General features: G+C 44.3%; 1 protein-coding gene, 1 long non-coding RNA gene and 1 pseudogene across 2 annotated transcripts; 1 reads left to right on the top strand and 2 right to left on the bottom strand.

Moving 5' to 3' along the window:
• Positions 1-50835: 50835 nt before the first annotated feature.
• Positions 50836-108024, bottom strand: LOC121287995 (cytochrome P450 3A30-like). The gene is made up of 13 exons (XM_041206202.1): positions 107505-108024; positions 99879-99972; positions 94103-94155; positions 92028-92127; positions 76774-76887; positions 68597-68685; positions 59213-59361; positions 58200-58330; positions 55878-55971; positions 54976-55136; positions 53150-53376; positions 51890-52052; positions 50836-51761 (listed from the first exon to the last, which is right to left on the bottom strand). Exons 1-13 carry the CDS (start codon positions 107600-107602, stop codon positions 51666-51668), a joined length of 1569 nt encoding a protein of 522 aa, XP_041062136.1. The 5' UTR covers positions 107603-108024; the 3' UTR covers positions 50836-51665.
• A 2093-nt stretch (positions 108025-110117) lies between these two features.
• On the top strand, positions 110118-212703 carry LOC121288374 (annotated as a pseudogene).
• LOC121287996 lies at positions 178842-183256 on the bottom strand. Its single transcript, XR_005945288.1, has 3 exons — positions 183202-183256; positions 182004-182074; positions 178842-179199 (listed from the first exon to the last, which is right to left on the bottom strand). It is a non-coding gene; the product is annotated as an uncharacterized LOC121287996 (long non-coding RNA).
• Positions 212704-213608: the final 905 nt, after the last annotated feature.

Raw genomic sequence — 213608 nt, 5'->3', positions numbered from 1 at the left:
AGTCATACAACTCTTAAAAGAACTGTCATTTTTTCTATTTTTGTTGAACACTTCTATTTATTCATTTTAAAAATATTGGAGATGAGGCTCTCCAGCATGGGTAAGGGGAGGGAGGGAATAGGGCTGCGATTGGGTATTCAAAGTCACATGATGACACCTCCGAAAGTATGTTCAGAGTTGACATCCCTAACAGTATACTAATGTGCATGCCAGTTCCCTATGGTTTAAACAGGAATTGCATTTGCCTTTCTGAAAAATTAAAGAGTTAGTGAATTTTCTGCATTTTATGGGGTTGATTGTCGGGGAATGTGCAGAGAGCCAAACCAATAATAGTGTCAGGTAAAAACAGTCCATGTGTTATGAAAGCTCAGTCACTGTGTACTCAGAATTTGGACAAAAGGCGCCAGTAAAAAAAAAAATAACAATTTTAAATGTAAGGTCACATATTTGAAAATTCCCAAAACGCCACCACTGCAAAAACACTTGCAGTCACTGAAGTGCAATTGATTCCTTTTTGAAGTAATTTTTTTTTGTTTGTCCCAATTTTCCTATTTTCTTACCATTTGATCATTTGGTGCATTTTGTCATTTTTAGCTAGAAAGGTAAATCACACTCGGTGAATTTACATGCTCAGTGGATAACAGGGTAAGATGAGTTGAAAGTCATTCCATTCCTAATGCTAACGGAACATTTGCAGCGTCCTTTTATACCAGGCCAGTTTTAACTCTGTGCAAGGGAATGGGTTAAAATCAGGCCCAGTGTATCTGAGCCGAGGTGCCAGTTGATACACAGTTGCACTTCATATTTATCTCCCTGTCTGCATAATCACTTGTGTATTTACAATGCCCTAAGCTAACCATGGTACACCTTGTGACATATTAACCTAGCAGAATTGATACAGAAATAAAGGCTTGGATTTTCGCTCCTGAGTCAAGACAGTTTCCAGCTCCACAAACCTGACCTTGGAAAAGATGCCCCGGAAGTTGGGATTTTCATTCTCGGGTGGTAGGGTTCTCTGGGAGATGGGTCCACCGCCTGCCAATGAGTGCTGGGTGCAGAGGAGGACTGGGAGTAAGGTCTGCATATTTGCTCCAGCATTGTTTCCAAAATTTTTTAAAAAACAAAAACGCAAAAAAAAAGCCCTCCCCAACCCCCCCCAACACACACTCCCATGCTCCATCTATGCCACCTTTATGTTCCTCCACCTATCTCACATGGCCCCTCATACCCTTTATGCCAACTGATGCACCTCTACCCACCCCATGACTCTTTATAGCTGCTATGCCAGTTTAATGCCAACCTATGTCCCATCACCCTTTGTCCTTAAACTTATCATGCCAACTCAACCAGTATCCGACATGGGCATATCTCAGGACCCATGCTGAGATTAAATAAAATAAAGCTCTAAGTGTCTATTGCAGAATTAATTTTTTTAAAACCACTCATTCATAAAAAAACATTCACTACATTTACATTCTTTCAACTGCATCCTTATAAAAACAAACATTGGAATTCATAGCCCCACATCAACGAGTCTATAACCACTTGGAGCTGTCAATCAAACTTTGAAATGGAAGGCTGTAAAATCACTCATGCAACACTAATCCAGTAATGGTAACCCTCAGTCCAATTGTGGAATCACATCTAATGTTGAACACTATTTTGAGTTTTGCAAGCTCAGGTTGGCTACGGTCTGTACCTTGCCCATTGTGAACTGCAGAAGGAGCATGCTGTTTGATACAATCCGCCAGTCTTTAGGACATATGACCTACATACCTAGCATCACACTGGCACTGAAATTCATATACCACATTACTCATTTGTGTGATAGGCAGAATGCCTTTTTGGCTTGACGGAAGCATCTTAGTGGCGAATACCACTCGTGTTGCTACTGCATAGTAGCCAACCAGCCTGTGGTTGCAAAACCCAAAATACAGTGTCCAACATTAGATATGATTCCACAACTGGACAATATTTGCTAAATAATCCTCAGTGTGTTAAAAATTACGCTGACAACCAATTTAAGATTGTCAGTCAGGCTCACAGTGTGGCACGTGTGTGTACTGGAAGCTACATGTATTAATACACAGGGCCCTGTAGATTTTAGACAGAAAGAACATGTATATATAATCCACTTGTTTCAGATAAACAAAATAAGTGATAGCTATTTGCTGGTTCATTACTCAGGGCAATGCCTTAACCAACCAGAGTCAAACTGCCTGGTTTAAACTTCAAACAATGCTTTGCAGCTAACTGTCAGTTACCATTAATTTGTGCATTCACCCTGGAAACACCTCTACCAATCAAAGTTCTCTTCTCATACAATGTAAAGTTGTTGCTTCCCCTGACATTGGTATTCTTGAAATTGTCCTGATGAGTGCAAGATGAAAAGCTTCAACAATACTCAAGTTTTGTACTGCCAAATGACTAACAGTTCATTTTGTCACTTTTGACAGTTGTTTCTGACGGTTCATTTGACACTTTGGACAGTTCCTGTGAGCTTGACAATTAATGAGTTTATGCATTTTTTTACGGACATTCATGCCTACTTTTAATAATCCCAATGGGCACCTGACCTGCCCCTGCCCTCCTCATAGGGCACCTGACGTCCCCCAAAGGGTGTCCCAGGACCATATCCAAAGTTTATACATCGAACTGTTACTACAAGGCCTAATCAGCACATGTGTTTCCCATTCCTGGCTAATGAAAATCAGACGTGTGGAGGCAGCTGCCTCCACAAAACAAGCATCCACAAATCTGGCCCCAGGCCCATTCCCATCCCATTGAAATGGTAGGTAACATGTTCGGCTCTCCTTTATTGTAAAAACCCAAGCCTGAATCTGCATCAAGCAGCTAGTGTGTTAGTCTGTATAAACCCTAATGTAGTGTGGATATCGGGTCCTTTTCTCCAGTAGCTCATAGATCGACATTGAAAAGTTACCTGTGAACATTAATTCAGAGTTTTAAAAAAATAAGTTTGGTTTTGTAAAGAGTAATTACAGGAAAGAACATCTTTGCTTTTTGAGTCTTGTGTGTGAGATTTCAGTTCAAGATTTAATATTTGGCACATTATGGAGAATACTTGTTTGGCCGCCTTATGCAACAGGTGCAACATAAGTCTGATAAGTAATCTATTGGTGACTTCTGTTATGGGAACTTTATGTTTAGCGGTAACTAAATGAGAATGTCTACAGGCAGCTTTTACATACAAATGTCACTTGTCACATAAAGGTTACATTAAGGCAGACTCTGAACAAGCATTTTATACTTTCTGTAAGGAACTTGAACCGTTACGGAGGCCATCCTTTCAGGGAGCCTTCTAACCCAAAAATCTGTATGAATTTTTCAAAGCATAGCTATGTTTTCAACATTGAATCATATCTCACGTCACTGGTCAATAAAGCAGTTAGTTATGCATAGCCAGCATCTTTTAAAGCAGATAATTTTATCTAGAAATGAAAGAATTGCCTAAGAAAAGGGAAGCATCAGACAAATTAAATCGTGTAAGAGAAAGGGAGCGTCACACAGATTGAATTGTGCAAGAGAGCTTCATGCAGGTTTATTGAGAGACCTTTGCAGGTCTCAAATATATCACTGCAGTACTACTTTATATTCTTTGTCAGCCCTAGTAAGCTCTTGCGTCCACAGCCTCACAATATGGGAGCACAGGGAAATCTGCAGACATAGTCGTGATTTAAGACACCATTAATCAGTCAACAACAGCCAGGTTTAACATGTTTCACCTTCAGCAAAGACTTCTAAGTGATCAAATGTGTGAACTTGTCCTTTGGTAGGATTATAGTCTTATAATCGTAATGTGACAACAAAATGATCATCAAGTGATCTCCATCAGTGACATCATTAACAAAGATTTAATGTATACATATGAGCCTTCAGTAATAAGAACAGTTATGCAGTAAAACAGACAGTTGCCAGGAATTTCTTCAGAGCTGTTCCCACTTCACTGCTATTACTTCAGCGGGAGTCCTGCACAATCCTATTTACACGTGTAAGCGGGGCTTTGGGCGAATTTCCAGTGGGGGAGTGGGAGCAGGTCAGAGGAGTTCTTCATTGAATGGTGTCACGCAGAGATATTTAGGGAGTTCTGCAATACTGAAATCATAACCACTAATTGGGAGGGTGAGGTACAGAACGGTGAAGCACAGTGGGTTGACTTGGCTACAAACACAGCACGGTTGAAATGAAAGTTTCCTCTTTCTATTGAATGCGAAGGTCCAATATGAAATGAGGAAACAAGTAGTTCCTATAGCAGTGGGCCTGAACTCATTAAAAAAAACTACCCTGAATTTAAACCTAATTGGCAAAATCTAAAAAGCCACATACTGTATGGTGTACAAAATAGCATGGGAGGAATCACATTGAGCCAGCAGAACTCTTATGAGATTGGGTTTGAAGCGGTTTGTCAAGACAGGAAGGTATCATAGAAGATTATATTTTCTAAATACTGGATCAATCAGATGGACCACAGCATTCATTCCCAGTTCTCTACATTCCTATATTCTTAAAGTAGAAAAAACTTTACCATGCATCTATCTCTGTTCTACCTTGGAGCATTTGATGTTGACACAAGAGTATTCCTTTCCCCAACACTAACATCCCTTAACCACAGGAGCACAATTTAAAAAATACAAAAATACTGGATCCATAATGTATTTCTACCATTTTAAGGTTTTTTTAACTTTGACTTCATTTCGTGTATTATTATTAACATGGTTTTAGGAAATTCTTAAAGCTGGGGAGTCAAGTCCAAGCTGAATCAACATGTGAAGCAGGATTAGGAGGCAGAGAATAAATTGGACCAAAGAGCATAGATGTTATTCAGTCTCTTAGTCATATATTCTGTCCCTAGTTTTATATTTAAGATGTAAATTTGTGATAGAGACTGCCTATGTAAACTTATTGCACTCAAAATTACAGTTCTCACCAGTGGTGACCTCTAATGTTTCCATGGCAGGAGGTTGTCATTACAGTGTTAGAAGTTTACATAGGTAATTCCCATAATAAACGTAGACATAGAAATTTATAAAGGAAGAAGGTGACAAGAGATAAGATTTGTAATAGATTAAGAAATGTTGAGAGGTATTCTTAATTTATCATCTCTGCTGCCATTACTAGTGAGAGACTTGTAACCACCGGTACTTCTCTCGTGTTACATCAACCAAAGGTCTTGTGATGCAGTGGTTGCATCCCTGCCTCTGAATGAGAAACTCTGGGTTTAAGTCCCATCCCAGGACTTGATGGCCAAGGAAGGTGCGTTCACAATATGGCCAAACAGGTTGAGTATCAACCTGCAAATCTTTCCAACGTACACCGATGGCAGGCGGTAAGAGTGGGAGAGGTTCCTGGTCAGCCACGTGATGGAAAAATTTCTGGAGCCTTTACCATCGCTATCTATAACTCCAGACTACAACATGCATGTTGCCACAGCAACTCACTCCCTGAGTAAACCGTAAGACATCACATCAACCAAAATGGTCTCTCGGCAACCCAAATTTGGTAGGACGAAGTGTATAATTGCAGCTGAACATTTTTCACATTTGAAATGGGCATAGCATGAAAAGGTTACATCCCTCACTGTTAAACTTAACTGAAATCCCAGTGCTCACACTGCTGACAGTTTGAAGCTGGGGTTATTCTGAAGTAAGAGAAATTCCCAGCAGTTACAAAACACTGGATAATTCAGAATAGCTGAATAATACAATGACATTAGGCAGGCAGCTCTTCACCTACAAGCTGTTCATTCTGCAGTATTTCTAGGATGAGCCACTATTCCATTTTTGAATGCACTTAGACTGAAATGTTCATGGAGTGGAGGAGGTAGAAATGAATTGGCTTTGGGGAGGGTCAACAAAGGGTGTCTTACCAGCCAAATTGTTAGGCAGGATTATATGGAGACAACTCAGCCTTGAAAGATTTTCCTCAAATGAAGCCAGCCTGCATTCAGCTAATTGAAACCTAGCTTCACAATCTGCAGAAGTGTGGATCAGGTCTTTCAGTTAATCATTTGTATTTATGGTATTGTTAATTAGTAACACACTATGTTTGTCTTCACGCATAACATTTGTACCAGTTAGATCTGCTTCAATAGCACTGCTGTTTTGTATAACTTAATTATTACCTGCACACTTGCTCCCAATTAAAGAAACAGTTTTGAATTTAGCTTGTACTTCTTTTTTGTCCTTCAATAAACATAATGTGTTTTCCAGTATTTTCTGTCTTCTCCCAAACATAACCTCCATTCTCAGTGGGAGAGGTGGGAAATTAACATGCTGGGCAGGATTTTCCCCTCGTCAGGCGGGCGCGGCAGGTTGGCCCAGGAAAGGCCATGAGACCAACCACCACCTGTGATTGGGCTCCAACTGCGATTTCACGCTGGCTGGCCAATTAACAGCCAGCCAGCATGAAACACATGCTAAGAGCCTCAGCGCTGCTGGGGTGGGGTTGGGAGGAGCACGAGTGCTGAAGTGTGCGCCTGCGCAGAGGAGCGCATACTGAAAGCTCCCTGAAGGCACAGAGCTGCCTCAGGGAGCTGAAGAATTTTATATACAAAATTAAACTTTTTACAAATGATATAAACATGTCCCCACATGTGACTCAGTTACATGAAGAGGGACGTGAAAAACGATATTAAAAATTTTTTACCGTTTTTTAGTAACCGTTGGAAACCTCATCCCACCCATGGATGAGGTTTCGTGAAAAATTCAAAGGCCTATCCGCCCACCCGCCAACCAAACAGTTGAGCGGGCAGCGAAAAATACAACTTAATTAATTGCTTAAGGGCCTTAATGGGTCTCTTAATTGTCGGCAGGTGCGCTGCCACATCTGATGCATGCCCACTGACTGAAAGATTGCGAGAGTGCGTGATGACGTTGAGACACCCGACTGATGTCAGCGTGCACTATTTCACTCCTGTTCAGGTCAGGCATGCGCCCGCTCGTGAGACAAAAACTCTGCCCTCTGTATTTTGGCTTCTACCAATGCAAATAATGATTATAAGCTTAATTTCTCAAATGCACAAGCTGCTCTTCATTAACAAAGTTTCTTTTTCCTGAAATTTCACATCATTTTACCCACCTTATTTTCACAATTGTGGCATAGCCACAAGCAGCCCAGTGTCTATTTCAGTGCAGGTGTTCTCTGTGCATTTCAAGAGCTGAGATGTCTGGCAAGAAAGCATATGTTTTGGATGCATTTTTAAAGGCACAGTCCCTATAAAAGGCAAGTTGAAGCAATGAGCAATTGTTTTTTGCCATTCAGAGAAGCTATGACATGCCAAGGAAGGTAAAAGCTCCCAACTTGTGTGAAGCCCTGGACCCAAGCCAGGAAGGAGACCCATGTTTCTGGCAGGGAGTGAAAGCACTTGAGATTAACTCTGCGAAGTGACTGGGAGCAAGTGGCGATAGTCGTCAATGCCTGGAGTGTGGAATCATGAACTTAGCAGCAGTGCCACAAAAAGTCCTCACTCAAATGGTCAAGATGAGTGGATGGGTATTACACCTCTCACCCACCACACCACACACTGCTCACACTGCTCAATGAATCACATTCCCATCAGTCATGCATCAGGACTCTCTGGATTCACCCCTAACACCCTTATACTGCATGTGACCCTCACACACTACCAATATTGCCAGCCTCATGCCTTTCCCTGCATCCACAATTCACCTATAGCAGGCACATCACCCAATGACACAGTCACCGATATTTTGCCCTTTCCCTTGCAGGAAAAGATTGCCCACAACGGTCATGAGCACAAGTGGCCTCTGATGCTGCCAAGACCATCTTGGATTATGGTAAGTTACAGCCTTATGCACCTTCTCCTCTGACTCCTCACCCTGAAAGGTACCATGAACTGGAAATTGCCGATGGAGTGACTATGGATTTTCTGGTTTTCCTGTAACCCTTGTTCCCTTACCCTTGCTATTCCTCTATGCTTATGTGCTTTCAGATAGCCAAAATCTGTCACCTGCTCAGCCTCTACAGCCTCATGTGCAAGGTCAAGAGGAGGAAAATAGCTTTGATAAGAATCACTGTTACTCAGATACTGGCACTGCGCAAACATTAGAGGCTAGTTTGGAGTTGGGATGTGCATGTGGTGAGTCACTGGGTAGGAGTGGGCTGCAGCCAAGTGAGGGGATAGGTCAGCATGTGTGTGAACTCTCTGGAGGGTGAGGCTGCACACTAGTTCTGCTGCAGGGGACTCAGATGAGAACCTCATTGGGGTGGACTATAGGAAAACATTGAGGAGCATGCAGACTCAGATGCTTGGTGCATTGGAAGACCTGCCAAATAGCTTTCAGTCACTGTCCAGGAGTTTAGAGACCAGATCCACTGTGGCACAGGGCATCGTGCAGAGCTTGGAGCCCATCCTTTCCACCCTGGATGTGGTGGGCACTTCCATGGCACCACTGCCAGACTGACACATAATGGAGCAGCTGCTGCTCCCTCTTGGAGCTTCCAGTGTAGCACAAGGGGAGGCGTCCTGAAGTATCAGTGCTGCAGTGGAAGCTCAGACAGAGGCCATGACATTCCTGGCTGCTGTTATGCAGGGTCAAACTGCTGCCATCATGGCTGTAGATCTCAATGCTCAACAGTACATGCAGGCTCTCTCAGCAACCCAGCTGTCTGCATTCCAACAGATAATGGGAAGTACTGAAGTGCAGCTCAGTGAGGTTGGTAGTGGGACTATGAAGCTTGAATGTGTTGTCCTCTATTAGGGTGACAGCATTCATGCTTCCATCAATGCCACTCCTCCAGTGCCCTTGCTATTGCCTCTCAGCCAGCACAGATTGCTACCGTCATGCTAAGGTTGTTCAAAACTGGGCTCTCAAGGCCCAGAGCTGCTCAAGGGTGTCCTGCAAGGCCATCTGCACTCTCCACGAGTGAAAGGCAACTCCCCTCCAACAGTCATGCTGCAGCGACTGGGGTATCACTGCGCAGAAGTACTGGGACAGATCCATAGGACAGGCATTAAGGAAATGCACAAGTTCTGATGAGTATTTTTTGTAATATTGATGGGTTGCTGTGAGTGATGTAGACCAAGGGAACTTTGTGATGGGATGTCCGAAATGGATGAGTATGAAAAGGAATGGTGTGTCCATGTTGAAGGTGGGGAGTTGCTTTTAACTGTAGTGAATGCAGTCACATTCAGCCCTTCTCACCCTGTTCAGTTGTATGTAGTGAATTTGGTCTCCTTCCTTCCTTCCTCCTCCTGGGGCGGCACCAGGTCCCAGGAGGAAGTGACTGAGTCCTCATAATTTATATATTGTGGAGATTGTGGTATAGCACCGCAAATGTGTAGACCTTCTCAGGCATGTACTGTGGAGATCTCTTTGAGCAATCTAAGCAGTGAACCCGCTCCTTTAAGAGACCAATGGCTTGCTCCACTATCTTTTTGTGGCTCCATAGTTTCTTATTGAAGGTCCTCTGGCCTTGCATGGTGGGATGGCAGGAGGTGCGGTGAGTGGGCAGCATGAGCCATGTGTGAAAGGAGTAGCCCTTGTCACCAATTAATCATCCTGTTGTCTGACTTGAAGGCCAGAAGAGGATGGGAATTTCTGACTGTTGCAGAGAAAAGACCCGGGATAGCGGGAGATAACTGAGATGAATGGTGCTGGTGCAGTTGCACACCAGCTGCTCATTGGCAGAGTGGTAGCCCTAGCAGTTGAGTTTATTGCTTCCTGTAGACATGAGGGGCCCACAAACCCATGTGTCTGGAGCCATCGTCATCAGGAAGCCTACTATCCTGGCAAACCTATGTGCCCTTTCATCTTGGCCTTCCGTCCTCAGAGAGAAGAAAATGAAGTCCCTTATCCTCCTATAGAGCATCCCTGTCACCTCCCTGAAGTTTCTGTGGATATGAACTGCGACACTGTGCTATTGTCGCCTCTTCCCTCCTCGAAGGAACCAGTTGCGAAGAATGAAAGGGCAACAGTGATCTTCACAGCCAGTTGGAGGACCATGATCGCCCTAGTTTGAGGCTTCAGATCTTCGTAAGAAGGTGGTTCAACTCTGTCACTACATCCTCAGTGAAGCAAAATCTCCTGAGGCAGTGCTCATGGCTCACTGCAGTGTGAGACTGGTTCTCCCAGAAGATGATAATCCTGACCTAAAAGGTTAAATGTGTTTCTCTCCACAGATGCTGCCCGGTTTGCTGGGTATTTCCATCACTTTTGTTTTTAATATAACTGAGTTCAACAATTTCAGACTGTAATCTCTGGTTCCCTATTTTGTTTCATTTTCTTTGCCTGTGTCGTCCTTAATCTTGTTTTTGCTTTCAGAAAGCAGCTATTCATTATTCTGCCATTTAAACTTCCTTTGGATCCATCTTTTGCTTTTTTTATTTGTTCCATTACTACTTTCTGGCTCTGCCCCACCAACCCTTTTCTCATTTGATGTCGCCCATCTTCCACCCTATCACAGCCTGTTCTTTTTCCACCCCCACTCATTTCACTTGTATAAAAATAATTGCATTTTAATTTTTCCCAGTTCTGATGAAAGTTTATGACCTGAGACATTAACTCTGCTTCTCTCCAAAGGTGCTGCCAGACCTGCTGAGTATTTCCAGCACTTTTTATTTCAGATTTCCAGCATCAACAGTATTTTGCTTTTGGCTCAACTGAAACTTATTGAGAAAGAAAGGCATTCTCTGCACATTTGTTGGATGATTTTAGTATTTGTGCATTGCACCAGCCCATTGAAATCAGTGATATCATGATCTTGCTCTCTCAATGTTTTCAGGTGCACAGGGATGCACCTGCATGTGCCACTTAAGTTGCCTCACCGCGTGGACCACACGAGAAGCCGCATTCCCTCCCCCACCTACACTTCAACTCTGCAGGCAGTGCTATGCAAATGAATTTCACATTTGAATGTCCCTCTGAATTTGTCAGAAAATTCTAATTATGTTGGTTTTGTGATGCCCAGGACTGAAAGTCTGGGGAATAGAATCAAATTCCCTAAGTGACACAAGAATGTGGTGGGTACAATAAGGTACTCTAACTTCTCCTGCAATTCATTCTAAAAGCAGATGAGCAATAATTTGCACTTACTTTTTTATCACCTTTAATGTAATAAAATGGCCAGAGTGCTTCATGGAAGAGAAAGTAGACATCTAACAGTGCAAGGAGAATTTGACCAAAGCTGTGATCAAAGGGACAAGCTTTCAAAAGGAATTTGAAGGAAGTGAGGCATGTTACTCAGCAGAGACGATCAAGGTGAGCTTTCTAGGACATTATACCACAACATTTGAGGCTTTATGACTGAAGGTAGAACAGAGGGAACGAGATGCATAGGAGGTTAGAATAAAAAAAAACAGGACACGAGCTGGCTTTTGGGCTGCAGAAAGCTGCAGAAGTAGCCTAGAGTGTGGCCATGCAAGGATTTAAAATTTAGCATGTTGAACCAATGGAGGCAGACAAGGACAAGAGGAATAATGAAACAGCACTTGCAGAATAGGATTTGAGCAAGTTGCAATTTTTGCAGGTTAGAACTGAGGAGTCACCAAGGAGAATATTGGTGTGTAATAGCTTAAGAGGACAAAGACATGGATAAGGCTTTCAACAGTAGTGGGGTGAGATACATTGCTGTAATGGAAACAGTTGGTTCTGTTGGCAGCTAGGAGATGGGATTTGAATCTCAGTTTAGGGTTAAACAGGGGGGAAGGGGATGGAATGCAAAACTGGAGTCTCAGGGTGAAAGTGACAGCTTGTTTTCAGTTACAATGTACTAAACAGTGATTCATATTTTTGGAATAGCAGAGGTGGGAATATAAATTGTACACCAGATGGCGTCAGGATTCAGCACACACTGCTAACTACTGCCAAATTCAGTAAGGATATTTAGTGTTAACCCTAATATAATGTATACTATGCTTCATGCTTTATTTGTGTGGCATTCATTAATAATCAGTGAAGTGCATAATATTTACTATCATTTCTATGATTGTGAATATAGTCAGAGCTATTTAAATTGGCCCAGATAAATAGAATGTCCAACAGAATGAACAACAAGCTACAAACCAATTTCCTTTAATTGTTTGCAATGGACCAACCCACGAGACTAACAGATAATTTTAAACTGCTTTTATATTGGTCTTTTAATTTGAATTCTGGAAGGTCAACAATTAACAACTGATTCATGGGCATCTATTCTCGGTGGGGGGAACAATGGTGTGACAGTAATGTCACTGGATTAGGGGCCCAGGATATTCTGGGGATATAGCTTCAAATCCCACCACAGCAGCTGATGGAATTTGAATTCAATTAATAAAATCTGAGACAAAAACAGAAAATGCTGGAAAAACTCAGCAGGTCTGGCAGCATCTTTTAATTTGGATCAGGTTCTGGCAGCATCTGATCAGAGCTCTGAAGAAGTGTCATACGGACTTGAAACATTAACTCCGTTTCTCTCTCCACAGACGCTGCCAAACCTGCTGAGTTTTTCAAGCATTTTCTGTTTTTGTTTCAGATTTCCAACATCTGCAGTATTTTGCAAATAAAATCTGGGCATTTATTATGTGAAATCCCTTTACTGTAGGCTGCTAGAAGACTTACAGAACCAGATCAACAAATCAACTGCCAGGCTACGGTAAACAAGTTAGATCTTCACCACTCTGTACCTAAACTCTTCTATATTTATTAACCCTTGTTCTGGATTCACCCGCAAGGTGAAACAGTGCCTGTACATTGACCCTATCAATGTAGGACCTCCATCAGGCCTCCTCTTAGTTTTCTGTTTTCCAGAGAAAAGATCCTGCCTGCTCAGTCTTCCCTGAGAGTCAATACTGGGAACATCCTTGTAAATCTTTCCTGCACTTTTTCCAATGCTTAAAGGTCCTCTTTGTAATGAAGAGTTCCAGATGCGCACAGTTCTCCAAGTGTGGTCGAAAATAATATTACTTCCTTGCTTTTGCTTTCGATTTCTCCAGGCATAGTTTGGTGCTTTGTTTGTACTATTTTGGTATTACCAATTTAAGTTGTACTTTCAGTCATTTAAGTAACTAATCCCAGATTTCTATGCTCCCTTAGTTTCTTACCTTGTAAGGAATACATGGCCTCCTTATTCGTTCCACCAAAATCAACCACCTTACACTTTACTATATTGAATTTAATTCACTATTTAACACCCACACTGTAATCTTGTTTATGCCATAGAATCAAAAAATGGTTACAGCACAGAAGGAGCTCATTTGGCCCATCATATTCCCACCATTCTTTACAAGACAAATTCCACCTAATGCCATTCCCCTGCATTTTCTCCATAATCCTGCAATTTTTTATTCTCCAGATAATGGGCCAATGCTTTTTCAAAAGCCACAATTGAATCTGGCTCCCCCACACTCTCAGGCAGTGTATGCCAGATCCTAATCACTCGCTTCGTAAAAAGGTTTTTCCTCATGTTACCATTGCTTCTTTTACCAATCGCCTTAAATCAGTGTCCTCTGGTTCTCAATCCTTCCACCATCAGGAACAGTTTCTCTCTGCCTACTCTGTTCGTACCCCCCATGCTTTTGGATACCTCTATCAAATCTCCTCTCAACCTTCTTCCTTCCAAGGAGAACAACACCAGCTTCTCCAATCTATCTACATAACTGAACTTCTACATGCCTGGAGTCATTCATCTGAATCTTTTCTGCTTCCTCTCTAATGCCTTAATTTACATCCTTCCTAAAATGTGGTGTCGAGAATTGGATGCAGTTCTCCAATTGAGCCTGAACCAGTGTTTTATACCTATTTATCACAACTTCCTTGCTTTTGTACCCAAAGCTGCTAATTATAAAGCTCGGGATCTGCCTTTGCTTCATTAATCATTCTCTCAACCTGCCCTGCCATCTTCAGTGATTTGTGCACATGTACCCCCAGGTCCATCTGCTCCTGTGCCCCCTTTAGAATTGTACCCTTTATTTTATATTGCCTCTCCCCATTCCTCCTATCAAAATGAATCACTTCACACTTCTCTGCGTTAAATTTCATTTGCCACTTTTTGGCCCATTCCGTCAACCTGTTTATGTCCTTTTGAAGTTTAACACTATCCTCCTCATAGTTCACAATATTTCCAAGCTTTGTGTCATCCACAAATTTTGAAATTGTGCCCTGTACACTAAAGTCTACATCACAGACTTCCCTTAGGGGAGGTGATTGCTTAGTGGTATTGTTGCTGGACTAGTAATCCAGAGACACCAGGGTAATGCCTTGGGGACTTGGGTTTGAAACCCCCATGGCAGAATTCAATTAAAGGAGCATTAAATTAAAATGCTCCTGAAATGGCAAACCACTACAAAGTTACAAAAAAAGGAATGAAACCGGACGGGCCAACTGGCTTTGATCTAGGCACTGGAAACAAAATAATAACAGCAATGTCAACCCTGCAAAGTCCTTGTTACTAACATCAGGGGTCTGGTGTCCAAAACTGGGAGAGCTGTCTCACAGTCTAGTCAAGCAACAGTCTGACATAGTCATCCTCATGAAATCATAATCTGATAGATAATGTCCCAGACACCACAATCACCATCTCAGCAGGGGTGGCTGCTCAGTGCTATACAGAGGGAGGGAGTTGCCCAGGGAGTCCTCAACATTGACTCTGGACCCCATGAAGTCTCATGGTATCAGGCCAAACGTGGGCAAGGAAACCTCCTGCTGATTATCACGTACTGTCCTCCCTCAGCTGAAGAATGAGTGCTCCTCCATGTTGAACACCACTTGGAGGAAATACAGAGGGTGGCAATGGCACAGAATGTACTCTGGGTGGGGACTTCAACGTCCATCACCAAGAGTGACTCGGTAGCATGACTACTGGCTGAGTCCTAAATGACACAGCTGCTAGACTGGGTCTACGGCTGGTGGTGAGGGAAAAACATACTTTACCTCATCCTCACCAACCTGCATCTGTCCATGATAGTATCGGTAGGAGTGACCACTGCACAGTTGTTGTGGAGATGAAGTCCTGGCTTCACATTGAGGGTACACTCCATCATGTGTGGCACTACCACTGTGCTAAATGGGATAGATTTTGAACAGATCTAACAACTCAAGACTGGGCATCCATGAGGCTCTGTGGGCCATCAGCACCAGCAGAATTGTACTCGAACACAGCCTGTAACCTCATGGCCTGGCATATCCCCCCCTCTCCCATTACCATCAAGCCAGGGGATCAACACTGGTTCAATGGAGAGTGCAGGAGGGCATGCCAGGAGCAGCACTAGGCGTACCTAAAAATGAGGTGTCAACCTGGTGAAGTTACAACGCAGGGCTGCTTGTGTGCCAAACAGCAAAAGCAGGAAGTGATGGACAGAGCTAAGCAATCTCACAACCAACCAATCAGATCTAAGCTCCGCAGTCCTGCCACATCCAGTCGGGAATGATGGTGGACAATTAAAGAACTCACTGGAGGAGGAGGCTCTACAAATATCCCCATCCTCAATGTTGGAGGAGTCCAGCACCTCAGTGCAAAAGATAAGGCTGAAACATTTGCTACAATCTTCAGCCAGAAGTGCCGAGTAGATGATCCATCTTGGCCCCCCTCCAGAAGTCCCCAGCATCACAGTTGCCAGTCTTCAGCCAATTTGATTCACTGTACATCATATCAAGAAATGGCTGAAGGCATTGGATATTGCAAAGACTGTGGGCCCTGACAATATTCCAGCAATAGTACTGAGGGCTTGTGCTCCAGAACTTGCCACTCACCTAGCCAAGCTGTTCTAGCAAAGCTACAACACTGGCATCTACCTGTACACAAAAAGCTGGACAAATCCAACCTGGCCAATTACTGACCCATCAGTCTACTCTCCATCATCAGTAAATTAATGGAAGGGGTCATCAACAATGCTATCAAGCAGCAATTGCTTAGCAATAACCTGGTACCCAGTTTGGGTTCCGCCAGGGCCACTCAGCTCCTGACCTCATTACAGCCTTGGTTCAAACATGGACAAAAGTGGTGAGTTGAGAGTGACTGCCCTTGACATCAAGGCCACATTTGACAGAGTGTGGCATCAAGGAGCCCTAATAAAACTGGAGTCAATGGGGATCAGGGGGAAAACTCTCTGCTGGTTGGAGTCATACTTAGCACAAAGGAGGATGGTTGTGGTTGTTGGAGGTCAGTCATCTCAGCTCCAGGACATCACTGCAGGAGTTCCTCTGGGTAGTGTCCTCAGCCCAACAATCTTCAGCTGCTTCATCAATGATCTTCCTTCCATCATAAGTTCTGAAGTGGGGATGTTTGCTGATGATTGCACAATGTCAGCACCTTTCGCGACCCCTTGGGTACTGAAGCAATCCTTGTACAAATGCAGCAAGACCTGGACAATATTCAGGCTTGGGCTGAGAAGTGGAAAGTGACATTCAAGCCACACAATTGACAGGCAATGACCATATCCAACAAGAGAGAATCCATCCATCGCCTCTTCATGTTCAATGGCATCGCCATCACTGAATCCCCCAATTTTATAAACATTCTGAGGGTTACCATTGACTAGAAACTGAACTGGACTAGCCATATAAATACTGTGGCTACAAGAGCAGGTCAGAGGCTAGGAATTGTGTGATGAGTAACTCACCTCCTGACTCCCCACAGCCTGTCCATGATTTATAAGGCACAAGTCAGGAGTGTGATGGAATACTCCCCAATTGCCTGGATGAGTGCAGCTCCCACAACACTCAAGAGGCTTGACACTGTCCAGCACAAAGCAGCCCGCTTCACTGACAGCACATTCACAAACATTCACTCCTTCCACTGCCGATGCACAGTAGCAGCAGTGTTTACCATCTACAAGATGCACTGCAGGAGCCTTTCCTTTGACAGCACCTTCCAAACCCATGACCACAACACCTAGAAGGACAAGAGCAGCAGATAGATGGGAACACCACCACCTGGAAGTTCCCCTCCAAGTCACTCACCATCCTGACTTGGAAATATGTCGCCGCTCCTTCCCTGTTGCTGGGTCAAAATCCTGGGACTCCCTTCCTAACAGCACTCTGTGTGCACCTACAAGACATGGACTGCAGCAGTTCAAGAAGGCAGCTCACCACCACCTTCTCAAAGGCAACTTGGGATGGGCAATAAGTGTTGGCCCAGCCAGTGAAGCCCACATCCCACGAATGAATAATTAAAAAAAATGTAGATCAAGAAGAGCAGGGGTTCTGAACCCAACTCCTTGGGAACCCCACTCTAGACCTTACTCCAGTCCAAAAAAACAACTGTTCACCACTATACTTGATTGTTCCCTGTCACTCAGTCGATTTCGTATCCATGTTGCTAACTGTCCCTTTTATTCCATGAGCTCCAACTTTGCTCATGAATCTGTTGTCCAGCCCTTTATCAAATGTTTTCCTGTATTTTGAAGCCATGGATCATATTATTAGCTTTGCCAATTTAGTATCACCTGCACATTTTGACACCATATCTCTATTTTCTTGGTCACGTATTTACAAACATTATGACCAACATGGATATCCTGCTGATACCATTTCCCACTTTCTGTCACCTCCACAGAACCTCCCTTAACTTCTACCCTCTAATTTATATCTTCTATTCAATCCATCCTCATATCTTGTCACTGATTTTACATGCTGGGAGTTAGTTTGGAATGCTGGGCCTTGGAATCCAAATTAAAAATATATATGAGCTAAACATGGCCTTTATTCAGGCAGAATGGCAGCAATCTGCATTTATATATTGTCTGTAACCTAGTAAAACATCTCAAGGTACTTCACAGGAGTATAATCAGCCAAAAATGTAGACACTCAGCCAAAGGAGACATTAGGACAGGTGACTGAGTGTTTATTCAAAGATGTGGTGTTTTAAGCAGCATCTTAAAATAAAATAGCAAGGCAGAGAGGCTTGGGGAGGGAATTCAAGAGCTTAGAGCCTAGGCAACTGAAGACACAGCCACCAACGGTGGAAGGAATGTACAGAAGGCCAGAATTGGATGAATGCAGTGATTTTGAAGAGTTGTAAGTCTGGATCACTATTATCCAACGCACTCGCCACTTTGCGCATATGGTGAATCAGCCGCAGCCATACGATGAACTAATGTGTTCATTTTTAGAGCCACATACACTCAGTTGTATTAAAAGTTGCAGCAGGGGGTATGAATATGGGTGTCACTTGCTAGATCGCTATTTGTCATCTGTCCATAATTAAATAAGGAAGAATCAACCATGTTGCTGTTAGACAGGGGTCATACATCAGTCAGACCAAGACTATGTTTATAAGAATATAGTTTAGTTGTCAGGTTCCTGGTGATTTGCGGCAGAATTTTCTGCCTGTCCGGGGGTTTTGGGGGCGGGGGTGGGGGGGGGTGGTTGGTGGTGGTGGTGCGGAGGTGGGGGGGGGGGGTTCGGGGTCGGGGGTGGTGTTGAGCAGGCACGTTTGTGGGCGGGCATGTTCCCGATCAGCACCCCTCGTTAGGGGCGCGATGCCATTTTACATAGGCGGGCCAATGAAGGCCCACCCAGCATGACGTCCACCCTGAAGCGCTGTGCGTTCCCTGTGCAGGTGAGGGGGATTCCCTGAGCAGGCCTGTGCGTTCTTCCATACATCTCTCTGAGTGCAGGCCTCAGGGAGATCGCTTCAACTTTAAAAACTGCTGAACAGAGAAAAAAAAATCATTGACATGTCAGCTCTTGTGACACTGTCATATGAGCTGGGGCATGTCAATTACTTGAATGTTAAAACTTAATAAACATTTTTAAAACCCTCTTGAAGCCTCATCCCGCCCATGGATGAGGTTTCATGTTTTTTCGGAAGCCTGTCTGGGTTCACGGTCTGCCCGCCAACCATAAGATTGGACAGCCCTGTCAACGACCTCAATTAGGTAATTAACAGGTCTTAATAGGCCTTTGACAGTTTGGCGGGCCGAGTTGGCTGTGCGCCCGCCAAACTGAAAATCTAAATGACGCGGGGTGACGTCAGGACCTACGTCCAACATCATCCTGTGACATTTTATGCTCCACCATTCAATAAGATAGTGGCTATTCCGCAACTCCTATACACTGACCTTTGCCCCAAATCCCTTAATATCTTTGGTTAACAACAATCTATCAATCTCAGTTTTAAAGTTAACAATTTGTCCAGCATGAATTGCTGTTTTGCAGAAGAATTTCAAACTTCTACCATTTACTCCTGATAAGTCTGTCCCTAATTTTTAGAATCTGTCCCCAAGTCCTAGAGTCCCCAACCAACAGAACTAGTTTCTCAACAACAGATGTTAGGTTAACTGATCTATAAATCAAAAAATCAAAAAGTAGTCTATTATTTAAATGGAGAGACACTTCAAAAAAGTGCAGCGCAGAGGGATCTGGGTGTTTTTGTGTATGAAACACAGAAAGTTAGCATGCAGGTGCAGCAAGTAATTAAGAGGGCAAATGGAGTTTAGGCCTGTATTGCTAGGGGGCTGGAGTTTAATAATATGGAAGTCTTGTTACAACTGTACAGGGTGTTGGTGAGGCCACACCTGGACTACTGTGTACAGTTTTGGTCCCTGTATTTAAGAAAGGATACACTGGCATTTCAGGCAGTTGAAAAGAGATTCACTAGTCTGATTCCTGGGATGAAGGGGTTGATTTATCAAGAGCAACTAAGCAGCTTAGGCCTTTATTTATTAGAGTTTAGAAGAATGATGGGTGGTCTTATTGAGACGTGCAAGATTCTGAGGGGGCTTGATAGGGTGGATATTGAGAAGATGTTTCCACTAGTGGGGGAATCTCGAATTAGGGGAGATAGTTACAGAATAAGGGGACACTCATTTAAAACTGAGATGCGAAAGAATTTCTTCTCTCAGAGGGTAGTGAATGTCTGGAATTCTCTACCTCAGAGAGTTGTGGAGGCTCGATCACTGAAAGCATTTAAAGGGAAGATAGGTAGATTTTTAAAATACCAGTGCGTTGAGGGCTAAGAGAAGCTGGCACAAAAGAGGAGCTGAAGCCTATAGCAGATCAGCCATGACCTTATTGAATGGCGGGGCAGGCTTGAGGGGCTGAATGGCCTACTCCTGCTCCTATTTCTTATGTTCTTATGTTATGTTCTTAAAGAGAGAAGTAAGGTGCAATTTTCCAAGCTAAAAGAACAGTTCCCTAATTGAGAGAACTTTAGACAATTATAGTTAGGGCATCTACAATGTCCTCATTTACTTCCTTTAAAACCTTGGGTTAGAAACCATCTGTTCCTGGGGATTTGTCACTTTTTAGTTCCATTCTTTTCTTTGTTACTGTTATTTTGTTGATGTTAATTTTGGTGAGTTTCTGACCTGACCCTGATTCGATATTTGTTTCTTTGGGATGTCTTACATGCTCAGCTCTTCCTCTAGTGTAAATACTGACACAAAGTAATTATTCAGCATATCCACCATCTCCTTATTTTCATTGACAATTGAAGGTATCACTGTTACAGGTGATGTTGCTCAGGATCAGTAGAGCACAGTTAGTTTAACCTGTGACAATAGCCAGGAAAGAGAATAGATTCAGTGTCGGCCAGGGTTCCAATTGATTTATGCACCTGGGCATTGGTCTTCCCAGAGCAAACTAATTATCATCCTACAGGCTCCCCGACCAATTAGATGTAGATGGGATGGTGCATCTGTCCTGTCAACACCAAGATTTCTAATGAAAGGGATCACTACATAAGTGACAAGGGATCACCAAACTGCTTAGATTTTGAGACTGTAGCAAACACAGGAAAGGAGAGAGCTGGAAAGGCTGCCCCCAGGCCTCTCATTCTTACCCAAGGGTCTGAGGTGCTGCAGTGAGGTGAGCTATCCCAAAAACAGGAAAAGGACAACACCTTTTCCAGCCAAGCAGGCATGGATGGAAGTGCAACTGAGCAATCATCAACTGGAGTGTGTTTCCTCCAGTCTGCAGACAGTGCCCAAGAGGATCCAGAACCTCAGGAGGGCAGGAAAGGTGGGTGACATAATACTTTAAAGTGCCAAGCCCCAGATTCTGAACTGCCAAGTATTCTCATGCACTGTACTCTTTAGGTCAAAACACCCTGCCACTGTACTCATTTGTCTTCCTGCAGACACCTTTCATCCCCATTCAAACAATGATACACACACTTGCCCTCAGCCTATTGCAGTGAAAGGGTGCTGGGTTAGAGCTAGGCCTAGGTTAGCCTCCTGCATCCATGCCTCCTTCTCTCCTCCCCACACAAGCCATTATTAACACAAACACACTCTCTGCTTTCCCTCCTTGCAGAAGGGAGTAAGTACATAACCTTACTGAGAGTCAAAAAGCCAGGATGGCCCTCCTGTGACCTGCACCTTGTTGGCCACTGGCAATGTGCGCCTGCCTCCTCCACTGGGAAGGAGGTTGTGTTTCAGGAGGCTGCAAATGTCAGCAGAGATCTGCAATGAGAGCCTAAAAGCCTCACTAATGTCAAGAGAGCTCATCACCCTCTGCCCATAGACCTGTGTTGGGTTCTCGATGTCCATCCCCTCTGCCCTGTGTGTGTCTGTGAGGTGGGTAGGGGTGGAGCCGATCATGCAGTTGAGAAGACAGCTGGTGTTGCTCCTGTTGCTGCTGGAGCAGTTCATAGTGGTATGGCTTCTGCTAATGTTCCTGAGTAGAGGTGTGAGGCAAAGCTGCTTCCATGCCACGGTGAAGGCCAGCAGCAGGGAAGTTCAGCTGAAGGTGAATGAAGTGCTAGACATGCGAGGCACCTTCAAAGAAGTTGGAAATGACCTGTCAAGCTGTGGAAGCATTCTCTGAGAAAAGTGCTTTGTACAGCAATCCCTTAATGGCCATGGCTGGAGCTCTTCAGTGAAACTGATCAAAGCCTTGCCAGCTTGCCAGCTTCACAGAAGAAGCTCTTCCCATTAGGCACTCATGTCAGTGAACTTGGTGAGTTGCCTTCAGGGCAGGAAACAGTTCCCTTCGCTGGGAAATCTGGGATTCAGGGCTAAAACAGGTCTGAATTGCCTTCTTAACTAGTTCAGCCTCCTTTAATGACTACCAACAGATCTAAGAGGGTTCCCTGTTTTCCTTCAATTCGCTCCAGGGGAAGTTAAAAAGGGGGCGGATGACACCAGAATGCTGACCCAACATCATTTTCTGCAATTTTTCCTCCCCACAAATAGGGGGAACTTGCCTCCAATGGGCTGGGAAAATCCTCTCCAATTGTTTCATTCTTCCTAATGTTTAATTGGGGGACATTTCTCAATCAGAACTGGATAGCAGACAAGCAGTCCCAGAATACCAAGGCAGTGAAAGGGTGCTGGGTTAGAGCTAGGCGTCATCAATTTACAAGTGAAATCGAATGTGTTTTCAGATGATGTTACTGAAAGGCAGCATATGGATGAAAAATGGAGGGGGCCAATGATAGATCCTTGGGGAACTCCAAAGGAGCAGGAAGAGAAACCATTACCGGAGATGCTCAGGATACAACTGGTTAGGAAAGGGTGGAGCCGGGCAAGGGCAGTCCCACTCAGCTGGACAATGGTAATGTCGAAGATTGCAGACAGGTTGAGAAGAATGAGAACATATTCGTCACAGAAGTTGTTTGTGAATTTGATAGGAACCATTATCAGTGCTATAGTAGGGATGGGAATCAGCCTGGGGATGTTCAAGCATTGACCTTTGTTTTGTGTGTTTTTTATGAGCAAACTCCCAAATCAATCTCTCCAGCAGCAGTGTGGATATTGGAGCGTAATGAGTATTTGCAGTCATTAAAGCATTACTATTCATGCTGCTAAAAGTATGTAATGAATTATGCAGGTACTTGGCAAATTTGCTTTGAATGCTACATTAGTGCAGGGTTTCTGTAAGCTGCATTCCATGGTGTAAACAAGTACCCCTCTTGCACCATAAGGTGCCTTTGCATTGGCACTTGGGCAACCTGAGTTGTGCAACAGTGTTAATGTGTGTCAGCATCTTTTCATACATACTGCTGCAACTGGCACTCATCCAATGGTGCAATTGTAGATGTTGCCCTTGTGCTGCCCTACAAACTGAATTACAAAGGTGCCAAATATAAAATATTTGCTTATTAAACATAAAATCCTCCTTCTCAACAACAACTTGCATTTATGCAGCACCTTTAATGTAGTAAAGCATCACAACACACCACAGGAGACTACGTTTGACACCGTGCCACTTAAGGATCTATTTCAATAAGTATCAAAAGTGTGGTCAAAATGTCTGGTTTTAAGGAGTTTCTTTAAAGGAGACAGAAAGGTAATGAGGGAAAGAGGTTTAGGGTTGAATTTCCAGAACTTAGGATCCAGACAGTTGAAGGTACTCTCATTTTTAGATCAACATTTGAGGGCTCTGCCAACAAAGACAAATCAATGGCCAGCTTTTCCTCCTTTTGTCTGCCCATCTGCCCAACATATATCAGGCAAACAATGGAGAAAAATGTCCCAGAAACATCCCAGCAGATTTTTCTCAGGCTTCACTGGGGAGTGGTGGTGCAGCGGCACGGTGGAAGTTCAGACGCTGCATCCACATATTGTCATATGTCAAGTGCAGTGGGTGGTCTCCAAGACCTGCTGGGGTCTACTTACTAACTCCGAGCCCATAGGCCACAGGAGCTCAGTAAATATATTTTTCTATATTCTAAATTATTTTTAAGTACTTGAAAATTTTTTTTAAAAAATCAAGGCTTCTGGAACTATTTGAACAATATATTTAAAGTCAATTTAAGAATTTTGTAATTATTTGAATATATTTTTAAAGGCTTTTTTTTACAGCTTTTGAAGTTTTAAGGTTTCAGACTGAATCTTCAGGAGTCAAGGGGGCTTCTGTTCACACTGCTTCCAACCTCCACCCTTGTTCTGTCAGCACGTGACTCCCTGTTCTTCTGTTAACTGTAGTTTCTCAGTTAGACCCTGTACCCATGCCAGCACTACCCCTTTCCCTGTGCTTTGTGGTGAAAAATCAGAAGACCCACCACAGAGATGAAGAGGCACCATTGTCAACCTTCATCCCCTGACTGTTGGTAGTCAGGCCAATCCATCTCCTAATCTAGTTGGGCTAGTCCACCACAACACCTTTATGTCATTGGAGAGATTGCATCACCACGTCCCAAAAAAAAAAACCAATAATTGAGTTGTGTCACTGACAGACAGCTGCAGGCACAACTCAAAAAGGAAGATTTTCAGCTAAATAAGATGCAAGCCCATTGGCAAATGAGTCCTATCATTACAGTCCCCTCTTGGGAACAAACTGAAAAAAACTCAAACAGACAGATCAGTCATGATCTTATTGAATGGCAGAACAGGCTCGAGAGCCTGAATGGCCGACTTCTGCTCCTATTTCCTATGTTTGTGTATTTAACTCAAATTAGTTAGCAGTTACTATTCAGTTCTTCTCGAAGCGTTTCCCCACAGGTCTACAGGTGGTGCTTATAGTGCTTGAAGCCCACCATGGAGACAAAATGAAGAAAAGTCAGGCTTGGTGTAATTAGCTTTGCCGACACTGGTTGGATGCACTCCTGTGGAGGTCTCATCATATGACCTCTTGTCTCCAACCACCCTGTCCAGTCAGAAAGTCCTTTTCCCACAATTCTAATGTCATTATAACTAATAAACAAAACATGCTGGCAGTAGTGTCCAGATTAATCTGTGCATCCCCAAGAATCCAGGTCAATCTTGGAGGGTTGGCAACCCTAGGTATAACACTGGCAAGTATAATAACATGAAAACATTTAGAAATAAAAGGAAATAAAAACAGCTGGTAGATCTAGTTGTACTGTACTGCTGGCAGCCACTACTCTGATGAGATAAATCTAGCCCTTTGATTAGTCAGAGAGAACTGAGGCATTTTTATATTAGAGGAATACAGCCAACAGGAAATGAATTCTTTCCCTGTTCCTACACCTCTAAGAAATCTGATCTGTAAGGAACAATGCCACAGAACTAATGTTGGATTATAAAAACGGATCCTTTTATCCACCTCCAATATTCTCCCTCCACCTGGACCCCTCCCTCTGGATTCTTATCTTCTCTTGATCTTTTCATTGAGAACTGTCGGCGTGACATTAGTCGTCTCAATTTCTCTGTTCCTCTCACCCACTGTAATTCGTCTCTCTCTGATCTTACTGCACTCCGTTCTCTCAGGTCCAACCCTAACATTGTCATCAAACCCGCTGACAAGGGTGGTGCTGTTGTTGTCTGGCGCACTGACCTCTACCTCGCGGAGGCTGAGCGTCAACTCGCAGACACTTCCTCCTACCTCTCCCTGGACCCACCACTGAACATCAAGCCATTGTTTCCAGGACTGTCACTGACCTCATCTCCTCTGGAGATCTTCCTTCCACAGCTTCCAACCTGATAGTCGCCCAACCTCAGATGGCCCACTTCTACCTCCTACCCAAAATCCACAAACAGGACTGTCCCGGTAGACCGATCATGACAGCCTGTTCCTGCCCCACGGAACTCATTTCTCGCTTTCTTGACTTCCTTCTCTCTCCCCTTGTCCAGTCCCTTCCCACCTACATCCGTGATTCCTTTGACACCTAAAGTCACATCAACAATTTCCAGTTCCCTGGCCCCAACCACCTCCTCTTCACCATGGACGTCCAATCCCTCTACACCTCCATCCCCCACTGGGATGGTCTGGTGGCTCTCAGCTTCTTCCTCGAACAGAGGCCCGAACAATCCCCATCCACCACTACTCTCCTCCGTCTGGCTGAACTTGTTCTCACACTGAACAATTTCTCCTTTAATTCCTCTCACTTCCTCCAAATAAAAGGTGTGGCTATGGGTACCCACATGGGCCCCAGCTATGCCTGTCTCTTTATGGGGAATGTGGAACATTCCTTGTTCCAGTCCTACTCTGGCCCCCTCCCACAACTCTTTCTCTGGTACATCGATGATTACTTCGGTGCTGTTTATGCTCTCGTCTGGACCTGGAAAAATTTATTAATTTTGCTTCCAATTTCCACCCCTCCATCATTTTCACATGGTCCATCTCTGACACTTCCCTTCCCTTCCTTGACCTCCCTGTCTCAATTTCTGGTGATTGACTGTCCACCAATATCCATTACAAGCCTACCGACTCCCACAGCTACCTCGACTACAGCTCCTCACACCCCGCTTCCTGTAAGGACTCCATCCCATTCTCTCAGGTCCTTCGCCTCTGTTGCATCTGTTCTGCTGATGCTACCTTCAAAAACAGTTCCTCTGACATGTCCTCCTTCTTCCTTAACCGAGGTTTTCCACACACGATAGTTGACAGGGCCCTCAACCGTGTCCAGCCCATCTCCCACGCATCTGCCCTCACGCCTTCTCCTCCCCCCCAGAAACATGATAGGGTCCCCCTCGTCCTCACTTATCACCCCACCAGCCTCTGCATTCAAAGGATCATCCTCCACCATTTCTGCCAACTCCAGCATGATGCCACCACCAAACACATCTTCCCTTCACCCCCCCGGCGGCATTCCATAGGGATCGTTCCCTCCGTGACACCCTAGTCCACTCCTCTATCACCCCCTACTCCTCAACCTCCTCCTATGGCACCTCCCCATGCAAACACAAGATATTCAACACCTGCCCCTTCACTTCCTCTCTCCTCACAGTCCAAGGGCCCAAACACTCCTTTCAAGTGAAGCAGCATTTCACTTGCATTTCCCCCAACTTAGTCTACTGCATTCGTTGCTCCCAATGCGGTTTCCCCTACATTGGAGAGACCAAACGCAGACTGGGTGACCGCTTTGCAGAACACCTTCGGTCTGTCCGCAAGCATGACCCAGACCTCCCTGCTGCTTGCCATTTTAACACTCCACACTGCTCTCTTGCCCACATGTCTGTCCTTGGCTTGCTGCATTGTTCCAGTGAAGCTCAACGCAAACTGGAGGAATAGCACCTCATCTTCCGACTAGGCACTTTACAGCCTTCCAGACTGAATATTGAGTTCAACAATTTTAGATCTTAAGCTCCCTCCTCCATCCCCATCCCTTTTCCATTTCTTCCCCCTCCTCATTGTTTTTTCCAATAATTTATATAGATTTTTCTTTTCCCACTTATTTCAATTATTTTTAATGTATTCCACCGATCATTTATCTATACCTTTTATACCCTTTTAGTCTTATTTCACCCCACCCCCACTAGAGCTATCTGTACCTTCCTAGTCCTTCTATCCATTCTTAATTAGCACATTCTTTTAGATAATATCACCACCTTCAACACCTCTTTGTTCTTTTATCTGTGACATCTTTTGGTTATCTCCTCCTATCACTGCTTGCTTGTCCAAACAACACCTCCCCTTCTCTCTCCCCCACACCCCCCTTAAATCAGCTTATATTTCACCCCCCTCCTATTTTTACTTAGTTCTGTTGAAGGGTCATGAGGACTCGAAATGTCAACTGTACTCTTCTCCGCCGATGCTGCCAGACCTGCTGAGTTTTTCCAGGTATTTCTTATTTAATGTTGGATTATGACCTACTGTTAGGCAATTTATACATGAAAACTTTTCCAACACATTTGCACTCAGGGTTGGGGATGGGGTGGGGTACAAAATCTTGACTTTTTTCAATTGAAATAAAAATCGAAATAAAGGTTTGAGAAAACTTACATCTATGTAGAACATTTCATGAGCTCAGAACACCCCAAGGCACCTTACAGCCAATGAGGCACTTTTCGTAGTGTGGTCACTGTTGTATTGTAAGAAATGCAGCAGGCATTTGTGCACAGCAAGCTCCCGCAAGTAACAATGTGATACTTGACCAGATGATCTGTTTTTCAGTGATGTTGACTGAGAGATAAGTATTGGCCAGGGCAATGGTGAGTACTCCCCTGTTATTCTTCAAATGAGTGCTCTGAGATCTTTCACATTCATCTGAGAGGGCTGGAGAGGCCTTTGTTTAATGTTTCATCTGAAAACGGAAGAGGTGTATAATTGGCTGTCAGTCCAACACCACACATTTCACAGAAATTAAAATTGCCCTATCATTGTGTAACTCACGAGTTTAGTAAAAGGTCCATCCTTTTGTAAAAAAAAAATGCTGGTAAGTTGAGGAAAAAGGAGAGGGAAGAACTTCAAATACAGATCTGGACTTTAAACTAAAATGTTGGAAAATGGAGGATATAGCCAAGATCTTAAGTTACCAAAGAGCTGCAGAGTGTCCAGGTGATTCTGCTCCTGGTGCCTGCAATGAGCATGAACAGAACAGTTCACAAAGCCAAACATAGAGAGCTCAGAGCAGGAATGGGAGGGGCAGTCAAGGCAGTGCACCAGAGAGAGCTGATTGTCACACAGGCAGTCCTCTAATCTATGTTCAGCCTCCTCACTGTAGAGGAGGCCACAATGTGAGCATTGAATACAGTATAATAGATCAGAGGAAGTACACATAATTTGCTGTCTCACATATAAGGAGGGTTTGGTGCCTTGAACAATGGTGTGGGAGGAGATGAAAGAGTAAGTGCAGAAACGATACCGGGGTGGGGGGGGGTGGGGGGGGGGTGGTGGTGGGGGGTGGGGGGGTAGGGTATGTAATGGAACAGACCCAGTTTCTGCACTGTCGTTTAAACGGAGCAACATTTTAGCTGCTGAGAGGTTTGGCTAACATCCCCTATTCTGATACTTGGAAAAGAAGGAATAATAAAGTAAAAATGGATACTGTATAACAGATTTCATGAAATGCATCAGCAAGTGACAAGAATGCAAAGTAAAAACATCTTCTAACTTATGTTTAAGCAAGAGGTAAACTTAACTCCAAAATGCTGAAGTTCTTGGCTTCATCAGTTTCTTTCTGGAAAGTTATATAGCACAGGAATGGGATCTCAGTACAGTCCAGCTGGTCAGCAAAGATTGCCAATATAAAAATGAGAAAGCAACAGATGTAGATGATTCTCCTGAGACAGGATTTAGGAAGGACAGCAATGTAAAGGCATTGCCTTTAGAAACACTCAAAGCTCAACCAAATGTTTGTCTCCTCTTCCCCCTCCATCCATTATTGAATTGATGGGCACAGTCAGGAGGAGGGGTGTAAGACCTTCAGCTCTGCACCAGAGAACCTGGAAGCCCTCTTTCTGGCCTGATACACCATTGGTAGTTTTATTTCTTCCCAGGCAGCAAAAGAAAAAAAGGAAAGGTTTACATTTATAGAACACCTTTCATGATCTCAGGACATACCAAAGCACTTTACATCCAGTGAGCTAATTTTGAAATGTAATCACTCATAATATAGGAAACTCAGCAGTCAATTGGCCAAACAGCAAACTCCCACAAACAGCAATGTGATCATGATCAGAGAATCAGTTTGTGTGATGTTAATTGAGCCACCCTCACCATTCCAGATGGCTGACTTTAAGTGAGATGCCAGTGTTGGCTGTGGGTTCACAAATGTCTTGTGAACCCTATGAACTCTCTCAGAGTGTCGGTCAGTAAAGGCAGTAGTGGATTATTCGCTTGAACAGCTATTTAATTTTCTCTCAGTGGCTGCTCATGTTGATCGGGCCTGGGATGACGGGGAGTGGTGCCTTGATGCCATTTTCGATGATGGATTGCCATTTTAGTCGCAGTTGGGCATCTGCTTCCCATATGTTAATAGTATTAGAGTAGACTTCCATGAAAGTTTTGAAATTGTCCTTGAAGTGTTTCCTTTTGCCCCCCCCCCCGCAATGAATGGTCTCCCTGGCATAGCTCTGTGCAACACATCTATTTGGGCAGTCTTGAGTTGGGCATTTTGACAGCATGTCCAGTCTATCTCAGCTGATGTGAGATTATCTGGCCTCTATACTTGGTATGACTGCATCTTGGAGGACATTCACATTTATCCTTTGTCCTCCCAATTGATTTGCAAGATCAGGGCAGATGAAAAACAATACAGCTTCTGGTCATGACAGTATCCCTGCATCGGTAAATGGAGGAGACATACTGATCACTTGAATGCATGCCCTATTTGTGAAGCTCTAACAGAATGAAGAAATTCCAAGTGACCTTAGAGATGCCATTTGATCACAATCTTCAAGAAAGGAGACAAGCTGAACAGTAGCAACTACAGGGGAATAGCATTGCTCTCAAATGTTGGCAAAGACCTAACTAGGTTACTTAATTGCCTCTCGCCAATTGCAGAGTCCCAGTGTGTCTTCTGGTCTGCCAGAGGACAATGTGATCTTCACAGCATGTCAATTGTAGGAAAAGTGCAGAGAGCAGAACATCTCTTTGTTTATGGTTTTCTTCAATCTCACAAAAGCTGTCAGCTCAGTGAATTGAGCTGCCCTGTGGAAGATGCTACGGCGATATGGATGCCCAACTAAATTCACAAACATCATCCATCTCTTACATGACAAGATGCAAATAACAGTACTATGCAAAGGCTCCACTATAGACCACTTCCCTGTCAAACAGCTGTCAAACAGGGGTATACTGAAATTGCACCAACTATTGTCAATCTTTCTTACAGCAATGCTGCAACTTACGACTGATGAGCTCCCCTGGGTGTGGTAATAACTTATCACACTTAAACTTTTCAACCTCAACTGGTTGAAGGCTAAAACCAATGACGCACAAGTTAGTGCTTCCTCTAAAGAAGAGCTACAACAAATGGTAGATGTATTCACTGAAAACTACATTTATATCAGGGACATAAGTGCTTGTAATCAGTTTAGAAGTAACTTCTATATCTCCCGTTCTCAAGCATTTTGTCTCAGAAGATGACAAAATGTTTGAATGCATTATGGCCATGTCTTTAAAAAGCAAAGCCTTTTAGTCCAAATTGTCACCATTCTGTGATATTTGATAACTGTAGGTAAGTTCTTAAATTCTGAATCTACTAAATCACTTGCTGTGGTATCGGTACTCATGTGCCCCTGGAAACCATTGCCTGTTTAAAAAAGCACAAAGAGTCCATTTGACTCTACCCAAGGGCCCAATGGGTTAATTTGTCCATCACATCTGTTTATTTAGAAACTTAAAATTTGGTAATGCCCAATACATAAAAACTTACAATCAGCAATACAACAGTTGTTTGATGAATTACAAATCGGCTGTTAGCAGAAGGGGTTAACATCTCTGCCTGTTTGCAAGAGACAAAGCAATTGCACCTTTTCCATTCCCCCTAAGTCCGGGAGCCCTTTTTACATTTGCACAAATTTTCCTTTTAATCCTAAGTAACATGATCATTTGAAAAGAAAACCCTCTGAATGGGGAAGGCAGCGTTTCAAATGAAGCTCCATTTTTTTCCAAACCTTTTTAACTTTTTTTTTATAAAAGGTTGCTAACCCAAGATTTTTTTTTTTGATAAAACCAGGATAATTAAGCAACCGGAATTAATTCCAATATCCCAAATTCCAATTCATATCATTAAACATTTAAAATTCAAAATTGCCAATATTATATGAGTGAGCCTCTTATCCAGAACGAAAGCGCCCCTCCCCCCCACACCACTGCATATCTTGATATAATAAATGGAATGTTACTGTGGCCCCCAATGAAATTCTAGTTTTCACAAATTAACAGGTTAGTAAACCTTAATACTCCCAATTTAAATCAACTTTTTTTCCGGTAAATTAATACTGTATCAGTGCCGTATCCTGCTCTGCCCTGAATTGGAAAACTTCATCAACTTTACTGCTCATTTCCATCCTTCCCTCAGTTTCACATGGCTTATCCCTCACTCTTCCCTTACATTCATTGACTGATCTGTTTCCATTTCTAGCACCTGCCTATCAATTAATATTCATTATGAGCTCACTGACTCCCATAGCTATTTCAACTGCTTGCTTGCACTCTACACCCTTTAAGGACTCCATTCCATTCTGCCAATTCTTCCATCTCATCCTATCTGCTCTGAAGATGCAACATTCCACACCAATGTTTTTGAGGCGTCTTCTTTATTCCTCAACCAAGGATTCTCCCCACCATGGTTTGCAGGGCCAACAATCATGTCGACCACATTTTCTGCACTTCTGCTCTCACCTTTTCCCCTCCCTCCCTCCCTCCTTCCCAGAACTATGATATGGTTCCTCTTGTGCTCACATTCTACTCCACCAGCCCCCATGTTCAACATGTCATTTTCCACTGTTTCCACCACCTCTAGCAAAATACCACCGTCAAACAGATCTCACCCTCCCCTTTCAGCATTCCAAAAGGACCGTTCCCTCCATGATATCCTGGCCCATTCCTCAATCATCACAGCACCCCATCCCCTTCCCTCAGCACCTTTCTATGCAAATGCAGGAGATGTAACAGCTGTCCTTTTACCTCTTCTTTCCTCACTGTCCAAGGCTCCTTACACTCCTTCCAGGTGGAGCAGCAATTTACGTGTACTCCTTTCAATTTAGCATACTGTTTTCACTGCCCACAATGTGGCCTCCTGTAAATTGAGGTGATTAGGCAGATTGGGTGACTGCTTTATGGAACACCTTGATTCAGTCCACAAGCATGACCCTGAGCTTCCAGTAGACTGTCATTTTAATTCTCCACCTTGCTTTCAAGCTGACCTCTCTGTCCTCAGTCTCCTAAATTGCTCCAGTGAAGCTCAATGTCAGCTTAAGGAACAGCACCTCATTTTACGTTTCAGACCATAAACTCTGTATCCCCCTGCCCCCCGCTCCTCCTCCCTCCCCAACCTCCTCCGCACACCGCCCGCCCCCCCACCCCCCCAAACCTCCGCCAATATTTTGTTCCATTTTCTTTCTATGTTCTGTTTTTACTCTTATCTTGCTTTCAGACAGCTTTATGGTTTGGGAGTCACAGATTACCCAAATTAGGTGGTCGAGAATTCATAAGTGATTTTAAGGTAGTTTATTACAATTATTAAGAAGTAACGATTTGGCTATGATTCATTACTTAAATAGGCAGAAAAATTATTTGACCTGTAACAGGAGCGAGTGGTTTACTGGTCCCGAAACGGAATAACGTATCGGGGCAGTAGGGGGTTCCTGATCTCCCTAGTTTACTGGTCCCAGATCAGACAGACAGGTGAATGAAACTGATCTCCATGGCTGGAAGTGACTGTCTCTTATCTGTTTGCTTGCAACAGCCTTCTTCTCTCTTTGTTCTTTGCCTCCTTGAGTTGGCCAAGATATCAGGAAGCTCCTTGTCTTCTCCTAGGCAAAGGTTGGAAGTGGCAGTTTCTTCTGTTTTCTTCAGACTCCTTCAGCCAGCCAAAGTGTTAGGCCAAAGCATGAATAACTTTGAAATGCCCTCCTCTGTTGAAAGTCTGCTTGAGCTAACCAAGGTGTTAGCATCTCCAGATGTAGAGCCAGCATCAGTCCATCTTGAAAAGGTCTCTTCTGTTCAATGTCTAGCTTTTCCCTCTTGAGAGTCTGTTTATATACCCTATTTCTGGGAAGATTATGCCAATCATTTATACAATTGTCCATTGTCATGGGACAGATATTCAAGTTAATCCTTCCTATTTCCATCAGAAGCCCATGAAGTCATCTTGCAGCTCATTGCTTCCTAAGATGTCCTGCTTAAATGCCAGACAGTTGGTTTACACTTGAGTCATGAGGTCACCTCTGACCTCACACCCCCTCCACCCCACCCCTGCCCCATCAGGATTAGCAATGTCTCGTTTCAGTACTTGTTGCCATGAAACTATAATAAGTTTCATAATATTATTGTGGCTTATTGTAAAGAAGGTTTATGGGTGTGAGTGTAGTTGGTTCATAGAGTCATAGAGGTCTAGAGTACAGAAAAAGGCCCTTTGCCCCATCGAGTCTGCACTGGTCAAACAAGTACCAAACTATCCTAATTCCATTTTCCAGCACTAGACCCATAGCCTTGTATGCTGTGGCATCACAGGTGCACATCCAAATGCTTCTTAATTGTTACCACCCTTTCAGGTAGTGTGTTCCAGATTCCCACCAAAATTCTTCCTCACATCCCCTTTAAACCTCCTGCCCCTTACAATAAATCTATGCCCCCTGGTTATTAATCCCTCTACCAAGGGGAAAAGTTCCTTCCTGTCTACCCTATCTATGCCCCTCATAATTTTATACACCTTAATCATGTCCCCCCCCCTCAATTTCCTCTGCTCCAGGGAAAATAACCCCAGTCTATCCAATCTCTCCTCATAACTAAAACTCTCCAGCCCAGGCAACATCCTGGTAAATCTCTTCTGCACTCTCTCTAGTGCAATCACATCTTTCCTATAATGTGGATTTTAGAACTGCATGCAATACTCTAGCTGTGGCCTAACCAGCATTTTATACAGTTCCAGCATAACCTCCCTGCTCTTATATTCTATGCCTTGGTTAATAAAGGCAAGTACCCCATATGCCTTCTTAACTGCCTTATCTACCTGTCCCATTACCTTAAGTGACCAGTGGACATGCACACCAAGATCCTTCTGATCCTTGGTATTTCCCAGGGTCCCACCATTCATCGTGTATTCCCGTGCTTTGTTTGTCCTGCCCAAGTGCAGCACCTCACACTTATCCGGATTAAATTCCATTTGCCACTGATCAGCCCATCTGACCAGCCTGTCTGTATCGTCCTAAAATCTAAGGCTATCCTCCTCACTATTTACCATCCCACCAATTTTCGTGTCATCTGCGAACTTACTGATCAACCCTACTACACTCAAGTCTAAATTGTTTATATAAGCCACTAACAGCAAGGGACCCAACACCAATCCCTATGGAACCCCGCTGGACATAGGCATCCAGTCACAAAAACACCCCTCAACCCACCATCACCCTCTGTTTCCTGCCACTCAGCCAATTCTGGATCCAATTTGCCAAATTGCCTTGGATCCCATGGGCCCTTACCTTTGTTATCAGTCTCCCATGTGAGACCTTATCAAAAGCCTTGCCGAAGTCCAAGAAGGCTATGTCAAATGCATTGCCCTCATCTGCACACCTAATTCGAATTGGTCAGACATGATGTCCCCTTAACAAAACCTTGCTGACTGTCCTTGATTAATCCCTGCCTCTCCAAGTGTAGATTAATTCTGTCCCTCAGAATTGCTTCCAATAATTTCTCTACCACTGAGACTGTAGTTCCCTGGTTTATCCCTTCCTCCCTTCTTGAATAATGGCACCACATTGGCTGTCTTCCAGTCCTCTGGCACCTCTTCTGTGGCCAGAGAGGTATTGAAAATTATTGCCAGTGCCCCTGCTATCTCCTCCCTTGCCTGACTCAACAGCCTGGGATACATTTCATCTGGGCCTGGAGATTTATCTACTTTTAAGCCTGCCAGACCATTTAGAACCTCCTCCCTTTCTATGCTAATTTCTTTAACTATATCACAGTCCTTCTGTCTGATTGCCATACCCACGTTGTCCCTCTCACTTGTGAACACCAATACAAAGTATTCATTTAAAACCCTACCTACGTCTTTCAGCTCCACGCACAAATTACCACTATGGTCCTTAATGGGCCCTCTTTCCCTAGTTATCCTCTTACTCTTAATGTACTTGTAAAATAACTTTAGATTTTCCCTTATTTTACCTGCCAATGCTTTTCTCATGCCCCCTTTTTGCTCTCCTAATTTCCTTTTTAAGTTCCCGCCTACACATTCTATACTCCTCTAAGGCTTCTGCTGTTTTGGGTCCTCGGTATCTGCCATAAGCCTCCCTTTTACTCTTTATCCAATCCTGCATATCCCTCGACATCCACAGATCCCTGGATTTGTTGGTCCCACCCTTTATCTTTACTGGAATATGTTGGCCCTGCACTCTCCCTATTTCCTTCTTGAATGAGTCCCACTGCTCTGACGCAGATTTACCTAAAAGTAGCTGCTCCCAGTCCACTCTGGCCAAATCATATCTGATCTTATTAAAATTGGCCTTTCCCCAATTTAGAACTCTGATTTCTGGTCCATCCTTGTCCTTTTCCATAACAACCTTGAATCCAAGGGAGTTGTGATCACTATCTACAAAATGCTCCCCCATTGATACCTCTACCATTTGCCCAGCTTTATTCTCTAAAATTAAGTTCAAGACTGCCCCCTCTTTTGTTAGACCTTCTACGTACTGTCTTAAAAAACTCCCCTGGATGCACTTTAAAAATTTCACTCCCTCTAAACCTATCACACTATGACTAACCCAGTTAATGTTGGGGAAGTTGAAATCACCCACTATTACCACCCTATTATTTTTGCACTTCTCTGAAATTTGCCTACATATCTGATCTTCTATTTCTCTCTGACTGTTTGGGGGCCTATAGTACATTCCCAGCAATGTGATTGCTCCTTTTTTGTTTTTAAGTTCCATCCATATGGCTTCATTTGCAGAGCCTTCTAAGATGTCATTCCTCCTTACTGCTGTAATTGATCTCTTGATCAATATTGCGATACCCCCTCCTCTTTTACCTCCTTCTCTGTCTTGCCTGAAGACCTTATATCCTGGAATATTGAGCTGCCAATCCTGCACCTCTCTCAACCATGTCTTTGTGACAGCAATGACATCATACTTCCATGTGTTAATCTGTGCCCTCAACTCATCTGCCTTATTCATCAGACTCCTAGCATTAAAATAAATACCATCCAACCCTGCCAAACCCCCTTGTGCTTTAACTGGCCTATAATTTCTATGCCTTTCAGACTCATTTGCTCTCTCTTCTAATTTTGGCTATGCATCTACCCCTGCTGAACCTCCTCTCAGGATCCCATCTCCCTGCCAAGTTAGGTTTAAACCCTCCCCAAAAGCACTAGCAAACCTCTCCGCAAGGATGCTGGTTCCATTCCTGCTCAGGTGCAACCCGTCCACTTTGTACAGGTCCCACCGTCCCCAGAAACAGTCCCAATGTCCCAGAAATCTAAAGCCCTCCCTCCTACACCATCTCTCCAGCCAAGCATTCGTCTGGACTAACCTATTTCTATACTCACTAGCGTGCGGCACTGGAAGTAATCCAGAGATTACTACCTTTGAGGTCTTGATTTTTATACTGCTTCCTAGCTTCCTAGCTCCCTATCTTCTGCTTGCAGGACCTCATTCCTCTTTCTACCTATGTCGTTGGTACCAATATGTACCACGATCTCTGACAGTTTGCCCTCCCCCTTTAGAATGCCCTGCAGCCATTCAGTGACATTCTTGACCCTGGCACCAGGGAGGCAACATATTATCCTGGAGTCACATCTACAGCCACAGAAATGCCTGTCTGTTCCCCTTACTATCGAGTCTCCTACCACTATTGCTCTTCCCCTCTTTACCTCCCCCTCCCCCTGTACAGCTGAGGCACTCACAGTGCCATGAGCATGGCTGCACTCCCCAGAGGAACCATCACCCTCACCATTTTCCAACACAAAAAAATGGTTCTTGGGTGAGGTGCACCCTGGGGATTTCCTGACTACCTGCCTGATACCTTTCTTCTGACTGATGGTCACCCATACCTTTTCGGTCTGCACTTCTGTAAGCAGTGGGGTGACCATGTCTAAAAACATGCTATCCATGAAACTCTCAGCCTCGTGGATGCGTCTCAGTGCCCCAAGTCGCCACTCAAGCTTTGAAACTTGGAGCTCAAGTAGCTGCAGCTGGTGGCACTTCCTGCACGCGTGGTCGGTCAGAGCACAAGGAGCACCTAGGACCTCCCACATGTTGCAGACGGTACATGACATGGGACTGATCTGCCCTGTCATGCCTCTAGTTGAAAAAAAAACTTTACTTTAAGTTAAATACAATAAAAAAAGTTAAATTATTTATATACTTTAAATAAAAACTAGAACTCTTACCTTTCCTCAGCTAATCTATTTTAAACTGGAGAAAAAACTGGTTCGGTCTGTGTGATTCAATTGAATTAAAGTCAGATAGGCTGCAGACTTGAAATTATCAAAAGAAGTTAGGGGTAAAATGCATATGAAATGCTAATAAGTAAACATGGATAAGGTCTTAACATGTAGGGTGAGAAGGAAATTAACATTTTTAGATAAGTGAAGGAGTTGTTTGGGTTTCAAAGGGATGGTAGGATGTTTACAACTAACAATATAAATAGGACAAGGTTATTATGTTTATTTTTCCTGAAAGGTACTGACCATATTGGCAACATGAAATATTTTTATTTTATGGGAAAAGTACATTTCCAAAGACATATGGAACAATGGAATTTACAGATTAAAGAGAGAGAAACAAATATAAAAAAGGACTGTGGGCCCAGGTAAGGTCTAACAGGAATGGATGAAACAGCCTTGAGGAAGCCTTCAGCCATGTTTGCAAAAGTCTGCTGTGTCCAGTAACTAAAGTTAGAGAAAAGCCTTTGGAATTCCACTGTCAAGTGGATGTTATGGTAAACATGCTAGCTTGCTATTTAAATTTAAAATCTATTTTGGACTGTTGCCTTAAAGGGGGTATTGTATTTGGGAGTCAGGTTAAATTAGGAATTTTGAGATTTGTTACAGTATTAAGTAACTGTCATCTTATGTCTGTGCTTGAAATCTTTTCTTTTGTTAACAAATATTTTAATTTTATTTTTAAAATCTCTAAAGATGTTAGTGGACTCATTACTTCTGAATTCAATACCCACATCTTCTCATAATAAATACAAATTGCAAAATCATTGTGATAGCATGGCCATGTTTCCCTTGTGTATTTGGCCCCATTGGTACACATCATCTGCCACATCATAACAAAATTGTGGGCTCTTTGAAATTCCTTGATTGGTTTGGAGTTGGTGAATGATAAGGCTATGAGTACAAGAAGGACATTGAACTCAGGGGTTGATGCTGAGGGATTGTAAAGTGGCAAGACTGCAAAAATGGTTTTATCCATAGCTAAGGCTTACCTGGGAGTAGAAGACATAACTCTGATCAATTTACAAAAAGTGGTTAAAGGTAAGTTAATAGAATTGGTGGATAAGTGGCAATTGACGTTAACTGTAGGGGCAAAGAAAGATATAATTGAAGTGATAGCACAGCATTTGAAATTGGAAGGGGTACCTGAAACTAGTTAGTCACAGCTGGAGGTAGTGAGACTTCAGTTGCAAATGAAGAAGCTTGAACATGAACAATCATTGGAAATGAAAAAACTGGAATTGAAAAAGCTAGAGGCAGAGGGAAAGGAAAAGGAAAGAGAAAGTGCATTTCAAAGGGAGCCAGCAGAAAGGTATGAGAGAGAAAGAAAATAGGAAAGGGAATTGTTACAAAGAAATGTGCAGTGGAGGAAAGAGAGATAGGGAGGGAGACAGAATATCAGTTTAAAAAGCTGGCAGTTAAAAAAGAGATCTCAGAGGCTGAGGGAGGTTCTGAGGATGAAATGATCACTTCCAATCTAAAGCCCAATGGGGAGATGTTTAAATTTGTGCAAGCCCTTCTGAAGTTTGAAGAAAGGGAGGTGGAAGCATCTTTTATTTCATTTGAGAAGATAGCGAAGCAGATGAAATGGCCACATAAAATCTGGACATTGTTTTTACAGCCTAGTTTGGTAGGTAGAACTCATGAAGTTTATGCTTCACTGTCAGAAAAAGTATTGGTGGATTATGATGCAGTGAGCACATATGAGTTGATTCCTGAGGCATACAGGCAGAAATTTAGGAATATAAGGAAACAGCCTGGCCAAACTTATATTGAGTTTGAGAAAGTAAAACAAAGTAATTTTGACAGGTGGATACGGGCATTAAAGGTGGAGACAACATATGCAGCTCTTAGCAAAGAATTTAATTCCTTCAGTAGTGAGAACTCATGGAGAGGAATAGAGGGTTAAAATGGTAAGACAAGCAGCAGAGATATCTGATGATTATGAGTTAGTTCATAGATCTAAATCTTTCTCTTGTCCCCTTTTAAATCCGAGAAGGATAGAAAGTGGGAAGATGAAAGGAAGGTAGGTAGTTGAGGAAGAGAAGGAGAAGTTGGAAATTCTCAGGAAGTTTTTTCTCAAACCAGAAAGGAAGGTAGTGAGGGTAGAAGTGGCACTCAAAAATTGAGGCACTTTCATTGTAACAAACTTGGGCACACAATGTCAAAGTGTTGCATGTTACAGGGAAAATCTGTTGCAGTAATTAGAATGCAGAAATTTCTGGAAGTAAGAGGACTGTGGAGTTTGAGATCCACGCACAGAGAAAAACAATGGTTTGTGTACAGGTGAAGAAGGAAGAATCAGTGAAGAAGTGGGAATGTGTTAACAATTTACTCAAGGGAGTTCTGAAGAGCAAGTTGCAGAAATATTTAAAGATTTTGTGTGTGAAGGGGAAGTCTTTCCAGGTGTACAGGGTGGAGTAGGTAAAGATATTAAAATTTTAAGAGACACAGGGACTAGCCAGTCCTTAATTTTATGGGATAGTGATATTTGTTGTTCAGAAGGGTGTATTGCAGGAAAAAGTGATAATAAAGGGAATTCATGGAGAAACATAGTATAAGGTAAATTTAAAGAGTGAATGGAAAACAGGTGAGGTGATTGTTGGAGTAGTGGACAAATTGCCCATTCCAGGAGTTCAATTTATTTTACGAAACGATATATCTGTTCACAGATGTTGGCAATACCTACTATAGTTGAGCAGCCTGTGGAGGTGCATTCAAGAGAGATGTTGCAGAAAGACTATCCTGGAGTGTTTCCAGATTGTGTAGTAATGAGATCACAACCTCACAAGTTAAAATAGGAAGAGGAGGAAGTTAAAAGGCAGGGAAAAGATGGTTAATGTCCAACTAGCTGATACTGTCTTTGTTAAAATTGTTCAGGGAGAGAGAGTGGAGGGGAATGAAGCTGAAGTGTTTAGCTCAAGGAAGTTGGTAGAGTTACAGCAGAAAGATCCATGAATAAAGCACTTATATCAGACAGCTTACTCAGAAACAGAGGCAGAATATATTCCAGACTGTTATTACCTTTAAGGTAATGTGTTAATGAGGAAGTGGAGGCTGTCTCATGTTTCAGCAGATGAAAAAAGAGCAGTAGTGCATCATATAGTTATAACATCTGGATCCAGAAATGAGATATTGAGAGTAGCTCAGGAAATTTCAATAGGGAGATATTTAGGAATTAAGAAGACTCAGGCAAAAATACAAAAACATTTACATTGGCCTGGACTGTAAAGAGATGTAATCAAATTCTGTAGAACATATCACATATGTCAGGTGACAGGGAAATCTCAAGCAGTGATTAAACTGATTAATTCCAATTCAAGAATTTGAGAACCTTTTACTAGGGTCCTGATGGATAGTGTAGGGCACCCCCCTAAGACTAAAAGTGGAAATCAGTACTTGTTGACAACAATGGATGTGTCTACTGTTATGAAGCAGAAATTGATGTGTGCCAGGTGAATCAAATCCACAAGGGAAACTTGATCACGCTATCACAACAGTTTTGCAATTTATGTTTATTCCGAGCTGCGTGCCCTGAATTCAGAAGTAATAAGTCCACCAAGACTTCAGAGATTTAAAAAAAACTAAATTAAACATTTATTAACAAAAGAAAAGATTTCAAGCACATACATAGGTCTACAAATTACTACTATAATAGCTTCTAAAACCCTTAATTAATCTAGCTTCCAGTTACACCCCTGTTAAGGCAGCAGCTAAAAAAAAATAAATTTTAAACAGATCCAGGCAAGTCAACACAGTATCCTGTACAGTAGAATTCAAACTGGCTTATCTCAGCTTCGGTTTCTGTAGATAGCAGGCTTAATGCGCAAATACTGGAGGCTTCTCACACTTCTGGTAGATTTTACAAAGCCTTCCCTCACATTTTATACATGATTTTTCCTTTTAATGTAAATCTCATTGTTCCCAAATATCTTTGGAACTTTACCTTTCTCATAATATAAATATTTTCATGGTGCTAATATTGTTAATAAACTTTGGAAAAAATAAACACACTGCTTGGCCTAGCTTCTCTGGCTAGGTGTAAACATCCTACCATCTTTTTGAAATTCAAACTGCCCTGATTTATCTAAAAATGCAAATTCTCCTCACCTTACATTCTAACACTTCAGCCATGTTTACGTATTTAGCACTTCAAACCTAGCGTCTTTTGATGAGTCAAAGCCTCCAAACCAGCTGTCTCCAATTCAATTAAATTCCTCCCCTTCACAAACACACAGAAATTGTTCAAAACACACTATTACCTATTTTTACAACAAATCACAATAATATTATGAGAATTATTATACTTTTGTGACACCGCGAGGTTTCCGGAAGCAATGCCTTTGTGAAATATTACAGCAAGGAGAGTTGTGGAAGAGTTAACTAAATATTTTACCAGATATGGTTTGCCAAAAGAAATACAATTGGATCAGGGGTCAAATTTCATGTCACAGCTGTTTAAGGAAGTAATGAACAGCTTGGGAATAAAACAGTTTAAGTCAACAGCCTATCACCCTGAATCACGTGGTGCTTTGGAAAGGTGGCGTCAAATTTTAAAAACTATGATGAACGCTTACAGTCAAGGCTATCCACTGGATTGGGATAGGGTAATACCAATTTTGTTATTTGCTATTAGGAATGCTCCTAATGAATCAGCAGGATTTAGTCCTTTTGAAGTAGTCTTTGGTCATGAGGGAAGGGGACCACTGAAGTCAATTCAGGAGAAATTAGTGGGTCAAAATTTGGAAACTACTTTCCTGGATTATGTGACAAACTTCAGAGAAAGATTGAACAGTGCATGTGTGTTAGCTAAGGAACATTTAAAGATATCATGGCAGATGATGAAGTCCAAGGCAGATAAGAGCCACAAATTGTAATTTTGTTGCTGGGGAGAATTGTTCGTTTTATTACCGGTATTGGGTGAACCATTAAAGGCAAGGTTTAGTGGGCCTTACAGAATTGAAAAGAAACCGAGTGACGTAAATTATTTAATAAATATTCCAGGCAGAAGAAAGAAGTAGAGGGTGTGTCATGTAAATTAACTTAAAAAGTATTAATGGTGGTAAATAAAGAGAAATAGGTAGAAATGGAGGATTCTGAAATTGATTTTCCTCTAATCAAAATGTATAACGAGGGAGTACTTAAAAATTGAAATGTAATATTGAGTTACCTTCCAGACAAGTGTCAAAATGATTTGGAGAAGCTGTTGCAGTCACACAAAGCTAGTTGTGGGAATAAGCTGGGGAGGACAAATTTAGCTATGCATGATGGAAATGTGGTTGATGTAGTTTCAATAAGGCAACATCCTTATGGATTAAATCCAGCAAAAGGATCACAAGTACAGAAAGATATTGAATTCATACTTCAAAATGACATCATTGAGTCTAGTTGCCTATTATGGAGTTTGCCTATTATGATGGTACTGAAACTAAATGGAACACAAAGACTGTGGGCAGAATTTTGCCCTTGGTGGGCATGTGGGCCCCACCGGCTCGGCGGTGGGTGGACAGCCGACCCCCGCCACTAAAACGGGGCCTGTTGCCATTTTGAGTGGGCAGGCCAATTAAGGCCCACCCAGCGGCCTTCCCGACAGGAAGCGCTATGCCCTTCCTGTGCAGGAGGGGGAGGGAATCCCCAGCTGTCAAAGTGCGCTCTTTCATGCATGTGCGCAAAAGAGCGCAGTGCTCCCTGAGACAAAGTGCTGTCTCAGGGAGATTAGTGACAGTGCACAAATGTTAAAAAATAGAGAAATGAAAATATTTTTAACATGTCCCCCTTATGTGACAATGTCACATGAAATTAGACATGTTAATAAAAACGACATAAACTTTATTAAACTTTTTAAAAACGGACATGAAACCTCATCCTGCCAGTGGATGAGGTTTCATATATTATCAGGAACCTGCTGGGGCTCCTGGCCATTGACAGGTCGGCGGGCGGACAGCTGATTTCGCTGTCCGCCTGTCTTCCTAAAAATTTAAAGGGACCGGGATGATGTTGGGGGTTCCTCCTTATGTCATTCCGTGTCATTTTCCCGTCAGCAAGCGGGCCCTGCCCCCAAATCACCGACGGGAAAATTCTGGCCTGTGTGTGGACTATTGAAAGGTGAATGCAGTGACAGAAGCAGATTCATATCCTATTCCATGGTTGGAAGATTGCATTGAGAAAGTGGGAAAATTAAAGTTTATCACAAAGATTGACTTGCTGAGAGGATATTGGCAAGTACTGTTATTGGAGGGAGCAAAGGAGATATTAGCTTTTGTAATGCCAGCTGGACTATATCAGTTTAAAGTCATACAATTTCAAATGAAAAATGCACCATCAACATTTCAAAAACTGACGAACAAAGTAATTGCAGGACTGAGCAATTTTGCTGTTTATTGATATGATATTGATATTGATAGTTTTCAGTCAAACATGGGAGGAGCATTTACAACATCTGAAAGAACTATTTGAGCAACTGCAAGAAGCTAATTTTGTGGTGAACTTGGCTAAGAGTGAGTTTGCCAAAGTGCAAGTTACACATCTATGCCATACCGTTGGACATGGTAAGGTGGCACTGAGAGATGTGAAAGTAAAAGCCATTGTGAATTTGTAAGCCATGCTTACAACAAAACCAGAAATTTTGAGATTTCTGGGCATGAGTGGATTTTACCAGAAGTTTGTACCACATTTAAGCAATGTTGTTGCTCCATTGACTGAACTATTAAAAAACAAGAAGTTTCAATGGACACAGGAGTGTCAGAATGCATTCGATAATTTAAAAACTGTACTAACTATGACATCATTTTTGGCAGAATTTAATTACACCAAGCAATTTATACTGGTGGTTGATGCAAGTGATGTAGGAATAGGTGCAATACTGTTGCATGAAGATGAAACTGGATATGAGAAACTGATAGGATATTTTTCACAAAAGCTGATGGTACATCAGAGAAGATATTTAACCATCGAAAAGGAGAGTCCGGGTCTGGCATTAACATTGCAGCATTACGAGGTTTAAGTTACGAGCAATTCTTCAGGAACATTTGTTTATACAGACCACAATCCTTTAAAATTTCTGGACAAATTTCGAGACTGAAGTGCAAGACTGTTCAGATGGAGTTTATTACTGCAACCATTTAATATACAGATTATACATATGGCTGGATGAGAAAATCTAATTGCAGGTGCATTGTCCAATGTTTAAAGCTCAAGGAAACTGGATGTTTAAGCAGGCCACAGGACTGAAATGACCTCTGTTGATACAAAGGATTTGTACATGTTGTCATGTTAATGCATGCTCCTGATAATGTTTGTGTATATAAATAAGTATAATGTGTCATTTAAGATGGGTTGAGAAAACGAAGCCGTCTTTTAAAATTATGACAGTTCATTTTTCCTTAAGGGTGGAGGCACCATGAAACCATAAGTTTCATAATTTTATTGTGGTTTATTATAAAGTAGGTTTATGGGTGTAAGGGTAGATGATTCTGTCTGTGTGATTTAATTAGAGTCAGGTAGGCTGCAAGCTTGAAATGATCAAAAGACATTAGGGGCAAATGGCATTTGAAATGCTAATGAGTAAACATGGATGAGGGAAGCATGTAGGGTGTGAAGGAAATTTGCATTTTTAGATAAGTGAAGGAGTTGTTTGGGTTTCAAAGAGATGGTAGGATGTTTACAACTAACAAGATAAATAGAGCAAGGTTATTATGTTTATTTTCCCCAAAAGTTATTGACCATATTGGCAACATGAAATATTTCTATTTTATGGGAAAAGTACATTTCCAAAGACATATAGAACAATGGAATTTACAGATTAAAGAGAGAGAAACATATATAAAGAAGGATTGTGGGCCCGGGTAAGATCTAACAGGAGTGCGTGAAACAGCCTTGAGGAAGCCTCCAGCTATGTTTGCAAAAGTCTGCGGTGTCCAGAAGTTGGAGAAAAGCCTTTGGAATTCCACTGTCAAGTGGGTGTTGTGGTAAACATGCTGCCTTGCTACTTAAATTGAAAATCTATTTGGACTGTTTCCTTAAAGAGGGCGTGTAGTTAGAAGTCAGATTAATTAGGAATTTCTTGTAGTCTTTTAACAGCAGAAGAAGGAAATGATTCGTACCCATGTCTACATTATTGTTCTTTTACTCCCTTAAATCAATTTTCGAAATCTGATGTTTACCATTTATCCTCATTTGTAAAAACAGTAAGATGTGCCGTTAATTTGATGTCTGCAAAAGGAAGTAATAGCAGTTTTTTTTTTAAAACTCCAGTCAAAATAAACCATAATAGTTCAAATTGGTTTTCTGCCTGACATCTTCAAGGCTGGGGTTTATATTTTATAAAGCAATCTCTTCAGTGCCTTTTCACTGTTTCAAAACTAATTTTTAAATAAAAATAACACCCACACCAGTATTTTTCATTTAAAATGTAATTCAGTGTTTTATTTCTCACTTCTGGGTGCACAATCTTAAATTGAAATGAACACAGTCAACAATCACAGTCACACTTTCATGCCTATACACATAGAATGATACACAAACTTAAAACAACATCCACAACAAAACCACAAAGGGTTAAACAGCTTTTAGTTCAATGCACAGAATAGACAGACCAAACAAAAGAATACCCTCATTCACAATTCACACACACTGAACTCTGTTTCTTTTCTGTCACCTTTTGTACCGTTGTCCCAACACCTCTTCATGGTTATCATGCCAGCTGCATTGCACCCAGCCTATCCCCTGAGCAGTCATAATTAAGACCACGGTATCATACTGTCAAACCAAATGGCTTTCAACATTCTAGGGTGACAAGTAGCACCATGTGCCCATTGTTACACCTTGTAACCAGGCTATTGCCATCAATTATGTCAGGAGCCACCTCTCACCGAGAGGTGCTTTCCCTTATCACACATTTTGTGACTAATTCATCCATAGCTTTCCCTTTTTAAGATTTGAGTGTGCCATTATTTTGACTAGGATTCCTTCATGATCGCCAATTAATCTGTAAGCAGTATAATTGCAGTACTTTTTGTGTTCATATTGTATAATCATACAGCACCAAAGGAGGCCATTTGACCCATCATTCCTGTACTTTTTGAAGAGCTATCCAATTAGCCCCACTCTCCTGCTCTGTCCCTAAAGCCCTGCAAATTTTTTCTTTTCAAGTATGTATCCAATTCCTTTTTGAAAGTTATCATTGAATCTGTTCCACCATAGCTTGTGCATTTGAGATCACAATAATGGACTGAATGGAAAAAAATCCTCATTTCACGTAAGGTCTTTTTGCCAATTATCTGAAAAATGATCAGCAGATTCAACAGTAACTTTCAAAGGGCAATTGAGAAGTTTGAACTGAAGTTTTAATATCAATAGTGTTACAGATTTTGGCAAGGCAGGAGGCACAGAACATAAAATAAAAATAGAAATTACTGGAAATACTCAGCAGTTCTGGCAGTTAATGTTTCAGGTCTGTGACCTTACGTTCTAACTTTTCCTAGTTCTGGTGTAATAGGTTTGAAGTAAGTGAAAAGATGGGGTGGATTATAGGGAAAAGAACAGAAGGGGAGGTCTGTGATTGGGTGGAAGGTAGAGAGATTAAATGCTAAAGGTTTTCAAGGCACAAAGCCAAAGATAGTGCTAATGGGACAAAGAAACAAGTAAAAGACATGAATGGCAGAATCATTAACAGCTTTCATTCAAAAAAATTAAAAAAGTAGCAATGAGAAAGGAAGCAAAAGTGGGGGCAGAGGTTACAATCTCAAACTGTTGAACTCAAGGATGAGTCTGGAAGGCAGTTTAAAGCTTCGCTTCCATGGGTAGTGGCCACCATACCATCTGGCTGACTCAATTCCATACAAGAATCATCAGCCAAAACTCAATCTGGAAGGTGTGGCGTATGGCAAAAATCATTGCCATTCCAAATCCTGGAAAAGATCTCACGTTGGCGACCAGCCATCGGTTAACATGACTACTTTGTTTGCTTTTAGATCTTTGAGCGTCTTAACCTGGAACACATATCTCTGGAAGTACAATACATTCTTAATGTTGACTAAACTGGTTTCTAGAAGGGGTGCAACACATGTGATCAAGACCTGGCATTCATCACCTACATTGAAAATGACTGCAAGAAGAATGTGAAGACAGCATGGTGCTACAGACCTCACAGCTGCCCTTGGTCCTGAAGTTGTCCAGAGTGCTTCCAACCTTGGTCGGGACAGTTGTTGAAATATTTTTTCATGATTGATGATTCAGAATACGCCATGGGCAAGGGAGAAGTGAATGGAGAGGACTGGCAATGCACTGTGCTAGCCCTGACCCTGTTCAACATATATACAAATGACCAGCCAACAACCATGTCCTGCACACTCATCTATGTTGGTGACATCTGTTATAGCCACCCAAGTCCATCCTTCTGCACTCTGGGCCAGATTCATAATGAAGACATTACAATGTTTACACAATACTGCAGCATATGGCATCTCACATTGAATCTTTCAAAAACCATATCCAGTTACCTAGAAACTAGACTAGGGTTTCTTTTCTGTCTAACATTTCCTGGGTAACTTTCCAGGTAAGAACATTGGAACTAGTCTCTGACTCTAACTTAGAGTCAGAGACATTTGCCAAGGGGATCGGGGACCAAGGGAATTGCCAGTTGGAAGTTGAAAATTCCTGGGCAATTCCCAGAGGTCAACATTTCAGGAATTTGCAGGGTCCCAATGGGTATCTTGGGTCATTCCTCTGACAATCCAGAGACCAGAAAATTTGGGCCAAGATTATTGGTAAAAAGAAATAGAGTTGATGTGAAATTTTGTTTCATTCAGCAAGTTATTGTGTTCTGATATACACTGTCTGAAAGTGTGATGGAAGCAGATACAACAATAGCTTTCAAAAGGGAATTGGATAAATACTTGAAAGGGAAAAACATGCAGGACTATGAGAATGGGACTAATTGGATTGCTCTCACAAAAAGCACAAGGATGATGAGTCAAATGGCCGCCTTCTTTGCTTACGGTTCTATGATATGAACACTAAAAGTACTACAATTACACTGCTCAGTTCTGTGCGGGAACCGACATCAATAATATAATTGAGACAGACGTATGGAATTTGTTCAGTCCTTTTCTGTTCGGGTGGCTTTGATAATTGAGGCTCTTTTGGAAGATATACCCATTTCTATTGCTGCACTGCTAACCCCCATTTGTGCTGTTTGGGCAGGAGTCAGCTACATCTCACAACTGCTGAAACATTGCACATGTGTAGAACAGGTGAAGCACAGGGAATTCTGGGGTCAGTTCAGCAGTCCCCACTCTACTGGAGCTAAAGAAACATCTGTGCAAAAAACAGCTAAGAAATATGTGATCATGTCACAGAGCATTTGCAGCTATAATGTTGGAACTCATCAGTATGAAGAACTTTTGAAAGTCAGGAGCTGCACTGACTAACCCTCCTTTAGCGGTCAATAATTCAGTTAGTTCTTTCTGTTTCTCTCCTCCTCAAGAGTTGTAAGTCTCAATGGTTCTGGAGGCCAAGGAAACATTTCTACAATATTCATTATTTCATTTTACACCTAGTGATCAAATCCAGGCTTCCCTTGCATTAATGCTGCTCTTTTACCTAGATCAAACAATCATTGAAATGAAATGAAATCTGTGGCACAGTGAGTAGCTCTGGAATAGCGTAGAACGTACCCCTCATCTGTGGCATAAAATTTACATAGAAGTTGCTTTGATATCTGATGTGTTGAGCATAGATATATACATTAACCAGTTGGTATTATATTCAGTAATGCAGTGGTTCACAAACATTTTTGTTTGAAGGACACCTTTTCAAGTGGATTGGTAATCACAGACCCTATCCATATAAATTATTATAAACTCCTTGCACATTTACATTTCTGAATATAAAGTTCATCAACATCCTTTTAAATGGACTTGCATGAAATTTTGCCAGGCTGTCTGATATCGTGAACATTGACATTATGAAGCGAAACCTCGCGCCTTTCAGCTGAAAAGAAACCCAACACGTTCAGCAACTTATAAGCAAAAAACTGCAGATGCTGGAAATCCAAAACAAAAACAAAAATACTTGGGAAAACTCAGCAGGTCTGGCAGCATCTGTGGAGAGGGGCACAGTTAATATTTCGAGTCTGAATGATTCTTCAACAGAACTAAGTAAAAATAGAAAAGGGGTGAAATATAAGCTGGTTTAAGAGGGGGGGGGGTAGTGGTGGTGGGACAAGTAGAGCTGGATAGAGGGCCAGTGATAGGTGGAGATAACCAAAAGATGTCACAGACAAGAGGACAAAGAGGTGTTGAAGGTGGTGATATTATCTAAAGGAATGTGTTAATTAACCATAAAAAGCAGGACGAGCAAGGTACAGATAGCCCTAGTGGGGGTGGGGTGAGGGAATCGAAAAAGGCTAAAAGGTAGAGCTAAAACAATAGATGGAAATACATTTGAAAGTAATGGAAATAGGTGGGAAAAGAAAAATCTATATTTTTATTGGAAAAAACAAAGAGGGGGAAAATCGGAAAGGGGTGGGGATTGAGGAGAGAGTTCATGATCTAAAATTGTTGAACCCAATATTCAGTCCAGAAGGCTGTAAAGTGCCTAGTCAAAAGATGAGGTGCTGTTCTTTCAGTTTGTGTTGAGCTTCACTAGAACAATGCAGCAAGCCAAGGGCGGACATGTGGGCATGAGATCCCCCCTCCACCCCGCCCCCCCAACCTTAGACCAGCTTATATTTCACCCCTCTTCTATTTTTACTTAGTTCTGTTGAAGAGTCATTCGGACTCAAAACACTAACTGTGCTCCTCTCCGCAGATGCAGCCAGACCTGCTGAGTTTTTCCAGATATTTTTGTTTAGGTTCAGCAACTTGCCAGTTGAACACCTTTCCCCTCCAATTAGTTTGATTTTTCATCCCTTTTGTTTCAGTATTGAAGAAGGACAAAAGCCTGACTGTCCATTCTCTCCAATGAGGCTGGTTGACCTACTGCGCGTTTCAGGCTATCATCTGCTTCAAGTTTCCAACATTAGTGGAATTTTGTTTTGTTTTTGGTCATCTCATTCTATTTGGATTCCAGAAAGTTGACACAAATTCAACAACAGTCTCTTTATTTTAAGTGTGTTTCCCCGGTGAGCCGCAGGACCATTTCATAATGATATTCCAAGAAAAGCTCTGCAATGTCTTTTCAGTGCAATGTAGTCAAAACATGATATTGAGCTCAATGATTTTAAATTTATTTGAAGTTTGTTAGATATGTAATGTTGCTTAATAAGTGGTAAAAATACATGTCATTGTTTACAAAATCTTTTACAGATACATTTTCTATGGAAAGCATTTGGTATATTGGAATGATAGGTCATGAATAGTCAAATAGTTATATAATCACAAATGATTAATTTAAATACCTACGTTAAAAAATACATTTTTGCAACATTCTATTGATCAGATGGTACTATTCAGTTGGCAGATGTTTTCCTATTGAATAATCACTATTATAGTATCTCTGGACACACTCAACATTCAGAGGTACAAAAGCTGGAGGCAGATCATGGATTTTTATTAGTGCATCCTTACTGATTTCTCTGATCCTATATATTTTTTTGAATTGTGTTGGGGCAGAATCTTGTGTCTCCCCCATGGAGAGTTTGGTGGTTTAAACAGGTGGAGAGGTAACAGGATGAGGACCTGCCACCACTTCCTGGTGACGCTGCTGTGTACAAAAGAGCTCCTGGGCTCTGAATGGCAAGCAGCTCTAGGTGGACAGGAGTTCTGTCCGCAGGGTCTTTGTTCCCAGGGGAAGGCCAGCCACAGTCCTGTTAAGTGCCTATGTGGCACAAGATGCAGTGGGCCTTCCAGAAGAAAGGCTATGTGGGAGTCTCACAGGTTCTCTAACTGGCGGCTGGGATCCCAGTTGTATCCACAAGATTCTGCCCTACGTTTCCATGTATTTTCATTTGATGAGTAATGTAAGATCCTAATTATGTTTAGTTTGAGACACACACACTCCTACATATTTTCATAGCTCCGCATGGACCAAGTGCTTTATTCCTCTAAATCAGCGTTGACTCGTGGCACAAATTTCAGGATTATGGGTTTCTTAGGCTGCATGAATTCAGTCACATCCAAATCCAATGGAATCTGAAACAGGAAGAGCAATGTTAATACGAAGCCAACAGGAAGGTTTGATTGCAACAATAGATGGTTCTGCTCCATCCCATTATTCCCTCCCCTCTATATTCACTTCAACAAACAAAATAAATTCTCACTGGTGTCTCCTTGCATGGCACGAAAGTCAAGTGTTGCAAGAATGAAGCGAGTGCCACTTTCATCACAAGTTGGGCAAGTCGCATCCCGATGCAGTTCCGAGGGCCCACACCAAATGGCAGGAAGATATAAGGATCCCGAGACTCCCTATTCTCTTTACTGAACCTAGTTATATTGACAAAAGACAAAAAAAGTGAAATAGATCATTGTCAAATTTGCTTGGATATAGTTTAAATTTATCAGAGTGGATGGAGAATGCAACAGTTTAAAACTGTAACTCTGGCTTTGTCCCAGCAATTCCATCACTAACTGATATTTCTTGAGTTGTTGTTACACAGGCACTGGGCGCAAGCCTTGATATGTGAGCCCAGACTGTGGAGTGTTACCAGTTTAATCAACTGTGCAGAACAGCAGTACAGTCAAGGTTGATCCTGTCCTCACCCGACATCCAGCTGTGTACAGATCTATTCAAGATGGTATTTAGGTTGTTATGCACATCAGTGAACTCCAAATTTAAAATGAGCCTAAATAGCATTGGGTCCCTCCAAAAATGATAACAACTTGATTTTTGTCACAAAGAGGGAACAAAGGAGTTGGAATAATGGCTGACTGATTTGTGACCATTTTATGGTTCTATGAAATAAAAGTGACTTAATTTGAATTACTAATGCATTTAGTTGAACCATAGCCTCTTATGTGGAACGTTGTCAGATTCCTATCTGAGCTTCAAGACATTGAGAAGGTTGGTCTGTTTTAGCAATTTTTTGCATTAATACTGTCATTTCAAAATAGTGGCTTCTCAGGCTATCCAAAGCTGTCACAAATGGCTCTTCCTTGGTGGTAACTCAGTTCTGTGCTGTTAGGTGGCCCTTCCAAAACTGGAGAAATAGACATTTTCCAACATCCCCAAAGTACTTTTGAGATTTTGTAAATAAGTAAGAAAACAGAAGACGGACGCTCAGTTCAAAAACACCCAGAAGGTTCTCGGTGTTTTAGCTGGTTAACGCACTGGACAGCAAAGGCCAGAATTTTATGTCTCTTCAGTGCTGAGTGGTTGGCCTCAGACAGAGTGGTGATAGCACTGTTATGTTGAGCCTCAGCAACTCTAAGTCAGTGGAATACAATTACAAAAAACATTGTTAGTGTCTGCTCCTGACTACCAGGCTTGCTGTGAAGTAGGCGGATATGTTGGTATCCAGAGAGGACATTGTTTTGTCCAGTGATGATGAGCTTTTGACACAAGCACAATCATTCCTACGTACCGTTCAGGTCTGAACTCCTCGGGCTCTGGCCAGTATGCTGGATCATGGTGCAGGACGTAGGCAGGAACCATGACAATAGTCCCCTTTGGAACAGTTACCCCATTGAGCTGGACATCTTTCTTGCACACTCTGTCAATACGGGGTGCAGCAGGGAACAGTCGCAGGGTTTCCAATATCACCATTTCCATATACTCCAACTGCATCACGCCATCATATGTGGGAGGAGCCTTCACACAGGAAAAAATACTTTTAATAACTGAATAGGACATTAGTGAAAAGTGGGGTGGGGTAGGGAACAGGGAGGTGCAATCCAGAAAATTAAAATGTTTTGGCACGGGCAAGAGAAATATTTTCTGTTGTTTTGTAATGGATAGAAGATGTTTCTATTTGTGAGGTACACCAGAACTATGAGGTCATAAATATAGATAATCATTAATAAATCTAATAGGGAATTCAGGAGAAACTTCTTTATCCAAAGAATGGCTTGAGTGTGGAACTCTATATTACAAGGAGTGGCTGAGGTGAGTAACTTAGATAAATATGATGGAGTTAGATAAAGTAGGGGGGAGGAGCTCAGGTGGAACATAAACACCAGCATGGACCAGTTAGGCTCAATGACCTGTTTCTGTGCTGCAAAAACCTTCTAATATGCCATGAGCAACAAGAGAACAAAGCAAATGCCATTAAGTGCATCGGGCAGTGCTTGTCATTGTGAGTACTATCCAGACTGAAAACCTCAGAACATCAACAAATGGACTCCAGCTGCACCTATTTGGATTATAAATGTTGATGGCAGTGAATTGCTCAAGCACATTCAATTTATTTTAGCCAAAACACCAAGAACGGAGACAAGCTGATTAATATTCAATTTGCACGCTAATACAATTCAACCCTCTCCAAATTTGCTTCCATCAGTGAAGTAATGTTACCCAAAGAAGTGGATACTAAAGAATCATGGATCAGGAACCGGATTAAGATTGAAACAGGATTAGGACAAAAATTGGAAAGAGTGATAGAAAGAGTGAAATATGTGGAAGAAACTATTAGCCTTCCAATAGGAAGGAAGGAATAGGCCATTCTCTCATTGCTCCTAACAGCCTATTTCAGAGCAATGCAGAATGCCAGAGAACAGATTATCCCTAACAGACAACACTTAGACAAAGAATGATGAAAGAAGATTTAAATAGACGTTGGGAAAATGTGGAGAAAATGACAAAATCACTCAATAAAACGTGGTGAAGGGGAATGTGATGGAATTATCACATGGGAGATAAAGCATAATGAACTGAAGAAGATCCAAGGATATTGGGCCCCTTGGTCCAGCACGGGATGCAATGTCAATAAGGTCATTCAATTCATGTTAGCTCATCATCATCATTATTAGGAGGGGAAAAGTTCTGTTCTCTGGAACTCCACAAACATTTGGCTGAACAGTTGTTCATTGAAACCCTGTAAAAGGACTTGACTTAAAAGCCAACTAAACTCAGCACATTGTGGATATTTGAAGACGACTGAAAAGTACAGGAATGGCTGGTGACTGATCACTATTCACTGCCTGAACACTAAGGCCCTCGGGGGGTAATTCTCTGAAACATTAAATGGAGGATCCTCTCAATTGGACGTAAAACATTTTATGGGAGGATTTTGAACAGTAAGGCAGTTCTCAGGGCCATATTTATCTGTTCATTGTCACTTTGCTGCCATGTTTTACATGACAGCAGTGACTACAATTCAGAAACTAGCTGAAAGGAGCTTTAAGATGTTCTGAGATCATGAAAGGCACTATAGAAATGCAAGTTCCTTCTTGTCCTTTCTCAAGGACTCACTTTGTTTGGAAAAGCCTCATCTATTTCCTGCTGCAGCTTCTTCTGCACGTCCGGGTGCATCGCCAGATTGTATGCGGCAAATGACAATGTACTGCTGGTGGTGTCGTATCCGGCAATGATCAAGGTCAAGGACTGCGCCAGAAGCTCCGTGTCAGTCAGAGCTGCAGAGAATCAGAAGATTCAGAACATGGATCACAATCCTCACCTTACAACGCAGAAGATAAAAATGTTGGGTTTTCAGTGCAAATATTGCCAAAAACTTTTATTAGTACCCACTACTTAAAAGTGCAATGCCGCAGATAATTCAATATTTCCAATAACTGTGCTAGGAGCATAAATTAAGCCCTTGTACTAAAATCATTAAATAGATTCCCAGCACCGTGGTTGGATCAGATTACAAGCTAGACTTTATTAAGAGGACACTACAAATAAAATCAGTTCAAATCTAAAGCTTGGGTAAATAAACACTTTTATCCTCCTGTAAGATAGTCTGGATTGACAGGGTTACTACTGACTGGGACTCCAGTGCCTAGACACACAGGGTGTAAGAACGATTAATGTGTGTCGCTATTTCCTAGCATTACCCAGTTCCCAACGTCAGGCCCCCATGATTGTTCGGAATCACCGGCCAAACGGTAGGCAATTCCCAATGGGGTAAGACAGACAACAAATTCCAGCAGGAGTTAGACCTCCCCAGAATGTTCTCACACACCCCTCACTGGGGTTTAAGGGGCTGGGAGTAGATCCCGTGTCTGAACTGTCAGCCAGGTAGGGTATAGGAAAACCGAAAGACCAAAGAGAGTAAAACAAAAGAACTAAAAATAAACTGAACAGCAAGCAATAATTTAAGGAACAGAAAGAAATAAGGATGAAGGGAGTGAGAAGCTTTCCAATGATGGCACCTTTGTTTGTCGACTTGCTGACATCATTCTGCTTCTGGGAGTTGGTATTGGTTATTTGAGAATCAACCATCAGCTGCAGAAAATCCACCCGAACCTGAGAATTAAACAAGAATTGTGTGAGGACTCAGCTATGACAGCATAGAAACAGGCTCCTTAGGAGTAAAGTCCTAGACACTGAAATTCCAGAGGGCTGTAAAGGAGGAAGTAGAATGTATTTCCTCCAGAGAGGCCGGAATCAGAACCCACCCAGGACTCCAGCCAGGGAAGAGCTGTCAAGACTTTCACCCGTCCATATGTGCTCAAAAACTGCTCCAGGGGATGTTGGGGGGAGTTCTTGATCTACACTGGGTAGCCTGTCCATTACATGTTCCCAAAATCCAATGGAACTAACATTACTGGCCTAGGGAAAATCCCCGAGACTCCCTCCGAAAAAGGTAATCAATCCCAGAGGGATCATCATTCGTTCCCTGTAGGGGGAAGGCACAAATCTACAACTTAAATCTTTGGCCTTCAAGGTTTGCCTGTTCCCCTGACAGGAGCAGCAGAGGTCAATTCCAGTTTTACACTTACAGTGTCTCTATAAATTACTCCATTCTTTACAATTGGAACAGGATCAATACTGAGGGTGAAAGGGGGCCAGTGGGAGTCCCACTAATCCACTCTGCTGGTGACAGAACAGGGGTGCTGCAACTCCAGATCTCTAGACTTTCATGACACAGAGGAACACTCAGCTCATCACAGCCACATTGGCTCTTAGTTGTTCACTTAGTCCCATCCTCAATATCCTTTAAAAATTCTCTTTATCCACTTCCCAGTCCCATTTAGAAGCAGTTATAGATTCTGTTTCTGGCTGGGCATTCTACATCCCAACAATCCTCTGAATAAAAATAATTTTTGCCTGGTCTCTCCCTTTGACGGATTTAAATTTATGATCTCTCACTACATCCTCATCAACCAATGTGAAGATTTTGTCTTGCTTACCTTAACCAAATTTTGAACCTGATTTCCTTTGAATTGTCTCTATTCCAGTGAGAAGCCCCCACTTTCTTTTGTCCTTCCTCATGGCTAAAACCACTCATTCTGATTTATGTCAGTGAAGCTGTCCAAACCTTTGTCAGTGACTGTTAAACAAACCAAGGAGGCATTTGCCTGTATTTGGCAGGTTGGGATCAATTTAAATCTTGACCTTCAATTTAACCAACTTTTCTTCGAATACAAAATGCACCATTTGAGAAAGAAACTCCTGCTTCTCTCCTGCATAATCACTAATAGACACTGAACTAAACATTTAATTAGCTACAATTCTGTTGTAAATGCGGCCTGAGTGTTGGACAACATCCCCTCATCCAATTTACCTGCAAAGATATCTTTGCCCCATAACAGTCAATACTGTCAATTAACTAAATAAATTCCATTTTCTTTTGGACATTTAAATGGAGCAAAGTCCTAACAGGTAGTGAACCAGGGCACCAAGTGTTAAAGAGATTACACACTACAGCATACATCTTAAAACAAACTTGGAAAGGAGATGGAATAGTGGAGATCTTCACTTGAGTACAATATAACAAGAAAATTTCTAATCGATACAGATCTACAGAAAATATCAGATTGCTTTCACTCACTCCAATGTTACTGATATAGTCATCCCTCGTCTTCCCTCTCCAACCCTCTCTTTAATGGAATTTATTCACAGGCCATCCAAAAATATTTTTACCACCGGATTCCAAATTGTGAAGAAAATGCACAGCCTAAAACACAATGGGGTAGAATTTCTTCTCTCTGGCTATAGCCTTGGCAGAAGCCTGAGAGAAATGGCAAAAAGCAGCCATTGTCCCCCACTTACTGAAAAAAGAGACTCTGACTCTGAGTCCAGTTGCTAACCAATCAGCAATATCTTCACATACAGCATAAATTGGTGTTGTTTCCCCCTTATATTAGTATTCTTGAGAAGTGTCTTGATGAGTGCAAGACAAAAAGCTTCGGCGTCTCTTTTTTTCAGCAATACTCAACTTCTGTTCTACCAAAAAACTATTTCCACTTTATAGCTGGAGATTGGAGAACCCTAGCAGCAATCCCTGGTCCATGACGGTACAGCTGTCTGCAACCAGATTAAACAGAAACTACACACCTGGCTACTAAACTTCCACAACTGAAAAAGAATATTCCCAAGGTACCCTTCTTTTCTAATTTTGCAATATTGTAATAGCCAATGTTGTAATCGTTATGAGAATAAGGCAGAGACAGATGGTCGGTGTGGAGGGAGGGAGAGAGGCAGAACTATTGTCGGAACTTGAACCACTTCACAGTTAGTTTAACACTCACAGTGTGCTCTCCTTTTTGTCGCTTTGCCTTCAAATTTGTCAAAATGTTCATGAAGAATTCCCTCATATCTCTAGAGAAGAAGAGGCTGAAATCAAGTTTTTCCAGGGCTGGAATAAGGGCAGGAAAAATAACTGGAATAAAAGAATAAAAATCATACAGATGACCAATAGCTGTACCCCTACAATCATAGGTTTACAAAAGGAGGATAAGAATGAGAGAGAGAAAAAGACATAGAGAGATAAAGAGAGATTTGTAAAGTCAATTTTCACAAACCTAGGATGCCCCAAATAGTTTGACAGACAAATAAAATGTTTTTGAGATGTCAAGTAATCATTGTTGTAATGTCCGAAACACAAATCAATGTACACACAAGGCCCCGTAAAAAAAATGTGATAATCAGTATCAGGTGATGCTGCTTGAGGAATAAATATTGGCAAGAAACTTGGAGAACACCCCTGTTCTTTATAACAGTCACATGGGACCTTTTACAACCACCTGACAGGGAAAATGTTTTAACATTTCATCTGAAAGGCAGCACCTTGAGAGTGCAGTGCTCTCTGAGCCTACCCTGAATTATCAGCCTGAATTATGTACTCATGTCTCTGCTGTGCGGCTTGATCCCACAATCCTCTGACTCAGAGATGAACGCGCCACACACTAAGATGGACTCTGAATGTCTATGGGCCCAAAACATTCCCAGTAATCAGTCTGAACAAACTGTGAAGAAAAGCCTCCTGGCAGTTAAATTGTGGAATTATAGAGTGATGGGTTCACATAGGCAAAAAAATCATTGGGCCAAGTTTAGATATAGCTGGGCACCTAATGGTGTCTGCTGCTAGATTTACCTCTCCACTGTTAGCTCAAAAGGATTTTCCCACAAAGTTCCTGAAGCGTTGCAAGGGAAATGGGACCAGAGTGAATGGAGCAACAAACATGATATCTCCTTAGCCAATAAGCAAAAAAATTATTACCTTGTCTCAACTAAAACTAAACAAATATTTTGAATCACTTACAAGAAAAGATAAGTTTAGGATCGAAGATGTTGAATTTTAATAGTTTCTTGAGGTTTCTGACAAGTGAGTCATCGGGGTTGTTGATGGAGTCGACGTCCACACTGAATGCAGTGCTGGTGATCACATCCAAGCTGTACGCTCCAAAGATACTGACAGAAGGGAAGAGAAATGTATTTGCTGCAACTGCTTATAACTGAAATAAAGAAAGGCTTTTTTATTTTGCCAGTAGCCTGCTGAGGCAGAATAAATCATTCCATCAAAAGTAGAGCTCAGAAACAGGCCATTCAGCCAAACTAGTCTACACCGGCATTTTTGTTCCACATGAACCTCCTCCCATCCATCTTCATCTAAACCTATCAACATATTCTTCAATCCTTCCTCCTTCATGTGTTTATCAAGCTTTCCTTTAAATGTATCTGTACCAGTTGTCTCTAATATTCTTTGTGATAACAAAATCCATATTTTTAACATTCTGACAATCTCTCAAGTTTCCCGCTGAAGTTATTGGTGACTATTCTGCCTATACTCTTGTTCTCCCCTGCAAGTTTAAACATCTCCATGTTAAAGACCCTGTTAGGTTACTTTCTGATTTCTGGAGTAAAAAAACCCTTTCCTGATGAATAGAAATCTCACTTCTACACCATATCATTTCTGTGATCCTTGTAAAGCTGTTATTTTTGGACCTTCTCCTGTTGGCTAAAACTTTGTTCACACCCATTTTGGGCACAGTGGTCATGAGCCAGTCCCCATTGAGACAGGGAGCATTGCAACTTTGTGCTGCCTCATTTGAATGATTTCAGCTTGCAGTCCAGCACAATCCATGCTACTGGCTGGTTGGATCCTCTGCAGGGGCCCTATCAGTGTGAGGCAAGTGTATGTTCCCACTAGCATTCAGCTCTTACAGGTAGTCTTCCCATCTTAAAGCGAAACTGCACTCACTAAAAGAAGTCAGGCTGGTGCCTCTGCTGCAATTGGAGAGAAGGGAAATTGAGAACTAGAGCAGAGAGAGGGTTCCACAGTTCAGGATATTGCACTGGAGACCACAGAGATGGAGATCAACAGGAAGGAGACGCCATGGGGGAAGGAGCACCTTCCAAACTGAATGGGGACAGGTGGCTGGGAGGGGTACTCCTGGGGTCTGGCAGTAGTGCTACAAGATGTTTAATGATCTCAAAGTGAATGATCAAGGTAAAAGAATGCATCCACCCATAATACCTCCAGCCACTCTCGCTGCTCACTGCACCACACCCCCAACACTCTCCCATCAGCAGTCCCTGGACTCAGTACACACACCTATTAGCCAGGTGCTCCATATCACCTTCACATACCTTCCTAAACTGTCAGTCTCACACCCTACTCTCATATTCTTCCACAAACCTCTAGCTACTCAACTGTAGCAGGCATGCCATTCAAACCTAGTGCACCACAATCACTGATGTTCTGCCCTCTCCCTTTCAGTATAAGGTTGCCTACAATAGAAGTTAGCAAAGTTGAACCTTGGTGGGACATGCATGGCTTCATCCCTTGAACATCCCCAGGAGATGGTCCTGTACATCCCAGGGCCAGATGTGATAAACCCATAGCATCCAGCATCACTATGAACATTCAGGGTGACAGTATGTTCCTGTCTTATGCCCCTTCTCAACTCCCACCTCACCCCCATCCTGCTTTATGACATGATGTGAGTGTAGATAGTGTGACCATGGAGTTCTTGCTTTACACTCCACTGAGGTCGCCCCAAACTCCCCTTCTGATTTTCTGCTTTCAGATCCCCATGGAATGGCATCTGCCCAACCCCAACAGTCCCAGGAGGAGAGAGAAACACCACATCACAAATGAAGCACTGTCATTGGATCTGACAATTGCAGCCACCAGCTCAGATTGACAGTGCTCAAACTTTAGACACTAGTTTAGAGTGGTGAGTCATCAGGTATAAGTGAACTGCTGTCAGGCCTGAGGGTAAAAGACAGCTCATGTGCCAGCTCACTCTAGGGCAGTGATTCTCACTGTGGGTCATGACCCCTCCACCCCCCCATAGGGCCACAGAAACAGCATTTGGAGTCACGAGCTCCCACTCCCCCGAGGCAGAAATGGCAACTGAGAGAAGATTCTGGCAGCACAGCAGGGGACCCACTGGATCGATGCCACCAAACAGCAAAGGGAAGGACCGTGGATCCAAAGCACCTTAAGGAGCACCTCTGGTGGTGAGTCTGGGATCTCTGTGCACTGACTTGGAGCAGGCACAGGTCAACAAGCACTGAGTCACTGAGTGCGGGAAAAACCAGGTCAGGCGGCTTCAACTTTTACTGTGTTTCTGCTCCTGTTGTACAGGTTCCTTATCCTGGACTGGCAAATCTGCTTTGGAGGCACTGGCAACTAGACCAAATTGGGGTGTGGGGATTGGGAAACAGACTGATTACTGTGTGTGCGGATGGTGCTGATTACCGAGTGCGGGGTGGGGGAAGGCGAGAGGAGTTTCACTGAGTCTTTTGTCATCGGGGAATATAGGGAGCTTGGATGAAATCTGCAAGTACATACAATAACATTTTTACCAAGTATTTATTCCTGTATTAACTATATCACTGTTCCTTCACTGTTGCTGGATCAAAATCCTGGAACTCCGTTCCTAGCAGCACTGTGAGTGTACCTAGACCACATGGACTCCTGCAGTTCAAGAAGGCAGCTCACTACTACTTCAATTATTATATACTGAATGTTACTTTGCCACTCTATTGCTGTTCTGCTTTTGTTGGCATCTTTGGTCATATTAATTTTCAAAGGTTAAAATGGAGTCGCGTTGGAAAACAGTTTGGGAAATACTCCTGTAGGGTGAAGTCACAAGCAAGTTCTGCTACAGGGCATGTAGATGAGTACCCTGATGTGGGGCATAAAGGAGAACATGTACAGTGAAATGCTTGGTAAATTGATGGTCACTGTCAAGGAGTATTGAGGTGTCTGCTTCCAAAGTGGTAGGTGGTTTTGGAACAGCTTGGAGCCCTTCCTTTGCAAGGGTTACTGTTGGTGGCTTTTATTGTTGAATCTTGATGCAGTGTCTCAGATGGATGCCGAGGTTGGGGTTGGTGGTGCAATGCTGGTAAAGGGAAGTAGAGTCTAAATGGGTGCTCTTGGACAGCCTTTCTGAAGAAACCGTGTCCCAGATGCCCCCTTCCTAATCCTTCTTCTACTCTTCCCGCTCCTTTTACTGAGGTGGCCTCTGGATTCATGCTGACATTGCCTGCACAATGGGGATATGGCAGGACATCACAAACTTGGAGACACGCTCCTGTGTGCACTGGAGGGTTTTCCTGAGCAGTCCAGGCATTCAAAGCATTGTTTCAGCACACCGATGTTTACAGCTCCACTCTCTTCTTGGTGGCCCCACGGCTCTCGTTACATGCCCACTGTTCTCGTATGATCAGGAGGCAGTGGTTGTTTATGAGCCACACATACAGGGGGCCCTTTGTTCCCCAAGCAGCCATCCTCTGGTTTTTCTTGGAGGCACAAGACAATGAGAATGGCAGACTGCCTCAGAATGAAGGCATCATGGCTGCTGCCAGGATAGTGGGTACTCACCAAATTGATTCTCATAGACATTACAGCACAGGAGGCCATTTGGCCCATCGTGTCTGCGCTGGTCAACAAAGATCTGACTACACTAATCCCATTTTCCAGTGCTTGGCCCATAGTCTTGGAGGCTTTGGCAACGCAGGTGAATATCTAAATACTTCTTAAATGTTACGAGAGTATCTGACTCAACCACCCTTTCAGACAGTGAGTTCCAGACTCCCACAATGCTCTGGGTGAAAAAATTTCTCCTCAACTCCACTCTTAGCCTTCTACCTTTTACCTTAAATCTATGCCCCCTGGTTATTGACCCCTCAACTAATGGGAAAAGTGCCTTCTTAACCACCCTGTCTATGCCCCTCATAATCTTATACACCTCTATCAGGTCCCCTTGCATTCTTCGCTGCTCCAAGGAAAACAATCCCAGCCTATCCAGTCTTTCCTCATAGCTCAGACCCTCCAGCCCAGCAGTATCCCAGTAAGTCACTTCTGCCTAGGGAAGCGATGGCATAGTGGTATTGTTGGTGCACAAGTAATCCAGAGACTCAGGGCAATGCTTTGAGGACCTGGGTTTGATTCCCACCACGGCAGAAGGTGGAATTTGAATCCAATAAATACCTGGAATTAAAAGTCTAATGACGACCATGAAACCATTGTTGATTGCTATACTTTAGGGAAGGAAATCTGCTGTTCTTACCTGGAGTGGCCTGGATGTGACTCTAGACCCACAGCAATATGGTTGACTCTCACATGCCCCCGAATAAGGGTAAATAGGGATGGGCAATAAATGCTGGCCCAGCCAGCGATGCCCACATCCCATGAATATAAAAAAAACCCTCTCCGGTGCAAAAACATCCTTCCTATAATGTGGTGACCAGAACTGCACACAGCACTCCAGTTGTGGCCTAACTAGCATTTTATATAGTTCCAGCATAACCTCCCTGCTCAGCTAATAAAGACAAGTATCCTATATGCCTTCTTAACCACCTTATCTACCTGCCCTGCTACCTTCAGGGATCTATGGATATGCCTCTGATCAAGGTCCCTCTGATCTTCAGTACTTTCCAGGGTCCTACCATTCATGGTGTAATCCCTTGCCTTGTTAGCCCTCCCCAAGTACATTGCCTTACACTTTTCTGGGTTGAATTCCATTTGCCACTGCTCTGCCCACTTAACCAGCCCATTGATATTCTCCTGCAATTTACGGCTATCCTCCTCACTATTTACCACCTTACCAATTTTTGAGTCATCCACAAACTTCTTGATCATACCCCCAACCATTTACGTACACCACAAACAGGAATGGCCCCAGCACCAAGCCCTGCGGAACCCCACTGGAAACATACTTCCAGTCACAGAAACATCCCTCTACCATCACCCTCTGCTTCCTAGCTCTCAGTCAATTTTGGATCCAATGTGCCACTTTGCCTTGGATCCCACAGGCTGTTACTTTCTTCTGCCAAGAGGGACCTTATCAAAAGCCTTGCTAAAGTGCATGTACACCACATCAAATGCATTACCCTCATCAATGCTCCTGGTTACCTCCTCAAAAAATTCGATCAAATTTGTCAAACATGACCTTCCCTTAACAAATCCATGCTGATTATCCCTGATTAATCTGTGCCTCTCCAAGTGCAGATATATTCTCTCAGAATTCTTTCTAGTAACTTCCCCACCACCAAGGTTAGACTGACTTGCCTGTAATTTCCTGGTCTATTCCTTCCTCTCTTTTTTAATAATGGGACAACTTTAGCAGTCCTCCAGTCCTCTGGCAGCTCACCTGTGGCCAGGGAGGATTTGAAAATTACTGCCAGGGCCCCTGTTATCTCTTCCCTTGCCTCCCCTCAACAGCCTGGGATACATCACATCCTGTCCTGCAGATTTATCCACTTTAAGGCTGCTAAACCCGCTAGTATCTTCTCTCTCTCTATGTTAATTTCCTCTAATGTTTCACAGTCCTCCACTCTGATGCCTATATCTGTGCCGTCCTTTTCCATTGTGAAGACTGACACAAAGTATTAATTGAGAATTGTACCCACATCTTCCAGATCCACACACAGATTACCTCAATGGTCCCTAATTGGCCCTACTCTTTCCCTAGTTACTCCCTTGCTCTTTATATATTTAAAAAAACTCTTTGGGTTTTCCTTTATTCTACTCACCAATGCTTTCTCATGCACTCTCTTAGCTTTCCTAATTCCCTTTTTAAGTTCCCCTCTGCACTTTTTATACTCCTCTAGGGACTCTGCCATATTGAGCTCTCGGTGTCCGCAATGAGCTTCTCTTTTTTACTTAATCCTAACCTTTATGTCCCTTGATACCCAGGGTTCTCTGGACTTGGTCTCCCCCTCTGTCTTTATGGGAACATTTTTGCCCTGTACTCTCGCTATTTCCTCCTTGAATGCCTCCCACTGCTCTGACAATTTTATCTGCAAGTAGCTGCTCCCAGTCCAGCAGTATAGCATGCATGACCACACATAAACTGCACAGTGATGGAATGGTATCCCTTGTGGTTCCCATATCTCTCCCTGTTGACAGGGAGGGCCAGCAGAGCCACATGATTGCTGTTAATGACTCTCTACCATCAGGAATCCCGGTATCTTGGCAAATCCATGTGCCTGCCCATCCTGTTTCTCCTTCCTTAGAGGGAGAATTGCCTTTCTCGACATATAGGGTCTCTGTCACCACCCAGATGAATCAATGGATGGGGTAATAGGAGGCATTGGATATGTCTCCAGGCAGGAACAAGCAAGATCCAGTCAGATAGAAGTTTAATGCCACTAATATTGCCATTGTCACCCTGGTGTGGGTTCCAGATAATGTTGAAGGAGGTAGCGCAGTTCTGTAACCATCTCCTTGGTGAAGCTGAGTTGCCTCAGGCGTCGGTACATCCTTCTGTAGAAAGCCCGCTCAGCCTCCGCAGAGCTTCCCCTCTCTGAATCTGCAACACAATCCACAAATGGAGCAGAGGCTGCTCAACATCAGCCCCCCTATCTCTTACAGATGACAAGATGCTTTCCCTGAATGGACATCCAAGCATAAGGCCCAGCACTTTAACAAAGTCAAGCTAAGGAGAAGATGTCAAAAACACCTCACCTACAAGTTAGAGGGCTTGCCCTCTAAATAGCACTAGTGAGCACTCCTTATCTAGGTGTAGCACAGGCATTCAATGGACCTGCATGGTCCAAGTTTCAGCCACAATTGCTAATTGATGCCACTATCAGCCTCCTCATACTACCAGTGCACATATGGCATGTCCAGCATTGGGCAGTGCACTGGAAGTGACCAGCAAGATACCCCACATTTTTTTATACCTTTGGGCGCTATGGAACCCAGTTGCACAGTTTATGTACTTTTTAATATGTTGATGTTATTAATATTCGAAATCAGTATATACAGAGTGAGATAGTCACCGACTGCAAACCGGTTTCTGCATAAAAGGCCCAAAAAGTAGAACTCAACAGATGAATCTTGAAGGAGGGGAGCTAATCTAACACCCTGTCCTCTGGCTCGTGTGTTTAAACAGGTGAAAGTGGAACCAGAAAAAAGTCAGCTCCCCTTTTAGCCCAAATTACTTTTCAAAATAGATGCTGGCACAACGTGTTCGAACATGGAGTAGAATTGGAAAAAATAAATCAGAGGAGCTGTCACAACAATTCATTCTCACAGAACAGCTTGAGGTGACATTGGGAAAATGTACAGAGCAATTCATCCACCAGATAGGTAGATGAGGAGAAACTGGTCTCACTGGTGGAAGTGTCAAGAACCAGAAGACACCGATTTAAGATGAATAGCAAAAGAACAAACAGCGACATGAGGAAAACCTTTTGTTATGCAGTGAGTGGATAGAATCTGGAATGCACTGGCTGAGAATGTGGTGAAGGCAGATTCAATCCTGGCTTTCAAATAAGGGAATTGGATGAGCACCTGGGAAAAAAAGTTGCAGGGCAACAGGGCAAGGGCAGGGAACTGGGGCTAGCTGTGTTGCTGTTGCAGAGAACCAGAATAGGCACGGTGGGCCAAATGACCTCCTTCTATGCTGTAACTATTCTATGATTTTTAATAATTCTTGGTCATCACTGTTACCCAGGGGGCAAAATAAATAGGTTTAAATTCCTCTTAAGGATAAACACAAATGTATATGTGGCTGTTCAATATGGAAGCTATATGGCTATGAACTCTAAAGAGTAGTTAGTATGTTATAGGATAACCTGTCCCCTCCAGACTTAACTAATCCAAAGGTCTATTGACCAGTTTCCCACCTTCAATTCTGCATAAATTGAAGTTTATCCAAAACTCCACCCATGTCCTAACTTGCATCAGGTCCCATTCATTCATCGCCACTGTGATCATGACCTACAGAGGCTGACAATCCAATGTCTCAAATTTAAAATTCTCATCCTGCTTTTCAAGTCCCTCCATGACCTCATCTCTCCCTATCTCTATATCCTCCTCTAGTCCCACAATCGTCCAAGAGCTCTACACTCCTGTAACTTTGATCTCTTGTTCATCCTCTGCTCCCTTTGCTCCACCATTGGTGACCACACCTAGAGGCATCCTAGCCCCAAGCTCTGGAATTCCTTTCCTAAACCTCTCCACCTCTTTCTTTCATCCTTTAATGTGTTCCTTAAAACCTATTGTGGCCAAACTTTTGGTCACCTGCCCTAATATCAACTCCTGAGGGTCAGTGTCAAATTTAATTTAACAACATTTCTTTGATATTAGGGTATCTTTCTGTGTTAACAATGCTATGTAAATGCAAGTTGTTGTTGTCAACTTGCAGCCCTTATCAAAAGGAAAATTAATACTTTTAAAAACCAGGAAAGGAAAATAGAAGCCATATCCTGTGTCAACTCAATCTGGCATCAATTATGTCAAAATCAGTTACATTAGAACTTCACTGCCTTAGTTTTTAAAACACGGGCTGAGACCATCTCTAGGTCCTGACGCTGATACTTTGAGATTGCCTGCACCATCCTCCCAGAGGCTTTTGAATGTATAACAATAAAGTGTCACAGCGACCAGGCCATTCACTGTGGAGGGGGAATCCAAAGGATGATGTGCAGCCTTTGCATAGTTCAGATTAGAGGGCCGTACCTCTATCTACCAGGTTTTGGTCTCAGTTGGCGGCTCATCCACTGCCAGAAAGATTTTGGTGCTGTCACCAACCTGCTCCTAAGTGGCCATTTAATTGTCACTAATTCACTACTCATCGTTGCTGGGTGGTTATCTGGTGCCAGTGCGACCCTGTCTCCGGCAAGATTACATCAAGTAGATGACCCAACACCCACCTTTCTGAAACTCTCCCCACTTTCTCCGCAGAGTTGATAAGATCCCACCCAATGTATTGAAACATGGAGCAGAATTGGATGGGGGTGGGGAAAAATTAAATCAGGAGGAATTGTCACAACAATTCATCCCCACAGAAAAAATTGAATGACATTGGGAAAATCTAGAGAGAGCAATTCAGTGACATTCTTGGCCATTACTGTTACCCAAGGAGAGGTAAAGCAAAAGAAGCATCTAAATTCCTCCTAAGAATATAATACAAGTGTAAACTTGGTTGTCTAGTACGGAAGCTCTATGTTTATAAGCTCTAAATGAGAAGTTAGTATGTCCCATCGCAACCAGCTGATAAACAATTATAACTGGCTAACACAGGATAATCAGCAAGTTAAATGGAAGAGTCAGTGAATATTGCACTAATTTCAGTCCAAGACCAGTGTGAAACAGGAGATCCTTGGAGGAAAGTGAAAATGATTTAATGAGCGAGGAAGAGTTTGCAGTGAACACAGATCTGCATTTAGACAAATTACTCACTCCTTCATGTCGGCAGATTCATTCAGCTTTGCTTTCTTTACTGCATTTTTCACAAGATTTCCTGCATTGTGACTGATTATTGGATACATCTGAGAGAAGGAAAAGAAAATGGCAAACAATGCAAGGTATGTTCACAAAGCTGCTCTGGACTCAAATATGGTTGTACATTTTCCTGGATATTTCATCACATGACTGCCCATCTCCAAACCCCCTGCCCACCAGATACTGCCACACTCTGGCCATTGAGCACTTGTCATCTCCACCTCATGATGCACTACTTTCCAATCCATTTGCAAAGTGAATAGACCTTTCAATCCCAGACTGGATGATTCTTGACTGTCGATGAAACAGTATGTTACCCCACCTTCAATGTTTTTATAATGAGTTCACCAAGAGTTCAAGGAATTCTTGATTTTTCTCCTGGGTTGTTCACTGCTCCTGGAAGATTATCTCATATTCCTGGAGAGTTCAGGACAATCCTGGAGAGTTGGCAACCCAAATCATCTGGAATCACACTGAAATTTAGTGAATTCCTTGCTTGTACTGAAGTATGTTCAAACATGGATGAAAGAGCTGAACTCCAGAGTTATCAACAATTAGTGACAAACCCAACGAGAGGAGATGCAATCCTAGACCTAGTCTTGGGGAACGAAGAAGAGCAAATGGGTGAAGTGACAGTTGGCGGCCATATCGGGGACAGTGATCACAATTCAGTTAGATTTAGCATTACCATGGAAAAGGACAGAGATAAGGCAGGAAAAAAAGTCTTGAACTGGGTGAAGGCAAATTTTGCAGAAATGAGAAGGGACTTGGCTGAGGTGGACTGGACAGCACTGCTGGAGGATAAAACAGTGGAAAACCAGTGGGAAGCACTAAAAAGTGAGATCCTAATTGTACAAAATAGACATGTCCCCTACAAAAATAAGAGTGGTACTGCCAAATCTAGACCTCCCTGGTTATCTAGAGGAATACAGGGGAAGATCAAACAGAAAAAGAAAACCTACGATAGGCACAAAGAACTAAGCACTGCAGATAGCCCAGACAAATATAGGAAGTGCAGGGACGAAGTTTAAAAGGAAATAAGGAAATCAAAGAGAGGGCATGAAAAAAGATTAGCAAGTAAAGTTAAAGATAACCCAAAGATGTTTTACCAATACATTAATGCTAAAAGGTTAGTTAAGGAAAAAGTGGGACCTATCAGAGATGAAGATGCAAACTTGTGTGTAGATGCAGAGGCTGTGGGAAGGGTTTTGCATGAGTATTTTGTCTCCGTGTTTACAAAGGAAAGGGAGGATGTAGATATAGTAGTCCAGGAGGAACACTGCGAGATATCGGACGGGACAGTCATAAAGAGGGAGAAAGTACTTGAAGGGTTGAAATCCTTGAAGGTTGATAAGTCACCAGGGCCAGATGGATTGTTTTTGAGGCTGCTGAAGGAAGTCAGGGAAGAGATAGCAGATGGTCTGAGGATCATTTTCCAATCTTCACTAGATACAGGGGAGGTACCGGAGGACTGGAGAAATGGAAATATAATTCCATTGTTTAAAAAGGGGTCAGAGGATATGCCAAATAATTATAATCCAGTTAGTCTTACACTGGTGGTGAGCAAATTAGTAGAATCAATCCTGAGAGATAGGATTAATTGTCATGTGGAAAGGCATGGACTAGTCAGGGATGATCAGCATGGATTTGTTAAAGGAAGGTCTTGCCTCACAAATTTGATTGAATTCATTGAGGAAGTGACAAGAAGGGTTGATGAAGATAGTGCAGTGGATGTTGTGTACATGGATTTTAGCAAGGCATTTGACAAGGTCAAGTAGACAAGGTTGTAAAGAAGGCATATGGAATGCTCTCCTTCATTGGCAGAGGTATAGAATATAAACGTAAGGATATAATGTTGGGATTGTATAAAACACTGGTGAAGCCACAACTGGAGTATTGTGTACAGTTCTGATCACCACATTACAGGAAGGACGTAATAGCGTAATAGCTCTGGAGAGAGTGCAGAGGAGGTTTACAAGAATGTTGCCAGGGTTAGAAAAGTGTAGCTACGAGGAGAGATTGGATAGGTTGGGGTTATTTTCCTTAGAACAAAGAAGGCTGAGAGGTGACTTGATTGAGGTGTACAAAATTATGAGGGGAATAGATAGAGTGGACAGGATAAAATTGTTTCCCTTGGCGGAGAATTCTAGAACCAGAGGACATTGATTCAAGATAAGTGGCAGAAGGTGTAGGGGGGACATGAGGAAGAACTTTTTTACACAGAGGGTAGTGGCTGTCTGGAATTCGCTGCCCAAGTTGGTGGTAGAGGCTGAAACTCTAAACACTTTTAAAAAGTACCTGGATCTGCACCTTAAGTGCTGTAAGCTGCAGGGCTATGGGCCGGGTGCAGGAAGGTGGGATTGGAAAGGGCATCAGGGTGTCCTCGGGCTAGCATGGACAAGATGGGCCTAATGGCTTCCTTCTGTGCTGTAACTTTTCTATGGTTCTATGGAGAGTGACTGCTCTTGATATCAAAGCAGCATTTGACCGAGTGTGACATCTAGGAGCCCTAGCAAAATTAAAGTCAATGGAAATCAGGAGGAAAACTCTCCACTGGTTGGAGTCGCACCTAGCAGAAAGAAAGATGGTTGTGGTTGTTGGAGGTCAATCATCCTAGCCCCAGGACATCACTGCAGGAGTTCCTCAGGGTAGTGTCCTTGGCCCAACCATCTTTAGCTATTTCATCAATGACCTTCCTTCCCTCATAAGATCAGAAGTGGGGATGCTCGTTGATGATTGCATAATATTCAGCATCATTCGTGACTCCTCAGATACTGAAGCAGCCCATGTCCAAATGCAACAAGACCTGGACAATATCCAGGTTTGGACTGACAAGTGGCAAGTAACATTCGTGCCACACAAGTGTCAGGCAATGACCATCTCCAACAAGAGAGAGTCTAATGATCGTCCCGTGACATTCAATGGCATTACAATCGCTGAATCCTCACTATCAACATGGTGGGGGAGGTTACCATTGACCAGAAACTGAACTGGACTACCCATTTAACTACTGTGACTACAAGAGCGGGTCAGAGACTAGGAATCCTGCAGTGAGTAACTCACTGCCTGACTCCCCAAAGCCTGTCCGCCATCTACAAGGCACAAGTCGGGAGTGTGATGGAATACTCCCCATTTGCCTGGATGAGTGTAGCTCCCATAACGCTTGAGAAGCTGAAGATGCCATCCAGGACAAAGCAGCCCGCCTGATTGGCACCACATCCACAAACATTCACTCCCTCCACCACCGACGCACAGTGGTGGCAATGTGCATTATCCACAAGGTGCACTGCAGGAATTCACCATGTCTCCTTAGACAGCACCTTCCAAACCCATGACTACTACCATCTAGAAGGACAAGGACAGCAGATATGTGGGAACACCACCACCTGGAAGTTCCCCTCCAAATCACTCACCATCCTGATTTGGAACTATATCGCCGTTCCTCCAATGTCGCTGGGTCAAAATCCTGGAACACCCTCTCCAACAGCACTGTGGATGTATCTACACCACATGGACTGCAGCGATTCAAAGCGGCAGTTCACCATCACCTTCTCAAGGGCAATTAGGGATGGGCAAGAAATGCTGGCCTAGCCAGTGATGCCTATATCCCATGGATGAATAAGAAAAGAATCCTCAACGAACTCTAATGGATTTGTCAAACAGGATTTTCCTTTCACAAACCATGTTGACTCTGCCTGATTGTATTATGATTTTCTAAATGTCCTGCTTCTACTTCCTTAATAATGGTTTCTAGCACTTGCAAATGACAAATGTTAGTCCAACTGGCCTATAGTTTCCTGCTTTCTATCTCCCTTTCTTGAATATGGATGTTACATTTGTAGTTTTCCAACCTGTTAGAACCTTTCCGGAACCTAGGGACTTTTTGAAGATTACAACCAATGCATCCACTATCTCTACAGCTACTTTTTAAAAAAACACCCTAAGATACAGGCCTACTTTATTCCCATTAGTTTTTTCTAATGATCAGGATTATTTTAAAGTTCCCCCTTCCCTTTGCCAATTGATTTTCTACTTTTCTTGGGATGCTTTGTGCCTTCTACTGTAAAGACAGTTAAGTCTCTGCTATTTCCATGTTTCTTATTATTAATTCTGCAGTCTCATCCTCTCGGGGACCAACACTTACGTTAGCTATTTTTTTCCTTCTTATATACTTGTAGAAGCTTTTCCTGACTGTCTTTGTATTTCTTGCTAGTTTTTGTCTTATACTAATTCCTCCTTCTTTATTATATGTTGTTGTCCTTTGCTAGTTTCTAAAAAATAAAATCCCAATCTGCTGGCTACCACTAATCTTGACATGATTGTACACCTTTTCTTTCAGTTTGATGCCATGCTTAACTTCATTAGTTAGCCATTGATGGCATATCATTCTCCTAGCTGCTTTCTCAATAGAATATATCCTTGTTGACAGTTATGAAACACCTCCTTAAATATCTGTCACTGCTTCTCTACCATCTCATGCTTTAACCTATTTTCCCAATCCACTTTAGACAACTCTGCCTTTATTTAAGTGACTAGTTTTAGATTCACATTTCTCACCTCAAACTAAATGTGAAATTCCATGTTATAATCACCCTTGCCTTGAGGATCCTTTACCATGAGGTCATTAATTAATCCTGTCTCTTTTCACATTGCCAGGTCTAATATAGTCTGTTCCTTGGTTGGTTCCAGAATGTATTCTTCTAAGAAACAGGCCTGAATACACACTACAAACTCATCCTCCAAGTGACCATTGCTAATTTGATTCATCCAATCTACAAGTAGATTAAAATCACCTATGATTATTGGAGTGCCTTTCTTATAAGCCCCCATTATTCCTTGATTTACACTCGGTCCTACAAAGTAGCTACTATTAGGGGGCCTATGAACTACTACCACCAGTGATTTTCTTCCTTTGCTGTTTCTTATCCCCCCCACACTGACTCTACATCTTGGTATTTTGAACCTAGATCATTTCTCACTATTGTACTGATCTCATCCATTACAAACAGTGCTACTGCACCTCCTATTCCTGTCCATCCAAAATGGCAAATATCCATGTATATTCAGATCCCAGTCTTGGTCACGCCTCTGTAATGGCTATCATATTATACTATTTATTTTTACTTGTGCTATCATTTCATCCATCTTGTTATCTGAACGCTTGCATCATTTGTAAAGAGACTTTAATTCTGTCTTTTTACATTTTATTGCTACTTTGATCTTATTTGCTAGTGCATTCTTATGTTTGTACACCCTGTCTCTTCCTGTCACATTCTGGTTATCATTGCCCATTTTGCTATCCTGCACTATTGTCCTTTTTCTTAAACTTTCCAAATCTCCCCTAATGTGAAACCCAACCCCGACTATTTAGTTTAAAGCCCCTGTCTACAGCTCTAGTCATAAAATTCGCCAGGACTCTGGTCCAGCATAGTTCAAGTGAAGACTGTCCCAATGGTACAGCTCCCTCTTTCATATCACTGCCTAATAAATCAAAACTCATTTCTCCCACACCAATCTTTGAGCCATGCATCCAACTTTCTGATCCTATTTACTCTATACCAATTTTATTGCAGCTCTTATAGGAATCAAGAGATTATTACCTTTGTGGTTCTGACTTTTAATTTAGTTCCTAATTGCTCACACTCCCTGGGCAGAAGCTATTTCTTAGTCCTACTTCTGTCTTTGGTACCCAGTGTGATATCAAAAATAAATGGATGCAAGGCCAAAGGTGGAAATATTAGGAGAGGTAGCCAAAGGCTTAGTCAAGCAGCTGGGATTTAAAAGGAGAAAGGGGGTGTGGATAAGGCATTGAATTCCAGTGTGGAATCTAAGCAGTTGAAAATATAGTTGCCAATGGTGAGGTGAGAGGGATGCAGTGAGGAAGCTGCATAAAAGGCCAGAGTCAGAAAAACAGAGTTGGCATGCCATTGTAGGAGGCTTCAGAGATGGGAAGGAGTATGCCTTGAAGAGATTTAAGTACAAGGTAACAATTTATATTGAAGGTATTGTGTAGATAGGAAGAGATGTGGGACTTGATGCAGGATACGGACAGTGGAATTCTCAATGAGCTGATGTTTGTGGAGTGTGGCCGGGGCTGAAGATGATGGTCCGTCTTCAGAGGTAATGGTGCATCTGATGAGCAGACAAGCCATTGTGTAAGATACTCTGGTTATGACTGCATCTTAAAAGTGAAGCTGAATGAGCATGTCCAAATCATTTGCACAATACAGGGGAGGAGGGGCCAACATCTGACTGAGGAGATGCAAACATCAAGTAACAATGAAAAGCCTTGTAATACAGATTGGGAGAAAACTACATGGAGGACTTGGGATGTTGGCATGGAGTAATAGTTTGCAAGGATGGAAGGGGCTACAGCATTTTTTTTTTGAGAAGGCATGTTGACACCAGTTTTGCAAAAAGGGGAGGATGGATAGAAACACTGCTCGAAAAGAATGAAATTACAATCTCAACTAGCATGGGGGGGCAGGAAAGGAGGTTGGGTGATCAGCAAATGGTGAGAATTGGATCGAGGGAGCAGGAGGTAGATCTCATGGATGAGGGGAGCCCGGAGAGGACAGGAGGGGAAATAGGAGAGAAACAAGAATCAATTTCTGCTCAGGGTTAAGATATGGAGAGGATCAAGGAGGTGTAACAGAGGCAACTGAATGGATGGCCTCAGTGCCAAAGAGTGCCATGACCTCCTCAGACTTAGAGATGAAGATAGAAAGGCAGGGGAAGGGGTTTAAAAAGGCTGGTATTGCAGATAGATTCCAGGAATTATTATTGTTCACCAGATCTTTCTGCAGTAGAGACATTTTACACTCTTCTGTGTTTCACTGTCCTCAGTTAAAATCTCCCCATCACATCAGGATTACCTCAAACTGGCATAGGCATTTCATGGCTCCTTCATCTCCCAACAGAAACTCCTTTTCCAGCCCTGTAAACCACACCAGCTAAGAAGAATTCACGGTACTTCATCTGCAAACTCCCTCAAAATTCAACCTGCGTACCCCATCTTGTGCCAAATCCCATACCCATCACCTGGTCTTGTTGATCTACATTGACTGCATCTCTCAACACATTAAACTTAAAATCTTATCCTCACCTTCAAGTCACTCCTCGGCCTCACCCAACACTAATTTAATGCCTAAGCTTGCCTTACATCTCCTCCAATGGGTCATCTTTGGCCTTCTGTCTGTCCCCCACTCCCATTCTCACTTCATCCACACATTGAGTTAAGAGCTTTTCGTCACCTCAGTTCCACATTCTGGAACTTTCTGCCTTGAAATGTTTTCTTGCAGACCATCTTTTTGGACAATCTTTCAGGCATATCTCCAACAATCTGATCCTTTTTTTCAGTTTTCCTCTGTAAAGTATCTTAAACCCACTATATGAAGGCAAGAATCAGTAACAGTAGTCAGACTGATGGATAATGTAATCACAGATTAGCAACACCTACCTGCCACATCTGAACCTCTCGACCACTTTACACTACATGTAAGAGAAGTACTTTTGAATGCTTCCATTTTATAATAAAGGCTTTCTACATAAACATGGAATCCTTAACAATTGGGATGCTGATAACTGAAACTGCATCTAGTCAAACCTGCCCTTGCCACACTTTCATTTGGAGGCATTCATGCTAGATTATGTTTTATAGGATGCTTTTATAGGAGCCACGGCAGTCAGGTATTGTGTTGTGTTATCTGAGCTGAGGTAGTAGAACGATGAGTGTTAGGCTAAGACAAAGACCACGATAGATGGGATGCCTTCCAAGGAAACAATCTTAATTAGGAATGAGGATGCCTTTTTAAGTAAACTAGGAAAATATTAAGCCTGGATTGTCAGAGCATTCTTGAATGTGCTCTGGACACACTGAAGTGAAGGGAAGATGGAGTCTAATCACCTCAGAACCCTGTAGCTGTTAACAGATTACACATAAACGTGTCACTTTGTGTTTTAACACCTGATGTTCCAGTACTTCTGAACATATCAGCATCCATTCTCTCACCTTCATAAGAGGTCAATTATTATTGGATGATTTTGGATCCAACTCACTTGTCTATATACCTTACATATCACAAGTATAAGCACAAAGGAGTCGATCTATTGGGGAGTGGGATGGGGGTTGTTACCTCTTTCAGTCTCCCGCTGGTGAAGGCTGGCGAAAGCACACTTCGGATTCTCTTCCATTTGTCATCATCGACAACCAGGATGGACTCAGTCAGTGGCCCATTCAGACCAAAGTTCTACAGGAAAGGGAGGAAGTCTTAACATCTATTTTTTGTTCATCACATATCAGGGTCAATGACATATTATTTCCAAAAGTGATTTAAGCTGAAACTGCACAGAGTGTGTTCAGGCTGTATGAGGAGGGGGTAGTTTGGGGAAGGGAGTAACACAATAGGATCAAACTGAGTCTTTTTTGGGTAGTGCCACATGATGGAGGGCATCCTCAAATGTGAAGGTGAGTCTTTGTCTCCACAATGACTGTGCGGTGGTCACTCCTACCGTTACGCTCATGGATAGATACATCTGTGGCAAGCAAGTTGGTGAAGATGAGGTCAAGTATGTTTTTCCCTCTTGTTGGTTCCCTCACCACCTGCCACAGACAACTGGCAAGTAAAGGTACTTTTCTATGTGACAATCTACATTAGTGTTGAGCAAAGAGGAGGAGTGCACTTTTAATTCCACATCAGACCCACCAGCCAACCTTCCCCCTGTTCAGCCACTTACCATTCACCAAATCCTCAAGAGTCACTGCTGGAGCTCCAAGCGACCCAAATTGGTATGTGGTAAACTGGCATTGGCAACTCACCAGGTTTATTCATATGAAGCCTGAGGTCTAATTTGGGATAAGTCTCTGACATCTGGGTATAATGAGCCTAGTGCAAATCTAGAATTCTCTCCCCCTTTGAATGCTGAGACAATTACAAGACTGAGATTGACAGCTGAGTAAAATTACCAAGGGATGATGGAGGCAAGGCAAATAAATGGATTTGAGGTAAAGATCAGCCATGAAATAATTGGATGGTGGAAAAGGCTCAAGAATATAAGAAACAGGAGCTGCAATAATACTTTTGAACTTAATCTGCCATTCAACAAGATCGTGACTGATCTTCTACTTCAACTCTACCTTCCTGCACTATCTATTATTCCTTAATTATCAAAAATTATCAATCTCTGCAGCCACTTTGCATCTTCCTCTCACATACTTTCTGACCTAACTTTGTATTGTCAAAAACATGGATACTTTACACTCAGTCCCCTCAACTAAGCCATTGATATGGACTGTAAATAGCTGAGGCACAAGTACTGGTCCTGATGATACACCATTTGATGCAGCTTGCCATGCCAAAAATGTCCTGTTTATTCCTGCTCTTTTTTTTGTCGATTAACCAATCCTCAATCCGTGCTAAAATATTATCCTCAATCCCACAAGTCCTAATTTTGAATTAAAAACTGATGTGGCATCTCATCAACTGTTTTTTGAAAATTCAAATACACTATATCCATTGGCTCCCCCTTGTCTATTGTATTTGTGAAATCATCAAAAAACTAACAGATCGTCAAATCTGATTTTTCTTTCATAATTTTCTTTGCTTAATTATACTATTATTTTCTAAGTGCCCACTAACCACATCTATGAATATTCCTTCGTTCCCATTTTCCGAAATCAATTTCTAACTCCTTGTGCCTGGGAGTCATTGCAGGGAGCATTTGATCACACTAGTGAGGGTATAGAAGAGATTTACAAGGATGTTGCCAATCCTGCTGAATTTTAGCTATGAGGAAAAATTCAATCGGCTGAAGTTATTTGCTTGGCAACAGAGAAGGCTGAGGGGAGATTTAATTGAGGTGTATAAAATTGAGGGACCTGGATATAGTGGAAAGGGAGGACCTATTTCTTTAGCAGGGAAGTCAGTAACCAGGTGGCTTAGATTTAAAGTAATTTGCAGAAGGATGGGAGGAGAGTTGAAATGTTTTCACTCGGGGTGTTGGGGGTCTGGAACTCATTGCTTGATAGGATGGTCGAGACAGAAACCATCACCATATTTAAATAAATACTTGGAATGTGGGATGAGGCTAGATTATACTTTTTTGGCTGGCAAAGACAATAGGCTGAAAGCCTCGTTCTGCACTGTAAATGTTTTGTGTTGCCAGAGGCTACGTAAGAGGTCAGGTGCTTCTTGTCATCCTCCCACTGTGGGGTTTGAGTTTCATGCCGTATAAATCAACTGTTCCTTAATGAATACCTGTTAAATACGTAGTTTTCATTTTAATGCCTAATCACTTCTTCAACACCCCCCTTTTCTCTGGACAGTTCCTGCACAGAATTACTATATAGTTTTGCAGATAATGTATAAAATACACATATTCAGCTCTAGTCAACTATACCAAAGTGAGTGTTTGTTGTTGTTGTCAGCAGTCCATTAAAAAAACTCAGGAATTTGACAGCTACATCCCAGGCCTAAATTTTTCCAGGAGGGGGGTTGTTTAGTGCTCGACCCCACATCCGCCTCCCCTCACATTACAAAAATCAGTTTCAAACCCACCAACTTTTAAAAAAAGGCTGTCCTGCAGCAATAACACACTGGGGGCAGTCAAACTGAATAGAGTGTGGGGCTTCCACCCCTCAGTGGGAGGAAGGCCTGCCCTGCCCTCAAGAGCAGCCAGCTAAACTGATTGTCGGCAACTCTAGTTGTCCCAGCAGCGCCAGAACTCAGTAGTTGGTGCTGCCAGATCTGCAAGCAGGCCTTGGGAAGATGACTAATGGATCCCAGACTAAGGTAAGTGTTGGATCCTGGTCACTAGTTTAGTTGGACTAATGGATCCGGGTTGCACTCTTGTTTCAGGAGGACCGAGTTGGTACGATAGACAAAGCAAATCAGCAGACAGTTCTGACGTAGAACACATTCTATTTATTTACAAAAGGAACTCAGCAGCTACAATTGTGTGCTTACAACTAAAACCTCTGTAATGTAGAGGCTCTTACTCTACGCTACTGACTACTAAAGGTAGCCTGCACTACTCTGTCATTGGATAATAAGATCATGTGAACTTTTTTAAAACCTTCTTCTTGAAGGTATATTACACATCAGATAACCACAGTAAGTCCCGGGCTTTTAGAGCGGGCAGGCATTGGGCACCTTAAGGAGGGGGAGGGGGGCTGGGTGGGATGGGTTTTGGAGGCCACGCAAGGAGACATAAAGGGGTGTTGCTCCCGATGCACACAGGACACCCTGCCAAAGGACAAACCCCACTCCCTTCCCATCTTTTAACTAATTGGGTTCAAATAAAATGGCCTGCTCACTCCCGCCTGACCACATCAACTGTATTATGACATGGGCAGTGTAATATTTGGGTCAATTGGCTTGTTAACAAGCTCAATTTCTCATTAATTATTTCAAACAAAAAATGACAGCCCCTGCCCACCTGTTAGAGAAATTCCAAAACCTGGTTGTGAAGACACAGTCTTGGATGCTTTTGGTAGAGGCTGTTTATTACAGAGCTTACTTCTCTATTCTAACACCATCACACCCAGTGCTGGTTGACTCTTCTTTATATACACATCTGAGTATAACTAACTAATCAATAACCAACAGCTGTTAGCCTTATTAACTTAAACTACTGGGTATTTAACATCCATCAACAGAACGTATCTGATTCCCCTTTTTCAAATTAAATTGATATACAAACAAAAACTATTCGTAAGAAAAAGTACAAAATGATAGTACATTTTTTTTTATACAATCAAATAATATATTCCATATTCCACCTAATCTTGGAAATATAAAAATTAATAAGGAAGGTTACAATATAAACATTTCTGTTCTCATAATCCATTATAACACAGGTGTCCTTCTTTGAGAATATCCAACTATTTCATTGGATAAGCAGTTCTTTCTGTGAAACAATCCGACAACTGGTGACTTGCGTCGACCCATGTTATTTTGGAAATCGCCTTCCTTTCCAACATCTCTTTTATACTCGCGAGATCAATCCTCAACCTCTTTTCCATGACACTCTTTGTCAAATGGACATTGTCCCAGAGCCAACAGTTATCTATACAGCAATTTATAGGCACATTTTTCCCCAGTTGCCCCTTATATAGGAGTTCCTTTAAAATACTCGATAATCACATTGCCATATCTATCACTTCTACCAGTGCAAGTATCTCTGCAGCTAAGGTGCTTTTCACTACTCTATTTCTTTTGATTCCCAGGCTAGTGGACAACATTTATTGTTTCTTCCCACTAAAAATATAATGAATCCTGCTGTGCTCGAATAATCAGGGAAATTAGTGCATGAGGCATCACTAAAAATGACTAATTTCATCCCTTTTGGGTCTGGAAATCTGTGCATACATTCTTCTAAACTTAAGACATTGAAGAAATTATTTGCTTTCAGTAGTTCCCCAACATATTTCAGCATGGTGCCCAATTCTAATACATCATAGCACTCGTCTGTCTAGTTTATGTGCATAACCAGTTTAATTGCCCAATTAAGCTTCTTAATTTATCTGCTTCTTCCTTGGTTCCAGGGTCTTCCTTTTGTGAGGATCTGGACCAATTTATCAGGACTTTATTACCATTCTCTAGGTAAGGCTGTTGAGTCAGGGTAATTCCCAACTTAGTCTGTCTAATGTCCAACCCTATATACTTAAAAGCTCCAGAAGTCCAGCTTCCAATTTTGAAATTTTTTATAATTTTATCCATCACAAATTTCTCAAATGCCACAGATCCACACCCCCCAACCCCACAGGAAATCATCTATATGCATTAAGAAAATGCCTGCTAGTTTTCCTTAATAGCACCAATAAAACATTGCTGGATCTGCCTTTAGCTGAACGCAACCAGCTTTTAGTAGGATGGACCTAATGGAGAAATATCATAGCCTGGATGCATCACTTAGCCGTTAAACACACTCGTTTAACCTCCATGATTTCCCCTCTATATCTCCAGTTTCTTTTCGAGGCTTTAACAATATTTCTCTTTCAAACTGCAGCTGGAGGATCATCTTATAAAATTGCAGCTTTGAAATCAATGGGTTTACATTCCCAAGAGTATATTCGTAGAAGTGCTAGAAAATCCACAAACTTACTTTTCCTGCTGTTGGGGAATCTATTCTAACTTTCTCGTCACCCAGTTGGTTCTTAAATTCCTGAGCTACAAGTCTGTCTTTAGCTTTGCATGTACCATCTGGGAAGTGCTTCCTCCATACGAAATCCATCCCAAGATTATTATTTTTCCATCAGTGCCTATAACTTTTCCTGGGCCTTTCCATTCTTTCTGCCCTTCTCTTATAATACACTACGTCCCTGGACTTAAAATTCATTCCTGATTCGATACCACAAAGCTCTCCTGGTTTTTTCCCCCGGAACCTCTGCCTTAAGAAACGCCCTCCTCCCTGCATGCGTGGCAGTCAAATGTTCTGCAAAAATGGTCGTCCCCTCCAAAGCCGGAAGATGGTTTTTTTTTGCAAAAATATACTTTATTCATAAATCTTCAATAACATTTCAAACCATTTCAAAATCACCATCACAAAAATACAATCAGGTTCAACTTTTACAACATGAATCACAAGGTGTATCAGTACAAACAATGAATATTACAGTCATTGGCAGACATTCATTTTAAGCTGTACAGCCTGAGGGCTCTAAACAGGTCCCAGTCCCTCATTGCACTGTGGCAGAAAGGTCTTAGGCAGCGACCCTTCCCCATTGCGCCTTTGTGGCGGCTGCTTCAAGCTTAACTGTGTCCCTCAGCACATAGTCCTGGACCTTGGAATGTGCCGGTCTGCAAAACTCGGTCGGGGACAACTCTTTGCGCTGGAAGACCAACAAGTTTCGGGCAGACCAAAGAACGTCTTTCACCAAGTTGATGATCCTCCAGCTGCAGTTGATGTTTGTCTCAGTGTGTGTCCCTGGGAACAGCCCGTAGAGCACAGAGTCTTGTGTCACAAAACTGCTCGGGATGAACCTCGACAGAAACCACTGCGCTCTCTCCAGACCTTCTTCGCAAAGGCACAATCTACAAGGAGGTGAACAACGGTCTCTTCCCCACCACAGCCACCTCGAGGGCAACGTGCAGAGGGGGTGAGACTCCTGGCATGTAGGAAGGATCTTACAGGGAGGGCCTTTCTCACCACCAGCCAAGCTACATCTTGGTGCTTGTTGGAAGGTTCTGGCGATGAGGCATTCTGCCAAATGACTTTGTCAGTCTGCTCAGGGAACCATCCCACAGGATCCACCCTCTCCTTTTCCCTCAGGGCCTTTAAGACGTTACGTGCCAACCACTGCCTGATGGACTTGTGGTCAAAGGTGTTTCTCTGCATAAATTTTCCCACGAGGGACAGGTGGTACTGCACAGTCCAACTACTTGGAGCGTTCCACGGCAGTGTGGCCAGACCCATCCTTCGCAACACCGGGGACAGGTAGAACCTCAGCATGTAGTGACACTTGGTGTTTGCATACTGAGGGTCTACGCACCGCTTGATGCAGCCGCACACAAAGGTGGCCATCAGTATGAGGGCGATGTTGGGCACGTTTTTTCCCCCTTTATCTAGAGGCTTGTACATCGCGTCCCTACGGACATGATCCATTTTCGACCTCCAGATAAAGCGGAAGGTGGCTCGGGTGATCGCCACCACACAGGAGTGTGAAATGGGCCAGACCTGCGCCACGTACAGCAACAGCGAGAGTGCCTCACACCTGATGACCAGGTTCTTACCCGCAATGGAGAGGGAGCGTCGCTCCCACATGCCCAGTTTCCTTTTCACCATAGACACTCGCTCCTTCCAGTTTCTAACGCGTGCCCTGGTTCCTCCGAACCATATCCCCAGCCCCTTCAGGCCGTAAGCCCTGACAGTGAAGGGGACAAAGGATCGGTCAGCCCAGTTCCCAAAGAACATAGTCTCACTCTTCCCACGATTTATCTTGGCTCCTGAGGCCAGTTCAAACTGGTCGCAGATGTGGATCAGTCTGTGGACCGACAGCGGATCCAAGCAGAAGACGGTGACATCGTCCATGTACAGGGAGGCTTTGATCTGAGTGCCTCCACTGCCTGGGATCGTCACTCCTCCTATGCCCGGATCCTTCCTGATGGACTCAGCAAAGGGTTCTATGCAACACACAAAAAGGACAGGGGAGAGGGGGCAGCCCTGCCTGACTCCAGATTTAATAGGAAAGCTTTCTGATTCCCACCCATTGATTGAGACTGCGCTACTGATGTTAGTGTAGAGCAGTTGGATCCAATTGCGAATTCCCTCCCCAAACCCCATTTTGGAGAGCACATCCACCATGTAGGTGTGCGATATTCTGTCAAAGGCCTTCTCCTGATCCAGGCTGATGAGGCAGGTATCCACACCCCTGTCCTGTACATAGGCAATCATATCCCTGAGCAGCGCGAGGCTGTCAGAGATCTTCCTGCCGGGCACAGTGCAGGTCTGGTCAGGGTGGATCACCAATTCCAGAGCGGATTTGACCCGATTGGCGATGACCTTGGACAGAATCTTACAGTCCACATTCAACAGTGAAGTGGGTCGCCAATTGCTAATTTCCTCCCTTTCACCCTTGTGCTTGTAGATGAGGGTGATGATGCCTTTCCTCATGGATTCTGACATGCTGCCGGCTAGGAGCGTACTCTCGTACACTTCTAGCAGGTCCGGGCCGATCCAGTCCCACAGAGCCGAATACAACTCCACCGGCAAGCCGTCGCTTCTGGGAGTTTTACTCTTCGCGAAGGACTCAAGGGCCTCAGTCAGTTCATCAGGAGTTAGCGGTTTGTCCAGGCTCTCCCGTGTACTGTCGTCTAAATTCTCCGTGATAGAGGACAGGAAGGACTGGGAGGCCGTGCTGTCTGTGGGCTTCACGTTATACAATCCGGCATAAAATGATTTGCTGATCCTCAAAATGTCGTACTGTGATGACTTTACTGAGCCGTCTTCTTCCTTCAGGCTGCTGATCACAGAGCTCTCTCTGTGTACCTTTTGGAAGAAGAAACGTGAGCATGTCTCATCCTGCTCCACAGAGCGGACTCTGGAACGGAAGATGATCTTGGAGGTCTCCGAGGCAAAGAGCGAGGCTTGCTGGCTCTTCACCTCTTGGAGTTCCTCCTTGACATCGACCCCCATCGACTGCAGCCGGAGCAGATTCTGCATGTTTTTCTGGAGTCGGGACATTTCCCTCTGTTCCTTTCTAGCTTTCTGGGTGCCTTTGAAGATGAAAAACCTCTTCATGTTTCCCTTGATCGCTTCCCACCAGTGTGTCAGTGACTCAAAGTGGGGTTTCATGGTTCTCCAACCTTTGTAATCCCTCTTGAGCTCCTCAATGTTCTCTGAGGTCAGCAGTTTCACGTTTAGCTTCCATGCCCCCCTGCCAACCCTCTGGTCCTTCTCTAAGTGACAGTCAGCCAGTAGGAGGCAGTGATCAGAGAAGGACACCGGCTTGACGTCGGTGGATCTGACTGCGAATACATGGGACACAAACAGGAAGTCTATCCTGGAACGGACGGACCCGTCAGGCCGCGACCAGGTGTATCTATGCCGCGCTCCGTCTGCAGGGTTGCTGAAGACGTCGTGCAGCTTGGCATCTTTTTACTGTAGCATCCAATCTGCTGTCCGCCCTGCCGGATCGTCCAGCCGCATCAATGAAGTCACCGCCCAGAATGACCGGCCTGGAGGTTGCCAGCAGCAGTGGGAGCTGCTGAAAAACCTCCAGCCGCTCAGCCCCTTGTGATGGGGTGTACACGTTAATTAACCGGAGTGGAGCATTCTTGTACATTACGTCTGCTACGAGGAGGCGCCTGCCCACCACCTCCTTAACCTGGGAGACGGTGAAGCTGCCTCCCCACAGCAGAATACCCAGGCCGGAGGAACGAGAATCGTTTCCTCCCGACCAGATCGATAGCCCATGGGACCACCATCGTGACCATTGCCTATAGGAGCTGAGGTGCGGTATCGCACACTCCTGCAGAAACAACAGGTCAGCTTTGACCTTGGCAAGGTAATCCAAGGTCGCAACACATCGCGTGGTAGATTTAATGCTATGCACATTTATGGATACAATTTTTAAACCCATTTTAAAGCATTTAGTCTCTTATCAAACCTGTTGTCTCTGAGAGTCCCAGACCTTTAGTCTGCTCCTTCATGCCCGTAGTGTGCTCAAATTGCCTTACTTTGGAAGGGCTGAGGAAAGCGTCCTGAACCTCCCCATTGGCGGTGTTCTGCTTGGGTGGCATCTGGATCCGTGCAGAGAGTGGGGTTTGAAATGTCCTCTGTTGGAGAAGCTTCTCTAATCCTCTCCCCCTCTGGGACGATGCTGCTCCCAGCTTCCCAGAGCTGGGGAGCGCTGAGCACCTCACTGCTCCCAGATTCCTGGAGCTGTGGAACACTGGCCTCTTCGGGTTGTGGGCAAAGTTGGGGTGCGCTGGTCTCCTCCTTGTCTCCAATGTTCAGGAGCTCGGGTGTCTTGCCCTCCAACTCCCTAGCGTTTTGCTGCTTCTTCTGTCGGCAATGCCCTGGCCCTTCTTCTTCCGAAGAGCTGCTGCTCTTGTTATCCGTGTCGAATGGGAGACGCCTCTTGCCTCTTGTCTGGGAAGTGGCTTGGTTTCTTCTTAGCCCTTTCTTCCTTTTGGCTCTCTTCACCAACTGCCAATCCCCCTGCTGCTTTCCCACTGCTGCCTCCTCCTCCTCCGTTGATTCGCTCTCGTGGGGTGGGAGGTTCAGGGGGCAGTGTTATTGATTGGCCGTCTGTTGCCCCAATCTTTTCCTCCACCTTATCTTTCTCTGTGTCTTCCTTTGTCCCGTTGTTCTCCCTGGGGGCCTTGGTGGTTGGAGTGACACGAGGCATTTCTTCTGCTTCCCCCTCGTTGGCTTTCGCTGCCTGTGCATAAGTACGGCAACGTTTGGGGCAGGTCCTGTAGAAGTGGCCTGCCTCACCACACAGGTTGCAGCACTTAGCCTGTTTACAGTCTTTTGTCTGGTGCCCTTCCTGTTTGCAGTTCTTGCAGAGGACGGCGCTGCAGTTGGCCGCCACATGACCAGCCTTGCCGCATGAGCGACAAAGTTTGGGTTGCCCAGCGTAGCCAAGGCTTCCCCCGATAGCGAATCTGGAAGGGGGGTGGAAGATGGCTCCCTTACCGTCGGTCTTGAGCATGACTTTAACCTGGCATTTACATGTCCAGATCCCCAAATCATGTCTAACCGCAGTGCAGCTCCCAACCTTATCAAAGTACCTGGTAAGGAAGGTGAGCACGTGAGCGACAGGGACGAAGGGGTTGTAAAGATGCACCGTCGCAACGGCAGAGCAAAGAGCGGCTCCGCCGTCAGGATCTTCATTTCTGGCAGGTCTCTCTTCTCCTCAAACACCTTCAGGAGTTTGACACAAGCTGCCACTTGCTTGAAAGTCACATCAAAAAATCCAGCACTGGGGAAATCCTGTAGGCAGTAGATCTCCGCAGCCTCGAAACCACACAGCTTGAATAGGATCCTCTTGGTGAAGAAGGTCCGATCCATTAGTGTTCCTTCTTCACTGCCCTTCACCATGACTCGGATGGTGTTTGGTACCCCATGGTAAGGAGTTCGACTGGTTATAGCCATTGATCATTGATCTTTCCCTGGCAGAAACGCGATCGAGGTCTCTCCCCTGCCAGGTAAGTTGATGATCCTCCAGCTTACTTCTCTACTCTAAAACCATCACACCCAGTGCTGGCTGACTCTTTTTATATACACATCAGAGTATAGTTAACTAATCGATACCCAACACCTGTTCACCTTATTACCTTAAACCACTGGGTATTTAACATCCATCAACAGAACCTATTAAGATACTAATGCCACCTACCATTTTATGGGGACTGGGCCTGGGGTTAGCGAGAATGCAAATGGCCTGTCATATGTTACATGCCTTCTGCCAGAAACACGCCCAGCAGGGGGCCATAAAATCCAGCCTCAGTGTTCATTAGTCCTCTTTGGCACCAAGAATTCTGGGACACAATTTCACATTAAATAATCCTACCCCGCCCCCACCCCCAAATCTTGTTTTTGTTTTAATGTTTTTTTTAATTCTTTCACATGATGTGTTATCAGTGGCTAGGCCAACATTTTCATTGCCCATCCATAATTGCCTTTGAGAAAGTCATGGTGAGCTGCCTTCTTGAACCGCTACAGTCCATCTGCTGTAGGTAAACCCACAATGCTGTTAGGAAGAAAGTTGCAGGATTTTGACCCAATGACAATTTTTAAAAATAGGTGTCATTGGCTGGGCCAGCATTTATTGCCCTTCTTCAGAGGGCATTTGAGAGTCATCCACCTTGCTGTGGATCTGGAGTCACATGTAGGCCAGACCAGGTAAGGATAGCAGATTTCCTTCCCTAAAGGACATTAGTGAACCAGATGTGTTTTTACAACAATCGGCAATGGCTTCATGATCATCATTAGACTTATTAATTACAGATTTCTTTTTATTGAATTCAAATTCTACCATCTGCCATGGTGGGATTCAATCCAGGTCCCCAGAACATTACCCTGGGTCTCTAGATTACCAGTCCAGTGACAATACCACTATGCCACCACCTCCCTAATGAAGGAAAGGTGATATTGTTCCAAGTCAGGATGGTGTGTAGATTGGAGGGGAACTTCCATGTGGTGGTGTTCCCATGCATCTGCTGCCCTTGTCCTTCTAGGTATTAAAGGTCACAAGTTTGGAAGGTGCTGTCAAAGGAGCCTTGATGAGTTCCTGCAGTGCATCTTGTAGGTGGTACACACTGTTGCCGCTGTGCGTCGGTAGTAAAGGGAGTGAATGTTTGTGGATCGGGTGCCAATCAAGCGGGCTGCTTTGTCCTAAATGGTGTCAAGCTTCTTGAGTGCTGTGGGAGCTACACTCATCCAGGCAAGTGGAATGTATTCCGTCACATTCTTGACTTGTGTCTTGTAGCTGCTGGACAGGTTTTGGGGAGTCAGGAGGTGAGTGACTTGCCACAGACTTCCCATCCTTCAAATTGGGCCAAACATAAATACACATGTCAGTTTCTGGTCAATGGTAACACCCAGGATGTTGACAGTAGGGGATTCAGCGATGGTAATGCCATTGAATCTCACGGGGATATGGTTTGATTTTCTCTTGCTGGAGATGGTCATTGGAGATGGTCACCATGCACTTGTGTTGGCATAAATGTCACTTGCCACATTTCGACCCAAGCCTGAATGTTGTTCAGGTCTTGCTGCATATGGGCACAACTGCTTTAGTATCTGAGGAGTCGGAAGCAAGAGGTGCTGACCATTGTGCGAACCATCAGCGAACATACCCACTTCTGACCTTATGATGAAAGGAAGGACATTGATTAAGCAGCCGAAGATGATTGGGCCTAGGACACTAGCCTGAAGAACTCCTGCATGATGTCCTGGTACTCAGATGATTGACCTCCAAAAGCCACAAACATCTTCCTTTGTGTTAGGTCTGACTCCAAATATTGGAGAGTTTTCCCTGATTTCCATTGACTCCACTTTTTCTCGGGCTCCTTGATGCCACACCTCAGTCAAATGCTGCTTTGATGTCAAGGGCAGCCACTCTCACCTCACCTCTGGAGTTCAGCTCTTTTGTCCATGTTTGGACCAAGGCTGTAATGAAGTTAGGAGCTGAGAGGCCCTGGCAGAATCCAAACTGAGCAGGTTATTGCTGAATAAGTATCGCTTGACTGTACTGTCGACAACTGCTTCCAACATTTTGCTGATGTTCGTGAGTAGACTGATGCGGCTGTAATTGGCCAGGTTGGATTTGTCCTGCTTTTTGTGGACAGGGCATACCTGGGCAATTTTCCACATTGCCGGGTAGATGTCAGTGTTGTAGTTGTACTGGAACAACTAGTTCTGGAGTACAAGTCTTCAGTACAATTGATGGAATGTTGTCCAGGCCCTTGCCTTTAGCTATTTCTTGATGTCACATGGAGTAAATCGAATTGGCTGAAGGCTGTGACACTGAGGGCTTCAGGAGGAGACTGAGATTGATTATCCACTTGGCACTTCTGGCTGAAGATTGTTGTAAATGCTTCAGCCTATCTCTTGCACTGATATGTGTTGGACTCTCCCATCATTTGATGGTGATATTTGTGGAGCTCCTTCTCCAGTTAGTTGTTTAATTTTCCAGCATTCTCAACTGGACGTGGCAGGTAAGCAGAGCTTTAGATCTGATCCATTTGTTGTGCGTTTGCTTAGCTCTGTCTATTGCATATTCCTTCCGCTATTTGGCACACAAGTAGTCTGGTGTTGTAGCTTCACCAACTTGACACCTCATTTTTAGGTATGCCTGTTGTTGCTCCTGGCATGCCCTCCTGCACTCTTCATTGAACCAGGGTTGATGCCCCAGCTTGATGGTAATGGTAAGAGTGGGGGATATGTTGGACCATGAAGTTGCAGATGTGGTTGTATACAATTCTACTGCTGCTGATAGCCCACAATGCCTCATGGATGCCCAATTTTGAGTTGCGATATCTGTTCAAAATCTATCTCCTTTAGCATAGTGGTAGTGCCACACAACACATTGGTAGGTATCCCCAATGTGAAGACAGGACTTCGTCTCCACAAAGACTCCTACCAATATTGTCATGGACCGATGCATCTGCCTGGTAGATTGGTGAGGGTGAGGTCAAGTAGGATTTTCCCCTCTTGTTGGTTCCCTCACCACCTGCTGCTGACAGAGTTTAACATCTGTATCCTTTGGGACTTGACCAGCTTAGTCTGTAATGGTGCTACTGAGCCACTCTAGGTGGTGGACATTGAAGTCCCCCACCCAGAGTACATTCTGTGCCCTAGCCCCTCTCAGTACTTCCTCCAAGTGGTATTCAACATGGAGGAGCACTGATTCATCAGCTGAGGGGAGTATTAAGTGGTAACCAGCAGGAGGATTCCTTGCCTATGTTTGACCTGATGCTACGAGGTATAAGATAAGTTAAACTTCATGCTATAATTGGGAAACCACACCTGCTCAGAACAACTTTGTTTACAGTTTTGCAGATAATGTATAAAATACATATGTTTAATTATTAATTTACTCAGCTCTAATCAACTCTGCCAAAGTGAGTGTTTGTTATTTCTCTAAGCAGTCAGCTTAACAAGTACCAGAAATGTGACCACTCTACAAACACTTTCCATTATTCTGCATTAGCACCAAGGATCCTAGGGCACAACTTCACATTAAAGAATCTTACCGTGCAAATCTTGTTCTTCCTTGTAGTAAGATTAATTGGGATACCACACAGAAACCATAGAATATTTTGCCTAGCAGAAATTATTGAGACCAAACTGCTTGCCCCAAATAGTCAAATGAAGCAAGAGTAAAGGAGGAGGAGGAGAGAAAAAACAGGGAGAAGAGGAGAGTTAGTGTAATGAAGAGGAGGCGGTTGTCCAACACATAGCTATTTAACTATTGCCAGGACTTGTTCATTGGGTTACCTTTGCTGGCAAAGCGTGGATGTAATGTGATATATTCACAAACAAAACTATTCCATTTCAATAGATTTTCATTATAATGCATTATGCAGGGTATGAATATAAATTATGCACTGAGTTGCACACATTGCTCTAATCCCCACAATAAAAGTAAATCATTGACGGTGTTCCTATAGGCATCAAGTTGTTTCATTTCAGAGAATTTCTCATTTCTCACTGGTGATATTTTTTCATTACTTTTAATGAAATTAGACATTTCAAAGCCAGACATGCCCACAATTTCCAGTGGGTTGGAAATGATAAACGGATATTTCACCCTGTTTCCCCTCTTGAAAAAGGAACTGTCTAGCCCAGAACTCCATAAAAGTATTAGGGATCAGAGTTCTTAGCAGATCATAAAGGATATTGTACCTTTTTTGTTTACCGCTGATAAATCCCTCTCCTGTGCCTCACAAATCAGGATGTGGAAATCCTGTCAGAATTCAAGACAATTACACATTTCACTCTCCAAGGTGAGGGGTGTGAGTTCCAGGCAACAAGCCAGATAGAGCTTGGGTGAGATACACCTTCTATTCTACCTCAACAACATGGCTCAGTCCAAATCTCCAAAGATCAAAATGGGAGAGGCAACCAATGAGAATTTAATGGAACCCAGTGAGATAGAGCCAGAGATAGGAGACTAACCACAGCATTTGTCCATTTGATCTCCCCTATCAAACAAACATACTCTTCTCCCTCAACACCATGGTAAGCCTGACCTTTGCCTTGCACATTATGAGATCAGAACATCAGGTGGAGAAAACACAGAAATCAAATTACATTCCAGCTGAACCACCCCACAGCAAGTTTGAACAAGCATTCAGATAAAGAAAACAAGGGCTTATTGCAGTAGCAAGAAGAATTAATAAAAAGCAAATAACCCTCAGTGTAGGTCAATACTTACCCGCCTATTGGTGAACAAAGTGTAAAACTCTTTTATGAAGATGACTTTAATCAGGTCGGGGTCCATGACGGAGAGAATGGGCAGATGCCCATCAAAAATCCTAAAGGAAAAGACAGAAGTGTTAGAAAGTGAATCTGGGTCATAGATAAAGTGTTAAAACTGACTGCAGTAAAAGAATGACTTATTGCCACAACTATGGGTACTCTGGATAGCCAGGTCTCCATCATTATAGTGATCTCACCGACACATAGACATTTCCCTTCTACAAGTAATGGCCAATCTCTAAATTGCAGTATGTAACCCAAGCTGCAGTTACACTACAACTACATCAATGGTAAACAGTTATGCCTCACAATGGCATTTTAGCTGCAGCACTAGTGCAGCCCTGATCAGGAGTGCGAGTCCAACTGACAGCAGAATGAAGATGAATGAGTTCACTCTGCTCTAACTCAGATTCTCACAATAAATTCACAATCCACAAGTTTTGTGCATGTGCAAAACCAAAATTTCTCTGGTTTAATTTCAAGAGGAGAAAATTCAATTTTTGCTCTGTTCTGCTGGTTTGATGGGCCAGATTGCAAGAGATCTGATTGCCAGATCGCCAGAGCCACAGTTCCCCCTCTGAATTTGCAATATTACAGTCAGGTGAGGAGGGGGTCGAATGGCTTCCCTCTTTCCTCTCTCCTTATTTAACCACAACAGGTTGTTTTGTTTGAAGAAGACATGCTTACCAATTCAGTGGGTGCTTAGTTGTTTATGTCCTGTGATCATAAAAGAACCAATAAGGCACGTTTTAAGTTTAACAAAGAAAGAGGTTAGCTTTGTTATACTTAAACAGATCTAAGTAAATCAATAAAATATGCACTGAATTTTGCATACACACACACTCAAAGTTCACAAACACACAAATAAAGATTACAGAGTGGGGAAGGATATTTTGTCTAAATTAGAGTCCATAAAAAATTGAAACAGCATACAATCTGTCATTTGCTGACTCAGCTGGCTTCAGGCTCAATTTAAAATAGTCTTTATGCTTCTGATTTAAGATATAGGTGACCGAGTTGGTTGTTCTTTGGGAGACTATAGTGCTGACCTTTCTTCTCCAACCACAATGGTCCCATTGTCCAAACAATTAGTCTCAAATCATCCATCCCCAACAGTTGTATACCACAGGTGATTACCATAGATGGCTTGCTAATGAGACTGGAGATATGAGTCCTTCACACTCCCCTGAAGTCATTGTCTTTGATGAGTTTTGCGCACAAGTGGAATGTGGAACATATAATGCAACAAAAAAAAATGCTGGAAAAACTCAGCATCTGTGAAGAGAAAGACAGAGTTGACGTTTCAAGTCAGTCTGACTTCTTCAGGGACTTAAAAGTTCTCAGCCTGACAGAAATCACCTCCAGATCAATTATCTTTGTGAAACTACTGGGACGTTTCCTGGGGCCTCCTCCAAACTCTTTCTTGTTTTCAATGGATGAAATTCCTGGGGTAGACCAGGAAGTTCTCCCAGACACATTCCCTCGGTCTAGGGAGCATGGACAGGTGATTCAGCCAATCCTCCGAGCCACTGAAAGAATTCCTTGCAACAGTGAAAATGCGTTGATTCCCAGCGGATTGAGGCTTCATCCCATTATTCCAGTTAATTGAATGGAGAAGCACTCCACCTGTGTCTAAGCCCAAACAGGGTGAATTTCAAGCTCAGTGTGAATGCTCCATTGGAGACTATTTCTCAGTTTGAATGTCTGCAAAAGAATCAAATGTATTAAGGTTGAATACCCCTCACCGAAAACTGCAGAACTCAATAGAAATGTGGCATCCTTTTGAGTGCAATGATAAAAAGTGAAGGTAATCAAGTCCACAGTGTTCCTCAATATAAAGATACCATCCTTAGAAATGTAATAATTGCATCAGTATCAAGACTGCTGGGAATGATCTGTGTCTTTAAACTGTGTTTATCATCTGCACAGCACATCTTGAACCACAATTTAATTACAGGAGTAAAATGCATTTTTGAAGTGATTAAAAATGAACACCTTCGTATCCATTCCTGGCTGATTAAATGCACTCACCCCCACATCTTTCCATACTTCTTGCAGCATTCTGTGTCGAACCCAAACATACCCTAGCCAGGAAAAAAACATCATCAGCAAAAGCGTTCACATAATACAGAAAGGTAGAACAATAATTACTTTGTGTGTGTGGATACTAGGGGCTGAATTTTTAGGTCCCACTGGGAGTAACCATGGAAGCGGGCGGATGCAGAATTTCATGACCTCTGGCCAGTGGACTGGTGACTCACAGGCCATTTTGCGAAAATGTGTGGGGTTAGGGGTGGGTTGGTGGCAGGTGTAGGGGGTTGGGCTGGCAGCAGGGGTAGGCGGTGGTGCGTGGGTATTGTCATTGGACTAGTAATCCAGGGACCCAGGGTAATGCTCTGGGCACTTGGGTTTGAATCCCACCATGGCAGATGGTGGAATTTGAATTCAATAAAAATCTGGCATTAAAAGTCTAATGATGACCATGAAAACATTGTTGATTGTTGTAAAAGCCCATCTGGTTCACTAATTTCCCTGAGGGAAGGGAATCTGTCATCAGTACCTGGTCTGGCCTACATGTGTCTCCAGATCCACAGCAATGTGGTTGACTCTTAAATACCCTCTGAAATCGCCTTCTCAAGGGCAATAGGGAAATAATAGGCAATAAATGCTGGCATATCCAGCGACATCCACATCCTGCAAATGAATAAAAAAAAAGTGGAGGATCTAACTGCATGGAAGCAGCAGCAGCTAATTAAGCTTGTTTAAGGCCTGCAAAGGCCTATTGTCTGAGGCTGACTAGTGTTGTCAGGGAATACAGTGTATTTGCCCAGAGGCACCGTCCCAGTAGCACACTGGGGACCAGTGCTCCAGGCAGTCTTTGAGGCCTTTGTTGACTGCCTGGCTTCAGCTGCATCTATAGGCTGTCGCTTCAATAACTGTGGGTGGTCTGCTGATTCTATCTTTTAGTTTAAACTATGAAAAGTTGGAGAGAGGGCATCCTCTCTCTTCCTTATCTGAAAGGCAGCCTGCTGCATCTTTGATGCTGGAGAGTCTCCTATTGACCCTGAGCTTCCAGAACCAACCCCCTGCTCTTAATTGGATGGCGAGTCTACAGTCTGACCACTAATTGGCCAATTCAGAAGAAATCACTGCTGGGCGGCTGCTCCACAAACAGTGCGGGCTTCCCACCCTCATTTGACCCAGACTTCACAGTCCAGAAACTCACAGGGAAAATCTGCCCCAGGAGGGAAAATATATCACCTTGTGTCATTCTGAAGGCAAGGAACATAAACACTAATACAAAAGCAAAATAGTGTGGATGCTGGAAATCTGAAATAAAAACAAATTGCTGCTAACACTCTGCGGGTAAATCAGCATTTATGGCGAAATGAACAGAGTTACCGGGCATCATTTTATGCTTCCCCTTGTGTGGGTGGGCAGGCAGGTGGGGGCGTAAAATTGGTAGTAATGCCAGGGGGAATCCACCCAGCAACCCCCCCACCACCTGACCCCACCAAAATTTTACATATGGCAGGGAAGGTGTCAGGTGGCCCACCTGCCCTTTGGCCACTTCAGGGCCTCTTCCCATCCCACTGCAATTTTTGTGCTGAGGGCAGAGGCTTGAGTTAAGTTTAAAGACCACTAGACCTCACTTTGAGCAATTGGCAGGAAAGCAGGGTTCCTCCTTTCTGGTCCACTTGGGGCCATTGGGTTTCCCCATTTTGCCTGGTCTATGCACTCTAGCCCCCAGCCCCTTCACTCTCCTCAACTGGTCTCCTAGCTTGGCCGCATTGAAAGCCCCCACCCAATCCGGCTCCACAGTTCCTCACCATTGGTGACTTTGTGCAGTCCCAGCAGTGGCCACCGCTCATGGTGGAGTTGTTGGGATCAAAGAGTTTCAGACCATTTGATTAGCCGGCTGCTCTTGGAGGCAGGGATTCCTCCTCCCAATCAGGGTGAAAGTCTCACCCTGAGTTATTAGTCCCCCTCCAAGCGTTAAATGGCTGCGGGGTAACTTGCCAGAACCCACCACCAACATTGTCGTCAGTGAATGCGGAAACCTTGGGGAAATGTAAAATTCTGTCCAACGTTTCTGGTCAATGACCCATATCGGAATTCTTACATATGTTCTATTCACAAGAAACATCCGGAACCACCGATGCATCTTTTTAACTCCATTCTACTTTGATGTTTTGACAGCGGACCTGTCCCATTGACTGTTTCAGGTGATTGGATGGAGGTGACACCTGACTGAATAAATAGTATCTTTCTGATGAAAGATTAACCTGGGGCCATGTCTGCTCTATCAGGCAGATGTAAAGGATCCCACTGCACTATTTCAAAGAGGAGCAGGGGAGCTCTCTGTTGTTCTGGCCAATATTTACCTCTCAACCAACATCACCAAATTAGATTATCTGGTCGTTATCACGTTGCTGTTTGCTATGTTGCTCTTCCTATATATTACAACAGTGATTCCACTGTAGAAATACTTCTTTTCAAAATGTTTTACGTCCAATGTGCCGAGGTTGGGAAAGGCACTATATAAATGCAAGACATTTCTTTAAGATCACTCCATTAATATTATTCATCATCACCGTAAATCAGAGGTAGGTGCTAAGGAGGATCTTAAAGTTGGAGAGACAGAGGCCCAGATCTTCCGGTCTCTGAATCGAAGGAGACCACATATATGACCCAAGACGCATGTCAGAGCCTCACACAAGTCCTCACTCCAAGAGAATTTCCCAGGAAGTTCCAACTTCCCCCTCTCCCTGGGGCAAGTTAGAGTCGGAGACTTTGAACAGTTCCCTGTACTTAGGGTATGTTAGACAGATTAAAACTTGATCTAACTCCTGGACAACTCCAGATCAGAACCACCCGCTCCTCCGCCTCCCCGATCAACCGACTATCCCCCCTGACTACCCAACTTTCCCCAAAGACCACCCGACTATCCCCCGGACTCCTCGACTACTCCCCCGACATGAACCAACCTGACTAGCCTGCATAACCCGGCCCCCCGACCTCACCCATCTATCCCTCCAGACCACACTATGTTCCCGACCACCCTACTAGTCCTCTGACCAGGCCTGACTACCCCTGCACCACCTGACCTGGGGATTCCTCCCAACCAGACTACCCCAACCCAACCTATCGACCTGCCACCCAACTTGCACACCCCCCTCCCCTATCTGTTCACTCATTCACCAATTCACTAACATTCACATTGGATATTTAGGCTTATTGTATGACAATGCCATAAAAAAAGAGGCATGTCCTGTCTTCCCCCAACTCTATTGCGATCCAACGGAGTTCTCCAAGGGATGCTCCACTATGAATTTCTAGTAAAGCCAGGCTTGGAAGACCCGACAAGAAATGTGGAGAAGCGTTGAGGTGGGGCAAAGTTCAAGCAAAGTGGCAATCCAACGATGACTGCCGCTCCTCAGAAGATCTTGGCCAATGAGATTTAAGGAGCGAATTCCAGAGCTCAGGGCCATGACAGTTGTAGGCACTGCTGCTGGCAGTGGGGTGAAGTAAGTGGGGAATAGACAAGAGACCAAGGGTCAAGGAATTCAGAGCTCTGAGGTTTGTGAGAAGTTACAAAGATAAGAGAGAGTGAGGCTGCAGAGGGATTTAAGCACAAGGATGTTAGTTTCAAAAAGCAAAGGGTTTAAGGACTGGCAGCCACTGGAAGTTGAGGAGCACAGAGGGTGATGGAAATCATGGACTTGGCATGAATTGGGACACAAGTTTTGGATAAACCTCAATTTATGGACAGTGGAAAGTTGAGGCCAGGAGATCATTGGAATAGACGAGTCTGGAGGTGCCAAAGGCATGGAGGAATGTTTCAGCAACAGATGGGATGAAGCAGTGGCAGACACAAGCTAAACCTTCTATCCCGCCCCCTCACCCTGGTCTTATTGGATGATTCACCAACTGTGGCTAAAAAGGTACTGGGTGATTGGATCTCAGCTGTCTGCTAGAAGTGCCGTAGAACCATTTCTTCCCCCCCCCCAAACCCCCTACCACACACACACCTCCCCCCCCACCCCCCACCCACCCACCCCACCCCCACCAACCTCGTTCCTTCCTGCACAGAAGCCATCTAGCCTGCAGGGTGGCTGAAATGGGGAACCCTCCCAAAATAACAATAAAAAAAAACAATTCTGAAAGCCTTTCAATGCTCAATAACCGAAAAAGTTAAAATTAACCGAGATATCTGTCCAACTCCACCCCTTTTGTGATGCCACAAAAACCACACAATGACCACAACCATCCATATGCCTCTTTCTGAAGGTTTCAAACATCATATTTACCAAAGTGCTTACCAATATTTTGCTAATTTATCAGAATCATGGCAGGGGGAGGGTTAGGAAAAAGCATGGGGACAAGGGGGAGTGGGGGTAGAAAGCAAGAGGCCCAAAGTCACACCATTAGCAGCTTTGACTGGCAGACAGCTGGATGAGGATGAGCTAGAAGTTAAGACAGAAACACAAGGTCATCCTCAAATACTGTCAGCCCACTGGATGCCATGGGCTCTGTTGTTCTCGGCCCCATGATGTGGACAATCAGAGATACAGGTGTCCTTGTCCCCCACAGGTTCTGCTCTGCTTTCTACTATTGTGTGCTACCTGGTTCTGAAAGTAGAGAGGTAAGAATGTCAGTGATTGTGTTGCACTGTGTTTGGATAATGTTCTTGCCATAGCCGAATTGATGGAGGTGCATGGAGGCAGCGAGAGGTGGGTGTGAGGCTGACAACACTGATAGGTGTGTGAGGGTGAAGTGGAGTATCTGGATTTTAGACATAATCCCAGAGTTCGAGAGAGTGCTGCTGGGTGAGTGATAGGGGGCGTGGTGCATTGAGCAGTGTGAGAGGCTATTACGGTTATAGGAAATGTCATGTGATGGTGTTCTCACTGGTATTGACCACCCTGGTGAGGCTATTAGGCTTTTTGTGGCACTGTTGCCAGGTTCTCGGGTCAAGACTTGAAGATGACCTCCCTGCCCACCCCTTGCCATTCCATTCTGAGAGTGGCCCTGCAGGGCCTCCTGGCCCCCTGTGGAATCATGGTACTGCTCCTTCCACACCCCCTCCACGTATGTCACCCTGGAATCTGTGCTCTGCCCTGGCATTCACTTTGGCAACATTTAAATTGCAGCAATATTCTTCAGTGAAACCTTCCTTTTACAGTGACAGTCTGCCTTTAAGAGTAGACTGACTACATCATGTTCTTTCTGAAAAACGGTGCTTGGACACCTACTGAGCAAAGAGGCTGCTGACAGCATTAAAAAAAATCAGCAGCATGGGGTCCACTCAGCCAGATGCTGCAATCAAACAGCTGAGAGGGGTACCATTAACTTGGGCACTGCACATCTCGACCTAAATGGGCATGAGCAGGTCATGATCAAAAAATGGAACACATGAATTCCTAGCCTTTTGTACGTTCATTAGCCAAGCTGTTGAACTGATTCTTTTATATTACTAAGTCAATTCAGTGAAGCAATAGGACTGCCCATTACAGGGCTATGAGTTTAAACTAGACTCTACAACACTCAGTGAGATTGTCCTTTGGGAGAGTTTCTCTGGCTTTTGGCTAATTATAGCACTTGGAGTGTGAAGAGAGACAGTCAGTATCACCCCTGCTCTGCCCAGAGTCTCCCGTCACCCAAATATACACAGGAGCTTTGGAGACGTCACTCTCAGCTCTCGGTTAAAAAGGGAGAAACAGGGCTATAGCAGAACAATTTAATAACAAGCGATGTTCTAACTGGATTGATTGACATGGTCAAAAGAGGTAAAAAACAAACAAACCTTTCTGTAATGGTGTACTGTTCCAATGAATGGCAGTGGCCTTGGGCCTGGAACTCCCATCTTTTTAAAAAATCCATATGGTAAAACACTGTACCTGCAAATGGAATTGAAGTGGTTACAACCTTATAAAGAACAAAACAAAAAAATTGGTTAGTATGAACATAGTCAAATATACCTTCCCGTCTATAAATACATTAAAATATTCTCTTATTCAAACACCAATCCTGTGTCAAATAGATATTAATCGCTTAAAAGTGTAAACAATATTGAACACCTTCAAACAAGGTTCAGGTATAAGCGATTTGTGACAGGATTGTGGACCGCTTTAATCACTGTTTCAGCAGAAACCCAGCAACATTCACGACTATAACAACCCATGGATATTGTAAATTTAGTGGCAGCAGCTTTTCAATAAACTCCAACCCCTTTGTGCAGTGGGACCACAGACAGTAAACATTACTAAAGCTGATAGTTCCTGGCCTCTTCAAGGGCAGCTTTAATTACAATGCAAGTTCAAAAGAATATATTGTGCTGGTCTGAAACCCAATCTAACTATGGGAAGTACATCCAGGTGCTGCCTTTCAGCTCTCCCCCTCCCAGCCAATACAAAATGGTGGCATCAGAACTAGGGCAGTTAGTCGTCCATTCAGCTGATAAGAAGCTGGATTCTTTGGCACATGATGATACTAAGTTAGACAGCAGACTACTTAGGATCCATTTGTATATTGTAGCTAATACCTTCAGTGGATCTCAGAGGTGACACTGGCATAGCAGTATTCCAGAGACCCAAGGTAATTCTTGGGGTCCCAGGTTCGAATCCCACCACAGCAGATGGTGAAATTTAAATCCAATAAAAATCTGGAATTAAAAGTCTGATGATAACCATAAAACCATTGCGGTTTTTACAACAAAAACCCATCTAGTTCCTTCAACATTTAGGGAAGGAAATCTACTGCCCTTACCTGGTCTGACCTACATATGACTCCAGATCCAAGCAATGTTGTTAACTCTTAAAATGCCCTCTGAACAAGAGCAATTAGGGATGGGAAATAAATGCTGGCTGAGCCAGCAATGCCCACATCTCATAAAAAAATAAACTGCTAGAATTTTTGAAAAGAGGCCAGGTGCTAGCCAGAGAGACAGATGCAGAGCCCTCTCCACATTAAAAAGATGAACAAGTTGCAGATCCACGTGGATATTCCGTATTGTTCACAAGACCAAGTGCCTGGATGTATAGTCTCCCCTACCCTGTCACTGACTCACTGAGCTACTCAATTCTCCAAAGAGTGAGTGTTTTCTTTCAGATCCTATTCTCTTCACCGACTGACAACTTGGTGAGATGGAGCTCCATGAATATCACTCAGTGACCAGTGTTCATTTGTGGACTTGGATGTTGAGCATTGGCGGATTACTCCATGTGGACAGCACCCCTTACCATCATGACAGAGTCTGATCTTGTCCACAGCTAAAGCAGCCAGAGAGTGATTAGGAGCAGGAACCCTGTCTGGTCTCCTCAGAGGTGTCAGGTTCAATTGTGGCATTTTCAAGCGAAGCTGCAGCTCAGCAAAGACCAAGATCTGGGTGGCTCAGCAACTCTGTGACATGCTCAGTGAATTCACTCAAACACTCAACTGCACTTGATATGTGGCCTGAAGGTGATGAAAGCTTTTGCCTCAGGAGGCTCTTTACTCCTAAAGTAAATCACCCTCAAAAAGCTGTTATAGATTTTCTATATCAGGTTACTGTTATAGATTTGATCTTCAGACAGCTTTTCTTAGTGGAAACATTGAACTTTATTTACAAAACAGCAGCAGCAACTAAATGTGTGCATCAAACGCCAGAACTGAAAAAGAACTCTCCTCTGCAAAGGCTCCCCATGCTGCAAACGCATTAGTTTATACAGATCATGTGATCTTACAACACAGGATTATTCATAAAGCTACAGAGCTACATTTCCCAAAACTATAATTACTACATTCTTCCCCCTTTAACCTTTCTGCACATTTTGTATTTACAAGAACATTTATCTCATGACATTACAATATTTACACAGGTCATGAAATTACAAGGTCAGTCTTTCAGGTGGTTTCCTGATCTGTGGGAAACGTCGCAGCTCCACAAGGTTATTTTGTAGGAACCACATTCTCTGGAACCGCATTCACATCAGGTACCTCCTTAGGCACAGGTAGTTCAGTGTCTTCCACTCTGATAGAGACAATCGGGCATGTCTGTCCTTGGTTCAGCAACTTCAACAGGAACCACTGGTTCAGTAATGGTTTTAGGTGGGACATCATTTTGTTGCGGTATCTCCCTTTTTCTTAAATGATCCACATGTTTACAGCCCTCCGCTTCCATGTGATACAAAAATGGTCCAGGTCATTGAACTTACTTTTACCAGGTAACCACTTCAGTCCTCCACCAAAACTCCTTATATATTCTGCTTCTCCAAAATTAAATTGTCACTCACAACTGTGCAAATTATGAATGGCTTTTTGGCTCTCTTGACTTTTCTCCACTTTCCCCTCCAAATTAGGCTTAGCTTTGTACAAATATGCACCTCAGTGATGCTGCATCCTCTTGCTATTTCTTTTTAACCACAGAGTTTAGTCTCGGTCTTCTTTTTGACTTCAGTCAGCCAGACTTCTCTCAGATGCAATCTCAACTTGTCTTAGTTCAATAGTTGAACAGGTGGGATGAGGTTTCCTGTAGGTTTTTAAATTCTTAATAAAAGTGTAACTAAAAGTGATTGATATGTCCCAACTCATGCGATAGTGTCACATGAGGGGACATGTCAGGGAAGTTTTATTTTTCTATTTTTAACATTTTTTTTAATGTGGAGCTGATCTCCCTGAGGCAAAACTTAGCCTCAGGGAGATGAATCACATAATGCAGAAGAGGCCCTTCAGCCCATTGAGTCTGCACTGACACGTGAGAACACCTGACCTACCTACCTAATCCCATTTACCAGCACTTGGCCCATAGCCTTGAATGTTATGATATGCCAAGTGCTCCTCCAGGTACTTTTTAAAGGATGTGAGGCAACCCGCCTCCACCACCCTCCCAGGCAGTGCATTCCAGACCGTCACCACCCTCTGGGTAAAAAAAGTTTCTTCTCAAATCCCGCCTAAACATCCTGCCCCTCACCTTGAACTTATGTCCCCTTGTGACTGACCCTTCAACTAAGGGGAACAGCTACTCCCTATCCACCCTGTCCATGCCCCTCATAATTTTGTACACCTCGATCAAGTCGCCCCTCAGTCTTCTCTGCTCCAACGAAAACACATGTGCGAAAGAGTGCATTCAGCTCTGGGAATCCATGCCCCCCCCCTACCTCCCCTGCCCTCACAGGGAGTGCATAGCGCTTCCTGGCGGACGTCATGTTGGGTGGGCCTTAATTGGCTCGCCCACGTAAAATAGTGGCTCGCCCCCAATCGGGGGCACTGATTGGAGGCGCACCTCCACATGCCCGCTCCTGAACCTGCCCCCTGACAGGGGTTTGGGGGGGGGGGGGATTTTGTCCTTGCTTTCGAAGCCTCTTCAGCTGAGGAATCAGCTAAATGAAGCTCTCTGTCTCCTTCTTGTATCTGTTGGATTCCTCCTGGAACCTTGAACATTGCTGCATCTTCTCTGCCAACTGGTTCTTCAGTTTGTTCAGAGTGACATTAAATTCTTCCTGTTTCTCTTCATAATTTTCTAGAGGTACAAACTTTGAGCTGGGGGATCCTTGTAGTGTGTGAAGGTCTTTCAACAGGTTTTTCTTTGCTTTGCAAAGCTCACTGGCTTCATCCTGAATTCTGTAATTCAGCAAAGTCTCCTTGAGTTTTTTCTGCTGTTCTTCCATGTCGCTGTTTAAGACAGTCTTCATTGCTTCAGGTTGCTGAATGGCTACACACTCCTTTTTCATCCTGTTGCTGTCCTTGCCCTCTCCAGGCTCTTTCTGAAGTACCTTGTCTTGTTCCTTTTTCAACTCAGGAATTTTTCCTGCTTCCTTTTGAAATCTTACAGGCCAATTAAGGTTAATTTCCCTCAGCCAATTTCAACCTGGAAGGTCCTCCACCTTCTAATACCATCACTGGTAGCTGTGCTGTTTGGTGTCAATCATGAACAGTTACACTGGTGATATCTTTTACTTGGATTTCTTTGCTTGTGCACATTTTCAACTTGCCAGATGTTTGTTTCAAATTTAATTGTTGAGCACCTTTATTCAAATATCTGAAAGTGTTTCTTCTATTAAGGTGGTAGAAGCACCTGTGTCTACTTCCATTTTTAATGGTTTACCATTCACTTGCAAAGTAACAAATATTGGCTCGGTCTTCCCTACTTTCATGTTAAATAATGAACAAATGTCAGAACTGGTTGTTTATGGCTCTCCTAAACTATAGATTTCATTTGTTGTTTGGAGGCCTGTTGAAATCTCGCTTTGCACTGACTCATTATGTGTCCACTTCTGTGACAAAAATAACATTCTACTTTTATTAATTGCCAATCGCAAGTAGACTGATTATTTCCATGTTGATGAAAATTATTTTTTGATTTAGTTGCTAAACTGTTTCCTCTCATTTTTCGGTTAGCAGGGGCTGTTTCCCGCTTTGCAGTGGAGTCCCAGATTTTTGTGGCACTTTCGCCTGACTGTTCCTGCTCAACTAGGGGAACGGCACCTTGAGTTGCTTGTAAATCCCTTCCAACGCTTTCTATCACCAGTGCTATTTCTAATGCTTTCTTAAAATCAAGATTCACTTCAGCCAGCAATCTTTGCTGAATAGTGTCTTCCTGCACACCACGTACTAAACGATCTCTGAGCATGTCATTCGGGGTTTCACCGAAATCACAATATTCTGTTAGTTGTTTTAATTTCGCTATGTAGGGAGCAATTGTCTCCCCCAGGGCTCTATTCTGTGAATTGACCTGAACCTCTGCATTGTGACTGAGGGCTTGGGTTGAAAATATCCCTTAACAAGGTCTACTTATTCACCTGAAAGTCTTCGAATCCGGTGCACTGGGGGCCGTCGAGCTTCAAATTAAACTGTAGGTCTTGCATCCACAAATACCCAGTAGAATCGCTCTCCTCTTTTCCTCCCCAGTGATTTTGTTTGCTTGAAAGAATGCAAGACATTCTATATATTGAGACCAATCGTCTGTGGCTACCTTGATGTCAAGGGCAGTCACTCTCACCTCACTTCAGGAGTTCAGCTCTTTGGTCCATGTTTGAACCAAGGCTATAATGAGGTCAGAAGTTGAGTGGCCCTGGCGGAATACAAACTGGGCATCAGTGAGCAGGTTATTGCTAAGCAAGTGCCGCTTGACAGCACTGTTGATGACCCCTTTCATTATTTTACTGACGATCAAGAGTAGACTGATGGGACAGTAATTGGCAGGGCTGGATTTGAGCTACTTTTTGGGAACAGGACAAATCTGGGCAATTTTCCACATAGCCAGGTAGATGCCAGTGTTGTAGCTGTAATGAAACAGCATGGCTAGGAGTGCGGCAAGTTCTGGAGCATAAGTCTTCAGTACTATTGCTGGAATATTGTCAGGACCCTTTGCAGTATCCAGTGCCTTTAACCATTCCTTGATATCACGTGGAGTGAATCGAATTGATTGAAGACTGGCATCTGTGATGCTGAGGAACTCTGGAGGAGGCCGAGATGGATCATCCACTCAGCACTTCTGGTTGAAGATTGCAGCAAATGCTTCAGCCTTATCTTTTTTCACTGATGTGCTGGACTCCTCCATCATTGAGGATGGGCATTTTTGTGGAGCTGCCTCCTGTAGTGATTTGTTTGTCCACCATCATTCACGACTGGATGTGGCAAAACTTAGACCTGATCTGTTGGTTGTGGGATCACTTAGCTCTGTCTATCACTTGCTGCTTATGCTGTTTAGCACACAAGTAGTTATGGCTTCACCAGGTTGACACCTCATTTTTAGGTATGCCCGGTGCTGCTCCTGGCATGCTCACCTGCATTCTTCATTGAAAAAGGATCAAAAATGGGATTAAAAAAAAGGGGTAAAAAGGGGATAAAAATAAAAATGAATAAAAATACAAGTAAATGGATAAAAAAGGATGAATTTTGAAAAAAGGATAAAAAAAAAGAGGTGAAGATAGAGGACAGAGTTCATGATCTGAAGTTGTTGAACGCAATGTTAAATCCGGAAGGCTGTAAAGTGTCTAACTGGAAGATGGGGTGCTGTTCCTCCAGTTTGCGTTAAGCTTCACTGGAACATTACAGCAGGCCAAGGCCAAACATGTGGACATGAGAGCAGGGTGGTGTGAGGAAATGGCAAGCGACAGGTAGGTCTGGGTCATGCTTGTGAACAGACCAGAGGTGTTCCACAAAGTGGTCACCCAGCCTGCGTTTGGTTTCTCCAATGTAGAGGAGCCCACATCGGGAGCAGCAAATGCAGTAGTCTAAATTGAAGGAGGTGTAAGCGTAGTGCTGCTTCACCTGAAAGGGGTGTTTGAGCCCTTGGACGGTGAGGAGGGAGGAGGTAAAGGGGCAAGTGTTGCACCTTCTGCGATTGCATGGGAAGGTACCATGGGAAGGGGATGAGGATTTGGGGGTGATGGAGGAGTGGACCAAGGTGTCACAGAGGGAACAGTCCCTATGGAATTCTGATTGGGCGGTGGAGGGGTGAGGGGAAGATGTTTTTGGTGGTAGCATCATGCTGGAGTTGGCGGAAATGGCAGAGGATGATCCTTTGAATGCAGAGGCTGGTGGAGTGAAAAGTGAGGACAAAGGGTTCTATCATGGTTCTGAGAGGGAGAGAAAGGTGTGAGGGCAGAGGCGCAAAAGATGGGTCAGACATGGCTGAGGGCCCTGTCAACCACAGTGGGTGGGAACCTGTTCTCATGCCCACATGTCCGTCTTTGGCTTGCTGCAATATTCCAGTGAAGCCCAACGCAAACTGGAGGAACAGCACCTCATCTTCCGATTAGGCACTTTACAGCCTTCCCGAATGAACAACTTCAGGTCATCTTTCTCTATCTTCACCCCATTTTTTTCAGACTTCATCTTTATTTTTTATCTACTTATATGTTATTCATTTATCCCCCCCTTTTATCCCATTTTCAAACTTTTTTCCCCACCACCCCAACCCTAGGTTCATCTATTACTTGTTCATGTTGTTCTTTTCAGAGTGCTTATCCTTGTTCTGCTATTATCACATTCTGCTTTCTTACATTTGCCACTATCAGCACCTTTTTCAGCCCTTATCACTACCATTAACACTTCTTTGTCAATCTTTCCTTTGCCCCTGACCTGCTCCACCAACTTTCAACAGTATAAATTTCACCACATTTTGGCTTGTTTATATCTCTGAAGAAGGGTCATACAGTCTAGAAACGTCCGCTGTTTCATCCCCACTGATGTCTTCAGCTCTGTGTTTGTTTACAGATTTTTATTGCACTTAAATTCCACCATCTGCCGTGGTGGGATTCGAACTCCGGTCCCCATTCCATTACCCTGGGTCACTAGCCAGCGACAATACGTCTTAAACAAAACAGAAACTGGTGACAAATGCCGTAAACTTTCCTCATCTAAACAGTGAGTTCAGTTAAACTTTGTGAGCATTTTCTCCCATTGTTAGAACCAGGACACCGATAAAGAAATCAAATCAGACACTTACCAACCCAGCAGGAACAGGAAAGTGAGGAGAAGGATCCAGGTCTGGTCGGACAGGGCGCCCCGGATCACCCCCAGACTCTCTGGGAAAAGGACAGCCATTCCGAGAGAAAGCAGGGATCGTCCACTGGGAACCTGATCTGGGCACTTGGTTTATTTATAGCGAGGGTCAGTCACAATAAGGCAAGAGGCGGGGTTAAAAATATAAAAACAAAAAACTGCGGATGCTGGAAATCCAAAACAAAAAATAAAAAATAAAAAAAAACCTGGAAAAACTCAGCGGGTCTAGCAGCATCGGCAGAGAAGAGCACAGTTGACGTTTCCAGTCTTCATGACCCTTCAATAGAACGGGGGTGTTTACTTCATTACATAAACCCATGAAAGGTATTGAGTGACGCCATCTGGGATTTGCTAACTGAGATATTGAAACATTGAATGTGGACATGGTGTTTCTTTGAATCTAGGTGTTTGTACCCTGACATCATCAAATTTTTTAAAAGTTTCCTTTTTAGAAATACATAACTAATAGAACCCACATTGTTACTTAAAACAATTATGTTTCCTTTCTTTGGTATGATGGGGGTGATCCTGGATCCTTCTCCTCACTTTCCTGCTCCTGCTGGGTTGGTAAGTGTCTGATTTGATTTCTTTATCGGTGTCCTGATCCTAACAATGGGAGAAAATGCTCACAAAGTTTAACTGAATTCACTGTTTAGATGAGGAAAGTTTACAGCATTTGCCACCAGTTTCTGTTTGTTTTTAAGCGTTGGGGCTCCTCAGTCTCGGTCCCCTGCAAATCCCACAGTGCGGAGCTGGGAGCTGAGCAGCGGACGGTGCTGGAGAATCGGTGCTGATTCCTGGCCATTTCCCTCTCCTCCTGCCCCATGCCTGCGGATCACAACAAATCAGCCTTTTGGGGCTGGTTTCTCCCTCTTCATTTATTTTTTGGATGGAAACTGATCCGAATGAGAAATTATTTTGGGAGGAGGAAAATATCGATGTTCATAGAATTTTAATCCTGGCAGGAATTGGAAGCTCTTAGATAAAAGCAAAATACAGCGGATGCTGGAAATCTGAAATGGGAACAGAAGAAGATGTTGGAAAAACTCAGCAAGTCTGGCAGCGTCTGTGGAGAGAGAAAAACTGGATTCCCGTGGGGAGGGATTAGGGTGGGGGGGTGGTGTGCGCGAACCCGATTGGTTGCGCACCGCCAATTAAGGCCCACCCAGCGTGACGGGAATCAGGAAGTGAATTATTCGGTGCAAAGCCCCCTGCCGCTGACCTGCTGTTATAGCCAGAGTATTGATGTGATTGGTCCAGTGAAGTTTCTGGTCAATGGTGACCGACCAGAAACCACCCCCTCCCCAACCCCAGGAAGTTGGCAGTGAGTGGATGCAGTGGAATGTCAAAGGAAGTTGGCACCCGGTGCGGAGGGGGGCCGGGAAGGAGGAGGACCACCTCGTGAACCTACTCCTGGGCCTGGCCAAGTTAGCCATTAACAGGCCCAGGCAGCGGGCGATCAAGGGGGTCGTCCCACCCGACTGTTTTTCCCTCTTCCACTGCTACGTTCGCGGCCGGGTATCCCTGGAGAGGGAGCACGTGGTGACTGCTGGCACCCTCGAGGCCTTCCGTGCCCGGTGGGCACTGTGGGGTCTGGGGTGCTTTATCGACCCCATTAATCACATTTTGATTTGATGTTTGTAAGTTTTCTTTAAACTTTGTCTTTGGTTTTACAGCTAAACTAACTTAGGGGCTGTGTTTACTTTATCCCCCATTTTGTTAATTTAGCTTATTAGGTTGGCTTTAAAAGAGCTGAAAGGGAGTTGGATAGATTCTCTTGATGATGTTCATTACCCGAGGGTTGTGATTTGAATGTTACTTACTGATTTATTAATTGCTACTTGTCAGCCCAAGCCTGAATGTTGTCTAGATCTTCCTGTATATTGTGAGTCAGAAGTAGAGCAGCCAAGGACTGGTTTATAGATCCAAGATTCTGTATATAAATGGTAATTTAGAGAAACTTTGATAAAATACCAGACAAAAGACTTGTTAGTAAAATTGAAGTCCATGTGATTAAAGGTGCAGTAGTTGCATGTATTCAAAATTGTCTAAAGGACAGAAAGCAGAGAATAGTGTTGAACACTTCCGTTTCAGGCGAGAGGGACAGTGATGTTTCTCCAATCTCAATATTAGGCCCGCTGCTCTTGCTATATTTACCTTATCCTAACATTCAGAATTAACATGAGATATTTGTGAAATAACAGGATTGACCACACTGCAAAATGAATAGCAAATGAGGCCATGACAGATCCCACAGATTTGTCTGAACCCCATCCAGACAACAGTGAGTAACACAACCTCATAAAACTGTCTCCCTCATGAGGGATTTCTAGTCCTCGCATTTGAAGATCTAATCTCTGAAATCTCTCCAACAATGGCTGTGTCCCAGACAGCCTCAGCAACTGCTCACATGATTGTTTAATCTTTTCTCCCTGAGACTACATTCAACTGGTCTCCCAAGGCTGCAGTCCAGCACTGACTCAGGCACAACTCTAACTCTTTGCTGAGTGGAACACCACTGCTTCAAAGGAATACCTTTGCCTCTGTGGCTCGTAGCATGGGGTCGCCGACCTTCCACTGCTTTATCAGCTCCCCAGGGCTTCTCCCATGCTCTCACTGCCTGGAGCCTGCCTTCAGCAGCACTTTGCTGCCTAGGGCCTCTTCCTTTGCTCCTCCACCAGGTGGTTCCCACTGGTGGTCTCCTCCTGGTGGCTCCTTCCTCAGCGATCTCCCTCTCTGGCTTCTCTGGGTTCTCTCGCTCTCTCCCTCTCTCTCTCTCTGTCTTGGGACTCTTCTTGTTATGGTACTAAACTGTTATTTTTTTATTCATTTACAGGACGTGGGCTTCGCTGTCTGGGCCAGCATTTATTGCCCATCCGTAGTTGCCCTTGAGAAGGTGCCTTCTTGAACCGCTGCAGTCCATGTGGTGTAGGTATACCCACAGTGCTGTTAGGGAGGGAGTTCCAGGATTTTGACCCAGCGATACTGAAGGAACGGCGATATGTTTCCAAGTCAGGATGGTGAGTGACTCGGAAGGGAACTTCCAGGTGGTGGTGTTCCTATCTACCTGCTGCCCATGTCCTTCTAGATGACAGTGGTCATGGGTTTGGAAGGTGCTGTCTAAGGACCTTGGTGAATTCCTGCAGTGCATCTTGTAGATGGTACACACTGCTGCTGCTTTGCATCGGTGGTGGAGGGAGTGAATGTTTGTGGATGTGATGCCAATCAAGCAGGGCTGCTTTGTCCTGGACAGTGTCAAGCCTCTTGAGTGTTGTAGGAGCTGCACTCATCCTGGCAAGTGGGGAGTAATCCATCACACTCCTGACTTGTGCCTTGTAAATTGTGGACAGGCTTTGGGGAGTCAGGAGGTGAATTACTCAGCGCAGGATTCGTAATCTTTGACCTGCTCTTGTAGCCACAGTATTTATGTAGCTAGTCCAGTTCAGTTTCTGGTCAATGGTAACCCCCCCCAGGATTTTGATAGTGGGGGATTCAGTGATGGTAATGTCATTGAATGTCAAGGGGCGATGGTTGGATTCTCTCCTGTTGGGGATGGTCATTGCCTAACACTTGTGTGGTGCAAACATTATCTGCCACTTGTCAGCCCAGCCTGGATATTGTCCAGATCTTGCTGCATTTGGACATGGACTGCTTCAGTATCTGAGGAGTCGCAAATGGTGCTGAACATTGTGCAATCATCAGCGAACATCCCCACTGCTGCCCTTATGATGGAAGGAAGGTCATTGAGGAAGCAGCTGAAGATTGTTGGGCCGAGGAGTGCACCCAATCATGCACAAAAACAACAATGTCCTGGATGACTGAGCCCTTTATCTGGGGGGAAAAAAACCCCACAAAACTAGAATGGAGCATGCACAGCCTGTCACTGTGCCACGCTCTGCATGCCTGCAACTCTTGGGCCTGCTGCAAAATGGAGTCCTCCACCTCCTCCCGGACCAAGGGTAAGTTCCCATTTCTTAACACTGAACCCCTTAGGGGAGAAAGAAAGCTTCACCATAGTCAATATACAACAAGTTCTCGTCCTCATAACCCTCTAACAAATATATTACATTTCGTACAGATAACCATTTCATTCTTCCCACAATTACACATATCTTATTTACAAAGTTATAAAGGCTTAACCCAAACAAAAGCATGTACAAGTGATAAATAGGATTAGCAGGAGTAAACACCATAGGCTCCAAGTTACAACAATTATGTTTTCTATTTTTCCTCGCTGCACCTATTCTTTAACTCTGCAAAGAATGTCTCAGCCAAGACCACAGTCAAATGATCACCCACTTTATTAGCTGTGGTCGTATTTCTATTATTAAGTTCATTTTCTAAACTCAAATGTGGTAAATTCCAATTTGAGACAATAGAGTCAAAATAGCTTCTTTGTGTGCCAACAACTCGTCCCTTCTCTGATCAAAATCTCTTGACTGTTTCCAGGATGTTATTGAGCTGCTTTTTATGTTCACACAGAAGGGTTTGGTATTCCTAAACAAAAACAGAATTACCTGGAAAAACTCAGCAGGTCTGGCAGCATCGGCGGAGAAGAAAAGAGTTGACGTTTCGAGTCCTCATGACCCTTCGACAGGGTTCTGTCGAAGGGTCATGAGGACTCGAAACGTCAACTCTTTTCTTCTCCGCCGATGCTGCCAGACCTGCTGAGTTTTTCCAGGTAATTCTGTTTTTGTTTTGGATTTCCAGCATCCGCAGTTTTTTTGTTGTTTTTTTTTGTTTTTTTCTCTGGGTTTGGTATTCCTGTTTGGTTTGATCTTTGAACATTTTAAGATCTTTCAGTTACCCCTGATCCCATTCCTAACATATCCTTTTTAATTCTTTGAGTGAGGTCAACTGCTTCCCTGTTCTGCACTTTTATTTTTCTTTCCAATACCTTAAGTCTCCTGTACAGGTCACAAAGTTTCAATCATTTTGGGGTTTTAAAAGGTCTTTTGTTAACTGTCTACTTGCCTGGATTCCCTACGCTGTATCCTATGTCTCAACGCTGGCAGGACTTTTGGTTTAGTATAAAAAGAGAAAATGCTGGAATGTCGGTCTGACAGCATCTGTGGAGAGAACAGCAGAGTTAACGTTTCAAGTCCCTATGACTCTTCTTCAGACTCTTCTTTAGTGTCAGGTCTCATTTGGAGCCACATTGAGGCCTCAGTCTTTCCCATTGGAAAAGCTTCACTTGGCAATTCTGCCGGCCATTGTACGGCTTTGGTACTGTCCATTGTTGAGATGGATACATTAGTATTTTTACTTCAGTCAGTTCTTGGCTCAGCTGGATAACAAATAGTTTCCTTATGTGTCCTCACAGGAACAAGTTCAGAACTGTGATACCCTGTCCCAGGTTGTGGGAAATCTAACTGCCTGTTACATCATTGCCCAATATAGAGTCTACATTTTTAATGGGTAATTCAGAAACAATTCCAACTGCATCCCTTCATCACAGCGCCAATTAAACTTACTCCGTACAATAGGAAAAACACATACTTCCTAGCAATACCCTCTATAAGTACATCCTTACTCAGCGAATCTTTTGAAGAAAGTTCTAAATCTTTTGCTAACAGTAAGCTCTAAGCCGAAGCAGTATTTCTCAGGATTAAAAATCCTTCTAGGCTCCTTGGACAAAAATTGAGTGACCTCCTTATCCAAATAAACCCCTTATAAAGTTTTGCAGTTCCCACTGTAAAAATATTGGAAGCAATGGGTTTCTCATCAGTTTCACTTCATGGTGCAGCTTTCTCTGTGGAAATCCCTGTCACTTGCACCAGTAGCACTGTTTTAACACCCATTTCCTTCTCTGAAGACTTCATAAGCATCCCTATTACTGCCACTGGTTTACAGTTCTACTTCCAACAATTTGCTTTTATATGCCCTATATAATAGCAATAAAAGCATACTGGTTTCTTTGCATAACCTATCCCCTACACCACAATTTTCATTAACTGGAACAGTTTCTGTTGTTTCCCCCCAAGCTCAATTCTCATCTATCCCTTCAGCTTCCCTGTGGGTCTACAAACGGAGATCTACAAATGCCCACGTGCAGCTTATGTGATGTATCATACCGTCTGCCAGAACCACTGCTTCATTTGCATGAGTAACCTTGTGATGATCTAGGTGTGACCTGATAGCTATTGGGATGCTGTTTCAAAATTCATCCAGTATGATTGGCTCTCTCGCATTCTCAAGTTTGTTCTAAGCTTATCAATCAAAACCACCTGTCAATATTTATTTTTCCCTAGCAAACTCTACATGTTGCATTCAGTCTTTTCCTCAAAGTCTGAAATTTTGACTGATATGTTTGAGGAACCAACTCATAAGCATTAAGTACTGCAGTTTTAACTGTCTCATCACCTGAGGATTGTTCTGCCAAAAGGTTAGAATACACATCCATAGCTTTCCCAGCCAAAACACTGCAAAATGAGCCCCATGTGTCCTTAGGCCACTTTAGCTTTTTAACCACCTTTTCAAATGAGATAAAATATCTCAACTCCGTCCTCAGTGAATTTAGGCACTAGGTGAAGTTTCTTCATTTTGTCAAAGCTCAGAGTGGGACTCAACTCGTCATCCGAACTACTAGTCTCTCTTACACTCCATAGCCTAAGCTGTTCATTAGCCATACCTGAGCTCATACTGTCTGATTTCTCTCTCTTCATGAATATCTCTGTCTCTTTCCTTAGCTCTTTTCTCCCTTGCTGACTTCTTTCCTTGGCGTTCAAGCTCAATCCTTTGCATTACTTTCTCTGTCCACTTTTGCATTTATTCTTTTTCAAGTTCAAGCTGCTTCACCTGTAACTGAATTCTACCAACTCGACTGAATTGCTATCTAGATTAACTTTTCCTTCCTCTTAATTTCAAATGCGGTCCTATCACCTCAACTATGTCTGCTTCCTCAGCCCCTGCTTTTAAGTCTAATTTCAACTCTTCTGCTAATGCGATCAGCCTAACCTGGCTTAATTGTTGCAAATCACTCAGGATAAATCTTCCCTCTCTGGACAAGCCATAGCAATTGGTAAAACTGCTTTTCAATAAGTGTTGTAAAATTCACCATGAACATGTTATCAACCTTAACCTCCAAGCCCCAGCACTTGTATTTGTATATGGATTCGAAATCATGGATGAGTCTGCAATTTATCTTAATTCTGGACCAAATCCTCAAATTTTGGTATGGTACGATCTGGTTAGGCACCAGTAACTTTCTGTTTAATGTAGACAAAATGTTAAATCTCCAGGTACTTCCTAAGAGAATAAAGGTTTTAAACAAACCAAAATAAACTACTAGAAAATGTCAGGAAAGTATTACAATTTACAATATCTATCTCATATTCTAATATTTGGAATTAACATGCGGTAATGATGAAATAACAAGTGAGCTGTTGTGCAACACACCACACTACAAAATGAAAGGCAAATACGACCAAGACAGATCCCATGGATTCCTCAGCAACCCTCTAAAAGTTGCTCTGACTTGGACCTCCTCCTGGGTTCCCTTTCTCAGTCCCGGGACTCCCCTTGTTATAGCACCAAAACCGGTTCCCGTGATCGTTGTTTTCGTGCCATACATGATGACATCATAGTCCTTTAACTAAAACAAAACAAAACTAGAATGGAGCATGCACAGCCTGTCACCCTGCTGTGCTCCATGCACGCTCTGAACTCTTGGCCTGCTGAGAATTGGAGTCCTCGGCCTCCACCCTGCCCAAGGTAAGTTCCCATTTCTTAACAAAGGTAAATAGAAAAGAAGTGGAGGCAACTAAGAATGTTTTTTTTTAAACAGTGAGTTGCTATGACCTGGGATACATTGGTTGAAAGGATGATGGAAGCAGTAAGAATGGTTTAGCCACTGCTTCAGCAAACAATCTGCAACCATGTCCTGAAGTCATTAAATGCTAAACCTGTTTTAAAATGTTCAATATTATTTGCATTTTTGAGTGATGATATCTGTTATAGAGAATATTGGTGTTTGAATGAAAGATTATTTTGAGGAACTAATGTATAGGTGTGTATATTTGATTTAGTTCATAGGAACCAATTCATGTTTTGTTGTTTATAAGGATTGTAACCACTTCAATTCCGTTTGCAGTACAGTGTTTTAACTTACAGGTTGTTTAAACGTCTGGGAGTTCCAGGCCCAAGGCCACTGCCATTCATTGGAACATTTCATCATTACAGAAAGGTTTGTTTGTTTTCCCTTTCTCCACCATGTCAATAACTCCAGTTAGAACTTTGCCTTTTAGCAAACCATTCTGCTATAACTCTGTATCTTCCATTAACTGAGAGCTGAGAGAGATATCTCTGAAGTTCCTACTTATATTTGGGTAAGAGGAGACCAGGGTTCAAAATACACAGGGGGAGCAGGTGAATTAGCTCTCAAAACCACACAGTTGCCTGCGAAAAATTCAAGAGAGGTCGTCCCCTACAAGATTTCCTTGCGTTATGCCCCTTCATGGTGAACAATTTGAAAGCAGGAAAACAATGCAGGGACGATTGGGAGGACAGTGAGCATGGGAGAGATGGGGTCTTTGAGGAGCACTACCTCTGGTCACAGACTCTCTCTCTCCCATGTAGGCTGCTCCAGTTTCTCTTGTCACATTTCCCTCTCCCAATCTTCTTACTCCTCCAAGGACAAAATCTGTGATTGGAGGAACAGCAAGGATAGGAGGGAGGGAACTTGTGATTGGAGGAGCTGAAGCAGCAGAATGGGAAAGACAGGAGAGAGAGAGAGAGGCCAGTATGATGGCAAATCCGCTGCATGTAAAGCGGCTCTGGCTATGTCTGTGAGAGAGCAGGAAAACGTGAGAAAGAGGGGAGTGAGAGTTGGCGGAAGGAGATCTCTTGGGACAAGGGAGAGAGGAGTGGGCAACATAAAACTTGGCTCACTATCACAGTTACCGCTTCTTTTTTTATTTATGTATATGTTTTCCCAGCTTTAAAAAATATATTTATTTTTTCTTCTAAAGCCCTCATCCTGGGCCTGGCTTTCAAATTTACAAACTTCTGCAAGAACAAAAATAACCAAACAAAGAAGACAAAAACCACAAGGAACCATAGTTAAATTAAAGATCACCTTTTGTCCTCTCTGAAGAGGAGACCCAGTCTGAAATCCACAATTCTATCTGGTAGCTTGGAGCCATTTTGGAAAGTGTCTGAAAACTCAGTCCAAGATTTTTTTTAAAATGTAACCTTTAAAACAATTTACTAAAAATTTGTAATATCATAACTGTTCACTGTACCATAGTTAAAAGGGGAAATACACTAATTAATGGCAATGGATGTTTCAAGTGGGACCCTAATAGGTGAGAAATTTGTGGTCTCTGTGTTTTGTCGTGATTTGTAACCTGCCATACCAGTTCAGCTTGAGGTGGGCAGCATGCAAATTTGGTGTGCCCACCCCGATCTGACGCAGAATCTGGCTGAGCGGAACCTGTGTTGCTATCTTCTTACCATTGCCAGTAGCCTCTGCACTCAGCAGAAGACTGAGCAATGTTGTTCAGAAAGCGTGTGGCACAGTCAGCTTGCTCTTTTTAAAGTCAGGCTGTCCCTCTTAAAATAAAGCTGTATTAAAGAGTATCACTGCAATTTAAGTGATGCCAAAGTAAACAGCAGGATTCCAGAATGACAGATATGGAGGTGGGCAGAATGACATGAATACGCAGGGGGCCAGGAGGATCTGAAGGGCCCCTATCAGAAAGTCGGCATTTCCAAAAGTGCAACACTCTCTCAATACTGTACCAGGAGTGTCAACCTTGATTTTCCTGCTTAAGCCCTGGAAAGGGACTTGGACCTTGAACCTTGTAACTCAGAGATGAGAGTGCGACCAAGTGAAACCTATAAGAAGGCATGTAGGTGGTTGTGGTTGATGTGTTTGGTGTTCTGTGGTTTTTGTGGCATCACAAAAGAGTGGAATTGCACAGATCTCAACTGATTTAAGCCTTGTGCTCACTTGAGTGTTAAGATTTTCATAATTGGGTTTTTTGTTTGTTTATTTCGGGAGGGTTCCCCTACTCGGCTGCCCTGCAGGTTGGATGCTTTCTCTGCAGGAGGGAGTGGAGAGAACAATGCCTCCAGCAGGCAACTGAGATACAGTCAGGCAATATTCTGTTAGCCACAGTTAATGAATGACTCAATAAGACCAGGGTGAGGGGAAGGGATAGAAGGTTTAGCTCATGTCTGCCACTGCCTCATCCCATCTGCTGTTGAAACCCTCGTCCATGCCTTTGGCATCTCCAGACTTGTCTATTCCAATTATCCCCTGGCCGGCCTCCCAAATTCCACAATCCGTAAATTGAAGCTCATTCAAAACTCTACTACTTGTGTCCCAATTCATACTAAGTCTGTGATTCCAATCGCCCCTGTGCTTCTCAACCTCCAGTGGCTGCCAGCTCCTCAACATCTCACTTTTTAAAATTCATTCTCACGTTCAAAACCCCCCTTGCTCTTAACCTTCCCTATTTTTGTAACCTGTCTCAAACCTCAGGGAGTTTTTGTGTTCCTTGAGTCTTGATCTTATGTTCATCCCTGACTTTTTCTACCTTGCCATTGGCAGCAGCGCTGTTAGCCACATAGGCGCTATACTCTGGAATTCCCTCCTTAAATCTCTCTGTTTCTCCATCTTTTAAGATCCTCCTGACTACCTTTTCATCCTAATGTGTCCTTCTTCAGCTCAGTGTCCATTTTCTCTTTCTGATTATGGTGATGATGAATGATGTTAAAGAAATATCTTGCATTTATATAGCACCTTCCACAACCTCAGAACATCGCTTTACAGCAAATGAAGTCAGAAGTATAATCACTGTAATGTGGAAAATGCAACAGCCAATTTGCACATAGTAAACAGTAACATTATAATGACCAGATGTTTTAGTGATGTTAGTTGAGGGATAAATATTAGCCAGGACACCTGGGAGAACTCCCCTTCTCTTTGAAATAGTGCTGTGGGATCTTTATGTGTATGTGTGATGGCAGGACAGGGCCTTGGGTTCGTATTTCATCAGAAAGACACTAATTACCCAATCAAATGATACTCCCGTCTGACCACCTGAAATATTTGATGGGGTGAGGCTGCTCTACCTCCATGATAATCTCACCTGCTAGCTGGGCAGGCTGGGCTCTGTGAAGGATGGGCAAGGTAGATACCTGTGATCTTATGCATGCCTTAAGTGGGGTGGAGAGGGTAACTCGGGTAGAAGTGGGAGCAGTTGTAGGTTTATGGTGTCCTCTGTTTTCCGCTGGTATGAGTTGCTTCCTTCTCCCACTGGAGAAAGGAACTGTACATTTAACAGCATCTGCCCTTCTCTAATATAGGAGATTTGCTACCACAGAGTGGCTGAGGCAAATAGCACAGATGCAGTTAAGGGGTAGTTAGATAAACACATGAAGGATAAAGGAACAGAAAGATATGCTGATAGTATAGGAGGAGGCTCATGTGGAGGATTAACACTGGCCTGGACCAGTTACCCCAAATGTCCCATTTTCATCTTTGATAGTGCCTCTGTTGTGATTGATTCTTTTGAGGTCACACGAATGCATACGTGAAAGATGTGGTCTCTTGAAATAATTATTGTGGGGGTGGGAGGAGAACCAGCCTTTTTTAGTTAAACAATAAAACAGATTTAGTATTTATGTCTCCTAAATAACACACTCTAATATAATTTTCCTTCTGATGCCCCCACACACAGAAAGTAATTATTGTTCTACCTTTCTGTATTATGTGAATGCTTTTACTGATGATGTTTTCTTCCTGGCCAGGGTATGTTTGCATTCAATACAGAATGCTACAGGACGTATGGAAAGATGTGGGGGTGAGTGCATTGAATCAGCCAGGAATGGATATGAAGGTTTTCATTTTTAATCACTTCAAAAATGCATTTTACTCCTGTAATGTAAAATGTAGTTCAAGATGTGCTGTACAGATGATAAACATAGTTTAAAGACACAGATCATTCCCATCAGTCTTGATACTGATGCAATTATTACATTTCTAAGGATGGTATCTTTACATTGAGGAACACTGTGGGCTTGATTACCTTCACTTTTTATCATTGCACTAAATTTCTATTGAGTTCTGCAGTTTTCAGTGAGGGGTATTCATCAATACATTTGGTTCTTTTGCAGACATTCAAACTGAGAAATAGTCTCCAATGGTGCATTCACACTGAGCCTGAAATTCACCCTGTTTGGGCTTAGACACAGGTGGAGTGCTTCTCCATTCAATTAACTGGAATAATGGGATGAAGCCTCAATCTGCTGGGAATCGACGCATTCTGGCAGTGGCTTGGAGGTTTGGCTGAATCATCTGTCCATGCTCCCTACACCAAGGGAATGTGTCTGGGAGAACTTCCTAGTCTACCCCAGGAATTCCATCCATTGAAAACCAGCAAGAGTTTGGAGGAGGCCCCAGGAAACATTCCAATAGTTTCACAAAGATAACTGATCCTGGAGGTGATTTTGGTTAGGCTGGGAGCTTTAATTCCTCTTTGCCTTTGGCCCAGGATGGGCTTTGAGTAGGATGGGGTGGGGTTCAACAAATTCTCTTGTAGGAGGAGTGGGTCATCTGGTGACAGCTTTTATGAAGGCTGCCTGCCTCCATTGATCTTACATGTGTGTTTTTGGCTGGGTTATCTAGTCCTGAGCTATCCCAATGCTCTCCTGGCCACCTCATTCCACACCATCCCACCTATGCTCTTTCCTTTTTTCCCTACCTGCTTTCCGGTCCTTGGCTATGGCCTACTACTGTAGACTTATCAGGCAGCCTGTCAATCAGTCTTGCTGGGGAGCTGAAAGCTGGTGATTTGAAATATGTTCAGCAATTAATTTCTAGGGGCCTGCTGCAACTATGCTAATACTCTCTCCCTGCAATTTCACACTGGATCTGGGGTTCTGGCAATTCACAGACTTACAATCTGTTGCGGCACACCAGCAGTGCAGACCAATGGGAATTCACCCTCTGTAAGTTCAGCCAATGCCCTTTTAGCTTAATTATAAGCTGTGCATTATAAATTGGTTGTGAGGATCTGAACTGAAGCAGAGTGAACTCGCTCATCTTCATCCTGGTGTCAGGTGGGCACGAACTCCTGATTTGGGCTACACTTGTGCTGCAGCTGTAATGCTGAAGTGAGGTAAGAATGCTTCCTATTGATCAGGTTGTAGTGTAACTGTTTGGATTGTTCTACTGCAATTTGAGACATTGGCTAATGGTACAGTAAGGAAATGTCTATAAATGTTCCTGTGATATCATTATAGCTATAGAGACCTGGTTGTCAGGAGCACCCAAAATGGTTGCAGTAAGTCTAGTTTAGTGGGGTTTGCCCAGACCACTCCCGCAGGCTGAACTCCACACTTTATCTGTGACCCAGATTCACTTTCTAACACTTCTGTCTTTTCCTTTAGCACTTATGATGGGCGTCAGCCCATTCTCTCCCTCACGGATCCTGACCTGATTAAAGTCATCCTCATAAAAGAGTATTACACTTTGTTCACCAACAGGCGGGTAAGTATTGACCTGCACTGAGGGCTATTCCTTTTCTTGTGACTACAATAAGCCCTTGTTTTCTATATCTGATTGTTTAAACTTGCTTTGGTGGTTCAGCTAAAATATAACTTGATTCACATGTTTTCTCTATCTGGTGTTCTGATCTCATGACGTGCAGGGCAAGTGTCAGGCTTATCAAACAGAAGCTGCATGTGTGGGGGTAGGGGGGCCTCATAAGAAAACAAGTCCATAAGAAATAGGAGCAGAAATAGGCCATTGGCCCATTGAGTCACTTCTATCATTCAATAGGATCATGGCTGATCTGATTGTGGCCATCGCTCCACTTTCCTGCCTGTTCCTCATAACCCTTGACTCCTTTGTAGATCAAAAATCTGCTTTGGTTAGTCTCCTATCCCTCTAGGCTCACTCAAACTCCCAGTGGTTGCCCATCCAAGTTTGATCTTTGGAGGTTTGGCCTGACCCATGTTGAGGTAGAATAGAAGTTGTAACTCACCCCTACTTTATCAAACTTGTTGCCTTTATCATGCTCCCCTCACCTTGGAGTGTGGAGTGTGTAATTGTCTTAAATTCTGACAGGATTTCCACACCCCGATGATTTATTTTATATAGAAGAGAGATTTATTAACAGTAACTAAAAGGTACAGTATCCTATGAGAGAAGAACCCTGATCACTGATATTCTTGTAGGGTCCTGGGTTACAATATTCTTTTCAGGAGGGAAAACAGAGTGAAATGTTCACTTATAATTAACAGCCCGCTGTTGTAGGGAATTGTGGGAACCTTTGGGTTTGAAATGTCTAATTTAATTGATGACAATTCAGTGCTTTGAAGAAGAGTCATACGTACTTAAAATGTTAACTCTGTTTCTCTTTCCACAGATGCTGCCAAATCTGCTAAGTTTATCCAGCATTTTCAGTTTTTATCCCACTTTTTGTCTATGACCCTGTTAAGCTCTTCACCCTTGTGGACTTGTTCAACTCTCTTATTCTGAGTGAGAAAAATTCTCCTTATTTCCTTTTTTCTTTTTTTGAAACTTATTGCAAGATTTTGGATCAATGAACTCTAGTTGTTATTCCACTTTCTAGAGAAATTTCTTTTCATGTTTATTCTATCAAAACAATTCTTCATCTTGAAAACCCCCAGACTGCTACTGCTTAAGTTGCTCTGTTCCAAAGGGAACAGCCCTACCTTATCCAACTTCTCCTCACAACTGAAATGGACTTGTTTGGCTGGGCAGAAAAATGGCAAATAGAATTCAACCCAGAGAAGTGTGAGGTGATGCATTTGGGAAGGTCAAACAAGGCAAAGGGATACACAATACATGGAAGGACACTGAGAGGTGCAGAGGAAGTGAAGGACCTTGGAATGCACATCCATAGATCCTTGAAGGTATCAGGGCAGGTTGATAAGGTGGTTAAGAGGCCTATGGAATCCTTTCATTTATTAGCCAAGGCATAGAATATAAGGGCAGGGAGGTAATGTTGGATAAAAGCAAAAAGGTAATGTTGGAACTACGTAAAATATTAGTTAGGCCACAACTGGAGTACTGTGTGCAGCTCTGATCACCTCATTACAAAAAGGATGTAATTGCACTGGAGAGGGCATAAGAGGAGATTTACGAGGACTGGAAAATTGCAGCTATGAAGAAAGATTGGAGAGACTGGGGTTGTTTTTCTTGGAACAGAGGAGGCTGAGGGGAAATTTGAATGGGGTGTACAAGGTTGAGGGGCTTGGATAGAGTAGATGGGAAGGGCCTGTTTACTTTAACAGAGAGGTCAGTGACTAGGGGGCATAAAGTGACTGGTAGAAGAACTAGAGGGGAGATGGGGAAAAATCCAAGAGGATGGTAGGGGTCTGGAACTCACTGCCTGAAAGCGTAGTCGAGGCAGAAACCCTCAACTCATTTGAATGGTGCCCAGATATGCACCTGACATCCAGTAACCTCCAGGGCTACGGACCAAGTGCTGGAAAATGGGGTTATTTTTTTTTAGCTGGTGCAGACAGGACGGGCAGGGGGGCCTCCTTCTGTGCTGTAAACTTTTCTCCATTTTCAGAACTTTCTAAGTATCTGAAAGGGAGGAATGCGTAAGGGATGTGGGGAGAGGGCATGCGAATGGCAGTACGTGAATTGCTCCTTAGAAGAGCCAGCACACAAACCAAGGGCTTAATTTTGAGGCCCTTCGCAGAGGGGGCAGGGCCGTAAAATGCAGTGAGCTGTTCAAAAGTCCATTGACTTTGACGGGACTGGAAAATCCTGCTGGTGAGAGGTACCCTAGATTTCTGCCCAAAGGGCCGCCTTCTGTGTTGTAATGCATCTATGAAGTGGGCCAGATGTGCAACCCAAGTTGGGCCTCAGGCTGCATTGGAATAATTCTGGTGAGCTGCCAATAACGGTTTGCTGGATATCAATTTGTGTCACCTGCAGCTCCAGGAGTGATTTTTGGTGGTTTGGCAGGGGGGAAGCAGGAGAAAGATGGGCTGGAAATGTTGAAGTGGAGTAAGAAGAGGCACTCATGTGCCTTTTGGCTCTGCATTAACATAAATTGCAACAACCTATTTGTTGTCACCCGAGCTTGGGAATCTCTGGTTAGTCCACATAAGGAACCAAAGAACTGACATCCAGTACATGTGAATCAGGAATGCGCATTTTCCAGAATTACTCGTGAAATGGGGATTAGTTCCTTTTTAATGTATGCAAAGCTTGTTTTAGGGGCCATCCAGAAAGCCTAAGGATCCTCTTACCCAATATCAGGCGGCACTTGCTTAGCAATAACCTGCTCTCTGATGCCCAGTTTGGGTTCCGCCAGGGCCACTCAGCTCCTGACCTCATTACGGCCTTGGTTCAAACATGGACAAAAGAACTGAACTCCCAAGGTGAGGCCAGAGTGACTGCCTTTGACATCAAGGCAGCATTTAACAGAGTGTGGCATCAAGGAGCCCTAGCACAACTGGAGTCAACGGGAATCGGGGAAAACTCTCCACTGGTTGGAGTCATACCAAGCACAAAGGAGGATGGTTGAGGTTGTTGGAGGTCAATCATCTCAGCTCCAGGACATCACTGCAGGAGTTCCTCAGGATAGTGTCCTCAGCCCAACTATCTTCAGCTGCTTCAACAATGACCTTCCTTCCATCATAAGGTCAGAAGTGGGGATGTTTGCTGATGATTATTCAATGTTCAGCAGCATTCACGACTCCTCAGATACTGAAACAGTTTATGTCCAAATTCAGCAAAACTTGGACAATATCCAAGCTTGGGCTGACAAGTGGCAAGTAACATTCACACCACACAAGTGTCAGGCAATGACCATCTCCAACAAGAGAGAATCCTACCATCACCCCTTGATGCTTAATGGCATTACCATGACTAAATCCCCCACTATCAACATCCTGGGGCTTACCATTGACCAGAAACTGAACTGGACTAGCCATATAAATACTGTGGCTACAAGAGCAGGTCTGAGGCTAGGAATAGTGTGACAAGTAACCCACCTCCTGACTCCCCAAAGCCTGTCCGCCATCTACAAGGCACAAGTCAGGAGTGTGATGGAATACTCCCCACTTGCCTGGTTGAGTGCAGCTCCCACAACACTTAAGAAACTTGACACCATCCAGGACGAAGCAGCCTGCTTGATTGGCATCACATCCACAAACATTGCCTCCCTTCACCACCGATGCACAGGAGCAGCAGTGTGAACCATCTACAAGATGCACTGCAGGAATTCACTCAGGCTCCTTCGACAGCACCTTCCAAACCCACGACCACTACCATCTAGAAGGGCAAGGGCAGCAGATAGATGGGAACACCACCACCTAGAAGTTCCTCTCCAAATCACTTACCATCCTGACCTGGAAATATACCACCATCCCTTCACTCTGTAAATTGATTGGAATTCAAATAATATCTACATTGAGAAGCCTATAGAGTCACTGGAGAAAGTACAAATAGCATGGCCATTGCTTCTTTTGCCATTCACCTTTAAATCAGTGTCCTCTGGTTCTCGGTCATTCTATCAATGGGAACAGTTTCTCCCCATCTACTCTGTCCAGACCCTTCATGGTTTTGAATATCTCTATCATCATCTCTCAACCTTCTCTTCAAGGAGAACAGCTCCAGCTCCCCTAATCTATTTACAAAACTGAAGTCCCTCATCCCTGGACCCATTCTCATGAATCTTCTCTGTACTGACTCTAATGCCTTCACACTCTTCCGAAAATGTGATGCCCAGAATTGGACTCCATTTGAGGCTGAACCAGCAGTTTTTACAGGTTGATCAGAATTTCTTTGTTTGTGTACCTGTGACCCTATTAATAAACCCCAGGATCCTGTATGCTTTATTAACTGCTTTAAACCTGCCCTACCAGCTACAATTATTTCTGCACATATATCCCCAGATCCCCCTGCTCCTGTAGAATTGTATCCTTTATTTTATATTGCGTCTCCCCATTCGTCCTGCCAAAATGAATCACTTCACACATCTCTGCATTAAATTTCATATGCCACTTTTTTGCCTGCCCACTCTGCCAACTTGTCCATGTTCTTTACAAGCATAACGCTATGCTCCTTGCAGATCAACATCTCCAAATCTTGTCAATTGCATTTTTAAAAATTGAGCCTTGTATACCCAAATCTAAGTCATTAAAGTAGAGCAGGGGTCCTAACACCAACCCCTGGGGAACCTACTATAAACCTTCCTCCGATTCAACACTATTGTTTCCTGTCGCTCAACCGTTCGTATCCATGGTGCTATTGTCCCTTTTATTCCATGAACTCTAACTCTGCTCACATGTCTCTGTGGCACTTTATCTAATGCCTTTGGAAGTCCATGTACACCACATCAATTACATTACACTCATCCACCCTCTCTGTTGCCTCATCAAAATAAAAGTCAATCAAGTTAGTTAAATACAATTTCCTTCAACAAATCACTGCTGACTTTCCTTTAATTAATCCAAATTTGTCCAAGTTACTGTTAATTTTGTTCCATTTTTTTCATTTCCTAAAGCTTTCCCACCACTAAGGTTAAACTGACTGTTCTGTAGTTATTGGGCTTATCCTTATACCCTTTTTAATCAAGGGTGCAACATTTGCAATTCTCCAGTCCTCTGGCACCATTGCTGTTTCTAAGGAGTTTTGGAAGATTATGGCTAATGCCACCACAATTTCCACTCTTGCTTCCCTCCAGTATCCTTGGACACATCCCATCCAACACATTCTACTTATTAATTTTTCAACTTATGAAGTGCCTCAACTGCCTCCTATTCCACCATGACTTGGGCAGCATCTTCTTTGTTAAAGACAGATGCATAATACTCATTTAGTACCCCAGCCATGCCCCCGCTTTCCTGTGTAGGTTCCTTTTTATGTCCCTAATTGACTCCACTCCTTTTTCCAACTTTTTATTATTTATATGCATATAGAAGACTTTGGAATTCTTTTATGTTAGCTACCAATCTCTTCTCATACTCTCTGCTTTTCTGATTTTATTTTTTCCAATTCCATCTGAATCTTCCATTTGAGTCTGATTCTCAATTGTATTATCCACCTGACATCTGCCATTAACACTCTTTTTCTGTTTCACCTTATTCTCTATCTGTTTTGTCATCCAGGGAGCTCTGGATTTGTTTGCTCTACCTTTCCCCCTTGTGGGAACGTACCTCAACTGAACCTGATCTATCTCCTCTTTAAGACTGTCCATTATTCATTGATAGCTTGCCTGTCAATCTTGGATTCCAATTTACCTGGACGAGATCTGTTCTCACCTTAATGAAGTTGGCCCTGCCCCCCGTTAATTATTCTTACTCTGGATTGCTTCTTGTCCTTTACCATAGTAACCTAACCTTTATGATACAATGTTCACTGTGCCCTAAATGTGCTGCTTGATCCACTTGGCCCACCTCATTCCCAAGAACCAGATTCAACAATGCCACCTTTCTTGTTGGACTGGGAGAGGAGGCTCCACAAATATCCCCATCTCCAATGATGGGGGAGCCTAGCACGTCAGTACAAAAGATAAGTCTGAAGTATTTGATGCAATCTTCAGCCAGAAATGCTGAGTGGATGATCCATCTCGGCCTCCTCCAAAGGTCCCCAGCATCACAGTTGCCAGTCTTCAACCAATTCAATTCACTCCATTTGATATCAAGAAAAGGCTGAAGGCACTAGATAGTGCAAAGGCTCTGGGCCCTGACAATATCCCTGCAATGGAACAGGCCAGCTCGGGAGTGCAGGATGTGGGCTCACAACCTGAACAGCCCTCACCCTGAAAAAGCACTTTTGAACTTGGACAGTCCAGGAATGAGGTCGGGAATCCTGGAACCGGGACCCACCTGCCATTTTAAAGGGTTCCTGAGCCTTCCCAACTCGGTGAACATCCAGGCCAATGTTTTCATTTGCAGGAGAGAGCAATAGGAATATCTATAAGTGTGATAGTCACCAATAAATACAATTAATAACTCAGGAGGATTGTCATTATCCAGAATCCTGGGAGTGTGGAACTCGGTGTATAGTGGAGGCAACTGACATAGATACATTAAAAGAGAAACTAGATAAACCCATAAGGAAGAATGGAGTAGAATGATATGCTGATCGAGTTGGATTAAATAGGATGGGAGGAGGCAAAAGCACTGGCATAGATACGTTGGGTTGAATGGCCTGTTTCTGTGCTGTACATTCTACCTAATGGTTTAACTATGTCTCAGCTGTCAAGTGGCAAAAGTTTTCTTTCTCCCAGTTGTAAGCAATTGTAACAAATACATTTCTCTTCTCTCCTGTCAGTATCTTTGGAGCGTACAGCTTGGATGTGGTCACCAGCACTGCATTCAGTGTGGACGTCGACTCCATCAACAACCCCAACAACCTGTTTATCAGCAATATCAAAAAAACTAATAAAATTCAGCTTCTTCAACCCTATATTTATCTTGGCCTGTAAGTTTCCTTTTGATTATGGAGATGTCCTGTTGTTTGCGTTGTTTACTCCAGGTGCCCTGTTTCCCTGGTATTAGCAGTTGGCGCTTCCAGCTGCTTAGTGGACAAGTCTCTATGGGAAAAAGGATATGGGGCAAGTCTAACAGCTGACTTCATTAGATGTCCTGCTATATCTAAGTCTGAGGGGCTTTTCTCCAAAATTTGCTCAAACTGGATAAAGAGTTTCTCAGTTCCAGTTATAACCACCCATACACCTGAGCATGATGGGAACAGGATCTGAGAGGGCGTGGTTTGAGCAGAAACCATATCCATTTTCTATTTAACATTGGTGAAATATTGTAATATTCCTGGCAGACAATAATCATCTCCAATAAGGGAGTGTCTAAACCATCTGTCCTTGACATTCAATGGCATTACCATTGCTGAATTTCCCCCATCATCAACATTCTGGCAGTTACTGTTGATCAGAAACCTGACTGCACCAACTACACAAATACTGTGGCTAAAATAATAGGGCAGAGGCTGGGAAACCTGTGGTCACTTGTCTCCTGACTCCCCAAAGCCTGTCCATCATCTACAAAGTCACAAGTCAGGAGTGCGATGGAACACTCTCCAAGGGCCTGGATGGGTGCAGCTCCAATAACACTCAAGAAACATGACACCATCCAAGACTAAGCACCCTGCTTGATTCGCACCCTACCATTTATCCTCTTCCACCACTGGCACACAGTGGCAGCAGTGTGTACCATATACAAGATGCACTGCAGCAACTTGTCAGGACTCCTTTGACAGCACTACTGTGAGCTCTGCCATCTAAATGGACATGGACAGCAGATGCATGGGAACACCACTACCTGCAAGTTCCCCTATAAGCCACACACCATTCTGGAACTATATCGCAGTACCTTCACCATCACTGGGTTTAACTCCTGGAACTCCCTCCCTAACAGTATTGTGAGTGTACCTACACCTCATGGACTGCAGTGATTCAGGTAGGTGGCTTACCAGCACTCTCTCGAGACCGTTGTGACTGGGCATTGTTTGCTGGCCTTGCTATCAATGCCCACATCTCATGATTGATATAAAAAAAAAAGCAGAGCAAGGTGCAGGACCTTGGGAAAAGATCAGGCTAGTGGGAATAGCCCTGGCCTGATCTTTCAAAGAGCTGACACAACTTGGTGAAGTGTGCTCATCCTATGATGTAAACTTCAATGTCTTGGGAAGAGGGGAGATAAAATGGAAATGTTATCATGAGCAAGATCTGTAGAAGTTCAGGATCGGTCTCAGTGGGTAATACTTGTATCTGACTTGAAGATTGTGGGTTCAAGTCCCACTCCAGATACTTAGCATCAGGTGACACTGCACTGCAGTATCGGATGAAACGTTAACACAAGGCCCGTATACCCCTTTACGTGCGTATAAAAGATTTCATGGGGCTATTTTGAAGAACAGTGACATCCTTCCTCAAACAGTATCACTGAAATAGTTCCTGATCTTTATTACATTGCTGTTTCTGGGGCCTTACCGAGTGCAATTTGACTGCTGTGTTTCCTTAAGCAATTTCCAAACCTGCAATCTCTCCTACATGGAAGGACAACGGCAGCAGGAATTTGGGAGCACCACCAACTAAAGTTCTCTTCCAAGCCTCACACCATCCTGAGTTGGAACTGAGTTGCTGATCCTTCACTGTCACTGGGTCAAAATGCTGGAACTCCCACCCACATTGCACTGTGGGTGTACCTACAACACATGAACTGCAGCGGTTCAAGGCAGCAGCTCACCACCACCTTCTCAAAGACAATTAAAATGCACAAATGTTGTCCTATCTAGTGACGCTGACATCCTGTTCAAGTTTTATTTATTCTATGTGCAGGACTACTACTGTTTGTCATCTCTGATGTTTGATTATTCTTTTATTCCAGTGATTTTTCCTGTCCTTCTTCCAATACTGGATAAACTTGGTTTCAGCTTCTTCCCTAGAGATGTGAATGAATTTTTCATGAACAATTTGGCGAGGTTGAAGGCAAAGAGACAAAAAGGTTTGCACACTGTGAGTGTTAAACTAACAGTGAAGTTGTTCAGGTTCCTACGCCAGTTCTACCTCTCTCCCTCCCTCCATACTGACCATTCATCTCTGCCTTATTTACATAACTAGAAAGAAAGTGGCTACAACAATATTGCTATAATTAGAAGAGAAAGGTACCTGGGGAATATTCTGTTCTTTTTCAGTTACTGAAGTTTAGCAGTCTGGTGTGCAGCTTAAGTGTTCAATCTGGCTCCAGACGGCTCTACAGACACCCGGGATTGCTGCTGGGGTTCTCCAATCTCCCACTATGCAGTGGAAATAGTGGGGACAATGTCTGCTTTCGCCCTTTCCCTTGGGCTTCTGCTGAGATTACAGCCAGAGAACAATTGTCTGTCGAAATTCTACCCCGTGGTATTTTAGGCTGTGTATTTTCTTTAAAGGAACATAGAACATAGGAGCAGGAGTAGGCCATTTGACCCTTCGAGCTGGCTGCCCCTTTCATGGCTGACCTGATTGTGATCTCAGCTCCACTTTTATGCCTGCACCTCATAACCCTTAATTCCCTGGTCTACCAAAAATCTATCTAACTCAGCCTTTAATAAATTTAAATACTTAGCCTCCACTACCTTTTGAGGAAGAGAATTCCACACACCAGCGACCCTTTGAGAGAGAAAGAGTGCTCTTCACCCTTGCCTTAAAATGAAGACCTCATTCTTAAACTGTGTCCCTGAGTTCTAGTCTCTGCCATAAGACGAAACATGCTTCCAGTATACACCCTATCCAGTACCCTCAAGATCTTATATTTTCCTCATTGTTCTAAACTTCAATGGGTATAGGCCTAACCTGTTGAGTCTTTCTTTATAAGATAAGCCCATTATCCCAGGAACTAGAGACACAACAGTAAAAAAAATTCCTGGATTTCTAGCGAATAGACCTCATTAGAGGGGGGTCCAATGTGGAGGGTATGGTCTCCTTGTCCTGTCCCCCATTCCTCCTAGCTAAGGGTTCAATGCTGCCAAGGGCAATTGGATAATCAGCTGAGCTCAAGGAAGGCAGCAACCAGCAATGGGATGTGACTCTCAGACTTTGGACCTGGTGATGAAGAGGAGCAACGCTCTCCAAAGGATGGGCAGAGCCCTGTGAACAGGAGGGCAGAAGAATGAGGAGGAGGAAGGATAAAGAGAGTATACACTTCCGCCTAGCTCCATATTTGATGGTAGATCCTAACTGGAGATGACTAAATACCAGAGAAAATCCAGAATCAAAGTAAGTTAAATATGAATTAACCAAGAGGTGGCAGTTGATTCCAAATTATACATTAAATGGCAGATACAACTAATACATACCTTATGAATTGCCTTGGCAGTGCACAACTAAATTGACTTGGCAATGCACTCAGCATATATGTCATCAATCTCAATCACAAAGTCCTTCAAAACTCTGTCTTCCTCATGAAGAATTTTAGTTCCTCTTCCAGGACGTAGCCTGATTCCCAGGAGACAGCGGCACACAACCAACCCGAGTTCCACAGGCATGGTGGTTTCACCAAAAATGGCACAAGTCTGCAGACTTTCCTCTGTTTATGACGGTCCAATGGTGTAGATCCACCTTCTTTAAGTAACAGAAACAACTGCAGCAACTCTATATTCTCAGCTTCTGGATCCAGCCTCTCTTCCTCCTGCACCACTGGAATCATCATCACCATCTGAGCTCTGAGGGCTCTGTGTCCTTTTATGTGGTTCCAACCAGTTTCGGTCTCCCAGAAGTTATGGTTTCCAATCTCTGTTTCAGTCTTAGTTTCCTTAGCAACTGGAAAGGTCAGTTTCCTTTCTCAGCTTCCCTTTTCAATTAAGGTCTGCCTGAAAAAACACAAGCTTTGAAAGCACAGGTGCCATCACAAGGTAAACATAGTGAGAACTTTCTCACTGGTTGGTGAGATGATAGTTTTAAATTTATTCTCTCTAGCTATCAAAGGGAGAGGTCAGGCAAAATTTATGCCCAACCAGAAACAGAATCCATGCTTCTAAATAGGAATGGGAAGTGGATAAAGATAACTTTGAAAGGATATTGAAGATATTGAGGATGGGACTAAGTGAACAACTGAGAGTTGCTGTGATGAGCTGAGTGTTCCTCTGTGTCATAAAAGGCTGGAGATCTGGAGTTGCAGCACTCCTGTCACCAGCAGAGTGGATTAGTGGGACTCCCACTGGGCCCCTTTCACCTTCAGTATTGATCCTGTTCCAATTGTACTGAATGGAGTAATTTACAGAGACACTGAGTGTAAAACTGGAACTGACCTCTGCTGCTCCTGTCAGGGGAACATGCAAACCTTGAAGGCCAAAGTTTTAAAGTCGCAGATTTGTGCCTTCCCCCTATAGGGATCGAATGATGATCCCTCTGGGATTGATTATCTTTCACAGAGGGAGTCTCGGGGATTTTCCCTAGGCCGGTAATGTTAGCTCCATTGGATTCAGGGAAAATGTAATGGGCAGACTGGCCAGTGTAGATCAGGAACTCCCCCCAACATCCCCTGGAGCAGTTTTTGAGCATATATGGACGGGTGAAAGTCTTGACAGCTCTTCCCTGGCTGGAGTCCTGGGTGGGTTCTGATTCCGGCCTCTCTGGAGGAAATACATTCTACTTCCTCCTTTACAGCCCTCTGGAATTTCAGTGTCTAGGACTTTACTCCTAAGGAGCCTGTTTCTGTGCCGTCATAGCTGAGTCCTCACACAATTCTTGTTTAATTCTCAGGTTCAGGTGGATTTTCTGCAGCTGATGGTTGATTCTCAAATAACCAATACCAACTCCCAGAAGCAGAATGATATCAGCAAGTCGACAGACGAAGGTGCCATCAATGGAAAGCTTCTCACTCCTTTCATTCTTCTTTCTTTCTGTTCCTGAAATCATTGCTTGCTATTCAGTTTATTTTTACTTCTTTTGTTTTACGCTCTTTGGTCTTTCGGTTTTCCTATACCCTACCTGGCTGACAGTTCAGATACGGGATCTACTCCCAGCCCCTTAAACCCCAGTGAGGGGAGTGTGAGCACATTCTGGGGAGGTCTAACTGGGATTTGTTGCTTCCCTTACCCCAGTGGGAATTGCTTTGTGTCTGGCCGGTGATTCCAAACAATCATGGGTCTGATATTTGGAATTGTGTTGCGGGGAAATAGCGACACACATTAACTGTCCTTACACCCTTGTGTTTCTGGGCACCGGAGTCCCAGTCAGTGATACCTACGCATTAACTCTATCAATCCTGACTTTCCTAGAAGAACATAAAGTGATTATTTACCCAAACTTTAGAAAGTATATTTCAGCTGCCATTTTACTTGTAGCATCCTCTTACTAAAGTCTAGCTTGTAATCTGATCCAACCACAGTGCTGAGAATATATTCAATGATTTTAGTACATGACTGAATGTGACGTTTAATTATTTATCATTGTGCCTTTAAATGGCTGGCAATATTAATAAACTTTTGTTTGGAAATATTAGCATTGAATATCCAACATTTTTACCTTCTGCTTTGTAGGGTGAGGTTTAGAGATAGTAGAAGTGCTAGCTATGATTTTCCAAAATTCCATAGATTCAGGAAAGGTCCCACTAGATTGGAAGTTGGCAAATGTCACACCTCTTCTCAAGAAAGGAGGAAGAGAGAAAACAATGAACTACAGGCCAGTTAGCCTAAAATGAGTTGTTGGGAAAATGCTGGAACCTATTATTAAGGAAGTCTTAACAATGCATTTAGAAAAGCATAGTATGATTAATGCAAGTCAACATGGTTTTACTAAAGGGCAATCCTGTTTGACAAGTTCATTACAATCTTTTGAGGATGTAATTTGTAGGGTAGATAAAGGGGAACCAATCCATATCTGGATTTCCAAAAGGCATTCGATAAGGTGCTATACAAAAGGTTAACAGGCAAAATCAGGACTCATGGAGTTCAAGGAAATGTATTAGCATGGATAGAGGATTGGATAATGGATACAAAACAGAGAGTGGGCATAAACAGGGCTTTTTCAAGTAGGCAAGCAGTGAATAGTGGAGTGCCGCAAGGATCAGTGTGGGGGCCTCAGCTATTTACAATCTATGTTCATGAATTAGATGAAGATACAGAGAGTAATGTATCTAGGTTTGTCGAATATACCAAACTAGGTGGAAAGGTAAGCTGTTGGGAGGACACAGAGAGGCTGCAAAGAGATACAAACAGGCTAGGTGAGTGGACAGCAAGATGGCAGATGAAGTAAAATATAGTGAAATGTGAAGATACTCTCTTTGCTCACAAGAATAAAAAAGCAGAATCATTTTTAAAAGATGACAAATTTGTAAGTGTTGATGTTCAAAGAGACTTGGGTGTGCAGGTACAAGGAACGCAGAAAGTTAGCATGCAGGTGCAGCAAGGTATTAGGAAGCTAAGTAGCATATTGATCTTTATTGCAAGAGAATTGGATTACAAGAATAAAGAAGTCTTGCTACAGTTGTATAAGGTTTTGGTGAAACTGCATCTGGAATGCAGTGCGCAGCTTTGGTATCCACATTTTAGAAAGGATTTACTTGCGTTGGAGGTGGTACAGTGAAGGTTCACTAAATTGGTCCCTGGGATGAGGGGTCTCCCCCATGACGAGAGGATGAGTAAACCTGTCTGTATTCTCTGAGTTTAGAAGAACGAGAGGCGATCTCATTGAAACCTACAAAATCCTGAAGGGGTTTGATAGAATGGATGCTGAGAGATTATTTCCATTGGTCAGGGAATCTAAAACACGGGGGCACAGTCTTAGGATAAAGGACCTGATCATTAGGACTGAAATGTGGAGAAATTTCTTCACTTAAAGGGTTCTGAATCTTTGGAATTGTGTACCCCAGAGGATTGTGGTTGCTCCATCGTTGTATACATTGGGATAGACAGATTTTTGGTCCCTTGGGAATTTAAGGGATATGGGAATGGGTGGGACAATGGAATTGAAACCCAAGGTCAGTCCTGCCCCAATTCCTTATGTTTATGATACATGTTCTGATTTTTCTGCAGCTCTGACTGACACGGAGATTCTGGGGCAGGCCATGATCTTTATCCTTGCTGGGTATGAGACCACCAGCAATACATTGTCATACGTTGCACACAATCTGGCGGTGCACCCAGACATACAGAAGAAGTTGCAGCAGGAAATAGATGAGGCTTTTCCAAACAAAGTGAGCCCTTGAGAAAGGACAAGAAAGAACTTACATTTCTATAGTGCCTTTCATGATCTCAGAACATCCTGAAGCTCTTTTTAGCTAATTTCTGAATTGTAGTCACTGCTGTAATATAAAATGTGGTAGACAATTTGTGCACAGCAATATGACAATGAACAGATAAGTATTACCCCGAGAACTCCCTTGCTGTTTAAAATGCTGCCATGAGATGTTTTATATCCAATTGAACCTTCATTTAATGTTTCATCTGAAAATTTTCAGTCCTGCGCTTTTTCTTCTTTTATATTCCTTCATGGGATTTGGGTGTCACTGTCAAAGGCAGCATTTGTTGCCCACCTCTAATTGCTCTTGAACTGAATGGCTTACTGGGCCATTCCACAGGGCAGTTAAGAGTCCACCGCATTGCTGTGAGTCTGAAGCCTCATGTAGGCCAGACTGGATAAGAGTGACAGATTTCCTTCCCTAAAGGGCTGCCTGGCTTATTGTGCTTAAGTCTCAAGCATGGACTTAAAACCACGACCTCTGACTGAGGTGAGAGTGCTAGCAGCTGAGGCACGGCTGATGCCAAGAGAACAGTGATTCACATTGCATTCTATGTTGGATGTTGATGTCCACCATCCCTGAATCCTCTTCAATTCATTCTGCTTTTCTGTTCCAGAAGTTAACCACTCTTGAGTAATTTTGTTCCCTTCTCCACAAGCCTCCAATTTGGATCTGCCTGCTTCAACCTTTAATCGCGACTCTCCCCCATCCCACCTCCCCTCCCCCCACTATAGACAGCAGATAGATCATTTGTTCTGTGATGCTCCATAATAGGCTCCTAGAAACTTTGGGAAAGTGGACATTCTTGTTAGAAATCGAGTAGTGTCTTCCACATAATATTCTCTCTTCTCTTCCTCTCCTTTTCCTTCTTTATCTCTCTTTTTCTTTCTCTCTTTTTCTCCTAGCTCTTTGTCTCGCTCTGCCTCTCATTCTTTTTCTCTCTTCCTTGCTCTCTTTTTTCTTTCTCTTGCTCTATTTTTCTTTCTTAGTCTTTCTCTCTTACTTCTCTGTGCACTGCCCCCCACCAAGACTGTTTTGTATCATGTAATTGATATTCTTAATATGTAAGAATGTGCCTTTGTAAATTCCTGCATGTTTGCATTTGGGTTTAAGCAGCTGTACAGTAAGGAACCATTCCACTAGTATGTGCTCTGATTCAATATCGAAGTGGTGCCAGTTATTTCAGTTGTTTACATTGCAGTGTGTCACATCAATAGCCGGAATGAAATCTAAATTCTTTTATCTGTTTTCCTGGAGACAACCTGCCTTTTGTTTTCAATTTTCAAATGTTCAAATAAGTTACCATCTCCACTGTGGTCTTGGCTTTGGAAGAGAAATCTCCCTTTCCCATTATTGTCTTAATCCTGTGTTGCTGAAATGTAACTCTCCTATTTCCTTCACTTCCTTTACTGTACAAAAAAAAATTGAGGGAGACAGAAAGTAGCAAACTATGGGTCAGTTAGCCTATCACCTGTCATAGGGAAAATGTTAGAAGCTATTATTAAAGATGTTGTAGCAGAGCACTTTGAAAACTTCAAGGCAATCCGGCTGAGTCAACATGGTTTCATAAAAGGGAATTCATGTTTAACCAATTTATTGGACTTCTTTGAAGGAGTCACACGTGCTGTGGATAAAGGGGAACCGGTGGATGTACTATACTTAGATTTCCAGAAGGCATTTGATAAAGTGCCACATCAAAGGTTATTGCAGAAAATAAAAGCTCATAGCGGGTTAACATATTGGCATGGATACAAGATTGGCTGGCTAATCGGAAGCAGAGAGTTGGCATAAATGGGTCTTTTTCTGGTTGGCAAGATATGGCTAGTGGTGTGCCACAGGGAATAGTGCTGGGGCCTCAACTTTTATAATTTACATAAATGGATGAAGGGAACCGAAGTAATAGTGGCTAAATTTGCTGATGGCATAAAGATAGGTAGGAAAGTGAATTGTGAAAAAGACGTAAGGAGGATACAAAGTGACATCGATAGGTTAAGTGAGTGGGCAAAGATCTGGCAAATGGAGAATAATATGGGCAAATGTGAAATCGTTCATTTTGGCAGTAAGAATAAAAAGGAAGCTTATTATATACATGATGAGAGATTGCAGAGCTCTGAGAATCAGAGGGAACTTGGTGCCCTGGTGCATGAATCGCAAAAGGTTAGTATGCAGGTTCAGCAGGTAATTAGGGAGGCGAATAGAATATTATCATTTATTGTGGGGAAATTGATTACAAAAGTAGGGAGGTTCTGCTTCAGTTGTACAGGGCATTGGTAAGGCCACATCTGGAGTATTGTGTACAGTACCGGTCTCCTTGTTCAAAGAAAGATGTAAATGCATGAGAAGCAGTTCAGAGAAGGTTTACTAGACTAATACCAGGAATGGGCAGGTTGTCTTCTGAGGAAAGGTTGGACAGGTTAGTCTTGTATCCACTGGAATTTAGCAGAGTAAGAGGTGACTTAATTGAAACCTGAGCGGTCTTGACAGGGTGAATGTAGAGAGGATGTTTCCTCTTGTGGGATAATCTAGAACTAGGGGTCACTGTTTAAAAATAGGGGGCCACTCATTTAGGAATGAGATGAGGAGAAATTTTTTCTCTGAGGCTGAGTTATTGGAATACTCTTCCTCAAAAGACAGTGGAAGCAGAGTCTTTGAATATTTTTAAGGCAGAGCTAGATAGATTCTTGATTAACAAGGAGGTGGTGGTGAAAGATTATTGGGGATAGCTGGGAATGTGAGGTTGAGGTTACATTCAGATCAGCCATGATCTTATTGAATGGCAGAGCAGGCTCAAGGGGCTGAGTAGCTTACTCCTGCTCCTAGTTCATATGTTCCAGCTCTAACTTAATCCATCCCATCCTCATGGCCTGAATAGGCTAAGGTTATAACCCATGATCCCTTAGTATCCATATCTTTGGGTAACATTACATCACTGATAGCAATTGCTGCAGAGGTGATGGTGTAGTGGTATTGTTGCTGGGCTAGTAATCCAGCTCTGGTAATGCTCTGGGGACCTGGGTTGAAATCCCGCCATGGCAGTTGGTGGAATTTGAATTCAGTAAAAATCTGGAATTAAAAGTCTAATGATGACTTTGTCGAGTGTTGTAAAAACCCACTTGATTTAATTTATGGAGGGAAATCTGCTGTCCTTACCTGGTCTGGCCTACACGCGACTCCAGACCCACAGCAATGTGGTTGACTTTTAAATGCTCTCTGAAATGGCCTAGCAAACCACTCAGTTGTATGAAGTCTCAAAAAAGGAATGAAACTGGACAGACCACCCGGCATTGACCTAGGCACCAGAAACGACCTTCACTGTCGCTGGGTCAAAACCCTGGTAGTCTCTTCCTAACAGCACTGTGGGTTAGCATGGACTGCAGCGGTTCAAGAGGGCAGCTCGCTACCATCTTCTCTAGGACAACCAGGGATAGGCAATAAATGCTGGCTTAGCCAACGAAGCCACATCCTGTGAATGAATTTTTAAAGATCTGAGAAGAAACAAATTTTGGCCAGAATTTTCAGCTCGGCCAGCGGGGGCGGGGCTTAAGGTTGGCGGGCAGGCAAACAGCCCAGGCGGTCTTCGCATTTTTCATGGAACCTCATACATGAACGGGATGATGTTTAATGAAGTGTTTATAAATTGAATAAAAATTGTTATAAAAATTTGTTGACAGCTCAGGCAGTGCGGACCCAATCAGGGGCGCCAATCAGGTTTGCGCCCGCCCCCACGTAACCCCTCTGACGGGAGGAAAATTCTCCCCTTTGAAAAACTTGTATTTTATTAGCATGCATACTGCATATTAATCAGCTGGTCTCAGTTCTTGTTTTGGTTAAAATGAATAGGATGGATGAGCGCCCGACATCATCGCGCACACTCGCGATATTTTGCTTGGCGAGCATCACGAGAGGTGGTAGCACACCCACCGACGCTTAAGAGGCCTACTAAGGCCCTTAGTCAGTTAATTAAATGTAATTTTTCGCTGCCTGTTGAACTGTTCAGTTGGAGGGTGGGAGAATAGGCCAAGTGGCTTTTGCATTTTTTTTCAACCAGTGATTAAAAAACTAAAAACTAAAAACTAAAAACTCTCAAAACTCATTTGCAATTTGTCCCTGCTCATGTGACAGAGTCACATGAGGGGACATGTTTTCCTTATTTTTTTAAAACTTTATTTTTGATGTGGGAATTCTTCAGCACCCTGAGGCAGCTCAGTGCCTTCAGGGAGCTTTCACTGAGCGAACCTGCGCGCATGCGCTGATTTCCGCATTCGCCCTCCTCCCTCTGTCACCCAGGTAGCGCTGAGCATTTCTTCACGCAATTCATGCTGGCTGGCCGTTAGTTGGCTAACAAGGATGAAATCGAGGTCAGGGCCTGATCGCAGGTGGCAGACCATTGTACGTCTGCTCCCGGGCCCGCCTGCCCGACAAGGGGAAAATCCTCCCCGATGTGTTTGAGTAACATCGGCATCAACACTTCTGACCGAAATAGGTGCAGCTTAAGTCTATTTGCTTGAGCTTAATATGCACAGAGCTCATATGTGTACCGTATCCCTCTTATTAATTATCATTGAGCATAAGGCACTTAATGGTGTTTGCTGCGTTTTGTGTTCAGGATATTATGCATAATATGAACAGAAATTGGTTATTGGGCCGAATAGGCCTGTGTTGGTGTTTATGCTTCACCTGAGCCTCCAGCTACCCTTCTTCATCAACTTCATATTCTTAATCCTTAATCCAATCAACATATTCTTTTGTTTCTTTCTCCCTTGTGTGTTTATCTAGATTTCTGCCTCAACCTTTCCTTGTGGTAACGAGTCCCACATTCTAACCATTCTCTAGGTAAAGAAGTTCTTCTTATGCTTACTATTAGATTTATTGGTGATTATCTTAGATTTATGATCTCCCCACAAGTGGAAACATCTCTATCATTACAAAATAACAGAATATTTATGTTGCTCTGTGACAAAATATTTTAATTTTCTTGGTTTCCTTGACTTCACTTTTCACTAATGTCTTGTTCAATTATTGAAAGTGTTTTTTCCTGTGTGAAGGCTCCTCCCACATATGATGGGGTGATGCAGTTGGAGTATATGGAAATGGTGATATCTGAAACCCTGCGACTGTTCCCTGCTGCACCCCGTATTGACAGAGTGTGCAAGAAAGATGTCCAGCTCAATGGGGTAACTGTTCCGAAGGGGACTATAGTCATGGTTCCTCCCTACACCATGATCCAGCATACTGGCCAGAGCCCAAGGAGTTCAGACCTGAACGGTACATAGGAATGACTTGTGTTCCCCCACCCGCACCACCGTCTATGGCCTTTACTGCTACAAGTTGAGGTTTATTGGAATCTTTTTCTTGTTTGGAAACTTCTTACCTATGGGATTTTTAACTGGCTCAGCGCTAGTCTCTGAGCTACATCATTTCCCTGGCTTACTGAAGTGCTGTTTATAGCATTCTCCTCTGCACAATCCCTTCTTCTTCCTTGGCACATTCCAAGTCAGTGAAGGACCTGTATAGAGTACCATGTTGAGGTGTAAGGGAAACCAATACTGGGGGTTATGCACAGAAGAGTTATATTGCTGATTTGAGTGTCTGGGGTCTGGGTCATGGTGAAAGGTGGTGGAAGAAGCTAGTTACTTCAGCCTAGATGAAAGTTGATCTTACAGAGGTGCATTAGATAGTTATGGGAATGGAAAATGCAAACCTCCAGTGTTTTAGTGAGAGGAGAACAAGATTCAAAGGAGTAAAAGGTAAATTTAGGATTAATGTTGGGGAAATTCTTTCTTTCACAAAGTGAGCAATGCATGGGATGTAATTCTTGAAAGATTATTAGGGACAAAAAGACCTTTTTAAGAAGCAAGTGGAACCTAAAATGGGTGTTTGTTTAGGACCTTGCTGAGTAGATGGATTGGAATGATCCAGATGGCCGCCTTATTCCTCACTATCTTGGGGGCTTGTAACAACAAATCTCTGACTAAAGCAGATCAACGTTGGCCATGCTGCTGTTCTCTACAGTTGATTACTCTGGCAACACTCCACAGTCTGGGCTCACAAATCAAGACTGGTATCCAGTGCCTGTGACGCAGTGACACGCGAAATAGCAGTAAGTGAAGAAGTTGCTGGGATAAAACTATAGTAACAGTTTCAAACTGTTGTTCAAACTCCATCCATTCTGATAAATTTAAAGTATATCTAAGCAAATTTGACAATGATCAATACCAATTGTTTTGCCTTTGTCAATATAATTAGGTTCAGTAAGGAGAATAAGGAGTCTCGGGATGCAAATATCTTTCTGCCATTTGAGGTGGGCCTTCGGAACTGCATCGGGATGCGATTTGCCCAACTTATGATGAAAATGGCACTCGCTTCATTCTTGCAGCACATGTGCCATGCAAGGAGACACAAGTGAGAATTCTGGAATATCAAAATTATCTGAAGGTGTGAATGAATGGTGTGAGGTTTCATTTAAATTTGTTTTTTTTCTTAAGTAGATACTGTGGGGAGGGCAGGGAATTATGGAATATGAGTTGATGGATAGAGAAGGACTTGGAACAGAAATGACCATTTTTGCAGTCAAACCTTCCTGTTGGCCTGATCACCATTGTTCTTTCTATTCCAGATTCCATTAGAAATGGATGTGAAAGGACCCATGAGTCCTAAAAAACCCGTAATCTTGAAATTTGTGCCACGAGTGAGTGTTGTTTCAAAGGAATAAAGCACCTGGTCCACATGAAACCGAGAAAATATGTAGGGGTGTGTGTGTGTGTGTGTGTCTGTGTGTGTGTGTGTGTCTGAGTATGTGTGTGTGTCTGTGTATGCGTGTATGTGGATGAGTGTGTGTGTGTGTGTCTGTGTATGTGTGTGTGTCTGTGTATGCGTGTATGTGGATGAGTGTGTGTGTGTGTGTCTGTGTATGTGTGTGTGTCTGTGTATGCGTGTATGTGGATGAGTGTGTGTGTGTGTGTGTCTGTGTATGTGTGTGTGTCTGTGTATGCGTGTATGTGGATGAGTGTGTGTGTGTGTGTCTGTGTATGTGTGTGTGTCTGTGTATGCGTGTATGTGGATGAGTGTGTGTGTCTGTGTGTCTGTGTACGTGTGTGTGTCTGTGTATGTGTGTATGTGGATGAGTGTGTGTGTGTGTGTTTGTGTATGTGTGTGTGTCTGTGTATGCGTGTATGTGGATGAGTGTGTGTGTCTGTGTGTGTGTGTGTGTATGCGTGTATGTGGATGAGTGAGTGTGTGTGTGTCTGTGTATGCGTGTATGTGGATGAGTGTGTGTGTGTGTGTGTGTGTGTGTATGTGTGTGTGTCTGTGTATGCGTGTATGTGGATGAGTGTGTGTGTGTGTGTGTGTGTATGTGTGTGTGTCTGTGTATGCGTGTATGTGGATGAGTGTGTGTGTGTGTGTGTGTATGTGTGTGTGTCTGTGTATGCGTGTATGTGGATGAGTGTGTGTGTGCGTGTGTGTGTATGTGTGTGTATGTGTGTGTGTCTGTGTATGCGTGTATGTGGATGAGTGTGTGTGTGTGTGTGTGTGTGTGTATGTGTGTGTGTATGTGTGTGTGTCTGTGTATGCGTGTATGTGGATGAGTGTGTGTGTGTGTGTGTATGTGTGTGTGTATGTGTGTGTGTCTGTGTATGCGTGTATGTGGATGAGTGTGTGTGTGTGTGTGTCTGTGTCAAACTAAATGGTAAAGGACCTTCCACGACTTGGGAAATGAAATTACATGGAAACACAAAAAGAACAAGGATACAGTGATGAACATCCATAATCTATCTCCAGTTGCTAAGATATCTGAATGTTGAGGGAGTCACTACTGTTTTAAAAGCTTCTATAATAGTGATTATTCAGTAGGAAAATGTGTTAACTGAATTTTACTGTCGGATCAGTAAAAACTTTTAAAAATTGTATTTTTTTAACCTTGGATATTTTAATCAGTCATTTGTGATTACAAAACTATTTGACTGTTGACAGACCGTCATTCCAATATACTAAATGTCTTCTAGAGAAAATGTATCTGTAAAGGATTTCTTGAACTAATTGCATCTATTTAAAGAATCTTCCGGTCAGCGTGCAGGGGAAGGCCCGACACACTGATGTGTAAAATGACACGTCGTGACATTGGGCGTGCCCCACTCTCCCTCCTCCCTCCGCCCGCACAGGTAGTGCTGAGCCCACCCGTGTAAAATACAGCCAATCACGGGTGGCGATTGGCTCTGCGCCCGCCCCTGCCCGCTACCCCCCCAGCTCACCCGCCATAGGAAAGATCCAGGCCTTAGTTATTTTAAGCAGCTTTGCATGAGTAACAAAATTCAAATAAAATTTATTTTTTCTTTGATTTATATGTGTGAATCACTGAATTATAAATGTGGATAATGTAAGTTTGGGTTGACTGTATATACTTATGAACAACTGGCCCATTTCTTTCCACTTTCTCTCTCTTGCTCACTCAAGTAAAATTGGATGGAGTGTAAAATAAGCCACTAATTCACTATTGCCGTTTTGGTGCTGCCATCCAAGACTAATACACCTCCACCCACCTCACCACCCGTCAGGAAGTTCTTGATCTTGGCTGCAGAGTCAGGAGAAAGTGTCAGAGGGGAAAAAAAATCTGGATTAGGCCTGATAAGTGTGGGGGTTGCAAAGCGCGATTAATCCACGCCCGGGTCCCTTTGAGGCAGGTAACACATAAACTTTATGCTATCTGTGCATCGACATGCAGCCCAGCATGAAATGTGTTGCTGACTGGCTGCACACACAACAGAAGACCCAGCAGCTTTCACCCTAGCATGATTGACAGTTAGCCTGCAGCTGCAACTGGGAGCCCCAAAGTTTGTGTTGCCTGCTCATTGCCAGGGTTAAGGACACCTGCTCCCAGCTGCAGACAAACTTGATGTGGGAAGGGAGGATCCAGTTGTTGCGATCCATAAAGGAAGTAACGACACAGGAAGAACTGAGAATGAATTTCTGCTGAGAAAGTTTGAAGAGTTAGGGCCCAAATTAAAATGCAGAATCTCAAACTTAATAACCTATGGATTGTTACCTGAACCACGCACCATTTGACATAGAAAAGCCTGCAGTTAGCCTGCATCTCTTAAAGATGAGCTGCTCTCAGGCTATTGCAGCTGCTAGAACAGTGTCTGGAAAGCTTTACTGGAAGGAAAAGGACAGCAAAATGAGCAACAGGCCAGAGAGGGGCATCCCAGGTTTTCAAATGTGGTGCTGGAAGCCTTAATGAAGGAGGTGAGGCCGAATGTTTCTATAGGGGACCAGGAGGCACTCAAGGCATGTCCTGTAAAGTGAATTGCTGCAGATAGACCGGGAGGTCAATTCCTGGAGTCTGACCCCAAGGACCTGGCTGCAGTGTTGGGAAAAAGTTAGTGATCTCATGTGGGTGGTCAAGGTCAGTGAATGTATTTTAACATTACATCTCCTCTACCAACTTCTTAAGACACTCAATGCACCACACTCCCATCATTCACCCATCAGCACTCATGCCCAACATTCAGAGATTCCACTTCACCCTTGTACACTTACCAATATTGTCAGTCTCACACCCACCTCTCTCTGCTTTCACATCTATTCAAGCAAGCTCATCACCCAAACATATTGCAACACTCTCACTCATTCCTCCCTCTCTCCTGCAACTATACACACAAAACTGAACATTCAACCTTGTGCATTCCCTTACTATATGTCCTGCAGGTGCCTTTGCCTGGCCTTGTGCTCCTATGCAATGTCTGATGTTCAGTGCAAGGCTGTGACATGGCTGGTGGTAGATTAATAATTTCACTGGGGGAGACTGCAGATGGCCTTGGAGGACAACCACGATTAGCTCTTGGCCTTTCGGACATGGCTTTGGAATGCAACACCTCAGCGATGCAAGTGTCATTGGATAATGTTGTTATAAGAACATAGAAGTATGAGCAGGAGGGAAACATATGTCCTGTTGAGCCTTCTTCGGCATTCAATACCATCTTCAGATTCACTTTCCTCCCTGAGAGACCAAAATCTGTCTCTCCCAGCCTTTAGTGTATTCGATGATGTAACAAGGTTCACAGCCCTCTGGGTGAAGAAATTTCTCATCATCTCAGTCCTAAATGATCAACCCCTTATTCAAGACTGGAAAGATTCTTTCTCACTAATGTCTTTATCTCATCCTTTACTATCAGAGCTGCCCCCACCTCCTTTTCCATTTTCCCTTTTTTGAAATGCTATGAACCTTGGAAAATGTATTTCTCAAACTTAGTCACCTTGTAACTATATCTCTGTAATGGCAATTAGATCTAAACCATTTATCTCTATTTGTGCCAGGAGTTCATCCATCTTGTTGCAGATGCTTTGCACATTCAGATAACGAATGTTTAATTTTTTTACTAATCTTTCCTGCATGGATCTCACTCGCTGAAGCACTATTACTGTTAGACTCTATGTCACTTCCTGTCCCACTCTGTTTTCTTTATTCACATTGCAACCCTGTTCTATTGCCTCGGTTTTTCTCTTTGGATTTTTAATTCTTCCTTTCCCCAAAAGCTCCTCACCTCTGTTGGTTTAAAGCCCTATGAACAGCCCTTGTTATATGATTTAAGTGGATCCCTTCCTCTTTCCTGAGTCTTGATGCCAGTGCCTCATGAATCAAAATCCCATCTTCCCAAACCAATCTTTGAACCATGCATTTAATTCTCTAATCTGCTTTTCTGTGTCAAATGGTGCATGGCTCAGGTAACAATCCACGGGTTATTAAGTTTGAGATTCTGCATTGAATTTGGGCCCTAACTCCTCAAACTTTCTCAGCAGAAATTCATTCTCAGTTCTCCCTGTGTCGTTACTTCCTTTACGGATCGCAACAACTGGATCGTCCCACATCAAGTTTGTCTGCAGCTGGGAGCAGGTGTCCTTAACCCTGGCAATGAGCAGGCAACATAAACTTTGGGGCTCCCGGTCATGCCTGCAGAGAAGCATCTATTCCCTTGACTACACTGTCTCCTATCACTACCACATTCATTCTGTCTCCTATCATACCACATTGATATGGATGTTTTTTTATTTGTTGATGGCTTTTGTTCCAGGATTTTGGCCAAGAGGACACAGTTTTGGTACAAAGCAGATGGATTGAATGGTGAGGAATTGTGGATCAATTGTGATGGCAGGGTGGGAGTGTGCAATCTCTCAGGGGGGTGCTGGAATCCGAGTATTTGCTGGCAGACTGGAGTTACCCCAGATGCCTCTTCCCTTCCTCTTCCTCATCAGTTCTGTCCTGCACCCAAGGTTCCTTTCAAAGCCCTGGTGGCAAAAGCCTTGATCTTCAGAGCGAGGACAGAGCAGACCACCACAAGCTTGGAGATACTTTCCTGGAAGTACTGGAGGGCTACCCCTGAGTGATCGAGGCAGTTGAACTGTTGTTGCAAGATGTTGAACCTGAGGGCCAATTCAGAGCAGGGAACGGGAGATGGAGAATTAGTGAGTGACTCTGAAAGACAGAAGCAGCACAGATTAAAAAGTGTATGGTACAGGAATTTGGCAGTGTTAAAAGGTATATAGGTAAATGCAAGGAGTGTAGTAAAAAAAGCTGATGAGCTGAGGGCAGATGTAGACACATGGCAGCATGATGTCATCATTATAATGTAAACTTGGCTTAAGGAGGGGGAAAATAGCAGCTCAATGTCCCTGGATATAGAGTTTTCAGGCAGGATATGGAGGAGGATAAAAAAGGTAGGGGTGTAGCATTATTGGTTAAATATTCAATTACAGCTGCGAGGAGGGATGATATGCTAAATTAATCATCAAATGAGGCCATATGAGTTGAGTTCAGAAATAAAAATGGGGCAGCCAGATTACTAGATTGGGGGCAATAGACCCCCAAATAGTGGAAGGTTGTCAGAAGAACAAATATGTAGGCACATTTCTGGGATTGGGAATCAAACAGGGTGAAGGGCACAGAGGTCGCAAAATTCTTGAACTGCATTGAAGAGAGCTTTTTTTAGCCAACCCATAACAAGCCCAATGAAAGGCGGTGCAATTCTAGATTTAGTCTTAGGAAATGAAGCTGGGCGAGTGGATGAAGTAGTCATAGGGACCGTTTTGGACGTAGTGACCATGATATAATTAGATTTAGGATCATTATGGAAAAGGACAAAGATAGAACAGGAGTAGAAGTTCTAAATAGGGGGAAGGCAAAATTTACAAAGTTGAAAGGTGAGCTGGCGACAGTAGACTGGATATAGCTACTAGAAGGAAAAACAGTGCCAAATCATTCTTTGGACACAGCACATCACAAAGAAAAAGGGATGGTACTGCCAAATCCAGAGCTCCCTGGTTATCCAGAAACACACAGGTTAAGATAAAGCAGAAAAACAAAGCTTATGACAGTCACAAAAGTCTTAAGAGTGCAGAAAGCCTAGAAGAGTATAGAAAGTACAGGAGTGAAGTAAAAATGGAAATTAGGAAGCAAAGAGGGGATATGAAAAAGTATTGGCATGTAAAATCAAAGAAAATCCGAAGATGTTTTACCAGTACATTAAGAGCAAGAGGATGACTAAGGAAAAGGTAAGGCCTATCAGAGATGTACATGGTAACATGTGAGCTGATGCAGAAGATATTGGCAGGATTCTAAATGAGTACTTTGTCTCTTCTTCACTAAGGAAAGTGATGATGCAGACATTCTAGTTGAAGAGGAGGAGTGTGAAATATTAGATACAATAAGCAGAGTGAGAGAGGAAGTACTGGAGAAACTGTTATCCTTGAAGGTGGATATATCACCAGGGCTAGATGGATCGTATCCCTGGCTGTTGAAGGAAGCCAGGGAGGAAATAATGGATGCTCTGGCGATAATTTTTCAATCCTCACTAGATAGAAGTGAGGCCCCAGAGGACTGGAGGTCTGCGAACATTGTACCATTATTTATTAAATGTGCAAGGGATAGGCCAGAAAATTATGGGCCAGTTAGTCTGACTTCAGTGGTGGGCAAATTATTGGAATCAATTCTGAGAGAAAGGATAAACTGTCACTTAGAAAGGAACAGATTGATTAGGGGTAGTCAGCATGGTTTTGTTAGGAGAAGATCATGTCTTGCTAACGTAATCACACTTTTTGAGGAAACAACAAGGAGGATTGATGAGGGTACTATAGTCGACGTCGTCTACATGGATTTCAGGAAGGCATTTGACAAGGCCCCACATGGCAGACTGGTCAGGAAAATGAGATCTCATGGGATGGAGGGGAAGGTGGCAGGTTGGATCCAAAATTGGCTCAGTGACAGAAAACAAAGGGTAATGGTTGATGGATATTTTTTGCGAATGGAAAGTTGTTTCCAGTGGTGTACCACAGGGCTCAGTGTTGGGGCCCTTGCTGTTTGTTGTACATTTTAATGATTTAGATTTAAATGTGGGAGGTATGATCGGAAAATTTGCAGATGACACAAAAATTGGCCTTGTGGTTGATGGTGAAGAGGATTTCTGTTGTCTTCCAAATGATATCAATGGTTTGGTTGAGTGGGCGGAGAAGTGGCAAATGGAATTCAAGCCGGCAAAGTGTGAGGTAATGCATTTGGGAGGGCAAACAAAGCATTGGAATAGTCAATAAACAGTGAGCTATTGCGAGAGGTTGAGGAAGTGAGAGACTTTGGATTGCATGTGCATAGATTCTTGAAGGTGGGAGGACAGGTGAACAAGGTGGTCAAGAAAGCATATAGAATGCTTTCTTTTATTGGGTGAGGTATTGAATGCAAAAGCAGGGATGCAATTCTGGAACTGTATAAAATGCTGGTTAGGCCACAGCTGGAATTTGGTGTACAGTCTGATTACCACATCACAGGAGGGACTTAATTGTTCTGGAGAGAGTGCAGAGGAGATTTACGAAATTGTTGCCAGGGCTTGAAAGTTTCAGCTATGAGGAGAAACTGGGTAGGCTAGGGTTGTTTTCCTTAGAACAGAGGAGGCTAAGGGGTGACGTAATTGAGGTGTCCAAAATTATGAGGTGCCTAGATAGGGTGGACAGGAAAGACTTGTTTCCCCTAGCTGAGGGGGCAATTACCAGGGGACATAGATTTAACATGATTGGTAGAAGGATTAGAGAGGACATGAGGAAAAACTTTTTCATCCAGAGGGTGGTGGGCATCTGGAATTCACTGCCTAAGTTCTTGGTTGAGGCTGAACTCTCAACTCAATTAAAAGGTACCTGGATCTGCATCTGAAATGCTGTAACCTGTAAGACTACGGACCAAGTACTGAAAAGTGCAATTAAAATAAGCAGCTAATTTCTTTTGCCCCTTTTTTGGCCAGGACAGACACGCTGGGCTGATTGGCCTCTGTTTACACCTTAACTTTTCTATGGTTTTCTATGGTTCTAATGTTCTTGGTGGCGGTATGGCTCTCATTGTCAGCATGCTGTCCATGCTTGGTCAGATGATGGAAGGGAGTCATGTGCCAGGTATAGAGCAGGTAGCCCCTGTCACCCAGCAGCCAGCCTCTGGATCTTTGAGCTGGGCCAGATTTGACAGGGATGCCTGATTGGTGCAGGATGAATGTGTTGTGGCTGCTGCTACATAGCAGGCATTCACCAACAGGATGCCCTGGGTATGACTGCACACTAATTGTGTATTAATGTGTTGGTGCCCTTTTGGCTTGAGGGCATCTTCCTGTTAACATGTGGGATCCATTGAGCCATGTTTGTGCAGTCAATGTCTCCCTGCACCATCAGGAATCCCGCTGGCCTCATGCTTGCTGCTCCTGCTTCTCTGGTTAGAGAGAAGCCAATGACGTTCTCTCTCGTGTCAGGGCCTCTAACACCTCTGATGCAGCAATGGATAATGAACTATGAAATGTTGCGAATGTCGCCTGCTCCCACCTGGAGGAATCCACTGTTGTTGAAACGTAGAACCACAGTGATCTTGTCAGTATTACCTGGAAAAACTCAGCAGGTCTGGCAGCATCGGCGGAAAAGAAAAGAGTTGACGTTTCGAGTCCTCATGACCCTTCGACAGAACTTGAGTTCGAGTCCAAGAAAGAGTTGAAATATAAGCTTATATTTCAACTTATATTTCTGCTTATATTTCAACTCTTTCTTGGACTCGAACTCAAGTTCTGTCGAAGGGTCATGAGGACTCGAAACGTCAACTCTTTTCTTCTCCGCCGATGCTGCCAGACCTGCTGAGTTTTTCCAGGTAATTCTGTTTTTGTTTTTGTTTTGGATTTCCAGCATCCGCAGTTTTTTGTTTTTATCTCTGTGATCTTGTCAGTGACTGGCAATGCTGACCTCACCCTGCTCTGTGGCTGCAGATTGAGTTTAGGCATTGGCACAGTTCAGTGACCATCTCCTTGGTGTTCCTGCTCCTTGCTGAGTTGGATGTGCTCTAGAGTGGTGGGTAGGACCCTCTATTGTGAGCCCTCCTCCTCTCTCTGTGGTCAGTGTCCTCTCTCTGCTGTGTGTCTTTCACTTCCACATCATGTTGCAGCCCAAGGTGAAGTGAAACTAAGGGCAGGATTTTCCTTCCAGTGCGGGAAATGGAAGTCGGGACCATTTTTGGGTCCCAAAACCACCCTCAAAGGGAAACAGTCACCGGCCCCAATTTTGATGAGGACACCCCCTTAATTACCCTAGAGATGGGTTTAGAAGCTAATTAGTGTCCGGAGGGGCAAGAACAAAGGTGGGACTGTTCTAGTGCGAGTCTGATTTAAACAGACCATGGCAGCCATTACTGTGACTGCTGTTTCACTGCTCTACCTGCTGTTTGGAGGATGTCTTGAGAGGCAGAGGCCTGGAATCTGGGGCAGGACAGCCCCTCACTTCACAAGAGCTGACCTGCAGCGTCTCCTTGAGGCTGAAGGGGAGAGGAGGGAAATCCCCTTCCCAGATGGTGACAGGAGAATCCACCAGGCTGGGCAGGCCTGGACATTAGGTGCAGTCAGCAGGAGCAGTGTGCTGCACAGAAACTGGATCCAGTGAATAAGAGGTTTAATGACCTGATACTTTTGGGCAAGGTAGTGAAATGCCCTAACCCTCAGAACAGGCCTCTGGGTAATTCTCTCCAGCAGACACACCAGCTGAGGAGCCAGAGGGTACATACTACACTTGAACACGGGAAGAATGTGAGTCCAGGGCATTTACTTACCCCTCAGACTGGCTCAGAGCTGGAGTGCTGCTGAGAAACCTGCCTGAACTGAAACATCAACTTCTAATAAATAGGAACAACTGGCATTTGCCGTGGAGGCTAGTTGTGCCTTTTTAGGCTCTCTTTTGTCTTTGCAGGAGGAACAGGATCATAACGCCCGTGAGATGGCCCAGGCAGGAGGTTTCCTACCACACATTATCTCCACCATGCAGAAGGGAGCCATGGACAACGCCCAGGTTGCTAATGAAGAGGTGGCGATTAGAGAGTGCAAAGCATTCATTAAGGGGATGCATTACACTCTAGCCTTTCCAACAGCTTCCTGTAGACAGTTGTATTGGAACATCCCAGCATTGTAGAGGCTTCTGCTCTCCAAGGCATGTTCTCACCATCTCTTATACAGGTGCAGACGAAATGACAGTGAGACCAATTCTCTCACCTTCACCAGACCAAGCGTATCCACAGCAGAGTTCAGACTAAAACAAAAACAGAATTACCTGGAAAAACTCAGCAGGTCTGGCAGCATCGGCGGAGAAGAAAAGATTGACGTTTCGAGTCCTCATGACCCTTCGACAGAACTTGAGTTCGAGTCCAGGAAAGAGCTGAAATATAAGCTGGTTTAAGGTGTGTGTGTGGGGGGGTGGAGAGATAGAGAGACAGAGAGGTGGGGGGGGAGGTGTGGTTGTAGGGACAAACAAGCAGTGATAGAAGCAGATCATCAAAAGATGTCAACGACAATAGTACAATAGAACACATAGGTGTTAAAGTTAAAGTTGGTGATATTATCTAAACGAATGTGCTAATTAAGAATGGATGGTAGGGCACTCAAGGTATAGCTCTAGTGGGGTTTTTTTTAATAATGGAAATAGGTGGGAAAAGGAAAATCTTTATAATTTATTGGAAAAAAAAAAGGAAGGGGGAAACAGAAAGGGAGTGGGGATGGGGGAGGGAGCTCACGACCTAAAGTTGTTGAATTCAATATTCAGTCCGGAAGGCTGTAAAGTCCCTAGTCGGAAGATGAGGTGTTGTTCCTCCAGTTTGCGTTGGGCATCACTGGAACAATGCAGCAAGCCAAGGGCAGACATATGGGCAAGAAAGCAGGGTGGAGTGTTAAAATGGCAAGCGACAGGGAGGTTTGGGTCATTCTTGCGGACAGACCGCAGGTGTTCTGCAAAGCGGTCGCCCAGTTTACGTTTGGTCTCTCCAATGTAGAGGAGACCACATTGGGAGCAACGAATGCAGTAGACTAAGTTGGGGGAAATGCAAGTGAAATGCTGCTTCACTTGAAAGGAGTGTTTGGGTCCTTGGACGGTGAGGAGAGAGGAAGTGAAGGGGCAGGTGTTGCATCTTTTGCGTGGGCATGGGGTTGTGCCATAGGAGGGGGCTGAGGAGTAGGGGGTGATGGAGGAGTGGACCAGGGTGTCCTGGAGGGAGCGATCCCTACGGAATGCCGATAAAGGGAGTGAAGGGAAGATGTGTTTGGTGGTGGCATCATGCTGGAGTTGGCGGAAATGGCGGAGGATGATCCTTTGAATGCGGAGGCTGGTGGGGTGATAAGTGAGGACAAGGGGGACCCTATCATGTTTCTGGGAGGGAGGAGAAGGCGTGAGGGCGGATGTGCGGGAGATGGGCTGGACACGGTTGAGGGCCCTGTCAACGACCGTGGGTGGAAAACCTCGGTTAAGGAAGAAGGAGGACATGTCAGAGGAACTGTTTTTGAATGTAGCATCATCGGAACAGATGCGACGGAGGCGAAGGAACTGAGAGAATGGGATGGAGTCCTTACAGGAAGCGGGGTGTGAGGAGCTGTAGTCGAGATAGCTGTGGGAGTCGGTGTGTTTGTAATGGATATTGGTGGACAGTCTATCACCAGAGATTGAGACAGAGAGGTCAAGGAAGGGAAGGGAAGTGTCAGAGATGGACCACGTGAAAATGATGGAGGGGTGGAGATTGGAAGCAAAATTAATAAATTTTTCCAAGTCCTGACGAGAGCATGAAGCGGCACCGAAATAATCATCAATGTACCGGAGAAAGAGTTGTGGAAGGGGGCCGGAGTAGGACTGCAACAAGGAATGTTCCACATACCCCATAAAGAGACAGGCATAGCTGGGGCCCATGCGGGTACCCATAGCCACACCTTTTATTTGGAGGAAGCGAGAGGAGTTGAAGGAGAAATTGTTCAGCGTGAGAACAAGTTCAGCCAGACGGAGGAGAGTAGTGGTGGATGGGGATTGTTCGGGCCTCTGTTCGAGGAAGAAGCTAAGGGCCCTCAGACCATCCTGGTGGGGGATGGAGGTGTAGAGGGATTGGACGTCCATGGTGAAGAGGAAGCGGTAGGGGCAGGGAACTGGAAATTGTTGATGTGACGTAAGGTGTCAGAGGAATCACGGATGTAGGTGGGAAGGGACTGGACAAGGGGAGAGAGAAGGGAGTCAAGATAACGAGAAATGAGTTCTGTGGGGCAGGAGCAAGCTGAGACGATCGGTCTACCGGGGCAGTTCTGTTTGTGGATTTTGGGTAGGAGATAGAAGCGGGCCGTCCGAGGTTGGGCGACTATCAGGTTGGAAGCTGTGGGAGGGAGATCCCCAGAGGAGATGAGGTCAGTGACAGTCCTGGAAACAGTGGCTTGATGTTCAGTGGTGGGGTCATGGTCCAGGGAGAGGTAGGAGGAAGTGTCTGCGAGTTGACGCTCAGCCTCCGCGAGGTAGAAGTCAGTGTGCCAGACAACAACAGCACCACCCTTGTCAGCGGGTTTGATGACAATGTCAGGGTTGGACCTGAGAGAATGAAGTGCAGTAAGTTCAGAGAGAGACAGGTTAGAATGGGTGAGAGGAGCAGAGAAATTGAGACGACTAATGTCGCGCCGACAGTTCAGACTAAACACCCTGGCGTTGTCCATGGCTCCCTCCTGCAGGTGCAGATAACGTGTGGTAGGAAACCTTCTACCTGGGCCCTCTCACGGACGTTATGATCCTGTTCCTTCTGCAAAAACCAAGTGTAGCAGAGTTCAGACTAAACACCTTACAAGTGCACCCTCTACCATCCTAGATACAGGTGCCTCAGTGGGTCCTCACACATGGATAGATAGGGTAGCACTGGGTGATGTACATAGTGCCAGTGTGCAGGAGGTGGTGCCAGAGATGGAGGCACTTGTGGTCAGTTGCCCTTGGAAAGAAGAGGACTGACATAGCCCTGCTCAGCTGGGCACAGACGCAGGGCCTCAGGAATCACAGGAATTGGGGCTGGAGCTAAACCAGCAGCAAGAGATGTGCTCCCACATGTCAGATTTCTTTGAGGTAGTGTGCAGTCATGGGCAGAGAGTGGGAGCAGTTCACCCAGGTCATGTGTGCCACAATAGTTCAGGGATTGGAGTGCACGAGAGTGTGGCTAACCTCATAGACAGCCATATACAGCAGCACTTGGACAGCATGCAGGAACTGTGCACTGACATTCACAAAATGCATTCCACGTTATTTAGCATTGACTGGTCAGCAAGAATGTCTGGTGGGGATGCCAGTTGCACCCCAGTTGCTGCTCTCCTCCAGCCACCCGGAGTGTCTGCCAAGGGCTGGAGCAGTCAGTGAGGAGGATGCATCTGTGCTGCAGACCGGAGTGACAGAGGCTGCCCCTGCAATGATTCAGACGCAGCAGCCTCTGGGGGATCCCTATGGGCACCTCCATGATCAGGATGACTGCCTCGTCCATCTCCACCACAGGCAGAGGCAAGTGAACAGTCTGACTCCACCTCCTCCAAGTCCACAAGGGGAGCACCATGTAAAAGTGGTCAAGTGTAGAGAACACCATGTCAGATAGAATAGTGTGTTGTAAGCTTTTTTGTTTTAAAACACTCACTTAGGGTTATTGCTCATTTTGACTATGAATTACAAGAGAAACATTGATGACTCACTGAATTGGTTGTTATACTTAATGGGGTTCATTTATATGTACTGGCAATTACAGATTTGAAAGAGGCACAAATATAAAATAATTACAGACTGAGAAAGAGGAGAAAGGAAATTAATTTTTAAAAACTGCTTAGTTACTGTATTTCCAGCAAATAAATGCTTCAAAAACATCTGGCTTCAGAATACTCAAACATGTTTCCATAATTAGTCAATCATCTCAAAGTGGCTAACTCCTGTTGACTGTGCATCAGGATCCTGCCTGTTGACTGCAGTAAAGGTCTCCATTATGCTCAATCTTTTATTCCACTTTTCAGGGGATTGCTCTGGTTTCCTGTATTGACAGGGCCATTCCATCCAATGAAACTTCTCTTAAAAACACCATGCCCAGTTGTATTCTGCACTTTTGGTTTAAACCATAGGGTTTGAACCCTCCCAGATGTTGTCATTCTGTCTTTAGCTTCCTTTCAGTAATTTTCCATCACCTAAGCGCTTTCAAAACAACCTTCCAGAAAAAGATATTTATAGAATTTGTTAGCAGAACACTAGGACCCATCTTATACTGGTTTTACCGTCTCCAATGTCCACTCCTCAAAAATCCAAATACCATTGTTTCTCTTCACAATCTCTGTTCTTTCCCAATAGCATTTCTTTAGTTTCACTGCTTTACCACAGCTCAGTAAGTTTAACCTTTAAAGACTGAAAAACAAACATTTTTCCCGTCATCAATTTCCAGCTTCCCACGGCACGCGGGCTGAATGCCAGACTAAAAATTGACTTCTTTTCCTTACAAAGTGAGCGACTGGGGTGTCTTATACCTGTAACTGTGCACTGTTTTCCTTTATGAGCACCATATAAATATTGACACATGAAACCAGATGTGTGAGTCTCTGGCAGGACAGGAAAAAAGGTATGAAGGATGAAGAGGAACAAGGGTCCGTCAATGGTGGCAATGAAACCTCTGGGCAGATGCGCATCCTTTATTGGCATTAAGAGCTTGCGTGTTCCAGGCTGCATCTTTGAGGAAGTGTTAACACAGTCAGATGATCCTTGGTGTTAAGGCATCCTGACCAAACACTCCAGCCTTGTGCTGGGCCTGGCCCACTCCCTGTGTCCTGAATATCCTCCTCCTGCCTACTCTGCCTCCTCCACGCTCTGCTGTTACTCTTCCTCCGATGAGCTATACCCTTCTGGTGCCTCACCATCTTCATAGTCCTCTCTAGATGGCCATGTTATGGAGAGCGCAGCAGACCAACACATTCCATGAGACCCTTACAGGAGCGCACAGCAAGGCACCTACCTGACTGGTCCAGGCACTGGAGCTCATCTTCAGAAGCCCAATGGCCAACTCAATGTTTGTCCTAGTGACCAGATGATTTTGGTTGTAATTTCTCTGTACCTCTGGGTCAGGTTTTCATAGAGGAGTGAGTAGTGATCTCTTCAAGGAATATCATGCAGGAAGTTTTTGTTGTGGTTGCTGACCAGCTGAATGTTGAAGAAGTGGAAGCCTTTCCTTTGTGTGCCTGGAATTGATGTATTGCACAGCTCTTGCAAAAAGGGCATCAGTGATATAGGAGATGTACTTGTGTGCAGCTGTTGGTGAGATGCCACCAAGGTTCGCAACTGATCCTTGGAGGATCCAGAGGTGAAGACGTTCACAGCCACAGTGGCTTTGACAGTCACTGGCAGGGTATGGTGAGCAGTGCTGCAAGGTGTGAGTTGTTCGGCAACAAGAGCACAGGCCTCTGAGACCATCTATCCTCAGAGTCGCAGTCTCCTGCAGCACTGGACCTGCCATCTCAAGGCAGGTTCATCTTTGTCTGTAGATCCTATTCCAAGGGTAAGGCCTCTGGGTCCTTCCTGCCCATCGTCCCTCTCTTCTGCCCTCCCAATGCCTAGGGATGTGCCCTTCGTGCAGATAGTGTCACTTGTCATCACTCTTGGACCCAAAATCTGAGAGTTGTTCCCCTATTGCTGCTGCCTTCCTTGTACTTAGACAGTGCCCCGATTATGTTTGGCAGCCTTGGCCCTTCATTTTACAGACCTGTGATACCAGGATGGTGACAAACTGCCTGTGCACTTACCGATCACTCTCTCCTCAATCTGCGCTCAGTCACTGGCACCTGGGTGTGCCAGTGGCTGAAATCCCCCTCTGCACTATTCACCCTTTCATGGGCCCCACCTATTTCCCTTGGGCAGTCATGGCAGCTCCCTGCTGTGAGTCTGCCTCTATTGACCTGGTTTGCCCCAGACAGAATGTGCAGCCCACGTACCCCCATCAATATTAGAACATGCCCCTTACCGAGCTCTTTAACAATGTTAATTGGTGTTGTTAACGGATTGGGTTACAAATTCATATAAGAATATTTCAGCTTGGAAATTGTGATTTTTAAATGTAGGATAATTGAAAGAATGCCTGGTCTGAGGGGCTGGCAGACAGGACTGAGGTAAGTACAAATCAAAGGGAGGCCCCTGTTATGTTAGTGAAGCCATGACTGCAGAGGGACATTGTTGGTGACACAAGTCTGGAGGGTAAGCCATTGGGCCTTGTTAACCATCTCTTGAGGAGACTTGTCTGCAAGGCTTCAGGAGAGGGTTTAAATTATTCATGTAGTTTCCCCTGATCAGAGAAGGGTTTAAAGGTAACATGTAGACAAGGGAAGGTTTTAAATTATCTATATACTTTTCAGATCAAAGGAAAAGACTAAAGTTAAAGATATTTGATTTGCATTTCTATTTGAAAACAGAATACGTGTGTCATTGTTGCCACAGAGATGTAATGAGGGGGGAATGTTCCCTTGTTTCAATATATCTCTGCTGTTTTCAGTGTATGTGAGGCAATCCACCAAAGAGCAGTTTGTATCAAGAACAGCTTGAAACAAAGAGAGAAGCTGCCTGCAGACAGGAGAAGGGGCAGAGTGCTTCTCAGAAACCAGGGGTTTCTGAGTTGGAGTCACTGTGCAAGGGAACCGAGTGAGTCCCAAGTCAGGCTGTTGAATCCAAATTCATGAGGAATTCAAGACAGCCAGAGCTGCCTATAAAGCTAGGGAATGAGATCAGCCATGGGATCCTCACAGAGTTAGAGGAAGTTCTGGAAGACTAAGGGGAGAATTTTCCCCATGTCGGGCAACCCGGCGGCCTGTACAAAGGAAGGCTTGGCAACCTTGGAAAGGCTGCTCGCAATGGCTGGGAGAAGGGCTCTGCAGAGGGACAGTGCTGGTGACACAAGTCCGGAGGGTAAGCTATTGGGGCAGGCCAGGCAGGAGGGTAGGCCGTCGGGACAGTGTGCCCTCGTTTTTCAGATGAATGCCTAGCTTCCCTCCTGAGGGAGGTGGCTGCGCGGCAGGAGGTCCTTCTGAGGGACGGGAGGAGGAGGCCCCCCAACCTGACCAAATGTGCCTGGGAGGAGGTGTCCAAGAGTGTTAGCTCCCATGATGTGGTGCGGTACACATGGCTCCAGTGCCGCAAAAGGTTCAATGATCTCCTGTGCTTGGGAAGGATGAGCGCCATGTTGCCTCAAGTCACTTAATGCAGCTGTCACCCTTTCCCCCAAACCACACCCCCCCACACCCCCACCAACTCTGAGTGCAGTAACATCACTGAATCCATCATGGCACGGATCCCTCGCTGGGTGTGACAGCAGAGATTGCCCATGCCCAGTTCACCCTGAGAGGGTTGAGCTAGGATATGTTCTGCATCTGCAGCATGTGTGACACTGACACCCAGAGTATAGAATGGGGGTGAAAGTCAAGGATCTGCACCTAGGCAGAGCACTGGAACTGCGAAGCATGTCAAAGTCAGGGTGCTAAAATGCTGGGAGGGGAGCTTCCAGGTGGCGGGGCACCAATCCATCTGCTGGTGTTTGCGCTCCACGTGTTTTTGCCTCTTTGCTTAGCAAAGTGGCACCTTGTGGTGCCACATGTGAATCAGGCAGCATTTGGGCAATGGAGGGGATGGGTCAGCCCTGGCTTGTTTGGGTGAGTGTGCGGCAGCTGTGGGGTGACAAATAACTGGAGTCCCGCAATGTCCCACTCTGGCTGGGTTGGCAGGGGTGCAATGGGAATTCAGGTGCAGGCCGGACTAAACAATGCTCCTTTTCAGGAAAAGACTGCACACAATGTGTCGGAACAAATGCGGACTGGCAGAGGGCAGGCCCGGTTGGCCATCCTTACGGCTTTCGAGCAGCAGGCCATGGACCTTCAGAGGCGCAATGCCCCAGATCCACTGGTGGCGGTGAGGCTGGGGTGCCACAGGGAGGTATGTTGGCGAGCAGTCAGGTCACCATGTGTGTCACAGAAGCTATGGCACTGCTGAATGTTCCGTGATTGAAGCTAGCAACATGAGTTCACCCTTGATTATGGAAGGATGAGCGCAAAATGATCTGGGGCAGCGGCATGCGAATGGACATTGTCTGCACTGTAACTAATTAAATGTCCTTTTCCTTCCTTTCAGCATCACCGGAGCAGAGCCAGAAGGAGGAGACAGAGGGCCCACCTCTCACCCCTGAAGCCCCCGAGCAAATGCACTCTTCAGATTCACACCACCTCAGTCAGCGCAGATACTAGCACACCAGCGGGAATTCAATCTTCGGCAAATGCCCCAGGGCACGACGGTGAGGCCACTTCACACTCGCTTGCGGTGCAGGCAGAGATAGAGAGTGTGCAGGGCGCCGGCAGTTGGAGGACTGCTGGGGACCAGGTACTTGCTCGGTTGGTGGCTGATGCTGTGCCTCTGGAGTCCCTGTGAGGCAGCAAACACTGGAAGTGCAGCAGGGTATGCGGGAGGATCTGGCAAAGATACATGAGGCTATGCGTGGCATGATGCCCATGCTGGAGGAGTCCATGTGGAGCATCACCAATGCAATGAGCCTCATGGCTGAGTGCTATGCTTCCTTCATGGAGAGAGCGGTGACTCTTGTGGAGATCCACCTCCAGGAGAACAATCAGGTCCTCCTGGAGTTGCACTCGGACCTGCAAGTCCTCACAGCAGCATTGGCCACAGCTGGTCAGTGCCAGCGTGGGAGATGGTCTGGGCACCAAGTATCCCAGCTCGGTGCCCATCCATCTATGGTGAGCAGGGAGGTCCACAGTGTCCTCACGTTGGTGCAGTAGCCTGCCGTCTCTGCGGGCTCCTCTCAGGGCACTCCGGATGAGGGCAGCAGCTCCTCCACCCCTCTGCCAGTGAACATGGCATCCGATGAGGCTGCAGCGACTGGGGAGAAGCCAGCTGTGGAGCTGTCTCAGGTGCCAGTGGCAGTGAGGGGACAGCACCTAAACGTAGCACCCATAAGCATAAATTTAAGGCACCTTAGGCACACCATTGGTTTCTCACTGGTGCTTTTATGTTGGGTCACAATGTTTAGTTGAGGACTTGGTGTGATGTCCAACACCGTTTTTGTTTTGCTTTATGAATTTACATTTGTTTACTCAATAAATTTTGACATGTTGTCACGCCTCAGGGTGATTCCTTACTTCTGCATGTGTATGGGAAGCCATGATGTTATGAGTGAGTTGTTTGACATTGAGCTTTGTTCACAAGGGCCTTAGTTAATGTTATTATCCAGGCTGATTTAGCACTCAGGTGTCGAGTGTGGAGCCGGCAGCCCTGGCGTGTGTTGAAGGTCCATCTGTGGTGGGCTAGCTGAAGGTTCTTTGGATTAAATCCTCCTGGGTGTCCCTGCCCCCCTGGAGATTGCCGGGGTCAGCATCTACCCCCTCAGTATTCTCCTGTGCTTGCTCATCCTCGTACTCACTGCTGGACTCATCATGTGCATCTGATGCAACTGCGTCCATGTCTTCCTCATTCACTGTGTCGCCCCTTTCCAGCGCCAGATTGTGGAGAGTGCAGCATGCAACCACTATCAGCGACACACGATCTGGGGGGTACTGGAGTGCGCCCCCTGAATGGTCCAGGCATCGGAAGCGCATCTTGAGAAGACTGATGGTTCTCTCCACTACAGCCCTTGTGGAGGCGTGGCTCCTATTGTACTGCTGCTCAGCTTCTGTTCTTGGATAGTGGAGAGGCGTCATGAGTCACCTTCTGAAAGGATAGCCCTTGTCATCCAGCAGCCATCCATCAAGCCGAGCCGAAGCACTGAAGAGCCCTGGCACCTGGGAGTGTCTGAGGATGTTAGGGTCATGGGAGCTGCCTGGGTACCCCGCACAGACTTGTGGAATCTGCATCCTGTGATCACACACTATCTGCACATTCATGGAGTGGAAGCCCTTCCTGTTGACGAAGTCATCGGGCTTACCTGCTGGTGCCTTGATGGCCACACGTGTACAGTCTATAGCACTCTGGACACGGGGTAAGCCAGCAATGGCCACGAAGCCTCTGGCTCAGTTTGACTGACTGGCATCGTCACAGCGGTAGTGGATGAAAGTCAATGCACGTCTGAATAGAGTGTCTGTAACCTGCTTGACACAAGTGTGGACAGTTGATTGGGAAACTCCACAGAGATCACCCACCGACCCCTGGAAAGAGCCGGAGGCATAGAAGTTGAGGGCAGCTGTGACCTTTAGAGTCACTGGCATGGGGTGCCCATCCACACAGTTTGCGGAGATCTCAGGGCCTATCATTTGACAGATGAAGATGACTGTCTCCCTTGAGAGCTGGAGCCTCCTTCAGTACTGCGCCTCAGACATATTGAGGTAGCTGCTTCTCCGCCTGTAAACCCTGGCAGCAGGATAGAGGCGTTTTCTGCAGCCCCTTCCGCCTTGCACTTCCTGTGGCCCTGCGCCCCTTATGCCTGCGCCTCTCCTCCCAAAGGTGGCTCCCCTAGAGGCTGAATGTGGACTCCTGGCCTCCTTCCTCTTCTGGCCCTCCCTTCCTCCTCAGAGGAGGTGTCTCCAGTGGAGAGCACAACTCCCATTCCCAGGCTAAGGGAAGGCTCCCTGAAAGCTGCAGGCCCCAGAAATGATTTCTACTGTAGAGTCCTGCCCAAGGCTTTTACTCCTGACCAAGCAGCTGGTATGAGTTTTGAAGTCTTCCTGCTCACTTAGGCAAGTAAAAGTTACTTTCACACTTAAATACCTCAAACATCACATTCGTGACCTCACTCACCCCTCTTATCCCACCCGTGGGATAAGGTTTATACAAAGGTCTCCTACCCGCCTGCCCGTTACGCCTGTGCAACATCCTGAAGATCGCACGGGCTGAAAAAAATCGAGATCAATTGCTGCCTCAAGAGCCTAAACTGGCCCGTTAATTGATGGCGAGTGCACTATAAGTTTGGATGCATGCCCTCCTTCCCAAATATCACGATGGCACGTAGTGACGTTGGGACGCTCGTCATTTTACACGCCAGCGTGCGGGAAAATTCTGGCCTAGAAGTCAGACTGGGAAAATGAGGAGAATCAGAGTGAATTCCTGGGAGCTGTGGCACATTGGTTTGGTTCCAGGAGAATTGAATGACCACTCACAAAATTGTAAAGTAAAAATGATCCTTGGCTGAAGTTAAAAGTAGAACGGGGATGTTTGCTTGGAATGGCAATTTAAAGCATAAGTCCTTATGAGGTATAATGTTGTTACTTGTGCTTGCTTTGTTTGTTGTTTGCCACAGTAAAAGTTTTCATTAAAAATGTGGAATCTTTTCAGTTGGTAACTGGGATTTGAAATTTATTTTTAAAAGGTACTGATGTTTACTGAGAGGGTAACAGTTAGGTGGGGTCTCGGGGCTGGATGCTTACATCGAACTCCAAACAGCCAATTAGAGTGACTTTATAAGAGCTGCATTAAAACGGCATTGCAAATTTCCTGGAATTTAAATACACTCAACGGATACAAAGTCATAAATATTTACTAATGTTCTGTCCAGTGTTCTTGTTTCACACCCTGATATTCCCCACTGGAACACAGAGATTCAGGAGTTCGCAAGTGAAACCATCACTGTAATAGCTAAATTGAGATGTTGCAAAACAAAGATTAACATTCCAGTCATGGCAACAATACAAAACATTGCATTGCTTTTGAAAAAAAATTGCAGTGTCCCTCGCGTGAACTCAGCCTAAACACTTTCTTCCTCTTAACAGATTCATTACTTACCCAAAGGGAAAAACAGGAAACCCCTGGAAACACAGGGACTGCAATGTAGGTGGTTAGGCCCTCAGAACAGTACAGTGACCATCTAAGTCTATTTTCAAGTGGTTGCTGGGTTCACCACAACGCAACATTGCAGTTTTATCAAAGCAAACCTGCTACCTTCTGACAATTTATTAAAGAAAGCCTCTGTCTTTGTCTCTCATAGCTACATCTATCACCTCACAAAACTAACCCAATAACATTGCAAATCGTTAACTCTTCTGAATGTTTGGGCTGCTAGCAAAATAATCAACAGGGTGAAGATTATCTCTAACTTACATTCTGCTTTTGTGCCCGCGTTACACCCAGTGTGGGAAGACAGTGAAAAGAGGAATATTCTGCTCATGAGCAAAAGAATTTATTGCTACACATAAAAATTCTCAGGAGTTTCTGTGGCTGTTGATGATGAAACCCAGAAATTTTCCCTAAACATGTCATGAAGCCTGAGAAATCATTTGACATCTGTGATGACCTTGAAGCATTTCCATTTGCTTCTGTTCTTATCCTGCCCAGAGCCTGTGTCCTACTATATTCTCCCCTATATTCAGTGGGAAAATGGCTGAAAGTCAAGTGTAAACACATTCTTGGTTCCTCTTTAGTATTAGAGAATTGTTTGCAGTTTATTAGATGACCGTTTAGTGGGTGGTCCAGAGCAAAGGCATTCGCACACAGGACAAATAATTCATGAAGTCCATTCTTCTAACCCATTCCCTCATATTTTGTTACCTGAACCAAAACCATTGCCCCCAGGAGGCATTGATACAGATAGTTTGCCCTACTGTCTGACCAACTGCAGTAAAACCCCATGTTCAGCTAAACTGAATATGAAGCAGAGGAGGTAAAAGATTCTTTGTATGTTAAAGACAAAGCGCGGTCCCCTATGTTAACCACAATACAACTTTGGAAGTCTATCCAATAGCTGAATCTACCCCATTCAAAATAGTGTCCGCTGGGACTGGGCTTGTTACTCTCCTCGACCAGAAATAAATTCAGTTCTTTTGTGAAAGGTTTGACTGGGTCAGAGCATTGGCTGATTAATATCTGAGTGCACAGGCCAAGTCCTCTGATGTTCTGTAAAATGACAGAAAGTCTTTGTCAAGCACAAGAACAGCACAGTCACAAGTTCATGAAAAACAAAGTTACTGCAGATGCTGGAAATCAGAAGCAAACAACAGAAAATGCTGGAAACACACAATCGTTCCTAATCTGTGGAGACCACCGGCAGGCTATTTTTTTAGGTGTGTATCCTTCTTAAAAGAGGCCCAGGCTTATATACGCAAGTAGGAAAAGGGAGGAGGAGAAAGTTTGTATTGAAAATATCAGACAAACCCAGAGATAAAATCATCAGTGGAATGATATCTGAGCCAAGTAACGCACAGGAACATTAAGCCATTAAAAGGGTCAAAGGGCATGTTTCCACCTCACTCCTAAGCACTTATTTGATAGCTGGGTCCCATAGTGATGGCCTCTTGACCCCCTCCCCCACCTTCCCCCATTCCAATTTATTTGAAAGCCTTTTGCTTCAGTGTTGAAGAAGGACATGAGCCTCAGTGTGCACAGTCCACTCTCTCCATTGATGCTGGCTGATCGACTGCACATTTGGGGTTTTCTTCAAGTTTCCAACATTCACAGTATTTTGCATTTTTTTCTATTTATTATCTCAGTCCATTTGCATTCCAGAATTTCAACATCAATTCAACGACAGTCTCCCTATTTTAAGTGTGTTTTCTCAATGAGCCACAGGACTATTTCATAATGATATTCCAAGAAAAAACTCTGCAATGTCATTTCAGTGCAATGTAGCTAAAGCACGATATTGAACTCAATGATTTTAAATTTATTTGAACTTTGTTAAAAATTCAATGTTGCTTAAAAGGTTGTAACATATATGTATTTCATTTAAGAAATCCTTTACAGGTATATTTTCTAGAGAAAACATTTAGTATATTTGATTGGTAGGCTAGCCATAGTTAAATAGCTTTATATTCACAAATAATGCATTTTAATGCCAAAAGGTTTAAAAAATGTTGCAACATTCTATTGATTTGAAAATAATATTCAGTTGACAGGTGTTTCCCTGTTGAATTATCACTATTCTCGTGTCTCTGTCAAACACTAGTGACTCCCTCAGACAGTTTTAACAGCTGGATGGTAGACTGATCCTTATTGAATTATGCAAGATACCACGTATTTTCATTTGGTGAGTAGCGTAAGATCTTAATTATGTTTAGTGTGAGACATACACATTCCTGCATATTTCCAGAACTCCGCATGGACCAAGTGCTTTATTCTTTTGAATCAGCATTGACTTGTGGCACAAATTTCAGGATTTTGTGTTTCTAAGGCTGCACGAATCCAGTCACAACCTAATCCAATGGGATCTGAAACAGGAAGAGCAATGCTAATATGAGGCCAACAGGAAGGTTTGATTGCAACAGTAGATGGTTCTGCTCCATCCCGTTATTCCCTCCCCTCTATATTCACTTCAACAAACAAAACAATTAAATTCTCACTGGTGTCTCCTTGCATGGCAAGAGAGTCAAGTGTTGCAAGAATGAAGCGAGTGCCACTTTCATCACAAGTTGGGCAAATCGCATCCCGATGCAGTTCCGAGGGCCCACACCAAATGGCAGGAAGATATAAGGATCCCGAGACTCCCTATTCTCTTTACTGAACCTAGTTATATTGACAAAAGTCAAAAAAAGTGAAATAGATCATTGTCAAATTTGCTTGGATATAGTTTAAATTTATCAGAGTGGATGGAGAATGCAACAGTTTAAAACTGTAACTCTGATTTTATCCCAGCAATTCCATCACTTACTGATATTTCTTGAGTTGTTGTTGCACAGGCAAGTCTTAATATGTGAGCCCCGACTGTGGAGCGTTACCAGTTTAATCAACTGTGGAGAACAACAGCATAGCCAAGGTTGATCCTGTCCTCACCCGACATCCAACTGTGTACAGATCTATTCAAAATGGTAATTGGGTTGTAATGCACGACAGTGAACTCCAAATTTAAAATAAGCCTAAACAGCTTTGGGTCCCTCCAAAAATGATGACAACTTGTTTTTTGTCACAAGCAGGGCACAAAGGAGCTAAAATAATGAGTCCAAATTGAACTTGAATAAATTGAACCTTTGAAAATTGCACTGATATCCAGAACGATTGTTCATGTTAATTTTCAGTCAAAATATATCTCTGTCTCTGGTTGACAGCATCAATTTTCATCATTCAGTTTAATGAGAAATCAAAATAAGTGTAAGGAACACCCAGAAAAGAGAATCTAGAAGGAAGGAGGTGGGTAGGAATTCAAACCTCCGCTTTGGTTATCAGGGTTTGTTTTAACAAGATCACAAGATAGACAGGGATGAGAAAGGCCATTTGGCCCATCCCAATCCATCTACTCAGCAAGATCCTCAAGTACCTCCCTTTTAAAAATCACAAAGAGGAAAGGTAGCATAGTGGTCATGTTATTGGACTATAACAGCAGGCTATTGCTACGGAAATTTTGGGCTGAATTTTCATTTTCATTTTAACATCAATTTTAACATGTCCCTCTTCATGTGACTGAGTGACATGTAGGGACATGTTTATATCGCTTGTTAAACATTTATTTTTCATTTTAAAAATCTCCAGTTTCCTGAGGCAGCTCTGCGCCTTCAGGGAGTTTTCACTTAGCACTCCCCTGCACATGCGCACACTTCAGCACTTGTGCTACTCTCGCACCCGCACTCCCCCAAACACTGAGGCTTTCACAAGTGTTTTAAGCTGGCTGGCTGTTAATTGGCCAGCTAGTGTGAAATCGTGGCCAGAGCCCAATCGCGGGCAGCGATCCATTTCGCGGTGATTCCAAGGTCCGCCCACTGCACCCGCCTGACGAAGGGAAAATCCAGTCCATTGTGAAAGTGGCAGAAGACATCAGAGGCATTGAGCCGTCAATCCATCAATATTTTCCTCGGGGTTCACCTTTCTGACAGTCTACTGGATCTCTGCGCTCTCAGCCAAGTTTGCAGGTAATCTGTACCTTCCTCAGTCAGAATTTAGAATCACGGAAGCCCTCCAATTGGTCCGCCATGCCTGGATCGCGGGCAGCAGTGCTGAGCACTGCCTGTGCGGGCAGGTGGGTGGAAGGAGAGCGGGCTTGGTGCGCAATTCACGCATGTGCGTGGAAGATTGCTTCAATCTCCCTGAGGCATGGACTCTGTCACATGGGGCAGAATTTTGCCCTTGAAGGGCGTGCGGACCCCACCAGCTTGGTGGCGGGTGGACAGCCAACCCCCGCCACCGAAATGGGGCCCGCCACCATTTTGAGTGGGCAGACCAATTAAGGCCTGCCCAGCGGCCTGCCCGACAGGAAGCGCAATGCACTCTTTCGCGCGCATGTACGAAAAAGCGTACTTTAACAGCTGGGGATTCCCTCCACCCCCCCTGACAGGAAGCGCAATGCACTTCCTGTGAGGGGGGGTGGAGGGAATCCCCAGCTGTTAAAGTACGCTTTTTCGTACATGCGCGCGAAAGAGTGTATTGCTCCCTGAGACTAAGTGCTGTCTCAGGGAGATTAGTGACAGTGTAAAAAAACTTTAAAAATAGAATAAAAATATTATTAACATGTCTCTCTCATGTGACAATGTCACACAAAATTGGACATGTTAATAAAAATGACATAAATTTTATTAAACTTTTTAAAAATGGACATGAAACCTCATCTCACTAGTGGATGAGGTTTCATGTATTATCAGAAGCCCACTGGGGCTCCTGGCCTGCCCGCCAGCCTTAAGGTTGGACGGGCAGGTCTTTAATGATCTTAATTATCCTGTCAATGGCCTCAATTGGCCATTGACAGGTCGGCGGGCGGACAGCTGTTTTTGCTGTCCGCCCGTCTTCCTAAAAATTTAAAGGGACCGGGATGACGTCAGGGATTCCTCTCAATGTCATCCCGTTTCATTTTTCCGTCAGCAAGAGGGCCCTGCCCCCAAATTGCCGACGGGAAATTTTTATCTATGAGATGTGACATGTTTTTAATTCCAAAATAAAGTTTTTATTTAATGTGTATTAGCTTTAGGAAATCTCATTCCACTTGTGGAGGTTGTTAATGGCCTTAATAGGCCTTTTAATTATTGGCGGGCACACAGCCGACTCCGACATGTACCTGCCAAACGAAATATTGCACGAGTGCGCGATGGCGTCAAGATGCACACCCGATGTCATCACGCATCATTTTACACTCGGGCGTGTCGAGTGTGCGCCGCACGCCATGTGAAATATTCTGGCCCATGTGTCTGTTGCCCACAGCCTTCTAAATGGTAGTTATCATGGGTTTGGAAGGTGCTATCTAAGAAGCCTTGATGAATCCCTGCAGTGCATGTGGTAGATGGTACACACTGCTGCCATTGTGTGCCGTTGGTGGAGGAAGTTAATGTTTGTGGATGGGGTGCCAATCAAACGGGCTGCTTTATCATGGATGGTGTCAAGCTTCTTGAGTGTTGTTGGAGCTTCACTCATCCAGGCAAGTGGAGAGTATTACCTGTGCCTTGTAGATGCTGGACAGGCTTTGGGGAGTAAGGAGGTGAGTTACTCGCTGCAGAATTCCTAGCCTCTGACCTGCTCTTGTAGCCACAGTATTATATGGCTAGTCCAGTTCAGTTACTGGTAAATGGCAACCCCCCGGGCTGTTGATAGTGGGGAATTCAGTGATGGTTATGCCATTGAATGTCAAGGGGCGATGGTTAGATTCTCCGTTGTTGGAGATGGTAATTGCCTGGCACTCAAGTGGCACAAAAGTTACTTGCCACTTGTCAGCCCAAGCCTGGATGTTGTCCAGGTCTTGCTGTTTGGAACGTGGACTGCTTAAGTATCTGAGGAGGTGCAAATGGTACTGAACATTGTGCAACCATCAGTGAACATCCCCACTTCTGACCTTATGATGGAGGGAAGGTCATTGATGAAGCAGCCAGAGATAGTTGGGCCGAGGACACTATCCTGAGGAACTGCTGCAGTGATCTCCTGGAACTGAGTTAATTGACCTCCAACAACCACATTAGATCTATTTGTTCCCCTTTAACCACCCTGCTTGTTACATCCTCAAAGATTAACGAATTTGTCAAACGCAGTTTGCCTTTCACAAAGCATGTTGATGCTGCCTGATTTTGTTATAATTTTCTAAATGTCCTGCTTCTATTTCCTTAAAATTGGGTTCTATCATTTTTCCAATGACAGGTGTTAGGTGAACTGGCCTATCGTTTCCTGTTTTCTGTCTCCCTTCTTTCTTGAATATAGGTGTGACATTTGTGGTTTTCCAATCTGCTGGGACCTTTCAAGAATGTAGGGAATTTTGGAAGATTACAACCAACGCACCACTATCTCTATAGCCACTTTTTTGAAGAGGCTAAGGGGCAGGTCATCAGGTCCAGGGGACTTTCAGCCCTTAGTCCCATTAGTTTTCCCGGTACTCTTTCTCTATTGATCTTGATTGCTTTAAGTTCCTCCCTCCCTCTTGCCTTGATTTTCCAGTATTCTTGGAATGCTTTCAGTGTCTTCTATTGTGTGATACAAAATACTAGTTCAAAGTCTCTGCCATTTGTTTCCCATTATTAATTTCCCAGCCTCATCTTCTAAGGGATGAACACTAACTTTATCTATTCTTTTCCTCCTTATATACTTGTAGGACCTTTTATTGTCTGTCTTTATATTTCTTGCCACTTTTCTCTTGCAGTCTAATTTCTCTCTCTTTATTTTTTTAGTTAACCTTTCCTGGTTTCTAAAAAATTCCCAATCTTCTAGCCTATGACAAACCTCACAGCATTGTATGCCTTTTCTTTCAATTAGCTAACATCCTTAATTTATTTAGTTAGCTAATTATGGTGTACCCTTCTCATTCTCAATGGAATATTAAGAATTATGAAGTATTTTATTAAACGTCTGCCACTGCTTCTCTATTATCTTACCTTTTAATGTATTTTCCCAATCCATGCCTTCATACCATGGTAATTGCCTTTATTAAAGTTGAAGATGCTAGGTTTAGACCCACATTTCTCACCCTCAAACTGAATGTGAAATTTTATCAATTAAGATCACTCTTTCCTAGTGGACCCTTTACTATGAGGTCATCAATTAATCCTGTTTCAATACATATTACAAGGTTTAAAATAGTCTGCTCCCTGGTTCATTATAGAATGTATTACTCTAAGAAACTGTTCTGAGCACACTCTATGAACACAACCTCTAAGCAACCTTTTCCTGTCTGATTCATACAGTTTATATGAAGATTGAAATCACTCTTGATTATTGCAGTACCTTTCTTACAATTTGCCATTATTTCTTGATTTATATTCTGTCCTACAAAGTAGTTACTATTATTTCCCCACCAATGACTTATTTCCTTTGCTATATCTTATCTCCATCCAAAATGATTCTACATCTTGATCTTCTGAACCAAGATCATTTCTCACAACAGTACTGATCTCATCCTTTATTAACAGGGCTACCCCATCTCCTATTCCATACATCCTGTCCTTCCAAAATGGCAAATACCTTTGAATATTCAGGTTCCAGCCTTGGTCACCTTGTAACCACATGTCTGAAATGGCTATCATATCAAACTCATTTATTTCTATTTGTCCTTTCAATCCATCCATCTTGTTAGGAATGGTGCAAGCATTCAGATAAAGAGCTTCAAATTCTGTCTTTTCACATTTTTTCCCTATTCTGCCCTTATTTGCTGGTGCACTCTTATGTTTATAGACTCTGTCCCTTCCTGTCACAGTCATTATCATTATCCATATTGTTACCCTGCACTATTACCTTGTCCTTTCTCTTAAACTTCCCAACTCTCCCATCAGGCCAACCCTGCCCCCGACTATTTAGACAAAAGCTCTCTCTCTACAGCTCTAGTTATATGATTCATCAGTACACTGATCCCCAGTGTGGTTCAGGTGAAGACCATCCCAAAGCTCCCTCCTTCCACAGTGCTAGGACCAGTGCTCCATGAATTGAAACCACCTTCTCACACACCAATCTTTTAGCCATGCATTCAACTCTCTGATCCTATTTACTCTAAACCATTTTGCTTGTGCATCACTCAGTAATCCAGAGATTATTATATTTGTGGTTCTGACTTTTAATTTAGCTCCTAGCTGCTCACAGTCCCTGAACAGAACTTCTTTCTTAATCTGACCTATGTGGTTGGTAGCCAATGTGCTAAGGCAATTAATTCCAGTGTGGAGTCTCGGCAACTGAAAACATGGCTGCCAATGGCAAGCTGAGAGGGATGCAGTGGGGAAGTGCATATAAGGCCAGATTCAGGAGAAACAGAGAATCTGTCGGGGATGTTGTAGGAGGCTACAGCGATGGGGATGAATGAAACTATGAATAGAATTAACACATGGGCAAAAGTTTACTTTGAAGGCATGGTGGGGGTAGGTTGGGCAGTGGGGCTTAATGTAGGAATTCTGGATGAGCTGCAATTTGCAGAGGGTGGCAGTGGCTGAAGATGATGATCAGAGGTAATGGTGAATTTGATGGGCAGGCAAACCATCGCTGGAGATTGATAAGAGTGTAACTGCACGAGCATAGTCCCACCAAACTGTCAACACAGGAGAGGAGGAGCTGGTGCCTGATTGAGGAGATACAAATGTCAGGTCATGACAAAAAGAGTAATACAGATTGGGCGAAAACTACATGATGGAAGACTTGGGATGTTGACATGGAGTAATAATTTGCAAGAATGGAACAGGTCCAGGGTTGTTTTTTGGAGAGGGCATGTTGACAGCAGTTTTAAGAAAGGAGGAGGGTGGATAAAAACACTACTCAAAAAGAATGGAATTACGATTTCAAATAACATGGGGAGCAGAAAAGGAGGTTGAGTGGTCAGCAATTACTGAGAATTGGATCAAGGGAACAGGAGGTGGATCTCATGGATGAGGGGAGCCCGGAGAGGACAGGAGGGGAAAAGGGAGAGAAACTAGAATCAGACTCTGCTTAGGGTTAATATATGGAGAGGGTCAAGGAGGTGTACCAGAGGCAACTGAAGGGATGGCCTCAGTGCCAAAGAGTGCCATGAATTCCTCAGAATTAGAGATGAGGATGGAGAGGCAGGGGAAGGGGTTTAAAAAGAGGGCTAGTATTGCAGATAGAATCCAGGAGTTATGATTGTTTGCCAGATCTTTCTGCAATAGTGAGACATTTTACACTTTTCAGTGCTTCACTCTACTAAGCTAAAATCTGCCCATCACATTAGGATTACCTTGAGCTGGCATGACCCCTTCAACTCCCAAGAAACATAAAACAATTCACAATATCATTCAGGGTTAATATGAGGTGCATGTGTATTAATAGAAAAACTGTGATCAAACCACCCCACACTGTACAATAAGTGACGGATGCAACCAATACAGATTCCACAGATTTCTCAGCAACCCACCCAGATGTCAGTAAACAGTGAGTCAACCAATCTTATTGAAATCCCGTATCTCTTCACTTTACTTTTGAAGATCTCACCTTGGAATTCTCTCCAAAGGTCATTCCAACTTGGACAGTCTCAATGACAGCTCACCTTACAGAGCTTCAATCTCATCTCCCGTGATTCCATTTCCCTGGATTCCCAAATCTGCATTCCAGCACCAACTGACAAATACAACTTCAGCATTTTGACCATGCTGAACAGAATATTGTTGCTCCAAAGGAGTACCTTTGCCCCAACACAGAGTCACAAATCTTCTGCTGCCTTCTTGCTGGGAAGAGTGCCCTCTGCAATTACCGTCACCGTGAAGCAGTCTGGGAGGAGTGTTCTCTGCAGTCACCGTCGCCGTGAAGCAGTCTGGGAGGAGTGTCCTCTGCAGTCACTGTCGCCATGAAGCAGTCTGGGAGGAGTGTCCTCTGCAGTCACCGTCGCTGTGAAGCAGTCTGGGAGGAGTGTCTGCTGCAGTCACCGTCAGCGTGAAGCAGTATGGGAGGAGTGTCCTCTGCAGTCACCATTGCCGTGAAGCAGTCTGGGAGGAGTGTCCTCTGCAGTCACTGTCGCCATGAAGCAGTCTGGGAGGAGTGTCCTCTGCAGTCACCGTCGCCGTGAAGCAGTCTGGGAGGAGTGTCCTCTGCAGTCACCGTCGCCGTGAAGCAGTCTGGGAGGAGTGTCCTCTGCAGTCACCGTCGCCGTGAAGCAGTCTGGGAGGAGTGTCCTCTGCAGTCACCGTCGTGTGAAGTGGTCTGGGAGGAATGTCCTCTGCAGTCACCATCGCCGAATGAAAAAAAACAAAGAGTGACATCACAGGAAAACCATAAGTTCATTGGTTGGTAAGTAACTGCTAGTTTGAACTACCTATTCTAAGTTTATTTCAGACTAAGGGTGCCCACTGAGGCCTAACACTTCAGCTTCAACTCAGCAGAGAGAGTGAGTTTCAGTTGATTTTAAAAAGTGTTTTTTGAATCTCTATTCTAACTTGCTTTCAGATTAAAGGTAATTAGGAGAAATATTTTACAGATTGATAAACTAAAGACCAGTAGGAAATTTAAAAACAAATTGAAAAACTAATTAAATAAAATAGAGAGCTGGTGGACCCCATTGTGGTTCCTAGTGACCACATCTGTAGCAAATGTTGGTTGCTCAAGGAACTCCAGCTCATAGTTGATGAGCTGGAGTCTGAGCTTCGGACACTGTGACACATCAGGGAGGGGGAGAGTTACCTTAGATTAACTACCTTAAATTCAGCCAGTGTTCAGGGACAGGATGGCGTGGCTATGAGTGAGGCAGGTAGAGGGATCCAGGAAGTAGCACTGCAGGAGCCTCAGCCCTTGACCTTATCGAACAAGTTCAAGATTCTTACTCCCTGTGTGGACGAGTGCAAGGCACTGTAGGGAGGATGAGCAAACTGACCATTGCACCGTGGTACAGGGAGCCATTCAAGTAGAGGGAGAAAAGAGAAATGTGGTTGTAATCAGGGATAGTAGGGGAATAAATACTGTTCTCTGTAGCCAGGATCGAGACTCACGAAGATTGTGTTGCCTACCTGGTGCCAGGGTTAAGGATATTTTATCTGGGCTGCAGAGGAAGTGGGAGGGGAAAGATCCAGTTGTCGTGGTCCACATAGGTACCAACGATATAGGTAGAATGAGGAAAGAAGTTCTGCTGAGGGAATACGAGCAGCTAGGGGCTAAATTAAAAAGCAGAACCAAAAAGGTAATAATCTCCAGATTACTACCTGAGCCACGAGCTAATTGGCACAGGGTCAATAAGATTAAAGAGGTAAATGCGTGGCTCAAAGATTGGAGTGGGAGAAATGGGTTTGAATTCATGGGACATTGGCACCAGTACTGGGGAAAGAGGGAGCTATTCCGTTCAGACGAGCTCCACTTGAATCATGCTGCGACCAATGTCCTGTCAAATTGCATAACTAAGGTCATAGATAGGGCTTTAAACTAAATAGTGGGGGGAAGGATTCAGTTGCATGGAAAGTTAAAAAATGAAAGTTTAAGGAGATGGTAAGTGTGCAGGTTAGTGACGAAGCTGATTGTTACCAAAAAGTGAAAGCAAGCGACAGAGTTTGTGAACGCCATATTGCACCAAAGAATCAAATAAGAGTGGGGAAAATTGACAATAGGGCTAACTTAAAGGCTTTGTATCTGAATGTGCATAGCATTCGGAATAACACTAGTGAGTTAACACCGCAAATGGAGATAAATTAGTATGATTTGGTGGCGATTATAGAGGCATGGTTACAGGAAGAACAGGTTTGGGAGTTGAATATCCAAGGGTACTCAGTGTTTCAGAAGGATAGGCAGGAAGGAAAAGGAGGTGGTGTAGCTTTGTTAGCAAAGGAAGAGATCAATGCTATAGTGAGGAATGATATAGACACTGGAGAGCAAGACGTAGAGTCAGTCTGGATAGAAATAAGAAATAGCAAGGGAAAGAAGTCCCTGGTGGGAGTAATCTATAGATCCCCAAACAGTAGTTTAACAGTAGGGCACAATATAAACCAAGAAATACTGGCACCATGTAAGAAAGGCACGGCAATAATCATGGGTGATTTTAATATGCATATAGCCTAGACTAATCAAATTGGCAAGGGTAGCCTCGAGGGAGAGTTCATAAAGTGCATTAGAGATTGTATCTAAGAGCAATACATTGAGGAACCAACCAGGGAACATGCTATTCTGGAGTTGGTTTTGTGTAATGAGATGGGATTAATTAATGATCTCATAGTAAAGGATCCTCTAGGGGAGATTGATCATAGCATGCTAGAATTTCAAGTTCAGTTTGAGAGCGAGAAACTTGAGTCCCACACTAGTGTTCTGGAGTTAAACAAAGGTAACTACATAGGTATGAGGGCAGATTTGGCCCTCATGGACTGGGCAGGAAGACTACAAGGTAGGACAGTTGATGAACAATGGCAGATATTTAAGGAGATATTCAATTTCTCCCAAGTAAAATATATTCCAAAGAGGAAGAAAGATGGTAAGAGGAGGAAAAAGCATCCATGGCTAAGCAAGGAAGTTAAAGATAATATAAAGGCAAAAACTAAGGCGTACCAAATTGCAAAGGTCATTGGCAGGCAGGAAGATTGGGAAACTTTTAAAGATCAACAAAGGGTTACTAAAAAAAATAATAAAAAGAGCAAAGGTAAATTATAGGCAGAATTTTCCCCCATCGGGGAGGAAGTTTAGGAGCAGGCACATGGAGGCGCGCCTCTGATCAGTGCCCCAAATCGGGGGCGCACCGCCATTTTACATTGATGGGCAAACTAAGGCCCGCCCGGCGTGATGCCGCCAGGAAGCACTGTGTGCTCCCTGTGCGGGCGGGGGAAGCATTTGCTGAGCCGCGAATGTGCTCTTTCACACACGCGCACAGAAGAGCGCACTGATCTCCCTGAGGCTAAGTGCTGCTTCAGGGAGATTGGCTCCAAATTGAAAAATCTTAAAAATAGAGAAAAAAAAATTCCCTGACATGTCCCCTCATGTGACACTGTCACGAGTTAGGACATGTCCATCACTTTCAAAGACACTTTTATTACATTTTTTAAAACCTACATGAAACCTCATCCCGCCCGTGGATGAGATTTCATGTTTTTTCTAATGCCCACCAGGGCTCCCTCCCTGCCCAAAACCTTAAGGTTGGACGGGCAAGTCCACTGATTACTTTAATTATTTTGTCAATGGCCTCAATTCGCCATTGACAGGTCGATGGGCGCACAGCTGATTTTGCTGAGCCCCCGCCTACCTGAAAATGGAAATGGGGCCGGGTGACGTCAGGAGTTCCGCCCAATGTCATCCCATGTCATTTTATGTGCCGGCGAGCGGGCCCCAGCCCCCGCTCGCTGACTGAGAAATCCTGGCCTATGAAAGAAAACTAGCGCAAAATGTAAAAACTGATAGCAAAAGCCTAATCAAGTATATAAAAGGAAAGAGAGTAGCTAAAGTGAATGTTGGTCCCTTGGAGGATGAGACTGGGGAGTTAATAGTCTGGAACGCAGAAATGTGTAGAGAAGGAGGAACTTAGAAGAATCACCATCACGAGAGAAAAAGTACTGAGCAAATTATTGGGATGTCCCCAGGACCTGATGGCCTACATCCCAGGGTTTTAAAGGAAGTGGCAGCAGAGATAATGAATGCATTGGCTATAATATTCCAAAATTCCCTGGATTCTGGAAAGGTTCAAGTGGTTTGGAAAAATGCTAATATAAAGCCCTTATTCAAAAAGGTGGGAGGGAGGCAGAAAGTAGGAAGCTATAGACCAGTCTGTCATTAGGAAATTGTTGGATTCCATTATTAAGGAAGTAGTAATGGGGCATTTGGAACGTCAAAATGCAATCCATTAGAGTCAGCATAGTTTTATGAAGAGTAAATCGTGTTTGACTAATTTGCTAGAGTTCTTTGAAGATGTGACAAGCAAAGTAGATAATGGGGATCCTGTAGATGAAGTATATCTGGACTTGCAGAAGGCCTTTGATAAGGTGCCGTACAAAAGATTAATACACAAGATAAGATCACGTGGGGCAGAATTGGCGGGGCCAACCCAATCTTTGGCGGGCGGGGAGCCGATCCCCGCCAGAGAAGCAGGCTGCACTGCCATTTTACGTGGGCGGGCCAATTAAAGCCCACACAGCATGACGTCCGCCAGGAAGTGCTATGCGCTTCCTGTGCAGGCTGGGGGGAAAGACCGCACATCTCCCTGAGCCTAAGTGCTGCCTCAGGGAGATTGCTGATAGTTCTAAAAACATTAAAAATAGAAAAAAAATTCCTTACCATGTCCCCCTCATGTGACAATGTCACATGAGATGGGACATGTTCATAATTTACACTAAAACTTTATTAAACTTCTTAAATCCCTACATGAAACCTCATCAGTGAATGAGGTTTCATGTTTTTTCTATTCCCCGCTGGGGCTCCTGGCCTGCTCGCCAACCTTAAGGCTGGACAGGCAGGTCCTTTAATTGTTTTAATGATCCTGTCAATGGCCTCAATTCCCCTAATTAATCTAGCTCCCAGTTACATCCCTGTTAAGGCACAGTAAAACAACATACATTTCAACAGACCCAGGCAAAGCACATAATACCCTGGACAGTAATATTTAAAATGAATTCTCTTAGCTTCGGTTTCTGGAGACAGCAGCTGGAGGCTTTTCACACTTGTTAGATCTTAGAATCCCTTCCCCCTTACACATAACCTCATCTCCTTTATACATTGTCCTCCCAATTTAATGTAAATCCCATTGTTCCAATATGTCTCTGCAACTTTACTTTTTCCATAATATAAATCTTTCATAGTACTCATATTATCAGTAATCTTTGGGAAAAATAAACACACTGTTTGGCTCAGTCTCTTATGGCTAAGTGTAACACCTTACCATCTCTTTGAAATTCACTACTCTGGTTTATCTAAAAATGCAAATGTTCTTCACACCTCACATTCTAAAACTTCAGCCATGTTTACGTATTTAGCATTTCAAACCTAGTTTCAATCTGAAATAGCAAACCGCACAGACCAGCTGTCTATAATTGAGTTAAACCCCTCATCTTCAACATTGTGCAAATGGTTCTACAGTTACTTGCTCAAAACACAATGGTTTAACCTGGCGGGGCCTCATTAGCTGAATAGCTCTGCCTTTGTCCGTTGCTGGCCGGTGCATTCATCTCATCCACTATCATTTGTGTTGGCTTCAGTGGAATGTTTATACAATGCAAGAAATGTTATATTCCAGGGTTTGTTTTATTAGCCTTTTTTCCATTTTTAAACTGCTCAAACTTGCAGAGCTACCATCATGTGGTAAGTGGAGGCAATTGAAAAAGGGTTGAGTCAAACCTGTGTTTGCAGCATTTTCAGCAGAAGACATTCATCTTACTTTATGTTTTATAGATGTCTGGAGAGTCAGGTACTGTGTTACCTCCAATGAAGTAGTAGAACAGATGGCTATTAGTCCAAGAGAAAGATCATAGTTGAAGGGAGACTTTTCAAAGAAACAAACTTAGTTAGGAATAAGGGTGTTTTATTAATGCGTACAGGAAAAACCTAAAGTATGGATTATCCGGATCTTCTCACAGTGGAACAGAGCACACTCAAGTGGAGGCAAGATGGAGTCTGGGAGCTTGTACATGTTAACATGTTGCATTTCAAAGTCTTATTTCCTTTGTGTTTTGAGTTATATTATAGTTTCGCCAAATGTATCAGCATCTACATGCTCACCTTCATAAGAAGATGAACTCGTCTTACACATCACAGGTCCAGGCACAGACAAAGGAGTTGATCTACTGGGGAGTGGGGTGGAGCTCCGTTACCTCTTTCAGTCTCCCACTGGTGAAGCTTGGTGAAAGCACACTTCGAATTCTCTTCCAATGGCCATCATCAACCGTCAGGATGGACTGAGCCAATGGGCCATCCATGCCAAGATCCTACAGAAAAATTATGAAGACTTGACTTCTACTTTTTTTAAAAGTTATATTTCAGGTTCAATGCCATATTAGTACATAAAACGATTTCTGCTAAAACTGCACAGAGTGGGCTCAGGCAACATGGGGCAGGTTAGTGTGGGGGGAGGGGGAACAATAGGATCAAACTGAGCCATTTTATGGGGCAGAGAAAAGAGAAAAATGTTGCAAGATCTCAGTGCTACTTCCCACACCTCAAGGGGCTCCGAAGTGCGCCTGATGCCATATTGGGTAAGGAGATCCTCTTGCCTCCCTGGTGGCCCCTAAAATAGGCTTTACATGCATTGGAAGGGACCTAATCCCTGTTTCAGGATTAATTCTGGAAATTTGCAAGTCCTGATTCACATGCACTGGGACTCAGTTCTTTGGTTCCTTAGGTAGACTAACCAGAGATTCCCAAGTGGACTGCTGGGAAAATGGCAAAAAAACAAGGTACTCTTCTATGTGGCAACCTGCGTTAATGTAGAGCCAAAGGGAGCAGGAGCGCACTTTTACGTCCACAGCAGCATTGGCAGCCCACCAGCAGTGGGATGAGGTTTCCTAAAGCAATAAAATAAATTACAAAATTTTAAATTTAATTAATAACATGGCCCTGCTCATGTGACAGAGTCACATGAGGGTTCATGTTTTAGAACATTTTTAATTTCTTTATTTCTTTTTCTAAACTCTTCATCTCCCTGAGGCAGCTCTGTGCCTCAAGGAGGCTATCAAGCGTGAACTCACGAGCATGTGCGAAGGTGGTGCTCGCCCTCCTCCCCCTGTCCGCACAGGCAGCGCTGAGCACTGCCACTTGCTTCTCACGCTGGGCGGGTCTTAACTGGCCCACCAGCGTGAAATCACCTTCCGGCCTCAATCGCGGGCAGTGGTCAGCTTCCCGACCATCCCCGCCCACCCCCATCGAGCCCGCCCGACAAGAATTACATGGAAATCATTGCTTCACCTGGGAGAAGTGTCTGAGATTTTGGATGGTGAGGAGAGAGGAGGTAAAAGCGTTAGTATTGCACCTCCTGCGCTTGCATGGAAATGTGCCATAGGAATGAGAGGAGGTGTTTGGGGTAATTGGGGAATGGACCTGGATGTTGCGGGGGGATCGCTGAAAGGGGAGGGGAAGATATTTTTGAGGGTGGCATCACACTGGAGGTGCGAAGGCTGATGGGGTGGAAGATGAGGACAAGGGGAACCCAATCATGGTTCTGGGAGGGAGAGGAAGGGGTCAGAGCAGTAGTACGGGAAATGTGACAGACATGTTCTAGGGCCCTGTAAAAGATGTTGCAGAAGAATCTTTCATTGCAATAAAAAGAAGACATATCAGAAGTGCTGGTATGGAAGATGCAGCATCAGAACAGATGTGATAGAGACAGAGAAACTGGAAGAATAGAATGGACTGCTTACAGGCAGTGAGTTGTGAAGAAGTGCAGTTGAGGTAGCTGTAGGAGTCAATGGGATAACTTCACACTTAGATGCCACCTGCCATGTTCTTACCACTCACCCCACCTATATGTATCTGACTGCAGCCACTCAGCATCTTCCTCTCCACTTACTTTCCCACCTAAATTTGTATCGGCAGAAAACATGGATACTCAACATTCAGTCCCTCATCTAAGTCATTAATATAGACTGTATATAGCTGAGGCCCATGTACTGGTCCTTGTGGTACACCATGTGATATAGCCTGCTAACCCAAACATGTCCCATTTATTCTTGCTCTTTGTTTTCTGTCCCTTAACCAATCCTCAATCCATGCTAATATATTATCCCCAATCCCATGAAACCTGATTCTGCATAGTAAGTTGTGGGGCAAGTTAGGGCAGGATTTTGCGCTGAGTGGCCGGGCACTCGCTCAACCCGCTCAAGTACAAAGTGATACGCGATGACATCGGGCAAGTGTCCCAACGTCATCATGCACTTGCACAGTATTTCGGTCAGCAGGCACGTGTGGGAGTCGGCAGCGCACCCACCAACAATTAACAGACCTATTAAGGCCTTTAAAGTAACAATTGAATGAAATTTTGTGCCGCCTGTCTAACCTTATGGTTAGCGGGCAGGCAAAAAGGCCAAGCAGCATTTGGATTTTTTAGCAAACCTCGTCCACGGGCAGGATGAGATTTCCAACAGCAATTGAAAATTAAATAAAATTATTAAAACTTCATTCATAACATGTCCCTGCTCATGTGACATTGAGTTTTTAAATCTCCAGCTCTGTGCCTCAGAGAGCTTTCATTGTGCGCACCCATGCGCTTGCGCAAACTCCCGCGCTCGCCCTCCACCTGCCCCCATCCCGGCAGCGCTGAATGCTGCAGTGCGCATTTCACACTGGCTGTCCGTCAATTGGCCCGATCATCAGCAGTGTTTAGCTTCACGACTGCCCAGCGACGGCCTGGATATAGGGGATAGGGAGGACCTATTTCTTTAGCAGGGAAGTCAATAACCAGGTGGCTTAGATTTAAAGTAATTTGCAGAAGGATGGGAGTGGAGTTGAAACGTTTTCACTCAGGGGGTGTTGGGGGTCTGGAACTCACTGTTTGATAGGATGGTCGAGGCAGAAACCCTTGTATTTAAAAATAGGGTTGGAATGTGGGATGAGGCTAGATTATACACAATGGGCTGAGGGCCTCCTTCTGCACTGTAAATGTTTTGTGTTTCTAAGAGGTTGACAGAGTAAGTCACTGGTTGTGTAAGAGGTCAGGTGCAAATATTGAGCTGTGACATCCTCCCACTGTGGGGTTCAAGTTTCATGCTGTATAAATCAATTGTTCCTAAATGAATACCTGTTAAATATGCAGTTTTCATTTTAATGCTTAATCACCCCTTCAACACCCCACTTTTGTCTGGACAGTTCCTGCACAAAGAAGACATTGTTTACAGTTTTGCAGATAATGTATAAAATATGATTGTTTAATAATTTATTTACTCTGCTCTAGTCAACTTTACCAAAGGAAAGAGAAGGAGAGTTAGTGCAATAATGAGGGAGGTGGTTGTACAACACATGCAGCAACTAAATTCTTGTCAGGACTTGTTCATTGGGTTACCTTTGCTGGCAAATCATGGATGTAATGTGATATATTCACAAACAAAACTATTCCATTTCAATAGATTGTCATTATAATGCATTATGCAGGGTATGAATATAAATTATGCACTGAGTTGCACACATCCCCCTAATCTCCACAATAAAAGTAAATCATTGAAGGCGTTCCTATAGGCATCAACTTGTTTCACGTCAGAGAATTTCTCATTTCTCACTGGTGATATTTTTTCATTACTGGTAATGAAATTAGACATTTCAAACCCAGACATGCCCACAGCTTCCAGTGGATTGGAAATGATAAACGGATATTTCACTCTGTTTCCCCTCTTGAAAAAGGAACTGTCTAGCCCAGAACTCCATAAAAATATCAGGGATCAGAGTTCTTTGCAGATCATAAAGGATATTGTACCTTTTTTGTTCACTGCTAATAAATCCCTTTCCTGTGCATCACAAATCAGGATGTGGAAATCCTGTCAGAATTCAAGACAATTACACATTTCACTCTCCGAGGTGAGGGTTGCAAGTTCCAGGCAACAAGCCAGATAGAGCTTGGGTGAGATACACCTTCTATTCTACCTCAACAACATGGCTCAGTCCAAATCTCCAAAGATCAAAATGGGAGAGGCAACCAATGAGAATTTAATGGAACCCAGTGAGATAGAGCCAGAGATAGGAGACTAACCACAGTGTTTGTCCATTTGATCTCCCCTATCAAACATACTCTTCTCCCTCAACACCATGGTAAGCCTGACCTTTGCCCTGCACATTATGAGATCAGAACATCAGGTGGAGAAAACACAGAAATCAAATTACATTCCAGCTGAACCATCAAAGCAATTTGAACAAACATTCAGATAAAGAAAACAAGGGCTTATTGCAGTAGCAAGAAGAACTACTAAAAAGCAAATAACCCTCAGTGTAGGTCAATACTTACCCACCTATTGGTGAACAAAGTGTAAAACTCTTTTATGAAGATGACTTTAATCAGGTCAGGGTCCACGATGGAGAGAATGGGCTGATGCCCATCATAAATGCTAAAGGAGAAGACAGAAGTGTTAGAAAGTGAACCTGGGTCATAGATAAAGTGTGAAGTCTGACTGTTATAAAAGAGGGACTTATTGCAACAACTTTGGGTGCTCTGGACACCCAGGTCTCCATCATTATAGTGATCTCACCGACATGTAAACATTTCCTTGCAACTATAAACAGGCCAGAGAAACCCAAGCGCCAATATTTACTGGGAGATAAAGTTCTGGACAGCACAGATTTCACAGACATCCTGCAGTTTTCCCTTTTGAAAGCAAGCCTATTTCATAGGCTGTCTACCAGTCAGGTAGGTAAGGCTGTGGCACTTGTCCAAAGTGGAAATCAGGTAGGGGGAAAAGGGGATAGCATGGTGGGGTGGTGAGGGGATGAAGAGTTGAAGGCTGTAGGAGATGGCCAAGAGAGCACTGAAATAGTTCAAGACTAGGAAACCCAACAGAAAAAGGGTCATAAATAAAATGTATGTAAAATCAATGGAGGTATGCAGCAGCATTCTCAAAACCTTTCACCATATCACCCAGCCCCCCTGAAGAGTGAATTAATTGTCCCCACCTACCACCCGCTACTCCCAAAGCCCATCTTGGACCAAAGAGAAATGAGAATTTAAAAGTTCTCAGCCTGACAGAAATCACCTCCAGATCAATTAATTTTGTGAAACTACTGGGACATTTCCTGGGGCCTCCTCCAAACTCTTGCCAGTTTTCAATGGATGGAATTCCTGGGGTAGACCAGGAAGTTCTCCCAGACACATTCCCTCGGTCTAGGGAGCATGGACAGGTGATTCAGCCAATTCTCCGAGCTACTGCAAGAATTCCTTGTAACAGTGAAAATGCGTCGATTCCCAGCGGATTGAGGCTTCTTCCCATTATTCCAGTTAATTGAATGGAGAAGCACTCCACCTGTGTCTAAGCCCAAACAGAGTGAATTTCAGGCTCAGTGTGAATGCACCATTGGAGACAATTTCTCAGTTTGAATGTCTGCAAAAGAACCAAATGTATTAAGGTTGAATACCCCTCACCGAAAACTGCAGAACTCAATAGAAACGTGGCATCCTTTTGAGTGCAATGATAAAAAGTGAAGGTAATCAAGCCCACAGTGTTACTCAATGTAAAGATACCATCCTTAGAAATGTAATAATTGCATCAGTATCAAGACTGCTGGGAATGATCTGTGTCTTTAAACTATGTTTATCGTCTGTACATCACATCTTGAACCACATTTTACATTAAAAATGCATTTTATTCCAGTAAAGTGGATAAAAATCCATACCTTCATATTCCTGGCTGATTAAGTACACTCACCTCCACATCTTTCCATACTTCTTGTAGCATTCTGTATCAAACCCAAACATACCCTGGCCAGGAAGAAAACATCATCAGCAAAAGCATTCACATAATACAGAAAGGTAGAACAATAATTACTTTCTGTGTCTGGATACTAGGGGCTGAATTTTGGGAGTGAGCATGGAGGCGGGCAGGTCCAAAATTTCATGACATCTGGCCAGTGCACTGGTCCCCTAGCAACATCCCGCCCCCATGCCATTTTCCCAAAATGGGGGTGGGGGGAGCAGATCAACCTGCCCGCAAGTGGAAGTGGCTGTTTATTTGCTTGTTTAACAGCGCATGTAGGCTTCTTTTCAGAGGTTCACTAGAGTCATCAGGGAACAGTGTATTTGCCCAGAGGTGCCTTCCCAACAGCACTTTGGGGGTCTAGTATTCCAGGCAGCCTTTGAGGCCCTTGGTGACTGCCTGGCTTCAACTGCACTGACTGGCCACCATCTCAACACTAGTGGCCTGGCTGATGAATCTATTTTTTAATTTAAAAACAATAAAAAGTTGGAGAGAGGGCACCTCAAAATGGAGGCACCCTCTCCCTTACCTGAAAGGCAAGCCTGCTGCTTCTTCAATGCTGCAGAGTCTCTTATTGACCCTGAGCTTCTAGAACCAACCCCCTGTTCTTAATTGGCTGATGAGTCTGCACTCTGGCCACTAATTGGTCAATTCCGAGGAAATCACTGCTGGGCGGCTGCTCCCCATACAGTGCCCTCATTTGACTCAGACTTTGTAGCCCAGAAACTTGCAGGGAAAAACCCTGCCCTACAAGCTTGTATTGTTCTGAAGGCAAGGAACATAAATACTAATACAGAAGCAATATACTGTGGATGCTAGAAATCTGAAACAGAAGCAGAAAATGTTGCTAATATTCAGCAGATCAGCCAGCTTTTATGGAGAGAGAAACAGAGTTACCAGGCATAATTTTATGCTTCCCCCAGGTGCAGGATGGCAGGTGAGTGGGGGCATGAAATTGGGTGTAATCTCATGGACACTGTTCCTAGCGCCTGCACGCTACCCCCGACCTCACTGCAATTTTACGGGTGGCAGGGACTGCAGCAGGCAGTTCCCCTACCCTTTGGCCACTTCAGGGCCTCTTTCGACTGCAATCTTTCCTGCTGTGGGTAGAAGCCTGAGCTAAGTTTAAAGCCTGAACGTCTCAATTCTCGAGCTACCAGCAGGAGAGGGGCACTTCCTCCTTTACGGCCCTTCCTCAGCCCATTGGAGACCCTCTCCTCCCATTGGCAGTGCCAGGGAGAGAAATCATGGGCCCTGGTGCTTTGCCAGCTTCCAGGCCCCTAATTCCACCCCACCCCCCACCTTTAATCCTCCCCCTTACATCCTTTAGGTGCCCAGAATTAGGCGGGATTGAACTGTCTTATTTGGGTCTTGCAAAACTTCTTGTGTTTTGTAATCTATGCCTCAATTTAGAAAGCCCCTGTTTCAGTAGGATACACTTCACAGCCAGGGCTTTGTAAGAAAATTCCACACAGCTTGGTCATTCATATCATGCAACCAGCTTCTTTCAACCAGTACTTATGCAATATCCGGACAACAACATTCAGAAAACTTGAATCTCATTAGCATCGTAAACAACAATCCTTTGTACAAATGAGAATATCTTGAGCTAACGGTGGCCTAATCTATAGGTGCATAACTCTTGGTTTCACTTCCAATTTTAAAAATAGCAAAATCTTCCAGTAAATTAGCACCAACAATGTTAACAGAAAAATTACATGTTGCATTGAGTGATAAATGTTTTCTCATCTTAAATTGAAACTAACCATAATTATAAATGCCCAGCTTGTGTGGGTGGTGGTACAGACCCTACGCTGGCCTGGGCAGAATTCATATGAAAGTGGGGGTGAGAAGCAGGTTGGCTTTCAACCTGGGTTTTCCTCTTCTCCCCAGTTGGTGTGGATAGGTTTTTGGAGAGGGGGAAGAGGGAGAAGGGCAGGGTGTGTGTGTGTGTCCACACCGAGCAGTATGTTTGTGTGTGTGTGTCTGTGTGTGTGAGTGTTTGTGTGTGAGGGAGTGTGTGTGTGTGTGTGTGTGTGTGTGTGTATGTGTGTGAGAGAGTGTGTGTATGTGTGTGTGTGTGAGTGCATCTGTGTGCGAGAGAGAGTGTGTGTCTGTGTGTGTGAGTGCGTGTGTGTGAGAGAGTGTGTGCGTGTGTGTGTGAGAGTGTGTGCGTGTGTGTGTGAGAGAGAGAGAGTGTGTGCGTGTGTGAGAGAGAGTGTGTGTGTGTGTGAGAGACATTGTGTGTGTGAGAGTGTTTGTGTGTGAGAGAGAGGGTGTATGTGTGTCCGTGTGTGTGTGTGTGTGCCCAATTCACTCCCAGTCTCAGGGCTCTCACTCAATCATTGTCGAGGAAGGACTGATTCGGGAGTGATTGTTTCCAACACTGGAATTGCACCTCATGTTGTCAAAGCACCAACATTACATAAATAAAAACAAAAAAACTGCGGATGCTGGAAATCCAAAACAAAAACAGAATTACCTGGAAAAACTCAGCAGGTCTGGCAGCATCGGCGGAGAAGAAAAGAGTTGACGTTTCGAGTCCTCATGACCCTTTGACAGAACTTGAGTGAGTCCAAGAAAGGGGTGAAATGTAAGCTGGTTTAAAGTGTGTGTGTGTGTGTGTGTGTGTGTGTGTGGTGGGGGGGGGGGTGGGGGGTGGGGGGGTTTGGGTGGGGGGAGAGAGAGAAGTGGAGGGGGTTGGTGTGGTTGTAGGGACAAACAAGCAGTAATAGAAGCAGATCATCAAAAGATGTCACAAACAACAGAACAAAAGAACACATAGGTGTTAAAGTTGGTGATATTATCTAAACGCATGTGCTAATTAAGAATGTATGGTAGGGCATTCAAGGTATAGCTCTAGTGGGGGTGGGGGGAGCATAAAAGATTTTAAAATATTTTAAAATAATGGAAATAGATGGGAAAAGAAAAATCTATATAATTTATTGGAAAAAACAAAAGGAAGGGGGAAACAGAAAGGGGGTGGGGATGAGGAGGGAGCTCAAGACCTAAAGTTGTTGAATTCAATATTCATTCCGGAAGGCTGTAAAGTGCCTAGTCGGAAGATGAGGTGTTGTTCCTCCAGTTTGCGTTGGGCTTCACTGGAACAATGCAGCAAGCCAAGGACAGACATGTGGGCAAGAGAGCAGGGTGGATTGTTAAAATGGCAAGCGACAGGGAGGTTTGGGTCATTCTTGCGGACAGACCGCAAGTGTTCTGCAAAGCGGTCGCCCAGTTTACGTTTGGTCTCTCCAATGTAGAGGAGACCACATTGGGAGCAACGAATGCAGCAGACTAAGTTGGGGGAAATGCAAGTGAAATGCTGCTTCACTTGAAAGGAGTGTTTGGGCCCTTGGACGGTGAGGAGAGAGGAAGTGAAGGGGCAGGTGTTGCATCTTTTGCGTGGGCATGGGGTGGTGTCTTGGGGCGGGGTTGAGGAGTAGGGGGTGATGGAGAAGTGGACCAGGGTGTCCCGGAGGGAACGATCCCTACGGAATGCCGATAGTGGGGTGAAGGGAAGATGCGTTTGGTGGTGGCATCATGCTGGAGTTGGCGGAAATGGCGGAGGATGATCCTTTGAATGCGGAGGCTGGTGGGGTGATAAGTGAGGACAAGGGGGACCCTATCATGTTTCTGGGAGGGAGGAGAAGGAGTGAGGGCGGATGCGCGGGAGATGTGCCGGACACGGTTGAGGGCCCTGTCAACGACCGTGGGTGGAAAACCTCGGTTAAGGAAGAAGGAGGACATGTCAGAGGAACTGTTTTTGAAGGTAGCATCATCGGAACAGATGCGACGGAGGTGAAGGAACTGAGAGAATGGGATGGAGTCCTTACAGGAAGCAGGGTGTGAGGAGCTGTAGTCGAGGTAGCTGTGGGAGTCGGTAGGCTTGTAATGGATATTGGTGGACAGTCTATCACCAGAGATTGAGACAGAGAGGTCAAGGAAGGGAAGGGAAGTGTCAGAGATGGACCACGTGAAAATGATGGAGGGGTGGAGATTGGAAGCAAAATTAATAAATTTTTCCAAGTCCTGACGGGAGCATGAAGCAGCACTGAAGTAATCAACGATGTACCGGAGAAAGAGTTGTGGAAGGGGGCCGGAGTAGGACTGGAACAAGGAATGTTCCACATGCCCCATAAAGAGACAGGCATAGCTGGGGCCTTTTATTTGGAGGAAGTGAGAGCAGTTGAAGGAGAAATTGTTCAGTGTGAGAACAAGTTCAACCAGACGGAGGAGAGTAGTGGTGGATGGAGATTGTTCGGGCCTCTGTTCGAGGAAGAAGCTAAGGGCCCTCAGACCATCCTGGTGGGGGATGGAGGTGTAGAGGGATTGGACGTCCATGGTGAAGAGGAAGCGGTTGGGGCCAGGGAACTGGAAATTGTTGATGTGACGTAAGGTGTCAGAGGAATCATGGATGTAGGTGGGAAGAGACTGGACAAGGGGAGAGAGAAGGGAGTCAAGATAACGAGAAATTAGTTCTGTGGGGCAGGAGCAAGCTGAGACGATCGGTCTACCGGGGCAGTTCTGTTTGTGGATTTTGGGTAGGAGATAGAAGCGGGCCGTCCGAGGTTGGGCGACTATCAGGTTGGAAGCTGTGGGAGGAGGATCCCCAGAGGAGATGAGTTCAGTGACAGTCCTGGAAACAATGGCTTGATGTTCAGTGGTGGGGTCATGGTCCAGGCAGAGGTAGGAGGAAGTGTCTGCGAGTTGACGCTCAGCCTCCATGAGGTAGAGGTCAGTGCGCCAGACAACAACAGCACCACCCTTGTCAGGGTTGGACCTGAGAGAATAGAGTGCAGTAAGTTCAGAGAGAGAGAGAGATTAGAATGGGTGAGAGGAGCAGAGAAATTGAGACGACTAATGTCGCGCCGACAGTTCTCAAGGAAAAGGTCAAGAGAAGGTAAGAATCCAGAGGGAGGGGTCCAGGTGGAGGAAGAATATTGGAGGTGGGTGAAAGGATCCATTGAACGGGGAGAGGACTCCTGCCCAAAGAAGTGAGCATGGAGACGAAGACGGCGGAAGAAGAGTTCAGCATCATGCCGAGCCCGAAATTCATTGAGGTGAGGGCGTAAGGGTATGAAACTAAGTCCTTTGCTGAGCACTGAACGTTCAGCATCGGAGAGGGGAAGGTCAGGGGGTATAGTGAATACATGGGTGGGGCTGGGATTGGAAGATGGGGTGGGGACGGAGGGACAGGCAGGGGTGGAGAGTCCTAGATGGGTGTTGGTGTCGATGAGTTGTTGGAGCTTGCGTTCCTTAGCACTTGAGAGAAAGAGAAAAAGTTTCTTGTTGAGGCGTCGGATGAGCCGAAGAATAAAATGAAACTGGGGGCACGCGCAGCTTTGAAAAAGGGTATGGCGGTGCTGCTGGAGGGAGAGGTCGAGTGTGTTCATATGGCGGCGCATGGCACTGAGTGTGGATCTCAGAATGTGACCGGAACAGCAGTCCGAGAAACGTTTTATGTCCCGGAGATACCTGTAATCCTGGGTGGGTTCGAAACGAGGGGTGGAATTTCAATTGAAATCCACGTGGGGTAATTCGGAGACGGAGACAGTCACTGAGAAAGGAGATATGGCTGTGAAAGCGGGTTTTAGTAAACACCTTGTCAAACACCAGGAGAGAAATGGAAAGCAATGAAGGTGAGCAAGGCAAAAGAGAGATACGGAAATCTTGTTGCAGAGACGTACAGAACTTCTTCAAGAGGTAGGCATTTCTTGAAGAGCAGTGGCAGTCAATTAAACACCAACATTACATGGTTGATCGGAGACAAAACCAGAATTACAGATTCCACTCCCAAGGCCCCATGTCCAGCGAATCGGGTAATGGAAGGATCTGTCAACACAGAGTCCCAGACCAGGTCGCAGTGAAAATAAAGAGGGGATACAGAGACATGGTCACACAATCTGATACCCAGACCCTCCTCAATAAATTGTTGGAAACCTGCCACATTGTATTGATCAGAATTTTTCACAGGGGATGGCAATGTGGTGGGACTTGGTATTAACACCAAGGGTAGAATTTTTGGGTCAGCAGCTGTCCGGGATCATCGGGTCCAGGAGTGGCGAGGGAACGGGTTGCCGCCCGCGATTGGCTCCCGACCATGATTTCACGCTGGTTGGTCAATTAACGGCTGCCTCAGGGAGCTGACAAATTTAAAATCAATAGACAGAATTTAAAACCCAGAAAAAATGCCCAGGCATCAGAATGAGTCACCTGTGCGTGGACATTATAAAAATTCTGTGCATAAATTTTTTTAAAAAATTTAATTACGGAAGCCTCACTTGCTTTACGCACTTGGATGAGGTTTCCTGAAAAATACAAAGGCCTGGCCGATTTGCCTGCACACCAGCTGTAAGGTTGGGCAGGCAACAAAAAATCCCTGTTAACTGATGCTTTAATGGCCTTAATAGGCCTCTTATTTGTCGGCCGGCGCGCAGTCGACTCTTTCATTCGCCCACCGACCAAAATATCGCGTGAGTGCACGATGATGTCGGGATGCTAGCCTGATGTCATCGTGCGCTTATTCAAGCTCAAGTGTACTGGGCACGCGCCCACAAAACAAGCAGAAAATCCTGCTCCAAGAGTAGTGGCTGGAGGGGTTTGGGAAGGGCCAGGAACACACACCATCGAAGGAGTGGTGTGGGGAAGGACTGGAGAGGTGAGGCACTTGGCGCTTTCCCACTTACAGAATCACAAGTCACATCCTGCTCCTTGACCTGTTCTTTCCCATTTCTATTTCGAAGAACAACCATTCAAGTCATTCCATGAGCTCCCACAGCTTCTTTGAGCTTTGAAGGCAATCTTTTGTAACAGTTAATGGGTTTCAACAATTGCCCTTGTGTCCAGGCCATTTGCATATGTGCTCTTTTATCTAAAATCCTGCTGGACTGTTCTGTACAATATTGAAATTCTACTCAGCTTCTCAGTAGCTATGTCTACAGGCTTCCAGGCCTTTCTCTTGCATGCAAAATTCCTGCAGTAGATTCTATGTAAATTAAATTGTCATTAGACGCCTGGTAGAAGGACTCGCTGACACAGCCAGCACAAAACAAGGATGATGCACCCAAGTAATGGGGACTGTGGTCTCTGCTGGAGACACCTCTTCCTCTGAGGAAGAGAGGGGCAGAAGGGAGAGGAGGCCAGGTGTCCCAATGCAGCTTCCAGGGACAAGTGGGGGGCAGGGCCAACAGGAAGTCCAAGGCGGAAGGGCTCACAGAAAACGCCATTATGCTGCTGTCAGGGTTTAAAGGCAGCGATGTAGCCACCTCAATAAATCCGAGGTGCAATGCCAAAGGAGGCTCCGCCTCTCCAGGGAGAGAGTGACCTCCATTTGTCAGATGATCAGGCCTGAGATCAGCTCTGACTGTGTGGTAGTCTTCTCAATTAGCCACCTTTTGTTCCACTTAATTAGAAGCAACTTGAAGGCAGACTCCAATTCCATTTATGGCCAAAACGGTACAGTGTCTCCAACTGTATTCTCCAGTGGCAAGTGGAAACAATTCAAACCAGCAGAGAACGGAGGTGGGGGGAGGTGGGGGTGGGGGGGGGGTGGGGGGGGGGGGGTGGGGGGGGGGGGGGTGGTGTGTGTGCAGGCACCATAAACACAAAACTGATCCCATTCCTATCTTAGCTACCTTACTACCCTCTTCAGGCTCTCCCTAAACCATGTACAAGATCACAGGTATGGACCTTGCCCATCCTTCACAAAGCTGTGCTCCATCCCTTTGACCGCTTCCGGTGATTGAATGGAGGTATTACCTGACTGAGTAAATATTGGGCAGAATTTTAAGCCTCGTGAGCGGGCACAGGCCTGACCTGATTGGGCATAAAATAGTGCAAGAAGACATCGGGCGAGAGTCCCGGCATCATCCCGCACACATGCAATCTTCAGCTCAGCGGCCATGCGTGGGTGTTGGTGCTGCACCCGCCATCAATTAAGAGGCCGCTTAAGGCCATTAAAAACCCAACTGAACCTGATTTTACGTTTCCCGTGTGATTTCGTGCTCATTGCATGGGCAAAACGGACAGGTGGGCAGCCCACATTTTGCAAAACCTCACCCAAGGCTGGGATAAAAAGGGTCAGCAGCATTGCCCTTGTGAGTAGTGAAGAATTTAGTAGATAGTTTGTTGCTGGTTGCTTATTTGAACTTGACAGCTTCATCTCAGAGCTTCATTCTTAGCATTTCTAGGCTTCATTTCAGGACTCATTGGTGTTTCCAAGGCCCTCGGAGGATTCGGGCCATGAGGACCCTTCCAGGTATCAGACAGCCTTCCGTTACCCTGGTAATGGGAATTGTGCTCTCTGCTGGAGGCATCTCCTCCTCTGAGGAAGAGAGGGGCAGAAGGGAGGAGGCATTCTCCACATGATGCACTCTCCACAATCTGGCACTGGCAAGGTGGGGTCCACTGGAGGAAGAGGATCTTGATGCAGCTCCGCAGGCAACAAGGATGAATCCAGTGATGAGTCAGAAGAGGAGCACGGTGAGGAGAATGCCAAGGACATGGAGACAGACCTCTGTATCCTTCAGGGAGGCAGGGACACCAGAGACGCCTTGATCATACGTTCCTTCAGCTAAGATAAAAGAAAAGTACTGCGGATGCTGGAAATCTAGAACAAAAACAAAAATACCTGGAAAAACTCAGCAGGTTTGCCAGACCGCCAAAGATCTGCTTCCACCTCATGCCAGGGCTGCTGCCTCCTTCCTGGATGTCTGAAATGACTCTTTCATTTGAGCCCAAAGTCCAATCAGTGCTTGTGCAATAAAGTTTAGAGCCACTCATCTCTGGCATTCTCCTACTGGTGTGTCCTGCAGCAAAAATATAAAAAGGCGAAGCATACTCAGGCCATTACAACAAAAACAAAATTTATCTCATTTTGACAATCCAAAATATTTACGTAACCTCTGGTCTTCATTCCCAGATAAGTAAACATAAACAAAACACTACACAACAAAAGATCACCCACGACCAGTCCCTATGGTGCTCATGGTGCCCTAAACTTAAGTTTACGAGTGTTATGTCTTGGTGCCCCCCTCCCCACCCCCCCAACAGGTGGCGGCATTAGAGACAGCCTGCTGACTCTGCTGTCTTGTTGGCCTTGATGACCTTGGCGGTTGTCTCTGGCCTGTGGAGCCTGTGTTGGCCCCACCTGGGAGGAAGCGGCCAGTGCCACAGCTGGCATCTTCCTAATCATTGCAGCCTCATCAATTGCCACGGTCACTGGCAGTAGGGTGGAGGAGCTGCTGCCGTTATCCAGAGCACCCTGAGAGGAGCCCGCAAAGATGACAAGCAGCTCATGCACCAACGTGAGGTCGTTCTGGACCTCCATTCTCACCATTAATGGATGGGCACCTAGCTGGGATGCTGGGTGCCTCATCCATCTCCCACACTGGCATTGACCACCTGAGGTCATTGCCTATGTGAGGGGCTTGCAGATCCGAATCAGGGAACCCCTGATTCTGTTCCTGGAGCTGCCTCTCCATGAGAGTTGCCACTCTCTCAATGGAGGAGACAGTGCGCTTGGCCATGAGTGTCAACGCAGTGCTCATGCTCTGCATGGACTCCACATGGCCTCATGTGTGAGGTGATGCATTTTGGTAGGAAGAACCTGGACAGGCAATATAAAATAAGGGGTGAAATTTTGAAGGGGTGCAGGAGCAGAAATATATATGTGCATAGATCATTGAAGGTGGCAGGGCAGGTGGAGAGAGCAGTTAATAAAGCATATAGTATCCTGAGCTTTATTAATAGGGGCATAGAGTACAAGAGCAAGGAGGTTATGCTGAATTTATGTAAGACACTCATTAGATTTAAACTGGAATATTGTGTACAGTTCTAAGGGAGAACAAGGACATGTCATTAGTTTAAGTCATCACACTGTCACTGTGCATGCCAGGCACCCTGGTGAGACAATGGAGATCTGCATCATACTGCCAGCGTCTTTCAATGATGCATGGGGAATCCAGATTTGAGGCTTCCATCAATGAAGAGACTACACAAGAATGTTTGTACCATCCAAAACTCTCACCTCTGTGCACTGCACTCTTACGTTCATTTGACATCCAGCTCCTCCTGCGGCCGGTTTACCGAGGTGCGTGGCGCCTCTCCAGCTCCACGGCGTCCTGCTTGTATCTGGATAGGATTAGGAGGTTAGCGGGGCCTCTGCTGGTCCGCGACCTTTCAATTATGGTCATGGGTCGTCTCCTCCTGAAAGGACATAGGAGCATTGATTACTCCATTCTCTACCTGCAGCACATTGCAGTCTGGCTAACCTCAGCTGAGGAACACCTTGCAGGACACATCTGAGTCATGGCTGCTGACATGTGCTGCCACCTTCTCCCCAAGCCCGTTATGTAGGTGCGGTGGCCTCCTCCTTCCATTCCTTAGTACAAGGCTGTCCCTTCTGGCAGACACCTCCCCCAGCAGGACCGTGAGGCGCTCGTCCGAAACCCGGGGGGGCCGAGTGCCCACCCGACCTGTGCTCCCACCTGTCTTCTCCAGCCATGCTTGAGGCCATAACTGCAGTGTTCAGAACACTGCAAATATGTTCTTCCCTGGCAGCCTTCCAGGCTTAAACCAGCCACTGGGTCGCAATTGGACCTGGGGGCCAATAAGCCCCCGCCCCAGCCCGGCCCTACCCGACCATGGGGAAAACACATTTCAGGCTGGGCAGGCCTTAATTGGCCGGTCGGAATGAAATCGCGGGCAGCGGTCCAATTCCTGACCAGTTGCGAGCCCGCCGATCATGCCCGCCCGCCAAGGATAAAATTCAGGCCATTGTCTTTCAGGTGAAAAGCTAACCTGAGGCCCTGTCTGGCCTCTCTGCTGCTGGACAGAAAAGATTCCACTATTTTGAAGAAGAATAGGGGAGTTCTCCCTGCTGTTCTGGGCAATGTTCATCCCTCAACCACATTACCAAATCAGATTATTTGGTCATTATTGTTGTATTATCTCTTTCTTGACAAATACAAACAAAGCTGAAAGCAGATATAGAGGCTTCTTCTACCCCTGGCCTAGCTGCAGTCCACTTATGCCCAGATAACTCCCCATACGCTGATCAAGGCAAGAGGTAGTGTTGTCACTGGACTAGTAATCCAGAGACCCAATGGTCTCGGGCCCTGTGTTCGAATCCCATCAAGGCACATGGTGAAATTTGAATTCAATAAAAATCTGTAATTATGAGTCTAATAATGACCATGAAAAGATTGTTGTAAAAACTGACCTGGCTCACTAATGCCCTTTAGGGAAGGAAATCTGCCCTACAGGTGACTCCAGACCCACAGCAATGTGGTTGACTCTTAAATGTGAGTCACTCAGTTGCATCAATCTGCTAAAATTGGCAATGCTAAAAAGCCTAAAAGGAATGGAACCAGATGGACCACCCAGTATCGACCAAGGCACCAGAAAGGACAGCAGCAAACTCAGCCTGTTGACCCTGCAAAGTCCTCCTTACTAACATCTGGGGTCTAGAACCAAAATTGCTTCAAGCAACATAGTCATACTCACGGAATCAGACCTTACAGACAATGTCCCAGGCACCACCATCACTATCCCTGGGCATGTCCTGGTTCCACCAGCAGGACAGACCCAGCAGAGGTGGTGGCACAGTGGTATACACAGTTTGGAGGGAGTTGCCCTGGGAGTCCTCAACATTGCCGCCAGACCCCATGACGTCTCATGGCATCAGGTCAAACATGGGCAAAGAAACCTCCTGCTGATAACCACATACCACACTCACTCTCCCCCACCTTAGCTGATGAATGAGTGCTCCACCATGTTGAATGCCATTTGGAAAAAGCACTGAGGGTAGCAAGGATACAGAATGTACTCTTGTTGGGGGACTTCAATTGCCCATCACCCAGAGTGATGGGGGAGCCCAGCACATCAGTGCAAAAGACAAGATTGAAGCATTTGCAACAATCTTCAACCAGAAGTGCCAAATGGATGATCCATCTCGGCCTCCTCCAGAGGTCCCCAGCATTACAGATGCCAATCTTCAACCAACTCAATTCACTTCACATGATATCAAGAAACGGCAAAAGACACTGGACACTGCAAAGGCTATGGGTCCTGACAATACTACTGAAGACTTGTGCTCTAGAACTTGCCGCACACCCAGCCAAGCTGTTCCAGTACAGCTACAACACTAGCATCTACCCGGCAATGTGGAAAATTGCCCAGGTGTGTCCTGTACGCAAAAAGCAGAATGAATCCGACCCACCTAATTACCTGCCCCATCAATCTACTCTCGATCATCAATGAAGTGATGGAAAGGGTCATCAACAGTGCTATCAAGCAGCACTTGGTTAGCAATAACCTGCTCATTGACGGCCAGATTGGGTTCCGCCAGGGCCACTCAGCTCCTGATCTCATTACAGACTTGGGTCAAACATGGACAAAGGAGCTGAACTCCCAAGATGAGGTGACAGTGACTGCCTTTGACATCAAGGCAGCATTTGAGTGCAGATCAAGGAGCCCCTGCAAAACTGGAGTCAATGGAAATCAGGGGAAAACTCTCCGCTGGTTGGAATCATACCTAGCACAAAGGAAGATGTTTGTGGCTGTTGGATGTCAGTCATCTCAGCTCCAGGACATCACTGCAGGAGTTCCTCAGGGTAGTGTCCTAGGCCCAACCATCTTCAGCGGCTTCATCAATGTCCTTCCTTCCATCATAAGGTCAGAAGTGGAGATGTTCACTGATGATTGCACAATGTTCTGCACCATTCGTGACTCCTCAGATACTGAAGCTGTCCATGTCCAAAGGCAGCAAGCCCTAGACAATATCTAGGCTTGGGCTGACATGGGGCAAGTAACATTCATGCTATACAAGTGTCAGGCAATCAGCATCTCCAACAAGAGAGAATCGAACTATTGGGCATTCAATGGCATTACCATCACTGCATTCCCAATTATCAACATCCTGGGGGTTACCATTGACCAGAAACATGAACTGGACTAGCCATATAAATACTGTGGCTACAAGAGCAGGTCAGAGGCTGGGAATCCTGCGACGGGTAACCTATCTCCTGACTCCCCAAAGCCTGTCCACCATCTACAAAGCACAAGTCAGGGGTTTGATAGGATACTCTCCACTTGCCTGGATGAGTGCAGCTCCAACAACACTCTGACACCATCCAAGACAAAGCAGCCCGCTTGATTGGCACCACATTAACAAACATTCAATCCCATCACCACTGATGCACAGTAGCAGCAGTGTGTACCATCTACAAGATGCGCTGCAGGGACTCACCAAGCCTCCTCAGACAGCACCTTCCAAACCCATGACCACTACCATCTAGAAGGACAAGGACAGCAGACACATCGGAACCACATCATCTGGAAGATCCCCACCAAGCCACGCACCATCCTGATTTGGAAATATATCGCTGCTCCTTCACTGTCGCTGGGTCAAAATACTAGAATTCCCTCCCTAACAGCACTGTGGATGTACCTATACCACAGGGACTGCAGCAGTTCAAGAAGGCTCACCACCACCTTCTGAAGGGCAATTAGGGATGGGCAATAAATGCTGGTCTAGCCAGTGACACCCACATCCCATGAATGAGTATAAAACCTCTAACCTCCAAGTTACATGCACATAGAATCCAAGTTGGTGGCTGCGAGTGTCAGATGAATTGATGGGGTTTCTCCATCAGTGCTGTGCTGTTGCTCTCTCTTTACCTCTTTGGGCATCTATGGTTGGGCATGTGGCAGTTCTTGGATGTCTGAAAGCAGGAATTCAGAAGGGGGAGGATTAAGATAAAGCATGGGGACAAGGGGGAGTGGGTATAAAGCAAGAGGTCCATGGTCAAGTTATCAGCAGCTTGACCTGGCAGATAGCTGGATGGGGATGAGCTAAACGTTGAGAGAGCACATAAGACAGAAACACAAGGTTATCCTCCAATGTGCTCAGCAACCCCAGATGCCATAAGAGTTGTTGCTGTCCCCATGATGTGGACAATCAGAGATACAGGTGTCCTTGTCCCCCACAGGTTCTGCTCTGCTTCCTACTATTGTGTGCTACCTGGTTCTGAAAGTAGAGAGGTCAGAATGTCAGTGATTGTGTTGCACTGTGTTTGGGTAATGTTCTTGCCATAGCTAAATTGATGGAGGTGCATGGAGGCAGCAAGAGATGGGTGTGAGGCTGACAACACTGATAGGTGTGTGAGGGTGAGGTGAAGTATCTGGATTTTAGACATAATCCCAGAGTTCGAGAGAGTGCTGCTAGGTGAGTGATAGGGGTGTGGTGCATTGAACAGTGTGAGAGGCTGTTATGGTTATAGGAAATGTCATGTGATGGTGTTCTCACTGGTATTGACCACCCCCGTGAGGCTATTAGGCTTTTTGTGGCACTGTTGCCAGGTTCTCGGGTCAAGACTTGAAGTTGACCTCCCTGCCCACCCCTTGCCATTTCCATTCTGAGAGTGGCCCTGCAGGGCCTCCTGGCCCCCTGTGGAATCATGGTACTGCTCCTTCCACACCCCCTCCATGTATGTCACCCTGGAACCCGCTCCCTGCCCTGATGATCACTTTGGTATCATTTAAATTGCAGCAATATTCTTCAGTGAAATCTCCCTTTTAGAGGGACAGCCTGCCTTCAAGAAGAGCAGGCTGACTGCATCATGTTCTTTCTGAACAACATTGTTCAGACTCCTGCTGAGGGTAGAACATTCTGACATATAAGAAGACTGCAGGGTGGGATCCACTCAGCCAGATGTTGCAATCATGTAGATGAGGTATTTGCAACAAATTTGGGCTCATCTTGATCTGACTGGGCACGGGCAGGTCATGAACCATGCTCAGAGCACTCTCACTGCCAAATACAGGGGAATGAATTCAAACTAGACTCTACAAACACTTAGTGAGATTGTCCTTCGGGAGAATTTCTCCAGCTTTCGGCTGGTCCACTAAATGAAGCACTTGGAGTGTGAAAAGAGACAGTCAGTCTGTACCAGCCCTGCTCTGCCCAGAGTCTCCCGTGACCCAAATATAAACAGGAGCTTCAGAGACGTCACTCTCAGCTCTCGATTAAAGGGAGAAACAGGGCTGGAGCAGAATAATTTTATAATAGGCGACATTCTAACTGGAGTTATTGACATGGTGGAGAAAGAGAAAACAAACAAACCTTTCTGTAATGGAATATTGTTCCAATGAATGGCAGTGGCCTTGGACCTGGAACTCCCGTCTGTTTAAATAACCCAAATGGAATTGAAGTGGTTACAATCTTATAAACAACAAAACAAATTGGTCAGTATGAACTAAATCAAATATACCTTCCAGTTTATAAATACATTAAAATATTCTCTTATTCAAACACCAATCCTGTGTCAAATAGATATTATCACTTAAAAGTGTAAACAATATTGAACACCTTCAAACAAGGTTCAGGTATCAGAGATTCGTGACAGGATTGTGGATTGTTTTAATCACTGTTTCAGCAGAAACCCAGCAACATTCACGACTAGAAGAGAATCATATAACAACCCATGGATATTGTAAATTTAGTGGCAGCAGCTTTACAATAAACTCCAACCCCTTTGTGCAGTGGGACCACAGACAGTAAACATTACTAAAGCTGATGGTTCCTGGCCTTTCAAGGGCAGCTTTAATTACAATGCAAGTTCAAAAGAATATATTGTGCTGGTCTGAAACCCAATCCAACTATTGGAAGTACATCCAGGTGCTGCCTTTCAGCTCTCCCCCTCCCAGCCAATACAAAATGGTGGCATCAGAACTAGGGTAGTTAGTCGTCCATCCAACCAATTGTTATGGCCACATGAGGTGGGGGTTAAAATATGACTCCCCTGTCGTACTACTCCAAGTTTGATTGTAACAGGTTTGTGAAGGATTTAGAAGGATTACTCAATGTCTATGTTTAGCCATTTATCTGCTGATTTCAAAGAAATGAGTCTGACAGGCTTTCTTGAGTTTTAAGAAGAAATGTGTTTGTTTTTATTGGTTTAAAAACCTAATTGAGGTAAAGATATAAAAAATACTTTAAAAGGTAATCCCACGTGTCCCAACCTTTCGTGACCCACATTCACACACACACATACAAGCATGCAAATTTTTACAAGCTATACTGTAGGTAGTTACTTTTTTTAGTCAAATTAAAGTTTAATGCTGGAACATAAAAAAATAGACTTCATTGTTTATGAGTCTTTTGCTGATCACTGTGGCAGAAACTTTTCCAGGTTCACCTTTATGTTCCAGGAGTTGAGTTGAATCCCATTTAACTGCAATTACCAGAGATAATTTATTTTTATTTCCGTAATTTGTCTTTTCCAGAAGTTGATGAATTTTTCACTTGAGTCTCCTTTTGATGGAAAATGTATTATCTCTATGCTGGATTTATAAACTGTGAGAGGTAGGGCCTTGACTTGAGAGAGGAGAGGAGGGAGAGTATCACTGCTTCATTGGCAGTTTTTCCTCACTACTATACTTCTTCTTAGTGGCTTGCCCACTGCATTAAAGAGATTCCAAAATGGTTATTTCAGTCACATGACCCTTCCCCCCCTCCGAATGACAACTTCAGAGGGGGTTTAGCTGATGCCTGAACCAATGATTGCTTTTGTTTCATGGCTCGAGATGATTTGATTCTGTAATATCCCAGCCACTAACCCTCTGAATGAATGAGTATCCATCTTGTTGAGAAAGGAAAACAACTTTCACATAACTATTGTTCTAGCAGACTTCCTATCTCTGCAGGAGGACATGTTGTGACATGTCTGAATTGTATTCCACGTTGGAACTTTCCAGAAGCTGGTCAACTTGCAATACCAGACATTAGGTGACTTGTGACAGCCTTCTTTAGTCAGTGTCTTCTCCTGTCTTAAATTATTTTAAGCAGCTCAATGTATGTTTTATCAGCCGGTAAAATTACAGATTGATATCTTTCATGCACAAGTCACATCATCATGACACAATAAGAAGCTGGATTCTTTGGCACATGATATTAGGTTAGACAGCAAACTAATTAGGATCCATTGTATAGTATAACTAACACCTCCAATGGATCTGCTGGAATTTTTGAAAAGTGAACAGGTGCTAACCAAAGAGACAGATGTAGAGCCCTCTCCACAATAAAAAGATGAACAAGTTGCAGATCCACATGGATATTCCATATTGTTCACAAGACCAAGTGCCTGGATGTATAGTCTCCTCTACCCTGACACTGACTCACTGAGCTACTCAATTCTCCAAAGAGTGAGTGTTTTCTTTCAGTTCCTATTCTCTTCACCGACTGACAACTTGGTGAGATGGAGCTCCATGAATATCACTCAGTGACCAGTGTTCATTTGTGGACTTAGGTTGAGCATTGGCCGATTACTCCATGTGGACAGCACCCCTTACCATCATGACAGAGTCTGATCTTGTCCATAGCAAAAGCAGCCAGAGAGTGATTAGGAGCAGGAACCCTGTCTGGTCTCCTCAGAGGTGTCAGGTTCAATTGTGGCATTTTCAATCGAAGCTGCAGCTCAGCAAAGACCAAGATCTGGGTGGCTCAGCAACTCTGTGACATGCTCAGTGAATTCACTCCAACACTCAACTGCACTTGATATGTGGCCTGAAGTGATGAAAGCTTTCATCATGCTAATGGCTTATCTGCAGCCTACACATTTATGACGGTGATAGACTTCAAGGAAATTATGACATGAGTGACTTATGCCAAGCTATAATTTGCTGGGACTTCTGCTGTTGCTGCAGAGACCCTCGCACAAAACCTGAATAAATAATAACCATTTGTACCCTGTGGCCTTGATTTTTATGCCCCACCGGGACCAGGGACGGAGGCAGGTAGGTGCTAAAAAACAGTGCTGCAGGCCTGCTTGGCAGTTCCCGGGCTCCTTCTTGCCCTGGACCATTATTGTGGAAACGGGATGAACGGTTGGCAGGGTTACCCACCCACATGTAGCGGGCAGGCAATTAAGGTAATTATCGGCCACTTAAAGGGGTTTGACCGAGATCTTTCCTCAGTCAAACTCTAGGTTCCTGCAGGTGGCAGTTTAACTGCTTGGAGGTGGCCTCCCAGCAGCAAACTGTGGGGTCAGCATGCCATGCAGGCTAGAGGTCTTCCCTGCCTGAGCGGCTGCTCTTTAAAGGGGTTCCTCCTACTCCGCCTGCCACAGTGGGATCCTGGTCAGGCAACAGTAAGACAACTACAATTGGCCTCAGAATCCCTGGGATAGGGGGAGAGACAAAAAAAAAATCACCCAAGATTCCTGCTTACTGACCCATAACACTTCCAGAAGACTGCAAATATAAATATGTCGGTTGATAATAATTTCCACGATCAGATAGGATGGACTGCAATGCCAAGTAGCCAGTCATGATCGATATATAGCTGACAGATAAAGAATGAACTCTGCAGCACATTACCAAAGGGTAATAGCATCCATGGAACCACATCATAGAATGAGACCCTAACATCAGAAGGACAAACATAGGGAAGACACTGACCTTGATCTGCTGAACAGGATCAGCAACTCTATTTCCAATGTAATTGGGTCAAGAGGTTGTCAGGTCAGGGCTAGCCAGGTTGGGCAATGGGTGAGAATTAGGTCAGGTTTGGAGGGGTGGGGTTAGGTCAGGTCGGGTGGGGGCTAGTCAGGTCAGATCATGGAGGTAGTTGGGGAGGGTCGAGGGGGTCAGTGTGAGTGATTAGAGGTGTCAGTTGTCTAGTTCCCCAGGAGTTAGACTAGGTATTTTCCTGTTTAACATTTCCTGGGTAACTATCCAGGTAAGTAAGTTGGAACTGTCTGAAATCTCTAAGTCTCACTCAAAGTTGGAGACTTCTTTGGAGGATCTCAGGAGCTAGGAGCAGAGGAATTTCCCATCAGAAGTTCAAACTTCCTGATCAATTCCCTCAGAGACCTTGTGCTGGGACTGCCAAGAGGTCCTATACCACATCTTCTGGGGTACGTTTGGTCTTTGATCATTCAGAGATTTGAAGGGCCAATTTAAGAGATATGGCACGGTCCTGAAGCACCCAGCGCCCCACTGGCCTACAGAACTGCTGCCACCGTTGGGATCTTTCACACTGTTGGCACCGACTGCTGGCCCACACCCTCTCTCTCTCTCTCTCTGTCTCTCCCTCTGGCCTCATTGTTACCCACATTAGTAGGCTTATGCAACCGCCATCAGCTTCACTTGATACTTCAGCTGTCTCGGCCTTAAGCTCTGGAATCCCCTTTTTTAAACCTCTGTCTCTCCAGCTTTAAGATCCTCCTTACTACCTACCTTTGGACCAAACTTTTCATCCTCATGTGTCCTTCTTCCGCTCAGTGTCCATTTTTTTCTGCCTAATTTATGGTGATATAAGATGTTAATGGAGTAGCCTTAAAGAAATATCTTGCATTTGTGAAGTGCCTTTCACAACCTCAGGACATTGCAGAACACTTTACAGCCAATGAAGTACTTTTGACATGGAATCACTGTTGTAATGTAGGAAGTACGACAGTCAATCTGCATATAGCAAACAGCAATGTGATAATGAACAGATAATCTGATTTGGTGATGTTGGTTGAGGGTTAAATATTGGCCAGAACAACAGGGAGAGCACCCCTGCTTTTCTTCAGAATAATGCTCTGGGATCTTATACATCCACCTGAGAGGGCAGATAAGGCCTCTGTTTGACATCTCATCAGGAAGACACATTTAATCAGTCAAGCGACACCTCCATCCAATCACCTGCAAAAGTCAGCAGGATGGGGCCATTGTCTCTTCAAGTCCTTGTCTCACCTGCTGGTTGGGCGAGCGCGGCTCTGTGAAGGAATGGCAAGCCAGCATACCTGTGATCATGTACATCTCTTATGAGGGAGCAGAGAAGGTAGCTCATGTAGAAGTGGGAGCAGTTATGGGTTTATGGTCCCCTCCATTCTCTGCTGGTTTGAGCTGTTTCCAATTGCCATGTTGGAGAATACAGTGGGAGAAATTGTATATCTCACAACAACTGCCCTTCTCCAGCATGGGGTATTTGCTACCAGAGAGTGGTTGAGGCAAATAGCACAGATCTGGTTAAAAGAAGGCTGTATAGGAACAGACATATATGCTGATAGGATAGGAAGAGGTTTGTATGGAGAATAAAATCCTGAATAGACCAGTTGGCCCCAGTGGTCTGTTTCCATCTCTTAATGTGATTTCAAGCTGTCTGCTATGATTGAGTCTGTTGAGGTTATATGAAGGCACACATTCAAAATGTCAAAGCAGAATGGAGTTAAAAAGATGAATTATTGGTTCCAGAAATTTCCTGTCAATAGAATGTTTTTAAGAACTCTGACATAGGTCATTGACCTGAAACGTTAGACAGGGCCGTCTGCAGAACAGCAATCATCACCTGATTGTCACTACGCTCGAACTTTTCTGCCGATACTGCTCCACCTTTCTTGCCGGGTCTTCGGAGCCTGGTTTCTCCAGAAGTGCGGAGCACAATGTCTATCAAGAGCTAATTTTGAAGGGAAGACAGGACACCACCCCCATTTTTACGACACCAGCTGTCATAAGGTAAGTTAAATGTCCAGTGTGATGTTAGTGAATGGGTAGGTGGGTGAAGTTGAATGTGGAGTCAGTTTTTTTAGCTGCCCAGGAATTAGAGTAGGTTTCTTCTGTCTAACATTTCTTTGACAAGCATCCAGATTATTAACATAAAACTGTCCGAAGTTTCGGGCACTTTCGCAGAGGGTTCCAGGGAGCAGGGGAATTGCCTGTCAGAATTCCAAACTTCCTGGGTAATTCCTATGGTGGGCAGTTCATTAGGACTTCTGTGGGGTCTCAACATATATCTTGGGTCGTAGAGACCGGAAGATCTGGGCCATGAACTTTTTCTCCATAAATGCTGTATGATCTGTTGAGTAACAGCAGCATTTTCTATTTTATTTCTGATGTTTAAAAATTCTTTCATGTGATGTGGGCATCACTGGCTTGGCCACATCTTTATCCATCCCTAATTGCCTTTGAGATGTGGTGGTGAACCATCTTCTTGAACGATAGTTCAAGGCAATGTTTGGGATCTTTAATTCTGACTAGTCACTGACCACCCCAGGTACGAGGCATTTGGTATATGCAGTCGTACGTTTATTCAGGTCGCACAATAAGTGGTACTTAACAAGGTGGTAGTTATGATCTGTTCTTATGAACACCAGCTCTGGACTCCCCAGTTGATTTGCAGTGCTGTCTCTTGCTGTGCTGTCTCTTGCTGTGTTCTTGTGACCGTAGTCTATCTTCCCTTTTCTTGGTTGCACACTGAATACAAAATAGCTTCTTTCTTTATACCCCTTTCTCTACCCATCTCTTGCCATATTAGTTTAATTTAATTTCAGCCAACCTGATTGATTTACAGGGTGAAATCTTGCTTTAGCCAACCTGATTAGTTTACCATAACTTCATTATCAATTTGTACATCCTGATCTCACGCACAGCACGTTTACTTATTTGCTATTGTCTTTAGTTATCCAGGCCAGCGGACGACAAACATGTTTATCCAGCTCCTAACAGAATGTTTCCCTGACACCAGCTTTTACAACAGCCTGACATTTTCTTCCAACTCTCCCCATACATCAGAACCTTACTTTGACTAAATGAATAAATCATGCCTCGCTTCTTGACATTTTCTGACTTCATAATTCCATATTAACCTACGTACAATGTGGTGTAGGTACACCCACAGTGCTATTAGGAAGGGAATTCCAGATTTTTCTATTAGTATTTATGTTCCTTGCCTATGACAGTATTAAATAGGGGTCAGAAGCCCACACTGTGTGGGTAACAGTCACCCAGCAGTGATTTTCTCTGAATTGGCCAATAGCCAAGAAGCAGGTTCACCATCCAAATAAGGATGGCAGGTGGGCTCTAGATGCTGGAGGGCCAATAGGAGGCTTTCGCAACATGAAAGAAGCAGCTAGCTGCCATTTCAGGTAAGTAAAAGAGAGGGTGCTTATTTTCCAACTTTTTACAGTTGGAAATAAAAGTTAGAACCAGCCGCCGGGCCACTATTGTGGAGGGGGTGGACTGCAGAGGCAGCTGAAACCAACCAGTTAATGGGCAGAATTTTTCACTGAGCAGGCAGGCGCACGCCTGACCAGCTCGAGTGTAAAATAACGCGTGATGATGTCGGGCGAGCGTCCTGATGTCATCACACACTCGCACGATATTTTGGTCAGCAGCCACGCACGGGAGTCAGAGCTATGCCTGCCAGCAACTATGAGGCCAGTTAAGGCCATTAAAAAGGCAATTAAGTTAAATTTTACGTTGCCGGTGCGATTTTGCACTCATCACATGCAAAACAAGCAAGCAGCAGCCGACAATTTGCTAAACCTCATCAAAGGACGGGATAAAAAGGTTCAGCAGCATTGCCAGTGTGAGTAGTGAGGGGTTTTGGAGATAGTTTGCTGCTGGTTGCTTATTGGTACTTGGCAGCTTCATCTCTGTTTGGGGCTTCATTGTTAGCATTTCCAGCCTTCATTTTAGGGCTTATTGGTATCTCCAAGGACCCTGGAGGATTCAGGCAATGTGGACCCTTCCAGGTATCAGACAGCCTTCCCTTACCCTGGGAATGGGGATTGTGGTCTCCACTGGTGGCACCTCCTCTGAGGAGGAAGAGAGGAGCAGAAGGGAGAGGAGGCCACATGTTCCTATGCAGTTTCTAGGGCAGGGACCTGTGGGAGGAGAGGCGCAGGCACAAGGGGCACAGGGCCAGCAGGTAATCCAAGGTGGAAGGGGCCACAGAAGACATCACTATCCTGCTGCTAGAGTTTACATGCGGCGATGCAGCTACCTCAATGTGTCCGAGGTGCAATGCCGAAGGAGGCTCCGCCTCTCCAGGGAGATCATGACCTCCATTTGTCAGATGATTGGGCCTGAGATCAGCTCCGACTGTGTGGACGGACACCCCATGCCAGTGGCTCTGAAGGTCACAGTGGTCCTCAACTTCTATGCCTCCGGCTCTTTCCAGGGCCAGTGGGGAATCTGTGTGGAGTCTCCCAATCAGCTGTTGCATCAAGCTGGTGACAGAAGCTCTGTTCAGGCAGGTACTGATATTTATTCTTTACTGTACGGACGAGGCCAGCCAGGCTGAGCGAGCCAGGGATTTTGCAGCGATTGCTGGGTACCCCTGCACCCAGGGTGCAATTCACTTCTCACATGTGGCCATCAAGGCACCAACAGGTGGGCTGGGTGCCTTCGTCAAGAGGAAGGGATTCCACTCCATGAACGTGCAGATAGTGTGTGACCACAGGATGCAGATTCTGCAAGTCTGTGCAAGGTAGCCTGCCAGCTCCCATGATGCTTACATCCTGAGACACTCCCAGGTGCCAAGGCTCTTCAGTGCTGCAGCCTGACTGGATGGATGGATGGCTGCTGGATGACAAGGGCTATTCGTTGAAAAGGTGGCTTATGATGCCTCTCTGTCACACAAGAACAGAGGCCTAGCTTCTTTATAATAGGAGTCTCCACAAGGGTGGTGGTAAAGAGGACAATAGGTCTTCTCAGGATGCACTTCCGATGCCTCCACCATTTATGGGGAGCACTACAATACCACCCCAGAGTGGACGTTACTGATAGTGGTTGTATGCTGCGCTCTCCACAATCTGGCACTGGCAAGGGTGGACCCACTAGAGGGAGAGGATCTTGACGCAGCTCCACAGGCCATAGAGGATGAATCCAGTAGTAAGTCAGAAGAGGGGCATGGAGGAGAACACTGAGGGGGTGGAGGCAGACCTCTGTAACCTCCAGAGAGGCAGGGATACCAGGGACACCTTGATCCAATGCTCCTCCAGCCAGTTTGCCGAAGAACCACTCTCACCTCATGCCAGGGCTACTGCCTCCATCCCGAATGTCTGAAATGACCCCAAAATCCACTCAATCCTTGTGCAATAAAGTTTAGAGCCATTCATGTCCAGCATTACATGCTGGCATACTCTGCACCAGAAAGAAAAAGGTGAAGCATATTCAGGCCATCAGAACAAAAACAAATTTAATGTTATTATCACATTGAATGCATAATGACATTACCATTACTGGTGTTGATGTCTACACCAGCAGCCATATAAACCAAACATAAATTAACAGAAAATCACCCGTGAACTGTCCTTCTTGTGCTCTTGGAGCCTTTAACTTACATTTCTAAATGCCACGTCTTGGTGCCCAACCCCTGCAGCACTGGAGGCAGCCTGCTGACTCTGCTGTCCTGTTGGCCTTGATGAACTTGGCGGTCATCCTTTAGCCAGTGGAGCCTGTGCTGTCCCCGCCTGAGAGGGAGCAGCTAGTGCCAAGGCTGGCATCTCCCCAGTCATCGCAGCCTCATCAAATGCAATGGTCACTGGCGGAGGGGGAGGAGCTGCTGCCATTATCCAGAGCGTCCTGAGAGGAGCTCGCAGATACAACAAGCAGCTCATGTGCTAACATGAGGACCTCCCTGATCACCATGGATGGACGGGCACCTAGCTGGGATAATGGGTGCCTCATCCATCTCCCACACTGACATTGACCACCTGGGGTCATTGCCTGTGTGAGGGCTTGCAGATCCAAGCGCAACTCCAGGAACCCTCATTCTGTCCCTGGAGCTGTCTCTCTATGAGAGTTGCCACTCCCAGTGGAGGGAGGGGAGTTGATGGTGTAGTGGGATTGTTGCTGGACTAGTAATCCAGGGTAATGCTCTGGGGACCTGGGTTCAAATCCTGCCATGGCAGATTGTGGAATTTGAATTCAATAAAAATCTGGAATTAGAAGTATAATGATGACCATGAAACCATTGTTGATTGTTTAGAAACCCATCTGGGAAGGAAATCTGCTGTCCTTACCTGATCAGGCCTACATGCAATGTGGTTGACTCTTAAATGCCCTCTGAACCAGGGCATTTAAGGGATGGGTAATAAGTGCTAGCCAGTGACACACACATCCCATGAAAAAATAATAAAAAAGCAGTGTGCTTGGCCATGAGGGTCAACGCAGTGCTCATGTTCCACATGGACTACTCCACAACAGAGACCATGGCATGCATACCCTCATGGATCTCTGCCAGATCCTCCCATTTGGTGTGGGCCCTCAGAACTGCATTGGAATGAAATTTGCCCAACTTGTGATGAAAGTAGCACTCGCTTCATTCTTACAACACTTGACTCTCGTGCCATGCAAGGAGACACCAGTGAGAATTTAATTGTTTTGTTTGTTAAAGTGAATATAGAGGGGAAAGAATATGGGAAAGAACCATCTATTGTTGTTGGAGGCAATGATGTAGTGGTATTGTCGCTGGACTAGTAATCCAGAGACAAATCGCACCATGGCAGATGGTGGAATTTGAATTCAATAAAAATCTGGAAATAAAAGTCTAATGATGACCATGAAACCATTGTTGATTGTTGTAAAAACCCATTCGGTTCACTAATGTCCTTTAGGGAAGGAAATCTGTCATCCTTACCTGGTCTGGCCTACATGTGACTCCAGACCCACAGCAATGTGGTTGACTCTTAAATGCCCTCTGAAATGGCCTAGTAAGCCACTTGGTTGTATCAAACCGCTACAAAGGCACAAAAAAGAAATGAAACTGGACAGACCACCCGGCATCGACCTAGGCACCGGAAACAACAACAGTAATCGCAGCCCTGTCAACCCTGCAAAGTCCTCCTTACTAACATCTAGGGGCTAGTGCCAAAATTGGGAGCTGTCTCACAGACCAGTCAAGCAACAACCTGACATAGCCATCCTCACAGAATCATATCTTACAGACAATGTCCCAGACACGACCATCACCATTCCTGGGTATGTCCTATTCCACCGGCAGGACAGACCCAGCAGAGGTGACAGCACAGTGGCATACAGTCAAGAGGAAGTTGCCCTGGGAGTTCTCAAGATAGACTCGGACCCCATGAAGTCTCATGGTATCAGGTCAAACATGGGCAAGGAAACCTCCTGCTGATTACCATGTACCAGTCTCCCTCAGCTGATGAATCAGTGCTCCTCCATGTTGAACACCACGTGGAGGAAGCACTGAGGGTGGCAAGAGCACAGAATGTTCTCTGGCCAGGGGACTTCAACGTCCATCACCAAAAGAGGCTCAGGAGCACCATGGCTGAGCAAGCTGGCCGAGTCCTAAATGACATAGCTGCTAGATTGGGTCTGCGGCAGGTGCTGAGGGAACCAACAAGAGGGAAAAGCATACTTGACCTCATCCTCACCAACCTGCCTGCCACAGATGCATCTGTCCATGACAGTATCGGTAGGAGTGACCACTGCACAATCATTGTGGAGACGAAGTCCCGCCTTCACATTGAGGATACCCTCCATCGTGTTGTGTGGCACTACCACTGTCCTAAATGGGGTAGATTTCAAACAGATTTAGCAACTCAAGATTGAGCATCCCTGAGGCGCTGTGGGCCATCAGCAGCAGCAGAATTGTACTTGAACACAATCTGTAACCTCATGGCCTGGCATATCCCCCACTCTACCATTACCATCAAGCTAGGAGATCAACACTGGTTCAATGAAGAGTGCAGGAGGGCATACCAGGAGCAGCACCAGGCATACCTAAAAATCAGGTACCAACCAGGTGAAGCTATAAAACAGGACTACTTCCATGCCAAACAGCGTAAGCAGCAAGTGAAAGACAGAGCTAAGCAATCCCATAACCAAGCATCAGAACTAAGGTCCGCAGTCCCGCCACATCCAGTCATGAATTATGGTGGACAATGAAACAATACATTGGAGGAGGAGGGTCTACAAATATCCCCATCCTAAATGATGGAGGAGCCCAGCACATCAGTGCAAAAGATAAAGCTGAAGCATTTGCTACAATCTTCAGTGGATGATCCATTTCGGCCTCCTCCAGAGGACCCCAGCATCACAGATACCAATCTTCAGCCAATTCGATTGTTGGAGGTCAGTCATCTCAGCTCCAGGACATCACGGCAGGAGTTCCTCAGGGTAGTGTCCTCGGCTGCTTCATCAATGACCTTCCTTCCATCTTAAGGTCAGAAGTGGGGATGTTCGCTGATGATTGCACAATGTTCAGCACCATTCGTGATGCCCCAAATACTGAGCAGTCCATGTCCAAGAGCAGCAAGACCCGGACAATATCCAGGCTTGGGCTGACAAGTGGCAAGTAACATTCGCCCCACACAAGTGTCAGGCAATGACCATCCCCAACAAGAGGGAATCTAACCATTTCCCCTTGATGTTCAATGACATTACCATCACTGAATCCCTCATCATCAACATCCTTGACCAGAAACTGAACTGGACTAGCCATATAAATACTGTGACTACAAGAGCAGGTCAGAGGCTAGGAATCATGCACCGAGTAACTTGTTTCCTGACTCCCCAAAGCCTGTCCACCATCTACAATGCACAAGTCAGGAGTGTGCTGGAATACTCCCCACTTGCCTGGATGAGTGCAGCGCCTACAACACTCAAGAAGCTTGACACCGTCTAGGACAGAGCAGCCCGTTTGATTGGCACCACATCCACAAACGTTCACTCCCTCCACCACCGACACACAGTAGCAGCAGTGTGTACCATCTACAAGATGCATTGCAAGAATTCACCAAGGCTCCTTCGACAGCACCTTCCAAGCCCACAACTACTACCATTGAGAAGGACAAGGGCAGCAGATAGATGGGAACACCACCACCTGGAAGTTCCCCTCCAAGCTACTTACCATCCTGACTTGGAAATACATCGTCGTTCCGTCACTGTTGCTGGGTCAAAATTCTGGAAATCCCTCCCTAACAGCACTGTGGGTGTACCTACACCATATGGACTGCAGAGGTTCAAGAAGGCAGCTCACCACCACCTTCTCAAGGGCAATTAGGGATGGGCAATAAATGCTGGGCCAGTCAGCAAAGCCCACATCCCGTGAATGAATTTTTAAAAATCAAAACCATTCCTGTTGGCTTCGTAATAGCATTGCTCTTCCTGTTTCAGATTCCATTGGATTTGGATGTGACTGGATTCATGCAGCCTAAAAAACCCATAATCCTGAAATTTGTGCCAGGTGTCAATGCTGATTCAAAGGAATCAGGATTGACTCGTACTGACTTGGTCCCTGTGGATCTATGAAAATGCGTAGGAGTGTGTATGTCTCAAACTAAACATAATTAAGATCTTACGCTTATCATTAAATGGAAATACATGGAAACTCACATAATTCAAAAAGAACAAATGCGATCAGAGTAAATAATATGATACACTAATAAGCATTCCATGGTCTACCTCCAGCAGTTAAAACTGTCTGAATGGTGAGGAACTCACTAGTGTTCTACAGAGATACTAGAATAATGATTATTCAATAGGAAAACATCTGTCAACTGAATATTACTATCTGACTAATAGTATTTTTTCAACCTTAGATATTGAAATCATTTGTGATTATCAATTATCCATACTCAAATAGTTTTATCATCCAAATATACTAAATATTTTCTACAGAAAATATATCTGTAAAGGATTTCTTAAATGAATTACATATACTTTACAACTTTTTAAGCAACATTGAATGTCTAACAAACTTCAAATAAGTTTAAAATCATTGAGTTCAATATCATGCTTTGGCTACATTGCACTGAAAAGACGTTGCAGAGTTTTTCTTGGAATATCATTATGAATTGGCTCACTGGGAAAACGCACTTAAAATCGAGAGCCTGTTGTTAAATTTATGTTGAAATTCTGGAATCCAAAAATGCAAATTACCACCAATGTTCAAACTTGAAGAAAACCCCAAATGTGCAGTCAATCAGCCAGCATCATTGGAGAGAACGGACTATGGACAGTGAGGCTCATGTCCTTCTTCAACACTGAAGCAAAAGTATTTCAAATAAATTGAAACATGGGGGAAAGGAGTGGACGGGGTGCTAGAAACCACCACTAGGGGATACAGCTATCAAATAAGTGCTTAAGAGTGAGGTAAAAACATGCCCTTTGACCCTTTTTCCATGAACTGGAACTTTTCCATGAGGGAACCCGCC

Source organism: Carcharodon carcharias, chromosome 15, assembly GCF_017639515.1.
Source record: "Carcharodon carcharias isolate sCarCar2 chromosome 15, sCarCar2.pri, whole genome shotgun sequence".
In the NCBI taxonomy this organism is placed as follows: domain Eukaryota; kingdom Metazoa; phylum Chordata; class Chondrichthyes; order Lamniformes; family Lamnidae; genus Carcharodon; species Carcharodon carcharias.
Note: the sequence above shows the minus strand (reverse complement) of the source record. Positions and strands in the feature narration are given on the sequence as shown.

Excerpts from the sequence above, each read along its gene's own strand:
- LOC121287995 (XM_041206202.1), bottom strand. The coding sequence starts at position 107,602 with ATGGCTGTCCTTTTCCCAGAGAGTCTGGGGGTGATCCGGGGCGCCCTG. Across the intron at positions 55,137-55,877 it reads CAGCAAGTCGACAAACAAAG|CTCTGACTGACACGGAGCTT; the intron begins GTGCCATCATTG and ends GATTCTCTGCAG. Across the intron at positions 53,377-54,975 it reads ATGAGGCTTTTCCAAACAAA|GCTCCTCCCACATATGATGG; the intron begins GTGAGTCCTTGA and ends TCCTGTGTGAAG.